The sequence below is a fragment of the Ornithorhynchus anatinus genome, chromosome 4 (genome assembly GCF_004115215.2).
Source record: "Ornithorhynchus anatinus isolate Pmale09 chromosome 4, mOrnAna1.pri.v4, whole genome shotgun sequence".
Lineage (NCBI taxonomy): Eukaryota > Metazoa > Chordata > Mammalia > Monotremata > Ornithorhynchidae > Ornithorhynchus > Ornithorhynchus anatinus.
Window position 1 is genome coordinate 62504920 of NC_041731.1, and position 288358 is coordinate 62793277.

General features: G+C 43.6%; 4 protein-coding genes across 7 annotated transcripts in view; 2 read left to right on the forward strand and 2 right to left on the reverse strand.

Annotated features, from left to right (window-relative positions):
- Positions 1-5486: 5486 nt before the first annotated feature.
- RGS22 (regulator of G protein signaling 22) lies at positions 5487-135586 on the reverse strand. Its single transcript, XM_029064178.2, has 26 exons — positions 135508-135586; positions 131689-131717; positions 122334-122396; positions 113515-113730; positions 108052-108137; positions 103660-103828; positions 98650-98806; positions 97821-98484; positions 95732-95893; positions 86534-86714; positions 86192-86331; positions 83104-83218; positions 81501-81626; positions 77290-77391; positions 55605-55799; positions 52840-52932; positions 50321-50487; positions 49206-49368; positions 43440-43598; positions 41885-41953; positions 37424-37585; positions 27681-27860; positions 14614-14769; positions 7419-7499; positions 5830-5926; positions 5487-5661 (listed from the first exon to the last, which is right to left on the reverse strand). The coding sequence occupies exons 1-26, from the start codon at positions 135530-135532 to the stop codon at positions 5552-5554; spliced, it is 3867 nt and encodes a 1288-aa protein (XP_028920011.1). The 5' UTR covers positions 135533-135586; the 3' UTR covers positions 5487-5551.
- Positions 135587-140883: 5297 nt separating this feature from the next.
- FBXO43 (F-box protein 43) lies at positions 140884-178734 on the reverse strand. 2 transcript variants are annotated; one of them, XM_029063616.2, is made up of 5 exons: positions 178660-178734; positions 167106-168621; positions 162026-162134; positions 154684-154881; positions 140884-141073 (listed from the first exon to the last, which is right to left on the reverse strand). In XM_029063616.2, the coding sequence occupies exons 1-5, from the start codon at positions 178715-178717 to the stop codon at positions 141026-141028; spliced, it is 1929 nt and encodes a 642-aa protein (XP_028919449.1). In that variant the 5' UTR covers positions 178718-178734; the 3' UTR covers positions 140884-141025. The 2 variants fall into 2 exon arrangements, with proteins under 2 accessions (XP_028919449.1, XP_028919447.1); XM_029063614.2 differs by lacking the exon at positions 140884-141073 and adding an exon at positions 152168-153020.
- Positions 178735-202790: 24056 nt separating this feature from the next.
- On the forward strand, positions 202791-214149 carry POLR2K (RNA polymerase II, I and III subunit K). Its single transcript, XM_029063337.2, has 4 exons — positions 202791-202862; positions 206308-206376; positions 210800-210892; positions 213961-214149. The coding sequence occupies exons 2-4, from the start codon at positions 206316-206318 to the stop codon at positions 213981-213983; spliced, it is 177 nt and encodes a 58-aa protein (XP_028919170.1). The 5' UTR covers positions 202791-202862; positions 206308-206315; the 3' UTR covers positions 213984-214149.
- A 4122-nt stretch (positions 214150-218271) lies between these two features.
- Positions 218272-288358, forward strand: part of SPAG1 (sperm associated antigen 1) — a 74443-nt gene continuing 4356 nt past the window's right edge. The window contains exons 1-17 of one of the 3 annotated variants that reach the window (XM_029063433.1): positions 218272-218352; positions 232484-232634; positions 235918-236077; positions 237188-237307; positions 239005-239075; positions 239776-239888; positions 241629-241734; positions 242685-242815; positions 244947-245053; positions 250136-250289; positions 257755-258051; positions 260705-260804; positions 271716-271868; positions 275215-275390; positions 278517-278658; positions 282371-282497; positions 285419-285583. In XM_029063433.1, the coding sequence (XP_028919266.1) occupies positions 232495-232634; positions 235918-236077; positions 237188-237307; positions 239005-239075; positions 239776-239888; positions 241629-241734; positions 242685-242815; positions 244947-245053; positions 250136-250289; positions 257755-258051; positions 260705-260804; positions 271716-271868; positions 275215-275390; positions 278517-278658; positions 282371-282497; positions 285419-285583 (2262 nt within the window). In that variant the 5' untranslated portion in view covers positions 218272-218352; positions 232484-232494. Of the gene's footprint in view, positions 218353-225135; positions 225231-232483; positions 232635-235917; positions 236078-237187; positions 237308-239004; positions 239076-239775; positions 239889-241628; positions 241735-242684; positions 242816-244946; positions 245054-250135; positions 250290-257754; positions 258052-260704; positions 260805-271715; positions 271869-275214; positions 275391-278516; positions 278659-282370; positions 282498-285418; positions 285584-288358 lie in introns of those variants that run through there. The other 2 variants (XM_029063434.2, XM_039911820.1) reach the window with 2 other exon arrangements.

A 288358-nucleotide genomic window follows, 5' to 3' on the forward strand; every position in this document is an offset into this window, starting at 1 on the left:
CATTAGCTGGACTTTTGAAAATCATAAAATAGCCTGTTTTTACTTTACTGTTTTGTTCAAAAAAATCTAATTAGGAAATAGTAGATCTCATATTTCTGCTGCATTGAAATGTTTGAGCTTTTGTGATTAACAGGATTGGCAATAGATAAGAGTGTAAACAATCCCGCTTAAATGAATTTTGATTAAATGAATTCAGAGTACAGTTTCCGAACACATTTGGCGATGTTCAATATGGTGCTAGACAGGGGTGGAAAAAGAGCAGATATTTTTCCAAGCAGAAGGCATGAGGTTGCTAAAATCCACAGCCTCCATCATGGTATTAATTAGCGTGTCTCACCAACCAGGCCTGTAAGATTTGTAAATGAAATCCTAGAAGGGGCATCAAGCAAGAACAGGATGTGGAAGCCAAATGGAAAACATGAACCAATAAAAAGGACTGAACTTGCTGGAAGTGCAAACTCAGGCTTTGAAGTCCATTCAAAGTACTGCATGCTTTAATTTTGGTGTAATCTTATGACGATGGGCACAAACAACTCAGAAACAGCTTTTGTAACTTTTGGACCAATCGCACATGAATCAGTTTGTTGATGGTTACAATGGCTGCACAGCCAACAATTCCGTGGTCTTTACCGAATAGCATTCGAATTAAAACCTCCATTCTCCGCCAGCAGAAACGAAACAGCAAAGACTTTATCAACAGGAAATCCACCCCCCTCCTCACCGACCCCACCTCAGAGGAGAGTATTGAACGGTCTGCAGTTCTAAAGGTTTTTACGCAGCCTGCTAAATTCTGTTGCTCTATCTAGAACAAAATCTCATTATTTGTCTTGATGGCAGTAATACATAAGCTATTGCACGCTCGCACATTCCTCCTGTATGACAACACGTTTGTTCCTTCTTTGCGCTGTCATTTGTTTCATTTCACATTCTCATTAATAACACGATTGCTTTCCTTTGTGCAAGAACACTTTTCTGAGAAGAGATAATTGGGGCTGTTTGAGTTGTTGTTGTTTTTTTAAATGTATTCTGCCAAGAAAAGGACTTCAAACACATATGGCATAAAGAGAACATGCCCACAATAGTTTTAAGAGGGGGGGAATAAAAATTCTCCAATTAAAATCATAAATCAGTTAAGTGCATTCCTCTTTTCTGCTGACGGCCTAAGAAATGAAAAACACCACAGATTCTTTTCACGACAAACACACTTAACAAGATTCAGACTTGGAACGAGTGCTATCAACATTTTACGAAATAATGCCATAAAATACTTTTTTAAAATTATTTATGCACTATTTCAGTGAAATAAAGAATTGCGGTTTGGAAAGTGAACAGATTTGATAGATGCGATACAGCATTTGTTCATGTGGGTAGAATGGTAATAGGCATCAGAGAAAATCTCAGAAGTATGTTTGTCCTCCAAATGTCCTTTACCACATGACCTGATTATTCAGAGTAGGCCAAGCATTCACTAGGATTCCAAGATGGTAGAAATAAGATTCCAGGGACATATAGGACTGAGATTCCTATGTGGCATAGGAACAGTGTCCTAGATGATTGTACTGGTACAATGCCAGGCACATGGTATATGCTTATCGAATACTGCAATGATAATAACAGTTATCGTTATCATTATTATTATTATAGCATGGAGTGAAGTGGAAGTTGGGCAATTCTCAAGTGAATTAGGGCTAGGCAGGCAGCCTATCTGGGTGACTGAAACCAAAATCCTCACTGTTTCTTCATTATCTGGATAATTATGACTTTGGGATCTAAATTTGAATGGATTGATAGGGTGGTCCAGCACTTAAACACTCACCCCTTTAGTCCAGTACAATATTGCTAATACACGTTATAGAAGGATACTTTGCTCTTTCTAATCAGTTTAGTGACTTTTAAGAATTCACTGAATTAATATTGTGCACCAGGGTTTAACTTTAGGAAAGGAAATATAAATGAAGCACAATAATCTTGTGACCTTTTGGTTTGACAGCCACACATCAAAATATCTAGATTTCATGTGTATGCTAATTACTAAGGAAGCCTCTATATTCTGTAGGCATTAAAATGCCAACACTTAAAAGTGTTCAACCTCAGGAACTCAGTAAAAGCTTTCAGAAATTATTTAACAGTGAATACTAAAAATAATCAGAAATGAAGAAGACAATTAATTGGTTTGAAATCAACAAAATATATCCTTGAAAGATTCCACTTGAATCAATGATGTATTTTAAAAAGTGAGTTTGAATATTGGTTAGATTATTTTATTTACTTACAGTATATGCTTCTGAAAGAATCTAGTCTGCTTAAATACTGAATATTAAAGCAAAAGATATTTGCGTCAGATTTTAAAATGCATTATCAACAGAATATCAATTAGACTAAAAATCAGTTATAAAATATTCCACGAGGTTTTAAAAATACTAAGGGCTTCACCTAATGAAAGGGGGAAGGGGATGCTGATGGCAGCATGAAGGAATTTTTTTAAAAAAATAATCAATCAGTTGTATGTACTGAGCGCTTACAGCAAGCAGTGCACCATATTAAGTGTTAGGGAGAATACACTGACATAGAGTTAGCAGACACATTCCTTGCCCCAAAGAACTTAGAATCTAGAGGAGGAGACAGACATTAATATAAATGATTTATAATATATAATTAAAAGACATGTACATAAGTACCGTGGGGTTGAGGGTGGGAGGAATATCAAACGCCCAGAGGTCACAGAGCCAAGTGCAAATGGAATTTGGAGGAGGGAAAGGTGGGCCAGGAGAGAGCCTAACTCTGCTGGCCTGGTCTTTCCTCAGCCTTGCTGCTGAACAAATCAATCAATCAATCAAATGTATTTTTTAAGCAACAAGTGCATGCAGAGAACTGTACTAACCACTTGGAAGAGTACCGTGAGGTAGAAGACATGATCCCTGCCCACAAAAGACTAACCTGTTTTACCTAGAAGTAGTGTGGCATAATGGATAGAGCCCGAGCCTGGGAGTCAGAAGCACCTGGGTTCTAATCCCGACTCTGCCAAACATCTGCTCTGTGACCTTGGGCAAGTCACTTCACTTTTCTGTGCCTCAGGTACCTTATCTGTAAAAATGGGGATTGAGACTGTGAGCCCCACGTGGGACAGGGACTGTGTCTGACCTGGTTAACTTGTTTTTACCTCACTGCTTAGAACAGGGCTTGGCACATAGTAAGTGCTTAACAAGTACAATAATAATAATAATAATAATAATAATAATAACCTGGGTCCCCATGACCAGATCTCTTCTAAGATCCCTAGCCACTCTTCCCTAGAGCTACCATGGCCTTTTTCCCTTAAAAATGTTTCAATTAATCTTCAGCCTTCTCAAACCCATTGATAGGCTTTATCTGCACCATTTTCTGTGCAATTAATTTCATATGCTGATTATCCTTGCTGAAGAATCATATCCTTTCACTTCTCCTGAACTCATTTCAAGCTTTAACAGATGACCCTTAGTTCTGGTACAATGGGATTGGCAAACCACAATTCCAGGACCTTCTTAATCACTCCCTTTATCATTCTGAAGATTTCACTCCTGTCCTATCTCTCTTCCAGCCTAAAATCTCCTAATCCCTTCAGTCTATACTGGTCCAGAAACTTCGCAGAACAGCCAAATTTGATAGTAATTTCCAGAGTCTAGATCTATTTATGGTATCGAATGCTTTTGCAGGGTAGAGAGAGGGATAGAGCAGGGGACAGTGGACTCTAATTCCTTCTATTGATGACATAATCAGTGCTCTGATGAGAACATGATTTTTAATGGACTTCTTGAGAACAAATTTGATTAAGAAGAAAAAGAAGAACTGTGATATTTGTCAAGGGCTTTCAATGTGCCAAGGACTGTTCTAAGTGGTGGGGTAAATACAAGATAATCAAATTGGACACAGTCCCTGTCCCATATGGGGCTCACAGTCTCAGTAGGAGGGAGAGCAGAAATTGAATCCCCACTGTACAGGTACAGAGAAGTTTAAGCGACTTGGCAAAGGTTACAAGCCAAGCAGGTGTCAGATTAGAACACATGTCCTATGACTCCCAGGCCCATGTTCTCTCCAATAGCCCTAATCTCTAACCTATTTTTTGCTTCCTGTTTCCATATTCTTTGGACTGAGAAAGCACTGAACAGAGAGCTAAGAAGATGATACGGTACCCAGCACTTAGTAGGCATTAATAAATGTGTTTGATCAACTGTGTCTTTGGAAGAAGGGGTGAGGGCACGATACTGAGAAACAGTGTGGCTTAATGGATAGAGCACGGGTCTAGGAGTCAGAAGGAACTGAGTTCTAATTCCGGCTTATCCACTTGTCAGCTGAGTGACTTCACACGGCAAGTTACTTCACTTCTCCTGGCCTCAGTTTTACCTCATCTGCAAAATGGGGATTAAGACTGTGAGCTGTCTGAGGGACAAGGACTGTGACCAACACAATTACCTTGTATCTACCCCAGCGCTTAGAACAGAGCTTGGCACAAAGTAAGCGCTTAACTAGTACCATTACTATTATTATCATTGTTGTTGCTGAGGTTTTATAGAAATATTCTACTCCATGACCACAGACTGAGGGTCCTAATTTTGCCAGTCATCTCCCAAAGTGTGCTGCATTTTCCTGAAGGATCAGGAAGAGTGTGAGGTTGATTCGGTGCCAACCAACACCACTACCTCAAAAATTAATCCAACATGCTTCCTGCCATCAGTAGGTACATCTTTCCCCTTCTTCCAACCCTAACTAAAAAATCCAACCCTTCCTACGACACAGAAGCAGATCCATTCTGGTTTCTTGCTGAGGGAGAGATAGCAGTGCCATTCCACAGCCCAACTTAGAAATGCAATGCTCATGCATTCATTCAATCATATTTACTGAGTGCTGTGTGCAGCGCACTGAACTAAGTGCTTGGGAGAGTACAATGCAACAATAAACAGACACATTCCCTGCCCACGACGAGTTCATAGTCTAGAATGGAAAGGGGCCAAAAAAGTATCCCTCTTCATATTTTCATGGGTAAAATGGGCAAACGATTGCCTATCAACGACACACATCTAGGTACGATCTCGCTATATTAAGGGCTACTTTTGAACAAGAGTTACAGCTATATATACACACAGTATACAACAGCTTAGTACAGTGCTCTGCACACAGTAAGTGCTCAATAAATACAACTGAATGAATGAATACACAAAAAAAACCCCACAAGCCCCTATCTATAACTTGTTTTAACATCTGTCTCCCACTCTAGACTATGAACTCCATGTGGGCATGAACTCTTTCTAGCAACCCTACTGTATCGTACTTTCTCAAGTGCTTAATATAGTGCTCTGCACACAGTAAGTGCTCAATAAATACCACTGATTGACTGAAACATAGTACTTTTTGTCTCTATAAAGAAAGACTTCTTTTCAAGTGACGCATTCTAATAAAGGAGAATCTCTTTTCAACTAACATTAGCCTGCAGTCAGTTATAGGAAACCATGAACGAAGAATCTTGTCGTATTATTAGGACGGTATTAAAGCCAAGTGAATCGCCAGTCACTGAAACTCACTCTCGCTGTGATGGAGGAGTTCTGATTATTTTTAAATCGCTACTACTTGAAGAACCAGTTAGGTGGGTTGTATCTTGACCCTTCATAGTGGTAAAAGATGAGAAACCTGTATAAAAAATGGAAATGAAAAGATGGAACTGTTGAATTCTCAAAAACTGTACTTTTTTCAAAACTATTATTCATGAGGTTCCCTATGGAGCCACTGCAACAAAGAAACTGTTATAGTTGACAACCACCCCTTAAACTGGAGGAATTGAAGAATGAACTGCTTAACCTGATGAAACACTCTTTTTTTCCAGATCTTCTTGAATTTTTAGCAGGGTTCTCTCCTGCTCTAGAGCTTCAATGTATTTTGAGTAACACCAGGACACCTGTAGGGGAATTTTCAAAGATAAATCAGCATGTGAAATGGATGCATCTGAGTACATCTTCATCAGCATTGGCAATAATTACAAAAAAACTATCCATCAAAATGTTTTCTCAGTCGGTCCTTCTCGAAGAAGTTTCCTATGAGTAAAATGAATAACACCAACATTTCCTTTCTACTTGCATTGCCTAATTTCTACTTGGATGTGGCTGAGAAGGTAGGTCAGTCAATCAGTGGTGTTCATTGAGCGTTTAGTCTGCGTAGAGCACTGTACTAAGAGCTTGAGAGAGTACCCAGTGCTTAGAACAGTGCTTTGCCCATAGTAAGCATTTAACAAATACCAACATTATTATTAAATACCTGATCCCTATCCAAAAGGAGCTTGCAGTCTATAGACAGAGACGGACATTAAAATAGAAAGGAGAGGGAAGGAAATAAAGGGGATGAAGGGAATGGGGTTTGGGAAGAAGAGGGAGAGAGAGAGAGGAAGATAGAGAGCTATCTTGGCTTCACTTTCAAATTATGCAGATATTTTTTATAGGTCCCTTCACATATTTCACTGGTGTATAAATTTGGGTCTTGGAAAGGATCCAGTATTTCAGGTAGATTGGCATTTGGATCCACCATGCATCTTTGCAGACACAAGTTACCTGGAACAGGTGAAGGCACTGTCTTTGGCATTTGCTGCAGAGGATTTGATTCTTTTCAAAACCAGCTGATAACCCACTACTTCCTGTTGTAATCTAAACCTGTTCCTCAAATGAACTGGGATCTGAATGGGTATCTCCCTCTTGCCAAAGCAGACTAGCCTTTCATTCATTCAATAGTATTTATTGAGCGCTTACTATGTGCAGAGCACTGTTCTAAGCGCTTGGAATGTACAAATTGGCAACAGATAGAGACAGTCCCTGCCCATTGATGGGTTTACAGTCTAATCGACTTACAGCCTTTGAGTACTTGTATGCAGGTGTTAAGTGGTAACTTTTTCTTTGGACACTGAAGCAAACAAAAATGAAAAAAACCTAAGAAACATATTTAAGGAAAATGAATCAATCATTGGTATTTATTAAGAACTTACTCTGTGCAGAACACTGTCCTAGACACGTGGGCGGGTGTAATATAATCCCTGCCAGCTCATTAAGAGGATAACTGTTTCAGACAGTTTATAGTTTCAGGTGCCCCAGTTTCTTTCCCAAACCCCAGAATAGATCTATGCCACATCCTCTACACTAATATGATGTCTCACGTATTTTTCCCTCTCCCAGATTCCATACACTCCCTGTGCCTCAGTCTAAAAAAACAACCAAAAACCAAAACCCCATTTTTTAGAGAATATATTTCAGTACCCCTTTCCTCTTGAATTATCACTCCAAGTCCCATCTTCAACATAGACACTTGAAACTATAATGCATTAGGGGTCCCTATATTATTGAAAATCAGTATTACAGCAGTAAGCCATGCAAAAGTAAACTTCTGTGAGGTGTTTGATTGCTTACCTGTCGGGCTATAAATGACCCACTGTAACTGGTTTCTTCTGTAAAAATGGATCCTGAGATGCTTACTGATTTTAATCCTTCCTGCAATTTTCACCCAAACAAAATGAAGGTTAAATTAAGAAAACTGTAGTTAAATGGAAAGTAATCTAATCTGCCCCTACCACTTTGCTGTGCAACTTTGGGCAAGTCACTTAACTTCTCTGTGCTGCAGCTTCCTCATCTGCAAAATGAGGGATTTGACACTTATCCTCTCTCCTACTTAGACTGTGGAACCTGATTAACATGCATCTATCCCAGCGCTTAGTACAGTGCTAGGCACATAATAAGCAGAACAGTGCTCTGCACATAGTAAGCGCTTAACAAATACCAACATTATTATTATAAGCACTTAACAAATATCACAATCATTATTAAAGAGAAAGGCAAAAGAAAAAGACTCATAATTCAGACTACATATGCAGGACACTCTTAATATGATGTGGTAAACATGTTGCAACACCCAATATTCACCAAGTTAACATTTCTGATATGATAGAATTCACAGTGATTGTTTTTTCAAAGCCCTTTCACTGCTTATCACAACTGCTATTTAATAGTAAACTACAATCAACAGGGAATGTGTTTTTCTTCACAATCCTTCCCTCTACAACATTTCCAGCCCATTATGTTCCTTTTGATATCTGGATCTTTGGAGGCAAGACATCAATCAATCAATCAATTGAATTTACTGAGCAATTACTGTGTGCAGAATACTGTACTAAGTCCTTGGGGTAGTATAATATAAAAGGGTTTTTAGACACATCCCCTGCCCACAATGAACACATGTATCATCACCAGCCGATCCAATAAAATCACATTTTTAAGGTAAGGGTTAGCTATTTGCTTACTATCCTCCCTTCACATTATTTTATTTCAAATCTATGTTTCATTCATTCATTCAATTGTATTTATTGAGCGCTTACTATGTGCAGAGCACTGTACTAAGCTCTTGGAATGTACAATTCGGCAACAGATAGAGACAATCCCTGCCCAACAACGGGCTCACAGTCTAAATGGGGGAGTGGTATTTGTTAAGTGTTTACTATGTGCAAAGCACTGTTCTAAGCGCTGCGGAGGATATAAGGTGATCAGATTGTCCCACATGGGGCTCACACCTTAATCCCCATTTTACAGATGAGGTAACTGAGGCACAGAGAAGTGAAGTGACTTGCCCAAAGCCACACAGCTGACAAGCGGTGGAGCGGGGATTAGAACTCACGACCTCTGACTCCCAAGCCTGGGCTCTTTCTAAGACACAGTACCCATCAGGCATCCAAATGGTCTGTTCATCACATGCTTTTAAATCGGTGTCATCCTTGACTCGTCTCTCTCGTTCACCCCACACATCCTATCCATTACCAAGACCTGCCGGTTTCACCTCTACAATATCGCCAAGATCCGCCCTTTCCTCTCCACCCAAACGGCTACCTTACTGTTACGGGCTCTCGTTATATCCCGGCTAGACTACTGTGTCGGCCTTCTCTCTGACCTCCCTTCCTCCTCTCTCGCCCCGCTCCAGTCTATTCTTCACTCCGCTGCCTGGCTCATCTTCCCGCAGAAACGATCTGGGCATGTCACTCCCCTTCTTAAACAACTCCAGTGGTTGCCTATCGACCTCCGCTCCAAACAAAAACTCCTCACTCTAGGCTTCGAGGCTCTCCGTCACCTTGCCCCTTCCTACCTCTCCTCCCCTCTCTCTTTCTACCGCCCACCCCACACGCTCCGCTCCTCTGCCGCCCACCTCCTCGCCGTCCCTCGGTCTCGCCTATCCCGCCGTCGACCCCTGGGTCACGTCCTCCCGCGGTCCCAGAACGCCCTCCCTCCTCACCTCTGCCAAACTGATTCTCTTTCCCTCTTCAAAACCCTACTTAAAACTCACCTCCTCCAAGAGGTCTTCCCAGACTGAGCTCCTCTTCTCCCTCTACTCCCTCTGCCATCCCCCCTTTACCTCTCCGCAGCTTAACCCTCTTTTTCCCCTTTTCCCTCTGCTCCTCCACCTCTCCCTTCCCATCCCCACAGCACTGTACTCGTCCACTCAACTGTATATATTTTCGTTACCCTATTTATTTTGTTAATGAATTGTACAACGCCTCGATTCTATTTAGTTGCCATTGTTTTTACGAGATGTTCTTCCCCTCGACTCTATTTATCGCCATTGTTCTCGTCTGTCCGTCTCCCCCGATTAGACCGTAAGCCCGTCAAACGGCAGGGACTGTCTCTATCTGTTGCCGACTTGTTCATCCCAAGCGCTTAGTACAGTGCTCTGCACATAGTAAGCGCTCAATAAATACTATTGAAGGAATAATAATAATATTATTGGTACATGTTAAGCACTTATCATGTGCCAAGCACTATTCTAAACACTGGGGTAAATACAAGTTAATCAGGATGGACACAGTCCCTGTCCCATATGGGGCTCACACTCTTAATCTCCATTTTTCAGATGAGCTAACTGAATCCCAGAGAAGTTAAGTGATTTGCCCAAGGTCACGCAGCAGGCATGTGGCAAAGCCAGGATTAGAATCCAGGATCTTCTAACTCCCAGAAACTCCTCCACAAATACAGATATGTGTGGGTGCAAGAGGGAGATTATACAAACTACCGTTTTGCAGGATTTGTTTTCCTTAACATGCAACCAGCAAAAAATAACATGGGGAAACTTTGGAGCAAAGGTTGAGAAATTTAAAAACTGATTTTAAAGAAATCTGTATAACCAGATTTATGCTGTTCCGTTTCCACTAGAGCTCGGTGTCCTTCTGGGACCCAGAAAGATTGCTAAACTCCCTATTTCTAACACCACTCAGGGGGGCCTACCTCACAACCTTTAGAATGGTAGGAAGTTGTGGTCCCTGGGGACCAGAGACCGGAATCTGCAGCCTCTAAGGACCACGGATAAGTAGGTGAGGGAAATTGGGAACAGGGACCAGAAATTGAGGATGCTCGGGACTAGAGACCAAAAGCTGAGGCCTCTGAGGACCAGGGACAAGTAGGTGAGGGAGCTCGGGACCACGGATCAGAAGCCGAGGCTGCTCGGGACCAGAACCCGGAAACTGTGGCTACTCGGGACCAAAGACTGAAAACTGCAGCCTCTAGGGATGAGGAACAAGTAGGTGAAGGAGCTTGGGAACAGGGACCAGAAGCTGAGGCCGCTAGGGACCAGAGACCAGAAGTTGAGGCCTCTATGGAGCACAGGGAAATGGGTGAGGAAGCTCGGAACCAGGGACTGGAAGCTGAGGCCACTCGGGACCAGAACCCAGAAGCTATGGCCACACGGGACCAGAGACTGGAAGCTGCAGCCTCTAGGGATGAGGGACAAGTAGGTGAGGCAGCTTGGAACCAGAGAACGGAAGCTGAGGCCACTCGAGACCAGCGCCTGGAAGCTATGTCTGCTCAAGACCAAACACCAAAAGCTGTGGCTGCCAGGAACCAGAGACCGAAAGCTATGGCCACTGGGGAGTAGGAAGCAGAAGCTGAGGCCACTCGGGACCAGGGACCAAAAGCTGTGTCCACTAGGGATGAGGGATCAGAAGCTACGGCCATCCGGGATGAGGGACTGAAAGCTGTGGCCTCTCGGGACCAGGGTTCGGAAACTGCGGCCACTCGGGATGGAGGACCGTAAGCTATGGCCATCCAGGACCAGGGGCTGAAAGCTGTCACCACTCGGAACTTGGGAAAGAAAGCTGCGGTCCTTGGTGACCCAGCACTTTATTCAACCTCCCTCACCCCACTTTTGCTCACAATATCCTCATTTATTTCTGTCACCACTGCCCCAAACTACTCATCCTCAGTGTCGCATTCAGTCAACTGACTCCAATCCAAGAGACCCCAACCGCTGCCTCCTTTAGACAGTAAAGTCCCTCTTGACTGTAAGCTCTTGTACCCTCCCTCCCTTACTACAGTGTACTGCTCACACTAAGTGCTCAATAAATATGATTGATGGATTGATTTCCCGTTTCCTGCTCCACATCCAAAACTAAATGCAAGTCTGTGGAATTTCTGTTCCATCATTTCCATCATCAATCACTATCAATCAAAGGTATTTATTGAGTGCATACTATGTGCAGAGCACCATATTAATGATAATAATGATTAATAATTGTGGTATTTGTTAGGCGGTGGGGTGGATACAAGGAAATTGGGTTGGACACAGTTCCTGCCCACATGGGACTCACAGTCTCAATCCCTATTTTACAGATGCAGTAACTGAGGCCCAGAGGAGTGAAGTGACTTGCCCTGGTCACAGAGCAGACCCAACTTGGGAGAGTACAATACAGCAGGGTTAGCAGATATGTTCCCTGTCCATGAGTTGACAATTTAGAAGGGGAGACAGATATTATTATGCGTAAATTGCCCTTCATCTTCTACTTTTTCCTAACCCTATCTCTGTTACTCCTTGCCAACGCCAACACCTGACTCAGTCCAGACAATACTGGCTCCTCTGTCACTCTCTCCTGATGGGATCTCACCTTCTCCCACCCACTCCTATGCACAGGGAAAGGGGGAGTTAATGGGTTTGCTCCTCACCTCCCAATGCCACATCCCACCTTCTCCATTTGTCACCACTCCTTTTGAAGCCCACACTACCATCATCTACTATCTGCTAGCATTAATAAGAACAATAATTGTGACATTTAAGCACTTATTATGTGCCAGGCACCGTACTAAGCCCTGGGGTGGGTACAATCAAATCAGACTGGACACAGTTCCTGTCCCCTGTGGGCCTTACAGTCTCAATCCCCATTTTACAGATGAGGTTACTGAGACATTGAGAAGTGAAGTGACTTGCCCAAGGCCACACAGCAAACAAGTGGTGGAGCCAAAATTAAAACCCATGAGCTTCTGACTCCCAGGTCCAAGCTCGGTCCACTATGCCATGTTGCTACGACTATGTGTTACGGCCATTTACTGCCTCCCTCATCCCTCTCCAGTTTTCTATGCACCTCTGATGTTTTGTCTTCTAAATTGATCCTTGGGGACGTCAACATCTATGTAGATAATAATAATACTAATGACATTTGTTAAATGCTTAATTTGTGCCAAGCACTGTTCTAAGTGCTGGGTAGATACAAGGTAATCAGGTTGTCCCATGAGGGGCTCATAGTCTTCAGCCCCATTTTACAGATGAGGTAACTGAGGCACTGAGAAATGAAGTGACTTCCCAGGAGTCCTCCTCACTCTTCTGCTCCGCAGGACTCCTGCTTCACCCCAGCTCACCCTCGTACCAATATGGACATACACTGGATCTTATCATCACCAGTCCTAGTATCATTTCTAAACTCACCAACTCCGAATAACCACTCGCTACCACAACCTCCTAACCTGCCATCTTAGCCACAAACCTCTTCCTCATATAGCAGTTTTCTCCCCCTGAAGAGGCCTTTGCTCATTTAGATCTACTTCACGTACCCCAGACCATCAGGCCCGACTTGGGCTCCCTTCCAAATCTCCCTTGATCCACTTCCTAAACTCTGTCTTCTCTGCCCAACTCAACTTCCCCATCTCACCATCAATCTCACACCCAAACTCCCAGTTTTAGATCACCTCCACAATACACTTCCTCTGTCACTGCAACAGTTTTGCAGGCTGATGCTGGGGGTTAAATCCTGGCTTCGGGCCCAATTTGACCTCTTCAAATTCATCCTTATCTATTTGCTACCTCTCTGCTCTCTCTCTTGCTTAGCAACATTACTTCTCTCTCATCAGCTCCCATGCTTCACTCTTCTAGTGCTAACCTTCTCACTATGCCTCGATCTCGCCTGTCTCGCTGATGACCCCTAGCCTACATCCAGCCTCTGGCCTGGAATGCCCTCCCTCCTCAAATCCAACAGACAATTACTCTCCCCCGCCTTCAAAGCCTTACTGAAGGCACATCTCCTCCAAGAGGGCTTCCCAGACTAAGCCGCACCTTTGCTCATCTCCCACTCCCTTCTGCACTGCCCTGACTTGTTACCTTTGCTCTTCCACCCTCCTAGCCCCACAGTACTTATGTACATATTTGTAATTTTATTTATTTGTATTGATGTCTGTCTCCTGTAAGCTCATAGTTGGTAGGGAATGTGTCTTTTTATCGTTGTACTGAAGTCTCCCAAGCACTTAGTACAATTCTCTGAATACTGAAGTCTCTCAAGCACTTAGTACAATTCTCTGAACATAGTAAGCATTCAATAAATACAATTATATGAACGAACGAATGAATATCCGGTCCAGGTGCAAGCCAGTAGACCAGCCACTATAGATCAGCACTTAGCAATGAATGATCCTTATATTTTTAAGCAGGCCAACTGATCAATTATAATATAATTCTTTTGGAACCCGAAGAACACAGAGGACTCTGATAGGCTCCCCCAAGTTGCCTGCCCTCCCTTTTTTTTGTCGGATTTAAGGTCAGATACAGTTCTTGTCTGCTCACAGTCTGAGTAGAAGAGAGAACCAGCATATTCTTCATTACAGTTGAGGAAACTGAGGCACAGAGAAGATAAGTGACTTGCCCAAGGTCACCCAGCAACCAATTGGTAGAGCTGGGATTAGAACCCAGGTCCTCTTAATCACGGGCCTGTGCGCTTTCTACTAGGTCAGGCTGCTTCCCTTGAGATGAAACCCACAGCAATCAACTTATGACTGTGATGATTAAAGTTAAAAAAATACAAATTAAAAATTCTTCTTATCATTATAGGAGGGAAAAGAGGCATTGAATCCCCATGGTGCAGATAAGGGAACTGAGGTCCAGAGAAGTTAAATGACTTGCCCAAGGTCACACAGCCAAGTGGCAGAACTGGGATTAGAGCCCAGTTCATACTCTTTCCACTTGACCACGCTGCTTGCCCAGCAGCGTGTTTAATGCTGTATTACAATGAAATGCACTTGAATACCAATTTACTTTCAGGGAAACTAGATTAAACCAGTATGAAAAGAGTGGTTTTAAATCAATCACAATACAGTTTTTCACATGTAAACATACTGATTAATTTCCACCCTCTGTCTAGCAGATTCACATCTACTTGATCTTTGTGTCAATCTTCTTCTACATTAAGCAAGAAAGAGAAATGGCTGCCAGAAGATTACAAAACTACAAAAATCAGGATCCTACTTTTACTGTATTCTCCCTCTCACCCCTTCTCACACTTTATAAAAAATGAGAAGTCTTTTATTGTCTCACCTTCCCGACTTTGTCATCTTTAAGTTTTCCTTTCAGCCTGTCCATCTTCTGTTCTTTCTTTCTCTCTATAGCGCTCAAAATCTTCTCATCCGTTAAATTGCTTCGAAAATCACAAAAACTTTGCCAAAATTTAAATAGAACCCCAAAAATTGTCATCTGAGAAGAAAAAGATGGATATCAAGTTATAATTTGAGGCAAACGATTTTATTTAAAATACAATTCTCCATTATAATGGTATTTATTTAGTGCTAACTCTGGACTAAGTGCTGAGGTAAATATAAGATGATCAGATTGCACACAGTGCCTGTCCCACATGGGGCTCACCAGAATAGCTTGACAATACCACATTTAATAGACTGCATGTTTCCTGCAAATTTATTGTCCCCAGACATTTCAGGATGGCTCTGCTCTACACATGCTTATCATCAGTACAGTAAATACTGATGAGAAGCCTTTACTTTAAAAAATATAAATATATACAGTTAGAGGGCACTCTTCTTTACATTTCACTGAACAATTGTTTGCATTAATAAAATGATCCATTAGCTTTTTATGAGAAATCTATAATTTTTCTTTTAAAAAGTGTATACTCATTAAATTGCACTCTACACTGCTGTTTAACCCAAGTATTCCAAATATTCAGTTCATCGAGGGGGGAAAAATGTTCCTTTTCTTGTAGAGAAAGGAAATACCTTTTTGCCTCTGGAAAAGCTCTTAAGCAACATTACCCATCTAAGAATAAATCTTGGATAACTTTTAAATGATGATTTAATCTCTCTCTTTTTAAAACTAGAAAAAAGAAAACTACATTTAAAAAGCAAACAGAGTGGGGAGGCACACTCGACTGGCGTTCTCTCTGAGGGTGTGCTCCCCATTAAGTGATTAATCTTGATATTTATAGAGATAAGAATGGTGGCTCAAATTCCACTTTAACTTCTTCTATTAGTTCCACAATGCCCAGATAGGTTCAGATCAGATCAGACCACAAGCCCACCAAATCCAGTGTCTTGCCATGAGCCCTGAACTGTCCCGGAAACCTTCTGAGAATGCGGACCATCATGGTGGGCCTCCAGCCAACTGGTTGGGGCTTAGGAGGAGAGATTCCTTCCACAAATACAGCAGGGATCAGTTTATGCCCCAAAGCAGGAGATTGGATTACCTTTAGTTCAGCACAAGCAAATGACAAATGTTATTAGTGACCCTCAAATCACTCACTGCCAGCCCCTTTTAAAATCTAACTTTAGTATTTGATTCCAAGACCTCTTGGGATTTTGATCTCCGCGGGCTGTATACACATCATTTGATGAAGTACAGGCACTTCTTTTTATTTCTTTAAAGCTCACCTGCCATTCATTTCATTAAGTAATCCCTTGTTCCAATATTACGGGATCTAAAGTAGCTTTTACTCTCCATCTCTAACCTTATACATTTCAAATAAATTCCCGCTACCCTTTCTCCTATGCACAGTAATGATGTGACTTCATTTTTTTACCACCAGGCTGAGTCCTGCCCAGATCGCAATCTATTTATGGGGCCCTTATCTGCAGGGTCTAAAAGAATTCAAGTGGTGGCCCTTCAATTGTTTGGACTACTGATCAATCAATCAATCACATTTATTGAATGCTTACTGAGTACAGAGCACTGTACTAAGTTGTTGAGAGAGTACGATATAACAGAGTTGGTAGACTCGCTTCCTGGACACAGTATGCTGAGACGCAGTGAGGCCTAGTGGCAAAATCAAGGGTCTAGGAGTCTGGAGACCTGGGTTCTAATCCCTGCTCTGCTACTTCATTCATTCATTCAATCAATCATGATTTATTAAGCACTTATTGCATGCATAGCACTGTACTAAGCACTTGGGAAAAGTACAATACAATAAAGAGTGACAATCCCTGACCACAACGAACTCACAGTCTGGGGGGTGGGGGGATGGATATCATGTGAATAGACATTGATATAAATAAATAAAATCACAGATATATACATCAATGCTGTGGGGCTGGGAGTGGGGGGAAGAACAAAGGCAGCTAATCAGGGTGATGCAGAAGGGAGTAGGAGATGAGGAAAGGTGGGACTTAGTCTGAGAAGGCCTCTTGGAGGAAATGTGCCTTCAATAAGACTTCGAAGAGGGGGAGATTAACTGTCTTTTGGATTTGAGGAGGGATGGCATTCCAGGACAGAAGCAGGATGTGGGCCAGGCCTGTGTGACCTTGGGCAAATCATTTAACTTCTCTTTGCTTTAGTTTCCTCACCTGCCAAATGGGGATTAAACTTTTGTTCTCCCTCCCTGCCATGCAAGGCAGAAAGAGTGTCTGATCTGACTGTAGTGTATCTAGTCCAGGGCTGGCCCTGAAGCAACATGGCCTAGTGGACAAGTGCACGGGCCTGGGAAATGGAAGGACCTGTGTTCTAATCCCAGCTCTGCCATATGTCCGCTGTGTGACTTTGAGCCAGTCATTTTGCTTCATGCCTCAATAACCTCACCTGTAAAATGGGGATTAAGACTGTGAGCCCCACGTGGGGTAGGGACTGTGTCCAACCTGATTTTCTTGTATCCACCCCAGTGGTTAAAACAATCCCTGGCACATAGTAAGCACTTAACAAATACCATTATTATTATTATGTGGCTTTTATTATTATTATGTGAACATCATAGTAATAATGATGATATTTGTTAAGCGCTTACTATGTGCCAAGCACTGTTCTAAGCACTGAATAATAATGGCATTTGTTAAGCGATTACTATGTTCCAAGCACTGTTCTAAGCACTGGGGTAGATAGAAGGTAATCAGGTTGGCCCATGTGGAGCTCACAGTCTTAATCCCCATTTTACAGATGAGGGAACTGCAGCCCAGAGAAGTGAAGTGATTTGCCCAAAGTCACACAGCTGATAAGTGGCGGGGCCAAAATTAGAACACACGACCTCCGACTCCCAGGCCCGTGCTCTTTCCACTAAGCCATGCTGCTAGGGGTTGATGCACACTAATGTCATTATCTACAATTCATAACTGGGAAGTCCTGCCTCAGAAGTTTAATTACACAGAGCCAGGCCACAGCTCCTTCCCTCACTCCCTTGTAGATCATCCTTCTCCCAGAGGGCAGCACTTTCAAGTGTTGAATCTCTGGCCCCAAGCAGGTGGGAGAGTCCTTTGGCCCTTTCCCAGCTAGTCTTGTCCACCCCTCCCACCCTCACCATTGTTTAACCAGTGAAACCCTGTGCTGATTGCTGTCACTCACTCCTCTCCCTCAGGATGAAACCAAAAATCAGCTCAAGTGGGTCAGCAACTGACAGCGCCTGAGGGGACTCTTTAGTCATAACTTGCTAAAATCAATTCAAAACCAGTCCAGACACCAAAGCAGCTCCCTCCCTATCCACTCGTTGGCAATGACAAACTATTTCGGGATGTTTACACCTCTTGAGACTCACATTTAGAGACGAAAAGTCTAGGAGGGGGATTTGTACATTTGGGGGGCTGATGAAGATTCTGACAAACCCAAGATGGCAGAATTGAGAAGGTGGATGAAATGTTTAGATTTCTCTGCCAGGCTGCACTTGTTAAGGAGCATGGCCTAGTGGAAAGAGCATGGGCCTGGGAGTCAGAGGACCTGAGTTCTAATCCCAGCTCTGCCACTTACCTGCTGTGTGACCTTGGACAAGTTTATTCATTTATTCATTCAATCATATTTACTGAGAGCTTACTGTGTGCAGAGCACTGTACTAAGCACTTGGGAGAGTACAATATAACAATAAACAGACATATTTCTTGCCCACGACGAGCTTACAGTTTAGAGGGGAAGACAGACATTAATATAAATCAGTCAATCAATCAAATCACTTAACTTCTCTGGGTCTCAGTTCCCTCACCTGCAAATAGGGATTCAAAACCTGTTCTCCTTCCTACTTAAGGCACCTGATTATCTTGTATCTTCCCCAGCACTTAGTACAGTTCTTGGCATTTAGAAAACACTTAAAAAATACCACTATTATTATTATTTTTTATAGCATTTGTTAAGCACTTACTACATGTCAAACCCTGTTTTAAGGGCTGGGGTTGGGGTAGATACAAGTTACTTAGGTCAGACACAGTCCCTGCTCCGCATGGGGTTCACAGTTTAATTAGGAGGGAGAATAGGTATCTCCACTTCAATGTTGAGAAAACTGAGGCACAGAGAAGTTTAAGTGACTTGCCCAAGGTTATATGGCAAGCAATTGGCAGAGATGGAATTAGAACCCAGGTCCTTCTGACGCCTAGGCCCATGCTTTCTCCATTAGGCCATGCTGCTTAACACTGTGTTAAATACCTCTGATCTGTCACATCACCATCTTCTAGCAGGATGGACCAGGTTCACTTCATTCATTCATTCATTCAATAATATTTATTGAGTGCTTACTGTATTCAGAGCACTGTACTAAGCGCTTGAAAAGTACAATTCGGCAACAAATAGAGATTCAATTCCTTAAGGACTCTAGGAGCTCCTGATTGGTAAACCTAGGACATTGAGTAACACTGCAAATCTTCAAAGGATAAAACACTTTCAGAATGGGAGAGTTATTGTGTGTTAAGGGGGTACAGGGTCACTAGGATCTGTTCCATCCTGCTTCTGCCACTTGTCAGCTGTGTGACTTTGGGCAAGTCACTTAAATTCTCTGGGCCTCAGTTCCCTCATATGTAAAATGGGGATGAATTCTGTGAGCTTTGCACACAGTAAGCGCTTAACAGATGCCATTATTATTATTATGACCAGAGCTCTCCTCACCTCAGGATAGATAGTATCCTGATATTTCCCCATCCACACCCAAAAACAGTAATTCGATGCTCTTTATTTAGCCAACTTCCTTAACAGTCATTTTCAATTTTAATTTCTTTTTTCCATAAATACTTCCTTTCCTCAATCAATCAATCATTTGTATTTATTAAGCTCTTACTGTGTGCAGGGCACTGTACTAAGCACTTGGGAGACTACAACACATCAATATAATGGACAAATTCTCTGCCCACAACAAGCTTTCAGTCCCAGCTCCTAAACCTCTGAAGCACTTTAACTAACTTGTATAGACCAGAATGGTAAGCAATGGGTAGGGCCCTGGGAGTCAGAGGACCTGAGCTATAATCTGCCACTTGCCTGCTATGCTACCTGGGGCAAGCCACTTAACTTCTCTGTGCCTCAGTTACTTCATCTGTAAAAGGGGGAATTGAACCCTCCTCCCTCAAACTCAGATTGTATGCCTTTATGGGACATGGTCTGTGAACAACCTGATTACCTTGTATCTATCCCAGCGTTCAGTACAGTGTCTGGCACATAGGAAGTACTTAACAAGTACTATAAGAAATACTTAAAGCCCACTTCAATTTAGTGCTAGATAAGGGCAGATCTATTCAGTATTAATGACAGTTCTCTAGTATGTTAGGAATCTTTTTTGTTGAATTGTATCAATCAATCAAACAATGGTGTTTATTGAATGCTTACTATGTGCTGAGCACTGTACTTGAGAGAGTACAACAGAATTAGCAGACACAAGTGAATAATAACCCTTGAAAGGTATTAATATTAATGATTATTACTAATTATTAATATTATTTAAAGGTATGCATATTAAGTTATGCATATATAGAAACTATTTTCCAAATCTTGGTAAGTATTTATATTGCTATTTAACCACATAATTATATTAATCTTTAAATCACTTTAGAATAAATCTACCTGGTTTCAGTCAATTTTTAATCTTGGAAATACATAATGCAATTTATATAATTTCATATGGGCATCTAAGGAGAAGCATCGGGGCCTAGTAGATAGAATAAGGGCCTGGGAGTCTGAAGGACCTGGATTCTAATTTTGTCTCCACCATTTGTCTGCTGCGTGACTTTGGGCAATCACTTCACTTCTCTATTCCTCAATTACCTCATTTGTAAAATGGGGGCTAAGATTGTTAGCCCTTTGTGGAATATGGACTGCATCCAACCTGATTACCTTGTATCTATCCCAGCGCTTAGCCTGGTACACACTAGGCGTTTAACAAATGCCATTAAAAAAACTATACATCATATATTGTTCTTTAGATTAACACCAAGCACATGGAAACAATTGAGAGTATCTATAAAAAGTAGAGTTCTCCAGTTTACCCCAAATCGCTGATCAGGAAGAAGGGTCATTCTGTATCAGCTGACGATTCCTGTCCTCATACTGATGGCACTGGGCTAGGTTTTTGATTTTTTTTAAGGTTATTTGTTAAGCGCTTACTATGTGCCAGGCACTGTTCTCTGCACTAGAGTAGATACAAGCTAATTAGGTTGTATCTAGAGTCTGTAGAGATAGTCTACGTCCCATATGGGGCTCACAGTCTTAATGTCCATTTTACAGATGAGGTAACTGAGGCATAGAGAAGTTAAGTGACTTGCCCAAAGTCACAGAGCTGACACGCAGTGGAGCTGGGATTTGAACCCATGATCTCTGACTCCCCAGCCTGTGCTCTTTCCACTGAGCCACACTGCTTTACAGATGAGTTAACTAAGGCACAGAGAAGTTAAGTGACTTGCCCAAGATCACATAGCATAAAGGTGGCAAAGCCAGGATTAGAACCTAGGACCTTCTAATAATAATAATAATGATGTTGATGGTATTTGTTAAGTGCTTACTATGAGCCGAGCAATGTACTAAGCACTGGGGTGGATACCAGCAGATCAGATTGGACACAGTCCCTGTCCCACATGGGCTCACAGTCTCAATCCCCATTTTACAGACGAGGGAACTGAGGCTCAGAGATGTTAAATGACTTTCCCAAGGTCAGACAGCAGAGAAGTGACGGAGCCAGGATTAGAACCCATGACCTTCTGACTCCCAGGCCCGTGTTCTTCCCACTCCACCATGAATCTGCACTGTTCTCCCAGTGGCATCACGGAGCCCTCCCAATCTGCTCACTGCAGCTCCTCTCAGCTCTCTTCTTTCAGGGCCAAAAGGTATCATCCTTAGGGATGCAGCTTGGCTCAGTGGAAAAGAGCCCGGGCTTGGGAGTCAGAGGTCATGAGTTCGAATTCCAGCTCTGCCACTTGTCAGCTGTGTGACTGTGGGCAAGTCACTTAACTTCTCTGTGCCTCAGTTCCCTCATCTGTAAAATGGGCATTAAGACTGGGAGCCTCACGTGGGACAACCTGATTACCCTGTATCTACCCCAGAGCTTAGAACAGTGCTCTGCACATAGTAAGCACTTAACAAATACCAACATTATTATTATTATTATTACTTCCCTGAGCTCCAAAGGATTGTCACAGCTCTTTTGGATCCCAGAGAGAAGAACCAAGTCTGTAATTATCAACTCTGGGCTAGAGGTATCTTATTTATTATGCTATTTGTTAAGCTCTTATTATGTGTCAAGCACTATTCTAAGCACTGGGGTAGATGCAAGTTAATCAGGTTGGACACATGGGGCTCACAGTCTAAGTAGGAGGGAGTAGAATTTAATCCCCATTTTACAGTTGGGGAAACTGAGGATCAGAGGAGTTAAGTGATTTGCCCAAGGTCACACAGCAAACAATGGGCAGAGCCAGTATTAGAACCCAGGTCCTCTGACTCCCTAGTTCATGCTCTTTTCACTAGGCCATGTTGCTCCTCTTGAAAGCTAACTGGCCTGTATGCCCACCCCCACTTCATTTTTTATTTTTAATGGTATTTAAAGTGCTACTCTGTGCCAAGCATTGGGGTAGGTACAAGCTAATCAGGTTGGACAGAGTCCACGTCCCACATTGGGCTCACAGTCTTAATCCCCATTTTACAGATGAGGTAGCAGAGGTACAGAGAAGTGAAGTTACTTGCCCAAGGCCACAGAGCAGACAGTTTAGACTGTGAGCCCGTCACTGGGTAGGGATTGTCTCTATCTGTTGCTGAATTGTACATTCCAAGCGCTTAGTACAGTGCTCTGCACATAGTAAGCGCTCCATAAATACGATTGAATGAATGAATGAATCCGAGTCCTTCTGACTTCCAGCCCCGTGCTCTATCCATTGGGTCACAGTGCCTCCCCTTCGCCAGAGCCCATTGCTGTGGCAGTCAAAGCCCCTAGGACAGAGGCTTCAAGTGTCAGTGAGCCACGTATGACCTGCTTTTGTTTCAGTTGGAGCAACCTAGCTATTTATAATGACTTTTCCCTGTAATTCCTCCTGGCTGTAGTGACCATCTGGGAGTAAGTAATTCTCCTTGGGTATTTCGATAGTATTTATGGAGCACTTACTATGTGCAGAGCACTGTACTAAGCGCTTGGAATGTACAATTCGGCAACAGATAGAGACAATCCCTGGCCATTGATGGGTTTACAGCCTAATCGACTCTCTACTCTACTCCCCAGACATCTTCTAATCTACTAATCTACATCTACTAATCTACTAATCTACTCTCCAGACATGCCAGTGGCAGGTGGGGTTTAAGCAAAGCAGGGCCTTTGAGCATCAGCATGATATTGCCTAATTCAACTACTCACTGGGTGACAGCAAAAATCTCTTGAGGAAGAGCCTCTAGACTGTGAGCTTGTTGTGGGCAGGGAATGTGCCTGTTGTTGTACTGAACTCTCCCAAATGCTTCAGTGCTTTGCACACAGTTAGCGCCCAGTAAACATGACTGAATGAATGAATGGTTAGATGATTATTTATGAGAACAGCCCTGGAGAGGGAAGGATGGGGAAGTAATTACTGTGTTTTACAGTTGCTGTTCCTGAATGGTTTTTTTTTCTTTTTTCTTCCCTCCCCTGGTATATAATGAAGGCCCATCGTGATGCCAGGAACAGAATCGGTAACTTGCTTATGCAGTCTTCCTAGCACTTATCATGGTTGCCACTCATTGTACATGCTTAATAAATGTATTATCAAAAGATTTATTGTCCTTTGGAAATCAAATGTCATTGCTTGTAAACTCTCTGTTCTGGCCTTAAACGTTCACTTGACCTCTCAAGTTCTCCTCCTGCTGAACTTACCAGATATCTTGTTTCTTCCTCATTTCTGGTCTCTTTTCTCATCCCAGACAGAGCTCCCCACTTTTTTCCCTCTGCTCCCTCTACGCCCCCCACACCTCTCTGCAGCTAAACCCTCTTCTCCCCCCTTTCCCTCTCCTCCTCCCCCTCTCCCACCCCACCCCCTCAGCACTGTACTCATCCGCTCAACGGTATATATATTTTCATCATCCTATTTATTTTGTTTAATGAGATGTACATCACCCTGATTCTATTTATTTGCCACTGTTTTTATGAAATGTTCTTCCCCTTGACTCTATTTATTGCCATTGTTCTTGTCTGCCTGTCTCCCCCGATTTGATTGTAAACCCGTCAAAGGGCAGGGACTGTCTCTATCTGTTGCCGATTTGTACAATCCAAGTGCTTAGTACAGTGCTCTGCACATAGTAAGTGCTCAATAAATACTATTGAATGAATGAATTTCTGGTCCTATACCAAGAATAAAAAGTTCCCCTGAGCTCCTCTTTTATTTTAAGTAAGCACAAAGACCAACACCCTTTGTCTCTAATTCACCATTGGTTTGGCCACTAGGTCAGCTTTGCCACCTTGCAATCATATAAGCAGACTGGAGACTCCAATAATATTGTTCAATTATGCACTTTGGCAAGGCTTCAGAGGGATTTTTGGTAAACATTGGAAAATACATTTTCTGGGTTTTGAATACTTAGCCAACTCCGACTTTCACAGATGACAAATACCTACATATGAAGCATTCTTTTATAAATCATTCTTTTCCTGCCTACATCCAGAATCATAAAAAAAGATAGATACTCCCATTTCATTTACTGGGTTCTTGGAAACCAGTTACGCGACTTCCGAGCTGTTGCTTCTTCTTCAAATCTACCAGTCCACAGTTCTCCCCAACATCAAAGTCTTTCTGAAATAACATCTCCTCTAAGAGTCCTTCCCTTATTAATCTCTCTTTTCCAAACCCTATTTCCCCAGCTGTCACTTCAGCACTTCCTCACCGCCTAAGCACTTGGGTACTCCTATCCCCCTGTAAAACTTCCTCCTCGTGGTAATGTATTTTAGTGTCTGCCTCTCACATGAGACTGTAAATTACTTGAGGGATCATCTCTACTAGCCTTATTGTACTCTCCCAAGGAATTAGCATAGTGACCTGCATCTAGTAGCCACTAAATAAATACTTTTGATTGATCAACTGAAAAGCTATTACTGAATCAGACCAATGGCCCACTCAACCCTGTATTCTGTCTCTGAAGTGACAACAAGATACTTGGAGGAATGATGGCTATTGAATGCTTAGGATAAAAACCCCTATCTTTGCCCTTTAGCCTCCCTAACTGTCCCTCCAATAACTTATTATAGATTTCTTATTCATTAATTTATTTAAATCCCACTTGAACACAATATTTTTGGCCTGTACCACTTCCTGTAGTTACAAATGCCCTAGTCTGACCACATGCTATGTGAAGTTTTTCCTTGGGTTTGCTATTAAATCCCACTCATGTGATTCCTTTAGTCTCTGAAATAAAGCACCTCTTCCACTAGAAGACAAGAGCTTCCACTAGAGAAGCAGCGGAGCTTAGTGGAAGGAACCCAGGCTTGGGAGTCAGAGGTCATGGGTTCTAATCCCAGCTCTGCCACTTATCAGCTGTGTGACTTTGGGCAAGTCAGTTAACTTCTCTATGCCTCAGTTACCTCATCTGTAAAATGGGAATTAAGACTGCGCCCCACGTGGGACAACATAATTACCTTGTATCTACCCCAGTGCTTAGAACAGTGCTTGGCACATAGTAAGCGCTTAGCAAATACCATCATCATCATCATCATCACTAGCCACGTGTTCCTTCACCATGTTTAGTACACTCTCCCCATCTTCTATCGTAAGCCACCACCCTCATTAATTACAATTCTGAGATCGCTAACCTCAATTCCCTCAGCATCCTTCAGCTGAAATGAAATCATCCTTACTGAACTTGGTATTTCATCTAAGCAATGTGAGTCACACGGAAAGAATGTTCAACCAGAACCCCAGTGTTTGATCAACCAACGTGCCATCAAAACCCTGTGTCAAAGATCAAGTCTTCAAGTCTAATGCAGTCCCCTTCAGCCTGTATGCTCATGGTAGGCAGGGGATGTGTCTGTTATATTGTTGTACTGCAATCTCCCAAGCACTTAGTACAGTGCTCTGCACACAGTAAGCGCTCAATAAATACAATTGGTTGTTTGACTGATTAATGCCTGGAAAGTTCTGGAGTTCTAGAGCTGAACACTCTGAGAGTTTCTGCTGCCTCCACCTGAGGAATGGGCCCCTAGAAGGGGAACCCAAGCTAAATTCTGACCAGAACTCAGTGAAGGAAGAAGGAAGGAAATCCACAGGGAGGTACAGGGACCTCTGGGATTGTGGTGGGGGGAGAGGAGCAGCCAACCAACTGGTCATAGGGCACTGAAATACACTCAAACAATTGTGTCAGATCTCTTCCCCATCCTGTCACCTACCCCATTCCTAAACTCTTCCCAATCATCTTCTACGTTTGAGTCTACTTTCTACCGAATTTAAGTCAAATGTCCCCCAGGCAAAATAGGGCCTAATTAGAACACTGCTGGCTCTTCAGAGATGTAAAATAATAATAACCTCTTTCCTCTCAAAAGAGTAATCACACCCTACATCTCTGCTTCATGTTACTTAATCTACGAAAAGGCCCTCCCTATCACCCTGTGATTATTTATTTTTCTTAATCATTTCTTAAGAACGACCTCGTTGAAAGGCTCTTGAGAGCACAAGTAAATTATGTCCTCCAAGTTACTGTTTTGTATTATTTATCTTAAAAAGAAAGCAACCCTATCAGGTTAGAGAGGCATGTTTTTCCTTTACTGAGACTGTGTACTTTATGTAAGTTGGGTACTTAAATCTCCCCTCATTTATCTTATGATCTACATTAATTTTCCTATCTTCCAAAATACTGCATATCCTGATACCACAATGTTCTGTGCATTTTTGTGGTAGCAGATATTTTTAAAAGAAACATAGGGCAGAGGGGAGTGGAAAGAGAGGGATTAACTGGGGTTTTTAAGGCCAAAATATAAGAGGTAATAACCACTAGTGAGAAATAGTAATAACCACCAGTCAGAAATATGATTTTTACAAATAACCTTATTTGAGGTGAGAAGTTCAATGATGAATAAAGAATAAAACCTGCTGCCTACAGTTAGACTACGGTGTCCAAACTCTCTTCATTATCAAATCCCTCCAGGCTAGGTTTATAAATACATGATAAGAGCTGCATACATAAGTGCCTGCTATTATCTGTGGTGAAGGAGGAGAAGAGGAGGGTGAATGATTATTATAATACTAATAATAATAACGGTGGTATTTGTTAAGTGCTTACTGTGTGCCAAGCACTGAACTAAGCACTGCGGTAGATAAAACATAATCAGGTTGGATGCAGTTCCTGTCCCACATGGGGTTCACAATCTTAATCCCCATTTTACAGATGAGGTAGCTGAGGCATAGGGAAGATAAATAACTTGCCCAAGGTCATACATTAGACAGGTGGCAAAGCCAGGATTAGAATCCAGATCCTTCTGACTCCAAAGCTGAGGCGTTATACATTAGGGCACACTGAAGTATGAAGCTATCTGTTCATAGCCTTGACCTGCCTTTAAATTTCCTTCCCCTGAAGCAATGCCTTGGAAGCAGTCTTCCAGAGATGATTCAAATCCAATTCTGAAACTCACTGGAAGATATGGGATTCTGCGTCTAACGCTGAGCAGACTGGTTTGAAACAGGCGACAGCTGGACTTAATTGTATGGGTCAGTTTTTGGACACCCCTGGTCTAGCTCAAACAACCCAAATCTTCCAAAAGTAGCACACCAAGTTAGTTACACTGCTCTTGTGCCTCTGTGGTTCTCTAAATACATGGCACCTCTAACTAGGAGAAACCATATGAATAATGTGAAAGTTTGAAGTGCAGGTTATACAGGTTACCAGTTATTAGGTTGCTGAATTGACTACAAACACCTCAGGTCCCAATGATCGTATCAAATTATCTGTAGTATATTTAGGTGTACCTTCTGTCATTTATCCCTTGCTCTCTTTCTTACCTGGGCCTCTCTAAAAACATATGGTCCAAGTTCTCTCCTATGCTCTATAATCTTCTCAGCTTGCTCAACTGGAATGGCAATTTGCAAAGCCGGAGGGATGGAGGAATTAATAAAGCAGTTGATGATTGTTGTGATCTTACTCTGGATGATAGCATCATCACAATGAGAATGGCACAAATCCTGAGGGGGAAAAAAAGGAACAAAACAAGTATGTTACATGGTATTGGTACATTTAATTCTACCAATGAGATACAAATTTTGTTTTAAAGGCTGTCCACCAATGTCTCCACATTCCAGATCTATCTTCTTCACCTGCTCTTCCCCAACTTGCTCACTTCATTCCTACCAAGGCAACCTTCTGATTATACCTCATTCTCAGCTTTCCCACTTCCATCCCTCTGCTTATACCGTCACCTGGCCTGGAATTCCCTCCCTCCCTAAATCTGTTAGAAAAGAGCTCTCCTGTATTTAAGCTCTCTTAAAACCCCACCTTTCCCACAAGCCTTCCGCCTAATTCCCAACACCTTCAGTTGTACAAACTCTACAGCCATTTCTAGCACTTACATATTTATTTACATTTGTGTATATATATACATTATATGATATGTATATACATATACATTTCATTGTATTTTCAATTATTTATTTCAATTATTCTAGTTGTAAGGTTTTTTTTGTCCAACTTCCCTGTTAGGGTGAAAACTCTTTGAGAACAGGGATTTGTCACTTCCTTATGTTTGTACTTTCCCCAGGCTTGAAGGAATGACCCTATTTAATGCAAAAGAAACTACCACCAGGTTTTAGCCCAGAAAAGCTATCATGGGCACAAAGATTCCACCTCTCCAAATCTTCCTCCCATCTGGAATTAAAAGTCATATTTGAGCTCTGTACTCAACATGAGAATGAGTGTTTGTACGAAAAGGCAATGAGTGTTTGTGATTCAGGGAGAAAGTGTGTTTGAGAAGAAGGAAGGAAGAAAGGGAGGCTGGGAAAAGGTGTTTCTGAGAAGGAAAAGGGAGAGAAGGAGAAGCAGAGTTCGAAGGGAAAGGAGGGAGGAAAAGTGCTCTTGAGAGGAAAGATATTTCATTTAAAGGGGGAAGGCATCTGAAATTTAGAACTGGCTTAGTTTCAGAACCTAGAGGCCAGAAGAAGGTAATAAACTTTCACAAAGTAAGCCATTTACGTTTCTCTCATCAGCAGAATAAAGTTCCTATTAATGGACCACTTTGCTCTTTAGGAAGGGTAAGTCAGCTGCAGAAGCAAATAAAACGGCAATTCAGAGGAAAAAAGTTAAACAAAATTCTTGCTCAGAATAAACAGTGATTCTAATAAAGTCTTAGATGGAAAGTCAGTGTTGATTACTCATGTCTGATAATGCTAGTTATCAAAATGAATTGTCTTTCATTCTTCTTGCCATAGCAGTTAATGCCCAAGGCAAACCAAGGAGCATAAGTGGCTTTAAATCTTAAAAAACAACAACTTCCTTTTAAGTAAAAATGGCCATTCTATTAGAGGACACTATGCTAATAATCACAGGCTTTCCAATTAAAGATGCAGAGAGGTACCCAGGCTTTGCGAGGGCGGCTTGGTTCTATATTCCAGGGCCACGTTTTTATAGTGGAAAAAAATTGAATTGCTATTTATTTTTCAAATAAGGAACTTGAATTCATTTTTCCTCAAGGTAGCAGAAAGGAATATGAAGCAGAGGGGAATATGGCAACCAAAAAAGAAATGGAATCCCAAGAGTTTTTACTAAGAACTTTTTAGCCTTCTCAGGGGCCCTAGCCATGCCTAGAAACCTAAGCTTTTCAATTCAACTCCTAAATTTTATTTCTGGTCCTCCCCTAGATATGGAGACTGCAGAAGATATAGCTGTAACTTACGATGCTCTTGTTTCTCACCAAGGGGATTAATCAAAACTAAGCCAAACTCTCCCATGCACTTAGTACAGTACTTTGCACATAATGAGTGCTCAATAAATGATTGATTGATTGCTTAACAGGACACTTGGCTGCCCTGAGGTAGGGAAATCCCAGCCACACTTCCCCTTCATTCGATATGACACTCTTGTGAGACCCTAACTTTCAGTCCACTAATAGATTAGACTGTAAGCCCGTCAGAGGGCAGGGACTGTCTCTATCTGTTACCGATTTGTACATTCCAAGTGCTAAGTGCAGTGCTCTGCACATAGTAAGCGCTCGATAAATACTATTGAATGAATTAGTTATGCTCTGCAGGACAACGCACCGTGATGTAATGAAAACTACAATAATAATATTAATAGTAAATGTTTTGTTAAGCGCTTGCTACATGTCATGCACTCTACTAAGCAAGGTCCCATAAGGGGCTCCCAGTCTAAATATGAGGGAGAACAGTTAATCAGGTTGGGCACAGTCCCTGTCCCACATAGGGCTCACAGTCTTAGTCCCCAATTTGCAGATGAGGGAACTGAGGCCCAGAGAAGTTAAATGACTTTCCCAAGGTCCCAGAGCAGACAAGTGGCAGAGCCAGGGTTAGAACCCGGGTCCTCTGACTCCCAGGCCTGTGCTCCTTCTACTAGGCCATGATCTTAGAGAGGACCAGAAGGACCTGAAGTCCTTGTTTCCACCATCTGGATGTAGAACAGTGTCGACACCAACTCTGTGAGAGGCACCTGAGAGGCCCCTGCCGTGACATGTTCTGAGGTTCTGGGTTTACATCACTTATGATGATGATGATTATGGTATTTGTTAAGCACTTACTATGTGCTGAGCACTGTTCTAAGCGTTGGGGTAGATACAGGGTAATCAGATTGTCCCACGTGGGGCTCACATTTTTCAACACCCATTTTTACAGATGAGGTAACTGAGGCACAGAGAAGTTAAGTGACTTGCCCAAGGTCACACAGCAGACAAGTGGCAGAGCTGGGATTAGAACCCACGACTTCTGATTCCCAAGCCACGCTGCCTCTCATCTGAAGCTGAGATGGACAGACAGACCAAAAGAAGATAGAAATAAAGACAGAAAGAAATCATGTAGCTGTAGAATTGAATCTTAGAACATCTTCCAAAAGTTTATTCTTTCTGGATCCAGTAACAATAATCATGGTATTTGTTAATAATAACAATAATTTTGGTACTTGTTAAGTGCTTACTATGTGCCAAGCAATGTTCTAAGTGCTGGGGGAGTTACAGTTAATCAGGTTGGACACAGTCCCTGTCCCAGGTGGGGCTCACTGTCTAATCCTCATTTTACAGCTGAGGGAACTGAGGCACAAAGAAGTTAAGTGACTTGCCCAAGGTCACCCGGCAGACAACCCAGTGTTCTATCCACTAAGCCAGGCTACTTCTCAGTGCTTACTATGTATCAGCACTGTTCTAACATCAGGTTGGACAGAGTCCCTCTTCTAGATAGGGCTCACAGTCTAAGTAAGAGGGAGAACAGGTAGTGAATCCCCCTGTTACAGATGAGGAACCTGAGTCACAGAGAGTTACATGATTTGCACAGTAAGCAATTGGAAGAGTGGGATTAGAACCCAGGTCCTCTGACTCCCAGGCTCATACTCTTTCCACTAGGCCACAGTGCATCCAGTAATGAGATTTTCTTAAAAAGTACTGATACATGGAAGCGTTCATTTTTAAACAGCCCAGGTAAGTGAGACAATCTTCTCTGGTTCTCCTCTTACCTCTCTGAATGCTCCTTCTCACCTCTTTCCCCTGTTCTTCCTCCACCTCTTACCCTTTAACTGTAGCATCCCTCAAGGCTGTCTTCTGGGTCTTTTTTTTCCCTCATTTCATACTCACTTCCTTGAGAATCTCATCCACTTCCACAGCTTGAACTACAACCTCTATGTGAATGGCTCCTTTAGGTGCTGAATTTTCATTTTGAGCATAGGCATGAAATGGCAGCAGGGATTTTAGTGGGGGGTAGAGACTGAGACGAGACAGATTTCAAAGAGCTGATAGGCCAGAGAGTCACCAATCTGGGTCTTTTCAACCCAGATAGGAAACTCTCAGGTCTTTTTCATTCATTCATTCATTCAATAGTATCTATTGAGTGCTTACTATGTGCAGAGCACTGTACTAAGCGCTTGGAATGGACAAATCGCCAACAGATAGAGACAGTCTCTGCCCTTTGACGGGCTTACAGTCTAATCGGGGGAGACAGGCAGACAAGAACAATGGCAATAAATAGAGTCAAGGGGAAGAACATCTCATAAAAACAATGGCAACTAAATAGAATCAGGGTGATGTACATCTCATTAAACAAAATAAATAGGGTGATGAGGATATATACAGTTGAGTGGATGAGCACAGTGCTGAGAGGGTGGGATGGGAGGGGGGAGGAGGAGAGGGAGAGGGGGGAGAAGAGGGTTTAGCTGCGGAGAAGTGAAGGGTGGGGTAGAGGAAGCAGAGGGAAAAAGGGGGGAGCTCAGTCTGGGAAGGCCTCTTGGAGGAGGTGAGCTTTAAGTAGGGATTTGAAGAGGGGAAGAGAATTAGATTATCAGAGGTGTGCTCTGGGTTGAGCAAATCTGAGAATCCAGCTCAAACAGCTGTGGGGGAGACAGTCGTCATCAGCTTCTAGACTGTGAGACCGATGAGTAGGGATTGTCTCTATTTGTTGCCAAACTGTACTTTCCACGCACTTAGTACAGTGCTTCTGCACACAGTAAGCTCTCAATAAATATGATTGAAGGAATGAATCAATGAGTGAACACGGATTGATCAGTCCCAAATCTATCTTGTTGCCCTAACCTCTCACCACCATTACAATCTCATGTTTCTTCTTGCCTCCAGGAGATCTCTATATGGATAATAATAACAATAATAATAATAATGGTATTTGTTAAGTGCTTACTATGTGCCAGGCACTATGCTAAACCCTGGGGTGGATACAAGCAAATCGGGTTTGACACAGTCCCTGTCCCATGAGGAGCTCGCATTCTCAGTGCCCATTTTACAGATCAGGTAACTGAGACATAGAGATGTTAAGTGACTTGCCCAAAGTCACACAGCGGACAAGTGATGGAGCTGGAATTAGAATCCGTGACCTTCTGACTCCCAGGCCCGTGCTCTATCGGCTACACCATGACCCACAGACACCTCAATCTCAATATCTCAGAAACTGAAGTCCTCATCTTCCCTCCCAAATCCTCCCCTCCTCCAAACTTTCTCATTGTCATTGACAATACCACCAACCTCCCTATATCTTAAGCCTACAACCTTAGCATTATCTTCTACTCCATCCTCTCTTTTAACTCCCATATTTATTCTGTTGATAAATCCCGTTTATTTTTCCTCCATAACATTTCCAGGGATCTTCTCCTTCCTCTCCATCTAAACAGCCACCTATGATGGTTCCTGTTTTTATCATATCCCAGCTTGACTACTTCATCAGCCTCTTCATTGATCTCCCTGCCTCCAGTCTTCCCCTTCTCTAGGTCATACTTCACTCAGCTGCCTGCATCATCATTCTAAAAAACTGTTCTCTACACCTCTCCCCACTCCTCAAAAACCTCCAGTGGCTTCCCATTCCTCTACTGATTAAGCAAAAACTCCCAACTGTTGGTACTCAAAATTAGCTTTTCTATCTCCTAGTTATCCATTCTCTCCACCCATTACACTCCAGCTCACACTCTTCATGCTTTTCAAGCTAACCTATTCACTATATAGTAGGTGCTCAATAAATACTGATTGATTTGGGTTTAGTGTAATTCCACCCCATTTCAAAAAGAGTAATTTTATCCTACATAGGCTTGGAACATTACACTAAATCATAAAAATAATAATAATAATGGTATTTGTACGGTCATTGTACTAAGTGCTGGGACAGATACAAGCAAATCAGGTTGGACACAGTCCCTGTCCCATATGGGGCTCTCACTCTCAATAAGTGCTCAATAAATACTATTGATATTTCTGCAAAGAACTCTACCAGCAAAGTTCCTTAAAGCCACATTTGTGCTGGTATCTAAGCCCTAATGTTCATAAAAGGTTTATATATATTATAATATATATTTGTTTACATTGTGGAACTGTTTCATCTCATTATATATTAGGAAATAATATATATGTATGTATATTAGGAAAGGCCAGGAAATGAGATGTCTAGGAAATGAGATGAAAAGTTCCACAATATGTCAGAGAATACTTGTGAAGAGAGGCTTCATAGGATGCCAAATTATACGGAGGGAACAGGCCCAGCACATGTGATTTAAGACTTGAAATCTAGTTTCATTTCTATTCTTCACAGAGCTTATTTTCTACTAAAGATGGGTCCTGGAAATGGTTGAGTTTTAGATTCAAGCCCAGCTCTAAAATGAGGGGGTTGGAGTGATAGAATTCCTTAATAATACCATTTCTGGAAACCAAATTTGGGGGGGGGGTGCTGTTTGATGGGGGCAGGCATAGTAAGATTCATTAAAAAGCTTCACATATAAACACTATTTACTGAGTGTCAGTGATTTTCATAATCTCATCTGTAAAATGGGGATTAACTGTGAGCCTCACGTGGGAGAACCTGATTACCCTGTATCTACCCCAGCGCTTAGAAGCGTGCTCTGCACATAGTAAGCACTTAACAGATACCAACATTATTATTATTAATCTTCGGCCCTTAAAAATTTAAAGAAGACAATTGAAGGTTCCTACCTTCAAAGACCCCTATCAGGATCGCACCTGGAGAGTTTCAGGTTCTATACCAGTCTTGGGTACTGGAGGGGGAGTCAAGGAGAGGCCTACCCATTCAACTCCTAGCTTGGCATGAGCTTAGCAAGTGGCAGGCAACCTGCTGCAAGTCAAAACTCACCTATGCTGGGCAGTAGTGGCATAGGAGACAGCCAAGGGTGGAGACTCAAGTTTACTGGGCGTAAAGAGGAAATAGTAAAGCTCTTCCATATTTTTACCAAGAAAACTGTATGGATCCACTACCAGAATAATTGCAGATGGAGAGAGGGGGGTTCTGGGAGAGATGTGTCCGTGGTGCTGCTATGGGTCGGTAATGACTCGATGGCATAAGACAAGACGAGTCCCTTAAAAAACTTTCAGTTTAAAGAGGAACAAGTGAAAAAGAAGAAATGTACAGATGGAGTTGAAAATGATACAGAAATAAGTGACAGATGCATATAAAACATACTATGATGATCCCTGAGTGTTGAAGATGGGGTTGAGATGGCCTGACTGAGATAGAAGAGAAAGTTAATCAAAGGGAGAGGTGTGTTTTAAGAAGGGTTCAAAGGCAGGTAAGCATATGGTTTCTCAAAGTGGAATAGGGCAGGGACTCAAATGAGGAGGAATGATGTAAGCATTGAGTTGGGACCCTCCTCTCTCTTCCCATCTTCTACTAAGTTTATGTGTTTGCTCTCCTGATCTGATCTTCTTGATGCTTTTTACCAGCCCCATTAATGGAAGAATGAGTACTTCCGGGAAAATAAAGTCCTGGATCTCTTAAATATTTACTATTCCCACAGCAATCTCAAAATAAATAGTTTTCGCCTTCCCCATGGTCTTTTTTTGGTGGGGGGGGGATAAATGGTGGTTTAGTTTATTTCACTTGACCTGCTCTTTTCTTTTCTTTCTTGGCATGTATGCAATCCTCTATCTGTGATAGTGGAGCTGGAGAATTACTCATCAGAGCAGTGAATTTTACAGCACTGAAAATTTCTCACACAATCTCTTTCCTGTTGAGCTTCATAATTATCCTGGCCTTCTAGAAGGTAAGAAAGTAGGAGGCCTCTCCAGCCTCTCTATCCTCAGTGTCCTTTTTTTATGGTATTTGTTAAAAGTGCTTTCTGTGTGCCAGGCACTGTTGTAAGTGCTGGGGTAGATATAAGAAAATCAGGTTGGACACAGTTCATGTCCCACATAGGGCTCAAGCCATGTTCTGTGTAGAGAAGCAGTGTGGCTCAGGGGCAAGAGCCCGGGCTTGGGAGTCAGAGGTCATGGGTTCGAATCCCAGCCTCTGCCCCTTGTCAGCTGTGTGACTTGTACAGTGCTTTGCACATAGTAAGCGCTCAATACCAGCTGGGTGACTATGGGCAAGTCACTTCACTTCTCTGTGCCTCAGTTACCTCATCTGTAAGTGCTCAATAAACACGACTAAATGATTGAATGAAGCTCCTGCCATTTCTGCCACACTGACCGCCACCAGGCCTGACAGTTCTTTGCCTTCAGAGGCTGCAGAGTCAGGGAGGCTGGGCCAGATGGGAATTGGGGGGTAGGTGGGGCGAGAAGGTGGTGAACATATCTTCCAACTCTCTTGTACTCTCCCAAGGCCTAGTGCAGTTCTCTGCATACAGTAACTGCTCAATAAATATTGATTCACTGGTGGGTACCAGCAAAGGAGTAGGTTGATGGGGCTGTGGGGAGGAGGTTCAGGTCTTTGTTTTGCCTTTTTCCTTCCCTTTCTCTTCTTCCTCCCTATCTACTTTCCCTCCCCATCCCTGGCCCTGTTCTAAACCCTTGACTTTATAGCTTCGGAAGGTGGAGACCGCAGCCAGCCGTGGAAGCGATTCATTTGGAAAATGAGGAAGCAGCAGCGAGGTCCCCGATAGGACGCAGCATTGGAGTAAAAAAAATACATAAAAATTAAAAGACTAGTTATAGATTCGAGGGGAGAACAGAGGGAGAGTTAAGGGTGTGTGGGTGGGTGGAGGGGGGCAAAGAAAGTCATGGAACCCCAGAGGAAAAGGGGAGAGGCCTTGAGTTTATGTTCTTTGGAGGGCGTGGGGTTACTTCCCTGGCAAATTTACAAAATTGAGTTCCAAGCTGCTATTATTTAGAGAGGAAATTATTTCCACCGGGTTGACATGTTAACACAGGAGATCACAGTTAGGTTCATTGGGTGGTTCTGTAAACATGGACTTTGGGGAGTAGAATGCATTTGGGAATAATCTATTGTCCTTGAGGTGTTTCACACTAGGCTAAAGCAAAAAAGTTACGATTAACTGTGAAAAGCCTATCTCCACAGAGGTCAAATATATTATTTGAAAATAATTTTCCTGTAGAAAATTCAATTTCTTTGCCCAAGACTACAAGGACAAATATTAATGTTAAGGCCTAATCTAAGATCAGTAGGGATTGTGCTTTGTAGCCTGGACCACAGGAATCATGAGTCACAAATCCCATCTTCCTGATTGCTGTGTCTGCCTTATAAACAGGGATCATTATGGGCTTTCTCTTCTCTTTCCCCTAATCTTCTTGACACCACGGAGGGCCTTGCCCTAGACAGTAGCCAGAGCCTGTGCAGGCTTTTGGTAAGGATATGGGGCAATAGCTGTTAATCATACAGATTTCCGGATCAATCAGGACAAACCCACAAGTAATCTGCTGTAAAAAAAAAATATTCTGACCACAACCAAATACTATTTAGCTCTTGAATTACAACAAAAAGTACCAGGACAAAATTCCCCTAACATTAGTTGGCTATTTCGTCAGATACATTAGGGCTTTAAAGATGCACAAAGATCTCATCAACATTTCCCAATTTATTAATTTGTCCAATGCAGACCCAGTCGATGACTCAAGATTTTACTATGAGTTAGAACATACTGTGTGTAAGCTTAAGAAGATTTGAATACACAATTAAAGTTGAATGTTTACACATCTCTACGGAGAAAAAAAAAATCAGTGAAGAAATTAGACTACTTTGAAAGAAGAATTGTGTCCCTGACGAGCTTTGTACCCAAGTGGCACATAAACTTCTGAAACTGAAATGCGTTTTTCTATTCAACATAGTAGGTTTCACTGCATCACCCATTAAAGTACCTTATATTTTTGCACCTCCTGCCAGAAGAGTACTCCTTTTTCCAAAAAGTCTCCTTTCAGAGCTACGTAGCGTTGAAATTGATAGGCTGTTACCGGGTTCAACAATGCTTTACGGAAAGCGATGATGTCTTTAGAAGAAGAAATCCATTTACTGTCGACGGGCTGTCAGAAAGAAAGAATATCTCAAATGAACTTCGTTTTTAAAAGCCAAGACTTTAGTTTAACAACCGTCTCTCCTATCTTCTCCAGCCCTAACTTCTGGAATTTATAATATAAGTGCAATAGAGCTTGGGAAATTTATCTTTCCCTGTCTTTCACTTCATTTCTTGTCAGTTTGGGTTTTTTTCTGGGGGGAGCTAGTAGTTGTTGTTGATGTTCTTTAATTTAGGCAACATTTTTTTTTTTGGAAGATGTGGAGGGGAAAGGAAGTGACCGGATGATTTAGAACATATGACTGTGTTATACAAAGTATGAAAACAGACCAATACCACTTGTGACTGTGGCAACAAACATCTTGTTTGTACATACTAGTATTGGGGAGATAGGAAAGCGAGAGGAGAGAATACATGCTTAGCAAAAATATCTCAAATGCTCTTTAATAGAGACTGCTTTAGGAGAACAGTTTTGAACAGTGTTGCCATCATCCCGAAACCAAAGCTATGGAGTCTGTGGTACTAGAAAGAAATCATCCAATAGGCATGTGCTATTCGGGCCCCTCAAATTTGTTTTTATCAAACTGACCATCAAAAGGCCATAGTTGGCGGCAGGCGTAAGGACAGAGCTGTTGAGAAGAGTAGGGAGAGGTAGATAGTCCATGTGATGTTCAGTTCAAAATACCATAGTGTAAAATGAAGCTCATTGCTTCTACGAATTCCTTTCCTATTTGACCCATATTTTAAAAACTAAACAACGCACATTATATGGTCTCAATCTACCGGTGTCATTTTCTAAAATGTCAAAGAAATCTAAGCTATGCTGGAAAAAAGTTACCCCAAATTTAAATCAAATCTCCCAGACCCCCATTTGACAGGTTAACTCTAAGGAGGAGGGGAAAACCTGTTCTGGTCACAGTTAAAATCATTCATTTAAAAAGACAAAAATGGTATTCAAAATTCGTGCTAACATGTCACTTTCCAATAACTTTGGTACCATGCCAGAGCAGGCAGATTTTTAGAAAATGTATTTTAATTTATATATTTTTGTAATTTGTATATTTTAATAAAACCTAATACTGACTCCTTGGGTTTTTACTTATGAACTTTTAATATTCTATATTGAAGCCTCTAAACTCTCTATGACATCCACTTGGGAGATTCTCCTGGAGATGGTGCAGAGGGCGGAGTAAGAAATAGAAGGTTTTCCACACCAGGTAAGAGACTGCCACTAATAATCCCAGAATGTTTTAAAGGACCACATATATTTTAGCTAGCTGAAAGTTCCCTTAACAGGATATTACGGCATAAGGAAAAAAGAAATTTGCATGCCCACCAAAAGTAAGAAAATATATGAGGAAATCTAAGTGGCTAAACAAATAGTTACGGTATTTATTAAGAGCTCACTTGCACAAAAAATTAAGACTTCAGTAGAAACTACCAATTTGGGAGCTAGAGAAAATTGCTAAGGAAGAGGGCAAAGAAATAATAAAGGTTAGAAAAACTAAAGAAGGAAATGGGATGTAAATTGCAAAAGATAACAAGTGGTAACAGAAAAACATTTTTCAAGTTTATCAGGAACAGGAGAAAAATGTGAAACACTGGAATTGGTTATTGTGGTAAAATTGTGGTTTAAAAAAAAGCAGAACACTTTTTTGGGTCTTTTTAAATGATATTTGTTACTGTGCCAGGCACTGTACACCTTTTGTTCTGGACAGGTTAGTTATGCCTCTATCAGAGGAAGGGGATTACCTTGCTGGCCTCTCAAACTCCCACCCTGAGAGAAGACAGGTTGAAAGGGTTAGCAGTGACTCGAAGGGACTGTGTCCAACCTAATTCACTTGTATCTACGTCAGTGCTTAGAACAGGGTTTGACTCATAGTAAGTTCTTTACAAATGCCATTAAAATGCCTCTGACTTACCTTGCTAACTGATTTTGAAATAGGTATTTTGAGTGCACTTGTGCATACTCACAGATAGCTTCAGGTGAATAAAAATTTAAAACCACGCCAGGGACCAAGTCCAAAAATTATATTAAATGTTCATTAAATTTATAAGTATAATCTTTCTATTTAATGTGTCTCGATTGAAGAAATAGAAAGAAACCAAGAAAACCTAATTTCTCTTAAATTAAAGAGTGCATTTTCCAGAGGCAGATGCTAGTGATTTTTATCATTTTTGAACAAACTGCAAAGATTACATTAATGTCAGGTTAAAGGTTCAAAAATAAAGTACTCAAAGCCAGGAAATTCCAGAATTATCATCTCTATGGAAACATTAACTGAACCTGCATAGTCTATGGCACATTCTGTACGTCCTATATATAGTAAAGTGCGATGCCACCATCAGAAACCACATTTAAGGAAAATATTTTAATAGAAAATATTATGCACTATGTACTGTTGCTATTGGAAGCCTAACTTCTGGGTCTGATTTTTCAACCTAAATATTCTATTAATATGATTTTTGTATCCACTGAACTCTTTTTAAAATAAATAAAAAGAAGCTCAATAGCTGAAGCTAGTCCTTTACAGAAGCATTCTTCACCAGAAAATGTTCTAAACAACTGTTTTATAGAAGCAAACCAAAATTTTTTAATAGAAAATATTTTGTCAAACAGATGTAAACTTACTTCACACTAAAGCCTTCTCAGCTGGGAAATGTAAACAAATCAGCTTTTCCCTTTAGCCTTTTTTTTTTTTATTTTACAAGTAGAGAGGAACACTGACACTTTTTAAATACTAGGCAATTTTTTTCACTTACAATTCAGAAACAGGTGAATGCATTCTACTCAGACTTTCCCAGAAATTACTGGCTTTTGGCATGAAACAAGGCATAGAAAATTTCACTCCCAAACCAATTTTTTGAAGGAAAGAATTAGAAACTAATTTTTTAAAAAAGAGAATTTATAATGGAACCCAATTTTCCACCTAAGGTAAAATCACTCATTGCTAAAAATGCTATAAAATGGCCTCAAAAGTCCATGGGCATTATTGAATCAAGGATTAATAATGTGAAGCTGATCAAGGCTTGGGTAGAGACAAAATAGTGAATACTTTTACTGAGTAAAATGACAAGGGAAATTTAAAAGTGGAAATCACTCAAACTCAATTTGGTCAAGCCAGTAACAGTATTTACTAAGTGTTTACCATGTGCAGAGCACTATACAAATTGCTGGGAAAGAGCATACAGGTGGAAATTAGACATGGATCCCGTCAAGAGGGTTACAATTTTTCTGAAAAAAATGCCATGGATTCTATGAAGATATGTCAACATGCCACATGTATGCTCCAAACTAAGATCAAATATCTTCATATAAAAATAGAGATGTATTCAAAACTCATTTGGAAGGTAGAGGAATGCATATCAAGTGATCAAAGCCTTCTTTCAGTTCCTGGCTTTTCCTTCTGAGTATCGGCGTAGGGCAATTTCACTCACATTGGCAATCCAACAAAAACACACTAAGAACTTGCTGCGGAAGGCAGTTTATTCCTTACCTAAAATGCCTTGAAAAATTGTGGAAAACATTCTTTACACATACACACACGCACACTCTCCCTCTCTCTGTCTCTCTCTCTCTGCATCTCAAGACACACCTTTTTACTAAATTGCAGTGGGTGATTAAGTCTTTTATCCTTTTTTTAAAAAAATGGGAGAATTAGTACAAAGAATGACCAAACTGAGATCAGCAGAAGGCAAAATGAACAAAATGCATATAAACTTGCATTCTGGCAGCAAGTCTGCTGTTCTTCATGCTTTTGGGGAAAAAAAACCTGGCAAATTTCAAGTGAAATGTCATATAACAGTGTTTTTAAGACTCATCAAAACGATATTATCTTAGTACTACTGAGGTTAATATGCAATTCTAAGTAAAACAGATATTGTGAGATGATTTAACCTGCTGATTCTACTGCATAGTTCACATTCTCTTTTGTGTCTGCATGTAATCCGCTCTCAATAATAAATAAACTACCAGATGCTGGAATGAACAGCTTGTCTCAATAAATCCATCGCATGCAAAATGAAGATAAACATATATTAGAAGTACAATCACACAATCCCTGGGTTGGCAGGGTTGAGGAGTGCTTCAGAGGCGATCCTTTCCTTCGGTCAAGTCTCACAGTGATTCCCTTAGCAAATTAAGAAGACCTGCCAGTTGGGTTTTAAAGAGCATTTTGGGCCTATTTGAATGAGAATACAATGTCTTCCATGAGGGTCTTCAAAGTGGGAGGGGAAAGAAAAACAGAGACTCTGACAGAGAAACAGGGTAAACCTCCTGAGGCAAAAGAGTACAGCAAATCTTACTTGCCTTCCAGATCCCAAGTTTTTTTTCATGTTTTTGGACGATGAGATCCTCAGCCACCTCCTTCATCTGCAACTAAAGATAAAAGATAAAATCAGCTTGTTTATAACTGTTACTGTGAAACCTTCAGATGGAAGAGACTGCAGAACAATCAGTGACTTAGACGTGATTTCTTCCAGCACTTCTGTGAGGTAGACTGTTATTGTTTCTTCACCCTTATAGTAAGGTTTCGGCGGGCACCGAGGTCAGGTGAAATGTTCAGGGTCAAAAAACAGAGAAGCAGCGTGGCCTAGTGAATAGAGCACGGGCCTATAAGTCAGAAGGAACTGGGTTCTAATTCCAGTTTTGCCACTTGCTGCCATGTGACCTTGAGCAAATCACTTAACTTCTCTGTGCCTCAGTGTCCTCATGTGTAAGAGTGGAATTCAGACTTTGAGCTCCACGTGGGACATGAACTGTGTCCAACCTAACTTGTATATACCCCAGTGCTTAGTATAGTACCTGGCATATAGTAAGCATTTAACAAATACCATTTTTTTAGAGCTTTGGGGGAACGGTGTTGGTGTTTTTTCTTTGAATATATTTCCTCCAGGCAGAAACCAGGGGAGAGTTTGCAAGGGGTCATGCAGAACTCTGAATGACTCCTTGATGGTGACAGTGCAGTTTTTTTTTAAGGTCATTTGTTAAGCACTTACTAGGTGCCAGGCACTGTACTAAGCACTGGGATAGATACAAGCTAATCGAGTTGGACGCAGTCTACATCCCACATGGGGCTCATTGTCTGAATCCCCACTTTACAGATGAGGTAACTGAGGCACAGAGAAGTGAACAGACTTGCCCAAGGTCACACGGCAGACAAGTGGCAGAGCCAGGATTAGAACCCAGGTCCTTCTGACTCTCAGGCTTGTGCTCTATCCATTAGATTTAGCTGTTTCTCTATTTTGGGCTCTGTGAACAGACTGGGCCTCTACATTGCATTTCTTTGGGCACTCACCCACAGTCCCTCCTCCAGCATTTCAGGAACTGAGAACACCATGAAAATGTTCAGTGAACACTGGAGGTTAAATCAGTTTGGACTGATATCCTTGGGAGCGAAGAATCTTTCCACTCCGTATTCCAATAAAAGCCCTAAGGGAAGTCTAGTGAAGAAAGGTTGTAAATTCTAATGGGAAGAGCTATAGGTTTAGCCTGGTGCCTGGAATCATCTCCATTGAGCTGGGTTTGCCTTGTGGAATAAGAAAAGCAAAACAACCCAGAGCTTATCTGCAGATATTCTTCTCCCACTATGAGACCACTCAGCTGCTTCCCACTGTGAAACTGAAAATTTTTTTCTTTTCCCTGCTAGTAGCTATGACTTCTCTTAGTTTACGCAATTCTGAAAGCATTTCCAGATAACCACTCCCTTAAAGAGTCTGGTCAGTTTAATAAAGGAAGCAATAGCTTCAGGAATTGCTTGAGTGCTTTCCTGTTAATATTAACTGGCTATGACCTCATGCATTCTCTACACTCAACTACCACCAATCTACAAACGGAATGTGCAAGCCCATACTCCATGTATTACCTTTATTTTCTGACGAGCTGCAAATTGATCGTTTGCTAGGAACATTGGTAACCACGTGCTTTCTAGCCTCCTCCTTACATATTTCTGAATTTCTAGCAGAACGGATGAAGACAGCTGTTTATGGAGAATCTTTCCCCAGCCTCCGTCTAACTGCATTATCTACGAAAACCCAAATGAAATAACCATTAGATGATGTTTGAATATCTTTGGGCAAAAAAAGCCTCAATTGCACAGTTTTAGGTGATTTTACAGCTCATTTTCTCTACTTTGCTAAAGATATTCATGCTTTCTTGGTACCTCAAAAGAGTGAAAATGGTGCCAGTTTCATCACAGATGAGGAAGAAATCATAAAGAGATGGCAAGAATGTTTTTCTCAGTGTTTTTCTCAACATGACTTCTACTATTAAGACTGCCTCTGACCTGGAACGCCCCTTCTTTTCATATCCAACAGCCAATGCCTCTCCCCTCCTTCGAAGCCTTATTCAGTCATATTTACTGAGCGCTTATTGGATGCAAAGCACTGTACTAAGCAATTGGGAGAGTACAACAAACAGACACATTCCTGCCCACAGTGAACTCACAGTCTAGAGGGGGAGACAGATATTAACATAAATAAATAGATAAATGAATTACAGATATATACATATGTGTGGGGATAGGAGGGAGGATGAATGAAGGAGCAAGTAAGAGCAGCGCAGAGGAAGTGGGAAAAAAGGAGAAAGGGTTTAGTCAAGGAAGACTTTTTGGAGGAGATGTGCCTTCAAACATGTCCTCCAAGAGGCCTTCCCTGATTAAGCCCTCATTTCCTTTTCTCACTTCCCTCTGAGTCGCCCTGACTTGTTCCCTTTATTCACCACTTCCTCCTCCAGCTACACAGTACCTATGTATATATCCATAATATATTTATTTATATTAATGTCTGTCTCCCCTTGTAGACTGTAAACTTGTTATGGACGGGGACTTTGTCCGTTATATTGTTGTGTGGTATTCTAGGCTGTAAGTTCCCTCGAGACTGTAAGCTCATTGTGAGTGGGGAATGTGTCTGTTAAATTGTTATATTGCACTCTACCAAGTACTTAGTATAGTACTCTGCACAAATAAGCACTCAATAAATATGACTGACTAACTGAATGATTCTCCCAAGTGCTAGGTACAGTGTTCCTGCACACAGTAAGCACTCAATAAATATGATTGATTGATGACAAGGGTCTACAAAACATCATGCTACAACTGTAATGTCTTTTAATATCTGTCTCCCCATTAGACTGTGGGTTCCTTGAAGGCAGGGATCGTGTTTACCAACTCTATTACACTGTTCTCTCCCAAGCACTTAGTTCAGTGTTTTGCACACAGTAAATGCTCAACAAATACCACTGATGGATTGATACAAAACCTTTCAGTATATAAAGACATAGCAACCAACCAACTGTTGAAAGAATCCAAGAAAGCCAGCACAGCCTTTTGGAGACCATCGAATAGAATGTAGTAGCACCACAGTATCAGGATCCTGACCAAACTGAAGATCTACAGAGATGAAGTGCTATCAACCTTCTCTACTACTGTGAGGCCAAGGCACCTGGCAGGTGACACGTTTGACTCCTTAGATGGTTCCATGGTTGAAACTGGGAAACTAAAAGCAAGGAGGATGGAGAAAACATCTTAAAGATATGGTGAAGATAATATACCTCAGACAACACTGCATCCCAACTGAAAACTGGGAATCAGTTGCGACACGGTTAGACCAGAATGGTGCACTGCTTTAAAGACAGGAGCAGCTCTTTTAAACAAAAGGCTTTGTAATGAAAGAGAAACAAAGAGGCAAAAGACAAAGCAGCATCGAGTGCTGTAAACATCAAGTTGAACAGAGGGCTAGGCTTTTTGGGCAAACAATGAGGGGTTGTGAATCCTACATTGGGCTCTTATGACAAACAAGTACTCTGAGGTTAATTTCACCATCAGTGGCACTTGAATACAAAAATTCTACTTCCCGCTCTGTGATTTGTCTGCTGTGTGACCTTGGACAAGTCAGTTCACTTGTCTACTTCTCAGTTACCTCATCTGTACAATGGGGATTAAGACTGTGAGGGCTTGCAAGGATGTGGGTCGCGGACTGTGGGACGTAGATTGTGTCCAACGTGATTAGCTTGTATCTACCTCAGCACTTGATGATGATGATGGCATTTGTTAAGCGCTTACTATGTGCCAGGCACTGTTCTAAGCGCTGCGATAAATACAAGATAATCGGGCTGGACACAGTCCCTGTCCTATATAGGGCTCACAGTCAATCCCATTTTACAGATGGAGGGAACTGAGGAACAGAGAAGTTAAGTGACTTGCCCAAGGTCACATAGCAGAGAAGTGGCAGAGGTGGGATTAGAACCCATGACCTTCTGACTCCCAGGCCTGTGCTCTATCCACTGGGCCATGCTGCATCTTACTAGGCCATGCTGCTTCTTAGAACAGGGCCTGGCACATATTAAGAACTTTAATGCCTAAGGTCCACACAGTATTTTACCAGGAGTCAGGGAGTAGCTGGGGTTATGGCTATAGTGATTTCCACAGGCAACTACTTGTTTGGGTGCTATCGCAGACTCCTCCAACCCAACTGTCAAAAAATTTGTAATTTAGTTGGCCAGATGGAAAGGCAATGGAAGAAGCGGGTGCAGCAGAAGTTGGGTGGTCAGTTCAACAAGGGAGAGTCAGTCTTAGATTTGAGGACCACAAGGTGAAAAAGAAAGGAAGATAAAAGGGAAGACTACCAATTATCCTTCCTATTATTTCCAGCTCCATTCTTTCTGCATCTACCAGAAATAGCTAACCATTTTATAGTGGGAGATTTTTTTTTTTTAATTACAGGCATGTACCCCTCTGCTATACCATTTGACCTGAGGCATGATCACACTATAGATCTCCAGGTTAAAGAGATTTAGGTTCTAGCAGGCAGGTTATACTGAAGTGAGGGAGGTCACTTCTGTTTTTTGGGTTTTTTAAATGGCATTTATTAAGTGCTTACTATGAGCCAGACGCTGTAAAGCTCTGGGGTAGATACAAAATAATCGGGTTGGACACAGTCCACATCCCACATGGTGCCTCACAGTCTAAATCCCTATTTTACAGATGAGGTAACCGAGGCACAGAAAAGTTAAATAATTTGCCCAAGGTCACACACAACAGATAGGATTAGGACCCAAGTCCTGAAACTCCCAGGTCCATGCTCTTTTAGTTTTTCTCACTAAACTCCTCGCTTAATTCCACACCACTAAAGATGACTCCTGGAAGAAACTTGCTTCCAATTCAATGAGAGAGATCAGAAAAAGACTAGGATTCAAGTCAAATAGGTTCCTTTGATGCACATTATACACCTTCTCCATCACAAGGTTTTGAATTTTGATGACATGAGATTGTTACTGTTGTTGTCCTCATTCAATCAATGGTATCTATTGAGTGCTTACCGTGTGCACAGAGCTGTACTAAGCGCTTGGGAGAGCACAATATTGAAGTTCCCAAAGATCAATGTGGAGATGGAGAAAGACAGAAAAAATGTGAGAAAGGGATCAAAATGGCTCAAAGTTTCAGGAAGGTGCCCAGAGGTGCTGGTAGTTGAATATCAACAGAAACTGCCAATATGGACTTCAAAAGTTGGAAAATCAGATTATTGTTATGCATTTCTATCACCTGGAATGTGATAAATATAATAATAATAATAATAAATATAATAAATAATATATTTATTCCTTTTCTTGAAAGTAATCAACTGAAAGTGGCAAGCCATTTTTGGATGGAGAAATTGAGGCACTAGCAACTTAAAAGTTTTGTCCATAGTCAACTGATTGTATTGCAAAAGTGAGAACTAAAATCTTCCAGTTTTGTCTGGCCCCTAGTTTAAATGTTGAAAAGTGGAATTAAATAAGACATTGACAAGTATTTAAAATTCAAATCCTATTAATAATATGAACACAAATCCCTATGAAACCAAAGACTATAGGATATTCAGAAATTTACTTAAATATTCATAAGGCTGTTGACTTGTAGCACATTATCATTTTTAGTGTAAATAATACAGGGCATCATGAATTTGGCTTTAAAACACACAGCACATATCCACTTGTAGCCTCAACTACATCATATCTCCACACCAGAAGTAAAGTCATTACAGGGGGTATACTGCAGAAAAGTATTTTTAAAGTTTTCTGAGTGGAAGTGGGAGGAAGAAAAAGGAGAAGGAAAAGGAGAAGAAGGAGAAGAAGAAGGAGAAGAAGAAGAAGAAAAAGGAAAGAGGAAAAAGAGGAGGAGAAGGAGGAGGAGGAGGAGAGGGAGGAGGGGTTTCAGAGAATGCTTCTAATTACTCCTAAAAAGCCCCTTTTTTTTCCCCAGCAATGATAATAATAATAATAATATTTATTAAGTGCTTACTATGTACCAAGCACTGTTCTAAGCACTGGAGTAGACACAAGCTAATTGGGTTGGACACAGTCCCTGTCCCACATGGGGCTCATAGTCTTAATCCCCGTTTTACAGGTGAGGTAACTGAGACACAGAAGTGAAGTGACTTGCCCAAAGTCACACAGCAGATAAATGCTGAATTCGGGATTAGTATCCAGGTCCTTCTGATTCCCAGGACCGTGCTCCACCTATTACGCCACACTGCCCAGGCCGAGGACTTTGAGGCAAAGCAGGACTGCAGTGCCGTATAACGTGGCTTCTCCTCAGAGTTGCCGTTCTCCCTCCTGTCCACGGAAGCAACTAAAATATCTGAGAGAGGGAAAAGCAGAAAAATAGCTAACCCTTTGCTAGATTCTGCTCCCAGGGTGAGGTTATCTATGAGAGGAAGGTGGGGCAAAATGCAACTGATCTTTCACTTACAAGAGGAATGAGAATATGGGAAAGAAGTTGAGGCTCATGCATGGATTCACCCACAGAAATAGGAATCTGCCCGAGGCATGTAGGCGGGGGTCTTTCTTCAATCAAGTACTAAATTCTTGGTATATGTTGTACTCGAACAGGGTTCACACAGTAGCATCAGATGCCACGAAACCTCACGTAACGTAGCACAATTCAGATGGAAAACAAATGCCTTCCATGTGTTTGTTTCATACTTTTGCTTGTTGGCTATCCAGGCCATTTTGTTAATGGGTCCCAGATTGAGATCTAAGCGGGATATTCTGGCACAGGGGGCTGGGGGTGCTCAGCTCTGAAAGAAATTCCCTCTCCTCTTCTACTGAAATTGAATTTACCTTGTTTTGGAGATCTGTCTTTTTAATTTGGCACTACCTAACAGGAGGTCCACTGGATTTTTCTTTAAACTACAGGATTAAAACACTGAATTTGTATTTTGTGACCGTACCCTAACACCCCGAGATAACAGGAAATGGACACATTTTAAACAAGCCGAATGAACAAATCTTTATACATGCATTTTTCTCCAGGAGAAAAGAGAAATCATTGCACCCTTGTAGAATATTTCAACAAACAACCAATACTTTGGCCCTTGACATTCTATTACAATAGGGAGCATTATTAAACTGAAATTTTACTTTCCTTTTCATAAGCACATGAAATTATTTTTTAAAATACCTTGGACCATGTTGGACCAAGTCTGAAGAAAAACCCAAAGAATGAATTGAACACCTTAAGAAATAAGGTATTTAAAAAGCACTTAAGAGGAAACTGGTTAAAATAAACATATCAAAGGACAGTGCTTTCAAATAACACAAATTGTAATAAAACAATTTACTTAACTAGTGAGAAATCTGTTCTATATTTTACCTGCTCTTGTTGAGCTCTTGTAGCTGGGCTGTTGGGTCCAAAGAAATATTTTTTATTTAGATACTTATTTTTAATAGCTATGGATTTTGCCCCTCTTTGTTCTTTATCTTTGTGGAGCATTCTTCTGAATTGCTCAATCTCTGTCCAGCACATAAGGTCCATACTACCAAGAAAACACAAAACACAGCTCTTGTTATTTGGATTATGTCATTTGCACAGAATACCAAACAAGCCGTTGTTTTGACAGCATTTAACAGTCAGTTGATGCAAGTGACCAGATGTGGAATGCCAGTTTAATTGTGTTCTGGTTTTAGATCAATTGTGCCCCTCCACCCCTCCCATCCCCAACACACACACACACCCCACCTTAAAAGAAGGGAAACTAGATGTGTCAGTATTTCTGTCAAGGCAAAAAGAATCACATTATCAAATGAATTGGGGCCAAATTATGTCTTTGGCCAACGAGCTTCCACTAATATTTAAAGGTAATTCCCAGAAATAGTAATAAATTGATAATGACTATGTCCCCTAGTCCACAGCTGTATCTACACCTGGCATATATGTCAGAACATTTCTTGGACATTCTGCAAAACTACAGTAATAGCTACCAAATGCCACGTCAAATTCCCATATTCCCTAATCTTTCGATAGGGAAAACAAACATTTCAATAGCACAGTCACAAGGCACTGTATTGTGTAAGTCATCTTCCCTTCAAGGAGCAGTCTATGCACCTCTTCCCTTCAAGGAGCAGTCTATGCACCTCTCTAGAAAGGCACCACATACAGGAAACAACCAGACAAAGGAGAGAGGAAGAAAAACCTAAATGGAATGTATTCTTTTTCTAAAAAGTTTGAAAGCATTAGCAATCCAATCCTACTAATCAGAAGAATATGAGTGAAAATGTAAAATAACTTAATTTTAAGAGGTGCTATAACTGTGTTCCCAAAAAAGAGCTGTAAATTGTGGATGAAGATGATGGCCAGCAGTTATTAAATTTAATGTGACAGCCCTGGATTGTCCCATAAATCAGAGAGATTTGATTCAAGCGAACATCTCTGGAAAGATGGTGCAGTATTTTAACTTCTATTCTCAAGTGAATTCTAGCTTTACTTACATAGCAGAATGAGAATCAAGAAACTGGCGGAAGTATTCCAACTCCATCTTGTTTTGGATCAAGAAATTGAGGTTCAAATTCCTAAACTCCTCAGGAACTTTACTCCAAAGTTCTGTTTCTTTAGAAATGCAGATGACTGGTACATCACTGATAGCAACAGCAGTGCCCTGTTGGGAAAGACATACATAGATTGTAAAAGTAAAGGAGAATATTGTTTTTTAAAGTGAAAACCCCAAAGCCCTTGACAAACAAAAGTCATCTTTCCCATTCTGTAAATGGAGAAATCATGTGAAAATAGCCCCTCTAGACTGTAAACTCGTTGTGGGCAGGGAACACGTCTATCAACTCTGTTGTACTGTACTCTCCTAAGCGCTCAGAACAGTGCACCACACCCCCCACACAATCAATAAGATCAATAAGACCAATTAATACACAGTCCTTAATGGCCTCTCGGCAATTCATTCAATGCCTCTCTCTCAGGCCTCACTTCTCTTGGGAATGCATCCATAGTGTTTATTTCTTTCTGTGTTTGTAATCATGAGTTAATCTCAGTTGAGTTGTTCCTACGAAACAGTTCCCAAATTCTAATTTCAGAGACCTGATTTTTTTTAAAGGTATCTTTTAAGCGCTTACTATGTGCCAGTCACCGTACTAAACACTGGGGTAGATGCAAGCTAATCACACTGGACAAGGTTCATGTACCGTGTAGGGCTCACAGTCTTAAGTCTCATTTTACTATTGAGGGAACTGAGGCCCAGAGAAGTTAAGTGATTTGCCCAAGGGCATACAACAGTCAAGTGGCAGAGCCAGGATTAGAACACAGGTCCTCTGACTCCGAGGCCCATGCTCTTTCACTAAGCCCAGCTGCTTCTCATTCATTCATTCAGTCATAGTTATTGAATGCTTACTGTGTGCAGAGCACTGCACTAAGCGCTTGGGAGAGTACAATATAACAATAAACAGACACATTCGCTAACGACACCGAGCTTACAATCTAGAGTAGCAGAATGGTGCAGTGGATAGAGCCTGGGCCTGGGAGTCAGAAAGCGATGGGTTCTAATCCCGGCTCCACCACTTGTCTGCTGTGTGACCTTCGGCAAGTCGCTACCTTCTCTGTGCCTCAGTTACCTCATCTGTGAAAAATGGGGATTAGGAGTGCGAGCCCAATGTGGGACAGGGACTGTATCCAACCTAATTAACTTGTGTCTACCTCAGGGCTTAGAATAGTGCTTGGCATATGGTAAATGCTTAACAAGTACCATAACTATCATTATTATTATTATTAGGGGGAGACTGACATAAATATACATAAATAAATTACAGATATGTATATAAGTGCTCAACATGCCCTATTCACTGTGGGCAGGGAAAGTGTCTACCACCTCTGTTGTACTCTCCCAAGTTCTTAGTACAGTGCTCTGCACACAGTAAGTACTCTATAAATAGGATTGATTGGTGCTTTATAAAGGACTTTGTTTTAAGAACTTTTGGCCTCTTCTGGCTTGGAAGAGCAGCAGTTTGCTGAACTTCAGGACATGGTGGAAAAAAATATATATTTTTAATTGACTTTTTCTTAGGAAAGGGAAATATGAGGGAGTAACCTCTTTCCCTTCAAGTGTCCTTAAAATGTTTAAATTTTTCTATAATGTTTAAATCTTGACTCTTAATGCCGCTAAAGTGATCTCATGGTTTTATGTAGTTAATTGATGCTCTTAACTCTGAACTTGCTAAAAATTGCCCTGAGGAGCTATTGGGAGGGCTGTTTCTTTATAAACAGAAATTATAAATGTGTAAATAGCCTGGCCTGTCTTCTTGAAACTGGCTTCTCTAATTTCTTTTCACCGTTGCTCTTCTTGCTGCAACCTGAGCCCTTCTTCTCTCCTTCTGAGAAGAGCAAAAACTCTAAACCAGGCGATGGAAAACAATGCCACTGCTGCTGTGCAGATTCTGACAGCATGGCCTTGTGGCAAGAGCACGGGCTTAGGAGTCTGAAGATGTGGGTTCTAAACCCAGCTTTACCTCCTGTCTGCTGTGTGAACTTGGGCAAGTTGCTTCACTTTTCTGTGCCTCAGTAACCTCATCTGTAAAATGGGGATTGAGTTTATGAGCCCTATGCGGGATAAGGACTGTGTCCAACCTAAGTACCCTGTATGTGCCCTAGTGCTTAAAACACGGCTTGGCACATATTAAGTGCTTAACAAATACCATAATAATTATTATTATACTGACCAGTAGTATTTAAGAGGGACAGGTCTGGCTGAAAGGATGACTTCCTGACCCAAAGGATATGAGCTCTTAACTCCCTAGCCTAGCTCATCTGTTTTATTTTCCAGTTCTGTTGTTAAACATGCCATTAAAAGTTGATAGCTGTCAAGTGCAAGGTGCTGCATGAAGGAACAGAGAGAAACAGTGCCAAACCTGTTAGTTTATCAACCCTGCTCCCCTTTCTTCTGCTGCTACATAAAGTGTTAACCCTCTGCAGTAGAAAATTTGTTTTGGTTAGTAGGATCCCGCCTTACCTCATCTTTTTTGGAAACCGTCTCCTGATGCAAAGCCTGGAGTTTTCTAAAGTACATGGAGTCCAGCTGTCGAGTTTCTTCCACCAGCTCCACCTAATAAAAATAATACAGTATCTTATGTCATCAATACAGCATTCATGATAGAAAGGTGGAGAACATGTTGGGCAACAGGCCAGTCACATGGACTGAAAAGAATAAGGAAGCCAATATAACATTCAGATGCTGTAGGAATACTAAGGCAGAGTCAATTATTCACTGAGTTAAAGCTTAATAATAATTATGGGATTTGTTAAGCGCTTCCTCTGCGCCAGGCACTGTTCTAAGCGCTGGGATGGATACAAGCAAATCTAGTTGTACACAGTCCCTGTCCCATGTGGGGCTCACAGTCTCAATCCCCATTTTACAGATGAGGTCACTGGACCCAGGGAAATGAAGTGACTTGTCTAAGGTCACACAGCATACAAGTGGAGGAGCTGGTATTAAAACCCATGACCTCCTGACTCCCAGGCTCCGGCTCTATACCCTACACCATGCTGCTTCTCTAAAGTTTGATTTTAAAGATCAGTCACCTTCACTGATTTTCCCCTTAAAGGAAGGATTCATTTTATAGTATATAGCCAAATCTCCTCTTCCACTTCATTATCCCAATGTGATAGACAATATCATCATCCTCCTTGACTCTGAGGCCCATGATCTTGGCATTATCCTTGACACCTTCTCTTTCAATCCCCATATTCAGTCTGTCACTAAATCCTGTCAGTTCTTTCTTTTCAACATTTCCAGAATCTGCCCTCTTTCTTTTCAACCAAACAGCCAATGTGCTGGTCCAGGCTACTTGCAATAGGAGAAGCAGCATGGAATAGTGAGCACAAGCCTAGAAGTCAGAAGATCATGGGGTTCTAGTCCCAGCTCTGCCACTTATCTGCTGTGTGACCTTGGGCAAGTCACTTTGCTTCTCTGTGATTCAGTTACCTCATCTGTAAAAGGGGGATTGAGACTGAGAGCTCCATGTGGGACAGGGACTGTGTCCAACTTCATTGGCTTGTATCCACCCCAGCGTTTAGTTCAGTGACTGGCACATAATAAGCACTTAACAAATACTATTATTATTATTAATAATAATAGCCTGGTTTGTCTACTGCATCAGCCTCCTTGCTGATCTCCCTGCCTCCAGTCCAGAGTTCATGGACTGCCTGGATTACCGTGTTAGAATGCCATTTGTATATTTGTCCCCACTCCTTGAAACCTCTAATGGTGAATTATTCCTCTCCATATAAAGCAGAAGCTCCAAGGATTAAGACACTCTATCAGCTCCCTTCCTCCTACTTATCCACTCTCTTAACCAACTACACTACAGCTCGTACCCTGGTCCTCTCAAGGTAACCACCTCATTGTATCTTAGTCTTCCCTTTCCGACTGCCAACCTCTTGCTCCAAACCTTCTGCCACCCCGATCTAGACTGTAAACTTGTTATGGGCAGGGAACATGTCTGCTAATTCTGTTGAACTGTCCCAAGCACTTAGTACAGTGCTGTGTACACGGAGCACAATAATTGCTATGGATTAATTAATGAATACCGTGCCAATCTGCTAGTCGGTCAGCCACCAGTCATTATTAGATTTCTCCTTTGCTAGAAGTGATTAGACCCAAATAGACTGTTGCACCCCTGTGATCATCTTCATAATTCTTCTAGAGCGAATTATGCAATTTTCCAAAGTATCATATTTTATGCAAGAGAGGACTTAATGTGAAAATGAAGTCTTTTTGCCTGGAAATTTTAAGGACCACGATTCAAACAAGGGCCCGTATTTAGTGCTTTGGGGGCAGGTTTCTGATATCTTTTACTTCAACCACTGAATTTATGGTTTTTGCTTTTTGAAGAAAACTCTTGAAATGTTTCTGGAGGAAAGAATAAAAGCAACAGAAAGCAAAAGGTGAGGAAGGATAAAGTCCCACCCAAACAGATGTCACAATGATATTCTCTTTCCAAAATGAACACAAAATATGCATGGAGCATGCATTATCTTGATGCAAAACATCCATGGATGGTTGTAGTTTGCAAGTCAAACTAAATTCTTAAAAGAGTTGCCTCAGCCCATCAATAAGGAAAAAAAAAAAAATCCAAGTACCGTGGTTCAAAATGACCTCTTTTTTTATGAAAAGAGATGTGTTGAAACTTTTATCCAATTGGGCATTCAGACCTGATAAACATCTGGGGGTGCTTTAAAATGGCAGCTCCGAAGTCAGAGGATCTGCTTTTCACCATACATGTGAAAGGCTTATATTTACCGTGGGTGTACCATTTGCCGTAATTCACCCAACTACAAGCAAAGTGGCACTTGTCAGTTAATCAAAACTCAGGGTATCGTACGGGAATAGCGGCAAAGGGAGAGGCTAGCATTTCAGGCAACTTCCCTGGCCGTAGAAAACCAAAATTTGGACTTTTGAAAAAAGTGCAGAATTAAATACTTTTCCTGGGATACAGGCTGTTTTATAAACAATTGTGGACCCGATAAAAAATGGGTTTAGTAAACACTTCCCCTATCCCCCGCTGCCCCTCCCAGCCACCACCACCCCCGATTTTGAATTCTAGCCAAACCTTGACTCTGAGTCCCAACACATGTGTGAACCAAATATTCTCTGTTAAAAAACACTTTGCAATTAGTCCTCTGGTGAGACAACACTGCTTACCATCAATTTGCAGTAAACAAGTAAAAGAGAAGGCCCCTTAATAGCCCCCACACAATCAATCATTTTTACATTACCTCCCCATAAGTACATCTGTCCAATTTTGCCATTTCTGTCCAAGGAACAAGCAGGAGGAGGAGAATATATTCTTCTGCTGTGTCAAAGAGGTCCTCGAAAGGTGGATTAATTTTCATATAAATTTCCTTTTTCTTTTCTTTTTCCAGTCCAATATCAAGTGCAGCCGATGGAGCAATATAAGTGGCATAAAGAAACTACAGGATAAGAAACAAACATAGCAGAATTGCTCGGTAAATTAGCACGCTTTCTGATAGAAAAAAAAAATCCAAGTCTGGGAGATGAGCTAAATTTGAAGGGTTTTTTTGAAAATATACCAGATATTCATCAAGACCCAAGAGTTCAATCAAAGCCATTCGTTCATTTTTATAAAATTCTACATTTTCTCTCCAGCCTCCTAATTCTTACCTCCTGCTGTTTTAATCTGACACAACAATTTATCGTTAAGTACTTGGCAAAGTAGCCAGACAGCTACTTTAATTTAGCGGTCCCAATTTTCCTAGGATTACCAAAAAATTCTGGAAGATGCCGTGTGTGTTATTTTGATTCTTTAGTGACCAGTTTCCTCCTTTGTCTTTCTCTGTTGACCATCTCTAGCACACATGTTCTATTCCTTCTGATTTGACAAACAACTTGAAAGGAGAGGTACCCTCTCAGTCACTCTGTAAACCAGAGCCATCTGCTGGCTCCCTGACTCTCTAAAGCAAAGATTTTGAGGACAATCTTCAGCTGAGTTCTTAAAGACTGCTGCTCAGACTTCTGGTTGCACATGTCTTCACCAAGAGGTTTGTACAATGGCAGGACAGAGCCCTCTCACGGAGCCTCAATTAATCAATCAATCAATGGTATTTATCGAGCGCTTAACTAAATACCTGGGAGAGTACGATACAACAGAATTAACTGACTTGATCCCTGCCCGTAATAAGCTTATCCTGCTGCCTTCCTACATGTCTCTACTGAGCACGTATTTATTTTTTCTCTAAGTCACTTAATGCGAGCTGTGATTAAATCAATTTCAGTAAAAACATCTATGATATGTTTCATATAATTTTAGATGATAATATTTCATATTGGACCAGACTGAATCTGACTACATCTGCATTAGACTGCAGCAGAGAACTGAAGGTCTAAGGGCTTTTACTTGGAAACATGGGCCAAATAAATTTGAGGGCAGCGTTCACATCTCCTAACTCTGCTGTAGTCTCCCAAGTGCTTAGTACAGCAGCGTGATTTAGTGGAAAGAGCACAGGCTTGGGAGTCAGAGGTCATGGGATCTAATCCCGGATCCGCCACTTGTCAGCTGTGTGACTTTGGGCAAGTCACTTCACTTCTCTGGGCCTCAGTTAACTCATCTGTAAAATGGGGATTAACACTGTAAGCTCCACGTGGGAAACCTGATTACCTTGTATCCACCCCAGCACTTAGTACACTGCTTGGCACATAGTAAAATCTTAACAAATATCATCATCATCATTATTATTATTACATTATCAATCAAATATTATTGACCGATTGACATTTGTATGGGCCTGACCCTGGTCTGAGAGGCAACATGGCCTAGTGCTCCCAGGGCAAAGACCCGGAAGGCAGGAGGCCTGGGTTCGAGTCTCAGCTCTAACACTGGCCTTCTGTATGACCATGAGCAAGTCACTTAACTAACCTCTCTTGACAATAAGCTCATTGTGGCAGGGAACGTGTCTACCAACTTTGTTGAACAGTACTCTCCCAAGCACTTAGTACAGTGCTCTCTACCCAATGAGTATTCAATAAACACCATGATGGACTGGTTGACTAACTTCTCTGTGCCTCAGTTTTCTCCCTTGTAAAACGGGGTAAGGTAGATCGTGAGTCTCAATCCAATCTCATAACTTTATAAGCTCGTTGTCTTTTTTTTATTCTGTACTCTCCCAAGCTCTTAGTACAGTGCTCTGTACACAGTAAGTGCTCAGTACGATTGACTGACAGACTGTATCTACCCCAGTATTTATCACATAGTCAGCACTCGACAAATGCCATGATTTTTCATTTAAGTGTCACGCTGTCGAGAGGAACTGAACATGGTTCCTCCCTTTTCATTTTACTTCAGAAATCCAATACACACAGAACAGCATTCTTCTGTGTGTTCTAAACAACGTGCTGCAACAGGAAGAAGAGGGTGTGAAAGCACTCGGAGGGAGGAGGAAATTGGAAATTCTTGAGTATTATTCAAAAGGGCAAAATCCAAGCCCTGCCAAAGGAAGAGAGACACAACATGGAGCAGGGCTGGAGAAATGCTGAGCTGTAAGGTTCCTGTAGCAAAGGAACTTCAAGGAGCTGCCCGGCCCAGAATTCAGCACCAACTACCCCGCAAACGACTGCCGAGGACTCCGAGAAATGCAATTTTTCCATTACACCAGTGGAGATCCAGCCCACCTAATCTGGGGGTTTGAGATGCACCTATTGCATTCATCCAAGCCAGATCTGGAAAATGGGGATAAAATGGAATAGCATATGAATGAGGCTGCCAATTTTCCATTTAAAATATGAAGGCAATTGATTGGAATCGTTGTGGTTAACGATTGCAATCTCTTATCCTGATTTTAATGCTTACTCTAGGGCAAGCACAAGAGAGGAATGTAAGATTGGGCAGAGGAGGCTCTTGATCTATATTCTATCTTGGCCCCTTTACTTAACTGCAGCAAATCAAGTGTCACAAACAGTCCCCGTAATCTCTCGGCAGAGATTTAGGACTCCTTGATGTGGTTTACCTCCTTCAATCTCCCTACATCACTATTTAATTATGCTCTTCTGCTTTGCGTTGTAATATTCAGTTTGGAGCCTAAATTAGGATGGATTTTTTTTTTTCCTGGGCAACACTATTCTACTTTTAACTAGAGCAAACGGATCCAAGGTCACACATATAAAGATAGAATGATAGGGATCATTATCATGTAAATACATATATAATTACATATATAAAAAGAGGTGACTGTCAGGTCTGGGGGGGGAAGAGAAGGAAAATTTTGAGTTTGGACATAACATCATTACTAGAAAGAGCCCGGCCCTGGGAATCAGAGGAATTGGGATCTAATCCTGGCTATGCCACTTCCTGCTGTGTGACCTTGGGAAAGTCACTTCGTTTCTCTGTGCCTCAGTTCCCTCATCTGCAAAATGGGGACTCGGTGTTTGTTCTCCTCGCTACTTGGATGGTGAGGCTTATGTTGGACCTGATGATCTGGTATGTACTCCAGCTCTTAGTACAGTACTTGGCACGTAGTAAACACTTAACAAGTACCACAATTATTATTCTTGTTATTACTGATTCTGGAGTGCCATTCAACCAAGATTTTAAAGTACAGTCAATTATCCTAGAAAGCATATTTTCACTACGTATTTTGGATGGAATGCAGTAGAATTAGGAATTGTTCAGCTCACAGCCAACACTCATCTCTTTGGAAACAATCGATATTAGGTCAAAAGAGACAGCTGGGGCACGCGTGTGATGTTGTCAGGGTGTAAGAACGACAAGTTTTCCTTAATATGTGTTCCTTCAAGAACACAGTCCCTGTGATATGGGATAAGTGACTGTACTTCTCTCGGTAAAATATCATCACTGAATCTGTGTCATTTCTAGAATGTGTTATCTTTCCCTATCATGCCATTTTAAGAAGCTATAGAGAAAAAAATCTGGGGCCCTGAAACTGTAATCTGGAAATAATAAGGGACTGGAACAAGGATAGTGGAATGGAAAAAGGACAAAGAAAAAGAAAAAACAAAATAGATAGCTCAGAAGTGTGTAAACAGAGGATAAGGTTTTAATATTTTAATTTGACTATGTCACAGTAAGAGTGTTGAAGCGGAGCATTTATCAGTAAGACTAAAGTTTTCCTTAGTTTACCTGGAAGAAATTTTTCTGTTTTAAATTGGCAAGGTCCTAGTGCTCTCTACTTGGTGACCATGAGACGTGTGATCTAATTGTGGTATTTGTTAAGCACTTACTACGTGCCACGCACTGTATTAAGCACTGGGGAAGATACAAGATAAATAGGTCCCACAAGGGGCTCACAGTCTAAGTAGGAGGGAGAACAGGCATTGAATCCCCGTTCTGCAGATGAGGCAACTGAGGCCCAGTGACAATGTATTGGCAAGTGATCTGAGCTACAGGCAGGAACATTAAGTTGTGAGTCTTTGGTTGGATTTTGAGCTCACTGGGTGATCTTGGGCCTAGCACATCATCACAGTGGCTCCTCATTCAACTCATCCACAGAATGTGGAATCTGTCAGTCTCAAAAATTATTATAACTGGTATGGCTTTCTTCCTAGCAGAGGCACAGAACAAGTTACAGCATTCACATATTTAGAAAAAGACTTTGTCTCCATTTTACCCAATCCGTGCCACCTGGTTTGGAAACCTCCAGTAACTTGAAAAAATGTTAACTTCAGTAACTTTCCCCACTACCATAAAGCTAGAAATTAGGGAAGAAAACCAAATAAGCCCAATTCATAGTTCTCCAGCTTAGATATGTATAGATAATGGACAGAATATTTTCAAAAAAGAGTAGCAGCTACAGGGAGAACCAGGACTAGAACCCAGGTGTCCTGATACACAGAGCAGTGCTGGACACTGTATACATTTCTAACAGCCCGTCAATGGGCAGGGATTGTCTCTGTTGCTGGATTGTACATTCCAAGTGCTTAGTACAGTGCTCTGCACATAGTAAGTGCTCAATAAATACTATCGAATGAATAATGATAATAATAATAATGGTGATACTTGTTAAGTGCTTACTATTTGCCAAGCACTGTTCTAAGCTCTGGGGTAGATACAAGGAAATCAGGTTGTTCCACATGGGACTCACAGTCTTAATCCCCATTTGACAGATGAAGTAACTGAGACACAGAGAAGTTAAGTGTCTTGCCCAAGGTCACACAGCAGACAAGTTCAGGAAATTTACCAAATAGATATTGAATTAAATATGTATAGAATGGTAAGCACCCAGCAAAAAGAATAATTCTTTCCATTGTTTCTAACAATTGGGCTGTAGAAGGTAAAGATTGGGTACTGAGAAATCACAGATATCTGGAAAACTGCTAATTTGGTACTGAACCAATTGTGGGGATAGATAGAAGATAATCAGGTGGGACACAGTCCCTGTCCAACTTAGGGTTCACATTCCAACTAGGAGGGAGAAAAGTATTGAATCTCCATTTTACAGATGAAAAAACTGAGGTGCAGGAAAGTTAAATGACTTGCAAGGTACACACAGCAGGCAAGAGGTGGAGCTGGGATTAGAGTCCAGGTCCTCTGACTCCCAGGCCTGTGCTTTTTCCATTAGATTCCATGCTTCTCCAGCTTGTCATGACAAGCATAGCATCTATTTTATTATTCTGCCCATCATTTGAGAAAGTTTAGGACTCTGAAAAGATACCAAAAGAACATTTCTATGCTGGTTTCCCTCAAGGAAATGTCTCAGATTCTCCATCCACTAGAGTCAATATCCAATATAAAATATTAGAATTGCCCTTTATCTAAATTGGCAGAGATAACTAACTAGTGTGAGCCTCGGCATAAAATATATAATTCCCACTGCAGCTTTAAATTTTTCCAACCCTAAAGAACTATTTTTCATAGAAGATTTCAACATGTGTTGCTTTATTGGTTTTCTTTTCAAATTCATTTTACACTCCAGTATATGTTTATAGTGAGTAACCACACATTCTTGAGTGATAGCTGGCACCCATCTCTGTTCAACTACATCACAGTCCAGCCTAAGTTCATTTTCCTGTTTGACCGCTACCGTCATATGCCATGGAATGCATTAGTGCTTGAGTTCATCAAAAAGCCTAAATAAACATACCTAAGAAATGAGAACCGTGGAACAGGAAGATACATTAATTGGGTTTATTCTTGTTTTTACCAATGTCAAAGCCAGAAAATTAATGAACCAGTTTCCCTCATTGTCTGTGCATTCTGGGTTTCTCTTTGTAATGGACTAAAATACGTGATGATGTCCTACTGGACTCCAACTGGCATTCTACAACAGCAGAGAAGTCTAAGCTACGGCTCTCTGGCAGAATCCGTTGGCCACCTGTAGAAACCGGCAAGCCAGACATTAGGCTGGGAGCAATATGGCGAAGTGGATAGCGCACGTGCCTGGGAGTCAGAAGAACATGGGTTCTAATCCCAGCTCTGCCACTTGTCTGCTGTGTGACCTTGGCAAGTCACTTCACTTCTCTGTGCCCCAGTTCCCTCATCTGTAAAATGGAGATTAAGACTGTGAGCCTCATGCGGGACAGTGGCTGTGTCCAATCTAATAATAATAATAATGTTGGTATTTGTTAAGCGCTTACTATGTGCCGAGCAATGTTCTAAGCACTGGGGTAGACATAGGGGAATCAGGTTGTCCCACGTGGGGCTCACAGTCTTAATCCCCATTTTACAGATGAGGGAACTGAGGCACAGAGAAGTTAAGTGATTTGCCCACAGTCACACAGCCGACAAGTGGCAGAGCTGGGATTCGAACTCATGAGCCCTGACTCCAAAGCCCGTGCTCTTTCCATTGAGCCACGCTGCTTCTCAATCTGCTTCTCAAATCTCAATCTGATTTGTTTGTGTCCACCCCAGTGCTTAGTACAATCCCTGGCACATAGTAAGCGCTTAACAAATACCACAATTATTAATAGGCTCAGTTGCCCACCACTTGATCACTCAATCAGTGGTATTGACTCAACACTTAGAATCTTTAAAGCACTGTACTAAGCATTTGGGAGAGTACAGAGAAGCAACATGGCCTAGTGGATAAGCACACGGGCCTGGGAGTCCCTGTCCTGCTGTTTAGAGAAGCAGCATGTCTTAGTGGATAGAGCTCGGGCCTGGGAGTCAGAAAGACCTGAGTTCGAATCCCAGCTCCTCCAAATGCCTGCTGTGTGACCCTGGGCAAGTCACTTTACTTCTCTGGGCCTTAGTTACCTCAGCTGTAAAATGTGGATTGAGACTGTGAGCCGCAGCTGGGACTGTGTCAATCAGTCAATTGTATTTATTGAGAGCTTACTGTGTGCAGAGCACTACATTAAGCACTTGGAAGAATAAAATATAATAATATAACAGATGCATTCTCTACCCACAAAGAGCTTACAGTCTAAAGGGTCCAATCTGAGTTGCTTGTATCCACCCCAGTGCTTAGAGCAGTGCCTGGCCCACAGTAAGCACTTTACAAATGCTACAATTATTATTACTATTATTGCTGTTGTTGTTATTATTACAACAGAATCGGCAAACATGTTCCCTGGCCATAATGAGCTTCCAGTCTAGAGGATACCTGGCTAACTTCTCTGTGTCTCGGTTACCTCGTCTGTAATCTGAAAGGATTCCTGGCTAATAGAAAAGTCACTAAATGCTGGATCCAACCAGAGTGGGAATGGCTGTTTCTTAGGGCTCATTAGGGATGAGTGGAGGAGAGAACTTCGGCACCGATGGATAGTTCCACTCCTCATCTCCCTCACCTCCCTCCTTCCCCACCACCACTAATGGACTGTCAAGAGCCGGCACTTTGGTAGACACTTCTTTAGTCTACCGATGACCGCACACCCCTTCGGAGAAGCGTTGTGGATAGCAATCTCATTGTGCCAAAGGTGAGCACAGAATTTGGGAAGGCATTTTTTTCCATAAGTAGGGGCCATTTGATTAGATGCAGCTTGACACTCGGCTGAGTTCCAATGAAAACAAGAATAATTTTTGTGCAGCCTTAAAAGGCAAACTTGAGAATAATACCAAATGTTGCAGCACATGTGTTGATTTGTTATGTTACATTTCAGCTGTTAGTTAAGTTAATGGAACAGTTTCACATATTTCGTTTTGATGTATTTACTCTAATGATCGTGCGTATGTATCCGCGATTGCCTAGTAACACAGATTGTGTGATGTTCTGCTGTCACCTCCAGGCCAGGATGGGAAATAGGAAAAAATAAAATTTCGACGTATCTCTCTGCATCTTAGGGGAGAAGAGATTATCTTTTTACTCATGAAACCTTAAATCAGTCTCTATGGATTACTGACAGGCTTTACGCTGGCTACAAGAAAGACATCCTACAGGATTCTCAAATTGTCAGTTTAACTAACAGTTGTGGATAGGGACAGTTTAAGAGTGAATTTTCACTACAAGAGTTTATGAAATCATTTGGTATTAATAATAATAATGTTGGTATTCGTTAAGCACTTACTACGTGCAGAGCACTGTTCTAAGCGCTGGGGTAGATACAGGGTAATCAGGTTGTCCCACGTGAGGCTCACAGTTAATCCCCATTTTACAGATGAGGTAACTGAGGCACAGAGAAGTGAAGTGACTTGCCCACAGTCACACAGCTGACAAGTGGCAGAGCCGGGAGTCGAACTCATGACCTCTGACTCCGAAGCTCAGGCTCTTTCCACTGAGCCAAGCAATTATTGTCATAGTTGCTTTTTAAGCCAAAAGAACACAAGTAGTCCATGTCATCCAGATGCCAATTTAAGAGATCCCGGGCAGGAGAGAGGTACTCCTGTATCACGAGCGAACACTTGGGCTCTCATTCAACATCTCTGACCCGCAGAAATCCAGTTTAGGAATGACAGGACCATGGGGTGTCCAGCTATTGCTAATAGGATGATCATGGAATTCTACCCAGGGACACTTAGGTTTGGGAGTTGTGGGTTGTGGCTCTAGGCCTGCCCACAACGCACTCATTCACTCACTCCCACCATAGGGAGGGAAGGAATAGGGATTGAAGGGCTAGTTCATTCATTCATTTGATTGTATTTATTGAGTATTTACTTTGTGCAGAGCACTGTACTAAGCGCTTGGGAAAATATAACAGTAAAGACTGACATTGCCTGCCCACAATGAGCTTATAGACTAGAGTGGAGGAGACAGACATCAATACAAGTAAAAAAAAAAAAAGTCATATGTACATAAGTGCTTTGGGGTTGGGATGGGGGTGAAGAGCAAGGGGATAAATAAAATTACAGATATGAACATCAGTGTTTTGGGACTGGTGTTTTAGTCACCAGGAGGAGACAAGCTTAGGGACTGATATTACACAGAAATTATTTTCCCCTAAAATGTTCTACTTGAGGCGAGGGCCTGGTTGGGCATGGCCCTCTAGACTGTAAATTCACCGTGGGCCGGGAATGTATCTGTTTAATGTTACGTTGTACTCTCCCAAACGCTTATTACAGTGCTCTGCACATGGTTAGTGCTCAATAAATACAACTGACTGGTTGGCCTAGGCAAAAATAGACTCCCGATGCCACAAGAGAGTGGAAGCCACAGAACAGGAGCAATCCTGGCAAGGAGAAGGCTGTGGCTTTGCCCTTGCCAAGCATGGGGCCAAGGAGAAGAGGCGCTTTAGGAAACGCCTGTCTGTGAAGAAACATTAGAGGTCTAGAGGCCGTAGTGTACCAGCATTCCAACAGACCAGCAGGCCAACACGAAGACCCACATCCCTGAGGTTGATTGCTCTTCTGGATTGGTTTAGGAGATTGATGCTACCTAAAGTCAGTTTTGCACAAACTGATATACAGGGAATGTGTCTAGCGACTCCGTTATACCGTATTCTCCCAAGACTTAACACAGCATTCCGCACACAGTAAGCAGTCCGTACATACACCACTGATTGACTGATTGGCCTAAAAGCCAGTAACAGAGCTCGGCATTTGACGAGACTTCTAGCAGCCGCTGAGGATGAAGAAAGGACTCTGAGCCACATGGAACCTTGAAGTCTCCTCGAACCACTGCAACTTAATAATAATCATAATTCCGGTATTTATTAAGTGCTTACTATGTGCCAGGAACTGTACTAAATGCTACGGGGGGCAATACACAGAAATCGGGTTGGACAAAACTCCTGTCCCACATGGGGCTCACAGTTTTAATCCTCATTTTACAGATGGGGGAACTGAGGCGCAGAGAAGTGAAGTGACTTGCCCAAGCCCAAACAGCAGACTAGCGGCAGAGCCGCAGATTCTCAGGGTGGGTTAGCAAGAGGTGACAGCTCTTCTCTACTGAAATAGGTCCTATTTAGCTAACAATAGCATTTCCCGGTCAGTTCAGTTGCAGGTCTCCTGAGTCACCAGCTACATAGCCACTGCTGCATAGCAATGATATCGGTATGTAGTTGTGGACTGGGCCTACCTAGATATGGAGCCCAGTTGAATAATAATAATAATAATAAAAAAATTCTGGTATTTGCTAAGCATTTACTGTGTGCCACTATGGATTTGTGTTTCAAATTTATGTCTTGGTCCTTGTCTTTTATGTTGTTTTAATATTATATGGTTTCATCCCTTCCTATGCATCTGTCTCCAGTCCCCTCCACTTATATTCTTAGATTGTGAGCCCCTTCAGGACTAGGAACTGTGACTAATTCCCACCTGTGTATTCTTTCTCACTGTTCAGTACAGTGCTCCGCACAGAGTAAGTACTTAAGAAATATTATTACCACAACTACTGCTCTTTGTGGGCAGAGGATGTTTTTACCAACTCTGTTGTATGGGGATTAAGACTGTGAGCGGGGATTAAGACTGTGAGCCCCACGTGGGACAACCTGATTCCCCTGTGTTTACCCCAGCGCTTAGAACAGTGCTCTGCACATAGTAAGCGCTTAACAAATACCAGCATTAACTCTCCCAAGCATTTAGTACAGTGCTCTGCACACGGCAAGCGCTCAGTAAGTACCAGTGATTGACTGAATGCTGAAAGGGTCAGAAGAGGCCCACACTCTCCCCTTTTGTCACTGTAGCATTTCTGATTCTTTTGAGAAGCAGAAGTGAGAGCACGGGCTTGGGAGTCAGAGGCTTCCCCACTTGTCTGTTGTGTGACCTTGGGCAAGTCACTCATCTTCTCTGTGCCCCAGTTACCTCATCTGTAAAATGGGGTTTAAGACTGTGAGCCCCATGTGGGACAGGAATTGTGTCCAAACTTGATTACCTTGTATCTACCCCAGTGCTCCTCTCTCAGGGTCGTACCTGGAGAGTTTCTGTCAGTCTCGACTACGGGAGGGAGAGCCAAGCAGAGACCTACCCATTCCATTCCTAGCTTGGGTAGTGGCTAGTGAGTGGAAGGCAATCCGCTACAAGTCAAAACTCACCTGTGCTGGGCAGCAGTGGCATGAGAGTGAATCAAGGGTGGAGACTCAAGTATATTGAGCGGAAGAAGGCAATGGTAAATGACTTCCTTATTTTGACCAAGAAAACTCTCTGGATCCACTACCAGAATGACTGCAGATAGAGAGCGGGGCGCTCTGGGAGAGATGTGTCCAAGGAAACACGATGGGTTGGAAACAACTCGACAGCACAAGACAAGACCCCAGTGCTGGAACAGTGTTTGGCAAATAGTAAGTGCTAAACACATACATTACTGTTATTATAAACCGAATTTCTTTCTTCCCTCTTCAAGGTAGCTGAAAGTAAACCCAAACAGATGCCATTCCAAGCCACTGCCACATCTGTTCCCCAGAATCCCTCATCTCTTCCACCCTCTACTTGGGGACACACTTACTGTCTAGGGCACAGTTGAAGTGGCCCAACTCAACTAGGGTGTTTTACTGTGAATATAAAAACATGTCAACCTCTCGGACATTTTGCATACAGATATTTAGAAGAGTTTACAACATTACACATACTAACAATTATGATGACAGTGACGCTAAGAAAAACTATCCTGCAATCTATTTATTAAAGAACTCACACTACAAAAGCTGTATTCTCCCGGATGAAAGAATGAAATTCTTGCAAATAATTTACCCTATTTTTATGGGATCAAAGTAGCATTATTTTACTCAGAAGTCTACAAAGCAAATTTAACATTTTTAGTAGTAGTGCTTACTCTGTGCAGAGCACTGTATTAAGCGCTGGGAAAACTACATGGGTGGGAATTAGACATGGTACCATTCCTTGGTGGGGCTCACAATCAAAAGACCATTTTTAACTATTTAAAATTAACTCCGGTTCTATGGACTCTTGTAACATGTATAACTTTAGATATTTTAGTGTAAAGAAGGGTTCTTGAGAAAGAGGAAATGGTGAAATAGCACTTCCTAAATAGATACTTGGCCGATAACTTTGGGACAAAATAATCTACCACAGTGGGTCTGGATTGGAAGCCTGGGTAGGAAAAAAAGGAAGCCTAAAAGACTTCGCAGATGAATTTAAATTTATATCAAACCACAGGTCCCCAGCAAATTCAGACAATAGTGATAAAGTGCCCTGTACCCTGAGAAAGATGAATAAAGCCCCTGTTCCTAATTCACAGGCTTTAGCAAGTATTACAGTGTTATTATCTGAGTTCAAGTGAGGCAGAAAAAGAAAATAATGAGCAGGCTCAAGCAATCCAACATATTTTTCTAGGAAGGAGGAAAAAATTATGATTTTTAATGACCTCTCATCTCCCCGTAGGAGCTCAAAGACATTACACCAGAGCCATGCCGAGAGGGAATAAATTACAGATGGGGCTGTATTTCACTTGAAGGATGTCGAATTTTCCAATTAGAAATCCTAAAGATGGGACCAAGGGATTGCGACACCCTGATATCGGGAAGGAAACTATTGCAGGGGATCAACACAAGGTGGAGTTGCCTGAAAAGGACAATGTGATGACAGTGGAATTGGGAATTTCAGGCAACTGGTCAAGTTCCAGAGAAAACAGCACGTAAGAGAATCCAAAATAAAGTTAATAGGATGGAAGAGGACTCTGGACTTAGTTTTAAGTCTGTCCAAAATGTTCTAAGTCACAGGAACAGAAGAGGAAAAACAAAATGCAGGAAGTAAAATAAACCAGCAAATCAAAGGGATAAAACAGACTTAAAAGTGACTTAAGCTTTGACTTAGGTTTGGGTATTTTTATAGGGAACAATTATGAATATAACAATTACATCCAAGACACAAACATTGTGCTTGCTAGCTTTAAGGGTAAGTAAAAAAAAATCATTTCTGCTATTGATTTTTCACAATAATGAAATGAGAAAATTTAAAGAATGAAAAAGGCAAGATGGCAAATTGAAGCAACAACAGAATTGCACTTTGTAAATCCCCCTTTAGGAAATTTGACCCAAATTAACTTCCTCCAATTCCGGTTGCATCTCTCCTGCCAGTAGCACTTGAATCTTTCATCTAATTGTTTGCATGTGCATTTGTGTTTGTCCTATGTCCCCCACTGGATTGTAAACCGAGAAGCAGCATGGCATATTGGATAGAGTGTGGGCAGGAGAGTCAGAGGTCTCTAATTAGAAGTTCTAATCCCAGCCCTGCCACTTGTCTGCTTTGTGAACTTGGGCAAGTCATTTCACTTCTCTGTGCCTCAGTTTCCTCCACTGTAAAATGGGGATTGAGACTGTGAGCTCCACATGGGACACGGCTTGTCCCCAACCTGATTACCTTGTATCTATACCAGTGCTTAGTACAGAGCCTGCCACATGGTAAGGGCTTAACAAATACTACAATTATTATTATTACTTTCAGGTTGATAGTAGATAATTCAATGTACCAACACCCACACAAATACACAAGGGCTAAGTATAGTAATGAAACTATGAGTACTAAGGATGGTGGTGGATTGATATACTGGGGCATTGAGAATTCATCAGGGAAGTCTTCCTAGAGGAGATGGGGTCTTCAGGAAGGCTCTGAATATCAATCAATCAATCAATCATATTTATTGAGAGCTTATGTTGAAGATGGAAGGAACTGTGGTCTGGTGGACTTGGTTGGTTGGGGGCGGCGGTCCTCCACTGGGTGAACCCTATGAGCAACGAGTCGGAAGTGTTAACTGAGGTACAGTTACAAAGCGCGCTTGGGAGAAGCTAAGGATGCAAGGTAGGGTGAAGAGGGCCAATATGTAAAATGGAGTTTGCTGGTGGAGAGCTGCCTGCCTTTAAAGAGAGAATCAGAGAAATAGGCAGACCAGTGGACAAATCTGGAAGGTAAGGCCTATGGATATACTAACCCTTATGACTGTAATACAATTGCATTTAAAAGGACTTCTATTTTCAAATCTTCTCATTCATACTTCTTCTCTTTAGACCGAATGAATGAGAACAGGCAATTCCTAAGAGAAGCAGTGTGGCCTTAGAGGAAAGAGCACGGGCCTGGAAGTCTGAGGACCAGGGTTCTAATCCCAGCTTCACCATTTATCTGCTGTGTGACCTTGGGGGAGTCACTTAACTTCTCTGCCATTTGTCAGCTGTGTGACTGTGGGCAAGTCACTTAACTTCTATGTACCTCAGTTACCACATCTGTAAAAGGGGGATTAAATGTGAGCCTCACGTGGGACAACCCGGTTACCTTGTATCTACCCCAGCACTTAGAACAGTGCTCTGCACATAGTAAGCGCTTAACAAATACCAACATTATTATTATTATTATTCTCTGTGATTCAGTTCCTCTGTGAACGCTATGTTGGACAGAGGCTGTGTCCAACCTGATTATCTCATATCTATCCCAAAGATTAGAATAGTGCTTGGCACATATTAAGCACTTACAAATACCATAAAACCCCCACTATTGTTATTATTATATTATGGTATTTGTTACATGCTTACTATGTGCCAGGCTCTGTACATTATTTGGGGGAGTTGTAGGTATAGCCCTATAGAAACAGGGGTCAGAGCAAAAAACCTTTTTTATGATATTTGTTCTGCTTTTACTATGTGCCAAGCACTCTACTAAGCGCTGTGATGGATACAAGCTAATCAGATTGGACATAGTTCAATAGTTCAATGTGAACCCACACTGGGCTCACAGTCTTTATCCCCATTTTACAGATGAAATAACTGAGGCCCAGAGAAGCTAAGTGACCTGCCCAAGGTCACAAAGCAGTCATGTGGCAGATCAGGGATTAGAACCCAGGTCCTTCTGACTCCCAGGCCCATGCTCTACCCACTGACCCACACTGCTTCAAGACCTAGGTTGACTATTACCAAAGGGAAGGTTATTGCAGTGAGTCTTCCTGAAACCATCTTACTCAGAGAAAAAGAAAATAGAAAAGAAACCCAGAAATATACAAAAAGTCCTGTTGACTATCCTCAGCAATCACCTATTAAAGATGACTTGAAGCTCTGCGCCTTAACTACTAGTCAATTCAAAATGTATCTTGAGGAAGTTTAGATTTCAAATCTAAGGAGGGTGAGACAGGAGGTGGACAGGGAATGTTTTTGCTAATTCTTCGGTAGCGTACTCCTTCAAGTGCTTCGTACAGTGCTCTGAGCTCAATAAATGCCAATGGTAGATTGAGGTAAAAATAAAAATAGTGCCAGATGCTGCAAAAAACAAGCAAGGAACACAGTAAGGGTCAGGTTTTGTGGGGTGTACAATACAGTTGCCTTTGTGCTTAATACATATTTAATAATGTATTAATGTACTTAGTAATTCATACAGGTTTATATATATTCATATATTTAATATGTGTGCATTTATGTATATATATAATATTTGTAATGTGTTTACTATGTGCCAGGCATTGTACAAAGTGCTGAGGTAGATACAAGATAATCAGGCTGGACACAGTCCCTGTCCCACATCCCACATGGGGCTCATAGTATTAATCCCCATTTTACAGATGAGATAGCTGAGGCACAGAGAAGTTAAGTGACTTGCACAAGGTCACACAGCAGACAAGTGGCAGAGGAGGGGATTAGAATCGGGTCCTCTGACTTCCAGACCCATGCTCTATCCACTAGGCCATGCTGCTGCTCCAGTTGAGACTGTAGGTCTCACAGTGGCCTTTTCAATCACACACATCCAGAGATGAATTTCACCACTATTGGCATCTTGTTCCAGTGTAAAGGAGATATATATATATATATAGATATATATATATTAGTGAATTAGTGGATATAGATCTATATCGATATATCGATATAGATTGTGAAATTCAAATATGTCGCACTAGCACAGGCCCTCTATTCCCAAGTAAATTATGAAAAGGTAATCTAAATGTACCACAGAAATAGCAGCTGTAATGTCAACTCATTCTTAAATGAATCATAGGGTTAAATTCACCCCCATCCCTGCTCATTCATCTTAAAAGCTTGAGCGTTAGCATTGGTGCTCTAGTGGAATATAATGAGCTCTGTGAATGCACCTGAACATACAACGCCATCCCATGAAAGAGCACTTAGCTCATACCACTTTGAAGAAAATGTCAGGACCACCCTGAAGTATTTAATGCTGTAAATACCAAGGACAGAGAAGAACTGAACAGCCAGGGTAATAGATGGGGAATGAGGGAAGGAAAAAACATCGGAATGGTTATCGGCAAAAATCTCCCAACAACAAGCCTTTTGTGCCGTAAAAACAGTTTTCCCAAGGGTACGGTTTATAAGCCCCAGTGTTTCGGTTACCTCAGATCAGCCCAGACCTCACTGAAGAACACACTGTAGAGACCATGCAGAATTAGGAATGTGGGCACCACATGCCACTTAGGACTTTTCTTTTTCAGAATGTTGCAGTTCTCTGAAAAACTGCATGAAGCAAGGGACAAGGTGGGGACATATCCTTCTCTCCTGGAGGATAGGCATTTAGCTGCCAAGCTCTCGGGCTAGGGGAAAGATGCCGCCCGTTTCCATTATCCATTTGCTGACCCACCTTCCGATAACTGCAGGATTAAGTAGAAGCAAGACCACACAGGGGAAGTGATATGTTTTCATTGTGCCCTTTCCTGACAGGGAACATACTCTTCGTTTTGTCCTATATTTGTGAAGCTTACTCCAGCAGCGAGCACTGAGCGAGGCTGCTTCTCTAAGACTCAACTTGTTTCGGGCTTTATTTACCGCAATATGCTCATTCCATTTCAAAAATCAAATTTTGACTAAATCTGTTCAAATTTTCATTGATGAAAACACTTCAGGTATCACTGACTCAGTGGCTGACAAAATGACAGCTTTCAGAAACCACCGAAGAGATCTTTACGGGCCGAAAACAGGTCTTCTAATTCTACTGTATTTTCCCAAACGCATGGCACAGTGTTCTGCACAAAATACAGGTTCAACATTATAGATGGATTGGAATGGTTTCCTGACAATGTTTCAGCATCCTCCGACATTCCAAAGCACTAGTGCACTGACCAAGAAGAAACTGATTAGTTCTGGAGCCCACTGGAGTCAACTCAGAGTGGAGTTAAATAATAATAATAATGTTGGTATTTGTTAAGCGCTTACTATGTGCCGAGCACTGTTCTAAGCGCTGGGGTAGACATAGGGGAATCAGGTTGTCCCACGTGGGGCTCACAGTCTTAATCTCCATTTTACAGATGGGGGAACTGAGGCACAGAGAAGTTAAGTGACTCACCCACAGTCACACAGCCGACAAGTGGCAGAGCTGGGATTCGAACTCATGAGCCCTGACTCCAAAGCCCGTGCTCTTTCCACTGAGCCACGCTGCTTCTCAATAACAATAATTATAATAATGATCGTGGTATTTGTTAAGCATCTACTATGTTCCAGGTACTCTTCTAAGGTCTAGGGTAGATACAAGATTGGACATAATCCCTGTCCCACATAGGACTCACAGTCTTAATTTCCATTTTTCAGATGAGAAAACTGAGGCACAGAAAAGTGAAGTGACTTGCCCAAGGTCACACGGCAGACAAGTGGTGGAGCCAGGATTAGAACCCAGGTCCTTCTGACTCCCAGGTCTGTGCTCTTTCCAGTAGGCCACACTGCTTCTCCACCAGGGGCAGGCAGTACAATCACAGGTATCTGCAGTGCTACAGAAGGCATTCCAGAGGATGAGTTGATTTAAATCCACTCAGTAGTCAATCACACTTGAAAAGTTTAATTTTAGATGGACCCACAGGTATCACAGATCTACAAATCTAAGAATGACAGATCCACCTACATGTATTTTAGTTGGAGCTCTAAGCACAAAATTTGATGCTATGTATACAAAAATTAGCTAGAAAAGCCATGGAAATGGGAAAAGCGGGAACACAGTTATTTCATCAAATGACAATGAAAAGAAAAAAACCCAATGAAATACAATTAAACAATGTAATGAAAAAAAGGCGATAGATAATTAAAGGGATGTGAAACAGCTTGGCCCAGTGTATCAACGGTGGTATTTGTTAAGCGCTTACTAGGTGCAAAGCACTGTTTTAAGTGCTGGGGGTAAACAAGGTCATCAGGTTGTCCCACATGGGGCTCACAGTTTTAATCCCCATTTTCCAGATGAGGGAACTGAGGCACAGAGAAGTGAAGTGACTTGCCCAAAGTCACACAGCTGGCAAGCAGCGGAATGGGATTAGAACCCATGACCTCTGATTCCCAAGCCCAGGCTCTTTCCACTGAACCACGCTGTTTCTCTAGAGCACAGGCCCGGGAGTCAGAAGGAACAGTGTTCTAATCCTAGCTCTGTCACTTGTCTGATGTGTGACTCTGGGCAAGACACTTCACTTTTCCAACCCTCTGTTACCTCATCTATAAAACGAGGATTAAGACTGTGAGCCCCATGTGGGTTAGGGACTATGTCCAACCTCATTAGCTTGTATCTACCCCAGTGCTTAGTATAGTGCCTAGCACAAAGTAAGCACTTAAAAAGTACCACAGTTATTATTATTATGTGGGACATGGGCTGTTTCCCACCTGATTAGCTTGTATCGACCCCAGTGCATAGTACAAGTACCATAAAAAAGAAGAAGAAAAAACATTTGAATTCTGGCACAAATCGAATCTCACATTTCTTTCTAGATTTCCATGGCTTCCCCAGTCCACTCTCTCTTTTATTTTAGCAGCCAACCCTTGGATAGGTAAGCAGATATCATCCCACCTCATATACTTTATGTTTCTCAAGCCATCACCTAACAACCACAACATGCCATCTATATGCAGAGAGGAGAATGAAAGTAAAACCTTGGGAAAAAGTTTTCTGCAGGGAGACCCTGGGGAAAGAATTTAATTTGAGTGATATATTTTCCAAATTGATATGAACAGCTTTAGCTATTTTCTCTCTTAAGTGGGAGAATAAATTCTGCAAATAATGCAATGAAATAAGTGGATCTTGAAAATCTCAATGTAGGTGAATTTCACCATCATCTTTTTCAGACAGATATTCTGTAGAATATAGTCATAATCTATGACTACAGTATATATATACATATATATAGACATATATATGTCAATTGTATTTATTGATAGTTTACTCTGTGCAGAGAACTGCACTAAATGCTTGGTAGAGTATAATACAACAATCAGTCAATCAATTGTATTTATTTAGTATTTACTATGAGCAGAGTGCTCTACTAAGCACTTGGGAGATTACAATACCACAGGATAAACACACATGTTCCTTGGCCATAACAAGCTTACGGTCTAGACGGGAAATAATACTGGCATCGATAAATTTATTCTGACATTTAGCTAGTATCAGTTTTACTTGACAGTATGACTTAAGACACCCAAAGCAATCAAGGGCTAAACAGCAGACTTGTGATATAAATCTAAAGGCAGATTTAATGCTAATCTTTTCACTATACCTCCATCTCATCTGTCTCGCCACCGACCTCTTGCCCACATCCTACTTCTGCCCTGAAACTCCCTCCCTTCTCATATCAGACAGATAATTCCTCTTCTCCACTTCAAAACCTTATTGAAGGCACATCTCCTCCAAGAAGCCTTCCCTGACTAAGCTCTTACTTGCTCCATCATCCTCCTTCCCATTCCCACCTCATATAAGTACACATCTGTAATTTATTTATCTGTCTCCCCCTCTGGATGGTGAGCTCGTTGTGGGCAAGAATGTGTCTATTTGTTGTTATACAGTACTCCCCCAAGTGCTTAGTACTGTGCTATGCACACAGTAAGCATTCAATAAATATGATTGAATGAATTGAATGAATTCATTTAATTTGCTTGCTTTTCTATTTCTCTTTTTCCTCCTTTCCAATCTCCTCAAGTCCACAAATTCTAGGCGAAGCCAGAACCAGCTTCTATCCTGGCTCTCATTTACTTGCTGTAGGACCTAGGAGGAATTTTCTTGGAGGCTGATAGTGATGGCAAGGCATCAAAGCTCCCTCTAGACTGTAAGCTCATTGTCGGCAGGGGCTGTGTCTGTTATTGTTATATTGTACTCTCCCAAGTGCTTAGTACAGTGTTCTGCACACAGTAAGCACTCAATAAATACGGCTGAATGAATGGTACCCACTTTGCTCAGCTCTACACCAATGATCTAGATCTAGTGAATGGCTCCTGAGACTGAATACATTCCCAAATAAAGGGCACATTTACAGGGGTTCTTGAATAATGGGTCCAGTCAACTTGCATTTAAAATGTGTGTGGTTTAGAGACTCTCACTTCAAAGACTATGTATCAACAGAGGCCCCTGGACAAAAGAGAAAAGAGCAGAAAAGCTGCACAGACTAACGGAAAGAGCAGGGGCCTGCAAGTCAGAGCACCTGGGTTCTAATCCCAGCTCTGCCCATGGCTAGCTGTGACCTTGGGGAAATCACTTATCTTCTCTATGCCTCAGTTCTCCTGTTCTATCTCCTACTTAGAGCGTGAGCCCCATGAGAGACAGAGATTGTGTCCAACCTAATTAACTTGTATCCACCCCAGAGCTTAGAACTGTGTTTGACTGATAGTAAGTGCTTAACAAATACCATATTAAAAAAATAACCAGACTTCTTCAGAATCCTACTCTCCCCCAAGAAAAAAACATCCTCTCCCTCAGCCTGCTAACCTCTCTCCAACTTCCCATCAACCCCCAATTGCCCCTAGCCCTTGAAACACTCGTTTCTTCCCTCTTCAGTAACTTCCAGGTGGCCAAGAGACTTCCTTTCCAAGTTCTCTGGTCCTAACAATAATAATAATAATTGTGGTATTTGCTAATCACTCACTATGTGTCAAGCACTGTTCTAAGCCCTAGTGAAGATACAGGATAATCGGGCTAGTCACAGTCCCCGTGCCATGCAGGACTCACAATCTAAGTAGGAGGGAGAAAAGATATTGAATCCCCATTTTACAAATGAGGGAACTGAGGTACAGAGAAGTTAAGTGACTTGTTCAAGGTCACACAGCAGTAAGTGGCAGAGACGGGATTAGAATTGAGGCCCTCTGACTCCCAGGCCCGGTCTCTTTCCACCAGGCCAATGTCTGCCTTATATGGCCTTTAGCATAAAAACTGAAGAAACCCACACTCAACCTGAGGATAGACATTAAATCACACATTAGGTCCCTTCTGTAAACTGATCAAGAGGCCAAATAAACAGACTTGTGACCCAGGAGCAATTTTCCCCTGATGATTCAGAGACACCACCCCCTACCCCAGATCACCAGTGCCCTGTGCCCTAGGCTGCCACATACTCTAAACTTCTTTTTAAAAACCAGTTCCAAGCTCTCATGGAAAACATCAGCCATGAACCAGAAAAGGTATGGGGATGAGGTAAGGAGGAAAGAGGGGCAATGGAAATCACTCATTGGAAACGGAGGAAAGTGAAGGCAAACCAAATAAAACAATAAACTCTGTGGAATGAATAAACCAAGGGATTAAACCCATAATTCTAAGAATTTATGGGGCAAAGCATTGCTTAATATTTAAATATGATAATCCCATGGGAACAATTTAAAAGCTGTTTTTATGCCTGCGTTCTCAGATTTCTTTTGTTTCAAGGTGGACAGACTTTCCCATGTCTATGTTCTCAAACTGCATGCACTTAGAAAATGCAGTATTTACTTTAATTAACTACTTACTTGGGCTTGCTTGCATGCTTTAAAAGGCTGGAGGGTTTCTTGGTAGAAAAGCTGATGATAAGCCTGCAGGTCAAACCAGAAGTACGCACTGTTCTTCCATAACTACAGATGGAAAAAAATACATAAATTACAGTGAAACCTCCCAATTATCAAGGCTTTATAATGCACTGATTTCCAATGCAAGTAATCGTTCAACTCCTTGGGGTCATCATAAATCAGGCTTAATTTAAGATGGTTTTAATCCTCTATCATGTACTGGCAACAGGACAAAATATTTAGTGGTATTGTCATTGGAACACTATATTTTTGGACACGATGAATAATTGGCCTTTAAAATAGAGTTCTAGTGAACATATGGAGAATAACCACATTTCCATGGCTGAAAGTCAAAACTGAAAGCATTCAAAAACACAATGCATTCTGATATCGCACATGTAAACTTGCATCATGTTTAAATTCTATTCTAATGTTTTTCACTTCAGCAACATTAAGCTTTATTGTAAGTCTTGAAGAGGCAGACTCTAAAAGCTGATCAGAAAATAATGGCACTCTTAAGGTTTAACATTAATGAAAAGGAACTGTAGCAGTCAAGAACTCAAGAACTTGAACTTTAAAAATGCTAATGAATCTTTTAGCTTGTTGGAAGCAAAGTAAAGTAAGTACAAGCAGTGAATATTAATTCTATGGGATGAAAATATAGCATTTCCTGAAGTGTTATTTACAAGACAGTGTTTTCCATTACGTAAAGTTTTCCGAAATATTTGAAATACTTTTGGTTAAATGTGAACGGATTTGAAAATTTTAAGCTAAATTATTTTGGTAGGGTTCTACGAAGAAAGTATGCAAAAATAAATTATTTTCGTTTTAAAAAGTTATCAAAAGTAGTAACCAGTAACAGAACACATTGAGTGCCAATTAAATACAATGCACTATACTGTGGACTTGGACTATGGACACATTTCCTGCCCTCTAAGATCTTACGCTATAAAGGGGGAAACAGATGTAAAAATATTTACAAAGCAAATAATTAAATGTGCAAATGAATAACCATATATACAAAAGAGTTGAGGCTGAGTATAAATCGATTCACTGTATAAACACTGTGTGACCTGGAGCAAGCCACTTAAATTCTCTGTGCCTCGGTTTCCTCATCTGTAAAATGGGGATTAAGCCTGTGAGCACCATGTGGGACAGGCAGTGCTTCCAACTTGATAAGCTAATATCTAACCCAGCATGTAGTGCAGTGCTTGGCACATAGTAAGCATTTAACAAATACCATTTAAAAAATGCTAGAAATGGCTGATGGGCTTAAATGAATTAGTGTGTAAGGAACTCACTGGGGAAGGCTTGATGGAGGAGGTGGGATTTTAGGAGGGTTTAGAATGTGCGAAAAGCTGATGTCTGTTGGATCTGGGAGGGAGGGAGATTCAAATCAGGGAAATGACATGAGCAAGGAGATGGAGGCAGAAGAGTTAAGAGTGAGGTTCCATTAGAAGGCTAACTTGGATGAAACAAAGAGAACAAATTAGGGAGTAGTGGATGAAGAGAGCACATAATTAATTAATTAATGTTGGTATTTGTTAAGCACTTACTATGTGCAGAGCACTGTTCTAAGCGCTGGGGTAGATACAGGGTAATCAGGTTGTCCCCCATGAGGCTCACAGTCTTAATCCCCATTTTACAGATGAGGTAAATGAGGCACAGAGAAGTTAAATGCCTTGCCCACAGTCACACAGCTGACAAGCGGCGGAGCAGGGATTCAAACCCATGACCTCTGACTCCCAAGCCCGTGCTCTTTCCACTGAGCCACGCTGCTTCTCATAGACAAAGGGGAGAGACTTGGTGGAGAGCCTTGAACCTAATTGAGAGGATTTTTTCAATGTAGAGGAAGGGTCATTAAAGGGTTTTGAGGGGAGGCGAAACGTGGACTGAGGAGTGACGTTTCGAGGAGAGGAGAGATGTGGACCAAGCGACAGTTCAAGAAAGACAATTCTTGCAGCAGTGTGTAGCGTAGATTGGAGAGGGGAGAGACTGGAAGCAGGAAACCAGTGAGGAGGCTGATGCAATAGTCTAACCGCAATGTGTCGGGGAAGCTGTTTCGGGTAGAGGAAGAATTGTATCTGGGATGTAGTATAGAAAGATTTGGAATGATTTGGCAGTAAATGGACAATGAGATTTGAAAGGCAGAGAGGATGGGTGCTATTGACTGAGAGGGGAGAGTAAGGAAAGCAAGTGGTTTTAGGGGGGAAAAAATGAATATTTCTGTTTTAGAAATATTGAGTTTATGGTACCAGCAGAACATCTAAGTTGCAACACACTGAAGGCCGGAATGCAGGACTGTAGTTCAGATGAGAGGTCAGTGATAGATGTGGTAGTCATCTGCAGAGAGATGGTAGCTGAAACCATTTTACCAGCTCCCTGAGAAGTGAGTAAGGGGATCAAGAAGAGAGCTGTGCAGAATGCCCAAAGTGACAAGGGAAAAAACTGAGAAGAAGCGGTCTAAGTAATAGTAGGAAGCACTTAGTACAGTGCTCTGCACGCAATAAACTCTCAATAAATACGACTGAATAACTTTCTTATCCTCTACTACTTCCCCTATCCCTAATCTATTTCAGTGTCTGTCCCCCCCTGTAGACTGTAAGCTCCTTATAGGGTATGGATCACTTCTATCAACTCTGTTTTACTATACTCTCCCAAATGCTTAGTACAGTACTCTGTAAACAGCTGAATAAATCGATTAATACTGGGTCAGAAAAATTGAGACTTGTGTTTCAAGGAGGAGTGGTCCAGGGTGTAAGTGAGAAAGCAACTGAGAGGTGGAGGAGGGTCGGGATGGAGTACAACTCTCTGGATTTAACTATAGGGAAGATCTGGTTATCTTAGAGAGTGAAGGCTTGGTGGAGCGAAGGGGTCAAAACATCATTGCAGGAGGTCAAACAGAGAGAAAATGACAGTGATGAGTATACCAGACTCATTCTTTTATTCATTCATTCATTCAATCATATTCACTGAGTGCTTACTGTGCAGAGCAAAGTACTAAGTGCTTGGGAAAGTACAATACAACAATAAACAGTGACAGTCCTTGCCCACATTGAGCTTACAGTCTAGAGCTGGGGTAGACTTACATCAATACAAGTAAATAAAATGGTAGATAGGTACATATGTGCTGGGGGGCTGGGATGGGAGAAGAACAAAAGGAGCAAGTCAGGGCGATGTAGAAGGGAGTGGGAGATGGGGAAAAGTGGGGCTTAGTCTGGAAAGGCCTCTTGGAGGAGATGCGCCTTCAATAAAGCATTCTGCATTTTGTTTAGATGAGAATGTGAGCAGGGAAATGGGGCAATAGCTGGAAGAGGCTTTGGGTCAAGAGAGGGCTTTTTCAGTATGGGAAGTCTTGAGTGTATTTGTAGAAAGAGAGTAAGGGATCACTGGAGAGGGATCAATCAAAAGTACTTGATAATAATTATAAGAACAATGTGCCAAGAATTGTACTAAGTCCTGGGGTAGATATAAGATAGATCAGTCACAGCTCCTGCCCCACATGGGGCTCACAGCCTAATTAGGAGAGAGAACAAGTATTGAATCTCCATTTTATAGAAGAGGAAATTTGAGGCACTGAGAGGTTAAAGTGACTTGCAGGTGGTCACACAGCAGGCAACTGGCAGAGCTGGTTTTAGACCCCAGGTCCCCTGACTCCCAGGACTGGGATCTTTCTGCTAAGCCACACTGACGACTACTTGTGCAAAGCATTGAACTAAACACTTGGAAGAGTATAACAGAGTTACACTCCTCAAGGAGCCTACAATTTAGCAAGAGGAGTTTATAATCTAACAGAAATGCAATTAATTCAGTAGAAATATGTTTCTCTTCCTAAGTGGACTTTTTTTGGCATATTAAAGATCCAGTGAGGGACTAAACAGAAAGGAAAGTGTATTAGATGACAGGATTTTTAAACTGCTCACATTCTCAAGAGTTGTAAACTTAGTTCTGTGGTCTAGAAGGGGCAAAATCACTATGTTCTAATTTACAGCACTTTTGCCATATAAACATAAACTTAAACTCCCTTTAAACAGATAGGGAAAAAAATCAAACTCCACACAATCCCTGGAGTAGACTGGACTAGACAGGGTTCTACCATCAAAAGGAATTCACCCATAAATTGCTTCACATTAATAAAATGTGACTAGATTAACCCAAACTAGATTTTTTTTTACCTTGTTCCCTGACAGCTCGCAGAACCGTGTGAAGAAGAATCCAGCTCTATTTTCCACATACAAAGACTGTAACAAACTTTCCATTTCAAATCCTCCCAAGGCACTGCTGTCTATATCTGCTTTAACCTAGATGAAGAATATAGCCAAATTATACATCCAGAAACATTACAGTTTCATTATTTTTTTAGACGAGAAGTGTGCATCAATAGGGTTTGATGAAATCTGCTTAGCTCTTTTCCCTCTGGGCCATTATACTTTGTTTCTGTACCACAGATGTAATTTGATGTAGTATGTTTGCATCGGACTGTCACACAAAATCGGTTTATGAAGCCAATTGTAGCAGCAACCTTGATTCTATTTTGGACCCATCTGATTGCAACTTTACACTGAAGAAGGGAAGGTCTCCCAAATCTCCCATATTTTTGTTCCAGGTATGATGATGTAACTTTTTTTTTTCCAGGAGGGCCTTAAACCTCCGTTGGTGGCCCTTGAGCTTCCTTACCCTCCTTCTTAAGCCTCATTCTTCTACCGTATTCAAAGCCACTGTCCTTCTGGAAGAGGAGGCTTGGAGACACTGGCTTCAGGGCCTCTTGGTCATGACCCTTAAAATTAAATAGCCAAAGGGGACTCCTTCAAGATAATCCCTCCAAAAAATGTCATGGCTTGCACAGTATATGTGGGTCATGTGACATCTCCTAAAAACTTTGCTTACAGGCTCTTTTGCCAGCAAAGCTGGTACCCCTAGGAGCCCCTCTTTGATGCACCGAAGGACAGTTCTACTTCTTTTTGACAAGGTTAAGATGTGACTCTTTAGCTCATAATGCTGGAAATCTGAACCATCAACTATGCTATTTGTTTCCTGAAATACAAGCCACTTTTGGGAGAAGTAGAGATGTGACATATAGAAGGGGAAATCACTGCCTCTCCTTACCTCCTTCAGACTAAGATGACTGTGTACTCACAATCAATGCATATATATATTTACCTATTTATATACACACACACACATATTATGTGTGTGTGTCTGTATCTGAAGGAAAAGAAAACATGTCAGCTCAACTAAAGTTAATTAAAACAACTGAGTAAACTTTTGCCCAAAACATTTCAGTTTGTTTCCAGAACAAACCTTCCATAAAACAGCAGGACACCTGAGGAATGTGCAAATGACTTATAGAACTTAGAGAATTCAATTCATCTAACCTTGGTGGCACGATTTTTTGCAATAAAGCTCCTTTGACTTTATGAAACCGAAAAACCCCAAGTATGGCATCATATGTTATGCTATTTTTCTTCATTTATCAAAGACTTGGTTAAAAAACACTGAAGTCTTACTGTGTGCATCAAGTGAAACATTCAAAAACAGAGATCATGGATATTTTGGAAACAGTAATTAACACACCACCAAGTGAAGCAGGAGTAGTGAATAACTGAAAATGAAAGCAGCAGGAAAACATTTTCTTCATACTTTCTTTTTGTCAGGATAGTAAGAAACGATATTGCCTTACATTAGTTATAAAGAGACCCTTCCCTACAATCAGTTCCACAGAATAAACTGCTGAACTACTCAGAAGTCAGGTTAGTCAGTCTTTGAAAAACTACTTACAGTAGGTTCTTCCGTATAGGTGTATTTTCTATCTAACTGGGGCTTCAAACATTCAGAAATGTCCGTAAAAGATGATAAATTTGAAACCTGGCTGCTTATTGACAAGAACCTTGACCTAGAATATAAAGAAATCAAAAATTCATGAGTTGAGTTTCATCTATGCATCATTATTTTCCATCTCTGCACACTTGAGCAATTTTCAAATCACATATCCCATTCTGGGTATCGATTACTATTAAAAGTAACTCAAGTTAATATTGGGGTTTTCCCTTCTGTTTGGCAAGATTATTAAGAAAGATTCCACTTACTTAGCATACTTACTGAGGATAACAGGCCAACAAATTCCTTAATAGCTGTTAGAGGCGATGCCTCTGAAATAAGAATCTAGAGAACTAAATTCTATTTATCGTTCTTCCTAGGATTCTTCCTAGGTCACTAATTGAACCTTTGTTTCTCTCTAGTGAAGTTGAAGATACTGAGCTTATTTCTGTGTCCTTGCTAGGGAGATATTGACTTCACAAAAGAAGTAGTACAATGGCCTAGTGGAACCGGCCCAAGCCTGGGAGTAAAAAAACCTGGGTTCTAACCTCTGCTTTGCTAATTGCCAGCTGTGTGATGTTGAGCAAGTCACTTAATTTCTCTGTGCCTTGGTTTCCTTATCTGTAAAATGGGAATTAAATGATGGGGGAGGGGATTCCAAGAGGAGGGAGGGAAGGAGCATGAGGTGTATGGTGGAGGACCTGAAAGAGACACAGGGAAGGGGTTAGACTGAAAGAATGAAGAGTGTAAGCTGGGGAGTAGTGAGAGAAAGAGTGGACAAGTAAGAGGCTTAAAGCAAATAGTCAGGCTTTTCTACTTGATGAAAGAGGAATGGCTAACTGCCCCATGGTGAACCAGGGCACCATCTCAAGGACAAAACACTATCACGTGGAACTAGCAAAGTGGAACTCGGAACTGCAGGTGGGGCACGGCTCCTGAGACTGAAGTCCTCAGACACCCCAGGCCAGGAATGCGGAAGATGTCCCTTGCCTCAAATAAAGTGAGGCGGAGGGGACGTAGGGGGCACGGATGGAGATCGGACAAGTGGAATCTGGAAGCACGAACAGCCCAAAAGGACACGTAATAAATACCTGCCACCTCCATCCTGTGCAGAGGATGGAGACTTGCAGCAGAGCCGGCTGCGTGTCACCTCTGCCCAGAGCGTGGGATGTCTGCTTTGCCTGCACCAAGTGAGGGACCGTGGGATAGCGAAGTGTCCCGCTGAGCGCTAATGGGGCTGGAAGCTAAGGAGCTTTGCCACATGAGTGCAATGCATGAGTGAATTAGTCCTGTGTGGAAAGCGTTCGTGGGTGGGGAGCTAGGTGATTCACCATGTGTGAGTAAAGCGTAAGGGAATTCCTTCTGAGTGAGAAGTTTTCGTGGGAGGGAGCTAGGTACTACACCACACGCGAGTAATGAATAAGTGAATTCCTCTCAAAAGGGAAGCGTTCTTAGGGCGCCAAACTAAAATAAGTGTAATCCTCCAGAGAGGGAAGTTCATTTTGCCACATTGAATGACTAAAAATAAGTGTATTCCTGGGGAAAGAGAAGTTCAGTTGTCCATGTGGAAAAATTTTGCATGGCTCAGCCTGACTCCGGTCTCTCACTCTTGACGTGCCGATCTGCCAACCCGACCCTGGGCGACTGGTGACAGCAACCATTGGTGGTTTTTGGGAAGTGGAGAAAATGCTCACGGAATGGAGCTTTAGCCAAATGATCCAGGCAACAGAATGAAGTAAGGACTGGAGGGGGGAGAGACTTGATGGAGAAAGAGAGAGAGAGAGAAAAAGAGAGTGTGTGTGTGTATGTTTGTAAAGAAAGCTCTATTGATGACAACAAGTAGAACACAAGGAACATATCTCCCAGAGAGGGCCAGTATTCAATTAGAGGAAAAGGAAAAATCCACAGAGAGGAAGGGATCTGTTCTCTAAGTATTTGATATTGACTCCACCCTCACCCCACAGCACTTACGGACAAATCCACAATGTATTGAATTGTCTGTCTCCCACCTCTAGATTGTAAGCTTGAGGGCCGGGAATATGCCTACCAACTCTGTTGTACTGTACTCTTCCAAGTGTTTAGTATAGTGTTCAATAAATGCTCAATAAACACCACAGACTGACTGAAGGGGTGATGTGGTGCATTTGTATGTTCATTCATTCAGTCATATTTATTGAGCACTTACTGTGCACAGGGCACCGTACTAAGCGCTTGGGAGAGCACAAAATAACAATAAACAGACACATTCCCTGCCCACAATGAGCTGACAGTCTAGAGGGTGTGTACGAGTATGTATGGGAATGTGCAGAAAATAAGATGCAAGAATTCTTAAAGGGTCTGTTCCTGAATGGTGGGTGGACAGGACAGGTCACCTGCACCACTATGGTAGTGAAAGTAGACGGAAAATAAAAAATGGGGAAAGAGACACAAATAGGAAATGGGACCAAACTGAGTCACTTCCACTTTATGAATTCTGGCAGGTTTATTGAGAAGAGTGCTTCTGAGCCTGGTGAGAGAGAGGATACAGGCAGGAGTTGCCCTTTACTCTCCTTTCAAGTGCTTAGTACAGTGGAGAAGCAGCAGGGCCTAATGGATAGAACACAGGGCTGGGAGTCAGAAGTACCGGGTTCTAATCCCAGCTCCACCATTTGCCCGCTGTGTGAACTAGGGCAAGTCACTTAACTGCTCTGTGCCTCAGTTACCTCATCTGGAAAATGGGATGAAGACTGTGAGCCCCACGTGGGACAACCTTATTACCTTGTATCTACCTCAGCACTTAGAATAGTGTCTGCCAGGAAGTACCATTAAAACAAGCAAACAAGCAAAAAAAACCCTAAGTGCTCTATATACAGTAAGCACTCAATGAATAAGATTGATTCATTTCCTGCTAATTTAGAGGGACTCTCCCTCCTAATACTGAATCGACAGTGAATCTTACCTGGCAATTGTAAAGTATCTCCATCCTTGGCTATCCTAACACCAAATTTTGGCTAACAATCAAATTTCCTAATAAAACACAAGTTTATGGAAGTATTTCTAGTACACCTACCTCTTACTGACAGCTCCGTAGTTTTTTATTTGACCAGTAGTAACCGGGAGACTTTGACTTGTTCTTTGTGTTGCCGTTTTAACTCTACGAGATTTCTTGTCCAGTTTAGAAGACAGTTCCAGTGACCTGGACTCATTCTTCTGATGAAGGATTAAAAAAATAGAGAAACAGGAAAATAGATAAAAATTCACCCTTGGTGAAACTCTAGCATTCCCCTCCTCCAAAATAAAAGATTAAATCCTCTGGAATTTACAATGTAAAGGTAGGTGGGGAAAACCGAAAGTATTTCACCATTCATTTGGCCATAAAAGAATATACTCAAAGTGTCTTCACTCTACCTACCTGAGAATAAGAAGGCGTTTTCCGTGGGGTGCAAGACTTAGGTCTTAGTGGTAAAAGGGTCACCATTTGTGGGAAAGGATCAACATCCTTTCTTGGTCTCTCTTGTTGCATGTGCCAAAATCTCAGGCCAGAACTTGCATTTTTTATGGTATTTGAATGTGTCACACAAAATCTAGGACCCCTGGAGGAATAAAAGGCAACCTTGGTCACCATTCATTCATTCAATAGTATTTATTGAGCGCTTACTATGTGCAGAGCACTGTACTAAGTGCTTGGAATGTACAATTCGGCAACAGATAGAGACAATCCCTGCCCATCGACGGGCTTACAGTTTAATCGGGGGAGACAGATGGAAAAAAAACAAGATAACTTAATCACAATAAATAGAATCAAGGGGATGTACACCTCACCAAAATACAAAAATATGCATTAAGTCCCTTTCCTACTGCGACTACCATATTTATGCGGACCATCCTTCCCCAGTTCAGTCATTTCTGCCCTCCTATCCCAATAACTAGGGATAGTTATTATCTAGTTAGGAAACTAGACTTACGGAAAGTAAGCAGTAGACTGAATCAGACACACTCACAATTCCCTCCAAACCCAAATTCCCACGAAAATCTTAAACAAAAAGAACAGAATGGACAAGCACAGTGCTAAATACTATATTTCCTATTAGCCCATGACCTGACTCTAGCCTAATAGAGAAGCAGCATGGCATAGTGGATAGAGCACAGGCCTGGAAGGAAGAAGGTCATGGGTTCTAATCCTAGCTTTGCCATTTGCCTGCTGCGTGACCTTGGGCAAGTCACTTCACTTCTCAGGGCCTCAGTTACCTCATCTGTAAAATGTGAATGGAGAATGGGAGTCCCATGTGGGATAGGGACTGTGTCCAACTGGACTTGCTGGTATGCACCCCAGGGCTTAGTACAGTGCCTGCCACATAGTAAGTGCTTAACAAATACCATAACAGTAATTACTGTCATTATAATTATTATTAATGGCTACATGGCTGTTTCTATTACTGCAATAGAGACTTCCTTAAAATATATTTTAGAACTCCAAAAACATTTAGGCCTAAAATTATACGAGGACTTTGCTGCTGGGATTAAAAACCTGGGAGTCGGAAGGACTTTGCCACTTGTCTGCTGTATGACCTTGGACAAGTCACTTCACTTCTCGGGGGCCTCAGTTACCTCATTTGTAAAATGGGAATTAAGATTGTAGGACATAGACTGTATCCAACCTTGTTTCTACCCCAGCGCTTAGTACAGTGCCTGGCACATAGTAAACACTTCACAAAGACCATTTAAAAAAGGAAAAGAAATGAAATGTCCTAGTTCCCCTCCTAGAACTGGAACAAAGTCCCCAGGGCCAAACTTGGGAAGCCTCCTTGCAGTTCAGTGCTATGGCCACAATGCTAGGGGCTCCCGGGTTCAAGGAACAACTGAGAGGAAAAGGAAAATTGCCTGAAGTGAGCTTTAGTCAGCTTCCATCTTAGAGCAACCTCAATCCAGTTCAGCAGTGTCTCATCAGCCCCCAACAGGTATCACGATGAGCTCAAGCCCGGATAGGGACCTGGGAAGATCCCAATTTCCCTACCATGTGAGGTTTTAAGTAGCAGCATGGTCTAGTGGCAAGAGCATGGGCCTGGGAGTCAGAAGGACCGGGTTCTAATCCCCACTCTGCCACTTGTCTCCTGTGTGGCCTTGGACAAGACACTTCTCTTCTCTGGGCTTCAGTTACCTCATCTGTAAAATGGGGATTACCATTGAGAGCACCAAGTGGGACAGGGACTGTGTCCAACCCAATTTCATTGTTTCTAGCTGATGCTTAGTACAGTGCTTGGCATACAGTAAGTGCTTAACAAATACCACAATTATTATTACTACTATAAAACACGTGGCCCTGTTTTCTCATGTTCTCACTATAAAAAGAATTTAGTGGGCAAAGCAGCTTTAGCATCTAGCTAGATCTAGCATCTAGCATTTAGGTATCTGCCCCAAGTCACCACTTTCCAGGGGGCCCACTTATCAATCATAGTTCTTGAGCACTGTGCAGAGCACTGTACTAAGCTCTTGAAAAAGTACAATATAAAAGAGTTGGAAGACATGATTCTTCTCCACAACGAGCCTGATTGTTTGATTGTTTAAATTTGATTGTTAGCCAAACTTTGGAGCTAGGATAGCCAATGACGGAGAGTCTTTATAATTGCCAGGCAAGGTTCACTGTCGATTCAGCATTAGGAGGGAGAGTCCCTTTAAATTGGCAGGAAATCAATCAATCTTTTTCATTGAGCGCTTCCTGTGTGCAGAGCACTTAGGGGTTTTTATTTGTTTTAGAGAGAAGGACAGACATTAACGTAAATAAATAACAGATATGTACATAAGTGCTTTGGAAACTGAGAGAGGGGTGGATAAAAGTGCAAATCCAAGTGCAAGGATGGCGCAGAAGGGAGTGGGAGAAGAAGAAAGGAAGACCTAGTCAGGAAAGGCCTCTTTGAGGAGATGTGCCTTCAACAGGGTTTTGAAGAAAGGCCACTAGAGGTTTTCCACAGTGGCAGCTGTTTCAGGGCTAAAACTAGCCTCAGTAGAGAGAGGGTGAGAACTTGGAATGCAGAGGCACGGGGGCAATCTGTGCCTGTCTATTGTTGCATTGTACTGTCCAAAGCACTTAGTACAGTGCTCTGCATACACTAAGCGCTCAATTATTAAGCCTGAATGAATTAATGAATCCACGGTTCACAGAGGAAGAGCACAGAGCTGAGAGTCAGAGGATCTGGGTTCTAAGCCCAGGTGTGACCCTGGGCAAGTTGCTTAATTTCTCTTCAGCTCAGTTACTTCATCTGTGAAATGGAGATTAAATCCTCTTCCCTCCAATTTAGACTGTGAGTTCTATGAAGAACAGCGACTGTGTCCAACCTGATGATCTTGCACCTAACCCAGCGCTTAATTGAGTGCCTGGCACACAGCAAGTACTTAGTATCATTTTTAAAAAAGAGCATTCATTACTTCAGACTTTTCAGAGCACTGTAATAGTGCTACCCTCTAGACTGTAAGCCCATGGTGGATAGGGATTGTCTCTCTTTATTGCTTTTTGTATTTTCCAAATGCTTAGGATAGTGCTCTGCACACAGTAAGTGCTCAATAAATACGATTGAATGAATGAATAATAGTATATGCCCAATGTAGGTAATAGTGCACCAAACAGTTCTTCAGTAATGTGAAAGAGTTAATGCTCATCCCTAAATATCTAACTGATTACCAGGGCCCTGAGAAGGACTCTCAGAGAGGGAAGCAGCGTGGCTCAGTGGAAAGAGCCTGGGCTTGGGAGTCAGAGGTCATGGGTTCGAATCCCGGCTCCGCCACTTGTCAGCTGTGTGACTGTGGGCAAGTCACTTGACTTCTCCATGCCTCAGTGACCTCATCTGGACAATGGGAATGAAGACTGTGAGCCTCACATGGGACAACCTGATGACCCTTAATCTACCCTAGCGCTTAGAACAGCGCTCTGCCCATAGTAAGTGCTTAACAAATACCAACATTATTATTATTATTATTATTATTATTATTAACTGAGCTCCATCTAATAGGAGATTTCTACAATACGATTCATTCATTCATTCAATAGTATTTACTGAGTGCTTACTATGTGCAGAGCATTGTACTAAGTGCTTGGAATGTACAATACGGCAACAGATAGAGACAATCCCTGCCCACTGACGGGCTTACAGTCTAATCGGGGTAGACAGATGGACAAAAACAAGACAACTTAATCACAATAAATAGAATCAAGCGGATGTACACCTCATTAACAAAATAAATAGGATAACAAAAATATATACAAATGAGCACAGTGCTGAGGGGAGGGGAAGGGAGAGGGGGAGGAGCAGAGGGAAAGGGGGGAAAGGGGGCTTAGCTGAGGGGAGGTGAAGGTGGGGCAGAGAGGCAGCAGAGGGAGCAGAGGGAAAAGGGGAAGCTCAGTCAGGGAAGGCCTCTTGGAGGAGGTGAGCTCTCAGTAGGGCTTTGAAGAGGGGAAGAGAGTTAGTTTGGCGGAGGTGAGGAGGGAGAGCGTTCCAGGACAGCGGGAGGACGTGGCCCAGGGGTCGACAGCGAGATAGACATGCGTGAACGGGGGACAGTGAGGAGGTGAGCGGCAGAGGAGCGGAGCCTACGGGGTGGGCAGTAGGAAGAGAGAAGGGAGGAGAGGTAGGAGGGGGCAAGGTGATGGAGAGCCTTGAAGCCCAGAGTGAGAGGTTTTTGTTTCATGCGGAGGTTGATAGGCAACCACTGGAGGTTTTTAAGGAGGGGAGTGACATGCCCAGAGCTTTTCTGCAGGAAGATGATCCGGGCAGGGGAATGAAGAATAGACTGGAGCGGGGAGAGGCAGGAGGAAGGGAGATCAGAGAGAAGGCTGACACAATAATCCAGCTGGGATATTATGACAGCCTGAAGATAAATGACCCATCCAGCCCAGTGTTCAGTCCCTGACAGAGGCAACAAAGGATGATAACAATAATAATAATAATAATAATAATTATGGCATTTGTAAAGCACTTACTATGTGCTAGGCACTGTACTAAGCGCTGGGGTGGATACAAGCAAATCCGGTTGGACACAGTCCACTGTCCCACATGGGGCTCAGTCTCAATCCCCATTTTACAGACGAGATCACTGAGGCTCAGAGAAGTGAAGTGACTTGCCCAAGGTCACACAGCAGACAAGTGGCGGAGCGGAATTAGAACCCATGGCCTTCTGACTCCCAGGCCCATGCTCTATTCATTACACCATGCTGCTTCCCCAATGCTTAGAGAAGTTATTATTATTAAGTGCCATCGAGTCACTTCCGATTCATAGCGACTTCACGGATATACTTTCTCCAGAACATCCTGTCCTCTGTCATAATCCACAACTTTTCTAAAGGTTCTTCCGTTATCGTTGTTATGGTCTCTCTCCATCTAGCTGCTGGTCTGCCTCTTCCACGTTTTCCCTGGACTTTTCCTAGCATTAGTGTCTTCTCCAGGGAATTAGTCTTCCTTATTACGTGTCCAAAATATGCTAAGTGTTACCTTGTTTAACACTATCCTCATAGTTAGAGATGTAACCTCTCATTATCATCAACAACGGTATTTACTGAACACTTACAGAGTAGAGAATATTCTTAATATCCATGAATCTAATTCAATCCCCTTCCTAAAGCAGTATCCAAGCCTGCAGGGTCAGGTTAGACTAGCCCTCCCACCCCGACCCAGTCTTCTAACATCCCTGAATTTGCCTGCTAGCATTCCTAATTTGTCTCTCTGGTAACTATTATGCACCTCTCATCCATGAATGCATCCAGCCCCTTCTGGATATTTTCTGTTTCCACAAACTTCTGGGATAACACATTCCATATGTTTTTGACCTACTGTGTGCAAAAAAGGCTTTCCTTTTGTTTAGTTATAAACCATCATTTTTTTTTTTGGCCCCATTCACATCCTTTCTGATTTTGATTCCCGTCCCCTCTCAGCCTTTGTTTTTACTAATCTCATCGGTTTCTCATTCATTTAATTGTATTTATTGAGTGCTTACTGTGTGCAGAGTAGTGTACGATATGCTTGGAATGTACAATACAGCAATAAAAAGAGACTATCTCTGCCCACAACCGGCTCACAGTCTAGACCTAATCTCCTCACCTAGAAGATACTCCACTCCCCACCCCTCATCAATCTATCAGTCAATCAATGGTATTTATGGAGCACTCACTATGTTTAGAGCACTGTACAAACTGCTTGGGAGACTACAATACGACACGATTAACAGACACGTTCCCTGCCCACAGAGAGTTTACAGTCTAGAGTGTAACCTCGTCTCTAGACTCTGAAGTCGTTGTGGGTAGGGAATGTGTCTGTTTATTGTTGCAGTATTCTCCCAAGCGCTTAGTACAGTGCTCTCCACACAAAAAGCACTCAATAAATATGACTGGCTGACTTGAAATGGGACAGGCATTAATATGAGTAACTAATTTATAACACATAATTTAAAGGCATGTACACAAGTGCTGTGGGGTTGGGCGGGGGTTAATTTCAAATGTCCAAAGGTCACAGATCCAAGTACATTTTGGTTGCCCTTCTCTGTATCTTCTTCAACTATATTATGGACTCCCTCCGAGCAAGGACCAGAACTGGCTGTGGTGTTCCACCTGAAAACAAAAACCACTTGAACATCTTTGGGGAATCACCCCAGTAGTTCACAGTTCAACTACAGTGCCTGTTAAACTACTGTGCTGAAATACATTTTATTAGCAACTCACGTTCATATACTTATAAAAGCAGCTACTAATGCTTTGAAAAGCGATCCCTGTCAGTGATGTTTGCGCCTCTAATACAAACCTACTCAATGTGCCTCATTCTCTTTGCTCTTAATAACAATAATAATCATTATTATGGGGTTTGTTAAGTGCTTGCTTTGTGCCAAGCACTTTCTAAGCCCTGGGGAAGCAGGTTGTTCCACATGAGGTTCACAGTTTTAATCCCCACTTTACAGATGAGGTAACCGAGGCACAGAAAAGTTAAGTGGCTTGCCCAAGGTCACACAGCAGACAAATGGTGCAACTGGGATTAGTCAACCCCTTCTCATGACCTTCCCCTTGCCTGGAAATCCTTTCTCACCTTCTTACCTAACAGACCATGACTTTCTCCGTCTTCAAAGTTCTCCTAAAATCACATCTCCTCCAGGAAGCCTTCCCTGACTAACCTCTCATCTTCTCACCCTGGTTTCCCTTCCTACTGCATCACTTAATTCACTTGAGTCCACATCACCCCATCTTTCACCTCCATAGCACTTATATGCATAAATGTACCTTCAGTTGCTTCCCTTACCTGTAATTTTTTTAAACGTCTGTCTCCCTAGCTGGATTCGAGGGCTGGGATGGCATCTACTCTCTATATCATAGTCTACCAAGAGCCTAGTATAGCGCTCTGAGCACAACAGTGATCAATAAAAAACACTGATTATTTGAAGGCAATAAATACTATTGAATGAATGAATGAATGAATGAATGAAGGCGATTTTCACTCAAACACCCATGACAGCTACAAGCTTATGAAAATTAAACATAGATGAGAGCTAAGTCACCAGCACCATGAAGTTAACCATACTTCTGAAGGACTTAAACCTTCATGGAGGGAAAAAACACATTAGCCAGTGATTTCCTTCACCCTCTTCACCTATCGCCCTTGTCCTTTGGCCGATATCTATCCCTGTGAAAAGGGAAAGCAAGTCTTTCCCATTTCCTGTATCTTTCTTCATTCCACCCCTATTCACTCTTCTTGAGGAAGGGATGGAGTGAAATGAGCAAAATCAGAAGTACAAGTTGACACATACTTTTCTGTGTTATTTCTGTTGATAGTTTCAACAGTAATGAAAAGGGGAAAATGGACATGGCTGGGATACAATTTTGGGGTAAAATTTGCCTAGTCTGAGAAAAAACACATTTCTGATGGTTAATGCTTTGAGATAATGAAATAATCTCCAAAGGATGAAAGTCTGAATGCTCTAGATTTAGAACTATACTAGAAGCAGAGGCCAGAACTGTGTTTTCACTCTTCTGGCAATGCCGAAGAATACTGTCGTGGGGGAAGAAATATATCGTTACAAGATGTTCCAAAAAACCATTCCTAGGCCCCCTCACAACCACCCCCATCCCTGCTCCCAGTTCTTAATGAGGCACAACGACAGAAGCTAAACAGGAAGCAAGCCAGTGGGTCTGATCTACTTTTAAGGACAGAACAAGCCGTGACTTGTGGAAAAATTATGGACTTCGTGTGTTTCCTTCCCTCCCTCCCCCATCTCCCTTCTTTTCATGCCCTAAATCATTCATCCCACACACCTCTCCTTTTGCTCATCCCTCCATGCCCCCGACCTTTCTTGTAGCCAGGGTCCCTTTTTTGCCCATCTCTCCCTCCCCCTGCCCCCAACATTTCTTGTGTACTGGGCTCCCCGTTTTGTCCCTCTCTACCATCCCGCCTCCCCGGGCCCCAACTTTTATTGTATCCTGGCTCCCCTCTTTGCCTTGAATCCCTGGAGTAGCTCCAAGCCTTGGCCCTCTTCCCACTCGGCCTGACTCCCCACAGTCATTCTGGGAGTCAGTCTTACTGCCCGTCGTCATTCCCTTTCCTGGGGTTACACCATCTGCTGGCCCACCCAACTCTCTCTTTCTCTCCTCATCCCACCGACAGTCACTCCTGTCCCTGCAGGCTCGAATGCCCATGGGTCGGTGGGGTCACCGCCGTTACGTATTAGGACTTGCTATCCAGGGCAAGCTTTAAATGATCTAATGGGCCTTTGCTTTTAGTTTCAAAACTTTATGTCTGTAAACCCACGATAAGTACCCGCTGGAGAAGCTGGGTGGCTTAGTGGATACGGCACGGACCTGGGAGTCAGAAGGACCTGAGTTCTAATCCCAGCTCTGCCACACGTCCGCTGTGTGATCTTGAGTAAGTCACTTCACTTCCCTATTCCTCAGTTGCCTCGAATGTAAAAAATGGAGATTAAGAGTGTGAGGCTTCCTGTGGGATAGGGACTGTGTCCAACCTGATTAACTTGTATCTGCCTCAGGGCTTAGAGCAGTACCATAGTGGCTTAGTGGAAAGAACATGGGCTTGGGAGTCAGAGGTCATGGGTTCTAATCCCAGCTCTGCCATTTATCAGCTGTGTGACTTTGGGCAAGTCACTTCGCTTCTCTGTGCCTCAGTTACCTCATCTGGAAAATGGGGATTAAGTCTGTGAGCCCCATGTCGGACAACCTGATTACCTTGTAACTACCCCAGTGCTTAGAACAGTGCTTGGGCACATAGTAAGCGCTTAACAAACACAATCATTACTAATAATGTTGGTATCTGTTAAGCGCTTACTATGTGCCGAGCACTGTTCTAAGCGCTGGGGGAGATACAGGGTAATCAGGTTGTCTCACGTGAGGCTCACAGTTAATCCCCATTTTACAGATGAGGGAACTGAGGCACAGAGAAGTTAAGTGACTTGTCCACAGTCCCACAGCTGACAAGTGGCAGAGCTGGGAGTCGAACCCATGACCTATGACTCCAAAGCCCAGGCTCTTTCCACTGAGCCACGCGTACCATAATTATTATTATTATCATTTTTATCATCCCCTTAACCCGCCTAAGAAAAGAGAAATTAAATGACTCCCAGTTTTTCCTACCAATATTGAAGTAAGGGTTTCACCACCTCATGCTGCACAGATCTTAAATGTGCTTCATTCCATAGAGATCCATCTAGTAGGTCCAGCTTGAATAAGATTTCCGGAGTGAGGTAGCAGTCCCCGCTGCTCACTAAATAACATCTTCTCATCTTATCTATATGTCTTGAACAAAAAGAAACCATCATGCAAGGGCAGCCGAGTAAAATCCTAGCTTTGGGAAATAGGGAATAATGAAAGTGAAAAATAAACCATAACCGGCTGCTGATCTTGGATTCATTCACTCACTCTATCGTATTTACTGAGTGTTCACTGTGTGCAGAGCACTGTACTAGTCAATGGGCAGGGGCTGCCTCTATTTTTGATGATTTGTACATTCCAAGCACTTAGTACAGTGCTCTGCACATAGTAAGCACTCAATAAATACTACTGAATGAATGAATGTACTATATGCGCTTGGAGAGAACAATACAACAGTAATCAGACACAGTCCCTGCCCACAGTAAGCTTAATAATAATAATCATAATGTTGGTATTTGTTAAGCGCTTACTATGTGCCGAGCATTGTTCTAAGCGCTGGGGTAGACACAGGGGAATCAGGTTGTCCCACTTGGGGCTCACAGTCTTAATCCCCATTTTACAGATGAGGTAACTGAGGCACCGAGAAGTTAAGTGACTTGCCCAAAGTCACACAGCTGACAAGTGGCCGAGCCAGGATTCAAACCCATGACCTCTGACTCCAAAGCCCGTGCTCTTTCCACTGAGCCATGCTGCTTCTCTAACAGTCTAGAGGATACAGTCTACAGTGTGGATTCCATCTACCAAGTTGTTAACACTCCACTTACATAAGTGGCGCGTGACCTCTAACAACTAAGTATACTACTTGTCGGCCGGGTGACCTTGAGCAAGTCGCTTAACTTCTCTGTGCCTCAGATACGTCAACTGTATATTGGGGATAAAGTCTGTGAGATCTTTGAGGAACGGGGACCGTGTCCAACCTGATTAATTTATATCTACCCCACCCGCTTTCCCCTCCCAGGGTCACATCCGGAGTTTCCAGTACTCTACCAGTCTCGACTATGGGACGGAGGGTCAGGCAGAGGCCTATCCAATCCATTCCTAGCTTGACCAGTGGTTAGCGAGAGGAAGGCAATCTGCTACAAGTCAAAACTCACCTGTGCTGGCCAGCAGCAGCATGGGAGAGAGTCAAGGGCAGAGACTCAAGTTGACTATGCTATGCTGATGCTATCCGTGATTCTAAACATCAAGGTGGGGAGGCATCTAGGGTTTGTATCAATAATCTCTGGAGGGGCCACAATTTTCCAACTGAACAACTGGTGACAAGAGTTTAGTGTGTTCTGCACACAAGAAGAGCTCAATAAATATCATCGATTAATTGACAGTAGGGAAGAGGGAATAAAAGAATAGGATGTTGGCTTTCTATTCATCTTAAATTGTCTCTTGGGATTTTCCTCAAGATGGGGATCCCATTGGGAACAACTTTCATTGTACCAAAAAGCTTTCAGAAAGTTCCACTTTTCCCCCTTCCCGCATTCTTAGTGAATAGAGCACAGGCCTGGGAGTTAAAAGGTCATTTGTGTTAATCCCGGCTCTGCCACTGTCTGCTGTGTGACCCTGGGCAGGTCCCTTTACTTCTCTTGGCCTCAGTGATCTCATCTGTAAAACGGGGATTCAGAACACGAGCCCTACATGGGACAGGGATTGTGTCCAACTCAATTGGCTTGTATCCACCGCAGCACTTAGAACAGTGCCTGGCACATAGCAAGAGATTAACAAATACCATTATCATCATCATCGCTATCATCCCTCTCCAGTGATGACAGAGTTCTGGGTATCTGCTCCTGGGAAAAGAATGATCAGAAATCCACCTTGTGCTCAGGAGCAATGCTGGGGAGAGAGGGGAGGTTGTAATTTCAATTTTTTTTTTTAAAGTTTACCCTTCCAGAATGGGATTTCTTCCTTTCAGATTGTGGACCCATGAGCCCTCAGTAATGACTACGGACAGCTTAAATGGACGAAGCCTTCCTTATATCTTTGTTTTTATAAAAATTGAAAAGAAACAAAAAAATACCTTTGATGTCTGCCAGGGTCCTTAAGGACTTTCAATCTTTCGATGTCCATCCAGAGCCACAAATATCTCTCTCCCAACGACCCTTTCATAAACTTCTTAAATCTCTCAAATTCTTTTCTGGTGCCGATATCGTATTTTCTGTGAGCAATGCACCAGTCAGCTCTGCTCTCTACTCCAATACTTTCAGATTTTGAACTTAAACTTAAGGCTTCAGTGTTCTCGTCTACGTCTGGGCTTGGGAAACCAGAGGAGTCACCTGATTGAAGTGGTTGCCCAGTGTTACAGGTGGGAAACTCAGTACGTACTGGTTTCTGGATCACTCTGACCGAAAGTGATCGAAAATCTCTATCGACTGAACTTTCTTCCATTGGCATTCCAGTAAGTTTGGAGATGGAGGCTCTTATAATGAAGTGTATATATGCACTTAAAAACTCTTCATGTGATGAGAAAATCACTTCAGCTTTCCTGTCTTTACTAAGGGAACTTTTCTGCTTTCCCCCTAAATATACTTTTGGGAGTGAATGAGGAGTATCTTCCACACATACAGATCTACTCTGAGGTGAACTCATCACTCCTGATTTAGCAATTCCAAGGCTTCCGTTCTCTTTCTTCTCACTGGGAAGTTCTTGATTTGGGTTGAATTCATCATCACTGACATCATTCCCTAGATTAAGTCAGCAAAGACAATTAGAACAAATTCAAGAACTGTACATTTACGTTTTTCCCTACATTCAAATCACAAGTGCTGAACTGCAAAGAGTGAGGAATGATTAAAAAAAACCACAATTCTGGTTTCATGCTTAGCAATTTTGGAGAATATTCAACTTACCATTATTACCATTGTCTAAAACAGGATTTTCCAAGTGATATGAAAAACTTCTTTGAATTTGGCTGCTGATCGGACAACAAGGCAACGAATAGGTTGTCACTACTTGCTGGCTTTGCTTTGCTAATGAAAACCAATCCTTTGTCTGAGTAAATGTGGCCTAAAAAGAGAAACAAACCCAGGTTCAGTACAATAGCAGCAGGATTCTCCCCTCTGTAAGCTCATTGTGGGCAGGGAATGTGACTGCTATATTGCTATATTGTATTCTCCCAAGCACTTAGTACAATGCTCTGCACACAGTAAGCACTCAGTAAATATGATTGACTGACTGAAGAGCAATCTCTCTACATGAAGGGGCGGCAATCGGCTCTCAGCACTTGATCCTCTCCTCCTGGATCTATGCCAGGATGGAGGGGTCAATTTTTAGGAAAATCATAACAATCTGTGTTTCTACATTGCCTTCCTCCAACAGAAATGCTGAATGACACAATCGCTAAATCAATCAATCAATAGTATTCATTGAGCACTTATGTGCAGAGTACTAAGTACTTGAGAGAGTACAATACAGCAGAATGAGCAGACATGTTCCCTGCCCATAGCGAGTTCAAAGTAACTATTTCTCTTACTTTTTCTCTTGCTGCCTTTTGAATTACGTGGTCTGGCAAATGAAGATAGATCACCTCCTCAGAGCGGTGCTGTGTCCATGTATTATGGATGAATCATAGTTCTCACCATCAACAGCTTTTACTGAGAGTGCCTTACTGTGCTGCACAGCATTCGCTGTGCTAACCACCTGAATGATACTTTTCCGACCTTTGAGCCACTCTAATACCCTTATCAACTCCCCTTGTCCCACAAATGAGAAACTGAACCGGACGTCGATAAAGGCCTAGTGGACAGAGCACAAGCCTGGGAGTCAGAAGGACCTCGATTCTAATCCCGGCTCCGTCACTTGTCTTGTATGTGACCTCGGGCAAGTCACTTAACCTCTCTGTGCCTCAGTTACCTCATCTGTAAAAAGGGGATTAAGACTGTGATCCCCTTGTGGGACATGATTACTTTTGTATCCACCCCAGAACTCAGGACAGTGCCTGGCACATAGAAAACACCTAACAAATGGCATTTTTTAAAAAAAGGAAGAAGGCTAGGTAATAATTTTTGGTAACATAACATTTGACTTCCATGCTCTCACATAAAAGATCCCATTTCTTTCATATGTCTTTCTTTGTGACACATTGCTACTTATGTGGGAGTTCAAATGATAAACCCCATTTAGTAAGAATATAGTTCTTATATAAAATATAAATATATATAAAACTAGAGTGCCAGTTAATGAATAATAAAATATAAAGCCTTGCTCCTAATGATACATGAAACTTTTTCATCAATTGTAAAAAAAAAACCCTCTATGAACCCCACTGCACCATCTAGCTATCCCCCAATATTCCTCTTTCCATCCTGCTCCAAATTTCTTAAATAGGTTATATACATCCACCAACTCCACTTCCTATCCTCTAAACCTCTTCAATCTGTTTCTGCCCTCATCACTCCACTGAAGTCAATCTTTCCAAGGTCACCAGTGACCTTCTTCTTACCAGATCTAGTGGACTTAGTCGTAATCCTCCTTGATCTTTCGGCTGCTTTCAACACTTTGGACCATTTCACTTCTCCTGGAAACACTAACCTTGGTTTTCCTGACAGTTCTTTCCTAGTTCTCCTCTTCTCTCTGGTCATTATTTTTCCCTGGTTCTTCCTCTGCTTCCCACTCCCTAAGAGTAGGTGTCCCTCAAGGCTTTGTTGTGGTCACCTTTTCAGTATATCTCTTCTCACTCTTTTGTCTTGTCTTATGCTGTCGAGGTCATTTCCAACCCTTAGTGACACCACGGACACATCTCTCCCAGAATGCCCCACCTCCATCTGCAATCGTTCTGGTAGTGGATCCAAAGAGTTTTCTTGGTCAAAATATGGAAGTGGTTTATCATTGCTTCCTTCCACACAGCAAACTTGAGTTTCCACCCTCAACTCTCTCCCATGAGGCTGCTGCCCAGCACAGGGGAGTCTTGACTTGAAGCAGATTGCCTGTCACTCACTAGCCACTGGCCAAACTAGGAATGGAATGGACAGGCCTCTGCTTGACTCTCCCTTCCAGAGTCGAGACTGGTAGAGCACTGGAAACTCTGCAGGTGCGACCCTGAGAGGGGCCTCTCACACTTTAGGGGCACTCAAAACTACCAGCTTTATGCAGACAACTTCCAAATCAGCCCTTAATACAGTGCTTTGCACACAGTAAGAGCTCATTAAATACGATTGAATGAATGAAAGCTGCTAGCCCTGACCTTCTCTGCAATCTCACATTTTTTTCATACCTCCACATGTCCACATGAAGTCCTGCTAACACTTCATGGTCAATATGTCCAAAACTAAATTCATCTTCCCCCTCAAACCTTAATTTTCCCATCACCAATGACAACATCACTTAGCTCACTGTGGGCACGGAAAATGTCTACCAACTCTGTAATACCCTAGTCTCCTAGGCACTTAGTACATTTTCTAAGAAAATGTATGGCCACTCCTCACTCCCACTCCTCAAAAACCAATATTTGCCCATTCCTCTCCATATCAAGCAGAAACTCTGACTACTGAAATCACTCAATCGACTCTTCCGCTTCACTCCAACTCACAATATTCACTTCTCTTATAATAAACATGATTGTGGCATTTGTTAAACGCTTACTATGTGCCAAGCACTTTTCTAAGCACTGGGGTAGATACAAGCTAATCAAGTTGGACACAGTCCCTGTCCCACATGGGGCTCACAATCTTAATCCCCATTTTACAGATGCGGTCACTGAGGCCCGGAGAACTGAATTGACTTGCTCAAGGTCATACAGTAGACATGAGGCTGAACAGGGATTAGAACAAACGTCCTCTGACTTCCAAGCCCATGCTTGTTCCACTAGGCCACGTTGCTTCTCCCAAAAGAACTCAATCCCCAACCCTCCCCGACCCTTCCCAGCTTTATCCCACTGCTCCAAAGCCACAGGGAGGGATGCGCTTTTCCATCAGAACCATTATTACCCCATCTCTCCTACCCAAAATCTCTTGCAACTCCCTCCTCCTTCTTATCAATCAATCAGTGGCATTTATTGAGCGCTTACTATGTGCAGAGAACTGTAGTAAGCACGTGGGAGCATAAAACGAGAATTAACAGACACGTTGCCTGCCCTTAATGAGCTTACAGTTGATCTCTCCATGTCAAGGCATTTTCCGAAGTGAGCTCTAATCTCATCCACTTTATAATCCCCAGCACCACTTAAGCATGTAAATTACCACACTCCTTTAACATTTATGTACTATCTTACATACTCTATTACTCTCTTATCCCCTTTCTACTTCTCCCATTCCCTTCTGTGTTGCCCTGACTTGCTTGCATGGCCTAGTGGATAGAGCATGGGCCTGGGAGTCAGAAGGCCATGGGCTCTAATCCCAGCTCTGCCACTTGTCTGTTGTGTGACTTTGGGCAAGTCTCTTCACTTCTCTGGACCTCAGTTCCCTCATCTGTAAAGTGGTTATTGAGACTGTGAGCACGATGTGGGACAGGGACTGGGTCTAACCCGATTATCTTGCATCTACCCCAGGGCTTAGAACAGTGCCTGGCACATGGTAAGCACTTAACAAATACTGTAATTATTATTTATTCATTACCCCCGCCCCCAACCCCACAGCACATATGTACATATATGTAATGCATTTATTTATATTAATGTCTTGTCTCCCCCTCTAGACTGTAAGCTCACTATAGGAAGAGAATGTGTCTGTTTATTGTTATACTGTACTCTCCCAAGCACTTAGTACAGTGCTCTGCACACAGTAAGCTCTCAATAAATACGATTGAATGAAGGAATGAATGAATAATTAAAGTGTCTGTCTTCCTCAGTAGTCTAAATTCCTTAGGGGAAGATATTGTATCTTCTTACATTTTGCTTCTTTCGTAAGGGCTAAAATAGAGTGCTCAGTACAAAATAGAGATCAGTAAATGCTATACATTGATTTATTCTGGAAAAGGAAATAAGAAGATCAGTGAGAGAAATCTAATCAATTCTTAATGCTCTATTTTAAGAGTTTTTGTCTATGCTTCACTCGCATAAGTCTGCATGGGCCTGACTTCATTCTAACAGATCCAGTCAGTCAATCAGTGGTGTTTACTGACCACTTACAGTGTGCAGAATATTGCATTACACACTTGGGAGAGTACAATACAACAGAGTTGGTAGACATACCCTCAGGAAACTTACAGTCTACAGTAGGAGATAGACATTAAAATAAATTATGGACATATATACAAGTGTTGTGGGGCTGAAGGTGGGGTGAACATGAAGTTCTTAAAGGATACAGATCGAAGTGCACAGGCAACACAGAAGGGAGAAGGAATGTATCTGTTTACTGTTATATTTCATTCTCCCAAGTGCTTAGTACAGTGCTCTGCACACAGTAAACATAAATATGATTCAATGAATGAATGAGAGAGAGGGAAATGAGAGCTTAGTTTTGGCAGACCCCTTGGAGGAGATGTGATTAGAGAAGCAGCCTGGCTCAGTGGAAAAAGCCCGGGCTTGGGAGTCAGAGGACGTGGGTTCTAATCCCAGCTCCGCCACTTGTCTGCTGTGTGACCATGGGCAAGCCACTCACTTCTCTGTGTCTCAGTTACCTCATCTATAAAATGGGGATTAAGACTGGGAGCCCCATGTGGGACAAGCTGAATGCCTTGTATCTACCCCAGTACTTAGAACAATGTTTGACACATAGTGAGAACTTAAATACCATAATTATTATTATTATTATTGTAGTAAGGCTTTGAAGACGCTCAATGAGTACGACTGATTGATTGAGCAGCACCAGAGGAACAAGGAGGGGCCCCTGAGGTGGAGAGCTCATTTGATGATAATGAAGCCCAGCAAAGGCAGCCTAAATCAGTGATGCTCCTCGGCGCTCTATGAACAGACATACTTTTACCTCGCCAAGAGAGACATAGAACTTCTTCATAATTTTTTGATTCTCATCTTCACATGGAGAATATGGAGGGGGTGGTGTTTTTTTCATAATCCAGGGATAATACGATGGATCTATTATGAAATTTATGCCCGTTTCGCTCCATTCAACTTGCGACACCAGTTTGGCTAATCTGCAGTTTGGAAATTATATATATATATTAGATGGTGTAATTGTTCAGCAGTTCATTAACAAATCTTTACAGTATCCAGTAAGAAACACCAGGACTTTATTTCATTCACCTGACTTCTTACCTCCTTGTAAGTTACGCATAGAGCAGGAAAAATTTCCCACGGATTTTAATTCTGTTGGAAAGATTTGTTTCACTTCAGTTCATTATTTGGGAATTTAAGGTGCCAATTCACCCATAAAAATGAAAGCAACATCACACACCAATAGCCTATCCATTTTGTATTCTTGTCTGTGGTGGTGGGAATTGATTATTAAGAGGAAGGAGCATGAGGAGACCTGAGAGTCAGAGGACCTGGTTTCTAATCCTGGGTCTGCCTCCTGTCTGCTGTGTGACCTCGGGCTAGTCACTTAACTTCTCTGTGCCTCGGTTACTGTTTTCCGTAGAATGGTGATTAAGAGACTGTGAGCCCCAAGTGGGCCATAGATCGTGTCCAACATGATTACTTTGTATCTACCCCAGCTCTTAGTACAGTGCTTTGGATAGATACAAGTTAATCAGGTTGGACATGATCCGTGTCCCACATGGGCTCTCAGTTTTAATCCTCATTTTACAGTTCAGGTAACAGGTACAGAGAAGAGAAGTGACTTGCCCAAGGTCACAAAACAGACAAGTGGTAGAGCTGGGCATAGAACCCAGGTCCTTTTGACTCCCAGGCCCGTGCTTTAGGCCCAGGGCAGTAGACTATAAATTCCTCAATTAGACTTTAAACTGTCTTTTACTTCTTTTGTATGTTCCCCAAGTCCTAAGGCTTTGCTTAGTAATGACCCACAAACAGGTCCAATTCTCCCATGCCTACTTAAAGCTTTTTTATTGAGCACACAGTAGGCTCAGTAAATACTATTCATACTGATAATTCCACCATTTTTATGATCCCTAAAATAAAAAATGATTGGGAACTTCTGCTTTTGTCTAGGCCAAATTAGAAGGCAGTGCTTTCTTTTTTTTTTTGGTATGGTTGAATTGTCTCTGGGAGACGGAGAATGAGAGAGGGGTGGGAAAAGCAGAAAAACCAAAATATCAACTCTTTAAAATAAAGGTTATATTTACAGGCAAAGTAAAATATTCTATGTATAAAATGATTAAAAGAGAATGGTGGTATTGGGCAGGGATTGTCTCTATCTGTTGCCAAATTGTACATTCCAAGCGCTTAGTACAGTGCTTTGCACATAGTAAGCGCTCAATACCAGCTGGGTGACTGTGGGCAAGTCACTTAACTTCTCTGGGCCTCAGTTACCTCATCTGGAAAATGGGGATGAAGACTGTGAGCCTCATGTGGGACAACCTGATTAGCCTGTGTCTACCCCAGCGCTTAGAACAGTGCCCTGCACACAGTAAGCGCTTAACAAATACCAATATTATTATTACTATTGAATGAATGAATGAATGGTTTCTCCCCAGGTAGGTTTCAAGAGTTTTGGCAAAACTTCACTTCATATCAATATGTAAATCTTTGAAAAATGTACTGTACAACCTTAGTCATTGAACAATAGACAACGTCTGATTTCACACTACAGCAGATGGTAAAACTCAGAATATTTTTTCTGAATCCTTCCAACCTCCTGCAGACTATAAAGATTCTGAAGAAAATCAGATTTACACCAGTGTCTAGGCTAGCCCTCGTAAAATGGGCAGTGAATTTTATTCAGAGGAGAAGCAGCATGACATAGTGGATAGAGCACAGGCCTGGGAGTCAGAAATTCACAGGTTCTAATCCCAGCTCTGCCACTTGTCTGTTGCGTAACCTTGGACAAGTCACTTCACTTCTCTGTGCCTCATCTGTAAAATGGGAATTGAGACTGTGAGCTCCACATGGGACAGGGACTGTGTCCAACTTGATTTGCTTGCGCCCATCCCAGACTGTACTAAGGTACAGTGCCTGGCACATATTAAGTGCTTACGAAATACCATAATAATAATAGTAATAATGATTATTATTATTCATGGTCATGCCTGTGACTACCAGATTCATGATGTATCCACCATGTGTGTTGACACACACTCATCCTCCGTGACTGGAAGGTTTGAGATGTGGGGAGGAAAGACAAAAAGGAGAAGCCAGAGTTCTCCTTAATTCTTCTCTTTATCCCGAGAGGGATGGCAGATTTTAAACTGCAGGAACTAAGCACTCAGTTTACAGATGAGGTAACTGAGGCACAGAGAAGTGAAGTGACTTGCCCAAGGTCACAGAGAAGATATGTGGAAGAGCCGGGATTAATAATAATAATAATAATAATGTTGGCATTTGTTAAACTCTTACTATGTGCCAAGCACTGTACTAAGCGCTGCGGTAGATACAAGGTAATCTAGTTGTCCCACATAAGGCTCACAGTCTTCATCCCCATTTTCCAGATGAGGTAACTGAGGCACAGAGAAGTTAAGTGACTTGCTCAAGGTCACACAGCTGACAAGCAGTGGATTCGGGATTAGAACCCATGACCTCTGACTCCCAAGCCCAGGCTCTTTCCACTGAGCCACGCTGCTTCTCTAGAATTAGATTAGAACCCATGACCTTCTGACTCTCAGGCCCGTGCTCTATCCACTACTCCATGCTGCTTCTCTATGCCCAGCATCAACTCTCCACCCCTTGCCTCACTGGCAGTGAAGTCAGGTCCAGTTAGAATTGGGCAGAACATGTGCTCAAAATCCTGAGACTTGAGTTTGCTCATCATCATCATCATCGGTGTTTATTGAGCACTTATTATGTGCAGAGCACTGTAATAATAATGATGGTATTAATTAAGCACTTACTATGGGTCAAGCACTAAGCGCTGAGGTAGATAAAAGCTAATCAGGTTGGACACAGTCCCAGTCACACATGGGACTCAAACTCTTAATCCCCATTTTTTTATAAGTGAGGTAACTGAGGCCCAGAGAAGTGAAGTGACTTGCTCAAAATCACACAGCAGACAAGTGGAGAAGCCAGAATTAGAACCCAGGTCCTTCTGACTCCCGGGGCTTCCTTGGGAGAGGACAATACAACAGAGTTGGCAGACACTTTCCCTGTGTTTATGTAAAGTGTGTAGAGCCTGACCCCAGATTTTCAGACTCTTCAGGGCTACAGTTGGAAAAGGAGTAATCCAAGCCATCGCATTTCGTCTGGTTCCATGGACATTGATTACTAAATACTTAAAGATTCCTGTGATTTTTTAAATCTCTTTCTCTCTCCCCTCTCTCCATTTAGGAATTTAAAAGATTCTTTGAGGGCTCGGCTCAGTTAAGCACCATAATCAACTCTATTTCTCTCATGTCCTAATGCTTTTATTGTCTCCTTTAAGAAAACTCTAAAACCATACATAGTTAAAAGTAAAAATTTTCACATGTTGCACCAAAAATAAGGACCAACAATGGAATGATAAAAAAATTCAGCATCAATAGCTATCTCTCAGTATTACTTTGAAAAATAGTTGCCCAAAGTAGAGGTCAAAAATAATGCTTCAAAATATTGCATTACTTACATTTTAAAGGCCATAGGAAATGGGAAAATTTAATAATACACTGTGAGTTGTAATTCTTTTTATTACTTTTCCCACAATACATCATACTCTCGGCCAACAATCTAACAAATGCCACTTTTGCCAAATTAACTTTACTTGTTTTAGATAACAATGATCTGTTCTTGTATCCGCAATCAAAACAGAATTGCTAGGTTTGATTTTCATAAAATCTCTTCGGAAAGTGGACAAATAATCTTACCAAACAAATCTATATTATCCTAAAACAAGAAGGAATTTGAATGAAAGCATCTGAAAAATCTTTACTAAAAGAGACATTAAAATTAGTGACTGAATTAGACAACGATCCTAAGAAAATCCTATAATGTGGCCTAGAAAATTATATATTTTGCCATTACCCTATTTATTTTGTCATTACCCTATTTATTTTGTTAATGAGATGTACATCACCTTGATTCTATTTATTTGTTGTTGTTTTAATGAGATGTTCATCCCCTTGATTCTATTTATTACTATCGTTCTTGTCTGTCCCTCTCCCCCAATTAGACTGTAAACCCCTCAAAGGGCAGGGACTGTCTCTATCTGTTATCGATTTGTACATTCCAAGCGCTTAGTACATTGCTCTGCACATAGTAAGTGCTCAATAAATACTATTGAATGAATGAATGAATGAATACATTTAAAGCATCTTCACCCCAAAGATTGCAATACCTGTATTCAAAATAACAATCACTTTTCAGAAATGCTGGAAGTCTTTCCTTCTTAATCCACCGAATACCTTGCTCACGGTCAAGACACTATTGAAAAAAAGAGAAATGATAAGTCAGGGAAAAATCACTGCACTCTGCAGAGTCTCATTAGCCCCATCTTTATATGCTCTTTTGTGTACCGATCCTGGTCCTCACATTTCTCAATGAACCTGAGGGGTTCAGAAAATAATCTGGGAGGGTTCAGAAAATAATCTGGGACTTTTGGTGCTCTTCAGATTCCTGAAGCCAAACCAGACTGTGTCCAACCTGATTAGCCGGGATCTACTCCAGCGCATCCCCTCTCAGGGTCACACCTGGATAGTTTCCAGTACTCTACTAGTCTCGGCTACAGGAGGGAGAGTCAAGCAGAGGCCTGTTCATTCCATTCCTATCTTGGCCTGTGGCTAACGAGTGGAAAGCCACCTGCTAAAGGCAAAACTCACCCGTGCTGGGCAGTAGCAGCATGGTAGAGAGTCAAGGGTGGAGACTCAAGTTGACTGCATGGAAGACGGCAAATGGTAAGCCACTTCTGTATTTTTACCAAGAAAACTCTATGGATATGCTACCAGAACGATTGCAGATGGAGAGCCGGGCGTTCTGGGAGAGATGTGTCCATGGTGTCTCTATGGGTCGGAAATGACTCGACGGCATAAGACAAGACTCCAGAGCATAGACCAGCGCTTGACACAAAGTAAGTACTTAACAAATACAATCATCATCATAATCATCATCATCACCATCTGCCCCAGAATGGGTCCAGGTCAGAGAAATTCCCTGGGTCAGTTCTAAATAGAAGTAAATCTCTCAGTTCACATTTAAAGTCCCTCCCCTAAAATGACCAAGAAACCATAGGTTCAGTCTGCATTCCTGGAATTTGGCCTGCAAGTTTGAGTCAGGAACAGCAATTGGGGGGGGAGCAATGAGCCTGTAGCTGGATCTCCAAAATGCCTGCTTAAGCAATCAGTTCACCACCCCTCCCGCAGGAGAATACCTGAGAAGAAAGAGTAGGTGAGTCAACCTGTCCCTGCCCTTTCCTCTCGAAGTCTAACGCTCCACCTATCTCCTTTCCTATTCTATCTCTAAGTCTCTTCTCTGTCCCACATGTGGCTCACAGTCTAAAGGGGAAGGAGAACTGGAATTTAATCCCCATTTTGCAGGTGAGGAAACTGAGGCACAGAGATGTTTGGTGACTTGCCCAAGGTCACACAGCGGCCAAATGGCAGAGAAGAGATTAGAACCCAGGTTCCCAAGACCCCAAGGCCCCAGATCTTTCCACAGACCATGCTACTCCTCAAAAAGCCCTTAATGTTTACAATAGGTAAATACCTATTTACAATAGGTAAATATTCTCCATATCGACGCTTTCCACTCGCTACTCTCCTTCTCAGACTCTTTACTCTTCCCAAGTTCATGTTCCAAATGTACCTCACACTTGACTCTTCCACTTCCAACCCCATGCTCATGCTGTTTGCCCCTACAGTTCAGAAGAGTAGAGTCTTTTCCAAAGCTTTTCCAAAGCTCTCCTGAAATTCTCCAAGAAGCCTTCCCTGATTTATCTCTTCTCTGCATCACTTCAATTTGGAATCAGCCCAGTTTTCCTTGCACTACATACCTAAGTCTTCAAAAAAGTCTTCAATACCTCTCCCCCTATGTCCTTTTTCTATTAAACACCATATCCTGCTGAGTAAAAGTTGTAAAGACTCAAAATTGAAATAAAAACTGGCTCTCAATTTTGAAACTCTTCCCTCCCTCCTCCCTTCCCTGCCCCCTTATCTTTTTCTTTCTCTTCCTTTCAGCTATAAAATGGGAGACACTATTACACACTAGCAGTAAATTCCAATAACAAGCCTCTTTCTTCTGCAAATAGTCATAATGATCCTCCTAGAAGCCTACGTCATATCTTGCTTCAATTATTACACTCTTTTATTCTGGTATTACTCTAAGCTCCAAATCTGTGTAAGAAAACTATCACTGCTTAACAGTTAAGTGTCTTCAGCGTATCACACTACATGTCATGCAGAAAAGACTAGACCTTTGCTTTAAAGGGTTGTTTTAAAAGGTGACAGATCATCATTATATACATACATCATAGAATTGAGTTGCGTCCATATATATCATGAAAGATCCATCATATTCACCTACTCAAATCCAATTTGGCCAACATTCTTAGGGTAAAAAAAACACAGCATGGCTGAGAGGCCTGGAAGTCGGAGGACCTAGATTCTGATCTCGGCTCCACCACTTCTCTTCTGGGTGACCTTGGGCAAGGCATTTCACTTCTCTATGAATCAGTTACCTCATCTGTAAAATGGAGAGTTAAGACTGTGAGCCCTATGTGGGACAGGGACTTTCTGCAGCCTGATTATATTGTACCTTCCCCAGCGCTCTATGGATAAAAGTACCAGATCGACTTCATCACCGAAGATGGGATATTCTGAAGAGGGTGTTGTCCATGGAGTTGCTATGGATCGGAAATGACCCCAGCACTTAGTACAGTGCCCGGCACATGGTAAACTCTTAACAAACACTATAAAAAAAGATAAGGCTAGGAATAAAGGATTAAGAAGAGGGGTGGTAGATAGAGGTAAAGCAAGTTAAAGGAAGAAGCAGGAGAAACAGAGAGGCATGGGAGCATGAGAGAGAGATATATGCCAAAAAAGTTGATGAAGGAGGTAAAGGAAACCCTAAGAAAAGGAGACTCAAGGAAAGGTAGATGGAAGGTGCTAGAAAACGGGGGTGGAAGGAGAAACACTGGCTTTGTTCGATTAATAATAATAGTAATGTTGTTATTTGTTAAGCGCTTACTCTGTACAGAGCACTGTTCTAAGCGCTAGGGTAGATACAGGGTAATCAGGTTGTCCCATGTGAGGCTCACAGTCTTAGTCCCCATTTTACAGATGAGGTAACTGAGGCCCAGAGAAGTGAAGTGACTTGCCCACAGTCACACAGCTGACAAGTGGCAGAGCTAGGATTCGAACCCATGCTCTTTCCACTGAGCCCCGCTGATTAGTAGCTACACTATGTCTTCATCAACCCTGGCCTCACAAGCCCCTTCCCCACCTGCGCCGAAGCTCCATACTGGAGTGATGTCATAGCTGTCTAATAATAATGTTAATAATAATAACTATAGCATTTGTTAAGCACTTACTATGTGCCAGGCACTGTACTAAGCGCTAGGGTAGATACAGCAAATCGGGTTGGACACAGTCCCTGTCCCACATGGGGTTCACAGTCTCAATCTCCATTTAACAGATAAGGGAACTGAGGCCCAGAGAAGTGAAGCAACTTGTCCAAGGCCACTCAGCACCCAACTGGTAGAATCGGCATTAGAACCCATGACCTCCTGACTCCCAGGCCCGTGCTCTATTCACTATGCCAAGTTGCTCCTCATCAGCATGTCTCTGATAATAGTGCTGGTAATCTCCTTGGAATGAGCTCGCTGTGGGCAGAGCATGGCTTAGTGGAAAGAGCACAGGCTTGGGAGTCAAAAGTCATGGGTTCTAATCCCAGCTCTGCCACTTGTCAGCTGTGTGACCTTGGGCAAGGCACTTCACTTCTCTGTGCCTCAGTTACCTCATCTGTAAAATGGGGATGAAGACTCTGAGCCCTACGTGAGACAACCTGATTACCTTGAATCTACCCCAGTGCTTAGAACAGTGCTTGGCACATAGTGAGCACTTAACAAATACCAACCTTATTATTATTATTTCCCAAGTGCTTAGTACAATGCTCTGCACACAGTAAGCACTCAATAAATATGATTGAATGAATGACTGAATGCTCTCAGGTGGGGCCAGGTAAGCATTTTGTTGTTAAACTCACCCCACCCTCTCATCACTCCACCTCTTTTGAACTTGTGTCTCTGTCCTCACAACCTCCCCAAGTTTTCTAAACCCGTCAATTTCCAACCCCATACGGCAATGGGACAGGACTAATAGAGTAGGTTCAGAGATGGACACAGCCCCACCCTTTCTGCAAGAGCAGGGTTGGCCTCAGTGGCACCCATTTGAAAAAGGAAAAACAATCGAGTTTATTTGGGGGTTTGGATTGCAGGGTGGGGGAAGCTCCCTAAAGTCAAACAAGGTAAAGACACAAGTTTAAAAGAGAGTGGGGCATGTGGGAAGGGTATATGTCATTTCATTGTCATATGGTACTCTCCCAAGTGCTTAGTAGAGGGCTTTGCACACAGTAAACACTCGATAAATATAATTGATTTATCTAATTTATTGACTGACTGAACTCTTCTCAGGCCAGTTGGGGAAAGGAGGTGGGAAGACCTTGATATTAAAGAGTGGGCCCTCAGTTTCTTTCTACATATTCTCAGAAGAGAATTGAGCCCTACAGCCAAACCTATTTGCATCTAATTAACAGATTAAGCACAGTGTGGGCAGGGACTGTCTCCCTTTATTGCTGAATTGTACTTTCCAAGTGCTCAGTACAGTGCTCTGCACATGTTAAGTGCTTAATAAATACAACTGAACAAATGAATTAAAGAATCTGTCCACTCCCAATGCTACAAATTAATTTGTATGCCAATAGGCACAGCTAACCAGGAATGGATATTGCACATGAAAATTACCACCACAAAGAGTCAAAACAAATCCCTTTGGAAGTCACTGGTAAATGGCTAGCCACATTAATCAATCATCCATCGATTTTATTTATTGAACGCTTACAGTGGGCTTGAAATTACTCGGTCTTCGGCTAATCAACATTAAGTGTATACCAATTTTCAAGTCAAGGTAAATGAATGGTTACAATGTCCATTAGCCAGTATTCTGGCAGGACAAGGACTGTGTTCAATCTGATTATCTTGTATCTGCCCCAGTTCTTAGCACAGTTGCTAAATAAGTGCTTAATGCCATCATCCTCTTTATTATTATTATTCATTCAATGGTATTTATTAAGTACTTATTCTGTGCAGAGTACTGTATTAATCACTTGGAAGAGTACAATGTAGCCGAAAACAGTCATATTCCTTGCCCACAATGAGCTATCATTCAAGTTCTCCTGAAAACTGTAGAAATATTTTCATCCTCAGAGATACATACATGACTCCTATGGTCTCCGGTAAATATGGGGCACCTGCAATTCTCAACAAATTTAACCCAGTGCATTGTTTTTTTTGTTTTGTTTTGCTTATAGTATTTGTTGATTGCTTACTATGTGTCAAGCACTGTTCTAAGCACTGGGATAGATACAAGCTAATCAGGTTGACACAGTCCCTGTCCCACATAGGGCTCACAGTCTTAATTCCTATTTTACAGATGAGGTAACTGAGGCTTAGAGGAGTGAGGTGACTTGCACAAGGTCACACAGTGGACAAGTGGCAGAGACGGGAACAGAGCCCAGTTTCCTCAACAGCCCGTATTAACCTGAGCTATGATCGAAACAACAGGATTTGAATTCAAATGTAGTTTCTTACCAGAATATTATAGTGAATATTTATACTGTCATCTTTGGAAGGGATTGTCATCTTAGGACCATCACGCTCGGCCTTCTTCGTAACATCATAAATGGGATTTTGAGGTTTCTGGCTGTGCAGAATTTTTTTCAGTCGCTTTTTGAGGAGATGAGGAGTGTTGCTAACTACTTCAAACACTCCAAAATCAATATTAAATCGAATTGCTTCTGAAAATGTCTGCAAAAGAAATGGTTTAAAAAGAATAACCATGTTAAACGAAAATCACAGTTCAACTTGGAACCACCTGCTTGGGACAAAAAATATGGACACCACCTGCTTGGGAGAAAAAACAAAAGAAGAAAAAGGTGAGAAGCTGCATGGCCCAGTGGAAGGAGCATGGGCCTGAGAGTCAGAAGGACCTGGGTCCTAACCCTGATTCTGCCACTTGTCTGTGATGTGACCTTGGGCAAGTCATTTTGCTTCTCTGTGTCTCGGTTACCTCATCTGTAAAACGGATTAAAACTGCGAAGCCCATGTGGGACAGGGACTCTGTCCAACCCCAGAAGCTTATATCTACCCCAGCACTTAGTACAGTGGCTGGCACATAGTAAGTGCTTAACAAATTTTCCTTAACTCCATAGTTATTTTTTTAGGCAATATGAGCTAGTGCCTGGGAGCAGAGCTAAAGGCCTTTCTTTACATTTATTTTCCTTGTTCCTAGAATGCCAATTCCTCTATCTGGGTACTCAATTCCTCTTGCAGTTGCAAACCATTAATGAACCAAATAATGCATGAAAAGTATTTGGGTCTTTTGAAGACACCTGGGCACTAGGGAAAGTTTCATTCATTGATTAGCACTTCCTAGCTCTCACGGCTCAAGCACAATGACTGGGCAAAAAAGGCTAAAAGCAGAGTCTGACTAATTTAGAATTAGTTGGAATTATCTGTTTCCTGTTTTGTTTTTAAGTCGAATACTCTCAACTCAGAAATGTGACCGCCTCTCCATCTAAGGAATTTTTATGTCTGAAGTTCATTTAAAATTCTATTGTCCGTGTTAAGACAGCAGTCTGGAAGCCCTCAGGGCTGGGGCTTTCCAGAGAGTGCCAAGCACATGCCAGGACTCAACAAATAATAAATAACAACTATTAGCAATTAAACAAAAATGAAACATGAGCAAGCTTCAAATACATTTCATTAATTGTTTACCCTAGCCACCTTTCGAGCTCTGCACTCAAGTAGCAAACACTGGTGCTTCTAAGTTACCTTAGCCCCAAAAAAGGTTTATTTTGCCACCAAGATGTAAAGATAGTTGCGATAAACCAGATTCCACAAGAGATTAGGAGGATGCATTAAAGGCTGAGTAAGGCCAGAAGGAATTAAAAGTTAGATCATTTACCTAAAGATCAACCTCTCGGTTAGGTCAATGGCAAATAGTTTATGCCAGACTTGCAAACAAGGAAACTGAATGCCTACCCACAGAATAAATATTTGCCCCTAGATGCTACACAAGTCAAGAGGCTGAGGAGGTTACAACAGCACTCCACCGGCTACTGCATTCTATTCTGGGTTCTGCAAAGAAAGGGAGACTTGAAAACCTCAGAGAGGATTCAGACCGGAGTCAGAGGTGATGAAAGAGGCATAAAATTAGACTTACAAGAAGGGAAAGTCTTGAAGTGAAAGAGTGCTTAGAAAATGGCTCTTATACAAAGTTGACATCCAATACTCCTGAGGCCATAACAAAAGGAAGTAGGTTTACACTATAGAGTGAGAGATAAGCAGTTGCCAAAATTGTACTGAGCTATTGAGCACACTGTAGAATCTCCTTCTCCAAAAGACCTTTTAAGACCGTGAGCCTCCCTTCTAGACCGTGAGCTCCTTGTGGGCAGGAAACGTGTCTACCAACTCACGGCAAAGTGGATCCAACAGGGGCTGGGGAGTCAGAAGGTCATGGGTCCTAATTCGGGTTCCACCACGTCTCTGCTGTGTAACCTTGGGCAATCACTTCACTTCTCTGTGCCTCAGTTATCTCATCTGTAAAATGGGGAGTGAGACTATGAGCCCCACACGGGTCAGGGACTGAGTCCAACCCGCTTTACTTGTATCCACCCCAGTACTTAGTACAGTGCCTGGCACAAAGTGTTTAACAAATACCACAATTTTTTTTTTAACTCTGCTATATCATGCTCTCAATAACTACTATTAAGTGATTGACTGAGCCCCATCTGTTTAGGCATAAAACAGGGAGTCAGACTAGAGAATGTGTCTGTTTGCTGTTCTATTGTCTTCTCCCAAGCACTTAGTACAGTGCTTTGCACACAACTGAATGAATGAATCTCTTGAGTTTGCTTCTCACCTAGGATTTTAGGAGAACAGAGAGCTGTGGCAGAAGCCACGGATACCTCATTCGAAACCCCTGGACAAGAAAACACTTTTACTCTCCACTTGTGGATGCCCATGCACATCCATAATTGTTCAATTAAGCCACCACCCCATTCAGGAATGGTAAGAAGGAACAAGGAGAAAGAACAGGTCTGCTTCTTTTCTGCCCCAGGCCTTGATGAGTTTATAGCCCTTATTCCCACAGACATGCCTGGGGTTGAGAAACAATAGTTGGTATTTTCCCAAGTGTTTATCAGCTCAATTCCTAAATCTATTTTCTAGGTGATGAGGGATATGTGTGGGATGTGGGGAAGGAGATAGCCTATCTCCGGAGAGCTGAATACACTGATTTCATAAGGCACTCAGTTTTTCCTGGTACTGTAGCAAAATTTTTAAGTTTGAGGCGCAAATCCAGATCCCCCACAAGCTTTTCCACAGGCCTCTCTTTGCCTTCGAAAATTTCTTCTTTTAAGGCAATCATTATCCAAGTGTCCTAAAGTGAATTGGCCTGAAGGTGGTGAAAGCTAACTTTGTAGGATTAGTCATCCATGTGTGAAAAATATTTTCACAGAAAAAGCAAGTGCACGAAAATATTTTTACCACAATAAATTGTTAGTCCTTCAGTTCTTTGAAAAGGAGAAGAGAAAAGGCCTGTGAGCAATTAATGATGCTCTTCAACAGCCAACCCTGCAGCCGTGAAATTTCGGGGGTGCCAAATTATTCAGCCAAACAGTATTTAAATTAAAAACTAATGACTAGGTTAATTTAATACATGTCCCTCTCTGCTCCAAGACTGTCTTTACTAATTGAGCTCCAGAGCTGTATTTTTAACAGGCACCCTGGTTCACTGAATGAAAAACATCTGGCTACTGAATGTAACACCTCAGTTGCCAATGACAACTTCTTTTAATTTAAATTTTATTGTCATTTTGGCTTTTCTGACCACTAACCATTCATTAGGCACATTCATCAATGGGATAGGAGGAGTGATGCTTCAAACAATATGTTTCATCCCTTAGTTACTTGATCCGTCCAAGCTTCGCTGATCTCGGCACAAGTTGTGCCAAAGAACGCTCAAGTATTTTTTATGGTATTTGTTAAGCACTTACTACGTGCCAGGCACTGTACTAAGCACTGGGGTAAGTACACGATCATATGTTTGGACACTGTCTATATCCCACGTGGGGCTCACAGTCTTAATCCCCATTTTACAGAAGAAATAATTGAGGCACAGAGAAGCAAAGGGACTTGCCCAAGGTCACAGAGCAGACAAGTGGCAAGGCCGGGATCCTTCTGACTCCCAGACCCGGGCTCCATCCACTAGGTCACGCTGCTTCCCACATACTATCCTCCCATATTTAGGATTCCACACCCCTACCTCCGTACACAACATTTAAAAAAAATTAACCTTTGAATAAAGTGAATCCTTGAGAGGGTGGGTTGGGGTTGGGGAGAGGAGAGTATTAGCAGACTCACCTCCAAGAGCAAAGAAAAATAAACCAACCCACATAACAAAGAGCTTCTTTGAGAAGCTCTGATAAATTAGAATAGTTTACAGCTCTGAAAAAACATGCAGAAGATCAGTCTCCCCCTCATCCCCAAAAAAGACATTAGGGTAGAATCCAAAGGCGCTTAGCCAAGCCTGGACTGGTACACACATGACATATCTAGCCTTTTAGGGGTAACAACAAGCCCACCCCTCCAGCTTCTGCAAACCATAAGTGTCACAAAAATTTCAACCTCCCACAGAGGATCAACCTAAATCTGTATGTGGGCTCATCTATCTGATCCCACAAGAGACACGAAGCATAAAGCACACAAAAACATAACAAAAAACAGTTTTCACACTGCAGTATAGAAAGCTTAATACGCCAACACTAGAACATAAAGAGTTGACAGCAAAGAAACCTCCCAGACACCAAATGAAAGAAGCGTCTCAATGAGAGCTTGGCACCCGAACAAACAAAATGCAGTTTTTGAAGGCTAGGAGCTGGAAAGTGCCATGATCATTTATAATGATAGAAACTGTCCTTGATTCCCCTCAAAAAAAAAATGTGTGAGGAAACTCTAGTCATCATTTTGCTTCTCGAGCCATATAATAAGCCCTTCCACACTGTCTTCAAAGCCCCCAGGGATTATTCTTTCTTTTCCTTTTGGAAATTAGTTTCTCCCAAATTGGCGATAGAACAGGCCTTGATGGGGGCTCAGTACAGCTGAACTAGCTGCAGAGGCAGCATGGAAGCAGCGTGGCTCAGTGGGAAGAGCCTGGGCTTGGGAGTCAAAGGTCATGGGTTCTAATCCCAGCTCCACCACTTATCTGCTGTGTAACCTTGGGCAAGTCACTTAACTTCTCTGTGCTCAGTTCCCTCATCTGTGAAAATGGGAATAAAAAATGTGAGCCCCACATGGGACAATCTGATTACCCTGCATCTACCCCAGCGCTTAGAACAGTGCTCTACGCATAGCAAGCGCTTAACAAATACCATGATTATTATTATTATTATTACTGTTTGGTGAGACCGGGGAAGGGGAGGGATACAGTCTCTAGACTCTATGCTCGTTATGGGCAGGGAACGTTGTCTGAGAATCCTGTTGTATTATAGCCCCCAAAACAATGCGGTTCTGCCCCTCTCCACAGATTGTAAAGGAGAAGCATAAAAAACAGAAGCAGAGAATCCCTTCCAATATCGGAAGCAGCATCGCATAGCGGACAGAGCCCGAGCCTGGGAGTCAGAAGGTCATGGGTTCTAATACCAGCTCTGCCACTTGTCTGCTGGATGACCTTGCCCAAGGTCAAGTCATTTTGCTTCTCTGTGACTCAGTTACTTTATCTTTAAAATAGGGATTGAGACTGAGAGCCCCACATGGGACAGGGACTGTGTCCAACTCAATTTCCTTGTATCCAGTGCTTAGTTCAGTGCCTGGCATGTAGTAAGCACTTAACAAATACCATCATTATTATTATTGGCCTCAACGATAGTGCAAGTTGACTGTAGGCAGGGAAAGTGTCTACCAACTCCCTTCTACTGAACCCTCCCAAGTGCTTAGTTCAGTGCTCTGCACACATTACTGTGTGCTCAATAAATACCACTGATTGGCCGACTGATTGAAAAAGGTCCTGAATTCTCCTCACTCCCCTTCCCCTTTCTTCACCAAGGGGGCATTTTACAGCTCATTTTCCATTTTAAAAAATTTTCTGAGTATATTATCCAGGAATTTCCAACTGATTGATAAGCAACCAAAATAGTGCCCAGAATATACAGTCTCCACTTGCTTTCCTTCACAGTCTAGTCTGTGATAAGGGCTAATGACTTGATATTTCTGCCACTCCTCTGTACTGACACTTCCCCTAAATTTTGGGCTCCATGTCCATGCTTTATGTTCTTTCTTCTCAACCCGCTTCCCTCCTGTAGCAACATACCACTTCAATACTAATTCTTTAGCAATTGCTAGTTCCTCATCTCCTATCCTTCAAGCAAACTAAGTCCCCAAAGGAGGAGCAATAAGGCAACGTCAATAAAGATAAATGTGGATAAAATAGATACAACAACGGAGTTGAAAACTACAGGCATTAGCCCCCAACTGACCTAATCTTTCATTGCCAACAGTGGAGTATAAACTCCTGACCCTTAGCTTTAAGAGAAGCAGTGTGTCCCGATGGATACAGCACAGGCCTGGAAGTCAGTGACTCCACCACTTGTCTGCTGTGTGACTTTAGGCAGGTCACTTAACTTCTCTGTGCCTTCATTACCTCATCTGTAAAATGGGGGGTTAAGACTGTGAACCCTGTATGGGACAGGGTCCAAGCTGAGTAATTTGTATCTATCCTAGGGCTTAGTACAGTGCCTGGCATACAGTAAGGGTTTAACAAATACCATTTTTAAGGGAATCAGCTCTCTCCCCTCTACTTATTCTCACTCTTCTCCCACTCCACTCCACTTCGCAAGCTTCGTTCTCTTTTCTCTTGCCGCTGCTGGCCTCTTGCTCATGCCCTTCCAACCAGCAAACCACTGTTCCCCCTTCTGAAACCACATCTTCTTCCCTTTTTAATCTCTCATCTCATTCATTCATTCGTTCAATAGTAGTTATTGAGCGCTTACTATGTGCAGAGCACTGTACTAAGCGCTTGGAATGTACAAATCGGTAACAGATAGAGACAGTCCCTGCCCTCTGATGGGCTTACGGTCTAATCGGGGGAGCTCATCTCTCCCAAGACAAACAGCATGGCCTAGTGGAAAAGGGGATCCGGGTTTCACTCTCGGCTCCACCACTTGTCTGTCTACTGTGTGATTTCATTCATTTTTGTATGTGTTTATTATGGTACTTATTAAGCACCTGCTATACCAAGCACTGTTCGAAGCACCGGGATAGATACGAATTAATCAGGTTGGACACAGTCTCTGTCCCACATGGGGCTCACAGTCTAAGAGTAGGAGGGAGGACAGGTATTGAGCCCCCATTTAATAGTTGTACAGTAAGAAGTTAAGTGACTTACCCACTAACCTCTCTGTGTCTAAATTACCTCATCTGTAAACTGGGGATTAACTCCTCCTTCCTTGGATTTAGATTATGAGCCTCATGTGGGATAACCTGATTATCTTGCATCTACCTCAGTGCTTGGTGCAGTGCCTGGCACATAGTAAGTGCTTAACAAATACCACAATTATTATTATTATCATTACAGAGGCAGAGCTGGGATTAGAACCTAAATGCTCCGACTCCCAGGCTCATGCTATTTCCACTAAGTCACGCTGCCTCTCACTTTCTCTGACAATTTGCACACCCAAAGTCATGATAAGCGTGGCTCAGTGGAAAGAGCACGGGCTTTGGAGTCAGGGCTCATGAGTTTGAATCCCAGCTCTGCCACTTGTTGGCTGTGTGACTGTGGGCAAGTCACTTAACTTCTCTGTGCCTCAGTTCCCTCATCTGTAAAATGGGGATTAAGACTGTGAGCCCCACGGGACAACCTGATTCCCCTATGTCTACCCCAGCGCTTAGAACAGTGCTCGGCACATAGTAAGCGCTTAACAAATACCAACATTATTATTATTATTATGATAAAGATCTGTCTGTAGAAACAGCACTCTCCAATGTAGCAGTTTGCAAATGGAATGGAGCCACAAGTACACTCCACTTTGAAAGATGGAAAAGTCCAGTGTACAGTGTACAGTGTACAGTGCACACTGTAAGCACTCAATAAACACTACTGAAGGAAATATGCCAAGAACTTTAGTGCCTCAGAAACAAACACTTGTACTGTCTCGAGTACTTAAAGCACTGCTCAACACAGAGTATGTCCTCAGTAAATACTATTGATTGATTATTGTGCGTTTCCCAGCATTATACAAGCAACACCCAGGAAGAGTATCACGAAAGCCAACAGGGGCCATCCTGTAGCTCCTCGTGGGAAGGGATGATATCCACCAACTCCGTTGAACTGTACTTTCCCAAGTGCTTAGTACAGTGCTCTGCACACAGAAAGTGCTCAGTAAATACCAGTGATTCTATGCACAATATTAATAGGAACTTCGTTCATTCAATCACATTCATTAAGCTCTTACTGTGTACAGAGCACTGTGTACTAAGCACTTGGGAAAGCACACCACCACATTAAACAGTGTCATTCCCTGTCCAAATGAACTCACTGTCCAGAGGCGGGGGAGAGAGACATTAATACAAATAAATAAAATTACAGATATATACATAAGTGCTCTGGGAGGGGAAGAAGAATAAATAGTAAAGAGAAGCAGCGTGGTTTAGTGGAAAGAGCACAGGCTTGGGAGTCAGGTTATGGGTTCTAATCCCAGATCTGCCACTTATCAGCTGTGTGACTTTGGGCAAGTCACTTAATTTCTCTGGGCCTCAGTTACCTCATCTGTAAAATGGGGATTAAGTCTGTGAGCCCCACATGGGACAACCTGATTACCTTGTATCTCCCCCAGTGCTTAGAAGAGTACTTGGCACACAGTAAGCACTTAAAAATACTATTATTATCATTATCATTATTATTGTTATTAAAGAGAGCAAGTCAGGGTGACACAGAAGGGAGTGGAAGATGAGGAAAAGTGGAGCTTAGTCTGGGAAAGCCTCTTGAAGGAAATGTGCCTTCATTAAGGCTTTGAAGGGGGGAGAATAATTGAATTTACCATAAGCAGCATCTTCAAAACTAAATGACAGCTATAAGCATATTGACAATCACTTTTCTTATTATCTTTTCCTTATTTGCTTCAACTCAATTACTTTGAAAAGTAATTGAAATCTTTAAGCTAAATTCCTTTAGATAAATAATCTATTCCAAATTAAGATCCCTAATCTCTTCCAAAATCTAAAAAAAAAATCAATGAATTCTCCAAATAATACTACCAATACACAATATGCCAAAAAATTATTTTTGTACCATTAACTAAATCATTTAGTCCTTTTTTGCTTTCATGGAATAAAGATGATTAAAACATACTTACTGGAAGACACAAAAATTCATTGAAGTAGTCCACAAGCATTTCATCTGTTGCTAAATAATCTTCCTATAAGAACATGAACATAAAATACTTAAATGTTAATCTATGAAAGAATATAAATTTACAATTGTCTAAGTATGTTCTTAATTTTTTATGGTATATGTTCATTCAATTCAATCATATTTATTGAGAGTTTACTGTTTGGAGAGCACTGTACTAAGCACTTGGGAAGTACTATGTTCCAGGGACTGTTCCAAGCGGGTACTGTTCTAAGTGCTGGGGTAGATATCAGTTAATCAGGATGGACACTGTCCAAGTCCCACATGGGGTTTATAGTCTTCATCCCCATTTTACAGATGAGGTAACTGAGGGGCACAGTGAAGTGAAGTGACTTGCCCACGGTCACACAGCAGACAAGTAGAGAAGTGGGAATTAGAACCCAGGTCCCTCTGACTCCCAGGCCCATGCTCTAGCTATTCTGGCCATGTTGCTTCTCTTATTTGTCTTCTGAACATATCCTCAAACTTACTTCACTAATGAACTATTTCACACTGATTTCTGAAATAAAATTAATTTTCATTTTTAAGGATATTAAACAGGAATTATCAATGGGGTGAAAAACGTCAAGAAGCAGTGAAATCTAGAAAGGCGAGAAAAAAATATTTCCTCCCCACAACCATAAGAAAGGTGAGCTTTTGATAAATACAAATCCTCTTTTAATATGTTCCTGTATGTAAGAATTAAACGTGTTTACTTTTCTAAGCACAAAGTTTTGAGTTTTGCATTCACTTAAAATTGGTACTGATGAAAACCAATAAGCAAAACTAAAATTTATTCATTCATTCATTCAGTTATATTTATTGAGCACTTAGTGTGCAAAGCACTGTACTAAACTCTTGGGAAAGTACACTACAACAATAAATAGTGACATTCCCTATACACAACGAGCTCACAGTCTAGAGTGGGGAAGACTGACCTCAATACAAATAAATAAAATTACAGATACATACATAAGTGCATCTGTTCCTATTCAAGTCACCTTTCTTATTAATGATTTCCATTTTGTCAGGAAAGCAAAAGCAGCGTGGCTTAGTGGCAAGAGCCCGGGCTTGGGAGTCAGAGGTGGTGGGTTCTAATCCCTGTTCTGCCACTCATCAGCTGTGTGATCTTGGGCAAGTCATTTAACTTCCCTGGGCCTCAGTGACCTCATCTATAAAATGGGGATGAAAACTGTGAGCCTCACGTGGGACAACCTGATTACCTTGTATCTACCCCAGTGCTTAGAACAGTGCTTGGCACATAATAAACACTTAACAAATATTTAAAAAAACCTCTACTGCATCATTTATGTAATTTACTGTGTAATTACATTTCAATTTCACAAATAAAATAGAATGATATGATACTACTATTTTCTTTTGTAAATATTGTCATATCTCCATCTTTCCATTTTCTTTTTCCTTCTAACTTTAAATAATATTGAATCTGTCTCTCCTGATAGAGTGTAAAATCCTTGATGACACAGACTGCATCCTTTACCCCATTTGAAATCTCCCTAGGGCTTTCCCCCTGTTGGAGTTAAATTCCTTGCAGGCAGGCAGAGATCCTGTAAATTAACTTGTACTTCTCAAAGCACTTGCTACATGGCACCTCGCAAGTGGGCACTCAATAAATGTTATGACTACTACCACTAGGTAGAAAGTTAATAAATACTATGGATTGTGTAGGCTGGTAAATTGCTAATAATAATAATTGTGGTATTGTGGTACAGTGGCCCAGGCAATGGACTAAGCACTGGGTTAGATAAAAGCCCCTTCCGGTTATCGTCCTATCTCCCTCCTACCCTTCCTTTCCAAACTCCTAGAACGAGTCGTCTAAACTGAATTCCTCAACTCCAACTCTCTCCTGGACACCCTCCGATCTGGCTTCTGTCCCCTCCACTCCACCGAAACTGCCCTCTCAAAGGTCACCCATGAACTCCTTCTTGCCAAATCCAATGGCTCCTACTCCATCTTAATCCTCCTCGACCTCTCAGCTGCTTTGACACCATCGACCATCCTCTTCTCCTCGAAACTTTATCTCACCTTGGCTTCATGGACTCCATCCTCTCCCGGTTCTCCTCTTATCTTTCTGGCCGTTCATTCTTGGTCTCCTTCGCGGACTCCTCCTCCCCCTCCCATCCTCTAACTGTTGGGGTTCCTCAAGGGTCAGTTCTTGGCCCTCTTCTGTTCTCCCTCTACACTCACTCCCTTGGTGAACTCATTCGCTCTCATGGCTTCAACTATCAAAAACTATGCAGATGACACCCAAATCCACATCTCCTGCTCTGTTCTCTCCTCCTCCCTCCAGGCTCGTATCTCCTCCTCCTCCCTCCAGGCTCGTATCTCCTCCTCCTCCCTCCAGTACGTCTCCACCTGGATGTCTGTCCACCACCTAAAACTCAACATGTCTAAAACTGAGCTCCTTATCTTCCTTCCCAAACCCTGTCCTCTTCCTGACTTCCCCGTCGCTGTGGATGGCACGACCATCCTTCCCATCTCACAGGTCCGCAACCTTGGTGTCATCCTTGACTCAGCTCTCTCATTCAGCCCACACATCCAATCCATCACCAACACCTACTGGTCTCACCTTCATAATATCGCCACGATCCGCCCTTTCCTCTCCATCCAAACGGCTATCGTGCTGGTACAAGCTCTCATAATGTCCCAACTGGATTATTGTGTCAGCCTTCTCTCTGATCTCTCTTCCTCCTGTCTCTCCCAGCTCCAGTCTATTCTCCATTCAGCTGCCCAGACCATCTTCCTACAGAAACGCTCTGGGCATGTCACTCCCCTCCTTAAAAATCTCCAGTGGTTGCCTATCAACCTTTGCATGAAACAAAAACTCCTCACTCTGGGCTTCAAGGCTCTCCACCACCTTGCCCCCTCCTATCTCACCTCCCTTCTCTCTTTCTACTGCCCACCCCGTACACTCCGCTTGTCTGCCACTCACCTCCTCACGGTTCCCTGTTCGCGTCTGTCCCGCCGTCGACCCCTGGCCCACGTCCTCCCACTGTCCTGGAATGCCCTCCCTCCTCACCTCTGCCAAACTCACTCTCTTCCCCTCTTCAAAGCCCTACTGAGAGCTCACCTCCTCCAGGAGGCCTACCCAAACTGAGTCTGCCCTTTCCCTCTGCTCCTCCTCCCCTCCCCATCACCCTCTCCCGCCCTCTGCTCTTCTCCCTTCCCCTCCCCTCAGCACCGTGCATATTTGTATACATTATTTATTTATTTGGTTAATGAGGTGTATATCTTCATGATTCTATTTATCTTGATGATGTTGTTTTGTTTTATTCTGTTTTGCTTTGCTGTCTGCCTCCCCCGTTTAGACCGTGAGCCCGTTACTGGGCAGGGATTATCTCTATCTGTTGCCGAATTGTACATTCCAACCGCTTAGTACAGTGCTCTGAATGAATGAATGAATAAATACAAGTAAACTGGGTTGGACCCAATCCCTGTCCCACATGGGGCTCACAGTCTCAATCCCTATTTTACAGATGAGGTAACTGAGGCCCAGAGAAGTGAAGTGACTTGCTCAAGGTCACCCAGCAGACAAGTAGCAGAGCCGGAATCAGAACCCACAATCTTCTGACTCCCAGGCCCAGGGTCTATCCACTACGCTGCATGCTGTTTCCATGCGTAAAGAGAAATAAGAAAGGGAGAAAGAGGAAGGTTATATGCACTGAGACTGCTAATTTCACTCCTGTTCTCACTTGTGACTACCAACTTTGGAGAACCAACCAAGAGTGGCTCGATCTTGGCCATATTTGGGCTAGTTTCCTAGTGAGCAGCCCTGCCCTCTTAAGACTGGCTCCCGTGCACTTTGACTTTCCAATAAAGTTTAAGATTAATTTTCCTGTTCTTCTTTAGAACAGGAACCAAAGTGCATTTCTTTCTTGACAGAGATTGAGGGTATTCCATAAACAAGTGGGGTAAGATAATTGCCTTCTATTGAAATGCAATACTTCTGTTTTGACAACGTTAAACACCAAGTGGCCATTGCACAAATCATAACTGCTTAGGTAAACCTTAAATGGCAGGCTCGGCTTTTGTTTTGTCATTAGATAAGACCATAATTTAAGCGTGACCTCTGATGTTTGAAAGTATGAGTCCTTTAATGAACTAGATTTAAGTATTTGATTAGAATATTTTTATGTTTGTGAGAATGTTTTAGTTAGAAACTGATGCCTTGTGAATATTATAACATTCTTTTTTTGGTTCGGCATAAATGATACAATACACACCTCAGAAAAGGTGGAATTGCTGAAAAGGAATGATGATATAATTCATAACCAGTAATATAAATACTATTTAGATTCAAGAATAGCATTTAAAACTAAAATTGTTTATCTTTGGACCCAAAGACATTTGAAAATACAAAGGAACATTTGCTTTTTATTTACTGAAAATATTGTGCCCTTATATTTCAAAAAAGCAAACAGGATCATTTACCTATAAAGTTACTACTCCATTACCATATTTTAGTGCTTCCTGTATGTATCGGAAATATTTTAAAATAAAAGAGTTTTAAGAAAATTAATAAAAAGGGCAAACAAGTAAAAAATCAGGCATCTATCTGAGTAGCAATAACTAGTTTGTATTTCCCAAAATCTGTTCATTTTTAAATGATGTTCTCCCTTGTAACTTTTTTCCAAAATCAGGAGTTTTGCATTTCTTTATCAGTATTTTCTTAGGTGAACAGTCAATGTACTAGAACTCAAACTAAAACAAATTCATGCTTTAATTTCAACATGGATTATTAGCTCATTAATGGGAAACTTGCTGGCCCAGATTTTTTCAGGAATCACATCTAAAACTGTGGAAGTTGTTCAATCACTCATCCTATCCCACCTTCATCAGCCTCCTTGCTGACCTCCCAACCTCTTAACTCTCCCCACTTCAGTCCATGCTTCACTCTGCTGCCCAGATCATTTTCCTACAAAAACGTCATGGACACGTCACCCCACTCTTCAAAATACTCCAATGGTTGCCCATCCACCTCTGTATCAACACAAAAACTCCTCACTATTGGCTTCAAAGCACTCAGTCACCTTGCTCCCGTCCTACCTCACCTGGCTACTCTCCTACTACAACCTAGGGCACCCACTTAACTTCTCAAACGCTAACCTTCTCACTGTTCCTCAATCTCGTCTATCTCGTCACCAACACCTCGCCCAAGTCCTCGCTCTGGCCTGGAACGCCTTCTCTCCTCAAATCTGACTGACAATTACTCTCCCCACTTTCAAAGCCTTACTGAAAGCACATCTCCTCCAAGAGGCCTTCCCTGGCTAAGCCTTCCTTACCTCTTTTCCCACTCCCCTCTGCGTCACCCTCACTTGCTCCCTTTGTTCACCCCCCTCCCAGCCCCACAGCACTTATGCACATATCTGTAATTATTTATATTAATTTGTCTCCTCTCCTCTAGACCTTAAGCTAGTTGTGGGCAGGGAATGTGTTTATCGTTGTATTGTACTCTCCCAAATGCTTAGAACAGTGCTTTGCACATAGTAAGTGCTCAATAAATACTATTGAATGAAGGAATGAATGCTCTTCACACAGTAAGCACTCAAAGAATGAATGAATGATGCATGTCATATATCATAATCTGTTTTATCCATGTAATGTGCTCTTAAGGATACTGAGGTTGAAATACGGCACTTGTGTTGGCAATATTAGCTACGTACATGGGTGGGTTTCCAAAACCCAATAGGTACACTCTCCTAAGTGGCAAGTTATCAGAGTTCGATAAAAACACCATGAGATGAACCCATGAAATATTGATAAATTAAATGGCTCCCAAAGTCATGAGTCACTCACTGTTTGGAACTTCAATCAGTGAAGAATAATGTTCAAAAACAATGAGTAGGTCTTTCACTCCCTGACTGCCAAGTTAAGTAAATTGTTTTCACCTGGGCTTTTTTAGATGAACATTGTCCCACAGTCATAGAAGCTAGCGTTAACTTACTGTCTGAAACTGGTCTAGTGGATAGAGCACGGGCCTGGAAGTCAGATGGTCACACAGAAGGATTGTTTGTTGTGTGACCTTGGACAAGTCACTTAACTTCTCTGTGCCTCAGTTTCCTTTTCTGAAAAAGGGGATCAAGACTGTGAGCCCTATGCGGGACATGGACTGTGTCCGATCTGATTAGCTTGTATCTATCCTGGTACTTAGTGAAGTGCCTAGCTCATAGTAAGTACTTAATAAATACAGTTTAAAAAAAGCTTACCCAGTTCATATTTTTACAACTCAAGATAAAAGTAAGGCAATCAGGAGTTGACTGTACCTCCCAGTAAAATACTCTTTCTTTTTTCTCCCTTTGGAAAACCTTTTTTTTCCAAAACACTCTTTTGTTTTTTGCTTTTTTTAATGCTGCATTAGGCTTGGTATTTGTTCCGAACGGAACAAAACTTTGAAGAAGAATTAGAGTGAGGTGAATGGGAGGCCAAAATTCAGAGCATGGGCCTGGGAGTCAGAAGGTCATGGGTTCTAATCCCAACTCTGCCACTTGTCTCTTGTTTGACCCTGGGTAAGTCCCTTTATTTCTCTGGGCCTCATCTGTAAAAGGGGGTTTGAGACCACGAAGCTCATATGGGACAGGGACTGTGTCCAGCCCGATTTGTTTGTATCCATCCCAGCGTCTAGCACATAATAAGTACTTAACAAATATAGTAATTATTACTATATGCTCCAAACAGTGAACAACAGAAGGGAACATTCAACTGTTTTCCATGGCTAAAGAGACCAGAACTTGGGGAGCTCAAGTTGGGATGGGGTGGAGCCTAAAAAAGTAGTCTTTAAAATGGGGTGGAGATGAAAGAAAAAAGGGGAGGGAAAGCAGGAAGAACATTATGGGAAACCGTACACTTGGGTGCACAGTGCAGAGTACAATAAAAACACCACGAGATGAGCCCATGAAATATTGATAAATCTTCCAAATTCATGTATCACTCACTTTTGGGAACTTCTAATGGTGAAGAATAATGTTCAAGAGCAATGTGTAGGTCTTTCCCTCCCTGAGTGCAAAGTTCAGCAAACTCTTTTCACCGGGCTTTATGCACTGTGAATATCACATCTCCCTCAGCCCCATGGCCCTTATGTATATATCTCTAATTTTATTTTAATGTCTGTCTCCCCCTCTAGACTTCCCCAGTTAAGCCCTCATTTCCTGACTCCCTCTCCTTTCTAATAATCAACAATAATAATTGTGGTATTTGTTTAGTGCTTACTTTGTGTCAAGCACTGTTCTAAATGTTGGGGAAACTACAAGATGATCAGGTCAGACACAGGCCCCTGTTCCACACAGGGTTCACATTCTAAGTAGGAGGAAGAAGAGGCACTGAATCCCTGTTTTACAGATGAGGTAACTGAGGCACGGAAAAGTACAGTGACTTGCCCAAGCTCACAGAGGCGGCATTAGAACTCAGGTCCCCTGACTGGTTCATCTATGCACTTGGATCTGTACCTTTTGAGCATTTGATATTCACCCACCCTGAGTCCCACGGGGCTTGAGTGCATACCCATAATTTATTTATACTAATGTCTGAATCCCCCGCTAAGCTGCAAACTCCTTTTTAAAAATGGTGTTTGTTAAGCGCTTATTATGTGCTAGCCACTGTACTAAGAGTTGGGGTAGATACAAGGGAACCAGGTTGGACATTGTCTATATCCCACCTGGGGCTCACAATCTTAATCTCCATTTTACAGATGAGGGAACTGAGGCACAGAGAAGTTGTGACTTGCCCAAGGTCACACAGTAGACAAGTGGCAGAGCTGGGATTAGAACTAAAGTCCTTCTGACACCCAGGCCCTTTCTCTATCCACTAGGCCACACTGCTTCTCCTTGTGGGCAGGGAACGTGCCGGCCAACTCTGTGGTGCTGTACTCTCCCAAGCTTTTGGTATAGTGCTCTGCACGCAGTAAGCGCTCAAAAAATTCCACTGATTGATCGACAAGGCAAAGAAGACAGGAAATAAAGATTGAGAGGGAAGGAATAATAACGTTGGCATTTGTTAAGCGCTTACTATGTGCAGAGCACTGTTCTAAGCGCTGGGGGAGACACAGGGGAATCAGGTTGCCCCACGTGGGGCTCACAGTCTTAATCCCCATTTTACAGATGAGGTAACTGAGGCACAGAGAAGTTAAGTGACGTGCCCACAGTCACACAGCTGACAAGTGGCAGAGCTGGGATTCAAACTCATGACCTCTGACTCCAAAGCCCATGTTCTTTCCACTGAGCCACGCTGCTTCTCTAGGAAGGAAGGGAAAGTGATGATGAGAGGGGATTTTCTACTTCCCCAAGCTGCCACTCACCTCCACCACAGGCCCTTCCACGCATTTTCTGAGGGTGGACTGGTGCTGCCATGGCTCTCTCTAGCCGGGGCAGCACCAGCAGGGAGAAGCAGAAGAGAGCAGCGTGGGCGGACGACAATCATCCCGCAGTGCTAATACCAGTCCTCCCAGCTGAAACTCCTGTTTCAGGCACAGCTGGAAATATTCGATCCAGCCCTCCTAGAAACTTCCCTTTGCAGCTTGAAGGCACTGTCACCACCCTCACCACTCTCTGGAGGGATGCCCGTCCTGCCACCCTGGCCAAAACCCGGCCTCTTAATGTCTTAGAATTGACGGCTGGTGGAGCGGAACTCTCAAAATGATAATAATAATCACTGAGGTATCTGTTAAGCGATTACTATGCACTGTACTAAGCGCTGGGTTGGATACAAGCAAATCGGGAAGGAAACAGTATCCGTCCCGCGTGGGGCTCACAGTCTCGATCCCCATTTTACAGATGAGGTTACTGAGGCCCAGGGAAGTGAGGTGACTTGTCCGAGGTCATATAGCATCTAGGTGTGGGAGGTACTATAGGAAACAGTGTGGCCCGATGGAAAGAGCACAGGCCTGGGAGCCACAGGACCTGTGTTCTAATCCCCCTAGACTGTGAGCTCATTTTTGCCCCCAGTGAGCCCTCAATAAAATACGACTGAATTAATGAACGAATCCCTGCTCTGCCACTTGCCTGCTTTGTGTTCCTGGGCAAGTCACTTAATTTCTCTGTACCTCAGTTTCCTCAACTGCAAAATGGGGATTCAATATCTGTTCTCTCTCCCCGCTTAGTCTGTGAGCCCCAAGTGGGACAGACACTGCACTGGCCTAGTTAACCTGTATCCACCCTAGTGCTTAGAACAGTGTTTGACACATATTAAGCATTTAACAAGTACTATTAAAAATATAAAATACAGTCTAGACACTTTATCTATGGCCCCTTCATTTTCCACAACAAAACCAATACAAAAAAAAATCAATTCCCTTGAATTTTACTTACAAATTCTTCTTCTGTTATATCTGGAGGATCTGAAATAAAAGAAAATTTTGAATGTTGTCACAATCCAAATCCTTTATCTTGAAGATACTGGTTGATTACTATTACATGTATTCAGGCTGCACAAGAAAATGAGCTTCGGAAAGAGGGGATGCAGCGTAGCCCAACAGAGCACGGGCCTGGGAGTCAGAAAGAACTGGGTTCTAATCCTGACTCCGCCACTTCATTCATTCAATAGTATTTATTGAGTGCTTACTATGTGCAGAGCACTGTATTAAGCGCTTGGAATATATAATTCAGCAACAGATAGAGACAATCCCTGCCCAATGACGGGAGTCACTTGTCTCTGTGTGACCTTGGGCAAGCCTCTCAACTTCTCTGAGCCTCATCTGCCTCATCTGTAAATGGGGATTGAGACGGTGAGCCCAACTTGGGACAAGGATCGTATCCAACCTGATTGGCTTGCATCTGCCCCAGTGCTTAGAACAGTGCCTGGGACATAGCAAGCACTTTACAAATACCATAAAAAGAAAATCAAGGTTTGTCACTAAGACACCAGATGCCCGCGGCTTTCGTAAGTCATCCAGCCACAGCCAGTCGTATTTGTCGAGCGCTCACAGTGTGCAGACCACTATACAAAGAGCTTGGGAGAGTACAATAGAACAGGGTTGGCAGGCACGCTCAAAAGGAGGGAGGGAGCTAGCTGAACGCCCCCCTCCCCCATTTCTAGCAGCATTCCAACTCCTGTCCGGAGCTGGGGAGGCTCTCTGGGATTCTGAGGCCACCCTGCACGTGATCACCCCTGAGCCAAAAATCCCAGACCGTAGCTCCTGGCAACATTAGCAACAGTAATTTCTCCATTGGGGATCAAAAAGCCGGGTTGCCAACAGTCGCAGAACTTCGGGAGAAACAGTATTGGATCTAGCCATGGCCTGGGAATCAGGAGGACCTGGGTTCTAATCTCGGCTCTGCCACTTGTCTGCTCTGTGACCTCGGGCAAGTCACTTCACTTCTCTGGGCCTCAGTTACTTCATCTGTAAAATGGGGATAAGTGTGTGAGCCCCATGTGGGACAGGACAACCTGATTAACTTGTATCTACCCCAGCGCTTAAAACAGTGTTTGGCACATAGTAAGCTCTTAAAAAGTACCATTATTATTATTATTATCATTCTATACATATCACTTTACCTATCCAAGCATCCAAGCACTATCACTTATCCCTATTTCCCTTCTCTTCTCCCCAACTGATGTCTGTCTCCTGGTCTTAAGCGCAAGGATCATGTCTTCTAAGTCTTCCAAGCCCTCAGTAAGGCGTTCTACCCGTAATATGCCCTAAATAAACACTATCGATTGATCGACTGCTTGACCAGGGTGGTCTTGGTTGTGTTTTTCTCCTTCATCTACTGTGGTCAGACTGTCCTCCTTGGGGAAAAAATCATCTGGATGTTTGTGCCTTGGAGGGGAAATGCGCCTGTGGGAGACTCTCTATTTCTGTCTTGTTTTGTCTGTCCATCTCTCTGTGTGTCTGTGTCTGTTTCCAAGAGAGTCTGTCTGCTCTTTCTCTTCCCGGTTCTGTCTCCCTCCATTACCTGTTTTTCTTCCCCAATCTTTTTTTAAAAAAACAAAACACAAAACTGGTATTTGTTATACCTTTACTATGTGCCAGGCACTGTACTACACGCTGGGGAAGATACAAGGTAATCAGGTTGGACACAGTCCATGTCCCATATGGGACTCACGGTCTTAACTCCCATTTTACAGATGAGGTACTTGAGGCACAGAGAAGTGAGTGACTTGCCCAAGGTCACACAGTAGACAAGTGGCAGAGCCGGGAACAGAAGCCAGTCAGAAGACTGCCTAGGTCTGTGTTCTATCTACTAGGCCACACTGCTTGGGCTATTCACTCGTTCCCATCTGAAAGGAAAGCCCAGAAATTAATAAAGATAGGTCTACTCATCAATTTCATTTCCTCTGATTCTATTTAATCACAGTCATTTCTCTGACAACAGGGGGGCTACACCTCGGGGAACTCTACATTAAGGGAACTTGTGTTATAGTACTGATGCTTTTCTTCCATCACATCGCGTTCTCTCCAGTAAGATGCATGTCATTGGAAGAACGTTTTGGAAGAACGTTTCCTAAATTTCTAGAATATATTACTCCAATTGCCGAAAACATGCATTATGAGAAGAATGGAATGTACTCGTCTGCTAATTACTAAGCTATCTGCACAATTATTAGCATTTTTTAAAGCTCTGGCCCACGAACTAGACTGTAAGCTCCTTGAGGGCAGAGACTGTCTGCCAACTCTATTGTAGTGTACTCTCCCGAGTGCTTAGTGCAGCGCTCTGCACATAGTGAGCACTAGATACTAGAAGCAGCGTGGCTCAGCGGAAAGAGCACGGGCTTTGGAGTCAGGGCTCATGAGTTCGAATCCCAGCTCTGCCACTTGTCGGCTGTGTGACTGTGGGCAAGTCACTTAACTTCTCTGTGCCTCAGTTCCCTCATCTGTAAAATGGGGATTAAGACTGTGAGCCCCACGTGGGACAACCTGATTCCCCTATGTCTACCCCAGCGCTTAGAACAGTGCTCGGCACATAGTAAGCGCTTAACAAATACCAACATAGATAAATACCACTGATTGATCTGACTCTTTATGGCATTTGTGCGCGCTATGTGCCAGGCACTGTACTACGTGCTATGGAGATACAGGTGATCAGGTTGGACCCCGTCCATGTCCCACATGGAGCTCACAGTCCTAAACCCCATTTTACAGACGGAGTAACCGAGGCACAAAGAAGTGACCCGCCTGAGGTCACACAGCAGACGTAAGTATCCCATCTGTAAGAAGTCCGATAAGGCTCTGGACATCCTCGGGGTCAGAGAACTCCTGGGTCCGCAGAGGGGCTGCCCCTTCCTCCCGAACCATCTCTGGGGAGAAAATGCCCCCTCCACGGCCGGGGCAGATAAAACCTACTTTCCCCAAACCGCGACCGTCAGGGCCGAGGCCATCCCGGCCTGGAACACCGAGTCAAGTGGCCGAATGACTCTTACCTCACAATAGCGATACACTTCAATTTTATCGAAGTTTTAACGTCTGTTTCCTTTTCATGGTATTTGTTAGGCACTCACCGTGTGCCAGGCACCGCGGGCGAGCGCCGGGGTAGATACACGTTAACGCGATCGGACGCAATCCACGTCTCTGAGAATCATAATCTGATAATAATGGTATTTATTAAGCGCCTATATGTGCCAAGCCTGATTCATTCATTCAATAGTATTTATTGAGCACTTACTATGTGCAGCGCACTGTACTAAGCGCTTGGAATGTACAAATCGGCCACAGATAGAGACAGTCCCTGCCCTTTGACGGGCTTACAGTCTAATCGGGGGAGACGGGCAGACAAGAACAGCGGCAATAAATAGAGTCAAAGGGAAGAACATCTCATAAAAACGATGGCAAATAAATAGAATCAGGGTGATGTACATCTCATTAAACAAAATAAATAGGGTGATGAAGATATATAGTTGATAATGATAACGGCACTGCCTCACTACGTGCCAAGCACCGTCCTAAGCTCTGCCGCACCGTTCTAAATTCCGGAGCGCTGTTCTAAAATGCTGGAGAGGACTGACTTGCCCGGGGTCACACGACAGACCGGTGGCAGGGGGGAGATTGGAACTCAGGTGATCCCGTCTCCCAGGCTCAGCTCCCTAGCCACACGAAGGGTTTAATGAAGAAAAAAGAGAAGGCCGAGTGGCAGGGGTCAAAGGTGACGGTGGCCTGGGATGGGGTTTGGGGTGGGGGCGGTGGGACCTACCGGTGGTGAGCCGCTTCTCCTGCATGCTGCTGCCCGGTTGGCAGGGGGCAGGGGGCAGGGAGGAGGAGGAGGAGGGGGAAGGAGGAGGAGGAGGAGGAGGAGGAGGAGGAGGAGGAGGAGGAGGAGGAGGGCAGAGGAGGGCAAAGGAGGGGAAGGGGCTTGGATGGGCAGGCTCCCTTGTGTGGCAAGGCTGAGGGTGGAGTTGCCCACAACCCCGCGTTGCTATGGAGGGGTGGGCGGGGCAGGACAGAGGAGCTCACCCCCCCCCTTCCTCCTTCTCCTCCTCCTCCTCCTCCTCCTCCTCCTCCTCCTTTTCTTTCTTTTCCTCCTCCTCCTCCCCGGCTATAACGCGGGCCGGGCAGCTAGACGGCCAGGATGTCATCCGTTCCCACCCCTGCTGTAGCTCTCGGCGGGGGCCGACGGAGAAGCAGCGTGGCTCGGTGGAAAGAGCCCGGCCTGGGGAGTCAGAGGTCACGGGTTCGAATCCCGGCTCTGCCACTTGTCAGCTGAGTGACTGTGGGTAAGTCACTTCACTTCCTCTGGGCCTCAGTTATCTCAGCTGTCAAATGGGGATCAAAACTGGGAGCCCCACGTGGGACAGTCTGATTACCTTGTAAGCCCTAGCGCTTAGAACAGTGCTTTGCACATAGTAAGCGCTTAACAAATACCGTAATTTTCTCTAATCCCCCCTCCCCGGTTATAACGCGGGGTGGGCAGATAGACAGACAGGCTGTCCTCCGCTCCCCCCTCCACTCCTTCCCCGGCTAGAGAAGCAGCGTGGCTCAGTGGAAAGAGCCCGGGCTGGGGAATCAGAGGTCATGGGTTCGAATCCCGGCTCTGCCACTTGTCAGCTGGGTGACGGTGGGCAAGTCACTTCACTTCTCTGGGCCTCAGTTCCCTCATCTGTAAAATGGGGATGAAGACTGTGAACCTCACGTGGGACAACCTGATTCCCCAGTATCTCCCCCAGCGCTTAGAACAGTGCTCTGCACATAGTAAGCGCTTAACAAATATCAAAGTTATTATTATTATAGCGCTGGGCAGAGCAGACAGTCTTGTCTCTTCCCCCTCCCCCGGCTATAGCACGGGGCGGGGCAGACAGAGACAGGCCCCGTCCCCGGCTAGAATAACAACAGCAATAATAATAATGGCATTTGTTAAGCGCTTACTATGTGCAAAGCACTGTTCTAAGCGCTGGGGGGATAGAGGTGATCAGGTTGTCCCATGTGGGGCTCACAGTCTTCATCCCCACTTCAGATGAGGGAACTGAGGCCCAGAGAAGTGAAGTGACCTGCCCAAAGTCACACAGCTGATTAGTGGCAGAAGGGGAATTAGAACCCATGACCTCTGACTCCCAAGCCCGGGCTCTTTCCACTGAGCCACGCTGCTTCTCTTCTATAGCAGGGCAGGGCAGGCTCTCCTACCCCTCTCCCCAGCTATAACGCAAACCACTCTTCTAAGCGCTGGGGTAGATGCAAGGTGATCAGGTTGTCACAGTTCACAGTTTTCATCCCTGTTTTCCAGATGAGATCCCTGAGGCCCGGAGAAGTGAAGTGACTTGCCCAAAGTCACACACCTGGCAAGCGGTGGAGTCGGGATTAGAACTCATGACCTCTGACTCCCAAGCCCGGGCTCTTGCCACTGAGCCACGCTGCTTCTATAGCGCAGATCCAGGAGCGCAAACCGACAAACCCTGGAGGAGACACCGGAGGAGGTGGGGGGGGGGAGAGAGAGAGACACCCCCCCCCCCACCGGGCCCCCGCCCCAAAGCGCCCTATTGTGATGCCCACCCAGGTGCCCCGATGCCCCGGAGGCCCTAGTGACTGGCCCCTCCTCTGCCCCTGCTCCTCCTCTTAATATTCATTCAATAATAATAATAATAATGTTGGTATTTGGTAAGCACTTACTATGTGCAGAGCACTGTTCTAAGCGCTGGGGCAGATACAGGGCTATCAGGTTGTCCCACGTGAGGCTCACAATCTTCATCCCCATTTTACAGATGAGGTAACTGAGGCAGAGAGACATTAAGTGACTTGCCCACAGTCACCCAGCTGACAAGTGGCAGGTCTGGGATTCGAACCCATGACCTTTAACTTCCAAGCCTGGGCTCTTTCCACTGAGCCACGCTGCTTAGCATTTATTGAGCCCTTACTATGTGCAGAGCAGCGCTGTACTAAGCTCTTAAACAATAATAATAATTGCATTTGTTAAGCCCTTTATTAGGTGCAAATCACTCTTCTAAGCACAGGGGAGGATGCAAGATGATCAGCTTGTCCCACGTGGGGCTCACAGTCATCATCCCCATTTTACAGATGAGGCACAGATAAGTTATCTTAATGCCCATTTTACAGATGAGGGAACTGAGGCACAGAGAAGTGAAGTGACTTCCCAAAAGTCACACAGCTGACAAGTGGAAGAGCTGGAATTTGAACCCATGACCTCTGACTCCGCAGCCCTTGCTCTTTCCACTGAGCCACGGTGCTTCTCTATAGCAATTCTGGTACTTCTTAAGCCCCTACTGGGCACCAGGCACTCTACTAAGCGCTAGGGTGGAGACCGGCAGATGGGTCTGGATGCAGTCCCCGTCCCACGTGGGGCTCACTGGCTCAATCCCCATTTTACAGATGGGGGGACTGAGGCCCAGAGAAGTGAAGTGACTTGCCCAGGGTCAAGGAGCAGACACCTGGTGGAGCGAGGATTAGAACCCACGACCTTCAGACTCCCGGGCCTGGGGTCTATCCCAGGTCAAGAAGCTTCTCTTCAATAAGACAAGGCCCCGATATTCCCGAGATAGCAAATGAGATGGGGGTAAGCACCACGGTGGTCTTGGAGGGAAAAAAAAATGAGGAAGAGGGGGTACTTGTGAGACGCACCCACGCTACCCCAGAGAAGCACTTAACTCTCTCCAGCTTCCCCAACTTCTTCCTCTTTCTCCTCCTCCTCCTTTCCCACTCCAGCAGAAGATGCAGGCCACTACTCCCAGCTGGACTAATTTTTCCCTTCCCTTTAACCTCCAGGCTCATCACCCACGTCATGGTCACAGTGCCAAGCCCTTAGTACGGAACATGCCTACTGGGCACACAAAAGACACAATTAATAACTACCTCTATTTGAGACACTTGTCTTATGCCGTCGAGTCATTTCCAATCCGGAGATGGGAGCCCGTTGTTGGGCAGGGATTGTCTCTATCTGTTGCCGAATCGTACATTCCAAACGCTTAGTACGGTGCTAAGCACTCATTAAATACAATTAAATGAATGAATGAATGGCGACACCATGGACACATCCCTCCCAGAGCAACCCGCTCCCCATCTGCAATCGTTCCGGTAGTGGATCCATACAGTTTTCTTGGTAAAAATATGGAAGTGGTGGACCATTGCAACCTTTCGTGCAGTAAACTCGGGTCTCCGCCCTCGACTCTCTCCCCCGCCGCTGCTGTCCAGCACGGGTGAGTTTTGACTTGTAGCAGATTGTCTTCCACTCGCTGGCCACTGGCCAAGCTCGGAATGGAATGGACAGGACTGGAAAGGACTGGAAACTCTCCAGGTGCCACCCTGAGAGGGGACTTGAGACACCGGGATCCCTTAAACAATGGCCTTGAAGCCTCTGGTTTCAGAGTCAATCATATTTATTGAGCCCTTACTGTGTGCAGAGCACTGTACTGAGCACTTAGGAGAATACAATGCAACAATAAGCAGACATATTCCCTGCCCGCAATGAGCTTACAGTCTGGAGGGGAGACAGACATTAATATCAATCAATCAATCAATCAATAAATTACAGATCTGAGCATAAGTGCTGCGGGGCTGAGAAGGGGGGATGAAGAAAGGGAGCCAGTCAGGGTGACGTAGAAGAGAGTGGGAGAAGAGGAAGTGGGGGGCTTAGTCAGAGAGGTCCTCTTGGAGGAGATGTGCCTTCAATAAGGCTTTGAAGGGAGCGAGAGTCAATGTCCTTCAGATATGAGGAGGGAGAGTGATCCAGGGCGAAGGCGGGACATCGACTAGGGGTCAGCGGCGAGATAGACGAAATCGAGGAACAGTGAGAAGGTTAGCATTAGAGGAACTGAATCCCTATTCAGACACCTAGGGGCAGCTTTTATCAAAGAGTTTTTACATTAGTGTAAATTATTACTCCAAGCTTCATATCCCACTTGACCTCCAATCCGGTTTCCTTCCTCTTCACTGAGATAGCCCTCCTTAAGATCATCAGTGACCTACTTCTTGCCATATCTGACTTAATTCTAACCCTCCTCAGTCCCTTGGCCGCATTTGACATTGTGGACCACTATCAAATCCTGGCTCTATTGACACAGTTCTTTCCTGGTTTTTCTGTTTTCCTTTTATCTTTCGGGCGTATTCTTCAGTCTCTTTTCCCAGTCCTTCTTCTACCTTCCACTCCCAAGCCATGGATATTCCTCAAATTTCTTTCCTGAGTTCCCTTCCCCCTAGACGGTAAATTCTGTGGGCAGAGAACATGTCTACCGACTCTATTATATTGTTCTCTTTAGTACAGTGCTCTGCACATAGTAAGTGCCCAGTAAATTCCATCGAGTGATTGATTCTCACTTGACACTCACTCCCACACTCACTCCCTTGGGGAGTTCATCCTCTCCATGGCTTCAGCTACCACCTCTAATGCAGATGACCCCCAAATCTACCTCGCTAGCCTAGGATCGCCCTCCCTCTCCCATTTCCTACTGCCTCCAGGAAATACCTACATGGAAATCCCACTGGCACTTCAAGTTCAAAATTTGTCCAAAACTGAACTCATCTTTCCTCGCAAATTCTCCCTTTCACCTGACTTTTCCATCACAATTGATGATATCAACATCCTCCCCGCCATTTGTCTCTGAAGCCTACAACCTCACCATTAGCTTTCTTATCTCCTTCCTCATTTTCAACCCTCACATTCAGTCTGTTGGCAAATCTTGCTGGTTGTTCCTCCACAATATTTTTGGAGCCCACCCTTTCCTCTCCATCCAAACAGCGGCCACTGTGACTCAAGTATTTGTCTTATTCCGACTTGATTTCTCCGTCGGCCTGTTCTTTCGTCATGTAATTTATGTCTACTGGTTTTTGCAGCACAGAGTTACAACCTACACGTCAGTTATCTGCTGCTGTACCTGGTTTGAAGTAAAACAAACTATTTGGGGGGACACTTTTCTAGATCTCTGTCAGTTTTTAAATTGGGGGTTGAGAGGAATCACAAGAGACTGCCTGAGGTACAGTGGCACAGCCAAAGGTGCAGCAGGAAAAGTTGTGGGAGTAAAGGTACTTTTTCTTTTCCATTCAGTAATTGAATACTCACAAATATTGGCAAAATTCGTGACAGTAATAAGAATACTCCCAAATGAATGAAGAAAATTAATGACATCACTGGGGATTATGTGAACTAGATTAGAAGAGTTAAGAAAAGGTAATTTCCTGGATGAAATACTATTCTGATTTATACATTGTCCCATTTGCACTTATTTTGTGTAGCTCTGAATGGTGATTCCATTTGTTACATCGATATCATTTCAAGCATACTGGCAGGATTTTCCTACTGGCTTTTGACGGAGTGATGGCTGAAAAGAAAAAGAAAAATTAGGAGACATTACTTTCTAACCAAACACAGATTTACAAAAACTGCAGTTTTTCAAAGATCATCAAGCACGCAGCAGTAGAGCGCTCTCCTACAACTAATAGTGCATCTGCCTTACATTCTGAGTTCTAAATTCTGGGTTCTTCTAAGTGGAGCTCCCTCCCCCTTCATATCTGATAGTCTACTCGCCAAGCACTGTACTAAGCGCTGGGGTGGATGCAAGGAAATCAGGGTTGGACACGGTCCACCTCCCACGTGGGGCTCGCAGTCTCAATCCCCATTTTCCAGATGAGGTAACTGAGGACCAGAGAAGTGAAGTGCCTTGCTCAAGGTCACACATCAGACATGTGGCAGAACCGGTTTTAATAATAACAATAACGTTTGTATTTGTTAAGTGATTACTATGTGCGTGATTACTATGTGCCGCGCACTCTTCTAAGCGCTGGGGTAGATACAGGGTAATCAGGTTGTCCCACATGAGGCTCACAGTCTTAATCCCCATTTAACAGATGAGATAACTGAGGCACCGAGAAGTTAAGTGACTTGCCCAAAGTCACACAGCTGACAGGTGGCAAAATTGGGATTAGAACCTATGACCTCTGACTCCTAAGCCCGGGCTCTTTCCACTGAGACACGCAATTAAAACCCATGACCGTCCAACTCCCAGGCCTGTGCTCTATCCACTACGCCTTGCTGCTTCTCGCCATCACTAGAATCAATTCCTAAAGGCTGACCCATTGTTCATTCAATCAATCGTATTTATTGAGCGCTTACTGTGTGCAGAGCACTGTAGTAAGCGTTTGACTCCATCATCATTAATGTCCCATATTCTCTGATATTAAATAGTGGTCAGCCAGTCAGTCCACCATATTTATAGAACGCTTACTGTGTGCAGAGCACTGTACTAAGTGCTTGGGAGAAAGCAATATAACATTATAACCGACATATTCTCTACCATTATAAATTTATAGTTTAGTACTGAGTAGGTTTTTGGTGAAAACTAGTTAATGAACTCGTTTTGGATTTAAATTATACCACTGAAAGGTGACATATTGGACGTGTGAATTTTTCAGCTTAGGCACATCCAATGACATTTAATCAATCAATCGTATTTATTGAGCACTTACTGCATGCAGAGCACTGTACTAAGTCTTTTGGAGAGTACAGTGCAACAGAGCTGGTAGACACATTCCCTACCCACCATAAGCTTTCAGTCTAGAGGGGGAGAAAGACATTACTATAAATAAATTACAGATATATACTAAAGTGCTGGGAGCCTGAGGGAGGGGTGAATCAAGGGTGCAAATACAAATGCATTTAATAATGGTGGTATTTGTTAAGCGCTTACTATGTGCCAAGCACGTTTCTAAGCGCTGGGGGGATTCAAGGTAATCAGGTTGTCCCATGTGGGGTTCACAGTTTTCATTTTGCAAATAAGGTCACTGAGGCACAGAGAAGTGAAGTGACTTGCCCAGAGTCACACAGCTGACAAGCAGCGGAGCAGGGATTAGAACCCATGACCTCTGTCTGCCAAACCCAGGCTCTTTCCATTGAGCCACACTGCTATTCCCAATCATTTGCATCCAGTAGGAACAATGGAGCATAATTTACTTTATAGACTGTTTCCTTCAAGTTGATTCATCTCGATCATTTCCTAAGGGTATCATGCATGCTATGCTGATCAGACCAATTGCTCATCCGGTTTATATCTATCTCCAAAGATATTCACTATTTACATTTACAATTGTATAACCGTTGCCCTCCTGCCCTGACAATAAAGAACCAACCTTCCAAAATCTCTTAACTATCTTCAACTATAATAATAATTATTATACCTATTATATTTATTTTAACTATATTATTAACCATCCCTCCCTTGCCCAATCACCTATCCAGGATCTCACATTTAAATTAATCTCACACTCGTCTAAACTCTCCCTGAGCCTTCTAACATCACTAACTTTGTTCAAGCTAATAAAAGTTATATTTCACCACTATCTAATGGGCAACTTTCACATTTGCAAGCTGTGAAATGTACACATTTCTAGCTACTGATTATCTTTGCAGTTTCCTCAGGCATTGAAAATAAACTGTCGTACTCACTTCAGATAATTTCAAGGTCATTTATTCACCTCAGTCACCAAGAGTGAATGTGAAATACTTTACCTCTGCAGGCTAAAGTGATTTGTTTCTAAACAATCCTTACGCAAACAATGAAAATACCATCTTTTTCTAGAATGGTATTCAAATAAGTTGGGCCACCAGCACCTCTCTTTCCTTCCTGCGGGTTCCCTTTTAAAATATATTAATTACTAATAATAGTAATAATATTTATTAAGGTCTTACCGTGAGCAGAGCACTGTACTAAGCACAGGGAGAGAATACACCGATGGATATAACAAACCTTCTAAAAACATACTCTAAAAGATCACAATTTTGAAAAACTATTCTTTTTGGAACTTGGAGACTGGAACTTGGGGAAAATAGGGAGAGAGGAGATTCACAATGGACCATAAAAAAAAGGCAATATTGTATAAAGTGACAGAGAAAGATTTAACTGTATTTCCAGGCACAGCTTAAAATTTAAACCTGTAATTAAAACTTTTTTTGCATTATTTATTTGCATTATTACCCTCCTAACACTCCTCCAGAATGGTTTTCTGAGAATCATCAAATTGCATAAAAGCATATCTTCCTCGATTTTATCCCAAAAGCTTTTGATTTAATCAATTAAAATTTAAAGGGCTCTCAGTAAGACTGGAAGGTTGAAATTTTAGTTGAAGGTGCTCTTAGGCAGTGAACTATTGCTCCCAAAACTTCCACTCTGTCATCCCAGATCCACCACTTGTTGACTGCTGTTTGACCTGGGACAAATCACAATTTCTACGTCCCTCAGTTCCTTCATCTGCAAAACTTGTTTTTCCTTCACAGACTGTGAGGCCCATGATGGAGCTGATTATCTTCTATCTAATACTGAATATTGTGCTTGACGCGTAGTAAATGCTGAATTATTATTATTACCATTCTCATTATCATTATCTTGACTTCCACAGGGCCAAGAACCCAGTGTTATTTGGCCAAGTTTTTGATGATGGTCCTAGTGACCTAAGGCCAAATGCTTTATATAATAATAATAATAATAATGATGATGTTGATGGTATTGTGCCAAGCACTGTTCTAAGTGCTGGGGGGCATACAAGGTAATCAGATTGTCCCACCTGGGGCTCACAGTCTTAATCCCCATTTTACAGATGAGGTAACTGAGGCACAGAGAAGTGAAGGGACTTGCTCAAGGTCACACACAGCAAAGTGGCAGAACCGGGATTAGAACGCATGACCTCTGACTCCCAAACCCGGACTCTTTCCACTGAGCCACACTACTACCTGACCGTGTACTGTACCTTCTTGTAAGCTAAAAAATTTTGTCAGCAGTGACCTGAGGACTTGAAATTTTGAGCTCTAATGAAAGGACTATGTTGCATGGATTCTCATTTTACTCATTCCAGTCCTTCTTACATGGATTTTGAAAACTCTCTAGACACATTCAGTCTATCTGTAAATCGTAGTATAAAATATCAAATATATGAAGTTTCGGCTTTATTTTGAAGATCGTGATGAAATGATTCTACACACCCCGTATTTCTTCAAACACAAAATAATTGGATGCTAACCTAAAAATGAATCTCTGGTTCCCCCTCGTGGCATCGAAATTTCTGTCTCAGGACAAAGGGGATGCAAGGCTGAAAGATGACACTTCAAAAGGTGAGATTTATTAGTGTGTGGGTATGCATGATCACATGCCTTGGGGGCTAGACCATGGGCCTGGGAGTCAGAAGGACGTGGGTTCTAATCCTGACTCCACCACCTGTCTGCTGGGTGACCTCGGGCAAGTCCCTTCACTTCTCTGGGCCTCAGTTCCCTCATCTGTAAAGTGGGGATTGAGACTGTGAGCCCCACGTGGGACAGGGACCGTGTCCAACCCCATTTGCTTGTATCCACGCCAGCGCTTAGTACAGTGCCTGGCACTGTAGTTAAGCGCTTAACAAATTCCACAGTTATTATTATTAAGATCCGCAATCATGTCTACACATAACGATCATTCGCTTTAATGCCTAGTGATGATTCTGAAATTACCTCTTGCTCCATCAATTTTCCTGAATCCCCTGCTCTAGCAACCTTCCCAAAATTCCAACCCCACACCCCACCATGGTCTGGGAGTCCAACGGCTAGAAGGAGGGAATTCCTGCTGAGAATTTACCTCATCTGTAAAATGGGGATTAAGACTGGGAGCCCCACGTGGGACAACCTGATCACCTTGTATCCACCCTAGCACTTAGAACAGTGCTTGGCACATAGTAAGCGCTTAACAAATACCGTTATGATTATTAATAAAGCATCATCTATCCATTGCCCCATCTAAATTGTTCTGTGAGGTGGACAGCAGCGTGGCTCAGTGGAAAGAGCCCGGGCTTGGGAGTCAGAGGTCATGGGTTCGAATCCCAGCTCTGCCACTTGTCAGCTGGGTGACTGTGGGCAAGTTACTTAAGTTCTCTGTGCCTCAGTTACCTCATCTGTAAAGTGGGGATTAACTGTGAGCCTCATGTGGGACAACCCCATTACCCTGTATCTACCCCAGCACTTAGAACAGTGTTCTGCACATAGTAAGCGCTTAAATATTCATTCATTCAATAGCATTTATTGAGTGCTCACTATGTGCAGAGCACTGTACTAAGCGCTTGGAATGTACAGATCGGCCACAGATAGAGACAGTCCCTGCCCTTTGATGGGCTTACAGTCTAATGGGGGGAGACAGGCAGACAAGAACAGTGGCAATAAATAGAGTCAAGGGGAAGAACATCTCATTAAAACAATGGCAAATAAAATAGAATCAGGGTGATGTACATCTCATTAAACAAAATAAATAGGGTGATGAAGATATATACAGTCGAGCGGACGAGTACAGTGCCGAGGGGCTGGGATGGGAAAGGGAGAGGAGGAGAGGGAAAGGGGGGAGAAGAGGGTTTAGCTGCCGGGAAGTGAAGGGGGGTGATGGAGCAGAGGGAAAAAAGGGGGGAGCTCAGTCTGGGAAGGCCTCTTGGAGGAGATGAGCTTTAAGTAGGGATTTGAAGAGGGGAAGAGAATTAGATTGTCGGAGGTGAGGCGGGAGGGCGTTCCAGGACCGCGGGAGGACGTGGTCCAGGGGTCGACGGCAGGACAGGTGTGAACGGGGGACGGTGAGGAGGTGAGCGGCAGAAGAGTGGAGTGTACGGGGTGGGCTGTAGAAGGAGAGAAGGGAGATGAGGTAGGAGGGGGCAAGGGGATGGAGAGCTTTGAAGCCAAGGGTGAGGAGCTTTTGTTTCATGCGAAAATTGATAGGCAACCACTGGAGGTTTTTGAGGAGGGGAGTGCCATGCCCAGAGCGTTTCTGCAGGAAGTTGAGCCGGGCAGTGGAGTGAAGAATAGACTGGAGCGGGGCGAGAGAGGAGGAAGGGAGATCAGAGAGAAGGCTGACACAGTAGTCTAGCCGGGATATAACGAGAGCCCGTAGCAGTAAGGTAGCCGTTTGGGTGGGGAGGAAAGAGCGCATCTTGGCGAAGTTGTAAAGGTGAGACCGGCAGGTCTTGGTGATGGATCTCGGATGTGTGGGTTGAACGAGAGAGACGAGTCAAAGATGACACAGAGGTTGCGGGCCTGAGAGACGGGGAGGATAAATACCAACATCATTATTAGTAGGAATACTGAAAATATCCAGCAAAGGTGGCTAAGGCACAGGCCTGGAAGTCAAAGGACCTGGTTTCTAATCCTCCCTTAACTCTGACAGTGTTTTTTTTAACTCAAATTTTATGATGAAGCAGAATTATTATCTTGATAAACTTCCGAGGGCAGCCAGGCTTGTTGGCTAACTGCCAGAGCCTAGGTTTACTGTAGCCACCTCTTCTGTTAATTCTGTGATTATGGGCTTGATGTTGGTTCCTACTCTTCCCCTTCATCTGATGTGCAGAAGTGAACATGTTTGGCCCATATTGCAGTCTAAAGCCACACTGCAATATCAAGAATAGATGATTAATGAGAAGTATATCATATTTTTAACCTTTCATCTAAATTGTGGTAATAAATGAGAAGTATCCTGGCCAGGACTTTGCCAGTAACGGAGAACAGTAAGATGGCACGATAATTCCAGTCGTATTTCTTACCTTTCATCTAGAATATGGTAAACAATCAATTAATCAATTGTAGTTTTAAAGCATTTACTCTGCAGAGCACTGTACTAAGCACTTGGGAGAAGACATTTTAACAGAATTGGTAGATACGTTTCCTGCCCATAATGAGGTTACAGTCCGGTGGTCAAACTTTTGCCTAATAGTATAAAACAAGAAAAAGGTGGCTACATATGACTGGCGAATGACTAGGGGAATGAAAAAAGCCACAACACATCTCTCCAGAAAAATCAAAAAATTATATTGCTGGATAGGACTTCGAATGATCATCAAGCTCCCTGTGGGCATGGAATGTGTCGACCAACTCTGTTGTACTCTCCCAAGTGCTTAGTACAGTGTTCTGCACGTAGTAAGCGCTCAATAAATAAGATCGACTGGCTGATTGGTCCTTCTGGTAAATGTTTTAATTCCAGGGATGAAGCCTCTATAAACTTTCTTAAGAGTCTGTCTACAAGAATCATGTCTACCAGCTATATTATATTCCCCCAAGCATTTTGTACATTACTCTGCACAGAGCAAGCATTCAAGAAATACCCCTGATGGATAAGAAGCTCTTCATATGTCTCAAATTTCCCCTGAATTTACTCTTTTTCATTTTCTCTATTTCAGCCCTCAGAGAAAAATTAGTTTAGCAAGATGGTGTAGTGGATAGAGCACGGGCCTGGGAGTCAGAAGGTCATGGGTTCTAATCCCCGCTCCCCCACTTGTCTGCTGTGTGACCCTAAGCAAGTCACTTCACTTCTCTGGGCCTCAGTTACCTCGTCTGTGAGCATAATAATAATAATGTTGGTATTTATTAAGCGCTTACTATGTGCAGAGCACTGTTCTAAGTGCTGGGGGAGATACAGGGGAATCAGGTTGTCCCATGTGAGGCTCACAGTTAATCCCCATTTTACAGATGAGGTAACTGAGGCACAGAGAAGTTAAGTGACTTGCCCACAGTCACACAGCTGACAAGTGAGAAGCAGCGTGGCTCAGTGGAAAAGAGCACAGGTTTTGGAGTCAGAGGTCATGGGTTCAAACCCCGGCTCTGCCACTTGTCAGCTGTGTGACTTTGGGCAAGTCACTTCACTTCTCGGTGCCTCAGTTACCTCATCTGTAAAATGGGGATTAAGACTGTGAGCCCCACATGGGACAACCTGATTCTCTTGTGTCTACCCCAGCGCTTAGAACAGTGCTTGGCACATAGTAAGCGCTTAACAAATACCAACATTATTATTATTATTATTAAGCGGCAGAGCTGGGAGTCGAACCCATGACCTCTGACTCCGAAGCCCAGGCTCTTTCCACTGAGCCACGTTGCTTCCCAAGGGACTGTGTCCAACCCGATTTGCTTGTATCCACCCCAACCCTTAGTACAGTGCCTGGCACATAGTAAGCGCGTAACAAATACCTTATTTATTTATTTATTTATTTATTTATTTATTTATTTATTTATTTATTTATTAATCTCTTCATTTTTTATGAGATACCAGCCATTGCTCCGTGAACATGGTGTAGGGTAAAACTATTAGCACTAAGCCCAGTCAAGTTTCCAGAAGTGATCAGGAGACCACCCCGTCACCTCACCCACCCTCAGGCTTCATGACCAGTCCAGACAAGTTGTCTGATGGGTAAACTGAGGGCCCTCTCGTCCCCAGCGGCCAGCTCAGAAACCTGTCTGGGTCAGGGATGTGCTCTGAGGGTGAGCTGAAGGCCCCGTCATGTCAGCCTGGTCAGGTAATCTAGTGGAGGCTCCAAGGACTTGGACCTTCTCATCCTTATTATTATTATTATGGCATTTGTTAAACACTTACAATGTGCCAAGCACTGATCTAAGTACTGGGGTAGATACGAGGTAGTCAGGTTGTCCCATGTGGGGCTCACAATCTTAATCCCTGTTTTACAGATGAGGTATCTGAGGCCCAGAGATGTGAAATGACTTGCTCAAGGTCACACAGCAGACAAGTGGTGGGGCAGCATTAGAACCCATGACCTTCTGACTCCCAGGCCTGTGTTCTGTCAACTACACCATGCTGCTTCTGAGTAGGAAACCTGGGCAAAAAACCTTAGGGGTGAGTCAGGGGCTCATCTCATTCTTGGCTCTTCACCATAAGGTAGTTACCATACTAAGGGCTCTGAGGGGTGAACTTGGGGGTCACCTTTCCTCAGATGATGGATTCCAAAGCCACAACCTGGCCTAGTGGATAGAGCGTGGGCTTGGGGGTCAGAAGGACCTGGGTTCTGATCCCAGTTCAGCCACCCGTCTGCTGTGTGACCTTGGACTTTGCAGAGTTCCTTTCCCCTGTGCCGCCTCCAATTCATTCAATAATATTTATTGAGCGCTTACTATGTGCAGAGCACTGTACTAAGCGCTTGGAATGTACAATTCAGCAGCAGAGACAATCCCAAACCAAATAAAGCAAACACATCTTCTGTGTCCCTCCTTAAAATCCTATTTTTCCATTCATTTTATTTTGAATTCCAAATTACATCAAATCCTACCCCACAGATTTTAGCATTATTCGTCTCGTCAAATATTAAAATTGTAAATTTGAAAGCAAATTGATTTAATCATCAAAGGTATTTGAGAGCTTACTTGTGCAGAGCACTGTACTAAGTGCTTGGGAGAGTACAATACAGCGGAGTGGGTAGACAAGTTCCCTGCCTACAATGAGCTTACAGCCTAGGGACTGTAATAATTTTAATCATTTAATTCACTGTAATAATTTAATCAATTAGTTCTTACACTAATTTAATTCACCTTTATAGAATAATTTAATAAATTCACTGTAATGATTTGATAATTTAATTCACTTACTACACTATTTCATATTCACGTCAAGAAAGGGGAAAGAACTCTGTGACCTATGTTTTTAAAACAGAACGAGCAAGGTAAAAAGTAGGGGCTCCAGACATAAAGCTGAACAGCCATTAGATGGCAAAATTAGAATCAACACACCACATTAATTTCATTTAGGATAGAGGAGACATGAGCATGTTGGAAAGCAGGGGTAGGGAAAGCCGTTGAAGAGCAATCAGTTGAAGATAGCAGTCATGGAGGGCAGCATGGAAGAGGGCAAGGTTTTTGAGCAGTAGCATGGCCTAGTGGCAAGAGCACGGGCTTGGAAGTGAGGATGTGGGTTCTAAAACCGACTCCCCCATTTGTCGGCTGCGTGACATTGGGCAAGTCACTTCTCTGTGCCTCAGTTACCTCCTCTGTAAAATGGGGATTAAGACTGTGAGTCCCACGAGGGACAACCTGATTAATAATAATGTTGGTATTTGTTAAGCGTTTACTATGTGCAGAGCACTGTTCTAAGCGCTGGGGTAGATACAGGGTAATCAGGTTGTCCCACGTGGGGCTCACAGTCTTAATCCCCATTTTACAGAGGAGGTAGCTGAGGCACAGAGAAGTGAAGTGACTTGCCCACAGTCACCCAGCTGACAAGTGGCAGAGTCAGGATTAGAACCCATGACCTCTGACTCCCAAGCCCAGGCTCTTTCCACTGAGCCACGCTGCTTGGAACTTGTCTGCTAATTCTGTTATAGGGTACAGCGTGGCTCAGTGGAAAGAGCACGGGCTTTGGAGTCAGGGCTCATGAGTTCGAATCCCAGCTCTGCCACTTGTCGGCTGTGTGACTGTGGGCAAGTCACTTAACTTCTCTGTGCCTCAGTTCCCTCATCTGTAAAATGGGGATCAAGACTGTGAGCCCCACGTGGGACAACCTGATTCCCCTATGTCTACCCCAGCGCTTAGAACAGTGCTCGGCACATAGTAAGCGCTTAACAAATGCCAACATTATTATTATTATTATTATTACTCTCCCAAGTCCTTAATGCAGAGTTAAACACATAGTAAGCGCTTAATAAATGCCATTATTATTAAATGCCATTATCTCTACTATACTCTCCCAAACACCTGGTACACTGCTCTGCACAGAGTAGATGCTCAGTACAAACGATCGATTGCTTGATTGATCTCCCACTCTCATTGATTGCTTGATTGATCTTCCGCTCTCCTTCTCTAGTATCTACTGTACTGATCCCATTCCTCCATCCCTCTGGATTGTAATCCCATTATGGGCAGGGAATATATCTACCAACTCTATTATATTGTACTCTCCCAATGGCTAAGCACAGTGCTCAGCACACAGGAAGCATAAATACCACTGAGTGATCCCAGCTGGAGTGGGGGAAGAGAAAAGAGGAGGTGGGAATCAGTCTTTGACACATAGTAAATGCCAATAAATACGATAATTATCAATTATAGGACCGCCTAGGGCAGAAGACCCAACTAGTGCAGCAACGGCGAAGGACATAAAAAAAGGGAATAAAGGGAATAAAAAAAATTGCTAACTGATGACAATCAGCTACAATGGGAAGTGTGTCCTTGGAGTGGCAGCAAAAGTGTTTGGTAATTTTCAGGATAAGCAATGGAAGCACTCTAAAGTAGGCAGTGTTTGGATTTAATAGCTAATTTCTTAGATATTTTAATTTCATATTTAGAAGCTGCTCATACTATCAAAGGAATGTCATCAACAATAAGTTGAAATGTAAAGCCAAATATAGACTTCAACATTATACTATATGATAATTCACCCTATAAAGTTTCCATCCCACTAAAATGCCCCCACGATGATGCTGACCATCTTCTTACAATTATAGGTTTGTCTTCCCTGAAAAATGATCCCAAAATCGCTTTTCATTCTCCTGGCTTTAATAGATGAAGTGGTCCATTTCTGTCTCTGCCATAAATTTACCAACATTTCCTTGATTGTTGCTTTATAAATGGAACTCTTCATCTTATCCGACAGTTTGAATATTCTGGGATCTAAATACTCGATGCATTATTTAAGAAGGGAAATCACCACAGGATATCAAGTTCTAGAGTTTTTTTAATAAAAAGCATTAAAAAGGATGAGCAAAAAACATGCACCTCATAAGTGATGTTTTTCTTTTAAAAATAAATATAAAGGGCATTTTCATACTTTTTACAGTTAGTTTCAAAGTTGGGTAGTAGTAAATAATATTTCTTGACAAACATTACTACTTATAACATTTCATTTTAATGTAGTATCCACTTGCTAAATCTGTAAGCAACCCCTTTCCCAAAATTCAATTTGGATTTGGAAAATTATGAAATCATAAAAGAAGAAGAAAATATTTTAATAAGCTACGTACATCACAGATTCAAAATTTTTCAGGTAATTTAAAATACATACATATATACACAACTTTGAGAGCACTTTATTGAAGAGACTAAGAATTTGAAAGTGACACACAGGAAAACAAATATAAATTTTCATAGCTTTCAAAAACACATCAAAAACTTACGATAAAGAGAGCGATCATCTGTAGGTGACACCAATCGCGAGCTGCTAAGAGTAGAACATTTTTTGAATCATTCTTTCCAAACATTCTTAAGTAAAAGACAAAATAAGGCAACGAAGAGGTGGGTGACGGGGAGGAGTGTTCCTTATTTTAGAGTCGTTTTAAGTTTTGCCTACTCTGGTCACTTCCCGGGAGCACGTCCTTTTTATTTCTTCGCTTCGCAGATCTGCCCCGGCAGTCCTCTGACCCGTGATAAGTGCATAAACATAAAACGCAGAAGTCGAAAGCACAGGCTTCTCGGCTACACAGTCCCCTTTTCTTAATTGGCTGATACTTTGCCGGACAATGACACCTCGGGCAAGGTTTTATAGCTTCATCGGTAAAAAGCGTTTTGGCAACCTGCAGTAAAAGCAAAACACGCTAAATCTTCGGGTTGGCGGATCGTTTTTATCTAAGGGGACTGACCAGAAGTCTGGTCACCTTAGGCAGGAGAGGAGTATGGTCAAAGAAGAGAGGGAGGGAGAGAAGGAGGAAGGGTAGAAGAGAGGGAAGCAGTATGATCTAGTGGAAAGAGCACAGGCCTGGGAGTCAGAAGACCTGGGTTCTAATCCCAGCTCCACCGTTTGTCTGCTGGGTGACTCTGGGCAAGTCACTTCACTTGTTAAGACTGTTAGCCCTGTGCAGGACAGGAACTGTGTCCAACCTGATTTCCTTGTACTCACCCCAGCATTTAGTACAGTGCCTGGCACACAGTAAGTGCTTAATAAATACCAGAATTATTATTATTATTCTCCGTGTCTGTTACCTCATCTGTACTAAGTGCTTGGGAAAGTGCGATATAACAATAAACAGAAACATTTTTCTCCCACAACGAGCTCACAGTCTAGAGGCCGGGGAGACGTACATCAATAGAGAAGCATTGTGGCTCAGTGGAAAGAGCCCGGGCTTGGGAGTCAGAGGTCATGGGTTCTAATCCTGCTCTGCCACTTGTCAGCTGTGTGACTGTGGGCAAGTCACTTAACTTCTCTGGGCCTCAGTTACCTCATCTGTAAAATGGGGATTAGCTGTGAGCCTCACGTGGGACAACCTGATTACCCTATATCTACCCCAGTGCTAAGAACAGTGCTGTGCACATAGTAAGCACTTAACAAATACCAACATTATTATCAACAGAAATAAATAAATGACAGATATGTACATAGTGCTTTGGGGCTGGGAGGGAGGAAGGACAAAGGGAGCAAATCAGGGCGACACAGAAGGGAGTGGGAGAAGAAGAAAAGGGGGGCTTAGTCCGGGAAGGCTTCTTGGAGGAGATGCATCCACAGTAAGGCTTTGAAGTGGGGGGAGTAATCGTCTGTCGAATTTGAGGAGGGAGGGTGTTTCAGGCCAGAAGTAGGACGTGGGCTAGGGCTTGGCGGCAAGATGGAGGCACAGTGAGAAGGTTAGCATTAGAGGAGTGTGGTGTGTAGGCTGGGTCGTAGAAGGAGAATAGCCAGGTGAGGTGGGGGCAGGGGGCAAGGGAGTGGACTGCTTTAAAGCCAATGGTGAGGAGTTTTTGTCTGATGTGGAGGTGTTATATTGTACTCCCCTAAGTGCTTAGTCCAGTGCTTTGCACACAGCAAACACTCGATAAACTGCTTACAGAGAAGCAGCATGGCTTAGTGGAAAGAGCATGGGCTTGGGAGTCAGAAGTCATGGGTCTTAATCCCGGCTCCGCCAATGTGTGACTTCTCTGTGCCTCAGCTACCTCACCTGTAAAATGGGGATTAAGACTGTGAGTCCCATGTGGGAAAACCTGATTACCCTGTATCTACCCCAATACTTAGAACAGTGTTTGGCACATAAATAAGTGCTTAACAAATACCATCATCATTGTCATTATTATTATTAATAAATATGACTGAACGAACCGCACAGCCTCTCCCATCTGCTGAGACTTGCTGCACAGAGCTCAGCCGGCCCCTGTTCATCTGTAGGTTTTTCGGGCCGTTCCCAAAAGCACCTAAAGTGGGAGACTGGAAGTCTGCCTTAGCCAGTCTCACAACCAGTGGTGGGGACTCACTTTAACGTATTCTTCTTGCCGGCTCGTCGTCTGAGGTGTCGCGCTGCCGCCCGAAGAAGTTAAACTCGCCTGCCAAGTTACCGGTGGAATCTCTTTGTAAGGGAACGGTGTTCTGGCTTGAATCTGAACAGGTCTCAGAGCTGATCGATTTAAAACGGTAAGCCTTGTGGTAGCGTCTTCGACGTGCAGTCTGTCACCCTGGCGTAAGAAAATCGAATGAGATAATATTGCAGTTGATAGTTAACTGCCTAGATAACCATTCTCTGATAGGTATTAAATTTACTTTTCATCATCAACAGCATTTGCTGAGCACCTGAAGGCAATTGGATCACAGCAGTAGGCCTTTAAAATAGAAGTCAAAGAGGAGTTTACAATCTAAAAGAGGAGAGATGTGGACCCAAATTGATAAATCTTCAATAGGGAAAGGCACAGTGTGGAGTATCCTCAGCCTTCTCCTGGCTGAAGTAGCCCTTAGAACTGCTTAAGAAAGTTTTGAGAAATGATGATAGTATCTGCAAGATACTCTCAAGATACAAAAGGAACCCATCTTTCCACCCAAACTCTAACCTCCTCCTGACTTTCCCATCACTGTAGACAGCACCACCGTCCTCCCTGTCTCACATGCCCATAATCTTGGCATTATCCTCAACTCATTTCTCTCCGCTCAACCCATATATTCAATCTGTCACCAAATTCTGCTGGTTTCTACCTTCACAACATCATTAAAATCTGCCCTTTCCTCTCCATCCAAACTGCTATTATGCTAATCCAAGCACTTATCTTATCCCACCTTGACTACTACGTTAGCCTACTTATTTCCCCCCAAACTCCTCTCTCTCCCCACTCTGGTTCATACTTCACACTGCTGCCTGGATCATTTTTTTAAAAAAAAAACACAAAAAACTACTTAGTCCATGTTTCCTGACTCCAAGCATTGCCCATCTACTTCCACATCGAACAAACTCCTCATCGCTGGCTTTAAAACACTCACATCACCTCATCCCCTCCACCGTATGTCTCTGATTTCCTACTGCAACCCAGCATTCTCACTTTGCTTCTCTAACATCAAACTACTCCTTGATCTCATCTATCTCATCGCCAACCACTTGCCCACATCCTGCTTCCGACCTGGAACACCCTCTCCCTTCATATCTGGTAGATGATCACTCTCCCGACCTTTGGAGCCTTATTAAAATCACATTTTCTCCAAGAGACCTTCCCTGACTAAGCCCTAATTTGCTCTGTTCCCTCTCCCTTACACGTGGATTTGCTTCCTTTATTCATCTCACTCTTGGCTCCACGACACTTATATACATATCCATAATTTGTTTATAGTTGTCAGTCTCTTCTAGAATATAAGCTCTTTGTGAAGAGGGAACGTGTCTTCCTACTCTGTCATACTGTCCTCTCTCAAGCCCATAGTACAGTGCTCTGCAAACAGTAAATGCTCAATGAATACTATTGATCGATTGCAAGATCCTAAAGCACTGTGTATCTTCCCTTCCAGGAACAAATGAGAATTGAGGGCCAAACAAACCCCAAATCTTCACCCGTTAGGCCATCACGGCTTTGGTGATGAGATGAGAGGCATCATCTCCCTTCCCATCCCTCAGCATTCCGGGCAAATACATCCCTCCAGCATCCACTTGCCAGTGCAAGCACAGCAGGACTATAGCTCTAAATGAGTTTTGAAAAAAACACCTAGAAATTATTTTAATGCATAAATGAGGGAAATATAAAAGCACTCTAATCCAAAACACCTTTCCTTTTCCTCTAAAACATTATCTCATCAGAATCCTTCCTGTGCTCATATTCCCCTAGTCCGATCTTTTTTTTTTTTTAAATGGTATTAGTAAATACTTACTATGTGCCAGCCACTGTACTAAGCACTGGGTAGCTACAAAAAAATCATGTTGGACACAGTCCATGTCCCGCACAGGGCTCACACTCCCCATTTTACAGGTGAGCTAATTGAAGCACAGAGAAGTTAAGCGACTTGACCAAAGTCACACAGAAAATAAGTGGGGAAGGCAGGATTAGAATCCAGGTCCCCTGACTCCCCCAAGCTGCTTCTCTCAGCTGCTTCCCTTCAGCTTCTCTCCAGGAATCTCAGGTTTCAGGTTCACTCCAGGATCCTTCCCTTAAGATTGTCAAGTGCCAAGACAAAATTGTTACCCTTCCACCTCATCACTGTCTCCAACTCTGGGCCCGGCTCCACCACCTGTCAGCTGTGATGCTGGGCAAGTCACTAAACTTCTCGATGCCTCAATTCCTTCATCCGTAAAATGGGGATTAAGACTGTGAGCCCCACGTGGGACAACCTGATTACCCTGAATCTATCCCAGCGCTTAGAACAGTGCTCGGCACATAGTAAGCACTTAACAAATACCAACATTATTATTATTATTATCATTCCAAAGGGATCCTGACTTCCTGACCCCAACTAGGAGAACTTTTACTGATGTATCTTGTTCCAAGAGTCTCTCTGGTGAGCTTTAACTTCAAATGGCCATGGGGCTTCCTCTCCCTAGTTAACTCTTTTCTGAACCTCCTCTGTAATTGGCAGTGTTCCAGGTGGAACCGGAAGTTAAGTAACTGATTTTTAGAAAGGGGCCCCACAGGAGGATGTTGCTACCTGTTTTAGTAGTTTTTGAGTTTAGTCCCTGCTATCTAATCCAGCTCCATCATTTGTCCACTGTGTGACCTTGGATGAATCACTTCACTTCTCTGTGCCTCAGTTACCTCAACTGTAAATTGGGGATTATGACTGTGGGACTGTGTCCAACCTGATTTGATTGTATCCGTCCCAGTGCTTAATACAGTGCCTGGCACACTGTAAGCACTTAATACCAGTTATTACCTGGTAAGTGTGGGACTAACTTGGGGGATCCTCACATAGAGCAGAGATGCAAATGATAATCAACATTAAATAAAGAAAGATATGCAGTAGGCCTGGGGTAGCGTGGGGGTGGGGAGGTGGAGATAAATGAGGGAATGCCTCTAGGGCATGACTCTTTGAAGGTGGGAAGGGATATAGATTGAAAGTAAAGAGTGCCAACTGGAGAAAAGCCAAAGAGAGCAGATTGCTAAGAGGGAGTCACTAGTGGAATACCTTGAGACTGATGGTTAGGAGTTTCTGTTTTATGTGAGGAGAAATTGTTAGATTCGACGCAAGGGAGTGAGAAGCAGGGTGGCCTAGTGGATAGAGAATGGGCCTAGGAGTCAGAAAGGCCTGGGTTCTAATCCCAGCTCTCCCACTTGTCTGCTTTTGTGACCTTGGGTGAGTCACTTCACTTTTCGGGGCCTCAGCTTCTTCATCTGAAAAATGGGGATTAAGACTGTGAGCCCTGCATATGACAGGGACTGTGTCCAACCTGATTATCTTGTAACTACCCCAGCACTTAGTACAGTGCCTGAAACATAGTAATCACTTGACAAATACCACAAAAACTGGAATGATAAGCTCCTAACAGTGTTTGGAAAATATGGTGTATATCAAGTGTTTAAAAGGATAGGCTGAAGGCCAAACTTCCCCATTATAGTTGACAGCACCAACATCCTACCTGGTTGTCAAGCCTATAACCTTGGACTTATTTTTGATTCCTCCCTGTCTTTCATCCCCCACATTCAATCCTTCACAAAATCCTACTTGTCCTTTCCCCACAGAATTTCCAGTTTCCTCGTTACTCAAACTGGCCCAGGTTAACTGTCATGTCCCGGCTTGATTTTGTCTCCTCGCTGATTGCCTTACCTCTCTCACATCGTCAGTCCATACATCACTCTGCTGTCCAGATCATTTTTCTAAAGCATTTTTTGTGCACACCTCCCCCCTCCTCAGTTGTCCATTCCTCTCAACACTGAGCACAAACTCCACATCATCAAGGCATTTAATCCACCCTGACTTTTATACTTACCCCTCTCTCACCACTACATCCCAGCTCCTCACACTTCATTCTTCTCAAGCCCATCTAAGTCAAAGTGCTTCAGTATTACTATGGCATTTGTTAGGTGCTTACTAGGTGTCAAGCACTATTTTAAGTACTGGTAACTACTGGTACTGGTAAGTAAATTAATCAGGTTGGACACAGTCCATGTCCCACATGGGGCTCACAATCTTAGAATTTTAGTAAGAAGGGAGAACAGGTATTTAATCCCCAATTTACAATTGAGGAAACTGAGGCACAGAGAAGGGGAAGTGCCTTGCCCAAGGTTACCCAGCAGGCAATTAGCAAAGCCAGGATTTTAGAATCCATGTCCTCTGACTCCCAGGCCGGTGCTCTTCCATTAGACCACACTGCCTCATTCTCATCTCTCCTGTCATTAAGCTTGCACATTCGTTCTTTCAATCGCGTTTATTGAGGACTTACTGTGTGCAGAGCACTGTACTAAGCACTTGGAAAGTACAATTCAGCAACAAATAGAGACAATCCCCACCCAACAATGGGCTCGTATGCCTTCCCTCCTGCCTGGAGCCCCTTCTCCCTTTGCACTGGGCAGACCCACAGTTTTCCCCATCATCAAAGCCCTTCTCAAACCACATCTCCCCTTGGAGGCCATCCCCAATAAATTTCTCATCTCCTTACCCTATATCCCTCCAGCATGTCTGCACCCCCTAAGCCCTTAGGTACTCATGCTCTTCCTTTTCCTGGTCCCCACATAGCTCGTATGTACATATCTTTTATTACCTCAGCCTACCTGTAATTTATTTTATAGTCAATCACCCATACTGCATTGTAAATTCCTTGAGGGGAGGGGTCGTGTCTACTAATTCTGTTGTATTCTCCCATGCCCTTGAGTAAAGTACTAAGCACAGAGAAGGCACTGATTGATTGGTTGGTTGAGATTTGACGGTCACCCATAGTACAAGGTTCTGGGTAGTGTAGTCTCAGTAAATGCCTTTTTTTTTAATGGTACTTATTAAGCATTTATCATATGTCAAGACTGTTCTAAATGCTAGGGTAGGAACAAGTCAGATAGATTGGACATAGTCCCACATGGGGTTCATGGTCGTAAAACAGAGGGAGAACAGGTATTGAATCCCCATTTTATAGTTGAGGAAACTGAGGCCCAGAGAAGTTAAGTGACTTAACTAAGGTCACACAGCAAGCAATTGGCAGAACCAGGATTAGAACCCAGGTCCCCTGACTCCCAGGCCAGTGCTCTTTCAAGTAGGCCACGTGAGAAACTCACTTAGAGTTGACGAGGTTTTCCAGCAATCCAAGTAGATGAGAGTATTCCTCGTATTTCAGTGACAACCTTCTTCAAGAAACTTCCAGAATACTCTAAGATTATTATCTTTTAAAAAAAGAAGTGATTGAAGATCAAATGACTTGCCCCAAATCACTGAAAGGAATTGACAGAACTTACAAATAGTCCACTGATCTATCAGTTCACATGAATCAATGACATCTTTCGTATCTTTCAACTCCTCTTTCAAAGTCTCTTTCCATAACTTCTCATTTCTTCCCTTCTAAATAGGTATCCTTCTAGGCTTTCTCCAAGGGCCCCTCTTCCTCCTCACTGCATTCCATGGTTTTTCTCTGGTATATCTGGGAAGCAGCATGGCATAGTGGATAGAGCACGGGCCTGGGAGTCAGAAGATCATGGGTTCTAATCCCGGCTCCGCCAATTGCTTGCTGTGTGACCTTGGGCAAGTCACTTCACTTCTCCGTGCCTCAGTTACCTCGTCTGTAAAATGGGGAATGAGACTTTAAGCCCCATGTGGGACAGGGACTGTGTCCAACCTGATTTACTTAGTACCGCAGTGCTTAGTACAGTACCTGGCACATAGCGCTTAACAAATACCATATTATGATTATTATTATTATTGCTTTCCAGGCTTTACCAGTTACTTCAACGCAGATACTCTTCAAGTTTTCCTCTCTAGTACACCCTGGGATGAACTCAACCCCAGGTTATCCTTGGTCCTGAATATTCATGGAAGCCAAAGATCAACCATAAGTGTGTTGTTGTTTTTTTAAGGCAGATTTTTTTTTAATAGTATTCGTTAAGCATTGACTATGTGACAATCACTGCTTTAAGAGCTGGGGGAGACACCGGCTAATCAAGTTGGACACGGTCCATGTCCAACATGGGGCTCACAACCTGAATCCCTATTGTACAGATGAGGTAACTGAGGCACAGAGAAGTGAAGTGACTTACTCAGGGTCACATAGCAGAAAAGTGGCAGAGCCGGGATTAGAACCCAGGTCCTTTTGACTCCCAAGCCCTTGTACTATCCACTAGGCCATGCTGCTTCTCTAGTGCAGGTTTTGTCCTGGATTATTAGAACAACTTCAAGTCTACCATACAACAGCATCCAGCCAAGGAGCTACCCAAGCTTCCTGAGTGAATTCCAAACTAGGATAATCCTCAGTTTTCCTGGCCGGGGCACACATCTGCCCCTAATCAATACATGGCCCTACCAGAATCAAACTAGCTTCTGGAGGAAAAGGAACAAGCTAGCATCCATTTGGGGGATTTGCTGTTTTGTTGACTCAAATATTTCTCTTCCATCCTGCTACTGTGCATTCTCCCAAGAAATCTCATAAGGCTCACATAATTTGCCTCTTCCCACTTGAATCAGCCGTCTAACTGTACAATTTAACTTTTTCTAAAGTGCCTTGCATGTCTAAAGATAGATTAATTTTTCTTCTCCCTAGGTCCCACCATTCCTTTTATCATCTCATCATTCATTCGTTGGTATTTATTGAGCACTCACTATATGCAGAGCACTGTACTAAGCACTCAGGAGAGTATGGAGTTGGCGACACGGTCCCTATCCATAATGGGTTTACAATCTAGATGGGGAGACATTAATATAGATGAATATCAATGTCTTTTGCATAACTTCGACATTTTTTTTACTTACAACCAGGAATCATGTCATCTACCTCTATTGAACTCCTCTAAGCACCCATTCAGTGCGCTGCATACAGTATCTACTTCATAAACACTGTCGATGAACCGACAGATTTAATAGAATCAAAACTACTCTCTGTTTTGAACTTCCATACTAGGTCGATGATCTTCCCTTTAGAGGGTTTTAATTTTTGACTTTATATAGGGATCTTTAAAAGGTGAGATGATAGCTAATTCTAAATAATATCAATAGTGCACTCACAAATGGCATTTTGTAACGAGACACTACGTACCAACATTTTATTGATGCTGTGGGTAAGGTTTGTTTAAAGAAACCAGGTCACAGGTTAAGATTGGAGAAAGGTAAAAATTTTAAGTTTAATGCTGGTTTAATCAAAAGTCAGAATAGGGAAAAAGAAATAAGCCAAAAATTATGAAAATTTAAGATAGGCAAATTGCTTTTTATGACATGATACATTACCCCAGCATCTGTTTTCCGTTTCAGATGTGTTATGTAATATTTCCTTCTCCGATTTGCTTTTTTATCTTGTATAACAATCTCACGCCAATTTCTGCTTACTCTCCAAACGCTGTATACAAAAAGATAATCCTCAAATTGAGTGAAGTTCAGACATTTACAAGTTAGCTTTTGGATATTATTATAATTCATGAAAAATGTTTTATTCATTGTATAGTTTGGAAGAGGGCAGCAAAAACCAACCCCAAATCACAAAATGTTTCGGGTTGGTCCACATCCTCCAGGGCTGGATTGGATTAATGGTAATCAATGGTATTTATTAAGCACTTACTGAGTGCAGAGCACTGTAGTAAGTACTTCGGAGAGTATCCAACAACAGAGTTGGTAGATACATACCCTACCCGCAACAATCTTACCGTCTAGAAGGGATCCGAATCCAGCTTTGGGAGGTGGAATGTCAATGGGAGAGGCAAATCATCAACCCATGGCATTTATTGAGCTCTTACTCTATGCAGAGCACTGTACTGAGCGCTTGGGAGAGTACAGTACAACAGAAGTAGCAGACATGTTCCCTGCCCATAATAAGCTTATAGTCTAGAGGGCCAATAGCCATGCTCGTCTCTCGGTTCTACTCCTGTTGGGGTTTTTTAATCAATAAATGGCATTAATTGAGCACTTACTGTGTGACGAGCACCATATTAAGAGCTCGGGAGAGTACGATACAAGAGATTTGATAAACACAGTCCCTGCCTGCAACAAGCTTACAGTCTAGAGGGAGTTTACAGTCAGTCTACAGTACTTGTTCAGTGCTCAGCATAAGACAAGTTCTTTGAGCTGTAGAACAAGGAGAGTTATGGTTCCGGGATCCCTCTGGGAAGCTTGAAATTCCACGCTGGCCCTGCAGCAGCCCTCCATAAAGCCCAGCTGGAGATCTTCTCCATCCCTTCCGGTGGAGGTTCAAAGACCCGAGGACATTTTCCAAACGCCAGCCTGGCTCTCCATTCAGTCACTGTATCGCCACAGATCACAGGGACTGCAGAGATCTTATACCCCAACTCTTTATGGAAAGGGAATGTGTCACTTCTTCATCCCAAACTTCCCAAGTGCCTACTACAATGCACCACACCAAGTGAGCGCCCAATAAATGCTCCTACTACTCCTAGGAGAATCCAGTGAGAGCACGTAGATGACTCGGTGCAAGCCAACACCGCTACTGCAGAAACAATTCAGGGTCATGCCCTACTGGGAGTAGGATAATACTTTCCCCTCTTAACCCGTAGTGTAATAATAATAATAATAATGTTAAGTGCTTACTGTGTGCCAAGCACTGTACTAAGTGCTGGAATAGTTAATAGAGTCAGTCACTGAAATAGCATGGCCCAGTGGAAAGAGCATGGACTGAAAGTCAGAAGACCTGGGTTCTAATTCCAACTCCACCACTTGTATGCTGTGTGACCTTGGGCAAGTCACTGAATTTCTCTGCACCTCTACCTCACCTGTAAAATTGGGATCAAAGCTGTGAGACTGTGTCCAACCTGATTATCTTGTACCTACCTCAGCACAGGGTACAATGCCTAGCACATAGGAAGTACTTAAATATCATAAAAAAAAGATTTAAAAAAAAGACAATTCCTGTCCCACATGAGGTTCACAGCCTAAGTAGGAGGAAGAACAAGTGTTGAATCCCCATTTTACAGATGAGTAAACTGAGACACAGAGAAGTTAAGTGACTTGCCCAAGGTTGCACAACAGAGAAGCGGTAGAGTGGGGATTAGAACTGTAAGCCCGTCAAGGGGCAGGGCTGTCTCTATCTGTTACTGATTTGTAATAATAATAATAATGTTGGTATTTGTTAAGCGCTTACTATGTGCAGAGCACTGTTCTAAGCGCTGGGATAGATACAGGGGAATCAGGTTGTCCCACGTGGGGCTCACAGTCTTAATCCCCATTTTACAGATGAGGGAACTGAGGCACAGAGAAGTTAAGTGACTTGCCCACAGTCACACAGCTGACAAGTGGCAGAGCTGGGATTCGAACTCATGAGCCCTGACTCCAAAGCCCATGCTCTTTCCACAAAGCGCTTAGTACAGTGCTCTGCACTTAGTAAGCGCTCAATAAATACTATTGAATGAATGATCAGAACCCAGGTTTTCGGACTCTCGGGCCCGTGCTCTTTCCACTAAGCCACGCTGCTGTAGCCAAGCAATGCTCACATGGAGGCCAAAGAACCAGAAAAGATGAACTACTGCGTTTTCAGACAAGACATCGATCAATCAACGGTATTTATTAAACACTTACTAAGTGCAGAGCACAGTATTAAGCGCTTGGGAGAGTAGAATACAACAGAATCAGCACACCAGAGTGCTCATGGATGCAGTCTCCCCACCTATAGCACTATCTTCAAAGCAGAGGACAACTAGATAAAACATGACCTCAGGTTTAACTTTCTTTCCCTGCTCCTGGGAACCTAACTCCCCTTTTCACCCAGTGTTGAGAAATTCCACGCACCCCAATTTCCAAAGGATTTAAAACAGATCCTCAAATCTTTCATTCCTTTTCATCCTAAATAATTACGGAGGTCTGCCTTGGGTTTATAAGCAAACCGATCACTGTAATATTTAAAGAAATACACTTTGTTAGGCAGACTGTTGTGTATTTTTAGTTCTTTGATCTTATGTCTCCACTTAGAGTTTTCAGACTTTAGTAACTCACCGTCCACCTCGGCAACGGAAACTCCTTACCATTGGCTTTAAAGTACTCGATCACCTCGCCCCCCCTCCTACCTCACTTCACTATTTTCCGACTACAACCCAGCCCACACACCTCGCTCCTCTAATGCCAACCTACTGACTATATCTCGATCTCGTCTACCTCACCACGGATCTTTCCCCCACATACTGCCTCTGGCCTGAAATGCCCTCCCTCTTAGTATCCAGCAATCACTCTTCCTCACTTCCGAAACCTTGTTAAAAAAAACCCACCTCCTCAAAGAGGCTTTCCCTAAGTCCTCACTTCTTCTTCTCCCACTCCCCTCTGTGTTGCCCTTGCACTCTGATTTGCTCCTTTTATTCACCTCTCCCTCAGCCCTACAAGCACTTATGTACCTATCCGTAATTTATTACTTCATGCTAAATGTCTTGTCTCCCCCTCTAGATTATAAGGTCGCTGTGGGCAGGGAATGTATCTACCAACTCTGTTTTGGTGTACTCTCCCATGTGCTTAATACAGTGCTCTGCATATAGTAAGCACTCCAATGCCACTGATTGGACATCCATTTTTATTGAAAGCTTTTGCATGCTATACCTCACTTTACAGTTTTCATACTTTAGTAACTCAAAGACACCCATTAGTATTTAAAACTTTTGCACGGTCCCTCTGCCTCTGAGTCATTATTCATTCAATCATATTTATTGAGCGCTTACTGTGTGCAGAGCACTGTACTAAGCGCTTGGAAAGCATAATTCGGCAACAGATAGAGACAATCCCTACTCAACAATGGGCTCACATTAAAGAGGGGATCTGAGATCCCTAGTGGTTGGAGTTAACTGCAGGCCCAAATTTAGAGTAGCACGTGAACTTAAAACTGTCCCATCTGCCTCTTGGTGCCAGCAGACGTACAGAGGGTGAGTGGATGCTGTCTGTGGTGTTTCTTCCTTTGCAGTGATCTGGCTACCGCTACATGCCAACTAAATGGAAGGCATGCTGTTACCTCTTAAAAAGACTTCCAACCGTTAATGAGTTCTGTTAATAAGATACAAAAATATCCCCCCAAATCCCATTCAATCCTTGGTGAGTAAATTGAGGCATTCAAATATCCAAGTATTATGAAATGTAGGAACGTGGAAAAGCTGACCCCGGGATAAAAATGAGATGAAAAAGAAGTTTTATACAGTAAACTATATCACTCACTGTCCTCTCCTGGTTCTTTTCCTATCTTTCAGGCGCCTCCTCTGCCTCCCATTCCCCCTGTGGGTTCAGTTTTGGGCCCCCTTCTATTCTCCATCAACACCCACTCCTTTGGAGAACTCAGTCACTGCCATGGCTTCAACTGCCACTCTGCAGTTCTCTCTCCCACGCTGCAGTCTCGCATTTCCTCCTGACTTCAGGACATCTCTACATGGATGCCCTGCTGTCATCTCCTAAGATGTCCAAAAGAGAACTCCTTATCTTCCCACCCAAACCCTCTCCTTCCCCTGACTTCCTCATCACCGTAGACAGCACTGCCATCCTTCCTGTCTCACAGCCCATAATCTTGGCATTATCCTTGACTCCCCTCTCTCACACAACCCTCATACTCAATCTGTCACTAAATCCTATCTGTTCAACCTTCACAACATTGCCAAAGTCCATCCTTTCCTCCCCATCCAAACTGCTGCCATGTTAATCCAAGCACTTATCCTCCTTTGCCTTGATTACCGTATCGGCCTCTTTTCTTACCTCCCTGCTTTCTGTCTCTCCCCATTCCAGTCCATACTTGGATCATTTTTCTACAAAAAACATTCATCCCATGTTTCCTCACTCCTCGAGAACCTTCAGTGGTTGCCCCCCACATCAAACAGAAACTCTTTACTCTCGGCTTTAAATCATTTAATCGCCTTGCCCCCTCCTACCTCATCTCGCTATTCTCCTACAATTTAGCCCTCGCGCTTCGTTCCTCTAATGCTAACCTATTCACTGTACCTTAATCTTGTCTATCTAGCCCTCATCATGATTCTTGGCCCGGAACGCCCTCTCTTTCCATATCCAACAGACAGTTACTCTCTCCCCATCTTCAAAGCTTTATTGAAGGCACTTTTCCTCCAAGAGGCCTTCCCAATCCAAGCCCTCATTTTCTTTATTCCCACTCCCTTCTGTGTTGTCCTGATTTGCTCCCTTTATTCACTCCCTCACCCTGCCAGCCCCACAGCACTTATTTACATATCAGTAATTTATTTATATTTATGTCTGTCTCCTCTAGACTATAAGCTCGTTTTAGTCAGGGGATGTTTGTTATATGGTGGTGATGTCTTTTACCAAGCACTTAGTACAGTGCTCTGCACACAGTAAGTGCTCAATAAATATAATTGATTGATTGATCTCTTACCTGCATAAGCTTTCTACAGTCAGGGCATCTAAAACCACAGCAAGAACATGCTTTAAATTTCTGAATTTCAACTCTGTTAAGATGTCTAATTTTTCTAAGCCCATTTTCTTCCCAATAAGTCCTGCCAGTATATATCCCACATCAGGTATTTCTCCTTCGACAGTATCCTCCAAGCAGCCCAGGGCACCATTTTGCTGGAATCTTTTCCTTTTGGTTTTCATGAATAGCTGGTGGACGAGTTGTAAAGCAGGTGTCTTGGACAAATCCTTAAGGCATAAAAATAAATCCCCATTATTCTCCTTTAGCACCAGTTCACTATTTGGGATAAGAGAAGCTCCTGAAGATTTGACTTTAGCACCTGAACTAATTAGCGTTCTGTTGTCATCTTCTGTCTCCGACTGTGAACCTCGCTCCTTGAGGGTGGACAACCGAGGAACTCTTATTAGACTCCTTTGCTTTCTTTTAGTGTCCAGAACTTTGGGAGCTCCTTTATTTTTCTGAACTTCTTGAGAACTCTCACGGCCAGAGAAGGAATCTTGTGATTTATCTGAACCGAGTGAATGGAAGTCGCTCTCTTCAGGTGTAGCAATTGCTACAGCAGGAGATTTCAGGTCACATAACTGCAACTTCAGGTTTGCTACAAGTTGACTGATGGGCGTTACAAATGTATCCTCGTTTGTTTTAGACTGTGTCCCACGAGCAGGCGTAGTCAAGCGCTCAGGATTTACATTCTCATCATTAAAGTCGACAGTGCCATCACCAAATTCATGAGGGTCATCGGGCGTCGACTCTCGGCAAATATTTCGTGAAATCGGGGATATGCACTCAGTTTCAAACAGACTACTGTCACTTTTGGAATCATCTACAGTTGAAGTTTTCTGCTGCGAAAAGGTATATCTTAATCTTTGACAGTTGGAAATGGCTTCTTCTGTTTTTAAAGTGCTAGTGGCGAGGGGAGTAAAACTTTTGGCTCCAGGGGAATCAGAAACATTCCTTAATATATTTTCTTCAAAACTGAGAACTTGGCGTATAGACTGTTTTTTTATACTACCTTCTAAAGAACTCTTTTGGACATCAAAATGCCCGAGCTTGTCACCTGAAGCTGTTTTAGGTAGAAATAATCTTCTTCGCAGCGAGATATTTTTTCTAGCACCCTTAGGCGTTTCATAAAATTCCGTGACCGGTCCTACTTTCCTATTTGATAAGATGACGCGGTTCTTATCACATTCACTGGAAGGGTCCACTGGAGGTGTTACACCTACATCTGAATTTTCAGGGTACTTATGCAGCAGTGATAGGCCTCTTGTAGTATTTTCTATAAACTCAACATCTGTACAATCAAAGCTGGAAGTTTTTAGGGATTCACTATAGCCACTGTCCTGAAAGGAAGCCAGGGAACAAGAGTCTCTGACGATAGAGGATTTGACATTGTCACTGGGAGAACGCACTCCGTTTCTCGTGACCAGGACGGTATCTCGAACCGAGGAGCTTCCTGACATCTTCAGAATCCTGGGTGCTGTAACGGGAAAACAAATTTAAATTCCTGAAATGATGGCTTTAAAAGCCTTGCCTGAAATAAAATATATCGACAACAATGACTACTGTCAGAAAACGATAGCGCCAAAAATAATGATAAAGCAGTAAGATGTCGTCATTAAATCACTAAATGTAATAAAGCTATCAATGGAAAATTGACTACATAACGCGGATGTCCAGGGACCACAAATATTGTTTTCCAAAATGTGATGAAATGCTTATTATTGATAATAGTATTCATGGAACTTCAAAACTATTTTATCAAAATATATAGTTTCATTAAAAACCCAGCCTGTTAATAGGACTCCTCCTAAAATATTATCTGCCTCCTCCCATTAATGTGTAGAAACACTGGAACTTTACCTCAGTGATGGTGGACAAATTCCCACCATCATACATCCCCTTTGTAAAGGAGACTGAAAAAAGATCGATTCAAAATAACAAATGAGAAGCAATTTAAAAAAAGAATTTGTCAACATTAAAGCAATTTCTAATGAAGTGAAAGGAAATATTCTTCCAGGAACTAACAGAAGCTGGTAGCCAGTTGTATAATAATTGTCAGTATTTGTTATACATTTACTATGTACCAAGCACTGCACTAAGTTGTACTGACTAAAACTGAGAGGGTAAAGTTGAAATCACATAAATTTTACTTCTTGCCCCAATAACTGTATGGGAGTAAGAAAAAAGAGAACTGTATAGAGAAGCAGCGTGGCTCAGCAAGAGCCCGGGCTTGGGAGTCAGAGGTCATAGGTTCAAATAACCGCTCAGCTGCTTGTCATCTGGGTGACTTTGGGCAAGTCACTTCACTTCTCTGTGCCTCAGTTACCTCATCTGTAAAATGGTGATTAAGACTGTGAGCCTCAGGTGGGACAACCGGATCACCTTGTATCTACCCCAGTCCTTAGAACAGTGCTTCGCACATAGTAAGCGCTTAACAAATGCCATTATTATTATATGGTAGTCACCGTTTCAAGTTTTAATTTAAACATCACCCTGCTTCCTTCTTTAACTTGTGAGCACGCTTTTTAGCTGCAAGGTTTAAGGACACTGGGCTGAGCCTTCCCAATCAATTGCTCACCTCAAGAAAAGAATATTTCAATTTTCAAAACTCCAAACCGCCCTTCCGCGCGCCCCCCGCCCCACAGTGAGGGACAGGGATCGTTTCTAATTCCTCCCTGTGTGTAGTCTCTACCAACGTTTAGTCCAGTGCACTGTACAGACTATGAGCTTAATAAATAGTACTGCTACTATTCGCTTTGAGTAAACAGAAAGGAGGAGAGTACTCCCTCTACCAATTGTGTCAAGGTTCTTCAGAATTGAAAATCTTGGTGATTTATTCAGCTGAGAGCCAAAACTGGGTCAGGACATGAGCTGGTGGGAAAAGATGGAGAGTAGGAGGGAATCTATCACCTTAGGAGGTTCATCACACTGGGTAAAATACCCTAAAAGTGAGTTTTTTTGTTCCCAAAAAAGTGGATTGTTCTTATCTGAAAGTTAACTTCAGTCTACCCCTAGATGTCACCATTGTCAGTAGCTTCCTCAGTACTGTGAGACGGGAGCCCTCTGTTTGTTTAACCCACTTAACCCACAAAAAAGGAAGGAAGGTAGAATTTACACATACTCCCACCAAACATATGGGCCGCCATGTTCAGAGGTGGGCTGCAACTCAAAAGTTAATTAAAATTCCTTGAAGACAACTGATTTAAAAAAAAAACAACCAAAACTCCAGTGTCCTCCCAGACCACTCTGATCAATCAATGGCATTCGAGCACTGTGTGCAGAGCACTGTACTAAGCACAATGCAACAGGGTTGCTAGACATGCTTGTTCCCTGTCCACAATGAATTTACAGTCTAGAACAGGATAAAGTATAAGAAAATATGGAGTCACATTAGATTGTTCAATCAGTGGCACCGATAAACTTTTTGAGAAAGAATGTGATCAGTAGAATCCTTAAGATCCCTCATTTGGGTTAAGGATGTCCCTTCTAACAGCCTTCAACTCTCCCCCTCTAAAAGCTCATCATATCTCCATCATTCATGAGTTTATCTCAATGCTTCTTAAACTTAGTGCTATTTTCTGCTTACACAGTTTAGCACAGTAATGAATCCTAAATGTTCACTAATGCTTCTTTCATTTATCCTGAAATAACAACGATAATAATTGTGGTATTTGTTAAATGTCTACTGTGTGCCAAGCACTGGGATAAATACAGGATATCAGATCCTACATGGATCTCACAGTCTAAATAGGAGGGAGAACAGGTACCGAATCTCCATTATGCAGATGAGGGAACTGAGGCACAGTGGAGTGACTTGCCTAAGGTCACACAACAGGTAAGTGGTGGAGCTGGGTTGCTTTTCAAGTTTCAATGGGCACTTCCTAATTCTGATATTGTGAGATTTGGTGACTTCCAGTTATCTTGTCTATAACTGGTAGGCTTTAATCATGACTCCTCTCTGCCTTCAACTTTAATCTGAGTCCTACCGTACCAGTTTAGTTGTCATTTAGAAGCTGCTCCTTAATCATTTTTGTTGTCCTTCTCAGTGCCTGACTTGGGCGGTGGGGGGGGGGGGGGAGAAGCAGGGTGGACTGGTGGTTAGAACATAGGCCTGAGCATCAGAAGGAATCGTGTGACCTTGGGCAAGTCACTTCAATCCTCTGGGCCTCAATTACCTAATCTGTAAAATGGGGATTAAGACTGTGAGCCCCAAGTGGGACAGAGATTGCATCCAACCTAATTAGCTTGTATATACCCCAGAGTTTAGCATGGTGCCTGGCACATACTAAGTGCTTAACAAATACCGTATTTATTTTATTTCAGGTGGTTTTGCAACCAAACAATCTGCCCTTCCAAATCTGCCTTGAGGTAGAGAAGTCTTGAAACACCGCACTGCTCCATCAGACAACGCCCCTTGCTGGTGTATAATCTGCTCCGATGCTTCTGGCTTCCATATATCTAGTTTTATGGTGCAAAATTGTATAGTTTTGTCATTGTTGCTGTACTTTGTTTGACATTCCCCCCGGTTTTCATAAATAAGAGGTGTCACCCCTATTCCTGGTATTTATTGAGCACTGTACTAAGCTCTTGGGAGAGTACAACAGCAAATTTGATAGATGTGTTTCTTTCTCTCTCTTTTGCAGGCTCCTCCTTTCTCTCCCATCCTCTAACTGCAGGGGGTCTCTCAAGGTTAGCTCTGGATCTCCTTCTATTCTCTATCTACACCGCCTCCTTTGGAAAATTCACTCGCGCCCATGACTTAACCCTGACCAACACTCTCACAACCACCCTCACGAAACCACTCGAAATAGCATAATAAACGGGCTTATCAACACAGTGAGAACACAGTGACGTTTGCTGCTGTTGAGGTATCAGAGATATTCTGTTTTGAGACCACAGACATCATCCATTAGTGTGTAGAAACACTGGAATTTGTCCTCATCGATAGTGGACAAATACCCACTATCATGTACTATGTCCCAAGCACTGTTCTAAATGCTGGAGAAACTACAAGGTAGTCAGGTTGTCCCACGCGGGGCTCACAGTCTTAATCGCCATTTTACAGATGAGGGAACTGAGACCCAGAGAAGTCAAATGACTTGCCCAAGGTCACACAGCAGACATGTGGCAGAGCAGGAATTAGAACCTATGACCTTCTGACTCCTAGGCCCGTGCCCTATCCACTAAGCCACGCTGCAATCTAGCTTCAGCCCCCTTCGCTCCACAGAAACAGCCTTCTCTAAGGTCACCAACGACATCACCAACGACATCCTTCCAGCCAAATGCAAAAGTTTCTAATCCATCCTGATCTTCCTCCACCTCTCAGGTGCCTGCGACCACCCCCTTCTCCTGGAAACATTATCTAACCTTGACTTCACTGACACTGTCCTCTCATCTCTCTGGTCACCCCTATTCCTGGCATTTATTGAGCACTGTACTATGCTCTTGGGAGAGTGCAACAGCAAATTTGATAGATGTGTTCCTTTCTCTCTTTTGCAAGTTCCTCCTCTCCCTCCCATCCTCTAACTGCAAGGGTCTCTCAAGGTCACCTCTGGATCTGCTTCTATTCTCCATCTACACCCCCTCCCTTGGAGAATTCACTTGCGCCCATGACTTGCTACATGGATGATTCCCAAATCTACGACTCCAGCCCAGACCACGCTCCGTCTCTGCGGCTTCCTCTTTCTCCCTGCCTTCACTGCGCGATCTCTACTTGGATCCCGCCAACACCTCAGACTTAAGTCCAGATCCGAACTCATCTTCCTATTCAAACCCTGTCTCGCTCCTAACTTTCCCATCACTCTAGACCTCACCACCGTCCTCCCTTTTTCACAAGTCCATTACCTGGCATTATCCGCCACTCGTCCCTCTCATTTAACCCATCACGCCCTGTTGGTTCTATCTTCACAACGTCTCTTGAAGTCGCCTTTTCCTCTCCATCCAAACTGCTGTCACACTGATCCAAGCACTTATCATATCCTATCTTGATTACTGCAAGAGCCTTCTCATTGGCCATCCTACCTCCTCCTGTTGCTCCTCACTTCAGTCCATTCTTCACTCTGCCGGGTGAATCATTTTTCAACTCTTCAGTCCATATCCCCTCACTCTTCAAAAAAAAACCTCCCTTGGTTGCCCACCTGCCTCCGCATCAAACAGAAACTCCTTTCCACTGACTTGAAAGTATTCATTCAGCTCTCCTCCTCCTCCCTTACTTAGCTGATCTCCTACTACAACTCAGACCACACACGCTTCACTCCTCTAATGTCAATATACTGGGCGTCTTTCTCCCCGCCAACTCCTTACCCACATCCTCCATCTGGTCTGGAACTCCCCGGCCAACTTCATATCAAACAGACCACCACTCTCCACACCTTCAAAGCCATCCTAGAATCACATCTCCTCCAAGAAACCTTCCCCAACTAAGCCCTCACTTCCCCCGTAGGCTCTCCTGAGTTGCGGGGATTGTCTTTATTGCTATATTGTACTTTCCAAGCACTTAGTGCAGTGCTCTGCACAAAGTGCTCTGCACAAAGTGCTCAATAAATACGAATCCTTGGATCTGTACCCGTTAAATAAGTGATATTCACTCCACCCTCAGCCCCACCGCACTTACCTACACACCCTTATACCCTGCCATTTCCCCCATCTGTAGTTATTTCATCGTTGGTGTCCCCCGCCTCTCTAATTTGTAATTGTCTTGTGGGCAGGGATCATGTCTATCAACTGTACTGAATTGTACTCTCCCAAATGCTCAGTACAGTGCTTGGCACAGAGTAAGCACTCAGTAAATACCATTGATTGATTGGCTGATTGAATGAGGTTCATACGTATTTCCTGATGGGAGACACCATCATCATCATATTCTGGGGAGCCCAACTGGCAGGGGTGAGAGAGCGTCAGACACGATGCACAACCACTAGCCCTGTGATCAATTCCTTTGCCCAGTTTCGTTCATTCATTCATTCAATTATATTTATTACTTACTGTGTGCAGAGCGCTGTACAAAGCCCTTGGGAGAGTACAATATAACAATAAACAGACATCTTCCCAGCCCACAACGAGCTTACGGTCTCTCAGCCCAGAAGTCTTTGTGATAAGGCAGGGGTCTGCCCATCATTTACGATAGGAGCCTCCATCTGTCGATCAATCAGTGGTATTTATTGAATGCTTACTGTGAGCAGAGCACTGTACTGAGTGCATGGGAGAGTACAACAGAGTTGGTAGACATGTTCCCTGCCCATCATCATATCCCCTTACTCCCTTTAAAAAAAAAACACAAAACCACCACTGAATTTCCTGTTTGCACCTGATCCTATTTCACCCTCTGGCAAAGCTTTCTGCTTTCTAAGAGGTTCTTTTTTTTTTTCTTCCTCTAATGGTCTCTTTTGAATTGCTAGTTTACCCCGCAAGATTCCTATTTGATCCCATCTTTAGATTTTGTGGCAAACGTTTTTCCTGTTTTCTTCTACTAGCCTCTCAATTTTCTTTAGCCACTTTTTTCATCTTTTGCTAAATGGATTTTTGCATTTTGTCACAATTCCATTCTAAAATTTTAAATCTATCTTCCCAGGAGGAATTTTACATTTAATCAAATGGGGATCATGACCGTCCCCCAAATTTCCTATACCAGGTCTTATCCACTACTCGGGAATAAAGACATTTTCTTTCCCAGTGGCTCTCAGGATTTGTTGTTCTTGAAGGCACGGGCTTTGGAGTCAGGGCTCATGAGTTCGAATCCCAGCTCTGCCACTTGTCGGCTGTGTGACTGTGGGCAAGTCACTTAACTTCTCTGTGCCTCAGTCCCCTCATCTGTAAAATGGGGATTAAGACTGTGAGCCCCACGTGGGACAACCTGATTCCCCTGTGTTTACCCCAGCGCTTAGAACAGTGCTCTGCACATAGTAAGCGCTTAACAAATACCAACATTATTATTATTAAGGCAGACTGGACTGCCACTGAAAGCTTAATCGCCAGGTACTGGCCTGTTGAGTTCTTTAGCCAATTTACATGCTCTAATTTTGCAGCTTCCCTAATCCTGTTGAACATTTTCTGCTCAATCATTCTATTTCTACACAGCTACTTTTTAAACAGCTAAAACATTTGGCTGAAGGAAGAAGACTGAAACTCTAAAATAAGGATATTTGCCATCAAATGAATACTTCCATGCTTGATTACAAAATACTTAAGTGTGTGTATATTATATATACTGTCTTTACACATTCTAGACTGTGAGCCCCATTGTTGGGTAGGGATTGTCTCTATCTGTTGCCAAACTGTACTTTCCAAGCACTTACCGCTCAATAAATACGATTGAATGAATTTAATAACCAAAAAAAATTTCATCACCCAATATACAGGTAATTTGTTCTCCAAAAAAAATAATCAAGCAAAGCGCACATTTTGGTCCTTCGGAACAGACCAGTTTTATTTTGAGCACAGAACCCAAAATGGTTAGGGGACTTTAAAGGCAGAGGCGGCAAGAGGGAGCAGATTTGGGAATGGCAGGAAGAAGGATGGATTGGCCCTCAAACCATGGAGACAGCAGGGGTTTAACCAGAATCGAGGGTCCAGCCCCCAAAAAAGCTGCGGGGGAGAAAGCAATGATTTTGCCTCACATCTGGAGGCCTTGGGACAAGGACTTCCATCATCTCTGTGGAAATGACACCTATGTGCACCTCTTTTATCCACGAGGGAAGGCTTAACCCAGTGGTCTAACCCCACCGAATCTCGACAGAGGTGACTAGGTAAAAATTCAAAGTGTTCTTCGGAGTGTACCCTTTCTTTGAATGGTGTTTAAGCCCTTACTACGCGTCGAACACTGTACTAAGCACTGGGGCAGATACGAGCTAATCAAGTTGGGACACTTGGGATGAAGCGTGCCGCTTAACACCTGGGCGAGAGAGCGGGAGTGGGGCAACTTGCTTTCCACCAAGGGGCTCAATTTGTGGGCAGGTGAGCGCTCCTGGCATTATCATTCATTCAATCGTATTGATTGAGCGCTTACTGTGTGCAGAGCACTGTAGTAAGCGCTTGGAAAGTACAATTTGGCAACAGACAGAGACAATCCCTACCCAACAACGGGCTCACAGTCTAGAAGGGTCTGTCTCTCTGCCTGGGGGGAAAGCACTGGAGGGCGAGAGTAGAGTGGCTTTAGTGGATAAGGCCCGGGCCTGGGAGTCGGAAGGACCTGGGTTCTAATCTCAGCTTGTCTGCTGTGTGACCTTGGACAAGTCACTTCACTTCTCTGGGCCTCAGTTCCCTCATCTGTAAAGAAGCCGCGTGGCTCAGTGGAAGGAGCCCAGGCTTTGGAGTTGGAGGTTAATAATAATGTTGGTATTTGTTAAGCGCTTACTATGTGCAGAGCACTGTTCTAAGCGCGGGGGGAGATCCAGGGTAATCAGGTTGCCCCACATGGGGCTCCCAGTCTTCATCCCCATTTTACAGATGAGGCCACTGAGGCACAGAGAAGTGAAGTGATTTGCCCACAGTCACCCAGCTGACAAGTGGCAGATCCGGGATTCGAACCCATGACCTCTGACTCCCAAGCCCGGGCTCTTTCCACTGAGCCACGCTGTGCGTTCTAATCCCGGCTCCGCCGCCGGTCACCTGTGTGACTTTGGGCAAGTCACTGCACTTCTCTGTGTCTCAATTACCTCATCTGGAGAATGGGGATGAAGACCGTGAGCCCCACAGTGATGACCTTGTATCTCCCCCAGCGCTTAGAACAGTGCTCGGCACAGAGTAAGTGCTTAACAAATATCATTCTTCTTCTTCTTCTTCTTATTATTATTATTAAACAATGTGGGACAACCTGAGGACCTTGTATCTCCTCCAGCACTTAGAGCAGTGCTCTGCACAGAATAAGCATTCAACAAATACCAACATTATTATTATTAATAACTATGTGGGACCACCTAATGACCCTGTATCCTCCCAGCGCTTAGAACAGCGCTCGGCACATAGTGCTTGAGAAATGCCATCATTTTTCACTTCTCTGTGCCTCAGTTCCCTCCTCTGTCAAGTGGGGATGAAGCCTTAGAGCCTCATGTGGGACAACCTGATGCCCTTGTATGTCCCCCAGCGCTTAGAACAGTGCTCTGCGCATAGTAAGCGCTTAACAGATGCCAACATTTTTCACTCCCCTGTGCGTCAGTTCCCTCCTCTGTAAAATGGGGATGAAGACTGGGAGCCTCACGTGGGACAACCTGATGCCCCTGGATCTCCCCCAGCACTTAGAACAGTGCTCGGCACAGAGTAAGCACTTAACAAATGCCAACATTATTATTATTAAACAATGTGGGACCAGCTAATGACCCTGTATCTCCCCCAGCGCTTAGAACAGTGCTCGGCACATAGTAAGCACTTAAATACCAACATTATCATTATTATTATTCATAAACAATGTGGGACAACCTAATGACCCGGTATCTCCCCCAGCGCTTAGAACAGTGCTCTTCACAGAGTAAGCGCTTAACAAATACCATCATTTTTCCCTTCTGTGGGCCTCAGTTCCCTCCTCTGTCAAATAATGGGGATGAAGCTTGTGAGCCTCCCGTGGGACCACCTGATGCCCCTGGATCTCCCCCAGCGCTTACAACAGTGCTCTGCACATATTAAGTGCTTAGCAAATGTCATCATTTTTCACTTCTCTGTGCCTCAGTTCCCTCATCTGTAAAATGGGGATTAAGACTATGAGCCTCACGTGGGACAACGTGATGACCCCGTATCTCCCCCAGTGCTTAGAACAGTGCTCTGCACCTAGTAAGCGCTTAACAAATACCATCATTTTTCCCTTCTGTGGGCCTCAGTTCCCTCCTCTGTCAAATGGGGATGAAGCCTGTGAGCCTCAGGTGGGACAACCTGATGCCCCGTCTCTCCCCCAGCGCTTACAACAGTGCTCTGCACACAGTAAGTGCTCAAGAAATGCCATCATTTTTCCCTTCTCTGTGCCTCAGTTCCCTCCTCTGTCAAATGGGGATGAATCCTGTGAGCCTCACATGGGACCACCTGATGCCCCTGTCTCTCCCCCAGCGCTTAGAACAGTGCTCTGCACCTAGTCAGCGCTTAACAAATACCATCATTTTTCCCTTCTCTGTGCCTCAGTTCCCTCCTCTGTCAAATGGGGATTAACTATGAGCCTCACGTGGGACCACCTGATGCCCCCGTCTCTCCCCCAGCGCTTACAACAGTGCTCGGCACCTAGTCAGCGCTTAACAAATACCATCATTTTTCCCTTCTGTGGGCCTCAGTTCCCTCCTCTGTCAGATGGGGATGAAGCTTGGGAGCCTCATGGGGGACCACCTGATGCCCCCGTCTCTCCCCCCAGCGCTCACAACAGTGCTCCGCACCTAGTCAGCGCTTAACAAATGCCATGATTTTTCCCTCCTCTGGGCCTCAGTTCCCTCCTCTGTCAAATGGGGATGAAGGTTGGGAGCCCCACGGGGGACCCCCTTCCCCCCCCCCCCTCCTTCCCCCCTCCCCCTCGCCGACCCCGGCTTTCCCCCGCAGCGCTTACAACAGCGCCGGACGCAGAGTGGGCGCTGAGGCCGCCGCACGGTCCTTAGGATCGTCATCTTGCCAATGGAGTCATAGTCGGCGGAGGGGGGGGGGGGGGGCGGGGCGGGGGAGGGGGGGCGCGCGGCGGCTGAGGCGCTGACACGACGCGGGCCGCGCGCCGCCTGAGGCGCTGCCACCCCGCGGGGCGCGTGGCCCGTCCGCGCGGGCGGAGGCCCGCCGCTATTGGCTGGGAGGGCGCAGGCCCGGCCGCTATTGGCCGGCGGGCCGGCCGGGGGCGGGGCTCCGCGCGCCGTCGCCCCTGGCAACGGGCGGCCGTTGGAGCGGCTCCGCCCCCTCCCCCAACCGTCCCCCGGCCCCCCCCACCGCCCCTCCCCCACCGCCCTTCAACGAATGGAAGGGTCATTAGCTGGTCCCACATTGTTTATTAATAGTAACAATGATAATGATGGTATTTGTTAAGCGCTTACTATGTGCAGCGCACTGTTCTAAGCGCTGGGGGAGAGACAGGGGCATCAGGTTGTCCCACCTGGGGCTCACAGTTTTCATCCCCATTTTACAGATGAGGGAACTGAGGCCCAGAGGAAGTGAAGTGACTTGCCCTGGATCCTGGATTATTAGTAGTAATAAACAATGGGGGACAACCTAATGACCCTGGATCTCCCCAGTGCTTAGAACAGTGCTTGGCATATACTAAACGCTTAACAAATGCCATTATTATTATTGCTATCTGTAATGTATTTATTTATTTATTTGCTTCTTTTAATGTCTGTCTCCCCTCTTGACTGTCAGCTCATTGTGGGCAGGACTGTGTGGTTTTGTTGTTATAATAATAATGTTGGTATTTGTTAAGCGCTTACTATGTGCAGAGCACTGTTCTAAGCACTGGGGGAGATCCAGGGTCATTAGGTTGTCCCCCATTGTTTATTACTACTAATAATAATAATGTTGGTATTTGTTAAGCACTTACTATGTGCTGAGCACTGTTCTAAGCGCTGGGGGAGATGCAAGGTCATCAGGTTGTCCCACATTGTTTAATAATAATAATAATACTGTTGGTATTTGTTAAGCACTTACTCTGTGAAGAGCACTGTTCTAAGCTCTGGGGGAGATCCAGGGTCATTAGGTTGTCCCACATTGTTAATAATAATAATAATAATGGTGTTTGTTAAGCACTTACTATGTGCAGAGCACTGTTCTAAGCACTGGGGGAGACACAGGGGAATCAGATTGTCCCACGTGAGGCTCACAGACTTAATCCTCATTTTACAGATGAGGGAACTGAGGCCCAGAGAAGTGAAGCGACTCGCCCACAGTCACACAGCTGACGAGTGGCAGAGCCAGCATTCGAACCCACGACCTCTGACTCCCAAGCCCGGGCTCTTTCCCCTGAGCCACGCTGCTTCTCATAATGTTGGTATTCTCAGAACCTCTCTGAGAATGTGCTTTTCCTGTTTAATGGAGATTGCTGTCTGTCTCTTCCTCTAGCTTGTAAACCCGCTGATGGCAGGGACCGTGCCTGCCAACTCGGTTGTATCTACTCTCCCCAACGCTTACTACCGTGCTCCGCGCAAAGTCAGCACTCAATAAATTCCATCAGGACGATGCTGATGAAGGTCTCCCAGGACTACCTTAATATTTTGAAAATGGTTTTAAATCAGAAAAATGAATCCACGATATTTATTGAATGCTCATTATGTGCAGAGGACTGTACTAAGCACTTGGGAGAGTACAGTACAACGGAAATAGCAAATGCATCGCCTGCCCATAATGAGCTTATGGTCTAGAGGGAGACAGACATTAATATGAATAAATAAGTGATTTATAATACAAAATTTAAAGACATGTATACAAGTGCTGTGGAGTTCGGGGTAGGGGGGGCAAATATCAAACGTCTAAAGGGTCACAGATCCAAGTGCCTAAACGCAGAAGGGAGAGGGAGATGGGGAAAAGAAAACTTATTTGGAGAAGACATGAGCTTAATAATGATTTGAAGGTGGAGAGAGTGGTGCTCTGTCAGATAATAATAATAATGCCATTTGTTAAGCGCTTACTCTGTGCCAAGCACTGTTCTAAGTACTGGGGTAGATACTAGGTCATCGAGTTGTCCCACGTGAGGCTCCCAGTCGTCATCCCCATTTTACAGATGAGGTAATTGAGGCACAGAGAAGTTAAGTGACCGGCCCAAAGACACAGAGCCGATAAGTGGCGGAGCCGGGATTAGAACCCACAACCTGACTCCCAAACCCGGGCTCTCTCCACTGAGCCACGCTGCTTCTCATATATGGAAGGGAGGGAGTTTGAGAGTCGGGGGGGGGGGACGTGGGAAAGGGGTTGGCAGCGAGATAGACGAGATCAGAGCACAGTGAGTAAGCTAGAACTAGAGAAGTGGAGAGTGTGGGCTGGGCTATAGTAGGACACAGAAGGCTGTAGTAGGCTGTATTGGGGTGAGGTAGGATGGGGCGAGCTGTTGGAGTGCTTTAAAGCCCATCGTAAGAGGTTTCTGCTTGATGTGGAGGGGATGGGATGCCACTGGAGGTTCTTGAGGCGTCGGGAGAAACGGACTGAACGTTTTTGTGGATAAATGATCCGTGCAGCAGAGTGAAATATGGATTGCACTGAGGAGAGACAGGAGGCCGGGAGGTCAGCAAGGAGGCAGGTCATTCGTTCATTCATTCATCCAATCAGTCGTATTTATTGAGCGCTTACCGTGTGCAAAGCAGATGGAGTAGTCAGGGGGGGATTGGATAAGTGCTTGGATCAGCGTAGCGGCAGTTTGGGTGGAGAGGAAAAGGTGGATTTAGGCAATGCTGTTTAGGTAGAACTGACAGGATTTGGTGATAGATTGAAATGTAGGTCGAGGACAAAGCCATGGTTAAGGAATCGTGAGACAGGAAGGATAGCTATGTGTCTTCAGTGATGGGAAAAACACGTAGAAGACAGGGTTTGAGGGGGAAGATAAGGAAGTCAGTTTTGTCAATGTCTAATTTGAGGTGTCAGCAGGACTTCCAAGTAGATACGTCTTGAAGACGGAAAGAAATATGAGATTGCAGGGAAAGAGAGAGGTCAGGGCTGCCGATGTAGATTTGATCATCATCTGCATAAGGATGGTAATTATGAGAAGCAGCGTGCAGTGGAAGGAGCATGGGTTTGGGAGTCAGAGGTCGTGGGTTCGAATCCCATCTCTGCCACTTGTCAGCTGTGGGACTGTGGGCAAGTCACTTAACTTCTCTGTGCCCCAGTTCCCTCATCTGTAAAATGGGGATGAAAACTGAGCCCCACGTGGGACAACCTGATCACCCTGTATCTACCCCAGCGCTTAGAACAGTGCTCTGCACATAGTAAGCGCTTAACAAATACCAACATTATTATTATTATTATTATTAATAATTGAAGCCATGGGAGTGAATGAGTTTTCTAAGGGAGTGGGTGGAGAGGGAGAATAGAAGGGAACCTAGACCTGAGCCTTGAGAGATGCCTACTGTGAGTGGGAGGAAGAGGAGGGGCCAGCAAAAGAGACTGAGAAAGACCGGTCGGAGAGATCGGAGGAGAACCAAGAGAGGACAGTGTCAGTGAATCCAGGGATGGATAAAGTTTCAAGGTGAAGGGGGTGGTCAAAGGCAGCTGAGAGACCTAGGAGGATTAAGATGGAGTAGAGGCCATCAGATTTGGCGTGAAGAAGGTCATTGAAAGGTCAGCGATTACCTAGCGATTACCTTAGAGAGGGCTTTTTCTATGGAGTTAAGGGGGTGGAAGACAGACTGGAGGGGATCTAGGAGGGAATTGGAAGAGAGGAAGTGGAGACAGTGGGTGTAAAACTCTCTCAAGAAGTTTGGAGGAGAATGAGAGGAGGGATTTGGAGCGGCAACTGGAGGGAACTGTGAGGCCAAGGGAGGGGTTATTTTCTTAGCACAGGGCAGACATAAGCAGGTTTGAAAGCAGTGAGGAAGAAGCGTTGGAGAGTGAAAAGTTGAAGATGGCAGTCAAGGAGGGAAGAAGGGAGGGGACGAGTGTTTTAAAAAGATATGAAGGGATGGGGTCAGAGGCACAGGTGGAGGGGGTAGAATTAGAGAGGAGGAAGAGATTTCATCTTGAGTTACTGCAGGGAATATAGAGAGAGTCAAAGAGGGTGGAGGAAGGGGGGGATCGGAGAGGAGCAGGGGAGATTTTAGGGAGATCACGCCTGATGGTTTCAGTTTTGTTGAAGTGTGTGGCCAGGTCATGAAAGGCAAAAAGATGGTGGGGAGAGGAGAACAGGAATTTTGAGAAAAGAGTTAAATTTCTAGAACAGCTGATGGGGGCAGCTGATGGGGGCAGTGGGTATGGGAGTCAATTACGAAGGAGAAGTATTGGTTTCAAGCAGTGGAGAGGGCCAAATTGGAGCAGTGGAGAATAAATTTAAGGTGGGCAAAGTCAGAGAGATGCCTGGATTCCCTCCAACAGCGTTCTGCAACTCGGGCACAGGAGCGGAGGAAGCGGACTGAGGAGGTGACCCAGGGTGGCGGGTCAGTGGAACGAGACTGGCGGAGTGACCGGGGGAGCAAGGGAGTTCAGTTCAGTGGAGAGGGTGGTGAGGAGTGTGTCGATTTGTGCGCCAAGAGAACGTAGCTGGATACCGAGACCAAATGGGGTAGGATGGCTATAGAATACTGGAGTGGGTTGAAAGACCGGAGGCCTCTCTGGGGGGAAAAAGACAGATTTGAGGGAAAGAGGGCAGGTGAGGAGGCTGTGGTGAGCTAGAAGAATTTCAGAATTGGTGAGGGTAGAGATTGAACGGTTACTGGAGGTAAAATCAAGAGTGTGCCCATGTTGGTGAGTGTGCGAGTCGGGGTGGAAAGGGAAGAAGGTCACCAGAGTAGAGGAATTAGAGGAGGTGGACGGTGGAAGGATCATCGGGGACATCCGCATAAATCAGGGAAGCAGCATAGCCTTGTGGATAGAGCACAGGCTGAGAGTCAGCAGAAGCTGGGTTCTAAACGCGGCTCAGGTTTCAGTGATGGTGAGGAGGAGCAGCAATTGGGTCAGGAAAGATTTGCCATCATCTTCTCAAGTCAGAAATGAAACAGGAATTTTCACTTCCCCTAAGATATGGAAGATAAAGGTCATGGATTAGCTTATTAGAAGAGATGTGGTTTGATTAAAATGTAAATTTTCATCTTCACAACATTTATTGAGTAGCTATTGGGTACGGAGCGTAGACAAAATTTACACCCAGCAGAAGCATGAGGACGAACAAGGATACAATAGGTAGAAGTGTGAATATGTCAGGGTTAAATAAATGAATAAATAATTGAATACACACAGATGTTGAGGAAAGGTATAAATGCATAAGAGTTAAAGGTGACACTATTGAGTTGACACAGTTTGGAGTTTTGGGAAATAATTGGGGAGGGCTTCCGGGAGGAAGCGGTTTTTTTTGTTTTGTTTTGTTTTTAGTTTTTGAAGGTGGAGAGAACTATGGTCTCGTAGATTTCAGCAGGAAGCGTGTTCCACATGGGAGGAACAGCCATGACCACTTGCTGTGTGTAGACTATTGTACTCTGCACTTGGGAAAGAGCGCTAGAACAGTGAATATAATCCCTATCTTCAAGGAATTTACAATCTAGTGTAGAAGACACTGAAAATAAATTGCAAATGAGAAACATTAGTATAAAGATGTGTACATAAGTAGTCTGGGGAGAAAGAGATGAGGGGGAAGTATGCACCCAAGTTCTTCGGTGGCAGGTCGGGGTTATAAATTTGGAAAATGACAGATTAATCAGGGAAGACCTCCTAGAGGAGATGTGATTTCAGAAGGACTCTACAGATGGGGAGAGTAATGGTTTGGCCTGCTGGATGAAAAGGGGGTGGAAGTTATTGAAATTACAGCTCCTCCAAGAAGTCTTCCCTGATTATGACCTCTTCCCCCCTACTCCCTCTCCCTTCTACATCATCTGTACACTTGAGAACTTTATAGTCACCCCACCCTCAGTCCCACAGCACTTATGTTCATAGTTATAATTTCTTTATTTTATCATGTGTCTCCTCCTCTAGGCTGTAAGCTTCTTGTGGACATGGAGGGTGTCTACCAACTCTGTTGAATTGTCTTAAGAGCCTAGTAGAGTCTTCTCTGCACAGTAAGCACTCAATAAATAGCACTGATTGATGGATGGATTGAGTAACTGAATTGCAGGCAAGTGAGGGGGTGTGAGCAAGAAGTGAGTGGCGGGTGGGAGGAAAGAGAGGAGAGAGAATTACAATGAGGTGGCAAACTGTACAGTAGCCTTCAAGTAACTTAAAGTCTAATTTTATATGGTATTAAGTGCTTACTATGTGCCTGGCACTATACTAAGCACTGGGGCAGACACAAGCTAATTAGTTTGGGCACAGTCCGTGTCTCTCATGGGGTTCTTTCTTTTACAGAGGAAATAACTGAGGCCCAGAGAGGTTGTGACTTGCTCAGTGTCACACAGCAGACAAGTGGTGGAGTTAATATTAGAAACCTCGTCCTTCTGACTCCCAGGCCCATACTCTATCCACTAGGCCATACTACTTCTTTCATTCATGTTTATTGAGCACTTACTGTGTGCAGAGCACCGTACTAAGCGCTTGGGAGAGTACAATATAACAGTAAACAGACACATTCCCTGTCCACCACGAGCTTACAGTCTAGACAGGGAGACAGACGTTAATATAATGAAATAAATTACGGATATGCTTCTCCCAAACTAAGGTCAACAAAGGACTGTAACTGGTGAAACTTCATCTGGCAATGCAAAAACAAACCAAAAACTTACCAACCCCTCCAAAATATAATGTTTATGTCACAGAAAATCAGGACACTACTTGATGACGGAAGGAATCTGTCCAGTGAGGCTGGCACTGGTTGTATGTCAGCTATTCTTAACTACTACTGGTGTAAATGAATGACAACAGATAATACAATAACATCTCCTCAGGTCAGCAGTAGCAACCACTGGAGTTTCTTGAGGACTGGAGACACATGGTCCGAACATTTCTGTAGGAAAATGAACCGGGCATCAGAGAGAAGTATGGACTGGAGTGGGGAGAGACAGGAGGCAGGGAGGTCAGTAAGGAGGCTGATAACTAATCAAGGCGGGAGAGGATAAGTGCTCAGATTAACGAGGTAGGATTTTGGATGGAGAGGAAGGGGAGGATTTAAGGGATGTTGTGAAGGTGAAACCGACAGCTGTTTAGTGAGAGATTGGGTATATGGGTTGAACGAGAGAGAGGAGTCAAGGTTAACGCCAGTGGCTTGGGAGACAGGAAAGATGGTGGTGCCATCTACAGTGATGGGAAAGTGATGAGGACGACAGAGTTTGGGTGGGAAGAAAATAAGTTGTCTCTACCCCAAAGCTTAGTCCAGTGTCTGGCGCATGATAAGCGCTTAACAAATGCCACCAAAAAATGATCTTAACCCCCTTTCCATCTCCCAACAACAAGCAACAACTTGGAATCTGGAATTAACTGCTCCTTCTTGGACTGAGGTATATACTTGTGCCCTTCTCAGATCCAGATTTTAGTTGACAAAACCAAAAGCCAGATCCATGGGTAGGGATGGTAAAGAGGAACTGACCCCACTACTTCTTCTAGTTCCGAACTGCAGGCTGAACCTTTGGAAAGTAGCAAATTTACCTCAGAATCCCAGTGGAAAACACCGGATGTTACAAGCCTCAGAGTAGCTCACTGTTGCCCCAGAACTTTCAGGATTCTGCGGGAGTGTTCTGGCTAACTGAGGAATTGTACTCTCCCAAGAGCTTAAGCGCCGTGCTCTGCACATAGTAAGTTTTCAGTAAACGCTATCGATTAACCAGAACTTCCTTTTCCATGCCTGTCTAGAGTTCCTCAGAAGCAATCCTCCTCCCTTTGGCCAAGGTAAATCTCCAATTACCCTCCTGTCTGGACAGAAGAAGACCTTCTTCTAGTTCTCCACAGCAATTCGGCTGCGGTGGTTTCAAGTTCCCAGAAAAAGAGGAAACTCAGTTGGTGGAAACTCCCCTTTCAGGAATCATCTGACTTCACTGAACAGTCATCTTAAAAAGTGGAGAATTTCCAGAGACAAGTCCCTTTCTAACCTACTGCCAAAGCATGAAGTGGCAAAATCAAGATTTGTTAAGAAGGAATTCCTCAAAGGAATTCTCTCCTACATAAGTGACAGATGCATATTTTGTGAAGTCTGTGTTTGTACGAAAAGTCATCCGTCAGATAAAGTCTTGAATCAATTTGGTCTTCTTCCTGTAGTTTTGTCAGATGAGCCCCAGCATAAAATCAATAACCTATAACTGTTTGTTAAAGGGGGTTCTTATCAGTCAGTCTCCATCTCTTGGGTTTGTTCTCTGACTAAGCTCCTGTCTGACCCTAAATAGTGTCTTCAGATTTGTGATTTTCTTTTTTTGGTAATTTTTTTGATACCTGTTATCTTGCCAACAAATTCTGAGCGATAGTCACTAATTCCAATTATTTTAATTTATAGATAATTCCAACCTTTTCCCAATACTCCTTTGCTATTTTTTTGTCATCAGGGTCAAACTTTGAGACATGTAGATGATGGTATTTGTTAAATACTTACTATGTGCCACGCACTATACTAAGCGCTGTGGTGGATTCAAGCAAATCGAGTTAGACACAGTCCCTGTCCCATGTGAGGCTCACAGTCTTCATCCCCATTTTACAGATAATAATAATAATAATAATGTTGGTATTTGTTAAGCGCTTACTATGTGCCGAGCACTGTTCTAAGCGCTGGGGTAGACATAGGGGAATCAGGTTGTCCCACGTGAGGCTCACAGTCTTAATCCCCATTTTACAGATGAGGGAACTGAGGCACAGAGAAGTTAAGTGACTCGCCCACAGTCACACAGCCGACAAGTGGCAGAGCTGGGATTCGAACTCATGAGCCCTGACTCCAAAGCCCGTGCTCTTTCCACTGAGCCACGCTGCTTCTCAATGAGGTAACTGAGGCCCCGAGAAGTGAAGTGACTTGCCCAAGGTCACACAGCAGACAAGGGGCAGAGCCGGGATTAGAACCCATGACCTCCTGACTCCCAGGCCCGTGCTCTAGCCATTGTGCCATGTGCTGCTTCTCACCCCGCACATTCACCTTTTCACTCCCAAACCCTAATCTCCCAACCCCTAACCTGCTGTTGGACCTCAGTTGGTGAGCCTGAAATTATGGCCTTGGCTTTTTCAAACGGCTTCTGAGCACGGCTTCTATTTTCATTTTGAAAACAGGGGTGAACCCAGGGAGGGGAGCAATAAGGGACTGGAGCTTTGCCAAAGTGGAGCCTCGGCAAGGTGGAGTTTCATGAGATTAGTGCTCTAAAAGGACAGAAGAGAAGGGGAAGTAGAGAAGAGGAAATGGAAGAGAGGGGGGTGGGTGAGAGGAATGGAGAGGATTGCACCTGGAGAGTTTCCAGTCCTTTACCAGTCTCAGCTACGGGAGGGAGAGTCAAGCAGAGGCCTGTCCGTTCCATTCCTAGCTTGGGCAGTGGCTAGCGAGTGGAAGGCCATCTGCTACAAGTCAAAACTCACCTGTGCTGGGCAGCAGCGGCATACGAATGTGGAAAGTATTTGGAAGGGGAAGTCCTGATGTTCCTCTCCACTCTAGGTTCCCAGAGCTCATGTTTATTCCCAGAGCTGACTTGATGATGTTTGGTGAATAACCAAAGGTACAAATTTCTCAAAACTGTTGACCGATATCACACAACCCTTCTCATGTTTATTGTAGGTGAATCTTCATCCATTCCGCCCAACCGTCTTAAGCCAGCAAATAACATATCACCAGATACATGCACTGTTCTTGGGTTTCTTAAAAAACCTCCATTTTCATCTAGATGATAGTCATTTCACTTTGAACAGATGTGCTCTGCCAGCCATGTTTCCCATGGTTCTATTTTCTAATGCTGGGACACAAAGGTTGCCGGGGGCAGGGGGGTGGGGGGAATGATGATTTCTACATGTGATTATTTCTCCAGTGATGGCTTGGTAATGACAGGTGGTCCAGTTCTATCCTTTTCCACTATGCCTCAGTTTCAGATTCTGCACAGAAAAGTGCACATTTCCAATATTGAAGTGAACATGCATCCTAGGGGCATCTTTTTGAAATTTAGAGATTCACCAAACCTACATTAGAACCCAAATTAGAACCCTGGCGGAAACTCCTGTGGAGTTTGCCCTAATTCAGAGTATTACAGCATTAAATCTTCCATAAAGTACATCCGTCAATTTACAGTGCGCAAGGTTGGTTAACAAAGTACATGCGACGTGAACTTCTGACAGCCTCCTCTTTACACATACAAGCCATGGTACAGATGACTACATAAATAAGGAACATGCACATCCCTCAGTGGTACACACACTATCCGTCCAATTCCATATTTCCCCAGATTTGTTATAGATTCGTAGTAAATTAAATACTTCAGTAAAACTATACGTGAGGAAGCACCGTAAAGCACAAATAACTCCTTCTTAAATAACAATTTCAACTGAATTTAAAAACTTCATCTCCAGAAAAAGTTAATTCACTTAACTATATCAGGAATATCCTTTGTTTAGAGAAACTGAGTCTTCTCCACACTCTTTCTGTCTTTCTATCTCTCTCTCCAGTGTTGATCCAGATGGTCTTGGCCAGACAGAGCTACCACATGTCAACTTGCAAATCCACTAGACTGTAAACTCCCTGTAGACAGGGAATGTGTCCGTTTATGGTTATATTATACTCTCCCAAACACTTAATACAGTGCTCTGCACTCAGCCAGTGCTCATTAATTATGGTTGAATGAAATTCAAGCTTTCAGATTTAACTCTTTGTGTACCCATGAGTCCTTGAAATTTCTTGTATTCTTTTTCTCCAAGTAACTACAAATAATTGCCTGTGAATTAAAGCAACATGGCCATGAAGTGCAAATAAGTTGTTCCGCTTTGAGTTGGTTCTTCTGCCCTGTTTTACTTCTGTTCACCTCAGAGAACTTTCATTCCTCTGCTTCCGGCGAACCCAAAATCCAAGTACATATCCCATTGTATTAATCAATGAATCCCATTTATTGTACACTTACTGTGTGCAGGGCACTGTACTAAGCACTTGGAAGAATAGAGTATAACTTGTTCCCTGCTCCTCAAGAAACTTACATTCCGGGGGGGAGAATAAATAAATTACGGTTATGTACATAATCAATCAATCGATCAGTGGTATTTATTGAGTGCTTACTGTGCACAGAGCACTGTACTAAGCGCTTGGGAGAGTACAACAGAACAGAATTGGTAGACACGTTCCCTGCCGTTAATGAGCTTAAAGTCTACAGGGGGAGACAGATGATAATATGAATAATTTGTAATATATAAATGAAAGATATGTACCTAAATGCTGTGGGTTTGGGGGGGTGGGGTGAATATCAAATGTCCAAAGGTCACAAATCCAAGTGCAGAGATGACACAGAAGGGAAAACAAGACGGAGGAAAAGAGGGCTTCCTCATGGAAGGTCTCCTGAAGAAGATGTCACCTTAATAATGCTTTGAAGTTGGAGAGACTGGTGGTCTGCTGTATATGGAGGGGGAGAGAGAGTTCCAGGTTAGTGGGAAGATGTGGGAAAGGGACTGGCACAAAGTGATTAAGATGGCACTAGAGGAACAGAGTGAGTGGGCTGGATTGTAATTGTGGAGGTAAGATAGAAGGGAGAAGGTGATTGAATGCTTTAAAATCAATGAAAAGGAGTTTCTATTTGATGTGAATGTGGATGGGCAACCACCGAAGGTTCTAGAGGAGTGGAGAAACATGGACGGAACAGTTTTGTAAAAAAATGACCCTGGTAACAGAGTGAAGTGGACTGGAGTGGCAAAGAGACAGGAAGGAGGCTGGGAGGTCAGAGAGGAAGGCGATACAGTAGCCACGGCAGGCTCGGGTAAGTGCTTGGATTAATAATGTTGGTATTTGTTAAGCGCTTACTATGCGCAGAGCACTGTTCTAAGCGCTGGGGTAGATACAGGGTAATCAGGTTGTCCCACGTGAGGCTCACAATCTTAATCCCCATTTTACAGATGAGGTAACTGAGGCACAGAGAAGTGAAGTGACTTGCCCACAGTCACCCAGCTGACAAGTGGCAGAGCCGGGATTCGAACCCATGACCTCTGACTAGTATCGTAACAGTTTGGATGGAGAAGAAAGGGCAGATTTTAGCAATGTTGTGAAAGTAGAACTGACAGGATTCGATGACAGATTGAATTTGTGGGTTGAATGAGAGCGATGAGTTGAGGATAATGCCAAGGTTGTGGGCTTGTGAGACAACGAGGATGTGGTGCTGCCTACAGTGATGGGAAAGTGAGCGGGAGGGACAGGATTTGGGTGAAAAGATAAGGAGTTCTGTGTTGGATGTGATAAATTTGAGGTGTCAGCAGGACATCCAAGTATAGATATCCTGAAATAAGGAAAAAATATGAGTCTTTAGGGAGAGGAGAGAACCTTATTCATTGATTCAATCGTATTTACTGAGTGCTTACTGTGTACAGAGCACTGGACTAGGCTGGAGATGTAAATTTGGGAGTTATTTATATGCATTTCAAAATATCTGTGTGGCTCTTAACATCAAAGAACCACATTACAAGCAGTCCTCGATTGAAGATGTTCTAAGAAAAATAACACTTAAAACATTTCGACATTTGCACCCTGTTTCAACTTTGAAACACCTTGTAACTCTCTGTAACCCCAGCCTCCTTTACGGGACTAGCTGTGGAAGTGTGGGGAAATGGGAAAACAATATGAAAAATTGTTGTGGCGGGGAGAAATGAAGGAGAATCTGGAGCAGGAGAGGTCGTGGGGGTGAGCTGATCACCCGGTGGAACCGTTAGGAATGGTGGAGACATCCTTTTGATTTCTGATGAAGGGCAATCAATCGATCATATTTATTAAGCTCTTACTGTGTGCAGAGCACCCTACAAAGCACTTGGGAGAGAGAGTACAGGGTAACAGAGTTGGCTGGCACGTTTCCTGTCCACACTGAGCTTACACAGTATGCTCACAGTGTAACAGGGACATTATATGGAATGGGAGGGGACGACAAGGTTTCCTCTGCCTCAGACTGGTCAAACGGAAGCCATCTCACAGAATACCAAAGCAGATACTCACTCATGGCACCTCTCTGACTAGATATAAATACATTAGTGCAGCTATATTACTAATTTATTTTTAATTTGAGTACGCAATTCTTGGTAATTTTGGTTAAAGTTGGGGTATCAGGCTGGTGGTCTGGCAGAAAGAACACAGAACTGGGAATCAGGAGTCCTGGCTTCTAATCCCAGGTTTGTCACATGCTGCTGTGACCATGGACAATTCACTTAACATCTCTATGCCTCAGTTTCCTCACCAGTAAAATGGGGAGCAAATACTTCTCCTTTAGGCTGTGAGCCCTATGTGGGACAGGGTCTATATTTACTACAGGGGCTCCTTACCACCGGCTTTAAAGAATTCAAACAGTTCATTCATTCATTCAGTCGTATTTATTGAACACTCACTGTGTGCAGAGCACTGTACTATGCTCTTGGGAAAACAATACAATTGAGAGTGACATTCCCTGCCTACAGTGAGCTTACAGTCCAGCGGGACTGTCCTCCCCCTCCTACTTCACCTCACTGATTTTCTACTACAACTCAGCCCGCACACTTTGCTCCTCTAATACCAACCTACTCATGTTCCTCAGTTTCACCCATCTCACCGCCGATCTCTTGCCCACCTTCATAGCCTTACTACAATCACATCTCCTCCAAGAGGCCTTGACCATCTAAGCCCTCATTTCCCCTACTCCCTCTCCTTTCTACATTGCTTATGCAATGGGGGTGAGCTGCTTATGCAATGTAGATCTGTATCCTTTAAGCACTTGCTCTCCACCCCATCGTCAGCCCTACAGCACTTACTTTTCCACAATTAATTTTAATGTCTTTCTCCCCATCTAGACCATGAGCTCCTTGTGGGCAGGGAATGTGCCAACTCCGTTGTATTATAACCCCCCAAAAACTTAATACACATGCGATGCCCACACTGATCACTCAATAAGCACTCCCTCCATCTGTGCATCGAGGATTTGGATCTGCACCAGGAAGGAATCACCAACCCTCCTCAGACTCAGGATCAAACCCGGGCCAAATAAGCAGGACAGAGACTCAATAAGGAGATAATAACAAGACAACTTGCAAAAAGGCAGCTCAGAACTTGTGGATTCCCCCCAGCTGGGAGTCGCTGAGTCCCCTCTCCCTGTTACTAAAGGAACCTGCCACAGGCTGCTGGGTCTACAGATAATAATGCTAATAATTAATAATACTAATTAATACTCACTAATAATACCTTGATTCTATTTATTGCTATTGTTTTAATGAGGACATCCCCTTGATTCTATATATTGCTATTGTTTTTGTCTGCCTGTCTCCCCCGATTAGACTGTAAGCCCGTCAATGGGCAGGGACTGTCTCTATCTGTTGCTGATTTGTACATTGCAAGCGCTTAGTACAGTGCTCTGCACATAGTAAGCGCTCAATAAGTACTATTGAATGAATGAATGAATGAGTAATTGTAGTATTTGTTCAGCGCTTGCTAGGTGCCAAGCACTGTTCTAAACACTGGGGTAATAATAATAATAATAATGTTGGTATTTGTTAAGCGCTTACTATGTGCCGAGCACTGTTCTAAGCGCTGGGGTAGACACAGGGGAATCAGGATGTCCCACGTGGGGCTCACAGTTTTCATCCCCATTTTACAGATGAGGGAACTGAGGCCCAGAGAAGTGAAGTGACTTGCCCACAGTCACACAGCTGACAAGTGGCAGAGCTGGGATTCGAACTCATGAGCCCTGACTCCAAAGCCCGTGCTCTTTCCACTGAGCCACGCTGCTTCTCCAGCGTGGGGTAGATACAAGTTAATCAGGTTGGACAGTTCCTGTCCCACGTGGGGGTCACAGTCTCAATCCCCATTTTACAGATGAGGTCACTGAGGCCACGGAGAAGTGAAGTGACTTGCCCAAGGCCACATAGCAGGTTAGTGGTGGAGACGGGATGAGAATCTATGACCTGCTGATTCCCAGGCCCGTACTCTCTCCACTAGGCTATGCCGCAGCTTCAGACTTTCCTTCTCTTACACCCTCTCCCCACCATGTCCTCTCCCTCGGATCTCCCTCCCGACCCCTCGCACCGTCCTCACCCCACGCCCCCTCTCCACAGCCTCAACCAAGTGTAGCTTGAGGAACCCCCCGCTCCATCACGGGGAAGCTTCCCTTCATTACTGACCTGTTCCCGTCCCACTCTCGCCTCCTCCTCGCCATCACTGAAACCTGGCTCTCTCCATTTGTCACTGTCTCCCCTACTGCTCTCTCCGGTGGAGGCCTCGTCTTCTCTTCTCCCATTCTCCGAAACTCACTGGGAATGGGGGAGGATTGGCTTCCTTCTCGCTCCTCAATGTTGCTTTCACACCATTCCTCCTCCCCCATCCTTTTCTTTCCCTTCCTTTGAAGCCCATATCATCGCCTTTACCACCACCTCCAATTACTAGTCACGGTCATCTACGGCCCCCTCAGACCCCATCTCCAACTTTCCGAACCATTTTGATCCCTTTCTCACATTCCCCCTCTCATTCTCCATCCCCACTTCGATCCTCGGGGACTTCGATATTCATGAGGACATCCCCGATGATCCTTCCGCCGTCCATCTCCTCTCACTCCTCTACTCCAACGACCTCCTGATCCACCCTACCTCACACCCTCACTAATTTAGGCACACACTTAATTGTATAATCTCCAGTAACCGTTCAATCTCTACCCTCACCAATTCTGAAATTCTTCTAGCCGACCACAACCTCCTCGCCTGCTCTCTTTCCCATAGGCCCACACCCTGCAAATCTGTCCTTTTCCCCCACAGAGACCTCCGTTCTTCCTCCAGTATTCATTCTTTCAGTCGTATTTAGTGAGCGCTTACTGTGTGCAGAACACTGTACTAAACGCTTGGGAGCGTACAATATAACAACAGACACATTCCCTGCCCTACAGCCTCCTACACTGTTTGGTCTCCATACCCAAACTACCTTCTGTTGACACACAAATCGACACACTCAACACCACCCTCTCCACTGAACTGAACTCCCTTGCTTCCCTGTCCCTCCGCCAGTCTCGAACTTCTAACCCGCGGCCCTGGATCACCTACCTCTACTGTCCGCTTCCTCCTCTCCCGTGCCCGAACTGCAGAACGCTGTTGGAGGAAATCCAGACATCTCTCTGACCTCGTCCACCTTAAATTTATTCTTCTCTTCTTCCATTCGGTCCCCTCCAATGCCTGACAGCAATACTTTTCCTTCCTAATTCACTCCCACACCCACTGCCTCTGCCAGCTGTTCTGGACCTTTAACTCCCTTCTCAAAATTCCTGTCCTCCTGCCCCCACCATCCCTTTCCCTTAATGACCTGGCCACATACTTCATCAACAAAACTGAAACCATCAGGCGTGATCTCCCTAAAATCTCCCCTGCTCCTCTCCAATCCCCCCACCCTCTTTGACTCTCCCTATATTCCCTGCAGAAACTCAAGATGAAATCTCTCGCCTCCTCTCTAAATCTACCCCCTCCACCCGTGCTTCTGACCCCATCCCTTCGTTCCTTTTTAAACACTCCTTTTTAAAAAACTCCCGAGGTTGCCCATCCACCTCTGTGTCGAACAAAAACTCTTCCCCAGTGGCTTTAAAATGGTCCACCACCTCACCCCCTCCTACCTCACCTCGCTTCTCTCCTTCTACAACCCAGTCCACACACTTCACTCCCCTTGTGCTAAGCTCACTGTGACTCCATCTCATCTCTCTGGCCTCGACTTCTCACCCACATCCTGCCTCTGGCCTGGAACACCCTTCGTCCTCAAATCCGACAATTACTCTCCTCCCTTATTGAAGGCCCATCTCCTCCAAGAGGCCCTCCCAGACTAAGCCTCCCCATTCCTCTTCTCCCACTCTCTTCTGTGTCACCCTGACTTGGTCCCATTGTTCATTCCCCATTCCCAGTCCCACAGCACTTACATACATATCTATTATTTATTTATTTATTTCTATTAACGGTGGTCACTGTGGGCAGGAAATGTGTCTGTTTATTGTTGTATCATACTCTCTCAAGTGCTTAGTACAGTGCTCTGCACATAGTAAGCACTTAATAAATGCAATTGACTGACTGGATGAAAAACACTCGCCCACCCACTCCCTTCTTCCCTCCTTGATGGTCATCACCAATCGTTCCCTCTCCAGAGGTTTCTTCCCCACTGCTTTCAAACATCCTTATGTATCCCTTATGCTAAAAGAGAAGCAGCGTGGCGCAGTGGAAAGAGCCCGGGCTTGGGAGTCAGAGATCATGGGTTGTAATCCCGGCTCTGCCACTTGTCAGCTGTGTGACTGTGAGCAAGTCACGTAACTTCTCTGTGCTTCAGTTACACTTTTCTGTGCTTCAGTTACCTCATCTGTAAAATGGGGATGAAGACTGTGAGCCTCACGTGGGACAACCTGATTACACTGTATCTCCCCCAGCGCTTAGAACAGTGCTCTGCACACAGTAAGTGCTTAACAAATGCCAACATTATTATTATTAAAACAAGCAAGCAAGCAAACAAAAAACAAAAACCTCCCTTGACCCCAAGGTTCCCTCCAGTTATCACCCCATCTCCTACCATTTCTCTTCGAGAACTTCCAATTATTGCACATCTATCTCCGTGTTCCTTCCCATAGTCGTTAAAGTGCTCACTCAGCCCAGCTCCTCCTATCTCACCTAGCTACTCTCCTACTACAGCCTAGCCCACGCTCCCTCTTCCAACACTGACATCATCATGCTGAACGAAATAAGATCTTGGTGAAGGACCGGCGAGGAAATATGTTTGGGTTACAAGTTTTGGCTACAAGTTTTCTTCAAGAGGTTTTTCCTTTTCTGAGCAAGTATTCCCAGCCATAGTTTTGCCAATTAGAGCATCGCATGCCTGAAGACTTCCAAATCTACCCCAAATCATTAGGAAGCATTTATTGAGCTTACACCTACCCCTAATATTGAAATACTATGTCACATTTATCAGGGCATATTCATTCATTCATTCAATAGTATTTATTGAGCACTTACTATGTGCAGAGCACTCTAAGCGCTTGGAGTGTACAATTTGGCAACAGATAAAGACAATCCCTGTCCAATAACGGGTTCACAGTCTAAGCGGGAGAGACAGCAAAGCAAAACAAAATACGTCCCCACAACAGTTGACACCAATGAAGACATGGGAATGGTCTATAAATGTCTAGATGAACTCCTTCACAAGAGAACCCATAACAGAGAACATGATTCTTACGGGAGGTTTTGGTGGCTGTTACAGCAATTATGCTGAAATATCCTCTAGTCTGTGAGCTCGTTGTGGGCAGGAAACGTCACTGTTTATTGTTTTATCGTTCTTTCCCAAGCCCTTAGTACGGTGCTCTACACGCGCTCAATAAATACAGTTGAATTCATTCATTCATTCAATAGTATTTATTGAGCGCTTACTATGTGCAGAGCACTGGACTAAGCGCTTGGGATGAACAAGTCGGCAACAGATAGAGACAGTCCCTGCCGTTTGACGGGCTTACGGTCTAATCGGGGGAGACGGACAGACAAGAACAATGGCACTAAACAGCGTCAAGGGGAAGAACATCTCGTAAAAACAATGGCAACTAAATAGAATCAAGGCGATGTACAATTCATTAACAGAATAAATAGGGTAACGAAAATATATACAGTCGAGCGGACGAGTACAGTGCTGTGGGGATGGGAAGGGAGAGGTGGAGGAGCAGAGGGAAAAGGGGAAAATGAGGTTTTAGCTGCGGAGAGGTAAAGGGGGGATGGCAGAGGGAGTAGAGGGGGAAGAGGAGCTCAATCTGGGAACGCCTCTTGGAGGAGGTGATTTTTGAGTAAGGTTTTGAAGAGGGAAAGAGAATCAGTTTGGCGGAGATGAGGAGGGAGGGCGTTCCAGGACCGCGGGAGGACGTGACCCAGGGGTCGACGGCGGGATAGGCGAGACCGAGGGACGGCGAGGAGGTGGGCGGCAGAGGAGCGAAGCGTGCGGGGTGGGCGGTAGAAAGAGAGAAGGGAGGAGAGGTAGGAAGGGGCAAGGTGATGGAGAGCCTCGAAGCCTAGAGTGAGGAGTTTTTGTTTGGAGCGGAGGTCGATAGGCAACCACTGGAGTTGTTTAAGAAGGGGAGTGACACGCCCAGATCGTTTCTGCAGGAAGATGAGCCGGGCAGCGGAGTGAAGAATAGACCGGAGCGGGGCGAGAGAGGAGGAAGGGAGGTCGGAGAGAAGGCCGACACAGTAGTCTAGCCGGCTGTAGTCTAGCCAGTGAATGTAGGTAATCACAGGATAATACTTGATTAATAAATTTGGCAGCAGTGGCCTTTTGCCCAGTGACTGTGATAAACAATTAGCTTGTAATCATTTACTTTGTTTTTGCTCTCTGAACTAGAGAAAAATACCTGGGAGCTACACAAGATCTAAGCACTTACTAGATCACCCACAGTTTGGCCAGAATGAGTGCTTTCCCAATGCATTTTGGCTAGGACACAGTAGCAGAATTTGAGAACTTTCTTCTGACAACATAGGCTTGTCTGGATACAACGTGACGTGCTGTCAGAAGAAATAGAAGGTAGGAAAGACAATCTAGAAAGGCTTAAAAAAGATTTTTTAAAAACCGGGTGGTCACCAAGCCCTGAAGATCAGGGTCATGAGGGATTAGAAGATGCAACTGCCAAGTCACTAGCTATTTTTTTAAGAATTCAGGAAGAGCTGTGAGGGAAAAAGTCAACGTGTTCCTGGGACGTATAAAGAGAAATGTCGGGGTTTCCTTTCAGCAGTAAAACAGGAATCTTGGACTTCAGATTCCAGGACTAAGAACTTGGGCAGAGGAATTGATTATAGTGTCAGTCTCCGGTTAGAGACAGAATCATTCATTCATTCATTCAATAGTATTTATTGAGCGCTTACTATGTGCAGAGCACTGTACTAAGCACCTTGGAATCATGGAGTGCAATAAGCAACTAGGAAGACAAGAGGCATCCCATCGTGGCTTGCATATGCATTCTTTGCCCACTTTAACGTCACTCATCAATAATATTTAATGAGCGCTTACTGGGTGCAGAGCACTGTACTAAGCGCTTGGGAGAGTACACCACAACAGAGTTGGTAGACACTTTCCCCGGCCACAACGATTTTACAGTCTAAAGAGGCTAGACAGACATTAATATAAATCACTTGTAATGTGCAGTGTGTAATTTACAGATAATTTTAAACAAATAAGGCAAAACTGGGGCTAGAACCTAGAGCTAGACTCTGATCTGTTTGTATTGCATCTATCCCATCACACAGCACAATGTTTGGCTCATAGTAAGCACTTAACAGGTACCATTATTTTATTAATTATGATTCATTACTATTATTATTTAGTTCTCCCGATTCCTAGAGTAGTGGTCTTTCTTCTAAATTGTCAGAAATTCAACAAGGAGGAACTAAGAAGGATTACTTAACTTTTCATGGCACTTTTCATTCTTCTTGGATTTATCCAGTTTGGGTCCTGGCAAAGAAAGATGAGAAATGGAAAATATATTCTTCAAGGAAAGGTTAAGGAATTGTGGTGGGGGGAGTTTATTAGCCTAGGCAAGGAAAAGCTAAGGTGTAAAATAATAACCTTATGTATGTAGACCTTTTATGGAGAAGATGTTGATCAGTTGTTCTCCCTACCCTCTGCGAGCTGAACAAGAGGAAATTGTTTTAAAGTGGGATGATATGGCTTAGACAAAATCTACAATGGGTTTGTGGAATTTCCAGCCCCGAAGGACTTCAAGGAAAGAGGAGACAACTATATTTCCTAGGAGGGATTAGTCATTCATCATGTGGCTGGACCGAATAATCTCCAGGACCTCTTTCGCTTTCTCAGAAAAGTGATTATTCTAAAATGGGCCATTTTTACAATTCCATTTATAAATGGTATTTTAATATCAATTTTGGATTAAAATACAAAAACCATGTCCCTTGTTTTTATACCATCAAACCTGCTTTTACCTAATATTAGGAAAGATCATTCCGAGCAGATACCTGGGTTCTCACGCCGACTCTGCCACTTTGCTGTGTGACCTTGGGCAGATCACTTCACTTCTCTGCGCCTCAGTTTCCTCATCTGCAAAATAGGGATTGAGACTGTGAGCCCCACGTGGGACAAGGACTGTGTCCAACCTGGTATGTTTGTATTCACCCCAGCATTTAATACAGTGCCTGGCACATAATAAGTGCTTAAAAATACCTCGATTATTATTATTATTATTATTAAGGGAAGGGTGTCCAACTTTCTATTAGAGAAGCAGCGTGGCTCAGTGGAAAGAGCACGGACTTGGGAGTCAGAGGTCTTGGGTTCGAATCTCGGCTCCGCTGCTTGTCAGCTGTGTGACTGTGGGCAAGTCACTTCACTTCTCTGGGCCTCAGTTACCTCACCTGCAAATGGGGATTAAGACTGTGAGCCTCATGTGGGACAACCTGATTACCCTATATCTACCCCAGTGCTTAGAACAGTGCTCTACACATAGTAAGCGCTTAACAAATACCAACATTATTATTATTATTATTATTATTTAAAGCATCCTTGGATGGGTGAGTATTTGGAAGTTTTAGAAGATAGAGGACCCTTCCCCCCCAAAATAGACTGTGAGCTCATTGTGGGCAGGGACTATCACTGTTTATTGCTATGTTGTACTTTCCCAAGCGCTTAGTACAGTGCTCTGCACACAGTAAGCAGTTAATAAATACGATTGAATGAATGAATGAAAAAAACCCAAGAAGAATCAACTACAACTTGGGGTTTAAATCAATCAATCAGTGGTATTTATTGAGCGTTTACTCTGTGCAGAGCACTGTACTAAGCGCTTGACAGAGTGCAACAGAATTAGCACTTAGTAAAGTGCCTTGGCACATACTAAGCGCTTAACAAATACCATTAAAAAAATTAGCACACACGGCCCCTGCTCATAAAGATCTTAAATACAAATCAGTCTGAGAGGATGGAAGATCCCGCACCTTTTTCTTCTGCGCCTATACGGGAGGAAGCAGCGAACACGAAAAGAAGAAACTGGGAAATAAAGGAAGAGTAAAATTAATTAATCGATTAATTCAATCATCTGAGCACCGTACTGAGCGCTTGGGAAAGTGCAATACAACAATAAACGGTGACAATCTCTGACCACAAATTGCTTAGAGTCTGTAGGGGGGAAGGGAAAGGGGAGACAGACATCAACGCGAATAAATAAATTACAGATACCGACGTAAGTGTTGTTAATTCTGATTTAGCGCCGATCCCTCTAGATTGGGAGCTCGTTGTGGGCAGGGATTGTCTTTCTTTATTCATTCATTCATTCAATAGTATTTATTGAGCGCTTACTATGTGCAGAGCACTGAACTAAGCGCTTGGAATGGACAATTCGGCAACAGAGACAGTCCCTAGTCAACAACGGGCTCACAGTTTAGAAGGGGGGACACAGACAACATGTAACAATATACAACAATATTGTGTATATATAATAATAATAATAATGTTGGCATTTGTTAAGGGCTTCCTATGTGCAGAGCACTGTTCTAAGCGCTGGGGTAGACACAGGGGAATCAGGTTGTCCCACGTGGGGCTCACAGTCTTCATCCCCATTTTCCAGGTGAGGGAACTGAGGCCCAGAGAAGTGAAGTGACTTGCCCACAGTCACACAGCTGACAGCTTGTTCATTCCAATCGCTTAGTACAGTGCTCTGCACATAGTAAGCGCTCAATCAATACTATTGAATGAATGACACGTGGCAGAACCGAAATTCGAACCCATGACCTCTGACTCCCAAGCCCGTGCTCTTTCCACTGAGCCACGCTGCTTCTCAACTCAATATAATTGAATATAATTCACTCATCATTAATAAAATATATGGGATAATAAATATGTACAAATATACACAAGTGCTGTGGGGAGGGGAATGGGGTAGAGCAGAGGGAGTTGGGGGGATGGGGAGGGGAGGAGGAGCAGAGGGAAAAGGGGAAGCTCAGTGTGGGAAGGCCTCCTGGAGGAGGTGAGCGCTCAGTAGGGCTTTGAAGAGGGGCGCTTAGAACGGTGTTTGGCACATAGTGAGCGCTTAACAAATACCACCATTCTTATCGTTATTAGTATTATAGTAAGCGCTTAACAAACAGCACTGTGGCCTAGTGGAAGGAACCCGGGTTTGGGAGGCAGAGGTCGTGGGTTCTAATCTCCACTCCGCCACTTGTCCGCTGTGTGGCCTTGAGCAAGTCACTTCCCTTCTCTGTGCCTCAGTTACCTCAGCTGTAAAAATGGGGGTTGAAGACTGTGAGCCCCACGTGGGGCAACCTGATGATCCTGCATCTCCCCCAGCGCTTAGAACAGTGTTCTGCACAGAGTAAGTGCTTAACAAATATCATCATCATTATTATTATTATTATTATTATTGAACAATGTGGGACAACCTGATGACCCTGGATCTCCCCCAGCGCTTAGAACAGTGTTCTGCACAGAGTAAGCGCTTAACAAATGTCATTATTATTATTATTATTATTAATAATAATAAAGTAAGCGCTTAACAAATGTCATTATTATTATTATTGTTAAACAATGTGGGACAACCTGATGACCCTGTCTCTCCCCCAGCGCTTAGAACAGTGCTCTGCACAGAGGAAGCGCTTAACAAATGTCATTATTATTATTATTATTAATTATTATTATTAATAATAATATTATTAATAATAATAAACAATGTGGGACAACCTAATGACCTTGCATCTCCCCCAGCGCTTAGACGAGTGCTCTGCACACGGTAAGCGCTTAACAAATACCATCCTTATTATTATTATTATTATTATTATTACTACTAATAAAGAAGCGCCCCGATCCCTATGACGTGCGCCGCACTCTCCCCGCAGCCAATCAGGAGGGCGGATTCTCCCCGCAGCCAATCAGGAGGGCGGATTCTCCCCGCAGCCAATCAGGAGGGCGGATTCTCCCCGCAGCCAATCAGGAGGGCGGATTCCGGGAGGGCGGGGCCTCGGGGGCGCGCCCCCGTGACGTCACCGCCCCGCGCCGGAAGTCGCTCGGCCGGCGCGGAGGCGGCGCATGCGCAGTCCGAGGGGGAGCCGACGGCGGCGGCAGCGGGGAGGTGTGAGGTGCGGAATTATTATTATCATTATTATTATAATTATTATAAATGACTTTTATTTATTGACAGCGATGCCCGGCGCCTCCTCCGGACCGCATGCTCTTTGTGGGCAGGGAGGGGGTCTGCTCCGTCTCCTGGAGGCTGCTCTCCCAAGCCCTTTTCTTTTGGGGATTTGTGAGGCGCTTACTACGTGCACAGCACTGGTATCATCATCATCATCATCATCATGTTATTTGTGAGGCGCTTACTACGTGCACAGCACTGGTATCCTCATCATCTTGTTATTTGTGAGGCGCTTACTACGTGCACAGCACTGGTATCATCATCATCATCATATTATTATTATTTATGAGGCGCTTACTACGGGCACAGCACTGGTATCATCATCATCATCATGTTATTTGTGAGGCGCTTACTACGTGCACAGCACTGGTATCATCATCATCATCATCATATTATTATTTATGAGGCGCTTACTATGGGCACAGCACTGATATCATCATCATCATCATAATAATGTTATTTGTGAGGCGCTTACAATGGGCACAGCACTGATATCATCATCATCATCATGTTATTTGTGAGGCGCTTACTATGGGCACAGCACTGGTATCATCATCATCATGTTATTTGTGAGGCGCTTACTATGTGCACAGCACTGATATCATCATCTTCATGTTATTTGTGAGGCGCTTACTACGTGCACAGCACTGGTATCATCATCATCATCATCATATTATTATTTATGAGGCGCTTACTATGGGCACAGCACTGATATCATCATCATCATCATAATAATGTTATTTGTGAGGCGCTTACAATGGGCACAGCACTGATATCATCATCATCATCATGTTATTTGTGAGGCGCTTACTATGGGCACAGCACTGGTATCATCATCATCATGTTATTTGTGAGGCGCTTACTATGTGCACAGCACTGATATCATCATCTTCATGTTATTTGTGAGGCGCTTACTACGTGCACAGCACTGGTATCATCATCATCATCATAATGTTATTTGTGAGGCGCTTACTACGTGCACAGCACTGGTATCATCATCATCATCATCATAATGTTATTTGTGAGGCACTTACTATGGGCACAGCACTGGTATCCTCATCATCATAATGTTGGTATTTGTGAAGCGCTTACTGTGTGCACAGCACTGTTATAATCATCATAATGTTATTTGTTAAGCGCTTACTATGTGCACAGCACCATTATAATCATAATGTTGGTATTTGTGAAGCGCTTACTATGTGCACAGCACTGTTATAATCATCATAATGTTATTTGTTAAGCGCTTACTATGTGCACAGCACCATTATAATCATAATGTTGGTATTTGTGAAGCGCTTACTATGTGCACAGCACTGTTATAATCATCATAATGTTATTTGTTAAGCGCTTACTATGTGCAGATCACTGTTATAATCATCATAATGTTGGTATTGGTGAAGCGCTTGCTTACTATGTGCACAGCACTGTTATAATAGTAATGCTGGTGTTTGTTAAGCGCTTACTATGTGCAGAGCACTGTTATAATAATAATGTTGGTATTTGTGAAGCGCTTACTATGTGCGGAGCACTGTTATAATAATGTTGGTATTTGTGAAGCGCTTACTATGTGCAGAGCGCTGTTATAATCATAATAATGTCGATATTTGTTAAGCGCTTACTCTGTGCAGAGCACTGTTCTAAGCGCTGGGGTAGACACAGGGGAATCAGGTTGTCCCACGTGGGGCTCACAGTCCTCAGCCCCATTTTACAGATGAGATAACTGAGGCACAGAGACGTGAAGTGATATGCCCACGGTCATCCAGCTGACAAGTGGTGGAGTCGGGATTCAAACCCATGACGTCTAACTCCCAAGCCCAGGCTCTTTCCACTGAGCCACACTGCTTCCCCTAAGCACCGCGGAGATACAAGGTGATGAGGTTGTCCCCTTTGGGGCTCACTGGCTTCATCCCCATTTTACAGAGGAGGTAACCGAGGCACAGAGAAATGAAGTGACTTGCCCAGGGTCACACAGCAGACAAGCCCTTCATCATCATCATCATCATAAGAGTGATGGTATTTCCTAAGTGCCTACTCTGTGCCAAGCACTGTCCTAAGCGCAGGGCAGGGTGGCTAAGTGGAAAGAGCCCGGGCGTGGAAGTCAGCGGTCGTGGGTTCTAATCCCAGCTCTTCCGCTTGTCGGCTGGATTGTGAGGCGCTTACTATGGGCACAGCACTGGTATCATCATCATCATCATCATCATGTTATTTGTGAGGCTCTTACTGTGTGCACAGCACTGGTATCATCATCATCATCATGATTCATTCGGTAGTATTTATTGAGCGATATGTGCAGAGCACTGTACTAAGCATTTGGAATTTACCGTTCCTAATCCCTGCACAATAACGGGCTCACAGTCTAAACTGCACTTCTCTGGGCCTCAGTTACCCCATCTCTAAAATGGGGATGAAGTCTGTGAGCCCCACGGGGGACCTCCTCATTACCTCGTTTCTCCCCCAGCGCTTAGAACAGTGCTCGGCACATAGTAGGCACTTAACAAATGCCAGTGTATTATAACAAGGTCATGAGGTTGTCCCACCTGGGGCTCACAGCCTTCATCCCCATTTGACAGATGAGGAACTGAGGCACAGAGAAGTGAAGTGACTTGCCCAAGGTCACCCAGCAGACGTGGCAGAGTCTGGATTAGAACTGGGCTAATTCTAATTCTAATTAGAATAATAATTATTATTATGGTATTCTTTAAGCGTATGATGGTATTTAAGTGTATTATGGTATTAAGCGCTCACTATGTGCCAAACACTGTTCTAAGCGGCGTGGCTTAGTGGAGCATGGGTTTGGGTGGTCAGAGGTCGTGGGTTCTAATCCCAGCTCCGCCACTTGTCAGCTGTGGGACTTGGGGCAAGTCACTTCACCTCTCCGGGCCTCAGTTCCCTCATCTGTCAAATGGGGGTGAAGGCTGTGAGCCCCACGTGGGACAACTTGATTACCTTGAATCTCCCCCAGCTCTTAGAACAGTGCTCGACACATAGTAAGCGCTTAACAAATACCATCATTATTATTAGGATTACAAGGTAATGAGGTTGTCTCATGTGCGGGATGGCAAATGGGTGTACATCATAATAATGTTGGTATTTGTTAAGCGCTTACTATGTGCACAGAGCACTGCTCTAAGCGCTGGAGTAGATACAGGGTCATCAGGTTGTCCCACATGAGGCTCACAGTCTTCATCCCCATTTTACAGATGAGGGAACTGAGGCCCAGAGAAGTGAAGTGACTTGCCCACAGTCACACAGCTGACAAGTGGCAGAGCCGGGATATATACTTGAACCAGACCTGGCTAGTCAAAATAGGAGCCCGCCTGTTCTCCCGGGAAAAGAATTCTGAGAGTCCGGCTTAACTTGGGTCTAAAATAATATTTTTTTAATTGAAGGAACAGACATGGATGTCCAGAAAGATGTTCAGCCTCCCAAGCAGCAGCCAATGATTTACATCTGTGGAGGTAAGAACAAAATACACTATTTGTAGTTATTATTAATAATAATAACCATATTTATTGCGCACTTAGTGGGTGTGAAGCACTATACTAAGCGCTTAGGAGAGTACAATGTAACATCAAACACATTCCCTGCCCACAACGAGATGGCAGGCTAGAGGATTGTAGTCATAGGAATGAAAAAAGCAACCGCAGTATTTTTAATACCCCATTACTGCTTTTGACAGAGAAGATGGTTTCTTTAAATATTCTGAAACTCTACACAGACTTTCTTCCAGTCCTTAAAATTGTTCTTTAGTTGAAAGATATAGGTGTACACTTACATTTTCTGTCTAGAAAAGTATTTTGATTAACTCTTGGTTTTATTTATGGGGTCCAAAACAGTGTGAATAATTTATAAACATAATTAAGGCAAAAATCTTATCCTTGCCCTTACTGTGGTTTCAATTTATTTCCTTCTCAACTTTGTATAAATCTAACAAGGAGCTATGTTGACTGCTTTCAGTTTTCAAAGGTGTTAATAAGGACTCAAAAGATATCAGTCAATGGTATTTATCGAGTGCTTATTGTGGCAGAGCACTGGAGCTATGTTGACAGATTTCGGTTTTCACAGGTGTTAATAAGAACTCAAAAGATATCAACCGGTGCTATTTATCGAGTGCTTACGGTGTGCAGAGCACTGGATTAAGTAGTGGGGAGAGTGGTTGGTAGTTTACTGCCCACAACGAGCTTATAGTTTAGAGGGGGAGACAGATATTAATAGAAATAAATAAATTATGGTTATGTACATAAGTGCAGAGGGACTGAGGGTGGAGTGAATACTGTCTCCCCCCCCCCCCCCCCCGACTGTAAACTCTTTGCGGACGAGGATTGTGTCTGCATGTTTTTGTATTGTCCTCTCCCAAGCACTTAGTACAGTGCTCTGCACACAGTAAGCGCACAATTAATACGATTGAATGAATAAATGAAGTGCCCAAATGTAGTTTAGGAGCAGAAGCAAAGGATCTAAATAAATCACAATCCTCATAAAGCCCTAATGATTTCAGTTTGGGCTTAGGTTGTGCCATTCGGTTAAAATGCTGGCTTTGCACTGTAAAGAAAGCAGGGTGCCTATTGGAGAGTGCACGGGCCTGGGAGTCGGAGGACCTGAATTCTAATCCCGGCCCCTCCGCCTGGCCTGCTCTGAGACCCCTTGGGCGAGTCATTTAGCTTCTCTGTACCTCCGTTGCATCCTCGGGAAAATGGGGATTCAGTTTCTGTTCTCCCTCCTACTTAGACTACGCGCCCCGTGTGGGCCAGGGACTGGGTCCAACCTGATGAGCCTCTATCCACTAAAGTGCTTAGCAAAGTGTTTGGCACCTAGTAAGCACTTAAGAAAAACCGCAATTATGAGTAGAGTAAGCCCGTCAATGGGCAGGGATTGTCTCCCTCTGTTGCCGAATTGTACCCTCCAAGCGCACAGTACAGTGCTCTGCACATAGTAAGCGCTCAATAAATACGACTGAATGAATGAATTACTGCAGTGGTCCTTCGGGTTTCCTGGTCGGCCCTCCCGAAAAGGAAGGAGAGTCGATTTGATAACACCGAGTCCCGGCTGCTACTCTGAGTAGATCATTTCAGGACGGGAGCATTTGGCAGCAGCCCTATTTTAAAATTGATATCTTGCTGGAGGCATTGAGGCCAGAAACCTCCCATTTGTTTTTCTTTGGACCACAGTTTGAGAACACTGCTTTAGAAGCAGCATGTCCTGGTGAGAAGAGCAGGGGCCCGGGAGCCGGGGGACCTGGGTTCCAATCCACTTCCGCCACTTGTCCATCTAGCAGTCGATGGTATTTTTTGAGCCCTTACTATTTGCAGAGCGCTATTCTAAGTGTTTGGGAGAATACGGTACACAGAGTTGGTAGTTTCGCTCCCTGCCCATAATGAGCTGACAGTCTAGAGGGGGACACGGGCATTAAAATGAAGGTCAGCCGTGTGACCTTGGGCAAGGCACTTAACTTCTCAGTGCCTCAGTTCCCTCATCTGCAAAAATGGGGATTCGGCATTCGATACTTGTTCTCCTTCGTACTCAGACTGTGAGCTCCATCTAGGAGTTCGTTATCTTGTATCTGTCCCAGCGCTTAGTACTGCAGCGTGGCTCAGTGGACAGAGCCCGGGCATAGGAGGCAGAGATCATGGGTTCAAATCCCGGCTCCTCCGCTTGTCAGCTGTGTGACTTTGGGCATGTCACTTCACTTCTCTGGGCCTCAGTTCCCTTATCTGTAAAATGGGCATGAAGACTGTGAGCCCCACCTGGGACAACCTGATCATCTTGTATCCTCCCCAGCGCTTAGAACAGTGTTTTGCATATAGTAAGCCCTTAACAGATGCCATCCTTATCATTATTATTATTATTATTACAGTGCTTGGTACGTAATAAGCACTTAAATAGAATTATTATTATTATAGTGGCCTAAAAGTGTTGATGCCCTTCAATAATGCCTAATTTGCACCTGACAGTACTTGGCTTCCCAAAAATCAGATTATATCAATCATAGGGTGTGTCCCACAATATAGATGGGTTAGATTCCCTCCCCACCTCTCCACCCGCCCTTTTGTCTGTATTGTGAACGACTGTATCATGGGATGCAGTTTTCCTTAATAATTATAATAATAATAATAATGATGTTGATATTTGTTAAGCGCTTACTATGTGCCGAGCACTGTTCTAAGCGCTGGGTTAGACACGGGAATCAGGTTGTCCCACGTGGGGCTCACAGTCTTAATCCCCATTTTACAGATGAGGTCATTGAGGCACCGAGAAGTGAAGTGACTTGCCCAAAGTCACACAGCTGACAAGTGGCCAAGCCGGGATTCGAACCCATGACCTCTGACTCCAAAGCCCGTGCTCTTTCCACTGAGCCACGCTGCTTCTCCTTAGGCTTCCCTACCGTCAGTTTAGGTTCTGCTTCAGGATCAATCCTGGCACGATGTCCAAGTCTCATGGGTTAAGTTAAAATTACACTGTAAATCCCTTCCCAAATTCCTGTCGCCTCATCCCTTCCCCTCGATCAGTCTATGATATTTATTGTGCACTTACTGTGTGCAGAGCACCATACTAAGCGCTTGGAAGAGTAAATTATAAAAGACACATTCCCTGCCCAGAGTGGCCTTGTAACTAAAAGTTTTCTTGCCTCCATGAACCTCCTCCCTCGCCTCTCCAGTCCTTTTCCCTCCCATTCACCAAGCTTCAATATGTCTTTTCCTTTTTGCTCAAACTTCAAACGTAACAGTCACTTGGTACCATTAGTCCCCCCCCCGGAGAAGTAGCATGGCATAGTGGATAGAGCACGGGCCAGGGAGTCAGAAGGTTATGGGTTCTAATGCCGACTCTGCCATGTGTCTTGCTGGGTGACCTTGAGCAGTCACTTCACGTCACTGGGCCTCAGTTACCTCATCTGTCAAATAATAATTATTACAGTATTTGTTAAGCGCTTACCATGTGCCAAGCACTGTTCTAAGCACTGGGGTAGATACAGGGTCATCAGGTTGTCCCACGTGGGGCTCACAGTCTTAGTCTCTGTTTTCCAGATGAGGTTACTGAGGCACAGAGAAGTGAAGTGACTTGCCCAAGGTCACAACGCTGACAAGCGACGGGGCTGGGATTAGAACCCATGACCTCTGACACTCAAACCCGGGCTCTTTCCACTGAGCCACGCTGCTCGGGGATTGAGACTGAGAGCCTCATATGGGACAGGGACTGTGTCCAACCTGATTTGCTTGTATCCCCCCAGCACTTAGTACAGTGCCTGGCACATAGTAAGCGCTTAACAAATACTGTAATAATCATTATTATTATTATTATTCTATTTCTTCATTCCACCTCCTCGCTCCGGCTGTTGTAACAAGGAAAGGAGAGAGAGGAAGGAAGGCCCCGGCAGCCCGTGGCCTCAGCAACAATCGCTGCCCACACCTTGCCCTGATTTGCCTGTCCCTTTTTCTGGAGATGGGCTACAAATCGGGAGAGGGTTTCACTTCTGGTCGTAGCCACGGCATCACCAGGGCAAATTTTAAGATAAGAAAAATTCCCGAGGGATGGGAGGAGGGAAGAGAACTCTTCAGAGCCAGGGGAAGGAGGGAAGGGCGGGAATTGGCTTTCTTTCAGAGGTCAGATGCTCCATTGGATGTACTGCTGGACGGATCCTGGGATTGCACAAATCCAGAGCTGGCTTTATCTTGGGGGGCACGTGTGCTTGGTATTGATGATGAAAAGTGTCTGCACCGTATTATGGAACCTTAATGTTTCGGTTTGGGATCAGTAATGTACCTCAGAAAGTGGTGCTGATAACTTAGGAAAGCCCCATATGATATTTACGTGAAGGTTTTGCGACCGAATTCGTATCCACAGTGCCGTTAGCCGAACACTTACGGAACGTGTTTTCTTTTGCAGAGTGCCACACAGAAAATGAGATAAAATCCAGGGATCCGATCCGATGCAGAGAATGCGGATACCGGATAATGTATAAGAAGAGAACGAAGAGACGTATCCTTTTACCTTTCTAGAATAAGAGGTGGGAAGATTAAAAACTCAAGTTTGGGTTCAGGGAGGGTGTTCCAGGCCAGGGGCAGAGATAGATGAGATCAAGGGACATTGAGTTAGGTTGTCGTTGGAGGAGCAAAGCGTGTGGGCTGGGTTGTAGTAGGGGGTAGTTAGGGGGTAGTTAGGTGAGGTGAGCTAGGAGGGAAATGGCGATTGAGTGCTTTAAAGCTGACAGTGAGGAGTTTGTGCTTGATGCCGAGTTGGATGGGCAACCGCTGGAGGTTTTTGAGGAGTGGGGTAACGTGGGCTGAACAGTTTTGAAGAAAAATGATCTGGGCGTGAGAGTGAAGTATGGCTCGGGGGAGAGAGGAGTTAGGGAGGTCAGCAAGGAAGCTGATGGTAGTGGTCAAGGTTAGGAGTACTTGGATTAACACAGCAGTTGGGATGGAGAAGAAAGGGCAAATTTTAGCGACGTGGTGAAGGTTGAACTGGCAGAATTTGCTATGAGATCGAATAGGTGGAGAGTTGAGCGGAGGATAATACTAAACTTATTGGCTTGTGAGACGGGGGGATGACGGTGTTGTCTACAGTGATGGGAAAGTCAGTGGGAGGACAGGGTTCGGAAGGATAGATGAGGAGTTCTGTTTGGGGCGTGTTAAGTTGGAGGAGTCGGCCGGTCATCCAAGTAGAGATGTCCTGAAGGCAGGAGGAAATACTGGACCTTAGAGGAGAAAGATTAGGGCTAGAGATGAAGGTTTGAGAATCATCTGCTTAGAGATGGTAGTTGAAGCCATGAGCGTGAATGAGTTCTCCATGGCAGTGGGTGTTGATAGAGAATAGAAGGGGACCCAGAACTGAGCCTTGAGGGACTCCCACAGTTAGGGGGTGGGAGGCGAAGGAGGAGCCAATGAAAGGATAATAATGATAATAATGATGGCATTTGTTAAGCACTTACTTTGTGCCAGGCACATTTTTAAGCACTGGGGAAGATACAAGGTAATCAGGTTGGACACAGTCCCTCTCCCACATGGGTCTCACAGTCTGAATCCTGATTTTACAGATGAGGTAAATGAGGCCCGGAGAAGTGAAGGGAATTGCCCAAGGTCACAGCAGACAAGTGGCAGAGCCAGGATTAGAACCCACGACCTTCTGACTCCAAGGTCCGTGCTCTATCCACTACACCCCGCTGCTTCTACTCCTAGTGGCGTGGCCTAGGGGATAGAGCCTGGACTTGGGATTCAGAAGGACCTGGATTCTAACCTTGGCTATGCCTCTTGTCCGCCTCAGTTACCTCATTTGTAAAATGGGGATTAAAACTGTGAGCCCCAGGTGGGGGATGGACTGTTAAAACCTGCTTAACCTTGTATCTTCCTCAGCACTTAGCACCTACTGGCCTTAAATACCATGAAAAAGGGACGGAGAATGAGCGGCCAAAGAGATGAGAGAGCCAGGAGAGGACAGTGAGGCCTCGGTTGGATAATATTTCCAGGAGAAGGGAGTCGTTGACAGTGTCGAAGGCAGCTAGAGCCTGGGGAGTCAGAAGGACCTGGGTTCTAATCCCAACTCTGCCACTTTGCTATGTGTGGCCGTGGACAATTGACTTCACTTCTCTGTGCTTCAGTTCCCTCATCTGGAAGTGGGGATGAAGGCCATGAGCTCCATGTGGGGCAGAGGCTGTGTCCAACCTCATTCACCCCAGCGCTCTGCACAGTGCCTGGCGCAGACTAAGTGTTTTAACAGATACCTGAGCGTAGCTCAGTGGAAAGAGCCCGGGCTTGGGAGTCAGAGGTCATGGGATCGAATCCCAGCTCTGCCACTCGTCAGCTGTGTGACTTTGGGCAAGTCACTTCACTTCTCTGGGCCTCAGTTACCTCATCTGTAAAATGGGGATTAACTGTGAGCCTCACGTGGGACAACCTGATTACCCTGTATCTACCCCAGGGCTTAGAACAGTGCTCTGTACATAGTAAGCGCTTAACAAATACCAACATTATTATTATTATTATTAGAGGTCTTGGATTATTAGGAGGGAGTAGAGGTTGTTGGATTTAGCAAGGAGATCATTGGTGAGAGGTCAATGGTGTCTATGGTGTGAAGGGGGCGGAGGGGGAGCAAGGAAAGAATTGGAGGGGAGGAAGTGAAGGCAGCAGGAGAAAAAGCTAAGGAGTTTGGAGAAAAATGGTAGGCAGGTGGGGCGATAACTACAGGGAACTGCAGAGGATGTTTTTAGGACAGACATGAGCGTATTTGAAAACAAGGGGAGAGAAGCCACTGGAGAGTGAACAGTTGATGGCGGTCAGGGAGGGAAGAATAGAGGGGGCACGTGTTTTGACAAGGTACAGAGGGATGGAGATATAGGTGGAGAGAGGTAGATTTCGAGGTGAGGTAAAGTATTCAGATCAGCAGGGGAAGGAAATGGCAGAGGCGGGGGGACGGGAAGTTAGAGGAGGGTGTTCAACATCTGGAACAACTGACTAAGGGCAGCTAGTATTGATCAACATTTCGTGAGCTAATTTTTGAATTCGTTTCTGAGTCACGTAGTATCTTTCATTCATTCATTCAGTAGTATTTATTGAGCGCTTACTGTATGCAGAGCACTGTACTCAGTGCTTGGAATGGACAAATCGGCAAGAGACAGAGACAGTCCCTGCCCATTGACGGGCTTACAGTCTAATCGGGGGAGACAGACGGACAAAAACAATAGCAATAAATAGAATCAAGGGGATGTACATCTCATTAAAATAATAGCAGTAAATAGAATCAAGGTGATGTACATCTGATTAACAAAATAAATAGGGTAATAAAAAATATATACAAATGAGTGGACGAGCACAGTGCTGAGGGGAAGGAAGAGGGGAAGGAGCAGAGGGAAGGGGGGGGCAAAGGGGGCTTAGCTGAGGGAAGGTGAAGGGGGGGGTAGAGGGGCAGCAGAGGGAAAGGGAAGCTCAGTCTGGGAAGCTTTTGTGTGTTTTAAGAGCATAAAACTACAGTAAGGCATCAGAAAATAAGTTTGAAAATAATGGGTAGTACTGAAGACTTTTTCTCTCGCCCTTAACTCTATGCTAATTCAGTGGTTGTTTTTGATGCCCGTTGAAATCTACAAATGCAGAAAGAAATCTTGACTTAGACTTGTTTTTTTCCGCAAACATTTAAAATGGCATAGTCCGTTTGCCATCGTTGAGCTTCATGGAAATTGCCCCACATTGTTTCAGTCTAAAATTATAAATTATTACAAGAATAAAAAGTTTATTAGCAGTGTTTTTTGTCGTTGATATTTGAATATTTACTGTGCACAGAGTGATGCTGCAAAGTGATCCGTGCTGCCGACTGAAGTGGGTAGGTCCCTAGAGGACGTCCAAAAGAATATCACATTGGACTTTGCCAAGTAAATGGTGCCTCTGAAATCATTCCGATTCATTTATTTTGTATCGGATTTCCTCCCACAACTTTATTAACTGCATATTGGAGAGAAGACTTAGGAATCGAAAACCCCAAATCAGTGAACGACATTCATTGATGCATATTGCCTGGTAGGCCCTGTACTAAAAGTGCTCGGGGAAGTAGAACAGTAACCCTCAAAAATCTTAGAATCTAAAGGGGCAGACGGATAAAAACATACAGATAGTGACTGTGAGCTTGTCTGTGGGCAGGGAACGTATCTACCAGCTCTGTTATAATGAACTCTCCCAAGCGCTTAGTAGAATAGGGAAGCAGCGTGGCTCAGTGGAAAGAGCCCGGGTTTAGGAGTCAGGGGTCATGGGTTCTAATCCCAGCTCCGCCACCTGTCAGCTGTGTGACTTTGGGCAAGTCACTTCACTTCTCGCTGCCTCAGTTACCTGTAAAATGGGGATGAAGACTGTGAGCCTCACGTGGGACAACCTGATGACCCTGGATCTCCCCCAGCGCTTAGAACAGCGCTTTGCACGTAGTAAGCGCTTAACAAATACCAACATTATTATTATTACTCTGCATACAGTAAGTGTCATGAGCCCGTCTCTGGGAAACCCCCTCTTCCTAATTTCAGGCACTCAAGTTATGAATCTGTCTCTGGGGATTCACCTCTCCCTGTTGTCAGGCACTCGAGTTGTGAGCCCGTCTCAGGTTCTTGCCTAGCTCAGCCTCCTCAGATTAGACTGTAAGCCCGTCAAAGGGCAGGGACTGTCTCTGTTACCGATTTGTACATTCCAAGCGCTTAGTACAGTGCTCTGCACATAGTAAGCACTCAGTAAATACAAATGAATGAATGAATCCGACCCCGTTGTGGCTTTGAGCTTTTAAGGCTGGCCCTCTACGAAGGGGCCCGAGACCCAGTCCAGCCTCCACCGCGGAGCAGGGCTTAGACTTTAGTTAGGCTCTCGGTGACAAGTTCAGAGTGAACCAAACCACCGCTGTGTAGAGCGAAAAGCTTTATTCAATTCTTCGTCTAATTAAAGGAGTAAATGCAAACACACACATACGTATGTAAGTATATTAATGTTGATATTTGTTAAGTGCTTACTATGTGTAGAGCACTGTTCTAAGCGCTGGGGTAATAATAATAATAATGGTATTTGTTAAGCGCTTACTATGTGCAGAGCACTGTTCTAAGCGCTGGGGTAGAAACAGGGGAATCAGGTTGTCCCACGTGGGGCTCACAGTCTTCATCCCCATTTTCCAGATGAGGACACCGAGGCACGGAGAAGTGAAGTGACTCGCCCACAGTCCCCCAGCTGACAAGGGGAAGAGGTGGGATTCGAACCCATGACCTCTGACTCCCAAGCCCAGGCTCTTTCCACTGAGCCACGCGTATAGCTACTAGTCCAACTCTCTGCCCCAGGTTGGTGCCGGTAGTTGGAGCGGCAGCGCCGTCTATGCGGCGGGATGGTCATCTGAGCCGGCGGTCACGTCGTGGTGACGCTCCTTCGGGTGGTCAGTCGTGGCACGGCTCACGCTGACGCTTCCAATTTCCGTCCCCCACACCCGCAGTGGCTGGTTCGAATTGGGCCGCAGCCTCCCGGCTCCTTGGCGGCTGCCCGGTCCTTTGGCCGTTACTGTCCAGTGAGGGAGGGGTACGCCAGGGCGAAGGGAGTCACTCCGCCTCTCGGGGTTCGTTGAGAGGCCAGTTTGGTCACCGTAGCTTACTTGAGGTGCACGGTCAGGGCTTGTAGTAATAATAATAATAACGTTGGTATTTGTTAAGCGCTTACTATGTGCAGAGCACTGTTCTAATAATGTTGGTATTTGTTAAGTGCTTACTTTGTGCCAAGCACTGTTCTAAGCGCTGGGGGAGACACAAGGGAATGAGGTTGTCCCACGTGGGGCTCACAGGCTTAATCCCCATTTTAGAGACGAGGGAACTGAGGCCCAGAGAAGTGAAGTGACTTGCCCAAAGTCACACAGCTGACAAATGGCCGAGCCGGGATTTGAACCCGTGACCTCTGACTCCAAAGCCCGTGCTCTTTCCACTGAGCCACGCTGCTTCTCTAAGCTTCTAAGCGCTGGGGGAGATAAAGGGTAATCAAGTTGTCCCCTGTGAGGCTCGTAGTCTTCATCCCCAATTTACAGATGAGGTGACTGAGGCACTGAGAAGTGAAGTGACTTGCCCACAGTCACACAGCTGGCAAGTGGCAGGGCGGGGATTTGAACCCATGACCTCTGACTCCCAAGCCCGGGCTCTTTCGTACCTCGTCACGTGAAATTTAAATCATACCTTCGTATTTCAAGTCTTGGACTCTATTAAATTCGCTAGCTATTGCGAGAAGATAATGGCTTCTAAAAACTTCGGCAACTTAAGGAAAAGTTGTCTGAAACGGTTATTCAGATCTTTAAAAGTATTTTCTCAGAAAAGACATTTAGTACAGTGCTCTGTATACAGTAAGTGCTCAGTCAATCATATGGCATGTGATTGATGGTTTCACTAATTGGAAAAGCTTTGTATTTTACAAGGCGCGTCCCAGGCAAGAAAGTTTTCATACGTTTTAAAAGAAACATTACCACTGCTGTAATGTGCACACTTAGAAAAATTACTTAGTGTGGTCTAGTGGGTAGTGCATGGAGCTGGGAGTCAGAAGGGCTTGAGTTCTAATCCCACCTCTGCCACCTATCTGCTGCGTGACCTCGGACAGGTCATTTCACTTCTCTGTGCCTCAGTTACTTCATCTGTAAACTGGAGAACAAGACTGTGAGCCCCATGTGGGACATGGACTGTGTCCCACCTGATTACCTTGTATCTACCCCGAGCGCTTAGAACAGTGCCTGGCACACAGGGGAAGCAGCCTAATGCAGGAGATGGAGCACGGGGCCTGAGAGTCAGAAGGTCATGAGTTCTAATGCAGACTCCACCACCTGTCTGCTGTGTGACTGTGGGCAAGTCACTTCACTTCTCTGGGGCCTCAGTCACCTCATCTGTAAAATGGGGATGAAGCCTGTGAGCCTCAGGTGGGACAAACTGATCACTCTGTATTCATTCAATAGTATTTATTGAGCGCTTACTATGGGCAGAGCACTGTACTGAGCGCTTGGAATGGACAAATCGGCAACAGATAGAGACAGTCCCTGCCCTGTGAGGGGCTTACAGTCTAATTGGGGGAGACGGACAGACAAAAACAATGGCAATAAATAGAATCAAGGGGATGTACATCTCATTAAAACAGCAGTAAATAGAATCAAGGTGATGTACATCTCCTTCACAAAATAAATAGGGTAATGTATCTACCCCAGTGCTTAGAAGAGTGCTCTGCACATAGTAAGCGCTTAACAAATGCCAACATTATTATTCATCTTGATGATGCTGTCTTGCTTTTGTTTTGTTCTGTTTTGCTGTGAGCCCGTCATTGGGCAGGGAAGGTCTCTCTCGGTGGCCGAATTGTCCATTCCAAGCGCTCAGTCCAGTGCTCTGCACATAGTAAGCGCTCAATCAATACTATGGAATGAATGAATGAAAGTGACCCCACAGCTACAACTGCAGCGAGGGGCGGGGACAAAAAATATGGAGAAGCAGCGTGGCTCAGTGGAAAGAGCACGGGCTTTGGAGTCAGAGGTCATGAGTTCGAATCCCAGCTCTGCCACTTGTCAGCTGTGTGACTGTGGGCAAGTCACTTAACTTCTCTGTGCCTCAGTTACCTCATCTGTAAAATGGGGATGAAGACTGTGAGCCCCACGTGGGACATCCTGATTCCCCTGTGTCTACCCCAGCGCTTAGAACAGTGCTCGGCACATAGTAAGCGCTTAACAAATACCAACATTATTATTATTATTATTATTAAAGCGGTTCCCCGGGCAACGGGGGGTTGGCTCGCTATTGGACCGTGAGCTGACGGACGTGGGGCTCAACCAATGGGCTCCGAGCCCCGCGGGGAATCAACCAATGGGCTGCGAGCCCGCCCCGTCCCCCGGCTCCCTGGGGCCGAAGGACCGGCCGAGGGGCGCGGGTTCGAATCCTACCTCGGGACGCCCCCCTGGGGCTCCGCCGGACTTGCGGAGAGGTCAGTCTTTTCGGAGGGACAATGATATAATTTAATTATATGAATGTCTGTAAATCTGTAATTCATTTATTTATCTCTTTATATTAATGCCTAAATCTGTAACTGATCTATCTGTCTTGGCTGTCAATCTGTCATTTATTTATTCATTTACATAAACTGTCCAACTGTATTTTATTTATTTATCGATTTATATTAATGTCTAAATCTGTAACTGATCTATTTGTCTTGTCTGTCAATCTGTCATTTATTTGTCTATTCGTTTATATTGATGTCTACCCAACTGAATTTTATTTATTTATCTCTTTATATTAATGCCTAAATCTGTAACTGATCTATCTGTCTTGGCTGTCAATCTGTCATTTATTTATCTATTCATTTATATTGTCTGTCCAACTGTATTTTATTTATTTATCTATTTATATTAATGTCTAAATCTGTAACTGATCTATTTGTCTTGTCTGTCAATCTGTCATTTATTTGTCTATTCGTTTATATTGATGTCTATCCAACTGAATTTTATTTATTTATCTCTTTATATTAATGCCTAAATCTGTAACTGATCTATTTGTCTTGGCTGTCAATCTGTCATTTATTTATCTATTCATTTATATTGTCTGTCCAACTGTATTTTATCTATTTATATTAATGTCTAAATCTGTAAGTGATCTATTTGTCTTGGCTGTCAATCTGTCATTTATCTGTCCATTTATATTGATGTCTATCCAACTGTATTTTATTTATTTTTCTCTTTATATTAATGTCTAAATCTGTAACTGATCTATTTGTCTTGGCTGTCAATCTGTCATTTATTTATCTATTCATTTATATTGTCTGTCCAACTGTATTTCATTTATTTATCTATTGATCGATATTAATGTCAGTCTCTGTAGTCGTTCATGGATCTATCCGTTTTAATGTCTGTAAATCTGTAATTTATCTATTTATATTATTATCTAAATCTGTAATTTATCTACTTATGTTGTATGTCATTCTGTCATTTGTCTGTTCATTTAAATTAATGTCTGTCGATCTATAATTCATTGATTGATTGATATTAATGTCTGTCTCTGTAAAGTTATCATTCATTGATCTATCCCTATTAATGTCTGTAAGTCTGTAATTTATTTATCTATTTATGTTAATGTCTTAATCTAATTTATCTATTTATATTGTCTGTCAATCTGTCACTTGTCTATTCATATTAATGTCTGTCCATCTGTAATCCATTGATTGATTGATATTAATGTCTGTCTCTGTAAAGCTGTCCTTCATCTATCTATCTGTATTGTCTGTAAATCTGTAACTTATTTATCTATTTATTCAGGTTAATATCTAAATCTGTAATTTATCTACTTATGTTGTCTGTCATTCTGTCATTTGTCTATTCATTTATATTAATGTCTGTCCATCTGTAATTCATTGATTGATTGATAATAATGTCTGTCTCTGTAAAGCTGTCATTCATTTATCTATCCGTATTAATGTCTGTAAATCTGTAATTATCTGTTTATTCATGTTAATGTCTGAATCTGTAATTTATCTATTTATATTGTCTATCAATCTGTCATTTGTCTACTCATTTATATTAATGTCTCAATCCGTAATTGATTGATTGATTGATATTAATGTCTGTCTCTGTAAAGCTGTTATTGATCTATCCGTATTAATGTCTGTAAATCTGTAATTTATTTATCTATTCATGTTAATGTCTAAATCTGTAATTTATCTACTTATATTGTCTGTCAATCTGTCATTTGTCTTTTCATTTATATTAATGTCAGTCCATCTGTAATTCACTGATTGATTGATTGATATTAATGTCTTTCTCTGTAAAGCTGTCATTCATTTAGCTATCTGGATTGTCTGTAAATCTGTAATTTATTTATCTATTCATTTATATTAATGTCTGTAAATCTGTACTTTATTCATCTATTCATTCATATTAATGTCTGTAAATCTGTAATTCATTCATCGATTTATGTATATGAATGGCTGTAAATTTGTAATTTATCTATTTATATTAATGTCTGTCTCTAAATCCTTAATTTATTCATTCATCTATATAATTATGTATGTTAATATCCATCTCCCCCTCTAGACTGTGAGTTCGTTGTGAGCAAGGAATGTCACTGTTTGTTATTCTGTTGGACTCTCCAGAGCGCCCAGTACAGTGCTCTGCACACAGTAAGCGCTCAATTCATTCATTTATTCAATGGTATTTATGAAGTACTTACTGTGTGCAGAGCACTGTAGTAAGCGCTTGGAAAGTACAGTTCAGCAATAGAGACAATCCCTGCCCAAGAGTGGGCTCAATAATAATAATAATAGGGATGATGATGGTATTTAAGTGCTTACTATGTGCAAAGCACTGTACTAACAAATATGCTTGAATGAAAATGAGTGACTCCACCCCGATGCTTAGGACAGTGCCTGGCACAGAGGAAGCGCTTAATGCATACCACAATTAGTATTAGCAAGCACCATTATTATTGCTATTATTATTACTAGTATTATGCGTTGAGAAGCAGCGTGGTTCAGTGACAAGAGCCCGGGCTTGGGAGTCAGAGGTCGTGGGTTCTAATTCTGCCTCCGCCACTTGTCTGCTGTCACTTTGGGCAAGTCACTTCACTTCTCTGGGCCTCAGTTCCCTCAACTGGAAAATGGGGATTGAGACTGTGAGTCCCACATGGGACAACCTGATGCCTTTGTATCTCTCCCAGTGCTTAGAACAGTGCTGGGCACATAGTAAGCGCTTAACAAATACCAACATTATTATTATTATTATTTTTAAAATGGGGATTAAGACTGTGAGCCCCAGGTGGGACAACCTGATGACCTGTATCTCCCCCAGCGCTTAGAACAGTGCTGGGCCCATAGTAAACTCTTAACAAATGTCATCATCATTATTTTTAAAATAGGGATGAAGACTGTGAGCCCCACGGGGGACAACCTGATGACCTTGTATCCCCCCAGCGCTTAGAACAGTGCTTGGCCCATAGTAAGTGAGAAGCAGCGTGAGAAACAGCATGGCTCAGTGGAAAGAGCACGGGCTTTGGAGTCAGAGGTCATGAGTTCAAATCCCGCCTCCGCCACTTGTCGGCTGGGTGACTGTGGGCAAGTCACTTCACTTCTCTGTGCCTCAAGTTACCTCATCTGTAAAATGGGGATTGAGACTGTGAGCCCCACGTGGGACAACCTGATTCCCCTATGTCTACCCCAGCGCTTAGAACAGTGCTTGGCACATAGTAAGCGCTTAACAAATACTAACATTATTAGTAAGTGCCTAACAAATGTCATCATCATTATGATTATTAAAATGGGGATGAAGACTTTGAGCCCCACATGGGACAACCTGGTGACCTGGTATCTCCCCCCAGCGCTTAGAACAGAGCTGGGCCCATAGTAAGTGCTTAACAAATACCTACATTATTATTATTATTCACAAACACCACCATCATCATCATTCCCGCTTAGAACAGTGCTCTGCCCATAGTAGGCGCTTAACAAATACCAACACCATTATTAGCAACTACCGTTATTGCTAATTATTATTATTCTTGTCATTATTTTACTATTATTCTCCATCCATTCTCCCAACCGAATCATTATTGTCTGAGGGCCACAGTGAGTGTTAAAGAAACCTGATTAATTAGCCTTATTATTGTCCTGGGGGGGGGAGGGGGAGGGCTGTCCTCGGGTGGAAACTGTCGGCAGTGACCGTTGGGGAAGTCGCAGTGTCGCGACATAAAAAACGGCCTGGAGGCGGGGGAAGAGGCCCTCTGCGGGGACCCCCTCCTCCAGGGAGCCCTCCCACACTTACAACCCCTCCTTTCCTCTCTCCCTCCCCACCCCCTTTGATCCGGACCCTATTCATCCATCCGGTCCTATTTATTGAGCGCTGACCGTGCGCAGAGCACTGTGCTAAGCGCTCGGGAAAGGTACAGTACCCCAGTAGAGTCAGTCCCTGCCCCCGACGAGCTCACAGTCTGCAGGGGAGGGGGACAGACCAGCAGTTTATTTACTGATGCAAACAAACAGGCAGCAATAAAAAGAAATAAAATGAGAAGGTATATACCTGAGTGCTGGGAGGATGGGGAGATGCTGGGAGGATGGGGAGAGGGTAGGCCAGCGCTCTGCACAGAGTCAGCGCTCAGTAAATAACGATTACTGGATGGGTGAATTGAATGAAAGAGCAAAGGGAGCAAGTCAGTATCCTCTAGTCATCTAATAATGATGATGATGATAATGGTATTTGTCAAGCGCTTACTATGTAGTAATAATAATGATGATGATGGTATTTGTTAAGCGCTTACCATGCAATGATCATGATGATGGTATTCGTTAAGCGCTTACTACGTCATGATAATAATAATGATGATGATGGTACTTGTTAAGCGCTTACCATGTAATGATCATGATGATGGTATTCGTTAAGCGCTTACTACGTCATGATAATAATAATGATGATGATGGTACTTGTTAAGCGCTTACCATGCAATGATCATGATGATGGTATTCGTTAAGCGCTTACTACGTCATGATAATAATAATGATGATGATGGTATTTGTTAAGCACTTACCATGCAATGATAATGATGATGGTATTCGTTAAGCGCTTACTACATAATAATAATAATGATGATGATGGTATTTGTTAAGCGCTTACCATGCAATGATAATGATGATGGTATTCGTTAAGCGCTTACTACGTAATGATAATAATAATAATGATGATGGTATTTGTTCAGTGCTTACTACTAATAATAATGTTGGTATTTGTTAAGCGCTTACTCTGTGCAGAGCACTGTTCTAAGCGCTGGGGGAGAGACAGGGGAATCAGGTTGTCCCACGTGAGGCTCACAGACTTAATCTTCATTTTACAGATGAGGGAACTGAGGCCTAGAGAAGTGAAGTGACTTGCCCACAGTCACACAGCTGACAAGTGGCAGAGCCGGGTGTCGAACCCATGACCTCTGACTCCCAAGCCTGGGCTCTTAATGATAATGATGATGGTATTTGTTAAGCGCTTACTACGTAATGATAATAATAATGATGATGATGATATTTGTTAAGCGCTTACTATGTAATGATAATGATAATAATAATGGTATTTATTAAGTGCTCACTCCGTAATAATAATAATGATGATGGTATTTGTTAAGAGTTTACTATGTAATGATAATGAGAATAATAATGGTATTTGTTAAGTGCTCACTATGCAATAATAATAATGATGATGATATTTGTTAAGCGCTTACTATGTTACAAACACTGTTCTAAGCGCTGGGGAAACATATAAGGCAATGAAGCAGCGTGGCTCAGTGGAAAGAGCCCGGGCTTAGGAGTCAGAGGTCATGGGTTCTAATCCCGGCTCTGCCACCTGTCAGCTGTGTGACTTTGGGCAAGTCACTTCACCTCTCAGTGCCTCGGTTCCCTCCTCTGTAAAATAGGGATGAAGACTGTGAGCCTCACGTGGGACAACCTGATGACCCTGTATTTACCCCAGCGCTTAGAACAGTGCTCGGCACATAATAATAATAATAATGTTGGTATTTGTTAAGCGCTTCCTATGTGCCGAGCACTGTTCTAAGCGCTGGGGGAGACACAGGGGAATCAGGTTGTCCCACGTGGGGCTCCCAGTCCTCATCCCCATTTTCCAGATGAGGTTACTGAGGCCCAGAGAAGTGAAGTGACTTGCCCAGTCACACAACTGACAAGTGGCAGAGCGGAATTCAAACCCACGACCTCAGACTCCCAAGCCCGGGCTCTTTCCACTGAGCCACGTAAGTGTTTAACAAATACCACCATTATTATTGTTACTATTATTATTGAGGTTGTCCCACGTGGGGCTCCCAGTCTTCATCCCCATTTTACAGATGAGGGAACTGAAGCACAGAGAAAAAAGAAAGTTGGTATCTGTTAAGCGCTTCCTATGTGCAGAGCACTGTTCTAAGCGCTGGGAGAGATACAGGGGAATCAGGTTGTCCCATGTGGGGCTCACAGACTTCATCCCCATTTTCCAGATGAGGGAACTGAGGCCCAGAGAAGGGAAGTGACTTGCCCAGTCACACAACTGACAAGTGGCAGAGCGGAATTAGAACCCACGACCTCTGACTCCCAAGCCCGGGCTGTTTCCATTAAGCCAGGCTGCTATGTGCCAAGCACCGAATTGCCCATTCCAAGCGCTCAGTGCAGTGCTCTGCACGTAGTAAGCGCTCAGTAAATACCATTGAATGAAAGAAAGCACTGTCCTAAGCGCTGGATTAAATTATGTATTTATTTATCAGGTAAGCCTCCCCCTCTAGCCCGTGGTGGGCTGGGACTGTGTCTACAATGTGTCTGCCAATGTGTCTGCTCCCAAACGCTTAGTACAGTGCTCTCTACCCGCTAAGCGTTCAGTAAATACCATCGATTAAATGCCATAAGCGCCTAAGAAACACGAGCACCTAGTAGACGACTGATTAGTTGATCGATGGATTGATCAGCCGACGGCTGGGGGAGGGGCGGTGGTCTCCGGCCCCTGGCCCCGCCCACCGGGACCGTCCATAGCAACCGTTGCCAGGACGCGCTCAGCCGCCCAACTTGTGTAGACGCCAAGCGGGGGGAGCGGGGGAGTCGCCACCCTCACCACCATTGCCGAGCAAGACCTTCTTGTGATTAGCAGAGAGAAACCGCGAAGCCCGGCCCAACTGTCGGTGGAGAAGGGGATGAGGGAGGAGAAAGGCTTTTACAATCTAAGCCAATCTGCTTTGGTGCCCAGCTGAGTAATATTAATAATAATAAACGTATTGAGCGTTTACTGGGTGCAAAGAACTGTACTAAGCGCTTGGGAGAGCACAATAGAACATCAGGCACATTGGCTGCCCAGCTTGCAAAAGGTATGTGTGTAGGGGGGTGGGAAGGATACCAACCGGGGAGGGGGGAGAAAAAGTTATTTTCAAAGTATGGTCAGGGGCCAAACAATTCATTTCATTCATTCAGTCGAATTTATGGAGCGCTTACTGTGTGCAGAGCACTGTACCAAGCGCTTGGGAAAGTACAATGCAACAAGAAACAGTGAGCGCACAGTCTTGAGCACTTACAATCAAATAAGAGAAATAGAGAAATCAAATAGAGAAGCAGCGTGGCTCAGTGGAAAGAGCCCGGGCTTTGGAGTCAGAGGTCATGAGTTCGAATCCCCGCTCTGCCACTTGTCAGCTGGGTGACCGTGGGCAAGTCACTTCACTTCTCTGGGCCTCAGTTCCCTCATCTGTAAAATGGGGGTTAAGACTGTGAGCCCCACGTGGGACAACCTGATTCCCCTATGTCTACCCCAGCGCTTAGAACAGTGCTCAGCACATAGTAAGCGCTTAACAAATACCAACATTATTATTATTATTCTCTGGGCCTCAGTTACCTCATCTGTAAAATGGGGATGAAGACTGTGAGCCCCACGTGGGACAACCCGATTCCCCTGTGTCTACCCCAGCACTTAGAACAGTGCTCTGCACATAGTAAGCGCTTAACAAATACCAACATTATTAAATAAGGAAACCAACAGGGTTCCCGGCAAAGGATTCAGTCAGATGGGTGGATCGTCTTCTAGAAGGCGTATGTCCCACTGAGCATGGGACAGGAGACATATTTGCAGCGATCCGATTTCTCAAAATCTTCATGTTTAATAATAATTGTGGCATTCGTTCAGCCCTAATTGTGTACCAGGGACTGTACTTAGCACAGGGGCAAATACAGGATAATCAGGGCTGGGCATAGGCCATTTCCCACACGAGCTCACAGGCTGAGGAGGGGAACAGGTAATAATAATAATAACAATGTTGGTATTTGTTAAGCGCTTACTAGGTGCAGAGCACTGTTCTAAGCGCTGGGGGAGATACAGGGTCATCAGGTTGTCCCATGTGAGGCTCCCAGTTAATCCCCATTTTACAAATGAGGTAACTGAGGCCCAGAGAAGCAAAGTGACTTGCCCACAGTCACACAGCTGACAAGTGGCAGAGCCGGCATTCGAACTCATGACCTCTGACTCCAAAGCCCGTGCTCTTTCCACTGAGCCACGATTCAATCCCCATTTTAAGGATGAGAAGCTGACTAGAAGTAGAAATAGTATTTTTAAGTGTTTACTGTTCTCAGAGCCCAATAATAATAATAATAATGGTATTTGTTAAGTGCTTACTATGTGCCAAGCACTGTTCTGAGCACTGGGGGGATACAAGGTTATCAGGTTATCCCATATGGGGCTCGCAGTCTTAATCCCCATTTTTCAGATGAGGTAACTGAGGCACAGAGAAATGAAGTGACTTGCCCAAAGTCCTACAGTTGACAGGTGGCAGAGCTGGGATTGGAACCCACGACCTCTGACTCCCAAGCCCGGGCTCTTTCCACTAAGCCACGCTGCCTCTGAGAGAGAACAGCCACATGTGTGGGAATTAGCTGTGGTCCCTATGAGCCCCCTGAGGAAGTCTAAGGAAAATGTTAAGATTCTTGCCCAGGTTTTATACAGGCAAGTGGCAGAGCCGGATTTGAATCCAAGCCCAACGATCTCAGGCCGGTACTCTTTCCACTAGACAACACTATTTTTCAGATTAACTAGGTATATTCACATCCCCTCCCTCCTCACTTCCGCCAAACTAATTCTCTTCCCCTCTTCAAAACCCTACTTAGAGCTCACCTCCTCCAAGAGGCCTTCCCACACTGAGCTCCCCTTTTCCCTCTGCTCCCTCTACCCCCCCCTCGCATCTCCTCAGCTAAGCCCTCTTTTCCCCCCTTGCCCTCTGCTCCTCCCCGTCTCCCTTCTCCTCCCCTCAGCACTGTGCTCCTCGGCTCAACTGTATATATTTTTATTACCCTATTTATTTTGTTAATGAGATGTACATCACCTTGATTCTATTTATTGGTATTGTTTTAATGAGATGTACATCCCCTTGATTCTATTTATTGCTATTGTTTTGTCCGTCTGTATCCCCCGATTAGACTGTAAGCCCGTCAATGGGCAGGGACTGTATCTGTTACCGATTTGTACATTCCAAGCGCTTAGTACAGTGTTCTGCACATAGTAAGCACTCAATAAATACTATTAAATGAATGAATGAATTCACATGCATGATAAAAAGAGGCACCAAACACATTGTCCCTTTTTTTTAATGGTATTTGTTAAGCACATACTGTGTGTCAGGCACTAAATTCTGGGGTAGATAATAATAATTGTGATATTTGTGAAGTGCTTACTGAATGCCAAAGCAGCGTGGCCCTATGGCTAGAAATGGGTCTGGGAGTCAGAAAGACCTGGGTTCTAATCCCTGCTCTGCCACTTGTCTGCTGTGTGACCCTGGGCAAGTCACTTCACTTCTCTGTACCTTGGCTGAAAAATGGGGATTCAATGACAAATCCTGTGTGGGACATGGCCTGTGTCCAACCTGGTTACTTTGTATTAGCCACAGCATTTAAAACAGTACCTGACACATAGTAAGTGCTTAACAAGTACTAAATACTATTGAATGAACAAATACCCTGAAAGAGGTGCTGAGGTAGATAGAAGGTAATCAAGTCCCACATGGGGCTCACAGCATAAGCAGGAGAGAAAACAAATATCGGATCCTCATTTTGCAGTGGAGGGAATTGAAGCAGGGAGAAGGGAAGAGACTCACCCAGGGTCAGGCAGCAGGTAAGCGATGGGACCAGGATTAGAACCTAGGTCCTCTGACTCCCAAGCCCATGCTCTTTCCCACTAAGCCAGGTTGGCTTCCCATTTTCTGCACCAGTTCCATGTCATCTACATCCCTCTATCCTCTGAGCTTTCCTGCCCACTTCCTCTATCCGCCCACTCTCCTGGCCTCTGCTGCTCCTCTACCCGCCCCTTCACCTCCCCTCAGCTAAGCCCTCTTTCCCCTCCTTCCCTCTGCTCCTCCCCCTCTCCCTTCCCCTCAGCACTGTGCTCATCCGCTCATTTGTATATATTTTTTATTACCCTATTTATTTTGTTAATGAGATGTGCATCACCTTGATCCTATTTATTGCTACTGTTTTAATGAGATGTACATCCCCTTGATTCTATTCATTGCTATTGTTTTTGGCTGTCTCCCCCGATTAGACTGTAAGCCCGTCAATGGGCAGGGACTATATCTGTTGCCCAATTGTCCATTCCAAGCGCTCAGTCCAGTGCTCTGCACATAGTAAGCCCTCAATAAATACCATTGAATGAATGAATAGCTTTACCTGGTAACAGAGTAAGGAAAGAAAGATAAATCGACTGTTCAGGTGACCACAGCAAAGCCAAATGCCTCTTTCCTAAAGTACCTTGACTGTCTGTCTCGCTTTCCTCTCCGCTAGCTCCCTCCTTTACTTTCTGAATCTCGATTTCAACCAGTTCCCTCTGCTAAAGTTACTCTCCCCGAAGTCTCCCCAGATTTCCTTGAGGCCAAACCCATTGGTCTTTTCTCTTGTTTCAAATCTTCTCGATCTTTGTGCTGCCTTAACTCCGAAGATTACCCTCTCCTCAGAATTCTTTCTGGCCTTGGTTTCACGGGTACAGTTTATTCTCTTTGGTTTTGTTGTCTGTCTCCCCCTTTTAGACTGTGAGCCCTTCACTGGACGGGGATTGTCTCTATCTGTTGCCGAATTGTACGTTCCAAGTGCTTAGTACGGTGCTGTGCACTCAGTAAGCGCTCAATAAATATGATTGAATTAATGAATGAATTGTGGTTCTCCTATCTCTCTGTCCCTTCCCTCCTTTGTCGGTTCCTCATCCTTTTCGATTTTGGGTGAAGATTCAGTTCTGAGTCCTTTTGCTGTTTTCATGGTAAACTTGTTCTCGCTAGTTTACTGCCTCTTTGCAAATGACTTCCAAATCTCTGTAGTCTACCTTGACCTCTCACTTTTTCTCCAGGCTCTTGAGCCTATCAAATCTGCATGTCCTTTTGCCATCTCTAGACTGTGAGCTTGTTGTAGGAAGGGACTGTGTCTGTTTGTTGTTATATCATACTCTCCTGAGCAAAGTGCTCAATAAATACAACTTAATGAGTTGAATGAATCTCAAAAACTGAACTCTTCATCTTCCCTCGTATACCCTCTTCTTTCACTGCCTTTTCCCACTATTGCTGTGTAACCTTGGAGTTATCTTTGACTTCTCTCTTTTATTCTTGCTCATGCTCTATATAAACACACCCATCCCCCCATCTTTCTTTTTCTAGGAACAGTCTCTAATTCTGTGCCTTTCTGAAGTTTCTGGGCGATTCCCTTCCTTTGAGTTTCATAACCTCAGCGTAGTACACGTAATGTATTGTATATGACTTGCGGGATGGAAAAGCCCCATTAGTATTTTGTGCGGGTCATTACTGGCTACCCTACTTGCAAGTGACTTTTGCACCTCCATGTCATTGCTCAGGTCATTCCCTTCCCCACTTGAACAAATTACGACTCCAATCCCTCTTTTTAAATCAGTAATAGTGGTTATATTAGTATTTATTGAACGTCCCCTTAGTGCAGTGCACTGTACTAGACCCTTGACAGGTAATAAAAATAATAATTATGGTACTTGTTAAGTGCTTACTATATGTTACACTGTTCTAAGCACTGGGGCCGTTAAAAATTAAGTTGGACAGAGTCCCTGTCCCACATAGGGCTCACGCTCTTAATCCTCACTTTACAGATGAGGTAACTGAAGCCCAGAGAGGTTAAGTGACCTGCCCAAGGTCACACAGCAGACCTGTGGCGGAGCTGGGATTAGAACCCAGGTCCTTCGGACACCCAGGCCGGTGCTCTATCCTCTAAACCGCGCTGCTTCCCAAAATGCAAAATAAAGAAGCCACCTGTTCCTCCAAGGACCTTACGCTAAACTTTATTCTTAGCTAAACTTTATTCTTAGCTAATTAGCTAGCTTAGTTAATAAGTTAATAAGTTATCTTAACTGTCCCAGATTAATATCCGTACCCCCTCCGCCTGATGAAACATCCCCTCTGATGGGTCATCGGCCGTGGGCGGCAGATTGGAGGGAGCCGGGAACCAAATGCTTGGCACATAGTAAGCGCTTAACAAATACCATCATTATTATCAAATAAGAAAGAGCCAAGAGCAGCAATCCCCAGCCGGACCTCGAGGAGGGCAGACTCCAAGGGAGTCATCCTGGCCTAAGCTCCCTCCTTTATTCGCCCCCTGCCTTGGCCATTCCCACCCACTTGGCATTTATACCAAGTAACGCTGTAATTGTAATTACAGTTATACCAAGTAATTGTAACTCTGCCCACCCCTCATCTCTGAAGGTCACTGAGGCTTCAGGCATTCACTTCTGATTGCCTCCTGTAGACTTTTTAAGGACTGTGCACAGCAGTCTTTCACCTCCTGTGTCTCCACTCCTGGAAAGGAAGAGTCCCAGTCCCTCATCTCAGGCCCGGGTTCCTCAGGAGGGGCTCTCTAATAATAATAATGATGATATTTGTTAAGGGCTTACTATGTGCCAAGCACTGTTCTAAGTAAGCCCTAGGGAAAATACAAGGTCATCAGGTTGTCCCATGTGGGGCTCACAGCCTCAATCCCCATTTTCCAGATGAGGTAACTGAGGCACAGAGAAGTGAGGTGGCTTGCCCAAGGTCACACAGCAGACGAGTGGCGGAGCCGGGATTAGAACCCATGACTTCTGACTCCCAATCCCGGGCTCTGGCCGCTAGGCCGTGCTGCCCCTCTGCCCCCCAGATGAGGTGGCTGAGTCACCGGCCCATTGATGAGGGGTGATGCTCTCCCCAGAGTCCAAGACTGGCCTATGAGAGCTTCTCCGGGTGATAGCAGAGGCTTTTGTGGGGGTTCGTATCTGATGTGGAGTGTTCATGGGGTCCACCTCCGGTCCATCTTCCCCTTTCCTGGAGAGACCATAAGCAGTACACATATACACCACCACTTATGCGCCCATCCTTTAGACCGTGAGCCCGTCATTGAGCAGGGATTGTCTCTATCTGTTGCCAAATTGTACATTCCAAGCACTTAGTACAGTGCTCTGCACAGAGTAAGCGCTCAAGAAATACTACTGAATGATTGAATCCTCCATGGGGACAGTCTACAGTATCTTGAATTGATGCACTGGATTATTATGGTATCCAATGGGCTTCCAATGGTATCCAGTGGTATCCAACTCTCCTGAGTTTCATGTACGATAGGGTGACTGTATCTGTTTATTGTTGTATTGTACGCTCCCAAGCATTTAGTACAGTGCTGAATCGCTCAATAAATATGATTGAATGAATGAATCAATTATAACGTGTTAAGGTATCAAAATGTTTCGGTCTCTCAGGGTTGTATGGATCGTATAATGTAGACATAATAAGAATAATGAGGATTATGATTATGACCTCTTTAGGCTCATGAGATGAAAACTACAATAATCCATCTCAGTAACCAATCAGTAGCAATTCCCTGAGTACCTGTTATATGCAGGGCACTGTACTAAGTACTTGGAATAATAATAATTAATAATTATGGTATTTGTTAAGCGCTTACTATGTGTCAAGCACTGTTCTAAGCTCCGGGGTAGATGGGTAGATACAAGATAATCAGGTTGTCCCACATGGGGCTCACAGTCTTAATCCCCATGTTACAGATGAGGAGCAGCGTGGCTCAGTGGAAAGAGCACGGGCTTTGGAGTCAGAGGTCATGGGTTCAAATCCCGGCTCAGCCACTTGTCAGCTGTGTGACTATGGGCAAGTCACTTAAGTTCTCTGTGCCTCAGTTCCCTCATCTGTAAAATGGGGATGAAGACTGTGAGCCCCACGTGGGACGACCTGATTCCCCTGTGTCTACCCCAGCGCTTAGAACAGTGCTCTGCACATAGTAAGCGCTTAACAAATACCAACATTATTATTATTATTATTAAGCGCTTAACAAATACCAACATTATTATTAACATTATTAGATGAGGTAACTGAGGCACAGAGAAGTTAAGTGACTTGCCCAAGGTCACACCGCAGACAAGTGGCGGAGCCGGGATTAGAACTCATGTCCTTTGACTCCCAGGCCCGTGATCTTGCCACTAAGCCACGCTGCTTCTTGGAAGAATACAAGAGAGGGAAAAGACATAATTCCTGCCGTCAGGGTTTACAATCTGGACATCCATCAGAGGAATAGAAACATTGTCAGTGTTTCTCACTATTAGATCTTTCAGTTATGACTGCAGAGAACACCTCTTCTCTCTGGGGCTATGGAACAACCAAAACCTTTAAAATTCCCATTGATCACCTGGACTTCAAATTCATTGAAAAATGTTCTGATGTCAAGCACTTAGAAAAGATTCTGCGGATACTCAGGTAATCATTTATTCGTTTTCAGGGGTGTATTTTTAGTTCACTGACCATTGATCTATTTCCACTGGGAAAGTTTTTAAAATATTTAGGTTGCTAAAGCTCTGTGGACATCTATCCATCAGTAAATGCACAGAAATTAGTACCGTGACATATAGGTTACTCAAATATGTAGCAATTTTGGGGCGCTGTTACCTAGGCTGATTCAGACTAGCTAAAAACTCTTAATTCTTTGATGCAGTAGGATCTCTGCATGGGTAGGTAGAGAGAAAGGAGGTAGGCCTGCTTAAGGTAGAGAAATGGGAATTGAGTTTTTGGGGGGTTTACTGTGAAAGCAGTCACTTTTCATTTGGTTCTCTGGTGGCATTTTAAATCCTGTGCGGAGAAAAAGGGCTGGGATACTGAAAGTTTGATTTTTTTTTTTCCCTTGTATTTCTGATCCTATTCTTAGGAGGATATGTGCTGAACTGGTCTGCTTCCTTCCATTTTAAGGGTGCCCTACGGCAGACCTGGAAAAACTTTTAATCTCCCTTGCCATGAAGACAAGAATCCTCACTTCGGTGCTCTTTTGGGTCCCTGGGAGAGTGAGAACCGGTGCTTCTTGGGAATTTTCCCAGCATCTGGGGGCTTCTTTAGGCTAGACTCCCGATCAAACCTCCGGAATAGATCTGGAATACTCCGTTTCATTGTCAAAGTGGTTCACTATCCATCAATAATATTTATTGAGTGTTCACTGGGGGGACTGCAGGGAATTATGCAGTTGGGACAATACAGTAGTAGTCATGATCCTTGTCCTCAAGAAATTTATCATCTATAATGTATAATTACATTTAGAGTATAATTATATTTATATATTATATTTATAATTTTTAATCAGAAGGCAGATACTAAAATTATTTACAAATAAGAGGGTGTATTCACGGGTGTATTTTTAGCTCACTGACCATTGATCTATTTCCATTGGGAAACTTTTTATATACAAAAGGTGTATAGTTATGACTTTGTTTAAGTATTAGGATGTGTATGATATGTACGTAAGTGCTGTGGGACGTTGTGAGTGGACAAGTGACCAGGTAGAAGTGCTTAAATGGCAGTTGTTAGTCAGTCAGTTGTATTTATTGAGCACTTACGGTGTGCCAAGCTCTGTACTGAGTGATTGGGAGAGTACGATATGACAGTATAAAGGACACATTCCCTGCCCGTAATGAGTTTACAGTCTAGAGGACGGTGAAGGATATAATCTGTGGAGATTAGAAATTAATTGGCAAGGGCCTCCTCAAGGTTTCCTGCAGTTCTCCATAGCTATCACTGCATTTGCAGACATTCTCCACCTCCTTCCCTTTGTCTATAACTCTCCACCCAGGAGAGACACGCTTTACAAAATTTCCTTTTCCGCAAGGGAAAAAAGGGGTGATTCTATTTCTTCAAGACGCTAGGGTCTAGCAGGATTCCTATCACCCCTCTTTCCATTGTGTTTTGGGAAAGTATCCAGTTTTTATTGGAAAAGGAAATTTTGATCTTATCAAAGTGACTTGTATTCATTCAATCGTATTAGCTGAGCGCTTACTTTCATTCAATAGTATTTATTGAGCGCTTACTATAGGCAGAGCACTGAACTAAGCTCTTGGAAAGAACAGTTCAGCAACAAGGAGAGATAATCCCCATCCACAATGGCTCACAGTCTAGAAGGGGGAAGACAGACATCAAAACAAGTTAACAGGCATCAGTAGCATCAATATAAACAAGTAGAATTATAAATATATATACACATCAGAACAAGTAAACAGGCATTAATATAAATAAATAGAATTATAGATATGTACATATAAACACAATATATATATATATACACATATACATATGTACATATGTATATATAGACCCTGGGCAAGTCACTTCACTTTTTTGGGCCTCAGTTACCTCATCTGCAAAATGGGAATTAAGATTGTGAGTCCTATGTGGAAGAGGGACTGTGTCCAATTGGATTATCATTTATTGGATTGATTTACTTATCTATTTATAGTAATGTCTGCCTCCCCCTCTAGACCGTGAGCTTGTTGTGTCTGTTGTTATATTGCACTCTGCCGAGGTGCTTTGCACCCAGTAAGCTCTCAATAAATACGATTGAATGAATGAGTGATCATCGCATATCTACCCCGGCACTTAGTATAGTGCCTGACCCATAGTAAGTACTTAACAAATGCCATAAAAAAATTGCCGTGACTAATAATAATGATATTAAGCCCTTACTGGGTGCCAGGCATTGTACTAAGCGCCAGGATGGATACAAGCCAATCGGGTTGGACACAGTGCCTGTCCCGTACAGGGCTCACAGTCTCAAGCCCCATTGTATAGATGAGGCAACTGAGGCACAGACAAGTGAAGTGACTTGCCCAAAGTCACACAGCAGAGAAGTGGTGGATCCAGGATTAGAAGTCATGCCACTGTTTTTATGAGATGTTCTTCCCGTCGACTCTATTTATCGCCATTGTTCTCGTCTGTCCGTCTCCCCCGATTAGACTGTAAGCCCGTCAAAGGGCAGGGACGGTCTCTATCTGTTGCCGATTTGTACATTCCAAGCGCTTAGTACAGTGCTCTGCACATAGTAAGTGCTCAATAAATACTATTTAATAATGAAAGTGCTGTGGGGCAGGAAGCGGGGGTAGAGAAAAGGGGTAATGGGGAGGGGGAACTGAGGAAAGGGGGGGCTTAGTCTGGGAAGGCCTCCTGGAGGAAGTGAGCCTGCAGTAGGGCTTTGAAGGGGGGAAGGGTGATGGGCGGATTTGAAAAGGGAAAGCGTTCCAGACCAGAGATAGGATGTGGTCCAGGGGTTGACAGTGGGACAGGTAAGAACGAGGCCCAGTGAGAAGGTTAGCACCAGAGGAGTGGAGTGTGTGGGCTGGGATGGAGCAGAAGAGAAGGGAGGTGAGGTAGGAGGCAAGGTGATGGAGAGGTTTGAAGCCAATAGTGAGGAGTTTTTGACATGCACCACTTTAACTTGTGAGGGAGTAGCTCACTCTTCCCTCCAAGGTTCAGGTGGATTGACCCAAATAACTATTCCTTTTCCATTTTCTTTCCAAAGTTTCCTGTATGTTCAGAAGTTCTTGATTGGTAGAGAATAGAGAGCGATGGAACAGGGAGGATGTGTGGAAGGGGAAAGGAGAGAGAAGTTCTATGCTTCTTTTTACTTTATTTGGTTTCTTTACCCATGAAGATAAGTTGGATATACGTGTAAAATAGGAGAGAAATTTATTCAATAAAAAGAGAGACTCTATCTTCGTTTTTCAAGGTCTGGTGAAGAAGGGCACTACCCTGAACTTACAGACTGTTGTGAAAAACGTATCGAAAGCTTAGCTCCGGAAAGTAGAGCTTTGCGAAAAGAGAAACCTGCAGCGACTGCATCAAGTTTCACAGCCGAAGAATGGGAAGAAATCAGTGGTGATATGAAGGTATACATGTCATTTCAGAGTTCAGTGAAAAAACGTTATTGATCTCCCCCAAGTTTTATCAGTGCTCCTTTTACTTATTGATGGCATCTAAGCTAAGAGGATACTCTATTTTTGTTTGAGCCCAACATTTTAGTAGCTCTGCTTCCTGCAGTAAAGATGGTGGGAAAAGGCTGTTTAATCTTGATTTTTCTGCTGTGACCATGAATAGGCAGAAGAGGCGTTATCCAGAGAACTTTCTCACAGTGTCTTCAGGCTCCACTTTTATCTGTTGCAAATAAAAAGGCTGAAGAAAGGAGAGCCAGCTGGGGTCCTTAAAGTCTATCTAAACATAAGCCTGAGTTAATAGAACTGATCACTGCCTTAAGACTTATATTTAGTGTGTATTTATGGAAAACTCTTCCTTCTGGCCTCCAAATTGATGCTTCTCTGAGGGAAAAATTGAATATGATGGTGGGAACTATAAGGTAAGTAGAGGGATCAGGTTTTCCATTGTCAGACCTCTAGGGTGTATAGCAGCTAAATGGAAGAAGGGGAAATTAAAATTGCCATTTTTCCTAACTTCCTAAACCTTCCAATTCAGTTACAGAGTTGGCTGAGGTGAGAAACTGTGCAGGAGATAATTACTTGTTTCTATCGATAGGTTACAAGGGTCAAGCAAAGTGAAGATGCTTGACTGCACTGGTTTCATTATTTATTATTCATTTTGCAACTTTGGGAAAAGTTGCAAAACGAAACAAAATCTCAGCGGGTTGACTAAGTTAATGCTATCCTGCCGAAAGCGCCAGAAGTGTCTGTGACAGGCTTCCTCTAGCTTTTCAGTCTCTATATGTTACATACAGCATATGCACTACCATGTACTTTTGATTACAGGTATGGAATAGAGGGGATCCATAGGTAATCCAAAACTCATAATTTAGATTTTACTTTCCACTTCCACCTACACCAAATCTCACAGAGTTTATAATGCAAGTGAACCTGTTTGTGGGTCAAATCATACACAGCATGAATGAGATATTGCAAAGGAAGCAAGAAACCAAAGTAATATATTCCTGGCAGTTAACTATTATTTTATTAATAATTTTAAGTTCGTTACATGCCTCTTTTTTTCAGAGCTGGGTGACAGAAATAAAAAAGGACGAAGAATCTCAAATACAACATCCTAAAACAGGAGCATTTCAGGAACTTTCAGACAATCTACCTCCAGTTCGTTGTCTTCAAATTATTGACGAGGTATTCCATTTAAAAATATATATCTGAACCAGAAATGGTCACGGTGAAGCTTTTCTAGCAGAGGATTTGAGGTGGTTCTTAGAAGTCCCTGGCTTTGTTGCTGCCAATTTCTCCTGCTTCTGATCCTATATGTCGTTGCATCAGAGGTTGGAGGAGTCAGGGAAGGAACTAACTGAGATGTTGGATCAGACGCGTCTAGTGGCTACAGTCACACAGTGGCCACCCTATTTGCATTCGGTGCCCATTCATTTTCTATTATGGTTTTTAACATCTTATTCAGTATTTCTGGTAGTAATCCCTCTAGACTGTAAGCTCTTTATGGGCAGGGAACGTGTCTGTTAATTCTTTTGTGTTGAACTCTCCCCAGCACTTAGAACAGTGCTCTGCACATAGCGCTCATTGATTGATTGATTGATAATCAGGATCCGTTGTTTATCGAGGGCTTATTGGTGCAGAGCATTGTACTAAGCACTTGTACAATGCAACTGAGTTGATTAGACATATTCCCTGCCCACAAGGAGTTTATAGTCTAGAGGGGGAGACAGACATTAAAATAAGTAAATAAATTACAGATATGGTACATCAGTTTTGCTGAATTGTACATTTCAAGTGCTCAGTACAGTGTTCTGCACATAGTAAGTGCTCAATAAATGCTATTGAGCGAATCAGTGCTGTGGGGTACAGGTGGGGTGACTATCAAGTGCTTAAAGGGTCCAGATCCAAGCGCATAGGGAACGCAGAGCTATGACAATATATCTGGGTGAATATGTGTATATGTAAGTACATGTACATGAGTGGTGAATGTGGTGGAAAGAGGTGAGCTCGTTGAGGGCAGGAATGTGTCTGTTGTTATATCATACTCTCCCAAGTGCTTAGTACAGTTCATTGTACACAGTAAGCGCTCAATAAATACGAATGAGTGAATGAATGAAGAAGTATAATAAATAACGATGATGCGTTGAGGATTTGAGTGCGTGTGTGTGCATGTGTCCTTGGGAGAAAAGGGGTAAGGTATGAACGGAGTGGAAATGAATGCAGTCTTCTGCTTCCCAGCTGTCACGACAATGCAATTCCCTTTTGTAATATCATCCCACAGCCCTCAGCCTTGTTCAGCTCCACCATCTTCTTGGCCCTTCCCCCTGCCCCTCTGTAGGATTCACCAAGGTCAGAACAGATAGAAGGATGAGGTCATGACATGTGTAGGTTTCTTGTGGGCAGGGAACATGTCTGCTAACTCTGTTGTCTTGTACTCTCCCAAGCACTTAGTACAGCACTCTGCACATAGCAAGCACGCAATAAAGACCAGTGATCGATCGATTGATTAAGATGGCCGTGGATAATCAAAGCTCTGCAGATGAAGTGAGCTACTCTTTGGAAATCATTTGGCAAGAGGCGTCTGGAAGTCAATGCAGAGTCTCCACCCATGGGGCTGAATGCACTTTTGTCCACCTGGGCAGGTGTTCTTCTTACGGGCAATAGAGCAGGCTTCCAGGTCCCTCCATCGGTGACTTTGTGGCACAGGTTCGCAATGATCAAATGCTTATCAGAACCATCCGATACGACTCTCGTATCCTGACAGATTTTTTTACTCCTACTCAAGGCTCCCCACGTTGATCACTAGGAGACCACCTTGAGAAAAACGAATTTCCTTTCTTTCCATCAGAACGTATTTTTAAGGGTTTTCATTCTGTTTTCAGGACAGAGATTTGAAAAGGAAGCCAACAAAGACGAAGAAAAAAGTACCACGGGATTACAAAGAATGGGACAAGTATGTTTAATAGTTCACAGCTGTTTATTTTATATAAATGTATGAAGAGCACTGAAATAACTGCTTTAATATCACTCATAAACCTAGGCATGGGCAGAAGGCATTTGTCAAGCTCAAGCCAATAATGACTAGTTTCTGCGGTCTTGTCTTTCATTATTCGATGGCTGATCTCAATCTACATAAGGCCTTAGTGGTTTAAAAACAAAACTATGTCATTCTCTTTCCTACACTGGCCAAAGTTACATATCCTAACCATTTCTTCCTAAAGCAATTACATTTGAGGTCATATTACCCTTCCCTCTTTTCAGTATATTTTGTTTAGGTCCTGGTTATTTCAGATGTCTCCACTAAATTATGAGCTATTTAAGGAAGGGGATGCTTCTTTATCAAAAACACACTCCTTGTACACCACTCCCAAGCCCCTAGTTCAGTACCATGCACTCAGCTGGGAACTCATTAAATTTTTGATGGTGATTTTTCCCAAGGGTCTGTAGCAATCATTAAGGTCTGTGTACTAAGGCATTTGATCCGATTTAGAAGGGTAAACCATATCGGGTGACAAAAACCAGATCTAGACACATTTAAAGTGTATTTTTATTTGAATGTTTACTTTTGAAGAAATAACAATAACAAAATTCCTTTTTTAAATCTTACAAAGTCTTAGTCTACTTTAGTAAACTATAATCGTTCTTTCTTTAAGATTTGATGTTGAAAAAGAATGTTTAAAAATTGATGAAGAGTATAAAGAAGAAACCAACAAACCAAACACCAGGCCGCATTTGCTTAAAATCGAGAAGAAAATAGACACGACAGGTAAATGGAATTCAGCAATGATCTGATTATGTACGCGCATCACTGGCGTACACAACACACACCCACCTATAAAATGTGGCTCTCAAGGTTGTCCGCTTGGTGATTGATTCCCAGATCACTGCCTGGCTGGTCTAAAGTTTAGATGGTCAAAAATACAAGGAAACTGATCTTCCCCAAGCTTCGGCTGTATTGCCATCTTCTTGGAGGACCAGTAGCAGTTCCCTCCGGGATTCCTGCTGCCTCCAAGGTCTAGCATCAGTCCACCTCACACATGGCAATTATCAGAAAGTGGAAGTGGGGGAAGAGTAATAATACTAATCGTAGGATTTTGAAGATGGTGGGGCGTGATGGTCTCGGTTGAAGGGGGAAGGAGTTTAGGCAGGAGGGAGAAGGTGAGCAAGGGGTCACCGGGGGGAGACGGGATTGGGGCACGGTAACTAGGTTGGCGTTGGAGGAGTGAGATGCTGCGGTCTTCATTTTAGTGGGAGAGGAGCCAAGTGAGGTAGCAGTGAGAGAGCTGATTGAGTACCCTAGGCTTACGGTAAAGAACCTCTGCTAGAATCGGAGATGGATGGGCAACCACCGGAGGCTTTTGAGGAATAGGGAGCAGTGGGCAGAATGATTTTTTAGAAAAATTGTCTGGGCAGCAGGGTGAAGTATGGCTTGGAAAAGAGAGAGGATGGAGGCGGGGAAGACAGGCAGGAGACTGGTGCAGTAGTCGCGGCGGGAGAGGACAAGTGCTCGGACCAGCGCGGTAGCGGTTTGGATGGAGAGGAAGGGATGGATTTTGAAGATCTTGGGAAGGTAGAATCCGCAGGATTTGGAGAACTGAATACCGGAGTTGAAGAAGAGAAATGAGTTAAGAAAAATGCCCAGGTTGTGGACCTGCGAGGCACCTTCGATTGTGATGTTTTCAACAGTGATGGGAAAGTTGGAAGAAGGAAAGGGCTTAGGAGGGGAGATGAGGAGTTTGCAGATGTTGGTTATGGGTTATACGCGAGGAGAACGAGAAAGCTTGTGACTTATCCAATATCCCGGGCAGTGGCTGAGCTTTGTAGAACCATTTTCCGAGAATTCCCACTGATAATTATTATTAAACTAAAAAATGTGGTAGTAAAGGTGCTTGGCTGAAAATGCACCCATTCAAAAAAAATCCCCATTGAATCTCTTTCATGACATTTCATTCTCCCCTCCCTCTCCTTTTTTTTCTTTTTTCCTTCTTTCAATTCCTCTTTGCCTTTCCTCTCCCCGCTCCTTCCTTATTCATCCATTCCATTCCTTGATGTTCTTGCTGGGTGCCTAACAAAAGCCTTGACTTTGCGGGCCAGAGTCCAGCTGGCCAGTGCTAAGGATAATGTTGGCAATCTTCAGGGGAGGGAATGTGTCTGTTTATTGTTGTACTGTACTCTCCCAAGTGCTTGGTACAGTGCTTTGCACCCAGGAAGCACTCAAGAAATATGACTGAATGAATTGATCTTGGCTAATGGGCTTCGGGTTGAGGAATGATCTGTGCTCTAGACTACCCTTCTTGAGCTCTTATCTCCTCCCCAGGGTCAAAGGAGATGCAGGTGGGATTTAAAATGAAGCAATTTATATTTTAGAGCCCTCTTAAAATGGGGGAACTTTGGAGATCTTTTTCATTCCACTCTTTTATATGTTCTTTCTACTTTTAAGTGAAAATTATTTTACCTATCCTAGTTTCTAGCCCCTTTTATACTCAGCAAAGAGGTTAATTTCTAGGTCTTACTAATAAAGAAAAGGATTTTCTTGCCACTCGTGAAAAAGAAAAAGGAAATGAAGCTTTCAGTTCAGGTGATTATGAAGAGGCTTTCACTTATTACACTAGGTGAGTTGATTTGAATTGTTATTCTTCATATGCTACAATTTTAACATGATGCTAATCTTTGCAAATCAGTCAGTAGAATTTGAGCATCTACTAAGTACTGAGCACTATACTAAGTGCATGGAAGAGTACAATGGAATGTCATGCCTCTGGCCTGGAATAATAATAACGGTATTTGTTAAGCACTTATGTTCCAAGCACTGTTCTAAGCACTGGGGCAGATAGAAGGTAATCAGGTTGTCCCACATGGGGCTCACAGTCTTAATCCCCATTTTACAGATGAGGGAACTGAGGCCCAGAGAGGTGAAGGCCTCCTAGAAGGAGGTGAGATTTCAAAAAGGCTTTGAAGATGGTGCCTTGTCAAATTAGATTTATCTGCACCTTAGATTTATCTGTTGAATTGTTGAGAAAAAGTAGTGGCCTATCTTCAAACCTAAGCTGTATAAGGAATGGGTTCAGTGGCCTTTAGATCTCTGTCAGGTACCTACCTGAGGGTCCTTCAAAAAGGAACAGTAATTTTTGTTTTCATTTGTTTTTATAGTGCTTTGTCATCTGATAAGTATATATCTGTAATTTATTTATTCACTTTATGTATATCAATGTCTGTGTCCCCCTCTAGACTGTGAGCTTTTTGTGGGAAGGAATGTGTCTGTTGTTATTTTGCACTCTCCCAAGCACTTAGTACAGTGCTTTGCACTCAATAAATGGATTGAATGAATGAATGAATTTGAGGGGGTTTTTTGAGCACTTAGTTTGAATATTTAACCTTTATGGGCTTTGTCATAGACATCCATGATGTTTTGCTGTATTGTATTTATAACTCTTTAATTAAAATTGCATAGTTCCTAGTTTTGTTTTTTACTTCACGGCATGCTATGTGTTTCCAAATTCCCCAGGGACTATAAAACCTTTGTTGTTTATTGCACCTAATTCATAAAATTTTATTTTTGTAGGAGCATATCAGCATTTCCCACTGTAAATGCATATAACAATAGAGCTCAAGCCGCAATCAAATTGCAGAACTGGAACAGTGTTTTTCAGGATTGTGAAAAAGTACTAGATTTGGAACCTGAAAACTTAAAAGGTAAAAGTAGAAGTGTTCAAAAATAACCATGTTTTTTTTCATTTCTAGCATGACCTTTTAAAAATTGGTTTTAGAAGTCCATTCGGTTTATATTCCTAAAATAGCCAATTCGAACTTTGACTTTAAATCGTCCCCTTCATTTAAATGGCTTTCTTTTGTATTCTGTTGTATTTGTATTCAATTTACAAACAATTGAATTGAAAATGGACTTATCCTGTACTACATTCCAAACCACAAATTCTATAAATCAGCCACTTTCTTCCTCCCTTTCTCTTCTCTCTTTCTCTCACTCTGCCTCTATCTGACTTTCTGATTTCTATTCCTTTTTGTTTGTCTCCTTTTTCCATTTCCTCTAATGGTCAGTCTATCTCCTTGTGTCACTCTCAGCCCATCTTTCTGGGCACCTATTTCTTTCTGTCTTTTGATGTCGAGCTGTGTCTCCTTCCGCTTGTATGTCTATCTTGAAGACTGTATTTTCTTTTTCTCAATCTCTGGTTCTAGACTGTATATCTGCATAATAGCTTTACATGTTTACTGATCTTCTCGAGGAGAGATTATCTCTATAATTGTATAACCTCAAACTATTTTAAATCAAAAGTGGGGTGACCTTATTGTATACTATTTTATTTAGAAAATCTACATTTTTTAAAATATTTGTTAAGCACTTACTATATGTCAGACACTGTATTAAGTGCTGCAAGTAGATACACGATAGGTTGCTCATCTTCCTGCAGAAACGATCTGGGCATGTCACTCCCCTTCTTAAACAACTCCAGTGGTTGCCTATTGACCTCCGCTCCAAACAAAAACTCCTCACTCTAGGCTTCAAGGCTCTCCATCACCTTGCCCCTTCCTACCTCTCCTCCCTTCTCTCTTTCTACCGCCCACCCCGCACGCTCCGCTCCTCTGCTGCCCACCTCCTCACCGTCCCTCAGTCTCGCCTATCCCGCCGTCGACCCCCGGGCCACGTCCTCCCGCGGTCCTGGAACGCCCTCCCTCCTCACCTCCATCAAACTGATTCTCTTTCCCTCTTCAAAACCCTACTTAAAACTCACCTCCTTCAAGAGGCCTTCCCAGACTGAGCTCCTCTTCCCCCTCTACTCCCTCTGCCACCCCCCCTTTCCTCTCCGCAGCTAAACCCTCTTTTCCCCCTTTTCCCTCTGCTCCTCCACCTCTCCCTTCCCATCCCCACAGCACCGTACTCGTCCGCTCAACTGTATATATTTCCATTACCCTATTTATTTTGTTAATGAATTGTACATCGCCTCGATTCTATTTAGTTGCCATCGGTTTTTACGAGATGTTCTTCCCCTCGACTCTATTTATTGCCATTGTTCTCGTCTGTCCGTCTCCCCCGATTAGACCGTAAGCCCGTCAAACGGCAGGGACTGTCTCTATCTGTTGCCGACTTGTTCATCCCAAGCGCTTAGTACAGTGCTCTGCACATAGTAAGCGCTCAATAAATACTATTGAATGAATGAATGGACATAGTCCCTGTCCTACGTGGGGATCACAGTCTTAATCTCCATTTTACAGAAGAGGTAACTGAGGTACAGAGAAGTGAAATGACTTGCCAAGGTCACACGGCAATCAAGTGGCAGAGCCAAGATTAGAACCCCGGTCCTCTGCCTCTCAGGCCCGTATTCTTTCCCCTAGGCCTTGCTGCTTTTCATAATAGTCAAAGCTCAGTCTTTCAAAATAGTAATTGGGGTGGATTCTTCCAATAGAGTGTCAAAGCTGTAACTTCATATCCTCCCAAACTGGAAGGATTAATGAGGCTTTCAAAAAAACTTCAACTTTTGAAAATATTTTGCTCTTGTAGTTTACTCTGAAGAGATACAGATGTTTTGGCAGCAAGATAAATTTAGATTATGTTTACAGAAGTATTGCAATAAGGATAAATAACATTTTCTCCCTCTGACTGGCAAGGGCACTGCCCAGTGTTGGTCTTTCATTTGTCATGCTTTGAAGATGAAGGAAATCACTGGCTACTGACATGGTGATTGTCAGGGTAAGAAAACACTCCTGGTAATCATGCAAACAAACTCTCTCTTTGGAAAAATGAACTCTATAGCTGAATGTAATTTTGTCGTTGAAAGAAACAAATGAGGTTTTCTTTCTAAATCTGCAGCACTTATGCGCCGGGCCACTGCGTATAAGCATCAAAAGAAGTATCATGCAGCTAAAGAAGATTTGAAGAAAGTGTTGCAAGTCGAACCAGACAATGAAATAGCAAAGGTAAAGAAATGTGATCGGTTGACTGTTTATGCAATACTAAAGTTGAAAGAAATGTCAGTATTATTTACTGAGGGCATATATTAAGCATTTGAGGAACATGGAGAGATGTAAAAGATTATTATTATTATTATTACAGTATTTGTTAAGCGCTTACTATGTGCCAAGTGCTGTTCTATGCGCTGGGGTAAATACAAGTTAATCAGGTTGTCCCATGTGGGGCTCACAGTCTTCATCCCCATTTTCCAGATGAGGTAACTGAGGCCCAGAGAAGTGAAGTGGCGTGCCCAAGGTCACACAGCAGACAAGTGGCAGAGCCGGGATTAGAACCCACGTCCTCTGACTCCCAAGCCCGGGCTCTTTCCACGAAGCCACTCTGCTTTCCCTTCCCTCAGGGAATTTACACTCTAGTTGGGGAAGCAGTGGAAATACATCGATTCATCCCAACCCTACTGAATATACATAGTGGAAGTGGGGAGAGTGGCAGGTTGAGTGCTTGGAAAGGGAATGTAAGTGTTTTTTGTTATATCGTACTCTCTCAAGCGCTTAATACAGTGCTTTGCCCACAGGAAGGGCTCAATAAATACGATTGAATGAATGAATGAATGACTGGTCCATCTACTGCCCCTTAGCTACTTCTTCAAGAATATTAGGAGTTCATCGATTCACTCAGTTGTATTTACTGAGCGCTCACTGTGTGCAGTGCTCTGTACTAAATGCTAGGGAGAGTACAATACAACAATAAACACATTCCCTGTCCACAGCAAGCTTACAATCTAAAAAATGAGTTTACAATCTAGAGAGCTTAATGCTCCAGTCTTGCTTCACTGTCACAGCTGCAATTCCCTGAAATACAACAATAAACTGTGGGCAAGTCAATTAACTTCTCTGGACCTAAGTTCCCTCATCTGTAAAATGGGGATTAACTGTGACCCTCACGTGGGACAACTTGATTCCCCTGTATCTACCTCAGTGCTTTGAACAGTGCTCTGCACATAGTAAGTGCTTAACAAATACCAGCATTATTATTATAAACAGACACATTCCCTCCCCACTACGAGTTTACAGACTAGAGGACAAACTTACAGTCTAGGAGGCTAAATGCCCCCGTTCCCTTTCACTTTCACAGTTGCAATTCCCTGCATCAGGGGTCTCTCTTCCCCAGCACCGTAGGGATCCTTGTTTTTGTGCCCACCTGTTGTTCCAGACCGTAGCCGTGAGAGGTCAAGGTGCAGCTCACGGCACCTAAATACTCAAGGAGGGGCAGACAGGCTTCCCCTTCTTTCATTCATTCATTCAATAGTATTTATTGAGGGCTTACTATGTGCAGAGCACTGTACTAAGCGCTTGGAATGTACAATTCGGCAACAGATAGAGACAATTCCTGCCCATTGACGGGCTTACAGTCTAATCGGGGGAGACAGGCAGACAAAAACAATAGCAATAAATAGAATCAAGGGGATGTACATCTCATTAACAAAATAAATAGGGTAATAAAAATATATACAAATGAGCACAGTGCTGAGGGGAGGGGGAGGGAGCGCTTACTATGTGCAGAGCAATGTACCATGTGCCTGAAAGAGTGAAGCACTGGAAGAGGTGTCCTGGAATTCTGGTTTATCTGGAGAATTTAAACTTTTTGAGAAAGTCACCCACTAAGTACTACTACCATAGGAAGCAGCAGATAAATAGCAGATCGAACATGGGCCTGGGAGTCAGAAGGATCTGGGTTCTATTCCTGGCCCTGCCAAATGTCTGCTGTGTGACTCTGGGCAAGTCACTTCCCTTCCCTGTGTCTCAATTCCCTCATCTCTAAAATGGAGATTAAGACTGTGAGGCCCTTGATGGACAGAGACTGTGTCCAACCTCGTTTGCCTACATCCACCCCAGCGCTTAGTACAGTGCCTGGCTCAAAGCAAGTGATCATTCATTCATTCATTCATTCATTCATTCATTCACTAGTATCGCCACTTCTCAGCCTGCAGAGGCCCCAACTCCTGGAAAAGGTGCTCAGAGAGGACAAACAGCTGCCAGAGCCTTTTTTTTTTTCTTTTTAAAATCCATTTCCTATAACCATGCCAAGAAGGAGGATGACAGCGCTGAAAAGAATACAGAGAAAGGTGGAAATAGTAGGAGGGCAGGGATCACTCATTCATTCATTCAATCATTATTTAGTGAGCACTTACTGTGTGCAAAGCACTGTACTATGTTCTTGGGAGAGTGCCATATAAAAAGAAACACACACAATCCTGCCCACAAGGAGCTCACAGTTTAGAGGATCACTCATTTTAAATCATTTTCAAGGTACTGGTTATCCAGGAATGGGAAGTTTCCCTCTCTGGGACTCCAGCAGGGATTAAGCAGAAAGACTGAATCCACAAAGCAGGCAAGGCAACTGAAGAGAGAAGAAGCAGCGTGGCTTAGTGGAAAGAGCATGGGCTTGAGAGTCAGAGGACGAGGGTTCTAATTCTGGCTTTGCCACTTGTCAGCTGTGTGAACTTGGGTAAGCCACTTAACTTTTCTGTACCCCAGTTACCTCATCTGTAAAATGGGATTAAGACAGTGAGCGAACAGTGCTTGGCACATAGTAAGCGCTTAACGAACACCATAATTATGATTATTATTATATCCAGGGGTCAGAAGGTCATGAGTTCTAATGCTGACTCTGCCACTGGTCTGCTCTATGACCTTGGGCAAGTCACTTCACTTCCCTGGGCCTTAGTTACCTCATCTGTAAAAACGGGGATTGGGTCTGTGAGCCACAGGTGGGCCGAGGAACTGTGTCCAACCCGATTCATTTGTATCCACCCCAGTGCTTAGTACAGTGCCTGGCACCTTATAAATGCTTAATAAATACCATTATTATTATAAACAGTATTGAATCTTTTTTGACACTTGAGGACTAGTCCTGTGCCCTTTAGTGTCCAAAAGTTGTCACTTGCACAGACTAGAAATCTGTGAGTTGAGCTCTGCTCTTTTTTATGGAATTTGTTAAGCATTTACTATGTGCCAGGCACTGTATTAAGACTAGGGTAGATATAAGACAATCAGGTTGGACACGGCTCTTTTCCCACGTGGGGCTCACAATCTCAATCCCCATTTTACAGATGTGGTAACAGGCCTAGAGAAGTGAAGTGAGTTGTCCAGGATCCCACAGCAGACAAGTGGCAGAGCTGAAATTAGAACCCAGGTCCTTTTGAATCCCAGGCTCGGGCTTTATACACTAGGCTAAGCTGCTTCTCTCCTATGCAAAGACTGGATATTCAGGACCTGCATTAGTGGCAGCCTGTATTTTTCAAGAGCCAATACTAACGGTTTAATAGCCAGTCAGTCTTATTTATTGAGCATTTAGTCCGTGCAAAGCACTGCACTAAGCCCTTGGGAGAGTACATGTTCCCTGCCCTATTGAAGAAATGTAATGCACATTGGAATATCGTAGTCTCGGGCTGCTACTTTTTGTTACTCTTACTTCTCTTAAAGAAAAAAGATAGTGATAAATGTGATCACCCTAGAGGGTGGGCTACTGTTTTGATCGATCAATCAATCAATGGTACTTATTGATTGTTTGCTTTGTGCACTCCGTGCCTGGGAAAGTACAATATAAAAGATATGGTAGAAATATTCCCTGCCTACAGTCTCCTCCAAGAGGTCTTTCCAGACTAAGCCCCACTTTTCCTCATCTCCCCCTCCCTTCCGCGTCACCCCGACTCACCCTTTTTGCTCTCCCTCCCTACCCCCACCCCACAGCACTTATGTATATATCTTTAATTCTATTTATTTATTCTGATTCCCGTTTACTTGTATTGATGTCTTGATGCCTGTTTACTTGTGTTGATATCTGTCTCCCCCGCCTTTAGACTGCGAGCCTGTTGTGGGCAGGGATTGTCTTTCCTTATTGCTGTATTGTACTTTCCCAAATGCTTAGTACAGTGCTGTGCACACAGTAAGCCCTCAATAAATATGATGGAATGAATGAATTAATAGCGATTTATACCAGGGCTGGCTCCGAAGGTCACAAGGCCATGGCACCTGATACAATTTGCCCACCAGATGGAATGAGTAACTGAGTAAATGTTCCACCTGATATATATGTCCTAGTGAGCAGTAGTGTGGTCTAGTGGATAGAGCACAGTCCTGGGAGTCAGAAGGTCATGGATTCTAATCTTGGCTCTACCACTTGTCTGCTGTCCGACCTTAGGCGAGTCTCTTTGCCTCTGAAAAATGGGGATTGAATCTGTGAGCCCCAAGAGGGACAGGGCCTGTGTCCAACCCAGTTTGGTTGTATCCACTCCTGAGTTTAGTACAGTGCCTGGCACATAGTAAGCATTTAACAAATACCATAATTATTATTATAGTCTATGAATCCTTACCTGTTGTAGCTCCTGAGGCTGAGGTCGAAGGGCCCTTCATCTAAGTGTCATTGTGGGACAATTGCTAGAGCAGTGTATTTTTTTTTAATGCATATAAATGAGAAAGGTCATCAGAGAGTGCTTTTTTGATACCAGTAGAGATGCCTTAGGATTTCTCCCTGGCAGTGTCTTGCGGTGTGGTCAGGATCTATAAGAAAACATCACTCAAGCCTAATCTACCTAAAGAAGCAGCAGGGCATAGTGGATAGAGCACAGGCTGGGGAGTCAGAAGATCATGGGTTCTAATCCAGGCTCTGCCACATGTCTGCTCTGTGACCTTGGGCAAGTCACTTCACTTTGTACCTCACTTACCTCATCTGTAAAATGGGAATAGGAGTGGGAACCCCACTTGGGACAGGGACCGCGTCCCACCCGATTTGCTCGTATCCACCCCAGCACTTAGTACAGTGCTCGGCATAGAGGCAGCCCTTAACAAATACTATTATTACTACTACTAGTGTTTCCATTTTCCTTGTGATGGAGTTTTTCTACTTGAATGGATGAAGACTACCAGTAGTGTAATGAATTTAATAATAGTATTCCTAAATTCATATGTTATGTCTCATTAGGAAGCATTTTTAATGGAAAAAATGGTTTCATGTTAATGATTCCAAAATATCATACATTTATTTGAAATATAAAATGTTACTTTCTTAAATTATTGACCATGTTGCAGAAAATCCTGTCAGAAGTTGAAAAAGAGCTGAAAGATTCAGAGCCGGCCTCTGGGATTCAGACCAAAGGAAAGAGGATGGTAATTCAGGAAGTAGAGGACTCAGATGATGAAAATGGAAGAGAAAATGGAGAGAAACATGAAAATGACAGAGGAGGTAGAAGTAATTTTTTTTCTGCAATTACAGAAATAATATCCTTTTCAATTACTAAAATACTGCAGACTGGCCATACTCTCTTGAGGCTAGAATGCAACATGATATCCAACCCCATCTATCTCTGAACCTCCTGCATCAAAATAATGATAATAATAATTTGTGTCATTTGCTAAGCACTTACTATGCACTAAGCACTGTATGAGCAAAGTAGAGACAAACTAATCTGTCCTACAAGGGGCTCACAATTCAAGTAGGAGGGAGAGCAGGTTTTGAATCCCCACTTTACAAATGAAGAGACTGAAAAGTTAAGTGACTTCTCCAAGGTCACACAGCAGGCCAGTGGCAGAGTCGGGAAAAACCCTACTTAAAGCTCACCTCCTCCAAGAGGCCTTCCCAGACTGAGCTCCCCTTTCCCTCCGCTCCCTCTACCCGCCCCCCCCACCTCTCCGCAGCTAAACCCTCTTCTCCCCCCTTTTCCCTCTGCTCCTCCCCCTCTCCCATCCCAACACCTCAGCACTGTACTCGTCCGCTCAACTGTATAGATCTTCATTACCCTATTTATTTTGTTAATGAGATGTGCATCACCCTGATCCTATTTATGTTTGTTAATGAGATGTACATCACCCTGATTCTATTTATTTGCTATTGTTTTAATGAGGTGTTCTTCCCCTTAATTCTATTTATTGCCATTGTTCTTGTCTGTCTGTCTCCCCGGGTTAGACTGTAAGCCCGTCAAAGGGCAGGGACTGTCTCTAACTGTTACCCATTTGTCCATTCCAAGCGCTTAGTACAGTGCTCTGCGCATAGTAAGCGCTCAATAAATACTATTGAATGAATGAATGAATGAATGATTAGAACCCAGGCCATCCGACTCCCAGGCCTAAGCTCTTTCCACTAGGTCATGCCGTTTTCTAGACTCTGCAGTTGCTGCCTATAGAACTGGTCGTCTTCCCAAACTTTTCCTCCCCATCTACAAAACAGACATATCAAAAGAGGACTATAACTGTGAAGGAGGAAGGATGGGGTTTGTTTTTCTCTTCTGCAGCAACCAGTCAATAGCGGTTTGAGCACCCACTGCATGAAGAACCTTGAACTCTTTGGGCCTGTTGCTGGGTCGTCTCAATCTTTTTCATCCTCCTAAAGTGTCGGGTGATGCAGCGTGGGAGAGGCAGGAGAGAAATCTAAATATTTCATTTGCTTTTCCCTAACAGTATTAGCTGGAGCCATCACTGATTTTTTCTTTTATGCTTTCAGTTCTTAATTCCTCTTGCTCAAAACCGAATGGATACTTAGAATCTAATTCTCTTCCCCTCTTCAAATCCCTACTTGAAAGTCACCTCCTCCAAGAGGCCTTCCCAGACTGAGCTCCCCCCTTTTTCCCTCTGATCCCTCTACCCCCCCTTCACCTCTCTGCAGCTAAACCCTCTTCTCCCCCCTTTCCCTCTGCTCCTCCCCCTCTCCCGTCCCACCCCCTCAGCACTGTACTCGTCCGCTCGACTGTATATATCTTTATCACCCTATTTAGTTTATTTTGTTTCATGAGATGTACATCACCCTGATTCTATTTAGTTGCCATTGTTTTTACGAGATGTTCTTCCCCTTGACTCTATTTATTGCCATTGTTCTTGTCTGCCCGTCTCCCCCGATTAGACCGTAAGCCCGTCAAAGGGCAGGGATTGTCTCTATCTGTTGCCGACTTGTACATTCCAAGCGCTTAGTACAGTGCTCTGCACAGAGTGAGCGCTCAATAAATGCTATTGAATGAATGAATCCACTACCAGAATGAGGGCAGATGGAGGTGGGGCCTTCTGGGAGAGATGAGTCAATGGCATCGCTATTTTTCGGAGACGGCTCGACGACATAAGGCAAGACCCACCACAGGCAGACTCTTGTACTGACTGAGGGGTCCAAGGCGCTCAACTCTAGCACTTTTATACCCCCCTAGTTTGGTTCTGGGGCCTCCAGTGACCAGCGCTTAGAACAGTGCTTGGCAAGTACCGTGTTGTTATTATATGGTACCACCTGGGATTTGGAAAGGAACTTGGGGCTAGTGAGGTCACTGGGCCTGTTGGGAGCGTAGATCTTCACTGTTGACTTATAGATTCTATGCTACTACCCAGAAGACTGCCTTTATTCAATCTGGGTCTTCCACCACCACCTGACTATCCTCAGCCTTAAAACACTGGGCCTTGGGCCTTCGATCCAAATTAGGTCTGCCTGCACTGGGCAGGAGATGTAGATCAGAGGTTGGATGGAAAAGGTCTTTGTCCTCGTCCACCCCTCTCCAGATTGGACAAGGTATTGTTGCAAAACTACATTTTTACGATATCACCACCAAAACCTGCCCAAGCTCAGACTCTCGTCCGAGTGACTTCCGTTTGTAGGGTTAGTTGGATCAGGAAGAATTTCCCCCTCACATCGGTAAATCTTTTGGCAAGAAAATAAGGCCCGGAGAAGGGGCAACCTCTTAGGACTTAGTCGATCGTATTTAATGAGCACTTACGGTGTGCGGACCACTGTACTGAGCGCTTGGGAGAGTACAATGCAACAATAAACAGACACCTTCCCTGCCCACAACGAGCTTACAGTCTAGAGATTGTTCCGTATGGGTTCAGGAAACCCCTGCTCCCTTGGAGAGAGGGTTGAATGTTAACGTGCTTCTCTTTCCTCCTCAGTGCCTTGCGATCATTTTGGTGGATGTGGAGGAGTTGTTTTAATGCCGATTTGCCCTGTCGTATCTCTTACCTGCCCTTGGGGATTCCCCTTGTACTCTCAGAGGTCTACTGATCTTGACATCTGCCTCTTCTCTGGCTTTCAGTTCTGTGTACCACTTGTGTACATAGCCTTCCACCCTGTTCCTTCTCCTACCTGTAATTTATGTTCACGTGTGTCTCCCCTGCTAAATGTTCGCTTCTTGAGGGCAGGGATCGTGTCTACCCACTCTCCCAAACACCTAGTATAGTGCTCTGCATTCATTCATTCATTCAGTCGTATTTATTGAGTGCTTACTATGTGCAGAGCGCTGTAGTAAGAGCTTGGAATGTACAAATCGGCCACAGATAGAGACAGTCCCTGCCCACTGACAGGCTTACAGTCTAATCGGAGGAGACAGACAGACAAAAACAATAGCAATAAATAGAATCAAGGTGATGTACACCTCATTAACAAAATAAATAGGGTAATAAAAAATCTATACAATTGAGCAGTCGAGCACAGTGCTGAGGGGAAGGGAGAGGGGGAGGAGCAGAGGGAAAGGGGGATTAAAGCCTATTCAAAGGCCTTGGGAATCCTCTAGACCTCAGTGGCTTTTCCTCTTGAAATACAGCTGTTTTTAGTACCTCTGTGAACCGTGGAATAGTTCTGAAAACCCTCTGATTTCTGGATTTGGAACTTAAGCACTAGCTTTCGGTCACCCCCCCCTTCAATATCCTTACTTAGTCTCAAGACCATTTTGACATAATTTTGTGTTGTCGAGACAATCATGATATTTACAGGAGAGGCACCTTGAATTCAAATTTTATCCCTGAGACTCAAAGGCAGGTTGTTTTTTAACTCTGGAATTCACTCATTCACATCTGGGGAAAAGGTCCTGGCATCGTGCAATAGCTAGTGGAAGTTAGTGCTCTGCACACAGTAAATTACTGTAAGTACGATGAAAAGTTACCACCTCTTAAGAAAAAAAAGAAAACAAAAGTGTAACCCAAGCTCGAAAACAGTGTGAAAAAACTGTTTGCTTAAGTAATTATTAAAATTGTTTAAATCTGAAATGACTTTGAAGCTAGTAATTGGCCTATATTGTCAGCTTTAAGCCTGAAGCGGATTTCTTCCTCCTGAGCTACAATAATATTTTACAGGAGTAAAAAGGCAATTTTGTACTTTTAGTGTGGGGTAAAATGTTCTGTGTCCAGGTTGGAATCCCAAGGACAGAGATTAAGAATCTCAAAAGGCTTTTAATCTAGAGCCTGGGTGATTACCAATTCTCAGGGTGCTAAGAATATGAAAGGACATGAGGAAACTCGATTTGTGACACAGAGTATCATAATTTTAGGGTATTTATGACGTGCTGCTAAAGGAAAAAAGGGAAAGAGAAGCAGTGTTGCCTAATGGATAGGACAAGGGCCTGGGAGTCAGAAGGACCTGGGTTCTAATCCTTACTCTGCCAATTGGTTGCTATGTGACCTTGGGCAAATCATTGCACTAAGCAAGGTCTCGTGGAAAGAGCATGAGCCTGGGAGTCAGAAGGACCTGGGTTCTAACCCTGGCTCTGCCGCATGTCTGCTGTGTGACCTTGGGCAAGTCACTTAACTTTGCTTAACTTCTCTTTAGTATTCATTCATTCATTCAATAGTATTTATTGAGCGCGTACTATGTGCAGAGCTACAGTAAGTGCTTAACAAATACTATATTTTCCTATGAGGAAACATGGCCTTGTGGATAGAGCACAGGCCTGGGAGTCGGGAGGCCACGGGTTTTAATCCCGTCTTTGCCACTTGTCTGCTGTGTGTCCTTGGGCAAGTCACTTCACTTCTCTGGGCCTCAGTTCCCTCATCTGGAAAATGAGGACTGAGACTGTGAGCCCACAGGGACTGTGTCAACCCAATTTGCTTGGGCAGGGATTGTCTCTATCTGTTGCTGTTTTGTCCATTCCAAGCGCTTAGTACAGTGCTCTGCACATAGGAAACGCTCAATAAATACTACTGAATGACTCCACCCCAGTGCTTAGTACAGTGCCTGGCACATAGTAAGTGCTTAACAAATACCACTATTATTATTACCCTTCTGGACCTCAGCCTTCTCATCTGTAAAGAGAATTAAGAGTGTGAGCCCCATGTGGGACAGGGACTGTGTCCAACCTGATTACTTTGTATCTATTCCAGCGCTTAAAACAGTGCTGGGCAAATAGTAAGCGCTTAATAAATACCACAATAATTACTAGGAAAAGCAGCTTGTCTTAGTGGAAAGAGCCCGGGCTTGGTCGTCAGAGGACGTGGGTTCTAATCCCGGCTCTGCCACTTGTCTGCTGTGTGACCTTGGGCCAGCCGCTTCACTTCTCTGTGCCCAAGTTACCTCATCTGTAAAATGGGGATGAAGACTGTGAGCCCCACGTGGGACCACCTGATGACCTTGTATTTATCCCAGCACTTAGAACAGTGCTTGGCACATGTAAGCACTTAACAAATACCATTATCATTGTCATTATTATTATTAATGATAGACTGTAAGCTGGTTGTGGGCAGGGATTATCTCTCTTTATTGTTGTATTGTACTTACAAAACGCTTAGTACAGTGCCCTGCACTCAGAAGCAGCGTGGCTTAGTGGCAAAAGCCCGGGCTTGGGAGTTAGAGGTTGTGGGTTCTACTCCCGCCTCTGCTGCTTGTCAGCTGTGTGACTTTGGGCAAGTCACTTAATTTTTCTGGGCCTCAATTACCTCATCTGTAAAATGGGGGTGAAGCCTGTGAGTCCCACGTGAGACAACCTGATTACCTTGTATCTACCCCAGTGCTTAGAACAGTGCTTGACACATAGTAAGCGCTTAACAAATACCATCAATATTATTATTATTAAGTACGCATGAATGAAGGATGGAAGGAATGAAGGAGTAATAATAATGATGGTGTTTGGTATTTATTCATTTAATAAATATGAAAGAATGAATGAAGGGATGAATGAATAATAATAATAATAATGATGGTCTTTGGTATTTATTCATTCATAGAATAAATATGAAAGAAGGAATGAAGGGATGACTAACAATCCTAATAATAATGATAGTATTTGGTATTTATTCATTCGTAGAATAAATATGAAAGAATGAAGGGATGAATGATTAACAATCATAATAATGATGGTGATTGGTATTTATTCATATAATAAATATGAAAGAATGAAGGGATGAATGAATGATAATGATGGTATTTGGTATTTATGCATTCGTAGACTAAATATGGAAGAATGAATTGATGAATGATTAACAATCATCATAATAATGATGGTATTTGTATTTATTCATATAATAAATATGAAAGAATGAAGGGATGAATGGATGATAATGATGGTATTTGGTATTTATTCATTCGTAGACTATGGAAGAATGAATGAAGGGATGAATGATTAACAATCATAATAACAATGGTATTTGGTATTTATTCATTCGTATAATGAATATGAAGGAATGAAGGGATGAATGATTAACAATCATAATAACAATGGTATTTGGTATTTATTCATTCGTATAATGAATATGAAGGAATGAAGGGATGAATGAATGAATAATCAATAATAACGATGGTATTTGGAATTTATTCGTTTGTATAATCAATACAAAGGAAGGAAGGGATGAATGAATAATAACAATGTTATTTGGTATTCACTCATTCATAGAATGAATATGGAGTGAAGGAAGGAATGAAGGGATGAATGAATGAGTAATCATCATAATAATGATGGTATTCGGTATTCATTCGTAGAATAAAAAGGGAGGAATGAAGGAATGGGGGAATGAATGAATGAAGGAAGGAATGGGGGAAATGAAGGAATGAATGAGTGAAGGAATGGAGGAATGAAGGAATGAATGAATGGAGGAAATGAAGGGATGGAGGAATGAATGAATGAATGGAGGAGGAATGGGGAAATGAATGACTGAATGAAGGAATGGGGAAATGAATGAATGAAGGAATGGGGAAAATGAAGGAATGGAGGAATGAATGAGTGAAGGAATGAATGAATGGAGGAAATGAAGGGATGGAGGAATGAATGAAGGAATGGGGGAATGAATGGAGGAATGAATGAAGGATTGGAGGAATGAATGAAGGAATGGGGGAATGAATGAATGGAGGATTGGGGGAATGAATGAATGAAGGAATGGGGGAATGAAGGAATGGAGGAATAAATGGATAGAGGAATGGGGGAATGAATGAAGAAATGGAGGAATGAATGAATGGAGGAATGGGGGAATGAATGAATGGAGGAATGAATGAATGGAGGGAGGAATGAATGAATGAAGGAATGGAAGAATGAATGAATGGAGGAATGAATGAAGGATTGGAGGAATGAGTGAATGAAGGAATGGATGAATGAATGAAGGAATGGAGGAATGAATGAATGGAGGAATGAAGGAAGGAAGGAATGGAGGACTGGATGAATGAATGAATGGTGGAATGGATGAATGGAGGAATGAAGGAATGGTGGGGGGGGGGGAGGAGGGGGCAGGTCCTTCAGCAGGTGAAGCCGCGGGTTAAGGCCCGCCCCGTCTGAGGAGGGTGAGAAGAGGGGCGGCCCACGTTCGCGCGTCTCCCGCGGCGTCGGGGACAAGGCGACGGGCCGCACCGAGGCTTTCCCGCTGGGAGCGGCGGGCGGGGAGGGGGGGGGGCTTCCCCGGCCGGCCGGCCGACCGCCCCCTCCCCCCCCCCGCGTCCGGGGCGGCGGTGGTGCCTCCCGCTGACGTCACCGCGCGGCGGCCCGTAGCGGGTCGCCCTTCGTCCCCCGCAGGCGGGGCGCGGGGGCGCGAGGCGCGGGCCGGACCATCGCCGCGCGGACGGCGGGGGGGCATGGGAAGCGCCCACAGGAAGGCCGGCCGGCCGGCGGCCCGCCAGGGCCAGCAGGGCCACCAGGGCGACCCGGGCGGCCATGGCGACCAGGGCGGCGGGGAGGCGCGGCCCGCGGCCGGCCCGAGGAGCCAGGGCAACCACCTGTTCCGGAGCGGACAGTTCGGGGCCGCCGCGCTGATTTACGGCCGGGACATCGAGCGGGCCGAGGCCGCCGGTGAGTCTCTCCTCTCCTCTCCTCCTCCTCGTCTTTCGTCCTCCCTCCCTCCCCCCCCCCGTGACGTCATCACGCTGACGGCGTCTGTTGCTAAGCGCTGGGGCCAAGGGGGGGGGGGGCAAGGCGCGCAGCCTGCAGCCACCTGGGCAGCCTCCTCTGCATCATATGGCATTTGTTCATAATCATAATGTTGGTATTTGTTAAGCGCTTCCTCTGTGCCGAGCACTCTTCTAAGCGCTGGGGGAGATACAGGGTCATTAGGTTGTCCCACGTTGTTTAGGAATAATAATAATAATAATATTAAGGTGGGTATTTGTTAAGCGCTTACTCTGTGCAGAGCACTGTTGTAAGCGCCGGGGGAGGCACAGGGTCATCAGGTGGCCCCACATGAGGCTCACAGGCTTCATCCCCATTTTCCAGATGAGAAAACTGAGACCCAGAGAAAGAAGGGCAGTGGCTTGCCCAAAGCACTGTGAGCTGAGCGCAGGACAGGGACTGTGCCCAACCTGATCTCCTGGTACCCACCCCAGGGCTTAGTACAGAGCCTGACACACAGTAAGCACATAATACCGCAATTATTATTTTTATTAGTACTAAGCACTTACTACTACTACTAATGATGGTATTTGTTAAGCGTTTACTATGTGCCAAACACTGTTCTAGACGCTGGAGACGCTACCGGGTAATCGGGCTATAACACATGGAGCTCACAGTCTTCATCCCCCTTTTACAGATGAGGTAACCGAGGCATAGAGAAGCCAAATGGCCGGCACAAGTGGCGGAGGCGAGATTAGAACCCACGACCTCCGGCTCCCAAGCCCGGGCTCTTTCCACTAAGCAAGTATGGCGCTTTCCCAAGCGCTTAGTACAGTGCTCTGCAGACAGTAAGCGTCCATTGAACGAAGAGCCCGAGCTCGGGAGTCAGAGGTCGTGGGTTCTAATTCCGCCTCAGCCACTTGACTTCTCTATGCCTTGGCCCCCTCATCTGTACAAGGGGGATGACGACTGCGACCCCCACGTGCGACAGCCTGATTACCTTGTATCTACCCCAGCGCTTAGAACAGTGCTTGGCACAAAGTAAACACTTCACAAATACCATCATCATTAGTAGTAGTAGTAATTAATAGTAATACTTGTATTATGTGCTTACTATGTGTCAGGCACTGTACTGAGCACTGGGGTGGGTACAAGGAAATCAGATTGGACACAGTCCCTGCTCAGCACGGGGCTCACAGCCTTTATCCCCATTTTACAGATGAGGGAACTGAGGCACGGAGAAGTCAAGTGACTTGTTCAAGGTCATACTGCAGGCGTGTGGCAGAGCTGGGATTAAAACCCCTGACCTTCCGCCTCCCAGGCCGGGACTCTGTCCACTACGCTCTGCTGCTTCCCATCGTTATTATTACCACCAGACAGTGGTGTCTGAGCTCGTTGTGGACAGGGAATGCATTTATTGTTGTATTCTAAGCGCTTAGTACAGTGTTTTACACACCGTAAACAGCGTGGCATAGTGAGTAGAGCACGGGCCTGAGAGTCGGAGGGTCATGGGTTCTAATCCCAGCTCTGCCACCTGTCTGCTCTGTAACATGGGGCGAGTCACTTGACTTCTCTGGGCCTCAGTTCCCTCATCTGTGCGATGGGGATTGAGACTGTGAGCACCATGAGGAGCAGGGACTGTGTCCAGCCCGACTTAGAACAGTGCTTGGCCCAATATAAGCCCTTAACAATTTCTATTATTATTGTTATTCAGTCGTAGTTATTGAGCACTTACCATGTGCAGAGCACTGAACTAAGCATTTAGGCGCTCAGTAGATATGATTTAATGAATTATACTCTCCTAAGCGCTTAGCAGAGTGCTCTGCATGCAGTAAGTGCTCAATAAATAAGATTGAATGAATAAACGAGCACTTACTGGGTGGAGAGCACTGTAGAGAAGCAGCGTGGCTCCGCGGAAAGAGCCCGGGCTTGGGAGTCAGAGGTCATGGGTTCGAGTCCCGGCTCTGCCACTCGTCAGCTGTGTGACTGAGGGCAAGTCACTTCACTTCTCTGGGCCTCAGTGACCTCATCTGCCAAATGGGGATGAAGACTGTGAGCCTCACGTGGGACAGCCCGATGACCCTATATCTGCCCCAGCGCTTAGAACAGTGCTCTGCACAGAGTAAGCGCTTAACAAATACCAACATTATTATTATTACTAAACGCCTGGGGAGAAGGTAGGGCAGCAGAGTTGGTTAGTCACGGTCCCTGCCCACAACGCGTTTACAACCCTTTTGAATGACAGGAACTGCCCATGTGATGAGTCAGGTCTCAGCATCCTTTCATTTATTCATGCAGTCGTATTGAGGGCTGACTGTGTGCAAAGCACTGTGCTAAGCACTTGGGAGAGTTCAGTAGAACAGCAAACAGACACATTCCTGCCCGTAATCAGGGGCAAAGGAGAGAATGGTCTTGAAACAGCTCAGTGGGAACCAAGGCGGGGTGGAATCTATTGGCATTGGACCATCGGTTCGTTTGTGGGCGCAGCAGATGAACCCAAGCGCGGGGAAGCGGGCGTCGTTGATAAAGTGCAATCCCGCAGCAGAAGCTGCGTTTTGTGCAGTCTCACGTGAAATGGGGACCGATGCATTTGAACTGGAATTGCATGTCATTTTAGGAACGGAGAGTGCGGACGAACTAAGCATTTTATACTCAAATAGAGCGGCATGTTACCTCAAGGAGGGCAACTGCAGTGGCTGCATTCAAGATTGTAACAGGTAAAGTGCGCCCTTTCCTGTTTGGGGAGACATTTGTTAGTATCGATTTGACCTTTTGGGTTCATCTGAAACTTTTAATCCCAGCTTTCTGCCTAAAAGTGTCTGGTTCTTCTAACGCTCTTCCCATTTAAACGTGATAAATTGTGTGTAGGCCCTTGCAAGTTATTTTATTCCCGAGGGAGGTGATTAAAAAAAGCCGTATTCATAATAATTCTGGAGAAGAGGGGATATCTGCTTGAATAACAAGTACTGGGCTTCGTCTGCTTCATGACTCCTGAAATAATTTACTTCTGTAGGATGATCGATGTATTTCTTCTTTTCTCACTGAAAAGGGTAATTTTGCCTGATTTCCCGTGGAAGAAAGCCAAATGCAAAATAGTTTGCAAAGTTTTATAGAAAAATATGTACCCGTATGGAATGTATATGGGCAAAACTCTGTCATGTTAAAATTAATCACAGTGTACATCAACATACGACACACAACAATCATAACATACTATAAACTTAAATTTATAGTAATTTGAGTTATTGCACACCTACCCTGGTTGTTGGCCCCTCAACTTGTTTTTTCCATGTTCCGAAAGAAAAATGGAATATTTGTTTATTTTTTCCTCTTCCTCCCCTCGGTGGACCATGTAAACAGTTCAACACTTGTTTGAGAACCTTTTAGTACTTTGTGGGTCCATGAGGTATGAGGTATAATCAATCGACTGTTTTTATCTTCCCAGAAGTAGAGTTAATAATAATAATAATGATAATAATAGTGTTTATTAAGCGCTTACTATGTGCCAAGCAGTGTTCTAAATGCTGCATGTCTAGGATGGATTATGACTTTCCTTATTTTTTGTTTTTACTCTCGCAATGTTTGATGAGTGAGTCTTGACTGTGTAGTTGGTCTTAGGAACTATAAAATCCGAGCTGCTCGTGGTTTCCTTCCCTGAGACATTTATCATTTGCTCACTGTGTCCCTCCGAAAATTTCTCAGCAAGCCCGGTGGGAATGCAGTTTGGGATATTCCCTGGATGGGGGATGAGCTTCCAAGGGGAATTATCCTGGGAAAGGTGATCTTTAGTAAGAGTGTTCTGGCATGGGAGCTGGTTGAGTGAAGGAATTCCTTCGGTGGTGTTATGACTCAGAGTCCAGGGTGTGGACAGGAGAGCTAACCTGGTTGTGGAATTAGGTAGACCTGCTAATGAGTGTTTGAGGCAAACCACCACAGTGCTTTTTTTTTTTTCCAAGCGTGTGTGTGTGTGTGTGTGTGTGAGAGAGAGAATCAGAGGGAGTAAATGCATTTTGTGGGGGAATGATACGTAAATGAAAAGTACTGGACATTTTGCAACATTGTACTGGTCTTCGAGCTGACAGTTTTTCCTCTTGGTTTGGAATTGCATAAGGCTACCCTTGTCCTGCCCTAGGGGTGCTTTGTTCCCTTCGCGGGCGCCACCCCAACATTTTATTTTCAGAGTTTGCTAGAATGGATCTATTTAAAAGTGAACTCCTGTTCCTCCTCCTTTGCATCCTTCTGCTCATCTCTTTTCATCCCCCTCTCCTCATCTGCACCCAAAAATTGTGCTTTCCTCCTTCTAAACGGGGAGCGGAAGAACTGTTTTCGGTTTAGGTATTTTGGGCAGAAGTATGGTGTCAAGAGCTGAGCGTATCAATCAGTGGTATTTGAGTGCTTACTGTGTACAAGCTCATACCAGGCGCTTAGGAGAGTACGATACAGCAGAGTTGGTAGACACATTTCCTGCCCATAATGAGCTAACAGTCTAGAGGACTTTACAGTTTATAAACCCAGTGAGTGTTTCTGTGTGTGAGTCTCCTTTCGCTGGCTCCTCTCCCTCTTACCCCCTAATTGGGGGGGGGGGGGTGTCCCTCAAGGTTGAGTTCTGGGGCCCCTTCTATTCTCCATCTTCACCCACTCCCTTGGAGAACTCAGTCACTCCCATGGCTTCAACCGTTCATTCAGTTGTATTTATTGAGTGCTTACTGGGTGCAGAGCACTGTACTAGGCGCTCGGAAAGTACAATCCAGCAATAAAGAGAGACAACCTCTGCCCACACTTGGGCTTACGGTCTAGAGGGGCGGGGGGAGGCAGACACAATAATGTTGGTATTTGTTAAGCGCTTACTATGTGCAGAGCACTGTTCTAAGCGCTGGGGTAGATACAGGGTCATCAGGTTGTCCCACGTGAGGCTCACCGTTAATCCCCATTTTCTAGATGAGGTAACTGAGGCACAGAGAAGTGAAGTGACTTGCCCAGAGTCACACAGCTGGCAAGTGGCAGAGATGGGAGTCGAACCCATGACCTCTGACTCCGAAGCCCAGGCTCTTTCCACTGAGCCATGCTGCTTCCCATCAAAACAAGGAGACAGGCATCGATATAAATAAATAGGATTATATATATATCTACTTTATATATACAAGTGCTGTGGGGCAGGGAGAGGGGGCTAGAGCAAAGGGAGAGGGTGAGGGCGACGCAGAGGGGAAGGGAAGCTGAGGAGAAGGGGGGCTTAATCTGGGAAGGCCTCTTGGAGGAGGGGAGCCTTCAGTAGGGCTTTGAAGGGGAGAAATGTGATTGGCAGATGTGAGGAGGGAGGGCATTCCAGGTCAGGACGTGGGCAAGGGGTCGACGACGGGACAGGAGAGAGCGAGGCACAGTGAGCAGGTTAGCACCAGAGGAGCGGAGTGTGCGGGCTGGGATGTAGAAGGAGGGAGGTGAGGTAGGAGGGGGCGAGGTGATGGAGAGCTTTGAAGCCAAGAGTGAGGAGTTTTTGTTTGATATGGAGGTTGATAGGCAACTCTGGAGATTTTTGAAGAGGGGGGTGACATGCCCAGAACGTTTTTGTCCAAAGACGATCCGGGCAGCAGAGTGAAGTATGGACGGGAGTGGGGAGAGACGGGAGGCCGGGAGGTCAGCAAGGAGGCTGATGCAGAAATTCAGTCGGGCTAAGATGAGTGATTGTACTAATGTGGTAGTGGTTTGGATGGAGAGGAAAGGGCAGATCTTGGCGATGTTGTGAAGGTGAGACCCTCAGGCTTTGATCTTTACCATCTCTATGCGGATGATACCCAAATCTACATCTCTAGTCCTTATCTCCCTCCATTCCCCTCCCTGGCATTTCCCCCTGCCTTCAAGACAACTCTACTTGGGTGTCTTCCCGTCACCTCAAGCTTAAGAGAACATATTTCTGAAACAGAACTCCTTATCTTCCTACCCAAACCCTGTCCTCCCCCTGACTTTCCCTTAACCGTAGATGGCATCATCATCCTTCCCGTCTCACAAGCCCGTAACCTTGGCATTGTCCTTGACTCACTTTGATTCTTGATTCTATTTATTTGCCTTGATTCTATTTATTTGCTATTGTTTTAATGAGATGTTCACCCCCTTGATCCTATTTATTGCCATGGTTCTTGTCTGTCCGTCTCCCCCGATTAGTTTGTTAGCCCGTCAAAGGGCAGGGACTGTCTCTATCTGTTACCGATTTGTACATTCCAAGCACTTAGTACAGTGCTCTGCACATAGTAAGCGCTCAATAAATACTATTGAATGAATGAATGAACTCACCTCTCATTCTACCCTCATATTCAATCCATCACTAAATCCCGTTGGTCCCTCCTTCCACATCGCTAAAATCTGCCCTTTCCTCTTCATCCATTCTGCTAAATTGCATTTAAATGTTTTTAGATTGAAATATAAAAGTAACATTCTTTCAAACTTGTGATACAAGTTCAGTGGCTCGCTCAAATCTAATGAGCAGCGTAGACGCCAAACTGTACTAAATTCAGCCTGACGGCGCGGTAACCATGGTAACATCCTGAGGGCGATTTCAGCCCTTGGACTCTCATTCTGTGACAGGTATCGAGACTTTTAGGTGACTTTATGATGACTTCCATTCATTCAATAGTATTTATTGAGCGCTTACTATGTGCAGAACACTGTACTAAGCGCTTGGAATGGACCAATCGGTAACAGATAGAGACAGTCCCTGTCCTTTGACGGGCTTACAGTCTAATCGGGGGAGACAGACAGACAAGAATAATGACTTAGTTGGCTGGGTCAGAAATGGAAGGTCCTTGTTAGACTTCTACCCCATCACTAGGGTCGTGCACTGCATCCCGTTCTGTTCAACCTATTCTATACACGCGTGTTCAAGGATGTATAAAAAGAATGCGGAAGCTGGTGTCAAAACATGATCATCTTTCTGAACCACGCGGGCAGGGATCACGTCAGTCAATCCGTCAGTCGTATTTATGAGCGCTTACTGGGTACAGAGCATTGTGCTAAGCGCTCGGAAGCGACGATATAGCAGTAACCCTAACCCTGCCCACAACGAGCTTACAGTCCGGAGTGGAGACAGATGTTAATATAAATAAATAGATATGAACAGGAGTGCCGTGGGGCTGGGAGGGGAGCTGAATAAAGGGAGCAAGTCGGGGCAATGCAGAAGGGAGTGGGAGAAGAGGAAATGAGGGCTTAGTCATGGCTACCTACTTTGTTCTGTTGCCCTCTCCCAAGTGTGTAGTACAGCTTTCTGCTCGTGGTAAGCACTCAGTAAATGCCACTGATTGATCACTTGGCCCCCGCATCCCCCTTCGCGGGTAGCCCATCAGCTGGGGGAGAGGTAGCGATTACTACATATAGGTGCTGATCATGGTCTGCCCCGTTACCCTACAATTTAAGGGTAGGGTCCCCTTCAAGAGCCAGGCGTACTGGCATGGGCGGCCTTGAGACACTCATTTTAACACAGAAACCATCCTCACGTTGCCCCAACTGCCCTCATCCTGCATCTCAGAAGGTGGCTACCAACCATGTTAACTCTAACAGAGTTATAACAGCACTTGGGAGTACTCTTAGTACAGTGCTCTGCCCACAGTAAGCTCTCAAAAATATGATCGGTTGATCGATTTCAGTGCCTCTAAGAGGAATCTTGTTTTTTTGATTGGGAGAGGTCATTTAGCAGGGAGTGAATATGGGGAGGAAAAGCGGGGTTGCTTTTCAGAGGCAATTTGGGGAAACAAGTAAAGTGGAGACTATGACGTCTTCTCAGAGGAGAGGTGCGCACTTCTACCGGGGAAGATTTCTGGTGTGTGTATTCACTCATCCAATCTTATTTATTGAGCGCTTATTTATTGAGTCTGCAGAGTGTTGTACTAAGCAATTGGGAAAGTACAGTGGATGAGTATACAGTGAGTGTATTTGCACGCATATGTATGTGTACACATATGCACCTGTTCCCTCATTGAAGGTTGCCCTGCTGCTGGGTGTCACATGACAAGGGGAGGGGGACTCTCCACTGCCCCTTTTATTCCCCCACAGAGCTGGATTAATATGGGGACTGGCTTAAATTGAGGACCTGGGTTTAACCTGTCCCTCCCTGATTACTGTATTAGCCTCCTTGCTGACCTCCCTGCCTCCTGTCTCTCCCCACACCAGGCTATATTTCACTCTGCTGCCTCAATCATTTTCGTACAGAAACGTTCAGGCCGCACTTTCCCCACTCCTCAAGAACCTCCAGAGGTTGCCCATTCACCTCTGTATCAAACAGAAGTTCCTCACCATTGGCTTTAAAGCACTCAATCACCTCTCCTCCTTCCTACCTCACCTCACTGTTTTCCTACAACCCAGCCCTAATGCCAGCCGTGTTACTGTACCTTGATCCCGTCTATATCGCCACCGAGCTCTTTCCTGGAATGCCCTCCTTCGTCATATCTGACAGACCATTACTCTTCCCTCCTTCAAAGCCTTAGTAAAGGCACACACAGAAAATACAAATACATCTCCTCCAAGAGGCCTTCCCTGACTAAGCCCTCCTTTCCTCTTCTCTCACTCCCTTCTGAATCACCTTGACTTCCTCCCTTTATTCATCCCTCCCCAGTTGCACAGGACTTACGTACACACCTGTAATTTTTTTTATTAATGTCTCTCTCCCTCTGTAGACTGTAAACTCATTGTGGGCAGGGAATGTGTTTATCTTGTACCCTTCCAAGTGCTTAGTACAGTGCTCTGCACACAGTAAGTGCTCAATAAGAACTCTTGGCTGATTTTTCCCTCCTTTCTCCCCTTTTCCTCCCCAACCTTCCCCCACCAAATTATGCCCTCTTTCCATCTTAGTAACCTAGTTAGCTGCCTGAGGCAGTGTGAAGATGGTCAGAGAAGCGGTGTGGCCTAGTGTATAGAGCCCGGGCCTGGGAGTCAGAAGGAACTGATTTCTAATGCCGGCTCTGCTACTTGTGTACTTTGTGATACAGGGCAAGTGACTTCACTTCTCTGTACCTCAGTTCCCTCTTCTGTAAAATGGGAATTAAGAATCTGAGCCCTGTGTGGGATGAGGACTCTGTCCAACGTGATAGTCTTATATTTACCCCAGCGCTGGGAACAGTGCCTGGCACATAGTAAGCACTTAAATACCACAATTATTATTATTATTTTTTGTTAAAGTAAGGGCCTCAAGGCAGCCTGGCTCTCAAAGGGAACGCTGCCCTTAAATTGTAGGGAATGAGGCCTGCAAGTCCCCAGGAGAAGCAGTGTGGCCTAGTGGAAAGAGCACAGGTGTGGGAGTGAAGCAGTCAGTCCTATTTATTGAGCAGTTACAGTGTGCAGTACTAAATGCTGGGCGAGCACAGTCTAAGAGAGTTGGAAGACATGTTCCCTGTCCACAATGATTTCCAGTCTAGAGGGAGATACAGACATTAAATACACTACATAGATGTAAAGAAGTGTACAGAAGGTCCCCCACTTGTCTGTTGTGTGACTTTAGGCACACAGCAGTTCACTTCCCTGTGCCTCAGTTCCCTCATCTGTAAAATGAGGATTGAGACTATGAGCCCCATGTGGGATGGGGGACTGTGTTCAACCTGATTTGCTTGTACTCACCCCAGTGCTTAGAACAGTGCCTGACACAAAGTAAGCGCTTAACAAGTACCATAATTATTATTAAGTGCTGTGGGGCTGAGGGAGGAGTAAATAAGGGGTGCAAAAGGTGACACAGAAGAGAGTCAGTGGGAAAGTGGAAGAGAAGAAGAATGGAGTCAAAGGACATGGGTTCTAATCCCGATTCTGCCACTTGTCTGCTGTCTGACCTCGGGCAAGTCACTTAGCTTCTCTGGGCCTCAATTTCCTCCTCTGAAAAATGGGGATTAAATCCTACTCCCTCCTACATAGACTGTGAGCCTTATGTGGGACCTCGACTGTGTCCAACCACATTAGCTTGTATCCACCCCATTGCTGAGTACAGTGCATGCACATAGTAAGTGCTTAACAAACACCTAAATGAAATAATTCCTTTAAAATTCTTAGCCACTTTCCAGTTCTTTTCAGTTTTCTCCCTGCCTATGAAGGGAAGGGGAAGGCAGCGGTGAACACAGATAGATGCTAATCAAGGCGGCAGCCCCTAGCCTTTTTATGAGCACCTTCAGGAGGAATCCTGTTGGATTGGTGGGGAGGAGGTAGTAAATAGAGTAAATAGAGTCTCCTGTATTGATGAGCTATTTATGCTCTATTTATGACCAGAGGTGACTCATGCTTATAGACTTCTATATGTGTGCAGTGGATTTACCTGCTGGTAGTTGTCACTTGAAAGAGCGCCAGCCCCTTCCTTCCCCACCTCTCCCTTCCTCCCCCATCTCCCCCTGGCTCTGCTGTAAGAGAAGCAAAGCCACATGGCAAAACATCATCAAAAAAGGAAACTCCACTTGCTTCTAGACTGTGAGCCCTTTGTGGGCAGGGATTGTCTCTATTAGTTGCTGGAATTGTACTTAACAAGCACTTACTACTGTGCCCTGCACACAGTCAGCTCTCAATAAATACGATTGAATGAATGAATCTGTGTGGTGTAGTGGTTAGAGCACTGGCCTGGAAGTCAGAAGGATCTGGATTCTAATCCTGGCTCTACTTCTTGGCTGCTGTGTCATTTTGGGCAAGTCACTTGACTTTTCTGTGCCTCAGTTACCTCATCTGTAAAATGGGGATAGAGACTGTGAGCCCCACATGGGACAGGGACTGTGTCCAACCTTGTATCCACCCCAGGGCTTAGTGCAGTGCCTGGCACATAGTAATCACTTAATAAAAGCCATTATTATTATTATTATGACTTCTGCTCACCCTGCCTCCCTCCCCACAGGTGAAGGTTGTCCCGTCTCAGCTGACTGGGCACATTCGGCAAAACGGGGCCGCTCAAAGTCCCTGTCCACTCTGGACCTTTCTTCTCTGTCCACTCTGGCTGGTGGTTCTGGAATGATGTCAAAGCTCTGCGCAACCCGGGACATCATTTGGGTCTTGGATCATGTGAGGGGCCCCTAGACAGTCTAACCCTGGGCCAGGTTTGCAGGAAATTTGGCCCTGGTTGCAGATTGTGTTAGAGGTCATTCTTCTGTTGTTACCGTCTCCTTAGTTTTCCTCGTTGTCTACATTGAATGGATCCATCCCTACTCTCGAGGGAGGATTAAATTCTCCTCTCTCCAACTTAAAACTCTGAGCCTCAGGTAGGACAGGAACTCTGTCCAACCCGATAAACTTGTATCTTCCTCAGCACTTAGAAGAGTGAGAAGCAGTGTGACCTAGTGGATAGATCCTGGGAGTCAGAAGGACCTGGGTTCTAATCCCGGCTCTGCCACTTGTCTACTGTGTGACCTTGAGCAAGCCACTTCACTTCTCTATGTCTTAGTTACCTCATCTGGAAAGTGGGGATTAAGGCTGTGAGCCCCATAAGGGATAGGGACTGTGTCTGATTGGGTTAGATCTACCCCAGCACTTATTACAGTGCCTGGCACATAGTAATAATAATAATAATGGCATTTGTTTAGCGCTTACTGTGTGCAAAGCACTGTAAGCGCTTAAATACCATTAAAAAAAGTGCTTGACACATAGTAAGTGCTTACCAAATGCCAAAATAACTGTGGAAATGTGGTTTGTTACATATGTCCTCTTCTGGATTATGTAAAATACCCTTGGTTCGGTTTTAGTTTGCATTATTCTTCCCATCGCACTATTTGTCAAATGGATTTTGTAAAAAAAAAAACCCTTGGTTCGGTTTTAGTTTGCATTATTCTTCGCATCGCACTATTTGCCAAACGTGCTTCTTAGCTGTTATATATATTCTGTAATTTATGAGAACCCACAAAGTGTTGATAAATTGCCTTCCCCCCACCCCCCCTCGCAGGGAGCTCTTTGATTCAACATCATTCTTATCAAGCTAGGCCTGATTATTTTTTTTTCCTAGCAGCATCCCCTACTCTTAGAGGGTAGTGAAATAGTCCAAGCAAATTCTATGTTAGTCAACCAAAAAGAAAACAAAAATCACCATTTTAACAAGGGCAGAATACTCTGTGATATTTGGACCCTTTCAGAGGTTAAAAATGCCCCTTAAGAATATTCAGCTTAGATGAAAAGTATAAAAATTGAAAGTTCAGAATCAAATTGTTTTCTCATTACATGTTGATTTAAGAAGGTGATGTTAAACCATAGTCGGTTTACATATAAACCTAGGTATAGTTGGATTACATAATGTGGATTTTGTTTTGTTTTGTTGTCTGGCTCCCCCTTCAAGACTGTGAGCCCGTTGTTGGGTAGGGATTGTCTCTATCTGTTGCCAAATTGTACTTTCCAAGCGCTTAGTACAGTGCTGTGCACACCGTAAGCGCTCAATATGATTGAATGAATGAATGAAAATCCGAAAGAAGGTGGAAGTGCATTTTAACATGACGTTTCCAAGATAAATGATTTAAAAATAAACAACAGTGTATGACTTAACTGTACTTATGAAGCTCTAATCCCATTGTGGGTTCATGCTGTTGTTAATGTCACTCTTACTTTACTTTCATGTCGACTGTGGGCAAGTCACTTAACTTCTCTGTGCCTCAGTTACCTCATCTGTATAATGGGGGGGAAGACTGTGAGCCTCCTGTGGGACAACCTGATTACCCTGTATCTACCCCAGTGCTTAGAACAGTGCTCTGCACATAGTAAGTGCTTAACAAATACCAACATCATCATTATTATTATTATTCCACCAAATACCTAGAATGACACTGCACTTATTTGAATACACCTTGAAGAGCATTGCATTCTATGGCAGACAGATACTGCCATATTGTAAAATTATTATTGATGATTATGTAATAAGCTCTGAATGTATATCCCCATTGGGAAATCCAGAGATTTAGTTGTTGTGCAAATCTTCCTCCCGCTCAAATAATGGGGTTGCAAAGAAAAGGGCGGTGAGACACCCATATTCTGCCCTAGAAAAGATGTCTAATCCATCAGCTTCCTCCCACCTGAGAGTCATAAATGGGCTTACTGGGAGCTCTTTTTAATAACTGTGGTATTCATTAAGTGCTTACTATGTGCCAAGTGCTGGAGTAGATACACAGTAATCAGGTTGGACACAGTCCTTGTCCCACATGGGGCTCACAGTCTTAATCTCCATTTTCCAGATGAGGTAACTGAGGCTTAGAGAAGTGACTTACCCAAGATCACACAGCAAGCAGAGCCAAGATTACAATTCACCCTCTAGACTGTAAACTCGCCCACTAGACAATAAGCTCATTGTGGGCAGGGAATGCGTCTGTGTATTGTACTTTCCCAAGTTCTTAGTAGAGTACCCTGCCCACAGTAAGTGCTCACTAAATATATTTGAATGAATAAATCCGCATCCTCTGACTCCTGGGCCCACCAACTCAGGAAACAGTTGCAGAGAAGGGGGTGCTTCGATCCTGGTTTCCGACCCCAAATAATCGGACCAGGGGATTTCCCTGAACCCAAAATATGCCATCTGAGCATCTCCTTGAATAAATATGAAGGCTCAGCTCTACTGAATGTGGGGAATAAGAGTTCCCGCGATAAATCTGCACTATAACCAATGTTTACTATATTTCGATTTAAATGATAGGTAATCCTTTTATTTTCTCTAGGGCCCTGGAGCTTCATCCGTTTTCTGTGAAACCCCTTCTTCGACGAGCAGTGGCGTATGAATCTACAGAGCAGTTTCGGCAGGCATATGTGGATTATAAAACACTGTTGCAGCTAGACAGTGGAATACAGGCGGCAAATGATGGTGTTAACAGGTGAACTGATTAAGCGTGTTAATATAAGGGGCTGGCCACAGAGACGTTGAGCTGAATTTAATGTATTTTGTATTTATAGTTGGATTTATTGAGCACCCACTGAGTGTGGTGCACTGTGCTGAGCACTTGTGAAGTACAAAAGGAGCAAGTGAAACATTCCCTGCCCACAGGGAGCTTACAAGTGTCCTATCGCTTCTCAGACTTGATGACCCAGGAATATAGATGCCTCTAGAGTTTAGTGGTTCTGTTCTAATTCATATGCAGGCTCTTCACAGAAAGTGAGATAATGATAATAATTGTGGTCTTTAGGTGTCTACTGTGTGCTAAGCTCTGCAGCAGATAAAAGTTAGGCAGGTTGGATATAGGTCATGAGTTCGAATCCCGGCTCTGCCACTTGTCAGCTGTGTGACTGTGGGCAAGTCACTTAACTTCTCTGTGCCTCAGTTACCTCATCTGTAAAATGGGGGGGAAGACTGTGAGCCTCACGTGGGACAACCTGATTACCCTGTGTCTGCCCCAGCGCTTAGAACAGTGCTCGGCACATAGTAAACGCTTAACAAATACCAACATTATTATTATTATGGAGCTGAGAGTCTAAGGCAGAGGGAGAAAAGATATGTATTTTCCAGTTTCAGATGAGGAAACTGAAGCACAGTGAAGTGACTAATTTGTAATTAATATTCCTTAAGTTCCTTATGCACTAATCATTTTCTCCCATTTCTGCTTTTAAAATTTCCCATTAAATATTATCAACACCCTGTGATTGCCTGTTTGTAGCTTCTCCAGTGGCCCTTCTCGCCTGTCATTGTTTTTTTAAAGTAGAACACCAAGATTACCATTATATCAGTTCTTTAATGTTTTGGTATCTTTTAGAGCTCTTGTCTTGGAGAGTCATGCTATACCGTTAATAGACCTCACTAGTTTGTAAGCTAGTCGAGGGAATGGTAGTATTTTAAGATTTCTGTTACATGTTTTCAAGTGCCTAGTACAGTAATAATAATGTTGGTATTTGTTAAGTGCTTACTACGTGCAGAGCACTGTTCTAAGCGCTGGGGTAGATGCAGGGTAATCAGGTTGTCCCACATGAGGCACTCTGCCCAGTAGGTGCTCAATAAATGGAAGATTGGAGAGGAAAAGGACAAAAGTGTCATTCATTTCTAATTTCACTACCTCTTTGCCTGATTTTATTTGCCCTTGGATTTATTCTTTATGATGAGATGAATCATTAGAAACATCGACTCTTGAAATTTCTTTGGGAATCTGTAAATACTTGACGAGGGCTTCTTTTTTCATTTCCCTTTGGGGAATCAGTCTAGTTTTTCCTATCCATTTGAAAGGCTGAATGATCCTTGCTACTTTTTTCCTTTTTGTTGAAGACCACATGGGAAGTGTTTTGTACCAAAAAGATATTTTTATGTGAGTTTAAAAACATGATAGTGCCTCTCTTTTGTAAGCCTATAATTTTGATTTTCCTGCTTTTAAATCTTAGAGTATCGAACAGCTAGTAGTTTTAATTTTAACAACTGCTTACTTGGAATTTTTCATTCTTTAATCTTATGTATTCCTCTTCTCTCTAGGCTTTCCCTTATGCTTTTAGATTTCACTGTCCATAGCTATTTCCTTCCTGGCAACTCATCACTTTTTCAGCTGCTTCTTCCTTCTCTGCTGGTAACTCATTTTTTGCTTGCAAAGTCCTTGTTTTTCAAGCTCCTTTTCCTACTGCAAGTTTCAGCTACTATTAATAATCATTTGTTCTCAAGTCTGTTTGTTCTAAAGGGTATACAAGAGTTTGTCACAAATGATTTTGCATATTGTTAAAATCACAGATTACAGTACCGTGAGGAGGCAGGTGCATTCTGTATTTTCGCATTCAAAAAATAACCTCAACTGACACAGTTTGGAACTCAATTCAAATTTAAATAAAGCCCGCCAAGTAACGATTAATTACATAACATCAGTTCCAGGCAGCAAGTTATAATTCCAAATTCATTTTAGAAATGTATTTTCCAAAAAGGACCATTTTGTTTTTAATCCAAATGAAATCACTTAATGTTAAAAACACATCAGAAGAAAGTATTTCTTGTATGCATGCTTTTTGATCATCATTAGCAAACTTCAGTATTTTAGGCTAGTAATGGAATAATTCATTAGAAGAGATTCTTCTTTTGGCTACATGTTTCAATAAAGTATCTGGAGTTATTGTAGAAATTTAAAACTCCAAGATAAATATATTTTGATTTCATGACATCATTTTAATACATTTGTGTCCCTTTGAATAATTAGCACCATCAATAGAATATTTGAACCCATTCAACTTTGAGGTTATAGTATACAACTGGAGATACGGATTTAGTTAAGAAAAAACTTGGTTAGTGTTTCTCAGTTTTCATTTCCCCTAAAATTTAGTAACAGACATTTCATTTTATATTTTAAGAAGTAAAATCTAGCCCTTTGTCAGTAGTTATTTTCAGTTGTTAATGCAAACAACATATCTGGTTTTGTTTTTGTTTTTTTTAACAACTGAAAATTTTTCTTTTCGCAATGTCCCAGAAATGTGCTTTTATTTAGTTTGGCATATTTGAAATTTTAGGGTATGACTTCGTATTCCCACAAGAAATTTGAAGCAGTGTGAACTTGCTACATTGTTTAGTTCACAGTCATAGTTATCCTTTAGCATCGTAGTTGTTTAAGAACCTGGCAACTAGGAGACATTGCTTCATAGGATTTAGGAGTTGACCGGTGCCCTGTGGATGAAACACAGTTGTTTCTGACGACACAGGATTGTGATGTATCCTGACAGATGCATGTCGCGGACACACTGTTCTCTGGTTCCACGATAGCATTCTCTCCCAGTGGTGTAATGAATGAGTGGATGAATCAATCAGTGGTATTTAGTGAGCACTTACTGTGTGCGGAGCACTGTACTAAGGTCTCGGGAGAGTACACGACAACAGAGTTGGTAGACACGTTCCTTGCGCACAGTGAGTCTAGAGGGAGAGGAAGGTATTAATTAAATTACGGTTATGTACGTAAGTGTTGTGGGGGCTGAGGATGGGGTGCCTATCAATCGCCCAAACGTTATTAATCCAAATACATAGATGCAGACGCAGAGGGAGAGGGAGTCGGAGAAAAGAGGGCTTAAGCGGGGAAGACCTACTTGGCGGGTGGGGGGGTCGTGTCACGAAAGCATAGAAGGTGACAGAGGTGACTCTGGTTTGTGGAAGGACAGTGCATAGCGGCCCCCGAGTCTCATGCACCAGATGCAGTCTCGTTATAGATGTGATGTCAAATGATATGGGAAGGCAAATTGTGCGATAAATGGATTTTTGTTTTCCTTACCTTTTAGAATAACAAGAACTTTAATAGAGCTGGATGGACCAACTTGGCGAGAGAAACTCCCTGCTATTCCAGTGGTTCCCCTTGCCGCTCATTTGCCTAGTCTGGGTGGAAGGTGTTCTAATGCAGAGAATGTGCCGCACAAAGTCACACAACCCGGTAAACAGCAGCAAGCGAAGATCACAGGTTTGTCGTCAGGTTTCTGTAGTTGAATGATAAATGCCTCTTTAAGGCATTCTTAGAAATATCTTTGGCAGCATTTATAGTTTTGTGCCATTTTGAAAAAGGTTCAAGATTTGATCATGTTAAGCTATTTTTCCTCTAAATAGGGAAAATTGTGTTTAAGCATGTAGAATAGTTCTTTGAGGGCAAGGTTCGTACCTAATACCACCATTGTAATAATAATAATAACGATAATAATAATATATTTGTTAAGTGTTATTATGTGCCAAGCACTGTTCTAAGCGCTGGGGGGAGATACAAAGTTATTAGGTTGTTTCAGGTGGGGCTCACAGTCTTAATCCCCATTTTCCTGATGAGGTAGCTGAGACACAAGAGAAGTTAAGTGACTTGCCCAAAGTCACAGAGCCGACAAGTGGCAGAACCGGGATTAGAACCCACAACCTCTGACTCCCAAGCCCGGGCTCTTTCCACTAAGCCACGCTGCTTCCCTACTTGTATTTTCTCAAGCGCTTAGTACGGCACACGCAGTAAATGCTCAATAAATGCCATCGATGGATATCGTTACATAGCAATATACTGTGAGATCTGAATAGATCAACTTGAGTCTTTAGAAAGAATTAGAGTGAATAAATGTTTGTAAAGCCTCAGACTCAATTGAGAAAGTACAAGAGGAAATGGGTTTTGCAGCATTCGGGCTTTAGGCAAGCCCTAGAGATTTCCTAACAGTAACTGTTGAACTCAGTGTCGGAGTTCGTTCCTCATTGATTCTTTTAGTCGTATTTATTGAACGCTTACTGTGGGCAGAGCACTGTACTAAGCACTCGGGAGAGTACGATACAACAGGGTTGGTAGACACATTTCCTGCCCACAAGGAGGTTACAGTTTAAAGGGGGAGACAAATATTAATATGAATAAATGACAGATATGTACATAAGTGTTGTGGGCCTGAGAAAAGGATTGAATAAGAGGAGCACATCAGGTCGACGCAGAAGGGAGTGGGAAAAGAGGAAAGGAAGGCTTAGGAAAGGCCTCTTGGAGGCTGTAGGATGTTGGCTTCTGTAAATGTGTAAAAATGGGCTAGGCCCTTGTTTGTTTGGGGAACAGTTAATTTTGGTTTTCTTTGGGGCAGGGTGTGCCCTTGGTGGCTACCTGTCCCCCAGATACCACCTCACTACCTCCTCCCCCTGCTGCCAGTCTCAGCAGTGGCGACTGGACAGGGTTCAGAGCTGAAGGGTTGATTTTGGCTTTGAAAAAAGCAAAAACCAAACAGCATTCCCTGGTTGGAATGGAGAAGGCATTAACCTTTGCCCCCAAGGCCCCCCCCCCCCCCCCCAAGCAACTATCACACACCGATTCCATGACTCCCATTCAGATGGCATGCTAAACCATTCTCTGAATGGGCTTGGTGGGGACCCTGAAATGGCATATCCACATACGGAAAAATACTGGCATGCATATTTAGACAGGCGCAGGCCTGGCAATAAAAATGGTATTTGTTAAGCGCTGTGTGCCAGGCATTGTTCTAAGTGCTGGGGTCGATTAAAGGTAATCAGGTTGAACTGAGGCCCAGAGAAGTGGAGTGACTTGCCCAAGGTCACGCAGCAGACAAGTGGCGGAGCTGGGATTGGGACCCATGACCGTCTGACTCTCAGGCCTGTGCTCTATCTACTACACCATGCTGCATCTTCAGAAACTTACAGAAGTGGAAACAATTCACAGAGAGAGCACATATGGAACACATATGGAACAGCTCAACTGTATATATCTTCATCACCCTATTTATTTTGTTTAATGAGATGTACATCACCCTGATTCTATTTATTTGCCATTGTTTTTACATGTTCTTCCCCTTGACTCTATTTATTGCCATTGTTCTTGTCTGCCTGTCTCCCCCGATCGGACTGTAAGCCCGTCAAAGGGCAGGGACTGTCTCTATCTGTTGCCAATTTGTACATTCCAAGCGCTTAGTACAGTGCTCTGCACATAGTAAGCGCTCAATAAATACTATTGAATGAATGAATGAACACTTCAGACATAGAAAGCTCCACACAGATCAACCCTTGGATCCACACAGATATTCTTCCAGATGCAAAGCCAACGAGGACGGACCCTCCCCCAGTCCACCCCATCCCCCAACCCCCGCCAAGCAGGAAAAATAAAAACAATAATGGTGTTTGTGCTTACCACATGCCAGGCACTGTACTAGGAATCCCTAGAGGCAGAGAAAGCAGATAAAGTCCCTAAAAGAGAGGGATCCAAACATAGCAGCGTGGCATAGTGGATAGAGCACAGACCTGGGAGTCAGAAGGTCATGAATTCTAATCCCAGCTCCTCCACTTGCCTGCTAGGTGGCCTAGGTGGCCTTGGACAAGTCACTTACCTTCCGTGCCTACGTTACCTCATTTGTAAAATGGGGATTAAGACTCTGAGCAGTTCAGGGACTGAGTCCAACCTGATTTGCTTGTTTCCACCCAGGGGCTTAGTACAGTGCCTGGTACAGAGTAGGTGCTTAGCAAATGCCACATTGTTATTACGGAGCAACAGCCACATCCTTCATTTGCACCACTAGCACTTTTCCTCATTCAGTAAAAGATTTTTTTATCTAGCATATTTGAGCAATAGGACATGCCAAATGCCAGCTGTCTAAGCACCTGGACTGCCTAGCAGGGAATCACGCAGAAAGGTCAGAGCCAGGTGGGAGAAGTCAGTGGACAGAACAGATTAGGCAATAGCTGAAGTTGAAACTCATTGATTGAATGGATGCCTCAAGCCTAGTAAACCACATCGCCACAAGGGATCAAGTTGTTAAATTTAGGCAGCAAGGGGCTCTAAGAGCTGCCTGCTGGCTTCTAGAGCTGCATGCATACATACATACATACATACATACATACATACGTACACACACACTCTCTCACACTCTCCCTCACTCTATCCCATACTTTCTCTCTCCCTCCCACTCCCTCCCATCCACTCTCTCCCTCCTACAGACTCTGTCTCTCACACTTCCACTGAAGAAGGTTGCGGTCTTGAATGTGATTTTTGTTTTAACGAACAGTAGATGTAGACACCTATTGATGAATAATGGCTCATAGGATTAACTTTCCGGGTTTTTTTTTATTTATTACTTAGATGAAACACCTGAAGAAACGTTTAGAAAGCTAAAGGAGAAAGGAAATGAATTTGTAAAGAATGGAAAATACAATGAAGCTGTTTCTAAATACCAGGAGTGTTTGAAGATAAATCCCGGTGAAGGTGTCATATACACAAACCGGTAAGCCTTTTCTCCTAACATAGACTTCTTTCCTTGTTAACACTGGTTGCTTCAGGAATTAGAAAGAAACAACAGTTGCCAATGCTGTTTTGAAGGGTTCTGGGCCTGCATTATAAAAATCACATCTCAGTACTCAAGTTCTAGCCAGAGCCATATTGATTGTCAGGAGCCAGTGTGAGCCACTGCTGTGAGGTCTGGCCTGGACAAATCTGGATGTTTTATCTGCTTCCGGGAGGCTCCTTTGTTATTTGGAACTTAGAGCAAAAAAGGAGCCATGTTAGGAGCCAGTTAAAGAGGCAGCTGAAAATAGAGGAACTTCCCCTTTTCAACTCATTTTATTCCCTCTCCCCCCTTTCTCTTAAGGGTTCATGTTAGAATTTCCTGATTATGGTTTTGGAGCCAGTAGGGCCTTGAAAGAAGCATAAATAACGAGCCTTTAGAATAAAACAAATAGTATAAATGTGGGTTGTCCAGTCCAGGCAATATAGCCAGACTGTGGCAGCTATTACTTTTTAAGTTTGCTTTTTTGTTACTTAAAAATACCTAGACCTCAGTCACTGAGGTATTTATTGAGTGCTTGGGGTGGGCAGAGTACCATATAGAAGAGTTGGTAGACCCATTCCCTGCCCACAAATACAAGGTTTTATAGCCAGGCACATGTTCGTTCTGGTCACTGGTCATTTGTTGCCTATCTTAAACTTTGGTTTTTCCTCTGATTTCCTAATCTCGGCCTCTCAACCTAACCCAGGTAAAATTAATCCCATCTAATAACTGTAGTATCTGATGAGCACTTACTGTGTGCCAGGCACTGAATCAAGCGTGGGGGAGGATACAAGCAAATTGAGTTGGACACAGTCCCTGTCCCACGTGGGGCTCACAGTCTCAACCCCGATATGACAGATGAGGTAACAGGCACAGAGAAGTGAAGCGACTTGCCCATGATCACACAGGAGACAAGTAGCAGAGCCAGGATTAGCTCCTGCCTTCAAACATGCCCACATCTCCCCCATCCTAAAAAAACCCGCTCTTGACCCCACTTCCCCCTCCAGTTATCGCCCTATCTCCCTACTACCCTTCCTTTCCAAAATCCTAGAACGAGTCGTCTACGATGAATGCTTAGAATTCCTTAACTCCCATTCTCTCCTAGACCCCCTCCGATCTGGCTTCCGTCCCCTCCGCTCTACCGAGACTGCTCTCTCTAAGGTCACCCGTTACCTCCTTCTTGCCAAATCCAGTGGCTCCTACTCCATTCTAATCCTCCTTGACCTCTCTGCTGCCTTTGACACTGTAGACCATCCCCTCCTCCTCCATACCTTATCTCACCTTGGCTTCACGGACTCCGTCCTCTCCCGGTTCTCCTCTTACCTCTCTGGCCGGTCATTCTCGGTCTCTTTCGCTGGCGCCTCCTCCCCCTCCCATCCTTTAACTGTTGGAGTTCCTCAAGGGTCAGTTCTCGGCCCTCTTCTGTTCTCCTTTTACACTCACTCCCTCGGTGAACTCATTCGCTCTCACGGCTTTGACTACCATCTCTACGCAGATGACATGCAGATCTACATCTCCGCCCCTGTCCTCTCCCCCTCCCTTCGGGCTCGCATCTCCTCCCGCCTCCGGGACGTCTCCACCTGGATGTCGACCCGCCACCTAAAACTCAACGTGAGCGAGACTGAGCTCCTCATCTTCCCTCCCAAACCCGGTCCTCTCCCAGACTTCCCTATCACCATGGATGGCACGACCATCCTTCCTGTCTCTCAGGCCCGCGATCTCGGTGTCATCCTTCACTCGTCTCTCTCGTTCACCCCACACATCCTACCCGTTACCGAGACCTGCCGGTTTCACCTTTACAGTATCGCTAAGATCCGCCCTTTCCTCTCCACCCAAACGGCTACCTTACTGCTTCGGGCTCTTGTTATATCCCAGCTAGACTACTGTGTCAGCCTTCTCTCTGACCTCCCCTCCTCCTCTCTCGCCCCGCTCCGGTCTATTCTTCACTCCGCTGCCCGGCTCATCTTCCCGCAGAAACGCTCTGGGCATGTCACTCCCCTTCTTAAACACCTCCAGTGGTTGCCTATCGACCTCCGCTCCAAACAAAAACTCCTCACTCTAGGCTTCGAGGCTCTCTGTCACCTTGCCCCTTCCTACCTCTCCTCCCTTCTCTCTTTCTACCGCCCACCCCGCACGCTCCGCTCCTCCGCCGCCCACCTCTCGCCTCTCCCGCCGTCGACCCCCGGGCCACGTCCTCCCGCGGTCCCGGAACGCCCTCCCTCCTCACCTCCGCCAAACTGATTCTCTTCCGCTCTTCAAAACCCTACTTAAAACTCACCTCCTCCGAGAGGCCTTCCCAGACTGAGCTCCTCTTCTTCCTCTACTCCCTCTACCGCCCCCCTTCACCTCTCCGCAGCTTAACCCTCTTTTCTCCCCATCTCCCTCTGCTCCTCCCCCTCTCCCTTCCCATCCCCTCGGCACTGTACTCGTCTGCTCAACTGTATATATTTTCATTACCCTATTTATTTTGTTAATGAAATGTACATCGCCTCGATTCTATTCAGTTGCCATTGTTTTTACGAGATGTTCTTCCCCTCGACTCTATTTATTGCCATCGTTCTCGTCCGTCCTTCTCCCCCGATTAGACCGTAAGCCCATCAAACGGCAGGGACCGTCTCTATCTGTTGCCGACTTGTTCATTCCAAGCGCTTAGTACAGTGCTCTGCACATAGTAAGCGCTCAATAAATACTATTGAATGAATGAATGAATGAACCAATGACTTTCTGACTCCCAAACCCCTGCTCTTGCCAGGAGGCCACACAGCTTCTCTGGTTGATTGATTACCTGGACTCAGGATCACAATATTAGTTCTGTGAGTAGCTAACTATCCTGACCAATTGCCCATGGTGATGATATTGAAGTCATTGTATCTGGGTTTTGAAGATCTCCACTGAAATATACTTTGGGGAAGAATTTAGAATTCAGTCTTCTAAATACATTGTTATCAATCAGTCGTATTTATTGAGCGGTTACTGTTAGAACACCGTAGTAAGCGCTTGGGAGAGTACAATACAACAATAAACAGACCCATTCCCTGCCCACAGTGAGCTTACGGTCGGTCTTGAGGGGGAGACAGGCACTACTATAAATAAATTACGGGTATGGACATGAGTACTCTTGGGCTGAGGGAGAGGTAAAGAAAGGGAGAAAATCCGAGTGCAATTTGGATTAGAATTAGAAACAAAAGAGACTATATTAGAAACAAAGGAATCCAGAACTTTGATTATAAATTTCCTGGTAATGGGGTTTCTCCTTCCATCTGAACATAGGAGAGGGTTTCTTAATTGTGAGATGTGGAGACAAGGCCCAGTGAAAACCAGAAAGGAGAAATAGAAACACCCACAGACGAGTTAGGAGGAGAGGAGAAAGTGGCAGAGAGAGAAATACAGGAAGAAAGGAATAGAGAGGCCCGGGGAGAGAAGTCATCTAATAGCACGCAAAGAAAAAAGATTAATATTCCAACATAATGAAAGTCTTGAGCCACTGATTGTAACTTGTATCTAATAACATTTTGAATTACATTTTTATCGTATTATCATTTTTGTTTCACTTCCATATCACTGTCTGCTAATTCTGTTGTATTTCCCAAGTGCTTAGTACAGTGCTCTGCACATAGTGAGCACTCAATAGATACCATTGACTAATTAATACTGCTTTACACCATGGTAGGGCCCTCTGCTATTTGAAGCTCGGCAAGTTTGAAGAAGCCAAACAAGACTGCGATCAGGTTCTTCAGCTCGAATCCTCTAATATTAAGGCTTTCTATAGGAGAGCGCTTGCTTACAAAGGGCTTGAGGTAAGGAAAATATATTATTACTTTTCTTCTGCAAATCTGCAGATATTCAATTTAAAACCAGTCACATACTTTTGGTGGGCATAAAACCCAGCGAGCGTAAGGTAAAAATGCAACTGGTCTTAAAAATTAAATCACTGTTTATTGGAAAACCTTTCAGGCACAGTTGTTTGGTGTATTACTAATCCATGATTTGGCAAACATTTTGGTCCCAACATTGTCAGTGTTGACTAGCAATGGCTTGACTTCTTTGGGCAAATCTTAGGATAGAGAGAAGCAAGAAGGAGAAAGAGAAGGAAAAAGGAGAGTAGAGTCTAGAAGGGAAAGGTTCCGGCTAGGGAAGGCGGTAGGGATCCCCCCAGAAATTTCTCTGGGTACTGGGAGACTCAATGACTGCTTGTTGATTGAAGGAGGCTTACAGTTTACTGAAGCCTAACAACTGTATTTGACTTAATTAATTCTCTGTGAATATGCAGCCATATGGTGCTAGCTGAGTAATGTGAATAATTTCCATCGAAAGGTTAAGTACTGTAAGTTTAGAGGCAAATCCATTCTCATTTTACTTTTTAATTCTGTGTGTTGCATAAACTATTTTCCACGGAAATAAGGGTTATGACTAGTGTGCGCAGTACAAATATAGCTGTTTTGAGGGTTCAAAGACGATGTTCGTCATGATGAGACTTTTAAAATGTAACTAAGGGCTAAGCCTCTTTTGGCCTCTTCTGACAGTGTTAATGTGCTGCTTAAACAGCAGAATTCATTGAGCACATTTAGGTGTGTGTGACTAGGGATTGTGGCTTGTGTGTGTTTGGAAGAAAAACTTCACAGACTCTGCACTGTGTTGAAAAAGGGTATGTGGGAGACAAGTTTATTAGTACAAGTGCTTCTTCCAGCACTAGTAGGGAAAAGCGGTTGAGCGGCAGAGATTCCCCTGCCAGTCAAGGCCAGCTCAACTTCAAGCAACACAGAGTTTCTTTATACACCATTGGTACAACATTCATATGATCAGAAGAATACAAGAGAAATACTTTAGAATAGAAAGTAGGCCTTTCAGACCAATCCCAGACCTGCTCTGTTTGTATTTATAAAGTGCCTTTGAGTCATTTCCGAATCATACAGACTCTTTGGATATATTTTCTTCAGAACGTCTTGTCCCCTGCCATAATCCGTAACCTTGCTAATGGTTCTTCTGTTATCACTGTTATGGTTTTTATTCATCTAGCTGCTGGTCTGCCTCTATCACATTTTCCTTGGACCTTTCCCAGGATTAGTATCTTCTCCAGACAATTAGTCCTTCTGACGTGTCCAAATATGCTAATTTAAGTCGAGTCATTTGGCCTTCTAAAGGCCACATTGGCTTATGCAAGGGAGTTGCTAATCTTTCAGAAGACCCGGAGAAAGGGACAAAGGCAAGAAGATATTTTGTGATGTGCTTGTCTGAGTAGCCAGTCTCAGCAGTACTTGGGTTCTTTTGTTATGAGGCACTCAGGTAATCAAGCACGCCCAGAGACAGTCAGGCAGGCCTAGACTTGAAACAGCTCAGAGGGGAAGGTCAGAGAGAGAAGAGGCCTTGAACCATTTTGCTTCCATAAGGGTAATTGGAATAATATATAAATGAGAAGGAGCGTGGCCTAGCAAACAGCGCGCGGGCCTGAGATTCAGAGGGACCTGGGTTCTAATCCTGGCTCTGCCACTTATTTGCTGTGTGACATTGGGCAAATCACTTCACTTATCTTTGCCCAAGTTATCTCCTCTTGTAAAATAGGGATAAGACCATGAGCTCCATGTGGGACGGGGACTGGGTCCAACCCCATTTGCTGGTATCCATGTCAGTGCTTGGTATGATGCCTAGCTCATAGTAAGCTCTTTAACAAATACCACAATTTTATTTATATATACGTGTGTATATGTAGTATGTACATGTCACATATGTATACACACAGAGGGGGAGAAGGAGAATGTCAGACATATGGAGCAATGCCCTATTATACATAAGAAAGTGTATTATGTAGAAACATATATAGAGACAGACAGCCCAAAGCTCTCCTAGCTGCTGTCTGACCACATATTAAGCCATTTGAATCACTTTTAACAGCTTGCCCCATATCCATTGATTCCATGATTTCCTCATCCAATTATCTCACCAGGCAACTGGAAACACTGGAGGGAGCAGAAACTTATAATTCCATTATTCCCTCCATCTCCAGTTCCTTCCCCCCAATTTTCAGCACCTCTGTTAAACTGCTGCATAAAGTGGGGGGGGGGGGGGCGCGGTGTCTGTTTGTGAGTTTGGGCCAGAGCCCAAGTCTCATTCCCTAAAAGTTGTAAGTCTGAGTACATAGCAGTAGGTCTAGGCAGGGTAGTAAGTTGTGCCAGTTGTGACTTAAATCAGGGGTTTAAACTGAGCCTTTGATTTTGATGCTAAAGTAGACTCCTGAAAAATTAGTGTTGGTTTCAGAGCAATGCAGTACATTAAAAAAAAAACCAAACCGTGATAATAAGGATGATCCTTTTTAACCAGATACACCATGAAAAGGTTTGATTTACCCAAATGTAGTTTGGCCACACATGCTGATTTGTCTGGGAACAATGTTGCATTTTTGAAGGCCGTTTTAGAAAAACATATTGGCATATTAGAATGGTTATTACACTCTCATAAGCCATTTCCCTACAGTTACTCTGGCTCATTTTAAATACTTGGACTTTCATGTCCAGTGGAAAATGTTTTTCTGATTGGAGAGTCCGGGAGTGGGTTTCTCTGAGTGGGGAGTGTCCTGAAGTAGATGATGCCGATTCGAGATGAAGGACATATCCTGAGGTAATGAGGGACAGGAGGTTTAGGAGGAAAGCATTACCGATACTGTCATTAGCCCCAAATACAGATCATTATAAAAATGCTACTCTTTTTTCACTTGAACTTTCAGGACTACCAAGCCAGTTTGAATGATCTCAGCAAAGTTCTCCTAATAGACCCAAATATTTCTGAAGCAAAGAAAGAGCTGGAAGAGATAACACAGTTTCTTCAAATGAAGAATAATACCTCAGTCCCAGGCCGTGAAAAAGAACGGAAGAAAATCATAATTCAAGAGGTATTCTAATACTCACTTTTCAGTAACATATTTAGTGCATCTGGGGACAAGAGGTTATTGTTATTGCTTCACTGCCTTTTTTTGGAGGTATGTGGGTAGAATCCCTTTTAACTTTTATAACTGAACTTTGAAATAGATTTGAAATTCTGGTTTGGAGAGCAGCATGGCGTAGCAGAGAGAGCATGGGCCTAGGAGTCACGAGATCATGGGTTCTAGTCCCAGCTCCTCCACCTATCTTCTATGTAACCTTGGGCAAGTCACTTCACTTCTCTGTGCCTCAGTTATCTCATCTGTAAAATGGGGATTGAGAGTGTGAGCCCCACCTGGGACAGGGACTGTGTCCAACCCCTCGATTTGCTTAGTACAGTGCCTGGCACATAGTAAGATTTTCACAAATACCATAATTATTATTATTTAGTAGAGATATTTTAGGATTAAAGGGTCTGCAAACATTTGAGTTCTGTTTTTGAATAAACATTTTAGATTACTGGGATTTACATTTTATAGGGTCTATCTATCTATCTATCTATCTATCTATCTATCTATCTATCTATCTATCTATCTATCTATAAGCTCATCCTTTGGGCTCCAACATGACATTTTTGATGGGGAGATTTTATCCATGGAAGCCTGAAAACTCCACGGTGCCACCAAAAATTCCTTTTGCGCTACACATCGTTAAAGGTCGTCCTTTGCTGTGCTGTTGCGTTTGCCACTTGCAGTACCTGACACTGTTAGATATTGCGTCCTGGTTTCGTGTTCTTCCCGATCTGTTCTAAAGTCACCATATTTCTGCACTGCCTGCCGAGTTGATCCGACTGCCGCTTCTGGAGGTTCTAACCGTGCATCACTGCGTCTTCAACTCTTCTCGCTTGGGATCCCTCTCCCTTCAGCTTGTCTTGTAGCAGTTGTTTGGGCATCTTTCACCAGCAAAGGGGTGACGTGACACGAATCGCTTCAGCGTTGGTGGATCGACTTAAGTTCCAAAGCCTCACTGTCGGTGACCTATCTTGTCATTTGATGTTGAGTAAGCTTATGTAGGTGACGTGGACGGAAACATTTAAGAAGTCGGATGTGACAGTTTTGGCGGGTCCAGGGCTCACAGTCAAGTAAGAGGTGGGAAAGAATGACTGCTCTAAGGAATTCACATTTGCTTGGAAGTGTGATGCCTCATGGATTGCCACCTTGGGCCAGTCTCCTTGAGGGCACGCTGGCTTTCTCCACTGGGCGGTTCTTCTTTATTTGTCCCTGCCATCATTGGACAACGTGCTATGCAGTGTCCCGCTTTTCTTCCGGCTGATTTTTAGACCATGGTGCCTTGCTGGTTTTGTAAAGCGGTTCCTGATCATTTGCATGTCTCCTATTGTGCTTCCAGATCGTAATTATCAGTGTTTAGTAGTGCCTGTGAGATTATTTTAAAAGGCGTTGATGATGTTCATAGGTTTTGAAGTTAGAAGAGTTTTACCAAAATCCAGAAGTTTATTCCAGGTCTTTTGTTATGTTCTCAAACATGTTGCTTAGATTTGGTTGAACTGGCTAGGACCTGTTTCACAACTGAGCTTTAACCGTTTAGTGATGGGTCAAAAGTTTGACAGGGCCCTTTACGATCTGCTGATCGTGTCATTATCGAGCTGCCTTAAGAACTTGCCAAACTTCCCGGGTCAAGTCAAGCGACCTATTTAGCAGCTGCCAGATTCTAGGTCTGCTGGTGATGCCAGTTACCTTAATAAGGCCCTCATAATAATAATGATCGTGGTATTGGTTAAGCGTTTACTGTGTGCCAGGCACTGTACTAAGCACTGGGGTGGATAAAAGCAAATGGGGTTGGACTCAGTCCCTGTCCCACAAGGGGCTCACAGTCTCAAGCCCTGTTGTACAGAGAAGTGAAGTGACTCACCCGAAGTCACTCAGCAGAAAAATGGCAGTGGAGACCTTGATGTCTTTTCTTGAGTTCTAATGTATGGGGGGTTCTAATCCCAGCTCCGCCACCTGTCTGCCGTGACCTTGGGCCAGCTGCTTAGCGTCTCTGGCCTCAGTTGTCTCATCTGTAAAAAAAAAAAAAAAAAAATGGGGATTAAGAGTTTGAACCCCATATGGAACATGGACTGTGTCCAACCCGCTTAACTTGTATCTACCTCAGCACTTAGTACATAATAAGTGCTTAATAAGTACCATAAAAAAATTCTATATCTGGTCGACAGTGAAGGCCATATCAGTCAGATAACTTAAAAGCTATATAGTAATTTGGGGAGCATATTGGTTCACAATATTTTTCAGTATCTGGCTGAGTTGGTTATTGCCAGAATTTTGCCAGCAACAAAGAGCAGTAAGATGCCATACCAACTCTATTGTATGGCACTCTCCTTAGTGCTTAGTACAGTGCTCTGCAGACAGTAAGCATTCAATAAATACTGTTGATTGTTTGATCGATGGTAGACTCTGCAGTCAGTTTTCTTCAATATTATAATAAGGTAGTAGCTTCATTTTCAAAATCTTCTGACAAAACCTCAGTGTCCCGTGTTAAAACTTCTGTGCTGGTACCTGAGCCAGATACCACCTATTTGCTTGCAGAACTTGGTGGATATAAGTCATCGGATCTAGGAACTTCATGGCTGTATTTTCCGGGGAGTCTTCCTAAAGAATCAGGACAAGGGCCTTGCTTCTTAAGGTGGCAAGTTTTCGCTTTTTCCGAGGACTCATCCTCAGGGGAGGGTCATGGGGAAAGCAGATTGTTGAAATGCGGAGAAGCAGCATGGCCTAGTGGATAGACCACGG

Coding starts and splice junctions, on each gene's coding strand:
- RGS22 (XM_029064178.2), bottom strand. CDS start 135,532: ATGCAGGAGAAGCGGCTCACCACCG. Junction 113,731..122,333: donor ATGAATTTTTGTGTCTTCCA/GTAAGTATGTTT, acceptor TTTCTTTTGCAG/ACATTTTCAGAAGCAATTCG. Junction 49,369..50,320: donor CTTGATTCTCATTCTGCTAT/GTAAGTAAAGCT, acceptor TTTTCTTGGTAG/TATGGACCTTATGTGCTGGA.
- FBXO43 (XM_029063614.2), bottom strand. CDS start 178,717: ATGACGATCCTAAGGACCGTGCGGCGGCCTCAGCGCCCACTCTGCGTC. Junction 154,882..162,025: donor AACGGAAAACAGATGCTGGG/GTAATGTATCAT, acceptor TTCTTACGCCAG/GGTGACAGACTGCACGTCGA. Junction 153,021..154,683: donor GGCAAGAAGAATACGTTAAA/GTGAGTCCCCAC, acceptor CTTTTACTGCAG/GTTGCCAAAACGCTTTTTAC.
- POLR2K (XM_029063337.2), top strand. CDS start 206,316: ATGGATGTCCAGAAAGATGTTCAGCCTCCCAAGCAGCAGCCAATGATT. Junction 206,377..210,799: donor AATGATTTACATCTGTGGAG/GTAAGAACAAAA, acceptor TTTCTTTTGCAG/AGTGCCACACAGAAAATGAG. Junction 210,893..213,960: donor TAAGAAGAGAACGAAGAGAC/GTATCCTTTTAC, acceptor ATGCTAATTCAG/TGGTTGTTTTTGATGCCCGT.